The sequence below is a fragment of the Lepisosteus oculatus genome, chromosome 17 (genome assembly GCF_040954835.1).
Source record: "Lepisosteus oculatus isolate fLepOcu1 chromosome 17, fLepOcu1.hap2, whole genome shotgun sequence".
Classification (NCBI taxonomy): domain Eukaryota; kingdom Metazoa; phylum Chordata; class Actinopteri; order Semionotiformes; family Lepisosteidae; genus Lepisosteus; species Lepisosteus oculatus.
Genome location: NC_090712.1, coordinates 16,700,091 through 16,941,925, shown reverse-complemented (window position 1 = coordinate 16,941,925; position 241,835 = coordinate 16,700,091). Strand labels below are relative to the sequence as shown.

Below are 241,835 nucleotides of genomic sequence, written 5' to 3'. Positions count from 1 at the left end.
TTCAAACAATGGACCTTCGCTAAAATTTGTATCAGATGTAATTGATGTGGATGTGATGCAGTCCGTGAGCACTAGGAGATTAGTCTTTCAGCACAAAAGGAAACAGCTACTTGATCTTCAGCGCCAACTGTATACTGTAAGCGTTAGGGTGTCTTGTCTTGAGGAATGTAACGAAGCCATAGAAATAATGTTCCCGTGTAAATTATTCGGCAGAAATATGTGAAAGGCAAAAACATTTCTGGGACGGGGTTAAAGCGTTTCAGGTTCTTCCATGAGTCCAATGATACTGCATAACATCAGATGTTACATCGCATTACTGTTATCGGAATTGAAATGAAGCAGCATGGAAGAAAAACTTAAGAGACGGGCCGAGCAGCGCCCGGCAGCGCTGTAGCTGGATGTCGTTGCCACCCGGGAATTCTTCTGGAGAGCTTGCAGTGGCGCGGCCTTTCCCACTAGAGGGCGCAGTGGCCACAGTCTGTGCCCGGTTGTACACCTGCCCAGCTCCTCCCCTTGGAATTGCCTGCCATCCAATGGGATCGCAGTGTAACACATTCACTACACCGCTCCGGCATTCAACCTGCTGCCTCCTCCACAACTCCGTCCCGCTGTCTTAACCACGGGTAACCATGGCTGAAGGAGGGGAAGGCGAGGATGAAATCCAGTTCTTACGAACTGTAAGTACGAGCGATCTGTGATCCTTCACTGGGAGCATTGTGAGCGACTGCAAACTGCGGCATGGCATTTTTTTTTTACTTCAGCGTTTAAATGCAGAAGGGAGTCACCGCTGTTTGCCACTAGCAAGATACCTACAGTGTGCCTCCTTATTGGTCTGTAGGGCTGGTATTGAAACGGTTAAGGTCTTCGGTGGATATGTCATTACAGAGCCAAGCCGATAAGTGTAAGCCTGTTAAAACTATTACGCGCCGAGGAACAGGGGTTTTCAGGGTAGACCTGAATGCATTCATGAAATGTGCCGAGAAAGTTGAGATAGACGATTTCTGCTCGGCAAGAGCCGCAGTAAAGTGGGGGGTCCCCCCCCCCCCATTGTGTTGTCAGCGGGCTGTGGAGGAAAATAACTGCGGTTAAGGCTGGTAGCGCAGACTGCGCTGGTAACCCCAGTTGTCAGCAGGTACAGAGAGGAGCGCTGGCTGTTTCCACGCTGTGCCTCCTGATGAGTGTTTCCCCTCCGGAGCCAAGTCTTCACTGCAGATGCATTCCCGAAAGCAGGGCTGTTATCGTCCTGCGAGGGGTAGAAGCAGTCTCGGTATTTGCCATATATAGTCAAAGTGGTGCTGTAGGCTACTCATCCAATTGAACCTTAAGAGCAAATGCCATTACTAAGCAGTTAGGACACCAGCTCTGGATTACCACACCCATAACATCCAATTCTGAATGGACCCCCCGTCCCCTGTGGTGTTTAGATAGGTGCGCTTGAAACATTAAAATACTGTAATGAACAGTAAATACTCGCTATAAACCTTAGAACCAAACGATTACATGGGCTGCCACTAAGTTATATCAGTGAAACATGTTTTTTTTTAAAAAAAGCTATAGGTTGAAGAGATTTCCATTTGAAAATCACAGTAATTGCTATATCTCAATATTGCAGATCGATATCGGTCACCCACATTTCTAGAGGACTGGCGTCTACAGTTCTCAGCACCTCCTAGTTGTCATAAGTAGTTTTAAAATTTCCATTCCATAGGTGAGAGTGGTAGAAGCCGCAGTAGCCATTTTAAAGCTGGTTAAATCAGGGATGTCCCTCCCCCCTTCCTGCAGCGATATCCCTAATGCAGAATGTAAATGCTATATGGTTAAATCAATATCCCTTTCGGTTAGCTTGATTTTCTAGAATGGGAATTGATTTGGGTGTTCTTCCCAGCACATACGTATGCGTTTGTTTGTTGTTTTTTCTTGGCATGCGTTAAACTAGCATATCAATTGTCATGTTTGATATATAGCTATGCATTTAAGTGCGTTCTCGAAAACCGTGGGCGGTATTGTGGTTTTCTGAAACGGGGTAGTAACTATCTACAGTAGACTGGTGCTGAACCGGGGGTCGGGACATACTGTATCAACCGGTCTGCAACTGCAAGTCTGGTTTATTCGGAGGTCACTACAACCAAACTATGAATACAGCGCAGTGATTCATCCTGTAGATGAAGTTGGGTGTTGTGGTAATGAGTCAGATAGCGGCCAGATCCCAGATCGGCGAGCGGCGCAGCTCAGCCCGTGTGGCCGCGCCAGGCAGAGCGCGCTCGGGGTGACACGCACAGTTGGCAATCCCACGCAAGGATTATGCACTAAGCGCCCCGTGGAGCCGGGCGCTACACAGATGACCTTGAAAGGGGGTTTCTGGGTTACACAGCTCGCACCTCACGGAACGCGCGACACGCTGGGCATTCTGTTGAGACTGCGGAAATGACTCTAGGAATGTAGAGACTCATTATGTCCTAGGAAATACAGTGAATTTAGGAATAATAGAGCAAACCATTAATACTCATTACAAAGGATATTATGACACATGCTTAATGGGTCTTAAAACGTTAAAGATAATAATTGGTAGTGCAGTCATTATTCACACTGGAAGTATAATGTATTAAAAAGGCTGAAGTCCTAAATTGACGATTTATACAAGTAAAGATTTCCACTTTTTTTTTTGGAAAATTGCATTTCATTTTTTAATTCGTCTGCTCAAATTATGTGAAACCAAAAGATTGACGTCATAACCTTTTTAAAGTTATGGGGCAAAGCCCTGGCGCAAAAAAAATGATACTGATTGATACCGATTTTCATTCAGGAAAGCTCAGAACTCAGACACGTGGATATAAAAATGCCGGAGTTGATGAGGTAGATTTCAATCAGAAAAAAGTCGGCAGATCAAGGATGATAATACAGCTTCACGTTTCTTTCAAAAGACGATTGCCATTCCATCATGCACTGTTGAGAGTAGAGCTTTTCTCTCTCACACTGGGAAAGAACAGGTCAGTTAAATGGAGCTTTGTACAACACAATAAAAACGTTGAAGACTTTATGTTTTGGTTTTGCAGAGCATGAGGTTTGTGCTAGAATTGGGGAAAAAAGCACCTGGAGTGAACTGGGGAGTCTACAGGTTCTCCTTATTATGCAGATGTGCTGCAGCCAGATTTCCTGGTGGTCACCTCACTGTTACACACTGCTGGACAAGAACTGGCTAGATAGTTTGGTCCCTGTCAAAACAGCTCGGAGAACTCTCCAATGCATGCTTAATTTCAACTCCCTACATCGCAGTAATTTCCTTTAAAGTCGAGTGAGTGCTCTCTTCAGTCCATCAATTTTTAATGAGGACTTTTCCAGTTGTAAATGTTATCCAGAGCTCTCTTTATTTTCAATATATCAGAAGTTGCTGCACCTCAGATACTGCTGTATTATGGAAAGGAGTGAGGCAGTAATAGTCACATGATTACTGGGAACCCAGTTTATCTCACACATATTAAGGCAGAGAATCTTCATTATTACAGTGCGGCATGCAGCAAAGGTAGACTATTATACAAAGAGTATAAGTACTGTAGCTTTGTACCCTGAGTTGGAAGAAGTGGTTAGGAAATGGATGGATCGAAGGAGCTAAGTGTGGGATGGCATGGTGATGTAGTGGTTAGCATTGTGGCTTCTCATAGCTGGGGCTCTGGGTTCGATTCTGGACCTGGGATGCTGTCTGCGTGGAGTTTGTATGTTCTCCCTGTGTTTGCGTCGTTTTCCTCTGGGTGCTCCAGCTTACTCTCACGGTCCAAAGACATGCGGGTAGATGAAAGGGCTTCTGGGAAAACTGGCCCTGGAGAGTGTGAATGTGTGTGTGTTTGTGTCTGTGTGTGCCCTGTGATGGACTGGCGTCCTGTCCAGGGTGTACCCTGCCGTGTGCCTGTTGCTTGCTGGGATAGGCTCTGGCTCCCCCATGACACAGAATCGATGGAGCAGTTAGAGAATGATAGATGGTTTAAATTTTGACCCGCAGAAGTGTGTGGTAGAAGACACTTTTGGAATTGAAAGCGGGGAAGTTCAGGAGTATTCAGGAGGATGGGAGATGCTGTTGTGTTGCAGGACCTTTCTTTGCCAGGGCCCTTTATACCTCAGATTGTATGGTTCTGATGTCCAGACCCTTAGAAACGTTGACTGCGGTTTATCATGGTAAAAATACAGTAACAGACTGTAGTAAAAGCAGATTGAAATAACGGGAAATCATTATACAAACAATGGGAATCCGTAACAAAACAATATCAATATGTAAAAAGTTTAGTAAATGTAAGACAAATAGAAAAAAAAACATGCAGATTTACCATGGTAAATATGTGTTTAAATTGGCCTGACTATACAGTATATTGGTGAAAGACTGGGCAGGTCCAGAGCACAAGCTGTGCTATCTATTCCACATCTGTTCTTAATTACAGAATTGAATAGTATCTTATACAGTAACAGTATGGGTTGCAAGAACTTATATCACCTTAATTTAAGTCTTAATGAGTTGCTAATTGATTGTCACGTACTTTATAAGGACTGGAGGCCTCAAGGATTCAAGCAGGCTTTCCCTTGTGTACAGATCTGTAATTTGTTTTAGCCTGTTAGCCCCCATATATGGTCAAACATGTTTGTTAACAAATCACAATATTTGCAACTCAGCAGCTACTGCTAAAGAAATTCATATCCCTACTGCTTTGATTTTCGATTCCTTTTTTTTTTCCAGAACACATTATGAGAAAACATTTGGGGCAAAAAAAACGTGGATTTCTTTTTATTATTTTTCAGTTCAGCAGCACCTTATCTGATTGAAGTCCGTGCCTCCCAAACTAATCTTTCTTCCCAGCAGATTTGTAATGGTTTTGTGATTTGCATGGGCTTATAATTAAGTTGTAGGCCTGGGCCTACAGTTTCTGCTGGACCTTAGAGAGCTCTCTGCAGTGTGGTTTTGAGTGGTCTCTCCTGTAACATCACCAGCAAATGAAAATGGTTTGAACTATGTGGTTTATCCTCAGTCCCTAATTAGGTAATTGGCTGATTTATTGATTGATTATTGAAAGATTTCAATGGCACATTCTTGTGCATGTTGGAAGGAACATTTTTCTAATGTCTACATCTGTGAGCTGAATTATGTTTCTGTGTAGAAATTGGATGCAATGTAATATTCATTTAAAGAGCTTAGGTGCAGTATTCCTTTTTTACAATAATGAAACAAATAAATTAGTGATTTTTTAACACCTTATAGATAATAAAATGCCATAATGTAGAAGCAGTTCATGGTAGCAGAAAATATAATAATTTCAATTGTATTAAAAATAAGTTCTTATCAAGTACCTTGTCATATATGTTTGTGCATTATATTGCATATATAGCACAGGAATAATACATTAAAGCATGAAGCAGTGTTACTTACTGTAAATATTGTGTTGTAGATGGTCCTCCTTCATAACTAATAGTATAATTCAGAAGTTTTTTATTCCAGCAGTTTTTACAATAATTTAGATTTCTATCAGTATATGTAAAAAAAAAATGAAATTATATAGAAATTTAGAAAAAAGAAGACCGTGTCCTTTGACACATCCCATGAGGGATGAGCCTGATTCCTCATGGGAATGTGTCGGTCTCCCTGGGACACCGTGGACTGGGAGCCCTCTCTGGCCTGGGCGTAACAGGAAGTGTAAGAGCTAGGGTCTCCACTGGGCTAGCCTCATTGCCCCCAGAATGAATAGGATGTAGTGAAGTGTATTAAAGCAAGCCCAGCCACATTTAAGGCCTGGCCTATTCTCTCCTGTTTTGTGATTTAAATGAAGTTTGTGCTCTATCGTCCACATTTAGCACTTTATTATACAATCAAAGTTTGGAAATATACTGTAGATCCTTAATCAATCTTTTATGTGGATGTCTGGAAAAAAAGGGAAATTGAATATTAAAGTATATATTTGCTTTTTTAACAAGAGTAATTAGGTGAACTCTAAGCAGCCCTGTGACACAATCTGCCATCACGACTAGAATTTTATGGTTTTATTTGTTTTATATTTTCACTACCAAACTCAATGTAATGGATCTCGCAGATCTGAATGTTGGTAACACTGGCTCACCGGGGGCTCTGGAGGATCAGAAAAGGACAGAAATGGTTCAGTGAATGAGCCGAAAGCTGACTGCAGCTACAGCTGGGGGCATTGCAGAGGAGTCTCTTCCTACCTGAATGTGCTGCAGTCACCAGACTGAAGACCGGCTCACTTTTTTTAACATGCAAACGTTTTTCACGACAGGACACGTTTGCAACAAGCGGATTAAACGGCATGATCTGTGGTCGCAGTGTTCATTCACCTGTGGTTTGTATACAGCAGTGTTCTCTATGACGTGGCTCATGTACTGTATCCTCTGCTGAGGCTTTGACTACACCCCTGAGATGAAAGGGTTAAAGCTCATTCTGCTGAGTGCTAGCTAATCAGAGAATGGCCTTGGAAACCTTCAGACACAGAGCACTGCAGCACTCTAGCCTCCTCTCATACGAAGGGATCAGTTAGCAGCTCTACTGCACTCAGACACACACCTCTGAACAGGGGTGACAGCGGTGCCGGGGAATTAGCGTCGCTATTGTGAATACAAGACTTGAATTTAATTTGAGACTTTCATTCCAGGACCGCCTGTTGTCTCAGGGTCCTCCTGCTGCTGTGAAGTGGCAGAAGTACAAAATGTCACCCTGCTTCTGGTGTGAGATTTTCAGCTTAGCTGGAGAAACCTGGTGTGAATTTTACACCATTACAGAAAACCACATCTCGGCTACAAAAATCATATTCTCCTTCTCTCCCGTTTCTTTTGTATCATATCATTTTCGTTATAGAAATGAGTGCTAATTGCTTTTGATTAAAAAACAATGTTTGCAGTTTTATTTGTTCCTTACCTTATCGACATGAAGACTCCAAAGCTGGAATAGGCTACTATATTCTGACTAATACTGGATGGACATTACCTTCATGGATATGAGTATGGGTTTCCTAAATATATGCAGCCACTTTACTGAAGGAGGTACTGAACACTCAGGCAGCTCCGGCCCCCCTGTCTGTTCTCTGGCCCCTGAGTCAGTGCTTTCTATAAGCAGAAAGACGATTTGGTCCTCTTGTACTGGCACTATAATTACATCTAGTATACAGCACTCCTTTTTTCCTCTTTCTGTGAGCACTTTTACTATACCATATCGCAGTTGGGAGTCCAGTAGAAGCTCTGATCTCCAATACATAAGTATTGCAATGACATAGGCATGGTTGACGTTTATGGGTAATCTTCCTTTGTTAAATTAACAAGACCTGTAAGCCTTTAAGAAGCTCATCACCTGAATCCCAGTGTTGTTATTCTGCAGCAGCATGGCAGATCGATACAAGTATCTGACTGGAATTTGATGCTGGTTGTGTTTATCTAAAAAAAAAAAAACACTGGACACTGCATTATTACATTTGTAGGTTGGATAAAGACTGAAGGGCCTCTACCAAAGAGGAACTCTTGTTGAGAATATTAAAAATCAAATCAAATAAAGCTGTCAGTTTTATGTTGTGTCTGATGCAGACGATGCTAAAAGCAATGAAGGAATACTGGAACAGAAATCCAAAAGAGGGATGAGATCAGACAGATAGTGAAAGTTCTTGTCTGTTTTTGCCAGGTATGAAAGGAGACTGGGGGAGGCATGGTGGCGCAGAGGTTGGCATCGCTGTCTCTCAGCGCTGGTGCCCTGGGTTTAGTTTCAGACCTGGGGTGCTATATGTGCGGAGTTTGTATGTCTCCCCGTGTTCATATGGGGTTCCTCTGGCTGTTCTGGTTTTGTCCCCCAGTCCAAAGACATACTAGTAGCTTAATTGGCTTCTGGGAAAATTGGTCCTAGTGTGCATATGTGCATATAGCACTTTAGGTCTAGATATGAACCCAGGGCCCCAGTGCTCTGAGCCACCCTATTTCCTCAGTTACACTAAGGCATTGACAGTACCAGTGATCACGCAATGTCTAAGCAATTTCTAACATTGTAGATTTTAATTTGGTGCCACACTAATCTCTGCCTATTGTACGTTCTTGTGCATGTCTTTTAAATTGGGTTTGTGCAGTTGACATATACCTTGTAAGTGGTACAATGTCATTCATTCAGTCTTACGTCCAGAGCTCTGGCTTGTAACGGTGACAGTTGTTGGTCTGGATTTCCTGTGGATGTCAGCATCCGTTTTAACACTACAGGCGAAAATTGGCTAAAGGTTTGGTGTTTTTTTATTCCAATAATCAAGAGCATTAGGTTGCTGAGGAGGGTATAGCAAACCCCGCTTTGAAATGAGGTCTAGGTGTATAATCTTTTGAAGTAAAACATGCTTTGAAGCTGACCTTTTTTATTGATTGAAGAGTGGTGAAAATGCAAACAAAGAAAAGACAAGAAAGGATGACCTTTTCAATGTGAAATCCCATGCCAAAAGGCAAAACAGTAGGAATTTCTGTTTGTTAAACTGCTACACTTTGATAGAGGACCTTAATTCAGAGTCATGAGCTGTAAACAGAAATAGCCACCTCTATTCTGTCTGGTACTCTGAAAGAAACTGGCACCCCTTTCTCTCTTTCTTTCTCCACATTCAGATTTTTGATTTGTGTATTTTAAATTGTATAATTGATGGCTCATTTGGGAGAATTGCAGATGTGAATTCAATTATGAAAAGAAGCATTTCACTGCACTGCACATCTTTGGGTCTGTGGGGAATGTGAAATGCTTACTGAACTACTTTCAAAGAAAGATGTTAACCTGACATTTTAAATTCACTGTTAGAAAGAGCAAATCTGGGCAGCATTATGGAGCAGGGGTTAGTGGTCTGGACTTTCAGGTTCAAATCCCAGGTGAGATACTGCTGTTGGGCAAGGAGCTTCACCCAAAATCCAGTAAAATACTTAGTTGTATAAATGGGTGCAACTGAAAGTGGTTTGGATAAAAGCATCAGCTACATAAATTGGATAGTATCTTTGAGAGCTGTATTCTCCATGTGTATCCTTTCAGCCTGTATCAGACAGTGCACTACGTGAGAAGATGTAGACAATCTTTGCTATGGAATTGTACAGTGCTTGAGAGTCCCAGTTGTCTCTGTCCCTGTGAGAAGCCTTAAGACACAGGTTCCCAGTCTTGGTCCTGAAGGCTCACACAATTGCTGGTTTCATTCCATCTGAGCTTCATAACCTAACTGAAGTCTTAATTACACTAATTATCTCAATTGGAATATGTGCAAGTTTTTTTCCTCACCAGAAGTTTGTATTAATTAAATAAAATCTGTGTACACTGTATATCATAAGCACTGTTCATTTAGTAGCAGATACAGCAGCACTGCATTCAAAAGGTATTTAAATATATGTAAGCATTGTATCAGCCTGTGTTTTAATGATACCAGATTATATACTGCAGTTTCTCAATATTATAGTAACTATAATAGCCTTATTTTAATTTCTCCTTTTGCTGATCTGTAATTGTAATTCTTCAATAACACATAAAGCTATGTTAATAAGTAAAATAAACTTGTGTAGTTGCTGAATACATATCACACACTTGCTGCTGTTTCACAAGATTAGGATAAATACATGATTTTGATTCCTTCCTGAGAACTTGAGATCATGAAAACATGATTATTTGGACCACACTGCCATCACGTTTCCTTAGAGGGTTTCCTGCATTGGTCCAAACAGTAGATTCTTTAGCAGAATTCTTGACATGTGTATTTTGTACTTTTCATCAGCTTCTGACTGAAGATTCATAAGAAAATGTCTTTGTGTAACAAGGTAGACTAACATTAGTGCATTATGGAGTACTACCATATATACAGTATATACTACCATATATGTATTGATGTCAGATTGGTGGAAGAAGATTCTGTACCTATAAGAAATTTGTTCTGATTATATGAAATAGTTTGGGTAAAAACATATTTCTATTTTACACAATGTTGACAGGGGAGAAATGATGCCTTTTATTTCTTTTAGAAGTCTGTTGTGTTTCAGTTTGATGGGAGTTTTTTCTAATAAGAGCATCAATTTTGTAAGTGAATTGAGGTTATCTACTAATCACCAGAGGTCGGCAAGGAGTCATGGAGATAACTGTGCTTATAGTCATCAATATTACACAAAGTGAAATATGAGTTTTGAAATTAGGGAAGATGAAAGAATTAGAAACAGACTTTTCACATATTAAATTGTGTTACAGTATGTGGGTAGACCTTTTCATTAGCAAAAGTTTCAAAATGACATCACATTTGGTGTAAACATCCATCCATCCCTTTTTGACCCAATGTGGGGTCACGGGGAGGCCAGAGCCTGTCTCAGGACTGACACACACACACACACACACACACACACACACGCCAGGGCCAGTCTTCCCAGAAACCAATTAACCTACAGTACCAGTATGTCATGTCTGTGGACTGTGCGAGGAAACTGGAGTACACGGTGAAAACCCCTTTCAACATAGCGAGAGCATACAAACACCGATACAGATAGGAGCCCAGGAACAGAATTGAATCCAGGGATGCGAGGCAGCAATACTAAGACCTGCACCACTGTGCCGACCTAGGATGACACCAAGTATGAAGTTCGCCAGTTTTACCAGTGGTTAGTCATGCCATAACAGGGCTTGGGATCCTCCAGTAAGTTAAATACGGTATTGATGCGTAATTACTTACTGTAGGTATCCCAGATGTTGCAGATAACATCAAAAATTAAGGATAAGATGGAGCAAAGATTTGCAGTGGCTGGGAATCTGGGTGCCAGACCACTCCTGGATGGTTATTGTACAGTGGTGTAAAGGACAGAGGGTGATATTGGTTTAAACAGAAGCATAATTGTCAAATAATTTACCTGCCAGATTTAAACAGGACCAGTTAGCAGTAAAGGCCATGTTTCTTCAAAGGAATGGCCATACTGACTTCACATACTGTAAACCTCATTTCTCCACTTGTTAATTGTGTTGTGACCAAGGACAATATTTACCAAGTCTGAAGCTATTGCTGTAGGAGGAGTCGTTACCCAGAAGACACATTAGACTGGAGTCCTGACTCCTTGGTCAATAAGGATCCTGTGGCACAGTTTGTAAGACAAAGGCTAATCTCATATAAGATTATTCACCTCACTTTATCGTTATTGTTATCTCCATCATTAGAACGCCAGTTTCTGTCACATCTCTGATCTGTCACTCACTTTACCCACCTAGTTTGAGGTTGTTCGCTTACCTGATCTTCCTACAGGCACAGTTTGATATCTGGGAAATAAAAATCCTGACAAAAATCAAAGGATTTCAAACTTATATTAAAACATAACATAATGTATATTAAAACACACCAAATAAAACATATTTTAATGCTTTATGGATTGCTTTGGTGATTCCAGCAGTTAAATGCAGTACAACACAGTGGTTACAAAAGGCTTAGTATATTGTTGAAAGTTAATGGTTTATAGATAAGAGTATTTTGAAGTAGATACACGATATAAAAATGAAACATTGAATGCATTTTACTAGTGTTAAGTGTTACTTTGCTACAAAACGCACATAAAATATCTTATGTACGCCTTTTCTCATTTTTTTGTAAGCCTAGGCATATCATTATTTGTTGCTTAGCAGTATGCCTCAATGCTTTTATTAGAAACAGACACAAATGCGTCACTTGTTGTAATCCACTTCACTCCCAGGTAAATGGTTGTCTGTGCAGTAGTTTGTAGCTTTGATTCGTATGGGCTGCTACTGTTTTATGCCCAATAGCACTGATATTATCTTGTAAAAATGTGTGGTGCAGGCTTGGTGACTCAGGCACATTTTCAGAAGCTAGGATAATGCAACATAAGGGCTGATATGAACTGTAATTACAGTACCAGTTAATTCAAATATTGCTGTACTGTAGAATAGTTTTCTGACAAACACCTGGAAAATCAACCTTTTCCATTGCTGATCACACCAAGCTGAAGAACACCTCACCACCATTGACACAAAAGAGCTTGGAAAGTGCTCAGAATTGTAATTGATCCTAAAGGTGAAACCTACACTTGTTGAAGGTCTAGACAAGCTGCGCTTTGCAGCATGCAGTTCTGTGCTAAGAGTTTGAGACTCGGTAAGCAGCAGTTTGTGAGAGAGCTTGTTCTCCTGCAGCTGATCGCTGGGAAAGAGACTTGTCAGCATCACCCTCCTCCTATCTGCTTTGATTAGCAGCCTTTTAAAAGGTGGACTTGTTATTGTTGCATACACATCGGTATCAGGTGCCTGTGGCAGAGGTACTGCAAGTTAAGAGCATTCCTTAAACTGTAATCATTTCTGTAACAAAAACATGCATTTTCAATTTTGATTCCATTGTTTTGTAGCATAAATCTACATACTGCCAAGGGAAAATGGATAGGACTCTTTAAATAAAGGTGAACTAAAACTAGGCTCTGATTTTGATTTCTTAATAGCACAATACATTGACCTGTGGGTATATAGTATATTTATACTTATAATAGATATATGACCAACACATTATTTTCTTCATAATTGGTGTACAGTATTTGCTAAATGCCACGAGAATGTAGTTAGCATTATGATCAGCGTGGACACTTTCAGCACAAAACAGACAAGACCTCTCTGGAAAAGTCTGCCTGCTCTCTTTTGGATTTGAGTGGAATCAGTAGTGGGCTTCAGTCCTATCAGGATCCCAGGCCTCTCCAGACTCCACTGGGAGAGGCTGGTAAAGATTTGGTGCAAGCCAGGTTAGTCTGAGCTCGGAAAGGGGGATGCTTTTCTTCATGGCAGCTCCCTGGCTCTGCAGTGCTCTTATGTAATCTGCCTGATACACAGGGAATGTTCTGGTATGCAGGCAAACAGCAGCGTCTAGAGAGCAAACAGGTATTGCTAGCTCTTCATGGGCAATCTTATCTCTGGCACAGTCTGCTTTATTGAGCTAGCAGATTATTGCTGTGTGTGACTTTATCTTTCACTTAGATGAGTTAATTGTTTGGAAAATTGGATGCAGAAAGATAAGGATTTCAGTGGCAGCCCAGTGGTGTGACAGAGCCGCTTCCTCACGGAGTTCTGGGTTCAGGTTTGGCCTGGGGGCACCTTATGAGAGGAGTTTGCATATGCTCCCTTCCTCCAGAGGGGGGAATAGTTTGCTCTCCAGGGACTCTTGTTTCCTCTCACCTCCAAGAGATATGCCAAACCACCAACCAGGTAAATCGGCGTCTCTAAATTGTCCCTTTTTGTGGGCCCTGTGGTAGACTGAAACGCTGCTCAGGAAGTGTTGTCATGCTTCTTGTGTTCCATGCTTCTCTGCGTTGCTATGACCCCTCATCTTTGTGGAAACGTCTTTTGCTGAAATATTTAAAATAAAAGACAATAATCAGGTAGACCATGATCTAAAAATGGTAAAAGGCATCAAATCATGGTTCACAAAAGCATAAGACACAGATGTTGCTGCAAATTATTACTGACCTGTGATATAACAAGTCTCATCTCACATGAAAATTAAATGGCGAACATTTATCAGTGTAAGATACAAAAATAATTTCAAAAGTTTAAACAAAATGAAAGACTGAACCCTAAATCTTATTTGATGGAGCAGTGATGTTTGTGCCCTCCGAAACTCATACTTCGAATCACATTACAGTGCAACATCTTTTCTTAAGTAAAAGGTAGTGCTTTGGATACCAAAAAAGAAACTTTGTCAAGTAATTTATTTTAGTTTGACCCTCAACAGTCACCGCAACCTACATTTGAGAAGCAGGAGGGATAATGAATAATGGAGTCGAAGCCTTAGTCTCATGCTTCACTGACATGTGGACAGTTATTTTTAGTGGCTGTGAGACAACACCAGACATTTCAAAGCACTTTTTCTGTGGCACAATCTTAGCTTTCTGAAACACATCACAGCTTCTCCTTGTGTTCTGTGTTTTATCCTTCTTCTTTACCTTTTGCTGATGACCTTTTAAATGCTTCACCCAGATCTTTAACCTGCGTGCCATTTGTTGATTGCGATTGTCTCTGCACCAAGACAAATGTGAAGTATTCCTGACCTTCTCTTTCGAATGGAGGAGATAGCATTTTCTGGGTTTGTGCTGTCATGAAGGGCAGTGACTGAACCAGTCTTTTCTTAAACTGATTGTCTGCCCTTGTACAGTAAGTACCAGGGCCTTATTTGGTTCTCTCTGCTCTTCTTGAAGAGTTCCCCATCGCAGAATTCACAAATGGTGCTCTTCACCTCTGTTTGGTAAAGGTAATAAATGAACTTATTGTGCAGTGTGAAAAGAAATAAAAAGTTTTAAAAATCCAGGCTGAGATTGCTCATACGAGCTGACCTTTATCTTATTACAATAGGTCTTAATATGTCTGAGGTAATTTTCCAGGAAGTCTGTGGTACATTCTATTTTTTCAGCTTTGAGTTTGTTATTATGTGATTATTCTGAAGAACATCTTGCTTTACATTTATCTTTTTTGATGCAATACTCAAACTGGATTGAGTTTTGCTCATATTGGCCAATTAGTGGCTTCTGTGCCTGGGTGGCTGCACTTGAATATTCTTTTGACAGAAATATCAAGAGTATGATTCTTGATTGATCCGGGGAGCTGGCTATAGTATTATTTAACAGTAACAAAAGTTCCTGTAAATAGTGTATAGCTAGTCTGTTACAATGTAAGACACATGTCTTGAACAACACAAAAAGACTCACAAACAGAGTTCAGACATGGGCAGACACCTGGAAAATTACATTTTATTATAGATAAATGCAAGGTGTTATCTGCAGGCTGCAAAGATCTAGGAGTTAGGTTGGCTCATCATTTTCCCCATTAAGACATTGTAGTGAAGCAATACCAAAGTCTAACAGAATGCTTAGTTACATGAATAAGAGTACACTAATTGAAATTTACACATTAGTTAGACCTCACCTAAATCATTGTGTTCAGTTGTGGTCACCATACTTTAGGAAAGATGTATGAGTGTTCTAAAGACAATTCTAAAGAGAGCAAGCACTCTAATTCCTGGTCTGAAGTAAATGTCATGATATAGGGGACCTGATTCTTTTTGACTTGAAAGGGATAAAAATAATGTATGGATTGACTCTGGTATTTAAATTCCCGGGTATTTATGTATTTAAATGTATTTATTATTTCACTCTCTTGTGGTTTCCTTCATTTAACCATACATGGTGGTTTTAAAGTCTCACAATCACTGACCCTGAGAAGAATTTCTCTGTAACAGTTATTCCAGCTTCTTGGAAGTTTACAGAGTACACAGATCAGGGACTGGTGAAGGAGGCGGAATTTATTCATTAAGTGGCTTTACATTACTGTGATAGTTCAATGGGATCCCTGTTCTGATTGAGAACTCAGTCAAAATTTGGCAAACCACAAGCATAAATTCCCCAAAAATGACGGTTGTGCTCATTGAATGCCATATGTTTCCTATAGATGTGATCCTGTATGTATCAGCATAGTTCTAAGGCCGCATGGAAGAGGTCAGGTGATTGTGCTAGCTACTGAGTCACAGTGCCACAAAGTGAAAGACAGTGTGTGGGCATGTGCTGTCCTGCATTAACATATCACCAAGAATACCACATTGTTGCCATAATTATGACAGAAGCATTCAGCAATGGTCAACAGTAATGGTACATGTATCGTGTATCTCCAAGAAGCACCTATCAGTACAATATGCTGTGAACCTGTACCTTTTTGGAGATTGTAGTGGCACTACACAAATCGTTCCTTGGCCAAATGTGACCCTCTTTGGAGGGTGAAATGTGCTTTATTGTCCACGTCATGTTAAAGAAGAATGTGTTGTGTTGTTCAAATACTGTTTCATAGTGACTTGCAGAAGAGTTTTACGGACAGTGTTCCTGGGAATGTTGGTTTGGTGAAATGCAGGATGAATCTCCTCATCTGCAGGAGACACAGTCTTTGTATCTGGCACAACAGTGATATATTCATGGCTGACCTACACTGGGATGGTCAGAAACACTTGCAGTGCCTTCAGGTTTCTTGATCTGAAAGGATCTTGGGGTAGATTTAGTTGTTTCTGGAGATTCCTCGGTGACAAGACTGTACTCTTAACCTGTCTGTGTAATATGCTGTAATTACAAGAAGTGCAGTGCTCGGAAAGTGAAGACGGAATATGAGCAGTTAAGTAAATATCCAGTGTAATACACTCCAAGGCTGAAGAAAACAGGGAAGAGTCGAATCTGTAAAAACTCAAAATCAAAATGGCAAAGGAGGATAAAAAAATCAGAAAATCAAGTAGGAAGCAAAGTTTGAAAACCAAATAAGCACAATTAACAAGCCAGTGCTAATCCATATACAAAAGTCAAAAACCAAACTCGGTTGAAACTAAGGAGTTCATAGAAAAAAGGCCAAGGCCAGGTGAAAAGCACACTAAGATGAAGTGCTATAGTACTGCCAGGGAAGGTCTTAAATACCATGTGCTTATTGTGTACAGGTGGGATAGATTTGTGTCCATACCTCGTCGTTATGGCTGTGGCCTATTTGACAGGTGTGTCAGTGGTGATGCTTTCGGTGTGGTTGGCGATAGTTTATCCGTGCAGAGTCTGGAGTGAAACCCCCTCCCTACTTGATTTCGTCCCTGTAACCTTTGAATATTTATTCTTCCAAGATGGTTGCAAGAATATCGAACCACCTTGAATCTAGCATGTGGTGATCGAGCCCATAGAATATACACTTTTATAACATTGTGCTTTAAGTTTGTAAGAAACTCAGTGCCACGTCCACAGTGTCTTTCTTATTCACAAGGGGTGTTTGCAGATGCTGCATTTTGATTGGTTGATTTCGTATTTGTGATTTATAATGAGGGTTTTCCATTCTAGCATTAATTCACCAGTGTAACTGTTTGAGAAAATCCTGAGTTTGTAGCTACAGGCTCATTTGCAAGGTTACCTGCAGCTCCTGTAGCAGCTGTTATGTAAACAAAACAGATTTCTTGTGTCAAAAATGAAAACAGATTTGAAACTAAATAAAGCATTGATAAGAAGACAGAACACTGCATTTTATAGTGGGTGCATAGATTGGTAAACAAGAGTTGATAATTTGAACTCAAGGAGCATGAGAGCTTGTTTTTATCTGAAGGATAAAAAAGTCTTCCATTAACACCACAGGTATACAGTGCATGTCATGATGTTCATCTCATGAAAGCATCCTGTGGGAATTGAATTCAATGGGCACAGTTATATAACCTGTCATTTTTAAGGGAGTACCACCGATCAGAAAAATAAATATTTATATATAGTTTTGCTAAATACATCCAGATTGAGAATTAATTCATTACGGAAGTGTACCTCTTACTGTAGAAAGCCGGAATGTTTTTTTTTACCTGACAGGCGGAGATAAGCCTTGCAGGTCACTGCCTAACTGTCCTTGTTTCTTATCTGAATCCAGGCTGATATGGTATCTTGATATACGGTAGCTCTGTTTGTTTTAATGAGGGCTTGTGTGGCTGACATTAGCCTAAGGAGGGCTGAGTTGGTGGTCCCTGTCTCGTTGGTATGGCTGAAGCTGATAAATGATGCCAGGGCATTTCTGTGTGTAAACAATGCAGTTGGAATGCAGAGCTTTCCCAGGCTGGGCCGAGACAGGAAAGCCAGTCTGTGGCCGCCCATGCCAACTGCTTGCTAATGTAGCTGCCGACATTGGGAGCAGACTGCATTCATGTTTCTCTTTGGCACAAGAACAGCGGCTTCTATTGTTTTGTTTTGTTTTGTTTTGTTTTTTTGCTCTTCCCACCTGATTTCTTTCATTCGTAATATTCGTTTACACCTGTTAAACTATTTGTATAATTGTGTCGCAGATTTTGTTGCCTGCTTGGCGGTTTTCCTTCTGAGAATGAGTGAGTAACTGTATTGACTTAGGTCTTGTCTGGTTGTCTCATTGGACAAGGTGATCCCTTCAATGTATAAATCACAGCAGAGGCCTTTGGGGGCTGTCATACTCCTAATGTTCATTTCAGTAAACTACAAAGCTCTTGGCTTTGCGGCGCAATAGAACAGTTCGTGCAGTAGATTCTAATTCTAAGAAAATTCTAATTCAATTTACTGGAAATTGTTATGTATAGTAATTGTTGGCAGAGAAGTGTACTGTATCTGATACTGTGGATCCTGCCTTCTGCATCAAAGACAAGATATGCCCACTCAGCAGCCCTAGCACAGCTGTGAAAGACCAGCAACAATTAAGGAACTGGTGCCTGTGGAATCCTTCAAAAATGATAGTAATATCACCTGTTGCAAATGTTTGGTGCTCAACTCCCACGGGTACAAGATACACAACAGCCAATATATTTTAGTTTTGTACTTATGAAGCTTCAGTGAATAACCGAAGCTTGTTTTGGAGGGTACAAAGCTAATTGTAGTCTGTTTAGTTGACTTTTAAGTTTTCTATTGTGTGCTAGGGAGAGCACACCATGTATTCAGTCTGTACTGTGTACACTGTATGTGTATTCAGTCTGCACGTTACTAGGACTGGAGTGTCTGTTGAGGATGTGTAATAAGTCATGGTAAGCCGCATTGGATACAATGGCTTTTACCACAATGTGAAAGGTCAGCAAAAAGACGGGCAGTACGCTAACAGAGGGCTGTGTGATCATGATAAGTTGGGAAAATACACTTCCTGCTACAGGTACCGTGAGGTCTTGAGTACTTAGTAGAATGAACGTTCAGCAGTCAAAGATGCCCGCACTGTCTGTGAAACAGACCGAAACATGCCTCCACCCACAGCCTTTTAATATACCACGACAAAACCATAAGCGCCAAATGGCAGGTTAAGAAGAACACTTATATTGGTAATAAAAAATTATACACTTAATGTTTTCACCACTAAGATCAAAAATTATTTTCCCATTGAAAATTCTAACTGTGTTGGCTTCTGAGCACTATGGTAAAAAGCATAATTTTAATATTATAGTCATTAAACCTATATACAGTATGTACTTACTGAAACAAATACTTTATTTCATCACACCAAGGCTTATTATTTTATATTTTCGTTTCTGCGTGACAAGAAGTGTTCCCAGTTTTATTTAGGTTGTCAAAAACAGGTGAGGGAAGAACACTGCATACAGCTCTCGCAGCCAGAGACGGAGAGGTGACCAGGGCCTGCATCGTCGGGTTGTTACAGTGCTGTTTCATGTGTCATTAACGAGGCTCTTTGTTTGATACATTTTGGTTTGGTCAGTATCACTTTCCATAACCTGATTTAAACTTTAAACTCCCACACTACTATCATGTAAATCTATACGAGGAGAAAGATGAATACATAGCAAAAGGGGATTCATTTAACTGAGGGTTTTTTTTTTGCATTTTGTTGCAGTGCTGCATTATCACACACAAAGCTGTTTTTTTTTTGCCAAATGTTAAGACTGCCTCTTGGATAGTGATTTTCTTAGGGATATTAATAAATTGTCAGTGCTTCAATGTGATATCCACGAATTTACGGATGCACTGTACTCTGGTGCATATGATCATGGGTGTTTCTGGGTTAAAACGGAAATTTGCTGTGAACTGTGGGAGTAATGTGGGATGCTCATAAATACTGTTTATTGATTTCTCGAGATATATACCCTTTTTTTGCACTTACATTTACTGAGCTGGTATTTTTGTGTAGGCATGAAAATACAAAACCTGTTTTGTGTGAATATTTACCTTAAAAACCACCCAGGCACATAAAATAGGAAGTGTATGCACTAAATCTTTGCACTTGGCCATTCAGGATACATTATAGCTCCTTTCATTTAGTAGTTCCAGGTATTTTTTATTGCCTTGTCTAGAAATCCTTATAGCTGGTGACCAAGTTGGCAGCACACCAACGTCCCTTGATGACTGCAAATCCATCACTTCAAACCCGGTTTGCATTCTGAGTTTCCAAACTGCAATTTCTAAGGAGGACTTGTAGGCTAAAACAGCTCAGAGGCTTACAACATGCGAGGCTGGGCTATTTATTAGACAGAAGATTTTGGTCAATTCCAGCTTGGTCATTCATCTGAACAAAGCTGAGTTAACAGGTTTTGAAATGTACTCAGAAAATTGAGATGCTCAGGGTTTCCAGCTTCATGTGCTGTTGTGTGTTGACGTTCTTCATTGATATTCAAATGCATGACATCCTCCAAACAAGCTCTTTTCTAGATATAGTTCTTTTACTGCTGTGTGCAACTACTTTTGCTTGCAGAAATTAAAACCAGGCTATGAAGATGAATACATCTTCAAGAGGCTAGAAGTCTGTAGTTTCCTCCAAGGAGTTTCAGTACCGTTTTATGATTAATTTAGTTCCTGGACAAGCTTGTTCTGAAGCAGGTGAAGCCTTTGGCTGTACTTATATTCCTAGTTTCTAAGAAAGAAATATAATTATTCTTAAAATGTGAACATACTGTAGATCGGGAGGGAATAGACCCTCACTTCACCTCATAAATAGCCATTTGTAGATCGGGAAGTTTGTTTTTGGTGCAACCTGTCAGGATAATCCATTCTTTGCCTTCCTTGGCAGCTGTGATATTGCCTCCAGTGATGTGACGATTTCGGTCTCAGTTGTGAATTAAATTATCTGCTGAAGAACCTTGTTGCCTGTTGCAGAACTTGTGCCGGATGACTGAAGCTTTCCTCCCTGTGGTACAATAGAAAAAATATCTAAGCTTTTCTCTCAAGGCCGTGCATTTTACTCACTGCAAAGCTGTTTCAGCAGTGCATGCCCTTCAGACTAAACCCTTTCTTTACATGCAGTATCCTTCTGGATAGGCAATTAAAACAAAAAAATCATATTAGTGTGGCACTAAGAGAAGCATCGCTGTGCTGGATGCTGTTATTATTATAAGTCTCTTAGCAGAAGGCTTTGTTCAGGGGGTCTGTATAGAAAATATATAAAGTGGAATTACAGGGAACAATTGTAAAGGTACCAATAAATTAAACTGATAAAATGACAATGAGGTTAGTACATACTGGACAAGAAAAAGTCTAAGCAAAAAATGAAATGGTCATTTACATTGTATAGTGATAGTTTGGCTACAAAAAAATAACGTTGTAACATAAACAACCTATAGAGCTTAGTATCTTGTCTGCAGTAAGTAATTGCTGTTAGGAAGTTAGAGTATCAGTTTAAGAATGAAACACACTAGGGCAATAGGGTAGAAGAATCACTGAAGGACAGAGCACTGTAAGATCATGGGCGCTGTCTCAAGAAATGAAGTCCTGAACAGGTGATGAAAGGTGGTCGGGGTCTAAGCAGTCCTGAGTTCTGTGGGTAGTTCATCTCACAACTTAGGGGCAAGAATGGCAAATAAACAAGGGCTTGGGAGAGGGGTGCAGAATGTCTGGGGAGGGAGGTTAGGAAGGGGTGAGAGTCTGAAGACAGGTAGCAGGTAAACTGGTCTGGTTTTGAATCAAATGCCTGTAGCAATAGGAGGCCAGTGGAGAGATGGGAGAAGCATGAGAAAAGAAGAAAGGAAAAAGGAGGAAAAAGGACCAGGGCAACTTCAGAAATCTTGATGAGTGGAAGTAGGCAGATGGTGTTGGCAGGGATTTGGCAAAGAGAGTGTTCCAATGGTCTAGGCTAGATAATACCAGGACTAGAAGCTGTGCAGAACAGTGGGTGAGAAAAGGGCAGATCCTGTGAGTGTTGCTCAAAAAGAAGTGTCAGCAGCAGGCAAGAGAAAGAATGTTTTGGGATAGAAGAGGGAGGGTCTTGAGTTATACCAAAGATCTTGGCACAAGAGGAGGGGAATAGGCTGGCGGTATTTATCACTTTGAAATAACATAAGAGAGCATGGGAGAAGATGAAATGCACAGTGGAGCAGGAGTGGAGAGAGAACAGTTGGGGTCTGTGGACACAACCTTAGTGGATGGAAGGAGTAAGAACTAGGCCCTTGCTACATACATCGGATGATGGAGGGTCAGAGATCTCAATCTTTTGAAAGAGGACGTTTTCTGTAAATAAATAAATCACTTTATTGCTGCTGTGTTTAAACTGTAGATGACCTATAATTCATGTAGTAGTGCTGTTTACTCCAATTAAAAACAAGAAAAAAAGCTCAATATTGACAAAAGAACTCTACAATAAAATTCTATTTATTACAATATCTTTGACAGGACAGTATTGATAAGGAATTCCATCCTAATACTGCCACTGCTAATGCTGGATAATCTGTGATATGACTTTTGATGGCTAATTCTGGTCAGAATGAGAACACAGGTTGTTTCCTTTCAGAAGCCTTTACATGCCTTTGCAGTTTTCTTGTGCTTATCCCTGTTTTAACGAAGCCCTGGAAATCTTCATACTTCTCCGGTACTGACTCCCTCACAGAGTCACACGTAGTTGCTGGTGTCATCTTGCCCTGATGTTTAATCAGCATGATAGGGCCCATCAGAATTTATCAGGGATTCACCAATTTCTGGAAAAGAAAATTATTCCATGTTCTTAGGCAAATAAAAAATGTATATTGGTGTATAATTCTGCAGAGAATCTCGATTTGTATTTACAGGATGGTATTTACAGGAAAACAATATTTTTTAAATATAAATTAGTGATCTTTGTAATTGTTTATTAACTGCATTATTGAAGTTGTTTAATTGCATTATTGAAATGAGGTGGGTGGTGACGTTTCTGGAAGGGTCAGCTCGTTACTTTGTCTGTGAGATGCTTTACTCTTTGGATTATATAGATCAGGACTTGGCTATAACTCAGAATATGCTACACTAACCGAAGAGGGTATTACAAGAAGGACATGAAATTGCTGTTTCCAGTGTGCACTTTGTCTAGGTTTGTGCTGTTCTTTCGCATGCCTGTCAGAACCAAGACAGATTATGAATCCTTTCCTGTTCTTTTGCATGACGTCCACAAAAACTCCTTACTCCATCATGTGAGTGTGAAAGTTCTTTATTTGTTTTAGCCAGGTTTGAGTCATCAGTGAGTTATTGTGTTTTTATACAATGAATGCTGAGACGCACAAGTCAAAACGCCCAACGCAGAGACGGTTTGATGAGCTGCAGTAAGTGGCTGGTTGTGGCAGTGTGCCTTGTAACTGCGGGAGAGGATGGTCCTAATGAGCATAATGGTGGAAAACCCGAGAAACACTGGTTAAAAGATCAATCTAATGATCTGATTTGGATCTTTTCATCAGAGATATTGGCTCCATGTTAAAGTTTTCATAGATACAGATATAGGGCCTAAATTCGTAAGATGTCAGCGTGATTTCATAGTTGTTAATTTACCCTAAACTCCTGTGAATACCGTGCCATGTGCTGAATGGTTCAGAATTCGTGTCATTATGTCCTTTGGCAGTCATGCGCTGTACTGACCAGATACAGTTGCATAGGAAGTAGCTCTTTCTTGGGACCTGGAGATTTCACAGAGCAGTTGGCAGCTGCATAACCTTCACTTGTTTTTAGAGTCTTTGTGACATGCGGCACCTTCTTTTTATTATGTGCAATATTCAACAGATTCAGTTGTCTGTTGATGTTTATATGTTGATATCTTCAAATTATAATGACATACAATAGTCTGAAATTCATTTTTGTTGGAAGTCAGGATCCCTAACAGATGCTGAGCAGTGAGTAGGAGTAAAACGATAGAGGGATGAAATTAGAGAATTAGCTTAATACCTCTGCTGGTATTCTTAGTTATGACTGTAGATATCCACGTGGCATCAAAGAGTAAATCACATGTTCTTGGTCTGCACAGATCAAAAAGCCTGACTGTTTCATTGTGTGAGCTTTGAGAGTGTTGTGTCTCCAGAGTGGTATTGGTATATTGAATCTTATCACATGGTCCTACAGCACTACTGAATAAGGGAAACATTAAAGTGGTTGGTTATAATGGATTTTTGTCCTTAGCGGCTGGTAGATAGTTAATACAATACTGTGTATCACAACACAATGCTGAAATAACTGGACATCAAGACCATACCACTTTTCATGGGTTGTAGCACCTGGGACTGGCTTAACTGACCATGAGGGAGTTTACATTACTTAATGGAAGACTCACCTGAGGTGGCCATTTTGGCTCTGTGGGCAAACATGTAGTGGCTGAGCCAAAATGGCTCCTGACAGTCCAGTAATTAGGCACAGGTGATTTATATAAGCCCTATACAGCAAAGCAGGGCAGTTCTTTGGAAAAGACATGAGATTACAGGTGTTTTCTTGACGGCAAAGGTAAACATGCCACAGTGAAACTCTGTTGTCTTTGGTGCTGTCTGTGGGGATCAGCATGTAGTCTGTCCCATAGCAGATAGAAAGTGCTGTTCTAAAGTATAGGCAGGACTCCAAAGGGAGAGGTGAGTTCATTTTGTCATTTGCTTTGTTTGTTTTTTTTAATGATATAACCTTATAGAAGTAAAATAAGATAAAATGTGCTCCTGTTGTAGAAAAAAATATTAATTTTAACTACCTAGAGAACACCATCTGACACTGACATTTTAGCATTGCCGGAAAAACCTTTTGCTTTACTAAACAGAGATGATTGCATAAGGGAGAACTGACTGACAAGATATGTCTGTCTATGTTATTGTTATTTTATAAATGGTCGTTTTGTAACTTTTGTATTTCTTAAGTTTTAATTTCAAGTTAATTTCCTAACCACTGGTTTTAGTTTTCTCACCTTTTTTTAGATTTACAGGAGCTTCAAATTTTGAGAATTACATATTGCATTTGCTCTTTAATTTAAATCTCCCCAAACCAGTCCAGGAAGCTACAACTGGAAAGTGTGTAGTCATGTATTATAAATCCTTAAGGATCCACTAAACATGCAGGAAGTAGCCAGATAATTAAGCAGAAGTTTTTTAGAAGGTAGACAAAAGTGCCTTTTTAAGATAAAATCACAATGGATGACTAAAAACCTGTGGAAGAAAGTGCAGAAGATCTTTAACTTTCTATGTTAACATACAAATGGCTTCATTTTTTTTAATGCTGAGTACAGATTGGCATGTCTTGTTTTTACGTTTTTAAATACACTGTATGTTAGTAATTAAAGTTGAATGATTACACTTTGTGCAGCAATTCTCCATGATCTGAAAATCTGATAAATCATGGGAGGTGGGTTTTCTCAGCTGCGAGAGCTTTAGACAAAATTTAATTTTTCAGGTATACAGTACAAATATGCTAATATTATTTGTAAGTGATCAGCTTTGTTCTAAGTTTTAAGCGATAGTCTGTTTTTTTTTACTTGACAGACTGCAGTGGACTTCCATGATGTGCTTAAAATATGTTAATCATCTGTTTTTGTTTGGGTGCATACATTTTCCACTTCATTTTAATATGTCTTTAATTTCCATTTTCTGACTTTAATCCACAAAACACTCTGCCTCCTCCAAACAAGTTTACAAGTTTATTCCATTCAAAGGAAACCTAGATGAGAATTAAATGAAGAATTGCACTCAGGGTTAGAAAAATCTAATTATGCAAGTCGTTTTTTCCATTTGCTTTTGAAATGAGATACCAGCAGTTTTTTTTTTCTTTAAGTGCAGCATTATTTCTCTATCATCACTGGTTTCTTTGTATTGCATTATTATGTTGGCAAGCTGGATTTCATTTATCTTAATGTGAAATGATTAGTGCAATATTAATATGCTTCAGAGAATGTCTGAGTGTTGATGAAATCTTTTGGTGCGAGGATTAGTGAATAGCACTGTGGCTTGTGTGCTTTTGAAGGCAGCGAAGCTTTTGTTCAAACTTTGATCAAACATACTGCAGTTGTCTGCAGAAGAGGGCAGATTCCCTGTTGGCTGAGATCGGGCTGTCTTCTCGAGCTGTTGCAGAGGCTGCTTTTCCTGCTTTTCCAGAGTGAAGGAGAAAAAGAAACTCTGGAATGGAATCAATTCCAGGGATGTAACTTGGAAAACCCTTGATGTTTCTTTTCTTCCGGAAAAACTGGTCCTGGTGTGGGTGTGTGTTTGTATCCATGTCTGTGTCTGCCCTGCGATAGTCTGGAATCGCTTCCAGGTTGAATCCAGACTTGCCCCTGTTGCTCGGTTGGCTATCTTGCAACACTGCACTGAATAAAGTTGGTAGAACAGGTGGATGGATGTTAGATATTGGCCAGTAATTACTTAGAATGGTATAATCAAACGCCTGGTTTTCTAAAAGGTGTTGTCTGCATTTTTAAGGGCTGAGGGAACAATCCCAAACCTTAATGATTCATTGATTATAACGTGTATGACAATGGACAGAGAACAGCACAATCTGAACACAGCAGAGCAGTGGGAATCAGATCTGAGGAATTCAGTATGCTGTGGGTTCAACTTTAGTGATCATTCAGTGATCAGATAACTGCTGAAGAGAAACTGCATGAAGGGGAGATCCGATCCATTAAGCTTAAGAGTACATCCTTTATTCTCTGAAGATACTGTACTGTATAGTCCAATTCCTGATATGACCAGTTTCAGTTTGTAAAAGCTCTGGTAGTGAAACAGTTGCTTAGATACTCTCATTTTTGCTATTTTCCCATTTTAAATCTTGAAAAGGGTCCTTTTTATTTCTAAAGAGGTGTGTGTTTCTGGTTCTTTTTGCACATTTAGCCTAGCATTGAGTCGTGTCATTTTAAACCTGTAATCAGGCAATTACACAGTGCGAAAAAGCTAGGCTACTTTGAAAAATGTGAATGTGTTAGTTAATGGAGGATCTTTCAGGCAGACAGATGGCTGGTTCTTACCAGCGTTTCTCAACTGGCTTTCTTATTCAGATTTGGATTAATGGATTTTTAGCTTTCATTTTGGTTGAATGAGCTTCAAGAGAAGGATGTTAACTGAGTTTCTTGAGAAAGAAACAGAACCAAAAAAGCAAAGTGTCAAAATGCCAGCTTATTGTTTATTTTGGCACTGGTGTTCATTTGTTACCTGATATAAATCATGTGTTGTCTAAAATTGAAGGGCGGGTTGTTATGTATTTAGGGTCTGTATTATGATAACTCAGATACCCTGCTTCAGTTTGACTTTCAGCCCAGTTCAGGCGTCACCTGATGCTCCCAATTCAGTATGCCATGGTAAAGTAAAAGAGAAACATTATCCTTAATGTGTGGATTGGGCACTGGAACATATCGCATATGCGGATAACAATACTTATACGGTTGGTTCTTTATTTGTTGTAGATCTCAGCTAATGAAGTGCTGGAGGACTGCAGTCTGGCATCCTTTTAGGGAATTAACTTGAGAAACACTGTGTGCCTGAGTATTGCTGTTTTTTCAAACTACTGTTTCTAGTCAATACTGTACATCTATGGCTACCAGACATACTGCCCCTCAGAGTGATAAGGACTGTGTTAGCTCTACTTTCTAACACAGGTGGGTTCAAAACGTTAACCTCCCCTCACACTGCCATCAAGCTAAGCACGAGGGTGAGTGTTTTTGTACTGAAGAACAAAGAGAGAAAAAAGCTGCTACAGCTCAGAATTTCTACAGATCTTATTTTTTTCATTTCTTCATTAGAAATGCAACAATATATCCTGAATCTCCCAAAATAATAATAGTGAAGTACTGTAAGTATCAGTGTGGACAGGTAACTTGACAGGCTATAAGAAAGAAAGATCAGAATTCACAACAGTTATTAATAAAGCAGAATTTAAATTATATTATATATATTATATTCAATTAAATCAATTATATTAAAGCAGTCCTCAATTTCCCTTCGTTGATAAATAAAGTCTTATCTATTTGATGATGAAATCAGAATGCATACTCCAGATACTGTATTTTGTATCAGTGATACTCATGTCCCAGACATTACAGTTAAGAAGTTTCTCTGGATAAAAGCATATCTAGCCTGTCACACACTCGTAGTTGATATTGTATTTGAAATATTATTTGTGGTGTTTAACATGTTGAACTGTTTTAATTTATTTTAATTAAGGACAGATGATAAGAACAATTAAAATATGCAAATGGGAAGAGGCAATTTGGCACGTCTAACTCATTTGGGCATGTAGTTGCTAATAGATCTGAGGATCTCATCCAAACATTTCTTGAAAGGAGCTGGGATTTGAGCTTTGACAAAATGACTACAGTAGGTGGCTTCTTTCACAGTCCTATAAACCTATATGTAAAGAAGTACCTGCCTCCTATTCCCGGTTGAATGTGCTTTCTCTTGGTTTCCATTTGTTTCCATTGGTTTGAGCTGACGATTCTGAAGAAATTCACTATATCATATTATATCACAAGTTTTTAATACTTGAATGAAATTCCCTTGTTATCTTCTGTGTTCAGACTTTGCCACTGAGGGTAAGAGATTCCTTTCAGCAAAAAAGCACAGACCTGCTTGCTCTTCTGTGTAATGATTCCAGAGCAGTAATATCTTTTTATCACAATTAAAGCTTTCTAAATGAGATGTTAGTTGTACATTATACAATATTAATACATCATCTAGTGATATAATTTCTGAACTTCTCATTAAACTGTATATAGTGATATCATGTTTTTTTATTGATTTCCCACATTGTCTGAGAGATGAAAAAGATGTGTGAGCGTAAACATACCTTTTTCATACTTATCTCCTTAAGCTCTGTAAATCTAATAAGCTCATACATTTTAGAAGTTAGGCCTCTATCAGATATTTTGTAATTGCACAGTTTTAATTCCCTGTGATGTACTGCAGATAATATTAGTAAAATTATTATTTTGACATACAGGCTACTACAAGACTGAAGATGTACTGAAAACACAACTTATATCTGATGATTTTTTTTTACTGCATACACTACTTTTAAAAGGAAAACACATTGTACCCTTGCATGAGACTGGCCTGACATTGAGCTCTGAGTGAACACTTATGATAATGGAACCTACTTTTAAGCGCCCTTCACTGTGTCTGCACTGAAGCTGTCAGGTTGGTGTGGTTGTGACTTCAGGGAAAGCACAAAGCAGGCGAGACAGCAGACAGGGCAAATTCACAAGTGCATTAAAGGCAAAGAGAAGGAAAGTATGACATTAGAACTAGAGGGAGATTAGTACAGTGGAAGTGCACACACTCCTACGCACTGATTAATTTTCTCAGAGTTTCCTTCAATTAAATTTCAGAAAAAAATAACATCCACTCTTGAAGGAATTACTCTTTTCAGTTTGACACCCTTGCCAAAGACGAGTGATCAGCTATCATTCATAAAAACGCAGTGTCCAAAGAGGTTTCATAGGTGCCCAGGAAAAATTATACTTACAGTACAATTATAGTATGGGAACTGTTGAATAGAAGGTTTCAGGAATCTGAAGAATTTTCCTGTATCTGGCTTCACTGAAGATGCTGCTGAATTGTTGCCAGAATAGCTCTGTAAAAGTATTTTCCTCAAATGAAGTGCTATGCTGTTCAGTTCTCTGCTGTAGGTTGTGTGTTCTTCCACTGCAAAAAGATCTGTACACTGTGTAGCCTAGGTATTTTGTTGTTAGCATATTATAATATTTTATGAGATTGTAAGCTTCATAATTCAGTCAAAATTTATATTTCAATCTTAAATGGGAAGTAAAACAGAATGTATGAAGCACGTTGAAAGGGCATGGTGACAAAGTTTGCCATTTGAGCTTCAATTTAATTAATTTAAACTGATAGCTCTTGAAAATTCCTTATTTTTCCATAGTTCTTAGAGAATAGATAGTGGAGATATAACATTCAGTAAATGTACACTGGAGACTGACAATTAAAAGCATGGGTCAGCTGATTGATATAAACAACCTTGAAGTCTTTTGTGGAAAATAATTTGATTTGCTGTGTCAGGGCACCGTCATGCCTCTGGCCAATCACAGTGTCCTCTCTTCGCGGTGGTATGGGTTTGAGTTGCTGAACCATCCAACTCACCACACAGATCAATCACCTGGTGATGATCATCTCTTCATTCCCCTAGAGAGGCACCTGCCCAGTCAAAGCACTAACCTAAAGACTTGGCTAACTGAAAAAGTTTTTTTCAGTTCAAACAATGAAAAAACAAAACTGAAAGTCTGATGCCAGTAGAGTATTCTGCTAAGAAAGAAATACTTCAGTATCCTTAATAATCAGCAACTGATGAGTTGAGTCAGAGCTTGGATGAAATTGCCACTCCTTTTCACTCACACAAGCACATGGTACATTGACTGGGGGCTGACCAAGGTCCTGGAATGAGCTGCAATAACACCATGAGTTTGCCACTCAGAGGGATTTCTTTAATTGAAACAGTATTACTGCATTCATACGTTGCTATACAAGTGCATTTATTTGGTTGATAACTATGAATATAAAAAATTATTTAGCCAAATTAGTCAGCCTTCATTTAAAAAATTGCAGAGTAATAAAGAGTAGATTTACTTATTTTTGGTCTCTAATTTTTTCCGGTACAGTTCAAGATATTTTTTTTATCCTTATCTTAAAGATAATGGTATCATTCCTCAGAGTACCAGCAATGATAGATTGATAACCCAGGAGAAGGAATGAATCAGTTTGTCCGAATGTGTGTGCAAACGAGCCATTTTCTGTAAGCTCATTTTGCTACATGGATCCGTGTGGCTGTGGAGCAGATGACGAAAACCATTAATCCCCACGATTATGGAGCCACTGGTTTGTCATGAGAACAAAGATTGATCAGGGTCGCTGACTGATTAGCTGCAACATCTGCCAAAAAAAGACTGAATGAGACGTCCCGCACTGTAGTGCTTCAGTAACTTTGATGAAGTATCTCTTCCTCTCCATTTCTATTACTATTAACTTGTACCCTGTTTATTACCAAGTTTTCAACTGTGTGCAACTTTCTGGTTTTACCTACTGTATGTTGTCAGCTGTCCAGGTTTTGTTGCAGTGGTTCTGGGTTTGAGGCAGATGTCCTGGGAAGTAGTACAGATTTTCCTGCAGATAATGGTCCATAATTTTGTCTGCTGTGCAGTTTACCCTCCCTCAATAACATCGTGGTTGTGCAAGCCATTCTTCACTCTTCCTGAAGTGCCAACTGTTCTGCTACAGACGAGGTCTCACAAGCTCATACTGTATGTTTGTAATGCCCAAACTTACCAGACAAAGGCAGTTCTGGCATGTATTGGCTGTGCACAGCAGCAAATCGATCAGCTGCCCAGGCGATGCTGCAGTCAACAGGTAAGTTACCTTTGCTGAGCAGTATCGTACAGTATTTACTGTAGGTACATTTTTGGCAACATGGAATGGAGTAAAATTATTCAGTTAAAATTGGGCTCTCTAAATTTGAGCTTTAATGGGTTATGGGAGCTGAGGCTTGGTAAAGGGAACATGCTGGGTCTCCAACATTTACCAAGTCTGCATGGTTTATATGGCTCTAACTTCCTTATTTGCTTCCCCATTGTTTTTGAACAGTGCAGTTTTGTTCTTTTCATCGCGGTGTGATGGTCTGAAGCATTTGAAAGATGGCTGTGTGGAAAGCTGTCAGTATTATTTATGGTTTATTTGCAGGATTCATTGTCATTTGTACTGTTTGCTATGAGGTGTTAATTGTGGGAAAGACTTAGAACTGCCCTGTTTCTGTTTGTGACTCAATGATGGTTTAAATCAATCAGATTGGTCTTGTCTAACCGTGTCTTATCATGTCCTGGTTTCCTTTCATTTATTGTGTACCTTTTTATAAAGAAAACTGAACTTCCTCACAGCTCCCTAGCATATTTTTTGGCCCTTTCCTGAAAACAACAGCATTAGAACTCATCCCAGAACTGATCAAGCCCAGCCTTGCTCAGCTGGAGAATTCTAGCAACAACAGGTGGTAGGTGGTAATGCTACTTGTTTTTAGGGTACAAATACCTTTTTGTAGGTTATGTTTGCTTTTGGGTTTTACAGTGGTTAGAATTGCAGCCTTACGGCTCTGAGACCCTGCATTCAATTCTGGACCTGTGTGGAGTTAGTATATTCTCCCCGTGTTTGTGTAGGTTTCCTCCCACAGTCTGAAGACACACTGTACTGATTGGTTAACTGCCTCCTGTGCTAATTGAACCTGGTGTGAGTTTGTGCGTGGTTGTGTCTGTGTGTGCCCTGTGATGGACTGGTGTCCCATCCAGGGTGTATCCTGCCTCATGCATGTTACCTGCCAAAATAAACTCCAGTTCCCCTGCAAGCCTGGATTGGAAGAAGCAGTTAGAAGATGGCTAAGTGTTTGTACAGTATTACTGGTATACTGTTGTCCACCGTTCTGTTGTTTTGTTGCATTAAACAGCAGTTGCAATATTGCTGTATTACTGCTGTCACACTGTACAGCTCTGGGGAACAGTGATGTGACTGCTGAAAACAGTTTGAAAGAATGAGTCGAAGTGAGTTCAATAAAGATGTTATTGTTAAAAGACTAATCTCTGAATGTCAGGCAGTAATGTCAATGACAGAAGTCAAGATGAAAACATGAAACACTTGTGGTTTCACTTATGTGGGCTTCATGTTAAAAGAAGAAAGTCTACAATCGAGAGGAAGAAATTTGTGGCTTGTTTGATTGCTGCTTCATGTAGAAGTCAGAGTTTCAGCTTTGACAACGTGTCTGGGTAACTTATTCCAGCCTCCCACAATCCTTTGTGTAAAGAAGTGCCTCGTCTCCTCGTTTTTAAATTCACTCACTGACTACAGTCTTAAGAATCGCAGTAGAAAAGACTGGCGTTCCCCACATCAGAAATACAGAGGAAATGGGTACATTCAGATGTTTTTAAAACTGAATCTGTGGGCACTCGGTTGTGATTTTAAGCTGGGTTTCTTCCTGTCTTTTGCCGTTGCCACCTTTCGTTATATTCTCTCTCTGGTCCTGAAGATTTTAATTTATATGACTGCCAGCACAGGCTATAAACGGATTAGTTTTTTAAATTAAGGTGTTGTCGGGCTAAATGGTCCTCTCCGTTTTCCTTTTGATTTAAAGCTTCTTGCTTGAATCCCTAGAGGCAGTATTATCTTTGTGCAGCTGGGCTTTCAAGAGCAGGGTGGCATGATCCCATCTATTTCCCTAAAACAGGAGGGCTGTGTCTTGTGCAGACATTTCTCGGATTGTGAGACTGATTGTCCTCTTTCCGGGATGATTTGATGGCGTACAGGTTCACTTCTAGCAGTGACCCAGCGGTGAGTTTGCACTTCAGGGTTTTTTTTGTCCCCTCTTGTAGCTTTTGGTTGATGTTTGCAATTTTCGCTCTAAAAAGTTGTTTTCCTAAACTGGTAAGATGTATCAGGGGAAAGATCAGAATTTTGAGGGAGCAGCAGAGTATGAGTATGACTACTGGTGCAGCTTGATGTAGCAAAAACATTGTTTACTGGTATAACATGCTTGCTTAATGAAAAATACTCAGAACTACAAAAGCAATGAGCATGTGATATACTCTAGTTCCCATTGTACTTTTATTATTGCATCAAGAACTGCAGCACAAAAGTGTCCTGATGTTAAAAACTAGCTTGGTTCTCTGTAGTGTGGGAAGCTGTGAATTGGCAGGACTGTCATGTAATTTGTGAAATGTTACAAACTCTCATTTGGATTTAGCCTAATTTTCCCAGAGACTATGTTGGAGGCAACAGTAAAGATGTGAGTTAATGATTACCAAAAACAATGCATTTTCCTTGAAAAGAATCTACATGTAAGCTACTTTACCGGGTGGCTTCTTTTGAAAGAAAACCGAAAGTGTTTGACTTTCACCACACAAAGCATTTTGAATTGTGGCCAAAAAGCTGATTTTTTCACTTGTCTGTGCATGGAACATTCTTCTAGCAGTCCAGGGTGAGCTAGAGATGGGCGGCCATGTTTGTTTTTAGAGGATTGGTTTCTTCTTGGCTACCTTTGCATTAGTTTTTTCGTTCAGTCTTTCCTGATGGCTGAGGTATAAACCAAGTTAAACCTTGGCCTGTAGATGCTTAGCTGTGATTCTGGGGTCCTCTGTGACTTCCTGAAAGATCTTCTGGGTTGCTCTTGGGGAGATTGTGGCAGAACAACTGTTTTCTGGGTCAGTGTGGTGTTGACTGTATTAATTTGTTCCAACTGACAGTGGATAGAGTCTCAGTGCTTAGAAATGGTTTTGTAAACTATCTTCATACTGAGGAGCATTGACTACTCTTTTTCTGAGGTCCTTTAAAATGTCTTTTGATTGTGGCCTGACATGTTTCGACTCACCTGTATAGTGAGGACCAAAATTACCATAACATACGACAAGGCTGCACAAACTCAGTCCTTGTTTACCTGTTACTCAAACATTTATTAATAGTTCTAATTAATAGTTGTATGTAAATGAGAAGTTCACTTAATTCACATTAATTCATTCAAATAATATCATATATATTTGCCCATGTCTGTTCTGCTGAATCCTTGAGTTACCTTTAGGGCTTTTGCAATAGATTTTCTGTTACTGCAGCCTCTGCAGAATAGCCTGTAGAGAAGCTTTAATGTGCATTGTTAGAGCTAAACATCAGCTCTTTTGGCAGTGCTGTCGGTACAGCCTAGCCTGCTCTATTGCTGCTGGCCATTCTCTCTCTGGCCTGTTCCTTGTCACCTCTGTCTGGGTATTATTGAAGTCAACACTCAATCTTATCTCTCTTCTCACATTTCAACTGACGTAACTGGAAAACATAGAAGAATGAAGACTGTAGCTGTTATCTCCTGGGAAGTGCATAACTTCTGATATTTGCAACATTGCAGAAGTGCCAATATGAATGAATGTCAATTCTGCGTCAGTCAGCCCTTGCCAGTCCTAATCCCATTTTCCCTGTGAAAAGCTGTGTGCTGTTATGACTTAAAACTGGAAACTTAGCAGGCTAGCTCCCTAGTTACTCTCGATATGTTATACCTGAGAAATTTGCTCCATTATCAGTGCTTTATTATGAGCATTTTGTCAGTGTCAGCCACGGGCTGTTTAAAAGTTTAATAGAATAACTTGATTTTATTCAATTTTATTAAAAAAAGGTGTGGCATAGTCATGCAGAGGTTAGCATTGCTGCATTGCTACCTTGCAGCCCTGGGTACAGTCTGTATGGAGGTAACAGTGTATGTTCTCCCGGAGTTTGCACGGGTTACCTCACATAGTTCCAAGACATACTGACCTGCCCAGAGCATTTTCTTCCTTTCAGCTCAAATAAAGTATATACTGATCTGTTTGTACAATTCCCTTCTGTTGCAAAACAACCACACTTAACACCCCTGTCCTACAACTGGATTTCAATTACTTGACAGACAAGGACAGCATGGTGGCATTGCAGTTAGAGCTACTGCATCACGGCCTCTGGGTCCTGGGTTCGATTCTGGACTGGAGTGCTTACTGTATGAGTATGGGGTTTGCATGTTGTCCTGGTGTCCATGTGGATTTTTGCTGGGTACCTCAGTTTCCTCCCACCTTCCAAAGATTTGCTGGTTAGGGTAATATGCATCTCTAATCAGTTTCAAATCAGCTGGTTGAAAAGTATATTTTAAAACATTTTACTGAGAATGCAGCTGGCCAGCTTTGCTGACACAGGAACACAACTGTTTTCAAACATGAATTGTGTTGTCCTAGGAAATGTAACTGCTGTGATTGTTCTTTGACAGCTGACAAGAACATTTTGAAGCATGCAAAATGTTTCAACAGTTTTAATTGGTTGACAGCAGAAATTTTGTCTCAGATTAATCACTTGGCTTTTTCCTGAAAACAATCTGAAAGATTTTTTTTTATATATCCACCTGACATATTTGCTTATAGAGGAATGTTTTTTTCAAAGCTGAATTCTCTTTTCACAGTACCACAAAGTTACCTGCCAAGACTGTAGTTGATTGGCTAAGCAGTTTTTGATCAGGAACTATTTGAAGTTGAGGAAAAAGAAAAGACAAAAAGGTAAAATCTTAGAAAAATGTTAGGTTTCTAGCCTCAGGCTGCTTGGAAACCTAATTATTGCAATAACTTGCCTTGTCTCCTGTGCCACTTTGATTTGAGTCTCTCTGTTCTTTCACACTGTAAAGCACTGCTTCTCTTACACAAACCACTCTAACGAAGGGTTAAATGAAAGATTATAAGTTACTTCAGTAAGGCACAAGTGCACTGCAACACACGTTAATACTCCTGGTAAAAAATGCATTGAAAATAAAAAATAAGGACTGAGGGACTGCCTTACTTTATGAGTCTTAACACATACCTCGGGAGACATGAGGATTCTGACTGCATGGTCTGTCAGAGAGAAAGACATGAAGCAAAGGGCAGCAAACTCCTGATCTGATCTGAGAGTGCTTCTTCTGGGAATGATCATGTTCCTGTAGATGCTAGTGGTAGTGAGCGCTATCTGAAGACATATATATAGTATATCATTTGCTGCATCTATGATGATATACATTTGTTTGACACAGCAAAATGTTTCAAATAATGTTTTAAATGCAACGTGTTAAATAGGCTTTGAAAGACTGCTGTATATTAGTCTATTGCTATAGATTTGTAACCTATATTATAATTTATTTAAAACAATTAAACTGCACAACTGCATCATTCACCACTTTTTTTAAAGGAGCAGGGAGCCTTTCACTCCTGATGGCGGGCACAGTTGTAAACATGACAATGTCTGTTATGTTTATCTTTGTCCCAGTCGTGTCTTTGTTGATTGGTTTGATGTTTACCCAGAGAGAAGGACAGGTGTGTGCTGGACTCAGAAGGCCATGTGCATGTTGTTTGTTGTGCTGTTGCGGTCTTGTAAAACCAGCCCATTCCAGTGCCTTTAATGAATAGTTGACAATGTAAAATATCACTCGAATCATTAACTTTTTTCCCCATGTAATGCCAGCGGACATAGTAAGTGTGCATTTCTACTGCAAACTCTTTTTCTGTTGGACTTCAGGCTTGGTAATCAGCATGCGTCCTCTGTGTAGGAGCACGTCGTCCATCTGTTGGCGTAGGCTTTTCATTGAGCTGCATCTTTGCAAATGGAAAAGAATCTCTACTACCTTTGGCATTTCACTAATTAACGGAAGTCTTAAGTGTCCAAATTTAACTCATTCACTAGGCTGTGTTTTGAATCCAATATGGCACAGATTGCTGGCTCCGATTCAAACTGTGGATTCAGCTAAGGTTCCATGAAATGTGTGGGTGAAGCATTTCCCTCAATGTGAACTCTGTCTTAGATAAGATAAGATCACTTTATTAACCATATACAATTTCTTGCATGAGGAATTTCTTTTCACATACCCCAGCTTGCTCTCCATGAGACGCACAGGCACACAGATGGGTAGAGAGAAACTTGGGGTCAGAGTGCAGGGTCAGCCATTCATACAGCACCCCTGGAGCAGTGGGGGTTAAGGGCCTTGCTCAGGGGCCCAACGGAGTAGGATTCCTCTGCCGGCTGCGGGATTTGAACTGGCAATCTTCCAGCCACAGGTGTAGCTCCTTAGCCACAGAGCCACAGAGGTCTTGAAGCATTAGGTCTTGAAGTACCTAATAGGCTTAATGACCATGAATTTAAATAAAAAACTGAACCACATAGTATATACTGTATCATGTTAAAGAAACTTGAGGTTTTTTCAAAGTGATATGTTGAAAACAATGTGGTGGTCAGTGAGTGGAAAATTGAGGTTTTGTGCTTTATACTAGAACACAACTTATTTTTTAACACTGCAGTATAATCTAGCTTCCATTAAATTCTTATTAGAAAGTACCCTCCTAATTATGAGGACTAGTTTGAAAATTCATGGGCATTAAAAAATAAATGTCAGCCTTTGGCAAAAAATGAACAGCCTTAATCATTGTATTCAAACAGTTCCTATTAAGTGTATTCACTGAATGTATAGCTGTTCAAGACAAAATTATTTTTTTCAGTATATAAGTCACACAAAGCGGCACTGCTTTCCTTTGTTACGCCTGTGTCCAGTTCATACTTTAATGGATTCAAAATGAAGTTGAACAAATTCTTCAGTGTTTTCATGTGCAAAATCATCAGATTGGTTCAGTGATAGTAGCAGGTCCCGAATCATTGATTGCCATCAAAATGTCATCTGTCATCTTACTCTCTGTGGTCATCAAAAATCCCAGGGTTTTTCTTGAAAAGAGTAGGGAGTGTTACCAACTCTTATCCACTGATAGCTGATGTGTGGTGAGCATTCTGGTGCACCTGTAAAGCGCTTTGAGTGAAGTGTCTGGAAAAGCATTATATAAATGTAAATAATAATAATAATCATTACTTTTATTAGTATGTGTATCTGATTTGGAATTCTAAACTTCTGAAGGGAGAGGTTTGATCACAGCCGATGATATCATGGTTCTGTCATACACGTGATTTGGGAATTTCCAACAACATTGATGTTGTATTTCTAAGATTCGTCAGAATATCAGTTCTTTCCATTTTTGAAAAAAAAAAACACCACTAATTTGGACTCTGCGGAATCAAACTCTTGTGAACAGGTCGTAGTCGATGAAAGTGAGGTGCATTCCTACGATTTCTGAGAGGTTCTGTGTTCAGATAATCGGAGAATACCTTTAAAAAGTAAAAAAATTCAGATGCCTGTATAAATGAAACATTGTTGCGTACTTGCTCAAACACTTTCCAACGATTCATAAATACAGACCCAAGTGTCACTCCTGCCCACGAGTAGAACTTGCCCTGCTTTGCTCGAATGGTGTGTAAGAGTGGGAGTGATGTTGAATGCCTGGAGGAGAGGCTCACTTGCTTACTTAGAAATCATTCAGAATTCAAACCATGAGAACATACATGGATTGCATTAGATATACAATAAACATAAGCATAGGTAATATTGATTTTAAATAGTTATATAACCTTTTATTTTATGTTTCTTTTCTGTTATGATTCTGCAGGTACAAAGGTACACTTTTAAAAACAATTCCCAGACATGCTCCAACCTGTCTCCTGTGTCCCCACTACTACCCATCTACTACTAATGGTTTGATAATACACCATGAAGTCCAGTCTTCGAATTAACTACCCCTGCAGTTTGCATTATGATGGCCATATTCATGTCATGTAACAATGAAGCCAGATGTGAACCTTAAATAATTCATGGCCAGCTCAAGACAACGCTGATGGAGAACCTGCAGACAGGCTCTATCCCTCTTGCAGTGTACTGTATAGTGTATATGCAGCTGCCCTCTATTATTCCTTGCAGGACAGTGGATTCTAGCCAAGGTTCTGCTCCTGGGTGATGCATGGCGGCATTTTAAAGCACAGCACCTCTCGTCTATAGGAGGCCTGTCAAGTGCCTCCACATCATTCTTTTGAGCTCTTCTATGTAAAGAGACAGTTGAAGAGAATCTTTGCCTTTAGGTTGTTTTCTGGCCAAGCCTAAGGATACTGATGTGATGTCTAGTGCTTATAGACAAAATATTCTCATTTTGTCACAGCACTAAAGACCAGACTAAAACCATTGTTTGTCTGTTTTATTACTGGGTTTACGTACCCTTCTCTATTTACTCTAAATGAACCTAAAACCATTCTTTTTCACTGTACCACAAAGCATTGCAGGTATCAAAATCCTTTATAGGTGTTCATAAAACGTCATTCCACCAATCTGCTGTATTGTATTTTTTGTAAATTCTTAGCCTGTGTATAAGAGGACACATTTTGTAATTTCTAGAAAAACATCAATACAGATTGAATATAGTGTAAAATCTTACCATGCCCAAATGTGAAAAACTGTAGCAATGATGTAGCAATAATGATTCTCCAAATTTTACAATGAAAAAGGAGTAAATCATTCCATGAAGGAAACAGTGCAGTTAATATGTGGTGGCTTTTATTGTGACATGTAATAATTGCTATGTAATATCAACACATCATAATAATATTATGTCATTACCACAGCAGCATCAGGCTGCTGGTTCTAACATACTCGTGAGTGAGGATTTTGAGAGGGTGCTCTGTGCACTGACACAGCAGTTTTTTAAAATTTCATGCCTCAGTGTTTCCCAGTTGTTTCAGCACGGGCTGGTGATCGATTTTCCTTTAAGCCTTTTGCTTAGGCATGGAGATCCATTCAGGAAAAATGACCCCGACTCATCCATGGCAATAATGTCATACAAACAGCAATGTTAAAGAAATAAAAATGGCAGTAAATCCTCCAGACATGCACACACAGTCTTAATAATGGAGTTGCATGGAGTTAAATGTTTAGCATGGTGTTTTTTTTCTCTACAGCTAAAGTATCTGCACTCCTTCATGCTGTTAATTGGATCAGACATTATCAAACATTATATTCTTTATTATTTTTTTTTATTTTCAGCACTCCAATAAAAAATTAAAAAATTTAAATAAAGATTCTGCAATAAGATTTCAGTGCCACTTGTAAATCCCAGTGTGGCAGCCTGATTTGTTTGTTTACTAACTAATCTCGAAGTTATAGCTAAATTTGTAGTCATTATCTGTTATATATTAAATCCCAAACTTTGGAATATGTATTATACACAATAAACCGATACTAAAAGACAAATTTCCAAGGCAAAGTGACAGTAGAAAACATTGTAAAATTTTAAAGTTTAGGTTTACCCGCAGTGCATTAAAAGGGTTGATAAGTATCATATTTATTCCAGGACTTCAGTACTGTATGTTTATACATTTCTTGGGAACCTTGGTTGTGAAGAGCTGGCAATCAAGACTGATACAAAAAAGACTCCCTTATTATATATTGAGAGAGTTACTGCACACTTATGATGATTACCGAAGAAGGTTTAAACCAAGCAACAAAGTGGGAACTGTGATTGAATGTGTAGGTGTAAACATGAATACCCCATAATCTTGGTGTTACAGCATAATGAAACTTTTTAATAAGGTTCTGATTTTTAATGCGTATATAAGATACATTATTAAGTTGATTAATTTTGTCTGTGATAAACCACAGTAGGTTAAGTGACATTTGCTCTAGTTAAAGAATCTGCAAGAGACTATGCTTTTTAAAAAAGGCGATTGCATTGAAAAATGTTCTTTAATTGTTGATTGTAAATAGCAATACCTTTATCCATTACCTTGGATTACAGTCTTCAGTAAAGTCATAGCTCTTGGTTGAAATGCATTTATTTTCAATTAGTCTTTCTTTGGTCATTACATTGACATGATGAAATACTATAAGTGTTTTGCGGTGATGCAATATTTACAGTATGAGGCAGCAAACAATTGTTAACACCACTCTTTCTAGCGCCACATAAATGTTTCACTCCTGCCTTTTATTTATTCTCTTTGTTGTTGAGACAAATTATGTGCTGCACCCATTCAGCTCAGTAAAATGCTGACTTTTATATTACATGAAAATCAGACCCAAAGGAAGTCAATACCAGTGAATGTTGTAGGTACCTATTATTTTCTGTTTGCCTCAGCTCTCAGCTCTGTAGCTGCATTGCTTTATACATTTCCTTGATTTACTCTTGATTCATTCTTCATTTAAAGCTAAGCAGAGACATGAATATTGAAATGCATGTACTCACTCAGAAATGCATGTTTCAAATTAAATCGTGAACTTAGTAAAAGCACTGTAAGTTTCCACGTTGTCACAAACTCGCATTTGTGTTCCCACCAATTGCAACGTGTTGCGGCCCTTCCTGCTCACTAGTCACTGTAATGACTAAAGTAATGTGATGTACGAGCGAATACGTACAGGTTGTGCAGCAGACGTTTCACTGCAGAAATGTTCCAGTGTGTTCCAAAGTCCTCCAATGTGATCTGCATGCAGGGTTAACAAGTACACTTGTACACAAGTGTGTTAACGTGTTGGGTCTGTGCACTCAGTAGCAGATGAACACATTGACTCTTCTCATTCCAGCCAGTGCAGAGTGCTGGCAAATGGCAGTATTTTTAAACTTTCAGTTTACACTGTAGTTCCTCGGTCTCCATTTAAAACTGCTGGATAGTATGAATTAATCATTCCTGGCACAGGGACTGTAGCAAATATATCAGCAGATTTGTCGTCTGCAGTTTGGCTGCAGTAGTTCATCTTCTGAAGTAACGAAATTAACTTGTACTGTGATCTGTCAGAATCTTTGTTGTTTTTAATGGAAACTTGAACTTAAAACTCATTTCTTTTGGGAATTTCGAATAAGGCACTTTTGTGGTCCAGTGCTGTGTACTTTGTGCAAGAGCTCTAATGGTACTGCTTTCAGCAGCTGTGACAATGCACAGCAGTCAGGCTATAGTTTCAAGGGACGTTTGAGCAAGCTGTCCAGGTCAGGAGCCAGCTTTGGAATCTGTGAGTGAGAAGCCAATGGAATATTAGAATTAGCTTACAAGCTACAGAGCTTTTAGGGTTGCTGCATTCTATGTGGATTTCAGCCTTGGTAGTTAAGTGCAGTGTCTACTCACACGGCTAGCCCAAAATGAGGAATGTTAGTGAGCTACATGTCAGAGAAAGGTGCACTGACTACATGGCAGTGCGGCAATATCACGCCAGTGATTGATAGACACCTGCCTGTTGTTTCACTAATAGTCTTATTTATCTTCCCTTGAAAGCGCCAATGTCTTAATATATGGACTTGGTCCTTGGTCGTTTGGGCTTTGTTTTATTCATTCATAAAGAAGGAAGGAAACCAGCCATCCTGGATTGCTAGAGCATTCCCAGACAGGCCTTTTTTTATTCTGCTGCACTCACAAAACATTGTCAGCCCTTTTTGTCAGCTCTGTGCAGCTGCCCTGTTTTCACAAGAGTCTGTGCTTATCCTCAGACTCAAAATGAGACTAGTACACTCTTTGCGATTTCTGTTTACTGCATATATATACTGCAAGTCACTAATCAGTGGGAAATTAGAACCTACAGTGACTTGTTCAGGAAGATAAAAATGGTAAAATTCTATAATAGGGATTCAGAAATATGAATCATGCATCAGAAATATCGTTCGTAACAGAACAAATGCCTAGTTATCTCTTTGCAGCATAAAAGTGAGAGATAGTGTCTGGTCTAGGAAACGAAAAGAGAGACCAAGTTAAAAACTGCAGCTCCAGGGGTCTCAGTGCTCCTGTAAAAGTGAAAGCCTGTAAATTATTGTGACTTTATTTGAACTTAAAAGCAACTAATGAGGCATCGGCAGTCACTGCTCTAGTGTTGTGCAATGCTGACACATTATTTTATAAATAACAGCAGTTTAATACTTACCCCCTAAAATGTGGTCTGTTGGCATTTTTTTTACTTAGAAAGTACTTGTTTCTTTTTGACTCCACTCAAAGAGGGCTCCAGTTTTTCTTTTCCGGTCCACTATGGAATTATTCTTTGCAGATCTACTGTACATGGGCATACAGTACCTGCTCAGTCAATTTTTCTCATGTTTTTTATATTTGATTGCAACTGATGTTAAACAAGCTGCCTTTTCCAAGTATAGACCAATTTTTTTTTCTCCTGTTGTAAATGCTGACTCTAAAATGTTTCAATTGTTGTATTCAAGGTGCTTTCAAATAAAATTAAAATCAGCTACAGTACATTGTTCCATCTGTATTTCGTTACATAGTGGGACTTATATAAATATCAAGTATTAGAAAACAGTATTAAAATACCCACAAGAGATAAGATAAGATGACCTAGTTAGAGGATTCCACTGAAGTATCTGCGCCAGGTGTTGCCTGTGATAATGTGATAATATAGACAGAAGAATGCGATGCTTTCTCCTAATGGAAAATGCGTTTGACCATTTCTGCTTTAGGAATATAATACTTAATTTCAGGTGAAAAATGAACACTAACAAACCACCCAGTCACGTAGATGATGTTTTAGTACAGCCATGCATACGCAGACTGTTCTGTGCCTCCCACTCCGACTTTTTGCTTCACTGTTGCATAACCTTTCTCTCCCCCGAGACTGGAACAAAGAGAAATGACGATTAGAAATAGGTGAAGTTATACAATACATCAGAGAAGCTCTCCGCAGAGCGGTGCCCAGCTCAGCTCTCTACGATGCCCGCCTCTTGTTTAAAATGGCTGGGGCTGTTCTGCAGCATTGTGATGAATAATTAATCGCATTTTTTTTTTTAATTCGACCACCTGAAACCTAACGTGTGAAACAAGTTGTCTTCCTGGCTGACGACGCCCCCCCCAGTTGTGGTCCTTCATTATTTATCATCTTCTCGATATTAATCCCTCCGAGTCAGATTTGCCGTGATTGGAGGAGGAGTTGACTGAAAGAGGGGGGAAAAAACACACAGGAGAATCCCGTCTTTCTTCTCCCTCCGTCCCTCCCTCCCTCCGTTTTTTTCTTCCCGAGCCGTGTCTGCGGATGCTGTGATACAAGCCTGCAGCTTGCGAATTGTGCTGTATCAAACCGCTGCGGTGATAATAGACTGCGGATGATTCAGCAGGCATCGCGATGATCTCTAGGGACCCCGCTTTGAAAAGCCGGGCTTCATTCCACTGCGGCACTCGCAACTGGAACAGCCTCTAGCTCTGCGCTCGCTGTGCGCAATCCAGAGGCTTTTCCACGGGAACTAAGACGTGTTTCCCTTTCGCTCTTTCTTCTCCCCACGCTGTGAGGGGGGGGTGGGTGAGCGAGCTTTCAGGGAATTTACACGCTTTGAGTTTCTTTAGGTTGACGGTGGCGGTGTTTTGTTTTGTTTTAGACTCTGCTTCTTAAGACTGAGATTCACATTAACTCCCCACGCGTGGTTACTGTGTGTGGGGGGGGGGGGGACGGGACAAAAAAATTAGCTTTTTCATGGAATGACCTTATTTTTAAAAGTTTGAAAGTGTTTGTCCTCTTTTTGTCTGACTAGTCCCAGAAACTTACATAATGTCTGAAATATTTTCACTTGAGTACCTACACTCTGCACAGGGATTCTGTTTTTCTGGGCGCTTAATTCTCAGTAAAGAATAGGTGCTGTTTTAAAGTGTTTTTGGAAACCTTAAGATCAGTGCTTTTGCTATTAATATTCTGTAATAAGGTCATTTCTTTGTTTTTCTGTCACTACCCCATTTTTTTCTTTAGATTGACAATGTGTAGAGTTTTTTAGGATACATTTTGGTTTTCTAGGTTTTTTTAGAAAACATCTTTCTCGACACTACATATTTTAAACAATTACTGAGAGAAGCAAAAGATGTAGTCAAAAAAGTATTTTTATAATTGAAGTAGAGACTGATCATGAATCTATAACTGTGGTGGAGGGTTTATTGAATCTCATCAGTGCTTGTGCATTTTTATTATTTTTTTTTATTTTCCAAAAATGTGATCACAGGTACACTTGGGGTGTTACTCTTATCAAAATGTTATGCTTTAAATCAGTTCAGTTTAAACTGTGTTGTTTGGAGTGGATTAAATTTACCCTGGGAGCATTAGTCATAGATACTGTATGTGAAACCAATAACCTTTTTTAAAGGCAACCATTTGCCATTATAACTAATCAGAGAAAGTGTGATGCCAATCCAAACTAAATTTGGGGTGTTTTCCGGCATTTATTTGTTAAAGCAGGATATAATCAGAAAATCCATACATGCTGTGTTCAGCTGTCCACTGTATACACTTCAGATTTCTGTCTGCAGTTGTCTTTGGAGTTTCTAAAGCCTCATGAGTTCTTGTGCTTTACAACAGGCTATTATTTTGTTTTCTCATCATATCCCAATCTTTTATTAATGAAATGCAACAGTATAAAAAAGTAACAGTTTAAAAAACAGCAGAATCACAGTGTGTGGATTGGTACGCCCTAAGGAGGATTTTGTCATCTTCCCCTGCAGTGATCAGCAATTGTCTTTCTTTGACACTGACTCATGACAGACAGCAGGTCTGTGTTCTTTGGGCCTCAAATCTCTCACCTTGGTGGAGAATCTTAATGTTTTATGTACCTTTCCTATTTCGATGCAAACATGTTTGTGTTCCACTTGTTAACTCTGCTCCTACTTGCTTTCCATTGCATTATTGTCTTGATGCAATGGGTCAGACGCATGAAGTGTCCTGGTGGTACAGCACGTCTGGACAGAAGAGAATGCTTTTCAGGTTGAAATACTGAGCAAGTTGTATGGGGCTGAAAGTTTTTGGTGTTGTTTTTATAGAAAAGAAATTGGGGTTTTAAAATGTTAATCCCTTCCATAACTCCAGTTAACAGTGATCTAATTCTTTTTGAAAGAAGATTGTTGTATTTGTTGGGTTGTAAAGGTTTTGTCTTCCTCTTCAGGAAAAGTAATGCAAATTGTGAGCAAGAAAACTTAAGGAAATCTCTATGTTATGCACAATCCGTGAGTATGATTTGTTCAGTACAAGTGCTGTGGTTCGTTTTTGAATATGTTGTATTGCTCTTGCGATGCATAGACACATTTACCCAAAGGGCAAACAAGGTTGGAATAATATCATCCACCTGCTCTGTGTCTGTGCAGGGAAATGAACTCTGGTGTTGTTGTCTTCTTGTCCGCAGCTCTACGCTTCAGGCTACACTGTCTGTGTACTCGATCACAATGAGGACAGGTTCCTCATCTCTAGTAGATTAGTCTACTTTTCAATTATACTGTGTGCATGTACCAAGGTTACACAATCTTAACGTAAATAGGATTACAAAGCCTTCATTGCAGCTCAGCATTGTTAAATTCTCTGGCATCTCTTCTAATGCTTAGTGGATGAAAGGTAACCTACTGCATGCAAACATGCTGTGATCCAGTCCATGTTGCTCGCTGTTTACAGTTGAACTATGCCTCATTGCATTCTGCCTCTAAATGCCTTTTCATTCCACTGTTTTAGATAACGACACAGAGGTATCGTGAGCATTTGAAAGCGTATCTGCTGTTTACAGAGTTGACAAGCCCCTTTTTCCTTATATTGCTCATACGGGTTTAACTTCACTGTGTCAAAAATGTCACCAGCATTTATGAGGTTAACCTGTACTAATTAAAGAGAAACGACTGTAATCAGTTTATTTTTAGAACGCCAAGACCACAAGACCACTTTACCATGTAAATTAAGTTTCCAGTTTTTGCTTAGTCTCATTCCACAGATGCCAAAGAGACATTTGGATAAAAACGGATCAGTCATATTTTCCGTACATAAACACTAGCTCTAATTCCATAATGGTGTTCTTTGATCAATCCAATTTTAATTTATTGTTCTAAAGGCGGATGTGTATAAGAACAACATACATATGAGAAATTATGCCTCCAGTGGTCATAGCTATAGTAGCTCTTTCAGGGCGACGCTGACTTAAAGGTGTTCAGTCATTATTCCGCAAATGGCTCTTCCCCGGTGTGTGTGTGTGTGTGTGTGTGTGTGTGTGTGTGTGTGTGTGTGTGTGTGTGTGTGTGTGTGTGCCCTGCAGTGGACTGGTGTCCCGTCCATTGGAGTTATTGTTCTACACTGGTCTCAGGTGTTATGGGAAAGTCAGCAATCACAGTTTCTCTTCCCTGGTGGACTGTTCATTCTAACAAATTATGTTAATTTTATTCACCATTTTATCTTTACAATTTGGCAAATACTCCAAATAGATGATGAACCTTGGAATTATATTTCTGAAATTATGGAGAGCCTTGTACCAAACTGGAATTGCTCAGGTTTCCCTTTAATTACCATTGTGACTGTTTGATTGAGACACATGCAGTGTAAGCACAAGAATCTGTAATTCAGGCTCTAAACTAACTTCCGGATCTAAAGTATGTTTCAGTCTTTCGAGGTTTGTTTTCTTAAATGTTTGTGGTGGCTCTGTTGCTCAGGATCTGTGCCTGTGGCTGGAAGGTTGCCAGTTCAATTCCCATGGCCGGCAGAGGAACCCTACTCCGTTGGGCCCCTGAGCAAGGCCCTTAACCCCACCTGCTCCAGGGGCACTGTACAATGGCTGACCCTGCGCTCTGACCCCCAGCTTCTCTCCGTGTCTGTGTCTCATGGAGAGCAAGCTGGGGTATGCGAAAAGACGAATTCCTAATGCAAGAAATTGTATATGGCCAATAAAGTGATCTTAATCCTTGTATACTCTAAAACTGTAAAATAAACCTCGTATTGAAACCACCAATGGATCTCTCCTTATTATTGGCACCACTTGGTCTTTACTCCATTATATACAGTTTACAGTATTTTCTTAAACTTTGTTTCTGTTTAGCTGGAAGATCTGAAGTTGAAAACAAATTGTAGGTGTTGGAAACGTCCCCAGTGACTTCACATGCAAAAGTCAATAAGTAATTTGTCTCAATGACACCTTAATGAATGATTTATAATGTCTGATTGAGGATTTTGCAAGGTATTAGGTGACTCAGCCAGGTCCACTGTGTAGAACAGTCACATTGGCTGCCAACATCTGTGTTGGATTCGTTTTCACATTTATTTCTCTAATTATGATCTCTATTGATTCAGTACATCCCACGTCTGCACAGAAAAAACTACCAGGGGCCCTGTTTCAAGTATGCAAATTCCTTTAAGACATTGTCAGATTCAATCCAGTTGATTTCTTAAGAATTAGCAGTGAAACACAAGACACAATATAAATGATAAATCTGTGGCATCTCTTTACACAAAGGGTTGTGGGAGTCTGGAACATGCTACTCAACCATGTTGTTAAATTTGATATCCAGGTTTCTTTCAAAAAATAAGTTGGATAAAATATCTTGAACAGATATCCTTCTGAATGCCAAACATACTAAGAAGGCAAAATGTCCTTAGCAAACATTTTATTCTTTCTTTTAATCCAGAAAGCTACGAATTCTTTTTTAAGAATTAAAAAGATTTATTTTTCATTCCCATGTGTATGTTAAGTCACAATCACTTAAATAATGACTGATGCACTTCCTCCACATAATACTAGATTTGGAAAACTTATTCTGCACTGAGACACACAGCTATCAACCCTGCACTGAGTTAAGTTCCTGTGTCTGTTTTGCCCTGTCCTAGGTGACCTCATTACTATCTCACTGTCACTGCAGATACTGTCTTTTCTGTCAATATTGGCTAGAGACTAATGGGCATATTGACAGCTACTCCATCTGTCTGGATTGTGCCAGTACCCATGAAGGGGCTCATACTGTAGCTACAGTACAGTAGGGAAAAACAGAATACTGTTTGGGACTGTACTGTATTTAATTTGTTGATATTAGATTTTATTTGTTATCTTTGTGTATCTTTAATGACATTGCAAAAAAAGCAATCTTCTTTTTTATTAACAAATCAACATTTTTTATTTGAGACATTATTTGTTTAGGAATATTTTAATAAGCAAAAGAAGAAAAGAAAACCCTACACACAAATTTCGAGTCAACTTGAGCAAATCTTTTGAAAAACTGTTTTTTCAAAAACTATAAGAGGTTCTAATTGTCTGTACTTGCTAGCTTTCCATATTATTTTAATGAGCCTGATAAGGTGGCATCTACAGTATTAACCTTAACATTTTCTGATGAAATTCATACAGCATATGGCTTCCTCATATGCCTGTTTAAACTGCCATTTTCTTGATGCCCTCAGTCCTGATGGGCTGTCTCCATACCCTCTGGCAGGTCAGGGTAACCTACTGGAATTTATCTCTGGCTTCAGTCAAATAACCACATGTCTATAATACTGCTTTAGAGATGTGTTGTGCCCTCTTCACTGGCAATACATTTTAGAATTTTCTTTTTCTTATTGCTTCAGTAATTTTTGTGACTTTTACAGCAAATCTGCCGAGATTCACATTGTGTGCGCCTTTCAACTGGGAGCCATATCCCCGTCAGGCTGCATCTGGAGGAATGTGTCCTGTGATGTCTGTTGAGTTGTTAGTGGAGTCTGCTCCTGTGTGTGCAGTCTTACTGACTGCTGCAATAAGATGCCAGACCAGATGATAGCAATAGATACTATCCACTGTAATGGATTTCAGAGGCCACTATATCATCTCCTCACCAGAATGTTTAATTTGGTTCCTTTAAGTATTGTGTTTCCTATCTCTTATTCTGCTGTCAGAAATGTGTGAGGCAATATCTTGGCAGGAAGTCCAGGAAGCCTTTGAGCTGCATGATGGCTATTAGATTTCATTCTCTTGTTCTCAGCAAGCGTTGCTCCTCAGTGACGTAGACACAGTAAGTGTTCTGTCCAGATTGACACGATCACATTCACATTTATAGATATGCTGCTCCTTTTCTTTTTTTAATCACACCTGATTGGCAGGGAAGCCTTTGGCCGAGCTATATTTAGTCAGCTAACAGCGTGACTGGAAGGCAGAATGGTACAAAATTTGCATCCGTTATAATGATGAAACATGTTTAGATCTCTGTAATGCACAGTTCAGTGAGGAGGAGATTTCTTAAATCATGGTCTTTTATCAGTCTGCCTGGGAGCATTTATTAAACCTTTTACTTTACATTACGTATCTTCACTAAAACATATGGCTAAGTGAAGTTACATTATTGACTATGGTATTGTTCAAATTGTATGAAAAAGCATGGTGGTTGTCTCTGATTTCAAATATGTTTTGAATCTTGGAACCTCTCCTGAAATGTAGAATATACAAATTTAGCAACAGCTGATGTGCCTGTGGGGAATGTTATGCAATGTTCTTTGGCATAAAATGCAGATGAAAACACAAATTAAATTTTGTTCAGACACGCTCAGATTACCAGTTGATGATCAGCATCTCCTTTCTTTAAAGAATTTATACCTGTTTTTTTCCTGAGGCCAGAATTTGCTAGCCTGGCAGTCAGATGCAGAGAGAGAATTACAGTATATAATAATGTCCTCCCACTCGAGATGGCTCAGAATTTAATACACCCAGGGTTTTGAATGACCCAACAGGTTTTTTTTTTTTTTAAAGGTAACTCTTTTCTTTTAACAGAGTAATTCCAAGGTTTGGCCTTGAGGAAGGTTTTTAGAAAGTTGCAGTCTCTTCCTTGGGAATCTTCACATTACATCATGGAATCTTGGCCCATCTTCATGATACCTACAGGTTATGGACCTCGCACCATGCTGATCCATGGTGCAGTGAGGAAAATGGTAGAGGAAATGAAGTGCCAATAGATTTTGTACTTCTACCTTAGCAGTCTGATTTTATGCAGGAGGGTCCACACAGAGGGGAGTACCACTGACAGTGTGGAGGGGGGAAATGCTGCATTTTGTCATTTTTAATTCGTAATAAAAATCACACCCCATCACTTTCAGTAACCACCAATTCAGGGTCATGGAGCCTATTCTGGGAAGCACTGGGCACAAGCTACGATACACCCTGGTCGGGACAACAGACCATCTCAGGGCTCTCGCACACACTCGCTTCACGGCCAGTTCTTCCAGGAGCCTTTAACCTTCTCGCATGTCTTTAGGCTGTGGGAGGAAACCGGAGTCTTTTTGTGTGTTTTACGAATCTTTAACTCTCCAAAGTTTTCTTTTCAAAAGGATACAGTGGCCCGTTCTCACCGTTTCCTTTATTGATGAACCGAACACTGTATTCATGATGGAGAATCAGGATGAACAAATAATTTGAGATAAAGGAAGAAAGTTAAAGGAAGTACCTTTCCGGAGCTCATGTGGTCAAGCTGCTGCTCCACGTACAGTAGGTCATGTCAAATGTAGGAGGCAAATACTCCTGTGTGTGAAACCCACAAATAAGGATGGGATTATAATTCACTTTTAGAAAAACGGCACAGACACAGAATTACCTTGTTTTCCTGAAGTTTTAGTTTCATGGTGATTTGTTTTTTTTTTACAGCCAATGCGGAATGAGACTTCAAACCCTTCGGTTCTGTTCTGCAAATATTCAGTCAAGACTATTTTTCTATTTTCACAGAAAGTGTCTCGTATGTTTTTGTGCACCCTGATGTCATAAAACCCAAATTTAGTATTAATAGTAACATGTTCAAACAATGTGAAAGGAAATACATACAACTATATACAGTACTAGCGTTGAGGCTTACAGAGATCTGATGGATTTGAATTTGGAGGTATTTTATTTCCAAATTTAGAGTTACCGCTTTAGAAAAAAGGGGTGATAAACCCATAGATACATGACAGGATATTGAATATTCACACTTGACATCGGCAGTTTTAAGAAACAGTGTGAAAGCAGCAAATTTCAGGGGTCACAGGGATAATTTAATCTATGGAGTCTATGGAGCCAGAAGTAGTGTATTATGCTATGTATTAAGACATGAATCATAATATACCTATTGTAAGTATACTTATAGAGCAAAATCCTAGATATCTCTACCTTTAGCCAAATCTGGAAAAATACTGTAAAACCCTTTCAGTTCTCTTCCTTGAGCAATGTGAATAGAATCTGTATATTAAAACATAAGCTTCGTATCCTATGGACAAGGAAGTTGAGGCCATTGAACATGAACAGTGTCCTGTCGTTTGAAATAGGGAAATTAATTTCTTGTGACAAAAGTATTATAACAACTAACCCACCTTTAGCTGAAAAACATAGTGACAGATCTCAGTTCTGACTGCTCTGGTGCTCTGTGGATTCGTATTTTCAGGCGATCTCCCTTGCACCGTGCAGGCAGTGAGGAGACCACCCGTTGGGTCCTACATTTCCGTTCGTTTTCCAAGGTCTTTGAGTTTGTTTGGCCTGGATGGAGCGCTGTTTATGACCATGCTGTTTCTTCTAACAAGAACAGCACCAGCATTCATCAGGTTCCTGTCCTCCGTTATGTTAGCCACCTTGGTTCCAAGGAGGCAGCAGATTTCTGGATTCAGATCTGGCTGTGGAGTTCCTGAGAAGAGTGTTCTCAACAACCTGTTTTCGGTGTTTTGGCAACACTGTCACTTATGGAAGTTGTTACAGCTGTACTGGTTGCTCTTCACTTTCTCTGATGGTTGTGTCTTGCTACCTTGGACTTCCAAGTCTTGACTGTTTCTGGGTTTTATTTGACAGTTTCTGTTACCAGACTTTTTCTTACATCGTGCTTTGCTTTAACTAAAAGAAATATTTCACTCTCAGCGAGGTCTAGATCATGTACTCAATACTGTCTGTGTCAGCAAAGAAGGCTGGCATGTCCAGCATATTGTTGAACTGTCAGTTTTCTGGACAACTTTTCAACCACAGCTCAAAGCACTGTGGGGAAGTGGAAATAATATTTAAAAAATCAGATAACATTGCAGATAACAGACTTATTAGGTTCTTTGATCTGAATTATTTTGAGCCCCACTCTTTGATTTAGGCAGCATTTGCATACATAGTCTGAAATAGCTAATGGAAAGGAAGAGTACAGCAATGCTTATAGAGGCGGTCTGGAGTGTGATTGTGTATTTCATCCTCATCAGTAAGTCAGAGCACTTGAAGGGTCATCAGAATGACAGCGGAGAGCAGGTGAATATGGCCCTCTATATATCTGTACACTACGTATGGCCGTATATCTCAGAAAGAGGAGTTTGTTGATTTGATTAGCCAGGCTTGGCCCCCCTTTTCAACATTTATGTCACTGATATTGTACTGGGTGGTGACCAGTTTATGTCTAGATCAAAATCTGAATGCGGTGCTCCTCCAATTTCAGAGACATGTATTACATTTGTAAGTAGATATGAGAACCCAGCCTTAGCCTGTTGGAAAAGAAGAACGATAAAATGACGTGATTTATTGCCGGGCTGTCTTGTAGGAGAGATTCTTATCCTTGTGCAGTGATAGGCTTCTGTGCTGGCAGAGACAAAGCAGCTATGCAATTCATTACTGGACAGAATGATGGATAGATGTGATGGGTCTGAAGTTGTTTTAAGGCTATCAAAGTCATTTTTATGTGTTTTCAGTTATCGATGAGAGTATGAGGCAGGTCAGAGCGCAAGAGTTTTTGATCTTTTAGGACAGAAATTCCGTGCCATTCAGCATAAATAATTGTAATTGCATCTTGGAGAAAACAAAACTGGCTTTGGAAAAAAGTAGTTCTTATTAGTTGATTGACTCTGGTCTTAAGTATTTCTTCCCTTTTCTTGCTGAAGTTTCTCCGCAATAGCCATCAAGAACTTGTCAAATCATACACGTGTGACAGCCGTTGTGTGAGCATGATGGCCATTAGAATCATTCACCTCCATCTAATTTGAATCTACAAAAAACAATCACATATATCAAGCAAATACCTCACTAATCATTTCCTCTTTTGTTTTGTGATGTGCTGTGAAATATAATAAAGATAATATTAAAATAAATGAGCAGTTCTTAAGATGAACTCAAAATCCTTTCACATAAAATTCGTATTAGTTAAAATTGTGAGAAAACAGTACAATTGCACTGCAGTATTTGTAATTCGGTGCAAGATTAAATTTCTTAAGTGACCAGCAAAAGCTTCTGAGACTTAATATGGTTTACACCAACAGTGTGCTCGTTCTTTTCTTTGGTTTCTAGGAAATAGAGGCAGTTGTGACGCATGACTCTTATGTTCGAGTCGCTTAAATCTGTCGATTGTCAAGACTCTTTTCTCCATCTGCCTAACATCTCTCAATTAAGGCCCTTGCTATGTGTACCTGATGCTGAAATATTGGTACTCACCTGTACATTTAATTACTGTAATCAAGATGAGGCTATTGTATTTCCTTACTTATTAGGTACTAGGATAGCTGCTGATGTGATGGGCTGCAGTATGTCCATAATTCTCACCAAAACTACTCAACATCAGTTTATGGCGTCTTTCCTGTGCAAATTGCATAAGACTTCTCCTGATAAAACCACTGAATTGTCTATTTCCAGGCTACCTTAAGGACTTATTGCATGAATAATGTCCAACACTTAATCTGTCATGTACTGATTCAAGCTTTCTTAATCTACCTAAAACCAGGCTCCACAACAACAGTTGATAGACCCTTTTCTGGTGCAGCTCCATTTAGGGAACTCAATGTCCAAATCAATTAGAGACTGTCACTACCCTTGTTAAAAGACGTAGCTTTTTACTAGAGAAGGAACAGGTAAAGGTTTATTCCATGCTGAAAATAGAAGAAAAGAAACACGGGTTTGGCTGTGGAGACTTCTTCGGGTGTGAAGACATACCTGTAGAAGGCACCACAGCCGAAAGCTGTGTTTTTCTTCTCTTTTCAGCAGGGAATAAACCTTTACCTGTTCCTTTGCAGCCTACCTGATGCAGCTACCTACTTGAACTGCCTCAGCTTTTTACTAGAGCTTTTACGATGTAGTTTTACACTTGGACTCATCGGATCGATTGCCTGTTCTATATTTTCTCTTTTAATTTGTATATTATGCTTATTCTGTTATACAGCACTTTAAATTTTTGAAAAGTGCTTAATAAAAGTATACTACTAACATGTACTGATCCTGTTGTGGGAGAAAACTGGCAAATACTGAAGTTAAATATAATAAAAAACCTATCCAAATTAATATCCTGTGCACATGCCCAGTTTGCTCATATGTTTTGAGGTATTCACATTCGTCTGCATGTGAGGCATCTGCTGTTCTTGGTTTTCCTCATTAAACTTTTGCTTGCTCGTCTGGAAGACTTGACTAAATGTCTTCATGTCTAATATAGACTGGCATATCTTGTCAGCACGCTTCACTTAAAGCATGGGGAAAGTTGAAGGTATGCATGTGAAATGATGCAGTCCTTGGATTTCACTGAAAATGACTCACAGTGTATTAGCTGAAAGATTTAATATGTCTAAGCAAATTTAGAAGTCTTGATAAGGGGATTTCTAACTGAAAAAACAACTGAGCTGTGCTTTCTGAAGGATCAGTGGCTATAAACACAGATTACTTGTGGTTCGTAAAATCTAAAATACAAGTGGAACCGATTTCCAGTACTTGCATAAAAACAAATTAATAGGTAACTTGAAGTGATGTTATTATATTCTCACATACATATTTTAATCAAGTTATCAGGCAAGGGATTGAAGCTGAATGATAAAATAACTTAAGTTCTACCTGGAAAGATGCATTGCTCAGGTATGAATTGATTTATTATGTGGTAGGTTAACATATTGGCCAAGGGCTGCCCTTATCTGTTTTTTTCTGGAAACTCGACTGGAAGAAAAAGAAAAAAAAAAGAATGGTTTCAGTAATTAATAGAGAAAAAGAACTGTAACCTTCTGCCTTCAGAATTCTATTGGTTTTTTCTATATGAAATATTTTTAAAGATAAGTACACTGAGGTGCTTTACCTTGTCTGCATTGACATCATGCTTAATGCACTGGACTGTAACAGTAGTCAGGTTTCTGTCGAAGAATACTAAATGGTGAAATTTCATTGTACACCTTAGAGAATAAGCTTTCTGAATTAGTTACTAGGAACTTGGACAACAGAGTGTGGTTGAGGTGGCCTCTTGTTTATTTTTGTCTTAACCTTTTGGGTTTTTCCTTAAAAAACAAACGTAGTGCAAATTCCCATTGAGAAGCTAATCAATGAAGTAGCCTCCATTTGTAGAAGAGAATGCAACGTACTGTACAATTCAGAAACATCCACTTAAATACAGGAGTAGGATTCAACATCCTGCAGTAGAAAATAAATTCAACAAATTCAATGGAATATTTTAAAAGTAGACAACCATAGATAATTTAAACTAAATCATAAACCAAAGAATCCAAATTTTTGAGTATGAGACACGATACTGTTAAAATAAAAAAAAATGTGCTCGTATGACGTACTTGATATATCTCAAGGCAGTGTTGATACTGAGTCTTGATCTGCCTTTGGACAGACTGCTGTGGGCTGTTTTACCCCGTTTTTTCCTGTGCAGCTGCAGGCAACTGGCCAACTACAGCTGGATTCAGAATAGGAGCTGAAAAGGCTGGACAAGGCAAGACCCTGATGTAGTTTGTAGACATGAGGTCACTGTGTGTCTTGCATTGTGGAGCCAATATTTACAGATTGGCTTGCAGGACAGAAAAAGCTTCTGGATCATGGATCAGTTGATCGCTGAGCAGGAAGTTGCCCGATCTGCACTAAAGTCATTCCTGTGTTGAAGGAGATGCCTCCACATATCAGTCCACTTTCCACCTCCTCACCTTTTTGCTGAAACATGCAACAGTCAAAGTAATGCTCAGAATGATGTCTCCACATTAGTGAATAAAGCACTGCACCATTCTCTCCGCCACCAACTCAGACATTCTTTTGCCACAGAATTTCATCTCTCATCTGTCACCATGCGGACAGCGAGTTACGGTCATTTCTCCAGGAATCTGCCGTGCTGCAGCTACTGCGGTTGGATTAATCAGATGAACGGGACAGATGTGATGGCCATGGGCACTCGTGGTGACCTTTTACGTTTCAGGACTGCGTCCTGTCCTGCCTAGTAATTACACTATTTTCATTTTATATAAGTACAATGCTGACAACTTTTCTAACAGGCAATGTGTGGGCCTGGTTTCCCAACACTGAATTATTTAAGACGTTGGAGTGTCTTTGTGTCATCAACAGCATGTTCCGGCTTAAATGTTGTTGGTATACAAGAAGGAAGAATGTTATGCTACAGTCATTTTTACTCTTTGCTGCATAACAATTATTGGAGGAGCATCATTAATTGATTTCTGCTTCTCCTTTGGCTTTGCAAAGGATTTTTTTCCAAATAAAGAGCTTTGAAATGCAATTTTAGAGAGGGTTTCTTTTTCACTGTACATACACCACAGGTGGGGATTCTGATTCTTTTATTTACGAATCTAAGGGTTTATATACTAAATCACACAAGGATATTTACCATTGGATCATTGGTATGAAATAATCCAAATATACTTTTGTCTTTCTGTTATACTTTAGTCAGATTATCTTCAATTTAAGACTTTTATGAAGATCTAGTTGCCTGGATAATTGGGAATATGTACCGACCTAAATGGTTCCCAAATTTTTTAATGTAAATATGATACTTTGTCACTGTAGTTGTTCTGTTGACCAAGGTCATGGTTTCGTAGCTGAACCAACGCGCAAATAAATGAAACTTGATTCAAAGGTGCATTGACACTGCACATGTTGATGTGTTTCAAACAAATTGCACATTCACCTGGGCAGCATAAGAGCTTTAATTTTCTGCGCTACAAGGTTTGGAGTGTATCCAATTTGGGGATCTGATGATCAGATCTCTGCTGTTTGTGGATAATGCTGTCCTCTTTGCCTCATGCAACTGTGATTTCTGACATGCACTGGAGAACTTCACAGCTGAGTGTAATGCACCTCCAAATCTGAGGTTGCAGTTCTTTTCTGGAGAAGAGTGGCTTGCCCTCTCCGGGTGTAGAGTTAATCTACGTCCCCATCCTCACCTATGGTCACCAGCTTTGTACAGTGACCGAAAGAATGAGATCGTGGGCACAAACTGTGGAAACGAGGTTTCTCTGTGGGCTGCTGGGCTTACTCTCCATGACCGAGTGAGGAGCCTGGTAATCCGGGAGGCCTGGGGTTCTTCCAGGAGGAGATGGAGAAAAGGAAGGGAAGTCTAGTCTGGGCTGAGTCTGTCACAACTGTGACTCACACCAGGAGTAAGCAGTCATGAAATGGATGGATGTTCTTTTCCCCCAGCCAATTACATGAAATACCATTTTTCTTCAAAATTATTGTTGCCTCCAGTAGTCCTAAGCATTCAGTAAACTATCTTTAAGATGTGCCAGCATGACATGCAATCAGACACCATTAGCAGTAGGGTGCCTTAATAGGATGAATATGTTTTGCTGTTAGATTACAGCTTAAGTGTAGTGAACAGTCATGTAGGAAAGAGATTCCTCTACTGTACAGCACGCAGGAAAGATCACTGCAGTTCTTCGTGTTGCCCGTTACTGAAATTCCCTTTTAATTTCCAGGACAGTAACAGCTTCAACCCACAAAGCAACAAATGTAGCTGCATGAACTGAAGGGGGGTCAGTCAGCCAGTATTGTCTGTTCTATTAATTGCCACCTTGTAATTAAATTCCTTAATTCTTCTCTAGTAAAAAGCTGAAGCAGTGTGTGTTGCTGAGCCTTCATGTTTGAGTTATCTCTGCAGTGACCCTCTTAAAGGAGATTGTGATGAAAGCACTCTCAAATCCAGGACACTTTGAGTGAGGCACACAACAGTAAAAGCCCAGAGTCTCTGCCACTATTGTATATCAATGGCTGAATTTATGAGACAAGCTTTCTATTGAGCATGCCAGGCTTTCATGCATGGCATGAGAATTAATTGCAGATTATGGATATCTGTTGTGCCTTTCTGACTTTTTTTTTTAAGTCACAGTTTAGAATACTGTTTTCATTTTTAAAAAAAGGTGATTTTTTTATATCACTGCTGACTTGAATAATTTTCTTCTTCCAGGTAGAATTCTGGATGAAATGCTGTATCTTAGCAGTGACATTTAGATGAGAAAATATATTTTGGATAATCCTGCTATTGAAGTTCTGAACAAACAAAGAAAATAAAAAACTGACATGATTTGTTTATGCCTCAAAGTACACTCTACTCTTAGTCTTTTATTATCCAAAATGCTATGCATCATGTTGAAAATTCCCTTGATATTGTTCAGTGACAGTTTCATTTCTTCTGTACTATATTCATCAGAATGAGATAAACCCAAATTGCGTGCATTTCAGTCACATTTTTGATGTACCGCTCAATTGATTGGCTTTTGATGCTTCAAGTGAGCAGAAGACTAGCTATTGGCTTTTCATAAGCTGTCTGCTTATTATATAGGGGATGAGAGCTAAATTATGTGTTGGCTGTAAAACAAATAGGCTTCTGTCCGAAGACTGGCTCTAGATTACTGCTTGAGGGTGTGCTGAAAATATGATAAAGCAAACAAGACCTTTTCCACTGTAGTCATATCCCTACATTTTAGTTGACAAATAGGTTAAATGTTTTATGTAATAAGAGAGATTCCATACATTTGATATCACCATTTTGGAAATGTAAGATTCATAAGTTATCTCAGGAGAAAATTACTGAGACTCGTATAAAGGTTCTTCAATTGGAATCCATTTTTAATGATAAGCTTGTCGCATAGGAGGTACAGTACACAGTTTTTATATCTGAGCCACACTGGCTCATTGGCCCAGAGCTCATCCTCTGAGCAATGCTGGTCTGCATTCATTCAGCTGGATGACCTGGAGCAACGGGTGTGAAGTATCTCACTCAAGGTACAACAGCCGTCTTGAACGTGGAGTCTTGAAGAATCTAGATACAATGGGTAACGTCTGGCTATTGTCATTATTTCCAGTACTGGGGAGCTTCAAAGCAAGGAGATGTTTTGCTGAGATGTAGGGGTTCAAGATTCAGTGATAAAAGCAATAATGTTACCTTGGTTTACCCCAGTTCGTTAAGTTTCTGATTAATTAAGTGTCAATCAGCAGTCCATGATCAGAGCATAAAATGGGTAGACAGAAGAGCGAAAAAAGAGAAGAGACAGGAGGGATGACAAGGGACAGAGATGCAAGAGCTCCTTGTTCTGGTCATCCATACAGACCTGACTGGAGTGAAGTATTTGAACCTCATTAGGGGCTTGCTATTCTGTTGTTGTTAGGAACTCTGATTTCCGTGTGAAGAATCCATTGGTTAAACACAGCCCCCCCGCTTAGTGGGTGCATTGTTTTAGAATAGGGTGATCGGTTCCCATTCGTTTTGCAGCCATTTATTGAAAAAATCCATCATTCCATTCCAAGAAACATTAAGATTATCAATGATGTAAGGATGCATCTGTCATGTACAAAGGCCATTCTGGACACATCTGTATGCAGAGACTTGTGTGGGTCAGGAACAGATTCACCAGCCATGTTATTGACAGATGAAATATTGATTTAATTTGGCAATGGTGTCCCTGGATCATTAACCTATTAGCAACCATATGAGGAAGATGCACCAAGTGAAATTTTGTTTGTAACTTTTAAAAAATCTTTTTAAATGATGAGTGACGCTCAGAGACCATTACTAAAAATCATGGACACAGAGAAATAAAAAATAAAGTCAAGACAAGATCTTTTATTGTCCCTCTTTTTTAATATATGCATTTTCCCCCTTTTTACATTGTCTCCTTACACTCTGAAATTGAGATTCTTTAAATTTTGAATGATATATGAAGTAAAACATTGTACTGTACTGTAAATTATGCCCTACTTACATTATTTTGAATATTTGAATTTGAATGTTAGCCGTTAACTGCTTCATAGCAGAACAGGAGAAAACCTTCATCACAGCCTGTACAGAGCAGGCTGATGTGGGTCTTGTCATTAAGACCAATCGTGTTACTGAGCATTTTCTAATGAACAGTTTACTCAAATCCTGTTTACTCATATTAGTAGGTTAGGCAAAGAATCATGGTTTAAATTGAACGTTAAATGAATATTTGAGAAGAAATACAATCAGCTTTTGCCATGCCATGTTTGATTTCAATGAAAGCCTATTACTGTATATTTAATGAACAAGTAATGACATTTTCTGGAATGATTGAGATATAATTAGTGCACAGCCAGCTTGGTATTCATGATACTCTGGCAGTTATTATATAAGTGAAAGCATAATGAATATCTGCTTTCCATTTAGGACACTACTCCTCCCCCTGTCCAGAGCGCACACTAGCCCACTCCACTGTCTCCTGGCATCTGCACAAAACAATGCTCACCGCTGTGAACATACAGTCACACCTCAATCTGTAATGGATAAACTGACTGCTTCTGCTATGATTTCTTCCAAACTGAATGGCAATATGGATTATCAATATTTATGTCGGAATTGTTGTGCATTACAAACAATCCGGTAGAAGGAAGTGAAAACACTTTGTAGGGGCTGACAAAGCCCTAAATACAGCAAATTACCTCCCCACCTGTAACAGCCAAGGACTAAACTGACACCTACAGTATATCATTAATCACTTCCTTTCTCTATTTTGATTTAAAAAGTCATGAATTTAGTGTCATTTTTCAAATCCCCAATGGTTTTACCCCTGTGTAACGATTTTTGGCACTGCACCTGGAAATACATTATTAATCTTTTTATTCTTGACTCGAATAACGAGGAAAATGTGGCGATATATTTGAAAAATTAAATAGGTAAGGTTAAAAGGTATTAAACAGCAAAATGTGTCTAATCTAATTTTCTTAATTTTGTAGTTCTGTTTTTTAAATTACCAGTCTACTGTCTACTAAGATTGGTGCATACTGTACAGTGTGTTGATTTTAGCGCTTCACAGTTTCTGATGTACACTGGAAAACAGTGAATGATTCCACATACTTTTCAGCCTGATCCAATCCATACTGCTTCTCTTTTCTCTTTCAGCAGATGCTGATAAAGCTATGATCTTTCTGTGTTGTTGCAATAATGTTACTGGACTGACATTAGCATCTCTAAAAGATGGGATTCAACTGCATTGACGTAACACTTAATGACAGTATCCTACAATGGTAATTGTTTAAACATGATGTACTCCATTTCATCATGTCTCAATTATCTTTCTTAGTGCTGTTGGAAGTTCAATTGCTCAATCACTCCAATTTATTGTATACAGCATGTGCATGGCACTAAAATTGGAAATTGGCAAGAGCAGTGGGCAGCAGCTAAATCTGACAGCATTGTAACACTGATTTCAGCTTCTAGATTATGAGTAGGTTGTGACCTTTTAATGAAGATAGTCTGTTTTTCATTGAAGTATTAGTACTGTACAGTATGTAGCCAAATTAAATGTCCCTTACCTCTTCAACAGTTCTGTTATTTATATATGCTTAGCAGATAGGTTTGTGCGGAGTTACTGTACATAGAAAAAATACAATACAGAGATGTGCTAGTAATGAATACAATAATAATACAATTTATATAAAAGTCAAGGATACAGAATACATGTATCAAGAAATAATAATACACATTTCACATCAGTATATAATCAAATTCTGAATGCAATCAATTGCTTATAGTGTGCCAAAGAAAAAGAAGATATCTGTCTGACTTGGCTAGGGATGAGGATAATCGCACAGGGCAGACGTCTTGTGCATTCGAATAAGACGGAGGTCCGAGCCGTGATGGTTCTAGGTGCCTTTTGAAGAGGTGCTGGAATGTATTTTGCTCAGCCCTATTGTTTGGTAGTTTGCTTCACTGTTAAGATGTGGAGCTGTGAATGATTTTTAGAAGCATTTCTAATGAAGTATAATTCTCACCAGTATCTACATCAATAATTGCGAGCCCGTTAAGAGTCCTTGAATGTGGACAGGTTGAAATTAGATCTTTTTCCTGGATTTCCTGTTAGCTTTATTCTTTACTTCCGGTATTTCTGAAACCAAATTTTCTGCAGACAAATTGCAGAAATGCAGTACTCGCATGATAGTTTGTCTATGGTTGTTCATCATTATTAATTCATCAAAGATGAGTTTTTCTGGGGGTTATTTAATAGTTATTAGAAACTGATTTGTACTTGAAAAGGGACACAAGCTCTGGGAGCAGGACTGAAGAAGTCAGGAATGGATTGTATCAGAGTGGAACAAGCCAGCCTCCTCAGGAGCACTGTTTCCGTGGACACTTGAGACTGAAGATTTAATTAAATACTGAAACCTTAGCCTTGCTGGAAAGCAGTCCTTGAGGCTTTAACATGGGTTCTGAAAACATGAATAAAAGGGCACTTTGAAGAAAAACTAAAGAAGAGCAGAGAGGACTGGAATAGGTTGTACATTATATGTTTTAATTTTATGGTTTGACAGCATCTTCTGAAAAGTTAAGTGCTTCACGTACTGTATAATTCAAGAATCACCTCTACAGAAGAAATACGCAGACTAGGAAAGTCTGAAGTTTTAATCATGAGTTATCTCTTTGCTTTCTCTCTATTTTGAGGAAACTCCCTTGACATGATGTTGGCTATCATTAGTCCTGCTTAGTGAATAAATATGAAAACGTTTTTTTTGCAAGAAACTATAACAGTAGCACCTTTAAGTCATGTTTAATTAGAATTTCTGTTTAGAAGTGAACAATCAAATAAAATGGCCTGAAAATCAGTTGAATACCATCAATACAATACACGTTTATAAAATAATAGATTTCATCACAAAGCAAAGAAAATACAATAATTCACCATCTTGCATATCAATATAAATGTAATACCATGTAGGACCAGATTAATGCAGATACCCTGTGGTGAGATAAATACATGTACAGAGCACATTAAGAGGGATACATTTAAATACAAATAATGGGGGGCCACCCACTAAATATGACATATTTCTCTGATGAGCATAACAAGCCCCAAGACCACATAGACTTTATGTCTGTACTTCTTATGAGCTTTGAATGACATGCTGTAATCAGAAGAGAATTTAATTAGGCAGAAATTTTATGCTTCATACTCAGGGATCTGCAATATTTGCCTCAAACGAACAGCTCTGTTCTCCACATGCTGGATACTTCCTTTATCAATAGCTTTGCAGGTCTACAGACATACAGTATGTATGTAGCAGCTGCTGTGGCAGCCTTGATCATACAAATAGTGCTACTGTTTTAACACAAGCTTGCATTCAGAGTTTATTTCAGTCTTCTTTACAAGCCCTTTACAACAAATACAGCCAGTTCTAAAGGGCTGGTAATGGGACTTTTATGAAGTGGCGATTCTGGGAGTCAGTGTCTTTGTCTTATGAGTGGAGGGCAAAGACATTTTCTATTCTGTTACTAAAGGTGTATGATTAATATGGAGGCATGAGTCAGAATAAATTAATTAACTTTTTTCACCTTGTGTTCTGCTGTTAGCTGTATCCTATCCAGTTCTTTTCTACATGAAATCTGCTGTTAGATAATCATGTATTTTACTTATAAATAGTACAGTTCTGCTGAAAAAATGTGTTACAACCTGTTACAATTTGAAAACAAAACACTTTGATTTTGACTACCATCACTTTTAAGCTGTTTTAAACTGATTTTTGTTCTTGAATTATTTGGGACTTTTTGTCTTCGAAAGCAAGCTAAATATTTTAGATGAATTACATTTAAGTGCTACATAATACATATCAATAAATGTTTTTTTTCCTGGCAGTTTCAATGTTGTTTAGTTTAAGGTGACTTCATCATACTTTCTCATGACTGTGTTAATTTTTTAAAACTGTCTTTATTCATAAGCACCTATGGGTGTTAGTGTTTTCTCACTGAAATGGATTTTCAGTCATCAGTTATTAAACCAATGCATTATTATAAAAGTACATCTTTCCAGAAGAACTTTTTTGTGCAACTTAATGTACCAGGTGGAAGCACAAAGAGTAGATCCCAGCAAACCAGTCTCATTTTGTGACTGCAATGGAACCCAGCAGCACTGAGAAGCAGCAGTTATAGATGACGGTAGCATTCTAAAAAATAATTGTACTTTTAGTAAGAAGAGCAGTTACAGCTGATTATTTTAGTTGACTTAATGAGGTAACCCGCAGGTTACTGGTTTAACTGGACCAATTGCTTGGTTTGGAATGGCTTTTCTCAGCTCTTCAGGTGCCTGGGCACTCCTAATCCCAGCGGTCAACAGCCACCCATGGGGGTTGTTGTAATGCGATATTCATTTAAATCTGGACCTGGGAACTGCCTGGTAGTTCTTGCTTCACTGTAAATCGGAACTAACTCACATACAAGTTTATGCGATTTGTGATATACTGCCTGCAGGGTTATTTAAAGTTCGATGCTTAACTTCTGTTCACTGCAATTGGCCTGTTCAACTTTTTATTGGATTGGCTGACATACAGCACATGTCTCGGAGAAGAGTCAGAGACTTTTTGCTGCCTTTGAATTCTCATGTTAAGATATGACACATCCTCCTGTTTTAGTTTTCTTTGAAACTAATGACAATATTAGTATTGTTTTTGCTCTGTACAGTATACCCCCACTGGAGTGTAGTTAAAAGAGAGAAAAGAATATATGAAAATGTATTATTGCATTTTATTCTACTACTAAAACTGTCAACTAGTAAGAATAATTTTTATCTAGTATTTTTCATTTAACTTTGAATCCACCCGCATGTCTATGGACTGTGAAGGGAAACTGGGGCTCCCCACCCGAACATGGGGAGAACATACAAACACCACACAGACAGCACCCCAGGACAGCGAGGCAGCAATGCTAACCAGTGTGTCACCCTGCCACCCTAAAACAGACATTTCTTTGCCAATTCTTTATTGCCATTCATGGGATTTTATTTTCAACGTGTGCCTTTGTGTGAAAGTATTGTGTAGAAATTATTCAGCTCCCGCCATCAGCCACGGTATTAATTCACTGCCTTGTGTGTCTCCTCCAGGATGATGAGGTGGTTCTGCAGTGTTCCGCTATTGTCCACAAAGAACAACAGAAGCTCTGCTTGGCTGCAGAAGGATTTGGGAACCGACTTTGCTTCCTAGAATCGACTTCAAACTCCAAGGTAAAGTACAGTACAGTAAAGTACAGGGTTTCAGAGCAATACCTCCTTCGGTGTTGATGTTGTCTTTCCGATGCTGCAACATCTGCGTCTTGGTTTCGACACAATTTCGAGCCCAGTTTAGCCCAGTATGGCCGCATCTGTTCACCTATTTTGCTGGGTCCGAGCTATAGGAAGAGGAGCTGCTGTTGCGGTCTCTGTTGGCTCCAGGGCAGCAGGTGCAACAGCCGTGGCGGCGGCTCAGACATGGCTCGTGGGTCTTGTGGAGATGGTGCGGGCGTTTCGGATGGCTCTGCCTCGGACTCATGATCCTTTGATCCCGTTGCGGGAGCTGCTCGTCCTCATGATCGGCGTGGATGTAGACTGCGCCCAGGCTAGAGCTCGCTGGAGCTAACTTTTCAACCGCGGTTGTTGTAGCACTGGCTGCAGTGTTAGCTGTAAACTGGGGATCGGGGTCCGGCTCGGCAAACTTGGGATCTTTTTAAGCAGATCCTGCTCACACTGCTCTTTCAAGCGCCATGACTTTCGGTTTTGCGCCCCAATATCATATTTTCCTATCGCATATTTTGAGGCTGGCTGCCGTAAACTTGCACCAGAGATCACCTGATGAATCCGCCAAAATGAATTTGAACTACGAACCTGTTGCATCTAACCAATCATTGGTTCACAAATTATTTCACGTTTTTATGGACCAATGGGGGTCCACCGGTCCGTTTAAAAAAAAATACCCCGGCCAATCAGGGGCACCTAATCACTCCCACTGGTTCGTTTAAAAAATATTCTGGCCAATCAGGGCTCCCTGATCAATCCGCGACCCCTAGGTTACAGCGTATGCTAGTCTGTTCGCCCCTGCTGGCATTGGACATCTGAGGTATTTGTGAATAAAGTACAGTATGTTTTCCTATTAAATTATTGTTTCAAATGTTGAGGCACGGTATGAATTTGTTTAGATTTGTTAGACTAACACTTCATGATCAGGGTTAATGCGTGGTGTCCCTAAAACCTGAAAATATGTGTTAGTGCATTCCAGAGTCAGAAAAAATGTGAAGTTTGAGTTCAGTTAACAGAAAAGAGCTTGAGATATGACACTCTGTCCCTGGGGGATAGCAAGCAGTCTGGCTGGGAGCCTCCCTTGGTGTTCAGAGAGAATGTTATTCCCAGCAAACCCTTTTCTCTAGACACAGAATCTGAAAAACTCCACTGTCACTTAAAACGGCACATATAAACTATATCATGTAATAGTGTAGCACAGTGTTGACAATGCAGAGGATGTGCATGTCTAAAGAATAAGAGCTCAACAGCTGATACAGACTGCTTATCTGAACAGACTGTTGTGTTGAACAGAAGAACACAACTATACAAATCGCCTTTAAGGAAAATTATCATTAGAACTGATACAATTACAAACAAGTAGAATATCACAATGGAGCTATCTATATAGTATGTAAACTATATAATGTGTAGGGAGAGAAGAGGGAATTACATGTTTAAATGAGTCATTGAGAAGCTCTGGACTCATTTGTGCAATTTCTGACACTGTCTCACAACAAGGCAAGACCTAAGGGGATAATAGGAGTCTATGTGGTAGCTTTATCATTTAGCCCATTCCTGGAATACTTATTTGAACGTCACTATTTTATTTTGTCTGAAGCAAGGCAAGTTTTTAAACAAAGTTGTATCCTTGTGCCATTTTTTCTGTTTTGGTTTAAGAGACCTATTTCTTACTCATCGTCCTTTTCACATCCTTTTAAAATTTCTGTTAACGTCAGGCTACAGTATATTATCAAAAGTGCTTTGTTAAATTAACATTCCTTAATTAACTTGATTAAGTAATCAGGGACCAATACTAGGCCTAAATTCCTTTTCCTAAAATTATTAGAAGCTAACAACCCAGTTGGAATTGGAAGTAGCAAAAAACAATCGATTTTCCATCTTATTCAATATTCAGTTTGGAAAAGAAATGTACGTAGTGCTGTCCTATAAGGATATAAACCATATTGTTATGGGATCCTAATGACCTTTAATTTATGTTTCTTATTTCTGTCTCACATTTGTGGAACTTTGTATTGATTCCTTTTGAGTTTTTTTTTGTGTAGTTTTGGATTTGTCTTCTTTGTTTTTGGGATGATCAAAATTTGAATGAACCTCTTATTTATCGCCTACCTATTAGATCTGGAGGGATTTGCACACCTTTTTATGAACTGGGGACTGATCAGCCACCCACCATATTTCATTCTGCAAATCCCACACCAGAGTGCACATTGTATGGAGGAGTAGTGTGGCTCCATCTAATAGAACAGCAAGCTTGCTGCTCCACACTGCAAGCAATATTACAAAGCAGTCATTTTTACTGATCTGTATAGCTTTTAATCCCAAAGGATCACCAAACCCTCTATACAGTACATAGAAGAGGGCACTCTTCGTTCACCACTGAAATGCAGCACAACAGATAAGGCAGAGAGGTAAAAAATGTATTCACCAGCTAAACACTCAGGAGGCCAGAGTACAATCCCAGAGTGGACTTCACATGACATGGGGTTGAACATCCCTAATCTTTGGAAAAAGGACCATAAGATCCTTAGTAGGTAAACCTTCATGGTCAGGACTTTGGTTTATGTCTCATCCGAAGAACAGTACCTCACACAGCACAATGCCCCATTGTTTTTTTTAAATAATTCTGGTCCATTCTGAAGTGTGCCCATTGCTGGTACACCAACACCAGGTGTAACCTGGATTTCCTGAGCCAGGACTGACCAGGTCCAGCCTTGCTTTGCTTCTGCAAGTTTTGATGTGGACTTGCAATTTAAAGACAATTCAGGTTACCTACTGCAACTCAACCCATTGAGCGTGGAGAGTTGTAGTCATCTAACACCAAGCAGAGCTCTACACAGCTCAGACTGTTTTTCAGACAAGCTCACTTAACTGGGTAATTCAGGACCCCTTCTCAATTCAATATTCAAATACAGAAGTGGATAATTTATTCGATTGCTGTACTATTAAAAAATGTGCTAATGTTTTCATGGGGATATGACATGACACGTTTTTTCACAATGTGATAAAGATCTCTTATGTAATGATTTGTACTGTATGGAATGACGGGAAGTAATTGAGTAATTTTTCTTAATTTGTCTCCTGCAGAATGTTCCTCCAGACCTCTCAATCTGCACTTTTGTGCTGGAACAGTCCCTATCAGTGCGAGCCCTGCAAGAGATGTTGGCCAACACAGAGGAGAAAGCAGAAGGGGCAAGTAATCAAATGCCTATTATTGCACTCAATCAACTGCAGATAAACGGATTTGTCTTTTGCCAGATATGGTGCCATGAATAGAGTTGATTAATACCCCAATCCTCAGCCACCTGTGGACTCTGCTTTTAGTAATTTGTTTCACAATGTAGGGAGTGATGACAGAAGGGCAGTTCATCAAAAATAAAAATGTTTTAGATTTAAAAAAATAAATGTACACATATTGGTTTTAAAATAAATAAAGATATACAATCTAAATGTCACCTTTTTTTTTTCCAAGGACCATATGAGAAAATGTGAACACACATTTCTTCTTAAGATATTTCAAGCGCCTTCCTCTGTTTCTGAACACAAGCTCTTATTGAAATAGGAGGAAATGATAGCTCTCATTCATCACAGCTGGGGAGCTAGAATATTTCCCACGTCTGTTCTGCTGATGCTACATAACCTTATCACTCAGTGCTTCATATTGCTTAGTGCACCACATTAGCTGATGCGACCATTTACAGTGCTGGGAGCTGTGAGCTCATCACTGTGCAACGTGTTCATCGTGAGCCATAGGTTGATTTTCCTAAAACGAAACAACAGGGTCGACAGCCAAATTGTTCGATCACACAAAGTAAATTGGGAGGTTGTGAATATTTTCACCTTTATATCCCATACTAATTAAAAGATTTTGACAACAGCACTAAGGAAAGGAGAGCTTAATCGGTTCCCATAGTAACACTGAGTGGATGCAGTTAACCTGACACAATAAGAGGACAATGACAACAAGGGAAAGCAGGGAACTGCATCTTGCTGCTCACAGTTTATTATTTCAAAGCTGAAAACTGACCTAAATAATGAAGATTGGATTTTTATAATTTACTCTTTGTAATATGATTGATTAGTTATAAATTTGACAGATGAATAAAATAAGTCTACGAGAGGGTTGCTATACTTTCCTTCCATTATGTTTTTACCAGTTTTTTTTTCTTTTACAGTATTAAGATCTTACAGTGATTAAGCCAAATCATGTTTCAGGTAGTATGTGATTTGACCTTGCTGCTGTTTATCAGAAGAATTGCTCTAGTAATTACAAGACAGAACTGAAAAAATATTTTCCTTATTCTGAGCAGAGGTGTTTGTATATTAACATAATTAGCATCATCTCTAATTTCAGGTCAGGTCATTCTGCTTTTCCAGGGTCTTCAAAACCGAACTATTTCAATATTTGTGTTAAGAATGCAATAGTACGGTTTTTAAATGAGTCCTGTGTTTTAAATGAAAAATAAGTGTACTGTACCATGCAGGGCATGTCATGCAATGAGCTGTTTTGTGATAAATGTTGTACAGCATGAAAAATTACTTTTGCTATTAGTGGGAATTGAGAGCTTTTAACTACATGTGCAGTGTTTGTAGATTAAATGAACTGAACTGCATAATTGCATATTTATTAGTCAGTTTCTTTACCTCCTAGCATCTTTCGGTAAAATTCCAGAAGGCATGCCTGAACATACTCCCGGTCTACTGATTGAATCCTCTCTGCTTCTACAGATATGATCGTGAGATTATCCAGGCTTTAGAGCAGAAATGCTTCTTCTTTTACTGCAAGATGTCACTGCAGGTGTTAGGACTATCTTGTATAACTTTGTTGTGTGCATTTAGCCAATTATCCCTGCTGAGAGACAGAAAGATGTCTTTCAGAGTACTTGGTGGATGTGGCTCTCTCTCACCGTCTCTGTGTGGGGAATGGAAGTTTGTTTTTCTGCTCTACAATCTGTAGCTTGAGATTTCCTGTATAGTAAGATGCAAGTTGTGTGTCCTCTTCTTTTCAATATAATGAGGTGTTAGGCTGCTTACCTTTTGTGTTTTAGTGATAATTCTTTCTTTGTTGCTTTTAATACAAAGTTGTGTATTGACTAGCAGGTAGGGTGGTTGGTAAGTAATTTCCATAACTGAACCACTTTGGCTCATTGGGCCAGGTCTTATCCTAGTTTCCATGGGGTTAAGTGGATGAGACATCACAAGACCCCAACCCCACTCTTCCCCAGTACAGGACACTGGTCCATTACAGGACCCCTTGCAGTGCTGGCCTTTATTTAGTAAGCTGGGTGGACTAAAACAATTGGTGCAAATTACCTTGCCAAAGGTACAATGGCATGCCCACAATGGGACCTTGAACCTACAACCCACCTGTTATAAGGCAGTGCACCCACTGTGGTGCATGTCCTCTTTTGCTACAGGTACTAATAGGAAAAAGCAAATGTACTTTATGTACTAAAAACTATTGCAATCATTAAATCATTGGAAAATCACTTGGTGACCAAAAAATTATTACAACTTAATTAATCTGTAATATTATGTTTTAATAACAATTTAACCAATAGTCCCTAAACAATTGTTTTGGACCTTAATTATACAGCTTAGCTGTTGAATATTTGTTTGCATTTGTACAGTACATGCGAACACATTAAAATATTTAGTGAACATCAGTAGAAACTTAGCTCTCTATGTGTTTATGTTTTTTGTCAAATTAAGTGATGCTGGATTTTGATTAAATGTTTTTGAAGTCATTTTGGTTAAATAATGATTCATGACTGTTACTGTATATACACAAGTGACGGTTGTGGAAGCACTTAATCACCTGATCAATGAGAGAGGTTAAACAGTGTAATTTAACCTTTTAAATGTCAAGTGTTGAAAAAAGAAAAACACAGGAACCAATATTTACAGTTTTAAATTCAGAGAAAAGCGCTTTTGTCTCATTGGTATGTTTTAGGCTGGACAAAGTCGGCACACTGTTGCTCTGTACCTGGTGTATTCACAGCTGGCAAGAGATTACAATCAATTACAAACCATCCGTGTCGGGCCATGATCTGGGATGCTATGAGGGATGATGCCTCACCAAGATCAATGGGAAGGTCCTTGTGTCCAGTGACAGTGAGCAGGAGTGTCTAGTTGCTACAGAACACTAATTGTAGTGATTGATGGCAGCCAGCTCTACACTGATCAAGTGCTGGGACCCCACCTGTTGCCCTTCCTATAGAAACATTCTATCAAGACAAATATTCTTGTGCTGCTAGTATAGCTATGGGTTTCTTGTAAGACCCGACTGTTTTACAGTCAACACTATTTTTTATTAATGGACTTTGCTTTCAAAGACTTTGGATTTAACTGTCAAAATCTACAAAGGGGGATTCTTTGTCAGTAAAATCAGAAATACCTGACTATCCCCACAATAACAGACAAAGTATAAAGCAATTGGTATACTTACATAATTCCAATTACAATAGGAATGACTTAGGATGGGTGTACTGTAGTTTGTGTTTCATATGCTTTAGCCATTTTTTTAAAACCGTAATTTTAAAAAATATACTAAAATGTACAAATAATAAAACAAGGTAAAAATGAATACTATATAGTTTTAAAACACAGCAGTTTCTGTGGTGCCCTGTAGGTGTAGGTCTGTTGCTTATAATTAGTGTTGTTTGTGTTTCATATGGTTTTGAGAATTTAGTAGATTTATTAAATAAAGAGCTTTTATATTTATGATAAAAAAGCTCAATTTGCATTGACTGTGTTGATAGCAATTGTTAATATTAGTAAAAAGTTTCAAAAAGTGTATATATATTATACACTTTTTCCTCATGTAGTAGTGTATTTTTGGGCTGAAAAAATGTCATTTGTGATTGAACAGGCATTTGGCAATAATGGACACCTCTTCATCCCTACTAGTCTATTAAACTGAGAGTTTTAATGTACTGTAGATATGGCATGAAGGCTCTACTTGCCAGAACTGAGCATTCTCCAGCATTTGTGAGATGAGCTGAAATGATGTCAGGCATCTAAAACTCAGAGACCAGTGAACAGGCACATGTTTTTCTAGACTCAATGAGAGGAATGACACAGGATGCCACAAAACAGCATCTTTAATCTGGTGTAAAGCAGGTGTTGAAGGTGCACAGCTTGTATTTCTACCCTGTTTCACACCAGGCGCCCTGTTGATCAACCCTGTTTATGACAAGTGTTAATCAGTCTAATCAATTTGCTGATGTCACATCATTTTAATAAAATGTCAATATGCCTGGTGCAGAAACAATTGTGGTTTTCCTGATGATAACTTTATGAATAATCAGTGAGACGTTTGTTTTGATATATATTATATATAGCATATAACATGAAACTTTTATATAAAAAGACTTGTTATAGCTATGCATCGTCAGGCAGTAATATTCATTACAGGTGCCACAGGAGTAAGAGAGAAGGCTATGTAGATCATAACTACAACGTTTTTTAAAGTCGGGAGAACTAATCTACATTTTTGGGGGTAAAAATACTCAGTGCTTCCCTATTTTATATTCTTCTCTACTTTTTCTTTTAGTTTTAAATTGTATATACACACCTTCAGAACATGCTCATTCTTTATGTTTCAGTACTGACTATAATTCATGCACAAATATAATTAGATAATGCTTTATTGTCTGATTTTTTCAGAAATTTGTTTTGCAGCTATGTTTTACACACAGAGAAACGTATAGAAACGTACAAACCATACAAATAAACATTACAATAAAATAAATATAATTTTACATGCAGTAAAAGACATCACCTTATACATAGTCATTACACACCCCTCCTACAGGAATCCACAATCACCCTAAACCCATATAATTGCACATTATCCCTTCATATTGGCACATAATGTACTGATTATGCTTGCTCATAAGCATTATCTGTAACCTGTAAATTATGTCCAGTAACTACTTTATGTTTTCAATATTTCTTAAGCTACCAATTCTGTCTTCTCTACACTATTTGTTACAGATTAGCAATTTTTCCCAGAATAATGAAAAAGAAGGAGAGACTTTGCTCTCTTAGTTTGATGGTGTGAAGTTAAAACAATTTGCAATTCTCATTTATGGTAACACTGCTATTATTACAATATGTTTTGACACCCCCATATTTTATTTATGAACAGCTGGTATGTTGACAACATTAAAACAACAGAAAAGTGCTTTCTCACGTATTCTATTATCATTATTCTGTCCTCCTGTTTCTCCTGAAGACTACAGGTTTAAAAATGTGGTCCTGTTGGAGGACTCGTGAGGTGCTTGTCTGAGCTATAGCTGTAGACATTATGGGTTTCAGCCTCGGTCATGTCACATGCTAACTGCGCCAAAGTGGTGATTCACTGAGCACTGCTGAGTGTTGGCCAGGACTCTCACAGCTCCTGTCTCACTGTGACCCCTGCCTTCTTTGGGTGCCTGCAGGCTTTTGTGGTATGGTGATCAAAACCAAACATTATGTTCTTCATGAGGTCTTATTAGAGGACTGCAAAACAAGTATACTGTAAGTGCATTCATTATACATTGCACAGTTCTGTATTCTATAATCAAACCTTCTGTTTTCTTTCTCATTGCTTACTGAGGGTATAGAGGAATCCCGGGTCCCTTTCATGTGGAACTTCCTGCTGTACAGAATCATGTGTGCATAAATTTGAGCTTTTTATTGGTAAACTTGTTTAGCCAAGTGCTTCATAGATGTTTTGAAATTGACAGTTAAAGACATATTGTAGTTGTTGATGCATCCACTATTGCTGGTGGTTTATGTAAGAACAACCAACTATAGTTGTCTTATGTTTTTTTTAAATCATGAGCTGCATTATGACTGTAGAAATACAGGACATCTATAATATGCCATATTTATCCATGCAGTCCAAGCCTGTAATAATGGCTTCATCCAAGAAAATTTATCAACCTTGCAGCTCTGGTCTGAGCATGCAGTTTGAGAAGAAATGAAAAGATCTGCAATAAAAAGGTTGTCGTGAAACCAGTGGAAGTCGAGCACAATCCATGCTGCTACAATAAATGAATGTTAACGAGGGGAGGTGCAATGTTAGAATTTGAGAGCTGGCAAAAGAAGCTGCTACTGTATGTGCAGGAGGCCAGGTCAGCGCTCGTTGAGTCATGGAGGGGAAACTACACTCAGCAGACTCTTTCAGTTTGTGCTTTCACTGCTTAATACACAGAGGCAACTGTTTCCATTCCAGTATGTAATTTACAGCTAAGGCAGACGAGTGCAGTGGCCTGGGGGTCTCTCTGCGTGTATGTATGCATTACATGTATATACAGAAACCAAATGATTGGATGCCAGCGTGCTCTGATAGAGTGAGTGAGGGAGCAGAAATTATAAGAGCTCTGGCTCTGCAGTTCATTTGTAAGCAAAGCACATTCCCCAGTAGCTAAATGGAAGAAAATAAGAAGAAAAAAGATCAATAGCTGCTTTCCAGTCCTCCCATTTTCACACAAAATCATTTACAGCCACGGCTGTACCTCATTGTAAACAGTTGCTAATATCTATAGCCGTGCCATTGTAAATTATTTGGAGTAAAGATTTATCTTTCATAGCCTATCGAGGTGTTGGGGCTTTGTATGGTCCCCCCTCTAAATATCAGAGCATCTACAATGCTGGAGCTGCAGGATATCTCAATTGAAGAAAACAGTCATAGATTTCCTCTTGCGGCATCCAGTAGAATTGAAAATATCCGTAGTCCTGTGGTGAGTTACTGTATATAGGATAGGTGAAGTGTTCCCTATGCCTTTTAAGAAGAAGAAGTAGAAATAGAAGTACTGTAGGAAATAATCACAGAGACAAAACACATTGTAGCCCAAAATGATAACAAACATTGCGATATATGTAAAAAAAAACATAATGATATTCCCAGATGTTAATTGTGTTATGAATGTTTTTTTTGAAACATTGCCTGTAGGACTTCCAGACCCTAGGTGCATAACAACAGAATGCTCTTATGAACCTTATGAACACATATTAGCCCTGAGAATTGCTAACAAACCTGAGGTTACACATTACACCCAGGAACGTACTCATGAAAGAGCTCAGTTATATAGCTGGAGGCAAGACCTTTTAGGATCTTATAGGTTAAAGAGTTCTTATACAGATACTGTACCATTACGTTATGAAATGCCTTTGTTATTTATCAGGATCCTTAAAAAATTAATGTGTAATCTGTATTCTGGTTGGTGATCACAACATCTCAATGTAAACTAATTGAACATTTTTACCAGTCTGATTAAGATGTGTTCCTAATCATCAACATTTGTTCTTCTTCACACAACCATAAAGCTAAAAGCAGACTTCTTGTAATACCCCAAAAAAACACATATCAGGATTAACAGAAGAGTTTAAAACAAAATGGCTAGGATTTCAGTAAAAAATCATCACAGATTAAAAACATCCTATTATTTATGTATGAAGAAAAGGAAAATTGAGCGAACAGGGCAAAATGTATAGCTTTTGCACTATAGAGAACACCTTTATATTTAGAAAATGGATTCTGTAGTTTGATTATAATTGATATTTCAGGATTGTTGCCAGAATGGACTGACTAGATACACGTCTATTGTTACATAAAGCACCAGGATGAAGAGTAATACTCAAGAACAGGAAACGGCTGTAAGCCAGGTGTTCGTTATACATGAGTGATATTCTAAGACTTGCCAAATTATGAACAACCCTTGTACAGTATAAAGCCTTGCTAGGTACTTATTACCTGTAGTCAGTAGTACTCAACTAGTATATAATAGTCAGTGTTGATTTTTGGCGAGTGTTATTTTTTTACCTGTAGTAGTTCTTGTTTTTCGTAATATCGGAGACAGTAAAATAAAAGGAGTAAGGATAAAAAGAATAATACCACATTAGTCCTTAGTAGACAGAGTTTTGCAATGACCTCATCACTGGATCACTGGATTCAGACTGGCAAGGCTGTGATGAGACTATGCTGCCTATTTCAAATTTGATTTAAAATACAAGCGTGTAGCAGCTCTGAACAGCTACTGTGAGCCCCTGGCCGTCTACTTCTCCTACAGTGTGAAGCACATAATGTGTTCTCATGTTTCCAATTATGTAAGGAGATAAGTACAGTCATTTATTGAAGTATAATGAAATATATTAGCATTTAACAAGTAGCAAGACATCTTTCAGTATTTTGAAGTGTTTGAAGTTTGCTGTAGAATTGAACTGCTTTCCTCTAAGATGAGATCAAATGGCGAATGCTGTGGATGTTACTACTGTACACACTTCCTCACACAAACACACAGTAACACTTCCACTTTTTCTCCTTGCTGCTATAGGGAGAAATTATGCCTGCTTATTAGTATCATTCTCCTTCGGTCCACCAGGAATGAAAGTGAGCCTCTTTGTTCGAATATAGTAATATGATATGTTCTCTCATATCATATCTCATGTTTTATCATGCTGTTCGGAGCTTCTAGGTAAACACCCCCAAAATGTATTAAAAATAAACATTTTGGAATGTACTCATTCTCAAAATGGAATGTGGAGTATTGAGGAAAATTGAATACTACTTGTATGGTCATGTGTAAAATTTCAGAAAGAAGTGCCAAGCATTAAAGTAAAATATGTTATTTATTAAATATTGTCTTGGGTCTAAATCCAATAAATGTGATAAGCCTTTGCATTTATACTGTATACATACATGCATTTAAAAACAACAAAATTCTGCCTAGATGTGTATCTGACAGTACTGCTTAGTGAAAGATGCATGAACTAATTTCAGCATTAACTGAAATCCTTGTCATTTTGTGACAGAATTCCATGCCTCCCCATTTCCAAGGTACATTCCAAGCATATAGTCCTTTGAAGAACCGTGTAACAGTTTTCTGTGCTTGCAGACTTTTGATATATCAAAACTAATGCTGATTGGCGTGAAGTCTGTATATAGTAGCATACGTTTGCCATGGCCACCAGCTAGGAGGTGTTTTCTCTCGTAAAACCTCAATTAAAATATCTGAACTAAAATGAAAGCAAAGTGAGATTGTAAGCAAGTTCAGATGTGGCAGCATAGGGGAGAAGTGCTCTGAAAGCTTTGCAGCAGTTTCAGAGGTTTTCCTTTGGAGAGACTGAGGTGTTTGTATTTAGGACTATAGAAAATGGAGACTGGTGAAGGTAGCTGATGTAGAACATGTACAGTATAGTACCACTTGAGCATGAGGAAGAGTGCAGAGATTTGCGATTTGAGCTGGATCTCTGCGTTTATAGAGAGTGCCAAGTCAGATCACCCTAGAAGTAATTTGTGAAAATCTATTCCATGAAGCTGCCATACTATAGGCCCTCTGCAAATGTACTTGAATAGGATTCGAAGTTTTTTTCTTTCGATTTGTGTTTTACAGGAAACCCTCAGTTTAACAGACTTTTGGATTTAATTAATGATTTTGTCTGTAAAAGAAATGAAATATTAAAACAAGGTTAAATAAATACATCAAAGATTTAAAGTTCAGAAATATCAATTATGCCCTATAGAGGTAGGTCAGTTGCTTTTGATGGGGGTTGTTTGTGTTTCATATGCTTTAGCAAATTTTACACAGTATATTTACGACACGTGAAATTGAGACCTTGTGTATTAGTGATGAAAGGGCCAGAAACTATTTTCATTAAGTGTGTTGATTGCAATTGTTAAATAAATAAGTCAAAAGATCCAGGATGCATACATACTGTATATTGATATCATGTAATAGTGTTTTTGGGCTTATAAACCACCATAAAAGACATTGGATAATAATGGACACCCCTTCCCTCTACTAGTCCTTTACTGTACTGATTTTTGTAATTAACCCCTGTCATTCTCTTGATACCTTTCTCTGTCGTTATCGCTGCTGTAACTGTCGGTTAAGTCTTGGGTCACTCTTGAGTGATAGCAGGGTGGTTCTGTTACATATCCTACCAGTGCGCTGAATGCAGGGTGCTCTCAAATATCTGTGAACCAAAGCTTCTTTTTTCGTACACTGCTATGCGTATTGAAGTAACAACATACAGATCATATGGTATGAGTAAAACGGTTGAGAGAGGGTGAGTTGTTTTGCACAGGAGTTAATGACTTCTTGTTTCTCTTAACAGGATTGGCAGAGACTAGAATGCTGTGTAGCCCAGTGTCTTGCAGATTTTAAAGTGCCTTCCCTTTTGTCCAGCCGTGGGAGTTAAAATATCATGAAGCCTGAAAGACGCCTGTGCTAGACATTTTGCATTCATCTGCATTGTGTACTGTCTCATACTCTATGGAAACAAACAAAAAAGATCATTAACGTTTATGGTTTTATCAGGCAAAGCATGCTCACTTTTTTAAATGGTTCCCATTTAAAATTCCATTTGTTTTCTAAAATATTGTTCCTGTGGGGAAAGGCAACTTACTTTTACTCCTCTCTTTGGTTTTTATTTCCACAGCAAGTTGATGTGGAAAAATGGGTAGGTCTGCCTTTATTCACCCAGTTAAGCCATCCCAAATTCACAATCTCCATTCATTCCTGCTTGCATAATACTAGCATAATATAACGCTGGGCAATATTCTAACGACACGCCCCATGAGGAATCTAGCTCGATATAACATTGCCAATGTGTGGACAATGTTGTATGTGTTTACTTATTTCACAGTCTTGACATAATATCAGTACAAGTAAAACAAACTGCTTGAGAAAATTGTAGTATTTTAAATGTCTAGATTTTGGTGGTGGCAAATATTTTCTGTCTGTACATTAAAAGAAACTATTAAGTATTATGTATCCATTATCTAAGTCTCTAGATTTTGGAGAGAAATTCCCCATATAATCTTCCAGATATTCTGGAAGAAAGTCTTGATACAGATCAGTAGTATAAAAGTCCTGTTCTAGTGGTACAAATGTTCTCTTTTGAATGCTGTACAGAAGCAGAATCTGTATTTGATGAGAATCAAATGGCTTCATGATTCAATGTTTGATGACTTTAGCATATTGCCCACATTAACTGGAAGACAGAATTATGGGGACACTTGTGAATTGTACTGAAATATTTTTAATAAAGAAAAACTATATAGCCCATTCTCGTTGAGTTCATTATGCATTTCAAATGAAAACATGGCAGTATTTGTTGCGGTATTAATCAAAATATCATCAGAATTAAAAGAGAAGCTAGACTGATTGCTTGAATTCAAAGTCTAATTGTTCCTTAACCAGCACTGTTGAATGCTGGTTTCAGTTCTTCAAAGAACTGAACTCATCAAAGGAAGCAATGAAGACACTGCAGCTCTTGAAAGACCAATGGAGAGCAATGCTGTGGGTAAAATGTTTGACAATTTCATCTTTAAAGAGAAAGATCATATGTATACAGTATGAGAAGAAAAACACTGATTAATGTGTTATACTTACACTGAGACGTGGAAACTGTCCTTCAAAGCTATGGATTTGTTTTCACATACAAATGATAAATAATAAAGGAACATGTGTTAATGAATATTACACTGCATGTTCATTTTTCAGTATTGTGCAATATTCCCAGTAAGGTAATTAGTAAGTGAAGATTTTTTTTAACATGAAACCATCCTGTACACATCCTGAAACAAACAGCAACAGCCAACCAGCATATCATAAAACTGATATGCTGTTCTCCACAGTTGTCTTACTGTATTTTAACCCCAATGAGTTTGATAGGAGTAAAGAAGATTAAGACAATATAATATATAAGATGAGGCATGATTAGTATGATCAGACAATGCACTGTTAAATTTGACTGCAGAACATCTACAGTAGATTATGGCCAGCAAAACATATCCTCTAATGGATTTTCCTTTGAGACTGTTAAGAAATGTTGATATAACTTCATGGTTTGATATTCTTCCAATCATGTATTTCAGAGATTTCTGTGTGTCTCCATAATTTTGTCAACTCGTATATCTGAAAGAAATACAGCCCAATGCTCTAATGAGGAATATCATTGCAGAACTCACGCTGGAATTAGATTTGCATTAATATTTACAGCTCAGGTGGACACTCCAGTCCAGCAGGCTCTTGTTCTGATGATACTCAATTTTTCCTGACGTGTTAGTGTGGATTGAAGCCAGTGTTGGAAGGATTGAATATTAAAGAGCACGGAGTATGGATTTGATTATGTAAGGATTTTATTCATTATTTTAATCATATTACACTTAGAAAGTCTGTTTTTTACTCATTTTGTTTTCATGACTCCCCTTGGGTTTACTGGTTTTACAGTACATATTCTTATTTGTTTGGCTGCTATAGTACAGGTACACAAGGCTAGAAACAGTGTTCAATTGTGGAAGAATTAAGATAAGATAAGGTCACTTTATTGGTTAAGGGCCTTGCTCAGGGGCCCAACAAAGTAGGATTCCTCTACTGGCTCCGGGATTTGAACCAGCAACCTTCCAGCCACAGGTGCTGATCCTTAGCCACAGTGCCACCACTCCCGCCAATTGTAATTATTCCTGGAATTAAAACCCAATAAATTATAGAGATTTTGATCCCGTATCCTGTGCTAGACTGTAAAATATATTTCCAAATGCAGGTACAACTTTAAACTGCATACAGTACAGTCATGATACACAGTACTGAGGTTGTAAACCTCTAATTGAGGAAACATGGTACTGTCCATTTAGACTGCGAGTGCTCTCACATTAAAAGCAGAAGATTCAATGATTTGTTTCCTTAGAAAGAAGAAAATAAAGCTTTTCATGCACTTAACCTTGTGCAGAAAGTCCCCCAAAGCATGTGTATGGATAGGTTTAAGCTTATAATGTTGGCCTTCCCTTAAATGCTCAATTTTTTTATTTGTATTTCCCTGTCTTTATCTCCAGAGAGAGCCGTACTGATGCCTGACCTTTATTTCTCAGCATTTTAGAAAATTGTGAACTGTGTTTCAACAATCTGTAGACTGAAAATGAAGATAGTTAGGGAATACTTTTTTGAATATATGGATCTTTCTTAATTATAAAGACACATAGAAATGTATGTACAGTATAAATAGTCCAGCAAACTCACACACACACCTAACCCTTTTCTTATCTTGCAGTTGAAAACTAATAAATAATATGAATTTAGTCTAGGAAATACTTTGTTACAAGTTAGAATTCATTGATGCTCCTTGCTCTTTGGTATGAATTCCTGGGAATAAAGGTGAAATATGGTGCTCTCGGTTAAAAAACAAGTTAATGTTGGATCAGTTAATGCATGTCTACAGTATATGTACGGTACTGGAATGCATTTATTGCAGCATTGTGCTCTATAAGTGTGTCTTTTTGTTCTGTGTTTAGCTAAGATACCCCTGTAGATTTGACAGTGATAGTGCTGTGTTTTCTCTGTGGATACACTGTACATGTACTCTGATAAACAAGTCCACGTGTACATTTTCCTCTGGTTACCAGTTTCAGGGATGTGCCATGTGAATATGTTAGCCCTCTACTACTTTTTTATCAGGGGATTGTGATTCTACCATCAACAAAAATGGGTTTTTAAGAAAGACCAGTCAAAAAAAATCTTTATTGATCTTTAATTTTAATTTAATCTTTATCTCAACACCTTTATTTGATCAACCATCATCTAACAGTATCTTAAGAGCAGAAAAAACTGTAAAGCGTCACTTAGGCTGTTATTAAGCAAAGTGATGACTTTAGAGTTGAGTCACCCTAAAGTGTGGAAACAGGAGATAGGGGAACTAGACACTGAAGTGCTCAGTTGTCAAAGGCATTTGAAAAGGAGAGCAGTAGTTATGATACCTGATAATCAAGTGCTTCCTTCACATTTTTGTATGATATTTTGAACTGGTGTGATTACATGTGCGCAGTTGTTCACCTCATTGTAATTTTCATTTTAAAATACTGTACAATAGATTTTTCAGAGTGACAATGGAAGCAGTTTCCTTGTGTCAGCTGTGGTGAGATTCACCACTGTTCACTCTCCTGGTTCCTGTTCACGAATAATGACTGTAAAAATGATGGAAACGTTTTTCTGTATACAATGATGTATTATCCAGGCATGTCCGAAATAATACCCTCCATCACATACAGACCATTTTTAAAATCGTTTTGTTTCAGGTAAAAGTGAAGTTTTAATTACCTGTCAGTTTTTCCTAATATCCTTGTGCACTTTAGAAACCATTTTCTGTACTTGTTTCTGTTAAATCTGTATTCTTTTCTATTTTTCACGCCTTGACAGAAATTCATGATGAAGGTAGGTTTCTTGACACTCTTCTCTACCCCTCCTTCCCAGTTCCTTGCATCTCGCCTGGCCTTTCCCAAAGGCAACACCTCACATCTGTTGCTACCTTATGGAGTGTCTTTTGTTGATGAATTGTCTGTGTGCTTCTCATTTAGATAATCATGCCATTATTGATATCCCATGCTGCCTCATAGTCAGCCTTGTGATAAATTGTGTGGCACATTGTGTTGTTCACCAGCTGTGTTTCACTTGAGAATTGACATAGTCTCTTTGCTCCTTAACTGCAGCTCTTTGTCTCTCTGACCCACTAACGTATTGACCAATTTAGTCATGACTGCATCAGAAAAATGTGCACAACTGTTGACTGCAATTTGGTTTTTGTCAGCTTCACCCTTAAGAAATGCGCATTGAGTGAATGTTTGAAGATCAGGGTGTCACTTCTCCTGCTCCTTCTCTGTCCTGTCCCTAGTTTCCAGTCTGCTGTCCTTCCTGTCCCTCTCTTTCCCTTGGGCTATATATTTCCGGGTCTTGCATTCTGTCCTCGCTCAGCATTGACGTTCGGATGTCCTGAGACCCGCCTAGCACCAGGGTGCCCCACGTCCGCTCCCTGAGGGCATAGGTTTCTATACGGCACTCCTGAACTCTTTGCACTAATGAGCCCGGGCCTTTTTCCCGTCCCGCCGCTACGCATATGGGTCTTTTTCCGCTCTCCTGCTCCCCACGGTTAGTCCCTTTGGACGTCCGTGACACAGGGCATTTCCTGGGATCACAAATTCTATTCAGTACCGGAAATAGTTTTACTGCAGTAATTCAGCGATGCAAAAACTTTGAGAAAGTTGTTTTCTGCTGTAAAAGACCATGTAATTCTAGAGATGGAGAGAAGCAAAAAAATATTTGAGTGTGTCCTTCAATGTAATGACAGTTAATAATTATTCTAGGTAGAGAGTGGGATAAGCAAGCGCCTCTGATATTTGGGAAGCTGGAGAAACACTGTATTTCTCTGAAATGTAAAATCTGTGTGGAAGTAACTAAAAGAGCCCCATTGTGTAGTTTCCAGTACACTGCATATTTGATTGAAATAAAACACTGAAGCATACTTTAGCTTCATCTTGAAAAATAAGAACATAATAAAGATTACAAATGAGATAAAGCCCTTTAGCTTATTTTATGTGCTCGGTCACTAATAGCTAATTGATCCAAAGCCAGCTGTTTCTTCAAAGATCCGAGGGAATGAGCTTCAAAAACAGAGCCAGGTGCGGTATGAAGTTTCCGGCCGGCTCAAATAGGTGTTTTAATGGACAAAGATTTTACTTGCGCTTTGGAGTTTCAAATGATTAAAATAATTTGATGAAGTGCTTGCTTACTGCTCTTAACAGTATGTTTCTAATGGAGACCTAAAATTCCTGATTTTGCGCTGTCACATTCAATTACTTTTACTATTACTATGGACACACTGCAGTAGAGCAACACCTGCGAGCTCTAATTAGACAGGATACAGGGTCAATTTAAAACCCACTGATGTCCTCCCAATGGGTATTAGTATAGCAAAATGTTGTGATTTGGTGCAGTTTCCTCTTTATTACTAGTGACCTTCCTGTTTGCATGTAGCAGAAACATACTTAACATTTAGAATTGATTTTATTTGAGCAAATTGTTACTAGTGACCTAAAATATCTATCCATCAGTCTATCCCTTTTCTAATCTCTTCATCCAGTTTAGGTTTACATGAGAGCTGGAGCCTCTCTTACTAACCAGTGGGTGCAAAGCAGGACACTCCCTGAACGGGACGCCTGTCCACCACAGGGCACAAACACAGACACACACACACTCACACCAGAGCCAGTTTTTCCAGAAGCCAATTAACCTACCAGTCTGTGTTTGGACTGGGAGGAGACTGGAGCATCCAGAGGAAACCCATACAAAGATGGGGAGATCACACAAACTCCACACACGCCGCATCTCAGGAATCGAACCCCAGGACTCCAGTACTGCTAACTAACTGCTGCTGTCCTAAAATATCCTTTGTTAGCAATTAGTAATGATAATAATCTTTTATTTTATATAGCGCCTTTCATGGTATATATCATCTTAAGGCGCGGTACAATAAAACAACCAAACAAAAGAGACAAGTACACACAAATGAAACTTGGGAATCAAAGAGGATTCAGCACAAGGGTATTGCAATCAGTTTGAAGGTAGGATTTGGAAGTCCTGTCTGACTTGCAAGACCTAATATGAGCTAAGCACGCCCTGCCAGTGTTCAGAGCCATGCACTGGGAACTGGGAGCCAGATCTTCCAATGTTGACATACAGTAGGTGTAGCAGTTCACTAATGTACTCAGGACCAAAGCAGTTGGAGTCGATATCATTAAGACAATTATATCTACTGTACTTGTGTGGAGTGTTCCGCCAGATGGGTTGGAAGTGAGTTTTCCCAACCAAATGAGATTACTACAATATGGATCAATGGAATTGCTGTGCCAGTGGAATTACTGTGGATCACAGGAACCAATGATGCAAAATGGCCTTTACATGCAGCTGTTTTTATTAGAAAGAAATTAAACTTAGTCGTTAATTTTGTTTAGTAAGAAAATAAGATTATGTTCATGCACTAAAAAGGTTATGTAGTTTTATTTCCAGAAATATAATCTATCATTTAATTTTTAAACCACAAACCACCTACTTAAAAATTACTTTTTTTCATTACTGTTTTTCCATTACACTTACTGTATATTCTCTGTCCTGTGGAAACACATAATATTTTTATTCTGCACAACAAGCTAAATTATTTTTGAGATACATTACTCTAGCGGTATAGGCCCAGTTACACAATGGCTGCTATCTAAAGGATAGGAGCATTATCTGAAAGGTTCCAGAATTAAAGACCAAACAAATATTGGTCCATGGAGTAATAAAATAAGGTTCCTTGGTTTACAGCTGAGCTGATTTGCTGGATTGAAATTAATTACCATCCTTGATTCATTAAAAGTGCAGCTCTTATTTGCATAAACCTGCACACGACTGGTGTTTCAGATACTCCACAGATTTTATTTTACACAATCACTTGCTTTGGTTCAGGGGTGCGATTTGACTTTTCAGAGGTGCAGAGAATGAATGGATTTTATTTTACACTAAAAGTGCATCCTGAAAAACTGACATTGAATTACAGTGTCTGATTCTACACAAAATGAAGAGATGCGTACAGTATGCTCTGTTAAACCGATCTGTGTGAACGTACAAAAATCAGTATGTACTGTAAACACAAATGCTGGCAGGGCATCTGCGGTTTTCATTTTGAAACTGCTGTAGCGCCGGGGAACCTTTATAAATCAAAAGGAACATAAGCTGGAACGTTGCCACTTGATCTCAGGAGGAGTGGCACCGGTTCAGGCTTCTGTCTAAGCAAATTGCTTTTTTTTTTAACAGACCGCACAAGGGGGTGGACACAGAACCCTGCTGTATGGACACGCAGTGCTGCTCAGGCATTCCTACAGTGGAATGGTGAGTTGTCTGGACTGTGCATGAGGATAAACCGCTGTCTGTTTAATATGAACGTCACCAGCACGGACAGAAGGGTTTGTCTGGTTTCACTCTTCACATCTCATCACTTCACCCGCTGTTTTAAGCTCAGGTGATGCATTTCATCTTCTTATTTTGGGCTCACACCACATCACTGGCGGTGTCTGTTTGAAGACACAGGAAGAATGAGAACCGCTGTTGCCGTTTATCGTCGGACAAGCTGCGAGCTCCGCAGTGCCTTTTATGCGTGGTTAACAGTGTGTGGAGAAGTGGCGTCTCTCATGTCGCTGCAAGCTTGCAGGCACCCAGCAGGTCCCAGGGCTCACTGGCTCTGGTCTAGCCCTTCCAGCCCTAGCTGGATGCTCAGCCTGTCTTCTGAGCAAGTGTCTTCCTCAGAGTAGCCACTTGGGGGCCTCCAGAGCAAGTCTCAATGCAATAAGCCTTAGGGATTCTGCCTTAATAAAAAGCTCCGTTGATCTGAATCTAAAAAAAGACTAATCCTACTGGTCGTGCTGCAGAATGTGTTTTGTGCTGCACTCATAAATATTACTATTATTGTAATTTTGCATTTAACATACAGTATGGGGTATAATGACTCATGTGAAAAATAAATAGCCTGATGGAATCTGTGCTTCTGACAACTGAACAGACAAGGTGGGGCTGAGTGGTCATCTTGGTCTGTGTAACTTTTGTATATTCCAAAGACACCTAATTTAAGAAACTGTTTGGAGTTTTAAACAGACAGTCTGTAGACTTCTATGTTTTATTTTTCTTACTCTAGTTTCGATCAGAACTGAATTTCTTTTAAGAAGATTGTGGTACACAGTCACTGGATTTACACTTCAAATATTTTCTTCTTACTTTTCATTTCAGTATCTTTGTTGTTTATCCACATCACGTTCTTCAACGGATAAACTGGCTTTTGATGTTGGATTGCAGGAAAATACAACAGGTATGACAGAAATTCGACACATCTCATGTACTACAGTGTGATATCAACTCTGGGACCAGCTATTATGTGGTATGAAGTCGTCTTCAAAGCAGTATGCAAACAGTCTGTGTCTGGGCTAGATGAGCTGCCAGTCGTAACTAGAATACAGCATGTGTAGCCTTGCTCTGGAGATGTCCTTTAATAGGGTAGGACAATATAGAAATAAATGTTTTGGATGAATGGTACTATACTTCAGACGGTATTGATATGGATGCCTAAGAGATTAGAAAATTCAGTCAGCACAGATCAAAATTTCCATGTATGTCTCAATGTTCCTATAAAGTAGGGTTTTGTAGCTGTTTAATTGGACTGACTTGTTGCTGGGCTGATAGATATATACTGAACCGAAGAGAGTTCTGTTTCCATTGCCTTCTGTTCGATCTCCTGGTGCAGCCAGAAGATGAAGGGTAGCTAACTGCAGGCGTCCTGTAACAGCACTCCCCTGAATAACCTGACTGGTAGAGGTGACTAATAACCAGACTGCTTAATGGCATTGATTTGAGGATTTTGTGTGGTTATGGCCTTCTGTTTCCAGTGATTAAACTGTGAAGAGTTTCTTAAGCGAGCAGAAGAAGAAAATGTGAATCAAAATGAAACAAAACTCAAAACTTAAGAAGAACTTGAAATCCTTAGATTAATTACTTGGTAGAAACCAAACACGATAAGCCTAATGGCATATTTTCATATGTAACCTTTGTTATGTGCTGAAAAAAATAGAATTTGTGTCTCTTAATCATCCGTTTTTATGCTCATCTCTGTGTTTCTGCGAAGACCACAAAGCAAAGGGATGTGATCACTCTAGCATGTAAAGGTAGAAGATTTTCTAATGATACACTATATATCAAATGCAATCTTCTGTTAGGTGAAGCCTGCTGGTGGACAATACATCCTGCATCCAAGCAGCGGTCAGAAGGAGAGAAAGTCAGGGTAGGAGATGACCTCATTTTGGTCAGCGTGTCTTCAGAACGGTACCTGGTGAGTACAGTACGGAGAGTAAAATGAATGTCATGTTTTAAGTGTAAAACTGTGCAAGGCTGCATGCGAGGTTACTGTACCAGAAAGAGAGAAAACCAATTGGTTCATTTTTTATTTTACTATATCTTCCCTTTTTAGAATGTTTTCGCAAATACACATCAGGTCCTGTCAAGGATTTTTGTTATTGTTTTTAAAACTATAAACTATAGAGCAGGTTATTTTAGAGTTGACATTTGGAAACACTAAACACCCGGCATGTTGGAAAGGTTTTAATGCCTGTTCAAAACAAAAGAAGGCAGGTCACCAAGTTGACAGACGGGAGACTGACAATGAAATGAAAACCTGTCACTGTGCAAAAGAAGGCAACATTCTTTCATGCGGCCTGCCATGGGCTCGATTAATGAAGAGTCGCAGGCAGACAAATTTGTAACTCCCATTATCCAGTATATCAGACCCCTGTGAAGTGCCATTATTCACACAGGAAGGAAATGCATTAAATCAGAAAGTTCAGTGAACGGTTTTAATTCTCTACCCTTATTGCTGCCTTTTCCCCCCATCTGCTCTCTTCTTCACTGCCAGAGAAGCAAGTGTTTGATATTATTTCCTCCAGTTACTGTGAGACATCATTTTCCTTGCAGCATTTGTCATATGGGAATGGAAGCCTGCATGTTGATGCAGCCTTCCAGCAAACCCTGTGGAGCGTGGCGCCGATATGCTCTGGGAGCGAAGTTGCACAAGGTTGGTGTCTATCTCTAGCTCTTGCCAAGATTCATCATGGTCTTCTTCACCTGAAAACAGATGGGATGCTTAATGTACGCCTTTCAGAGTTCAGCTCATTATAGCATTAAACAGGTGTGAAAGGGATTTCATTTTCTCTTCCATTTGTTATGCTAATAAAGCAATTCATTGAAACTCTTCTGAAAAAAAAAACTGTTGTAAGACACAAAAAAGTGCCAGAATGTAACTGGATCTACTTTTTAATGTGTTCAGTTGAATTTATGTTTAACACATTGTTGATGTGGATTGATGTGATGTGGATTTGCATTTACGCCAAGATCTTTGATAAAGGAGAGTCAGGCTGTAGGTTGAAAGACAACTGACTGCAGGAAACAGCTCTTCAATGTGCAAGAGTAGTTTTTATTTGGAAGAGCAAGTGAGTTTGTGCAATGACAGTTTGCAGACATGTGAGTTACGCAGTATGTAAAGACGTCTTCAGCTGAGGCACACTTGAGTGCTTGGTCCTAAAATAATAAGTAACCCTGTAAAACAAGCTAAAGAAGACAGGAAATCGGTCTTCCAGTTTCCTTTTCGTTTTCTTTGACTGTCTTGGGGGCCTGTTTGCCTTCCTCTCCTTGCCCTAAGCTCTTCCCACTGTTCATCCGGGCTTCTCCCTATATCTCCCTTCAGTCCCCCTTTTGTTCTGTTTCCTCCTATTTGGGGGAAGTTTGATGTGTTAAGTGGAGAGGACCAGACCTGTGCACTATCAAGTCTTCATTTCCTGCAGCAGTGAAGTCTGCAGGTGGAAATTACTGTACTGGTGTTCTGTTTCATCGATGGGACCACTCTAGTGTAAAAGATGTAGAATCTTGTTTTTTCCTTGTGAGCCAGAAGGGTGATGAAATTAATTTTGTTCAACTATTACTGCTGAAATCTCTGCTTATCCAGGTTAAAGGACGCCTTTTTATTGGTTTATATTGTCAGGTCTTTCCCTGTTGTGGAACATTTCAAACCTGTATGCCCTTGCTTCTTCTGTGCAGGATACCTCATCGGTGGAGATGTGCTGAGGTTACTGCATGGCCATATGGACGAGTGTCTCACTGTGCCATCAGGAGAGCACGGAGAGGAACAGCGAAGGTCAGAGAACGAAGGGTTAAGAGAAATCTGTTCTGGGATGAGGCTACAGCTCAGTGAGCCTGAGGAGCAGAGATCAGGGGTTTCGTGAGTGACTTGTTGGTTCCTAGTAGTTTTTCTGCAGAGGGAGGATTTACTGTGGGTTGATTAAGTCTCAGCTGATTAGATACAAAACCACCTGCATGGGTTTGTATTTGTATTTGTAGTGAGAGAGATTGGTACAGCCCTGTGAGATTTCCTTTTGTCTATAAAATGTTCATTTTGTTTTAGTAAAGGTGCATATTACCAACATAATATAAATCCCTTTATGCATAAAATATGCATCATGCTTTACTTAAATATGTGACTGAAAAATGAATAAAAGTTTACCCTGTACCTTTAAACAACAAAATAAATGATACATTTGGGAATGTTATATTGCATTGCTCTCTGTGCCCTGCAAATTATTTAAAAAATATATACTTGTTAGTTGTACGCAACAGTATTTTGAAGAACATTCTAAATATTCCAGATATGGTTTAGTTCAAAGTTAAGATGCCAACTTAATGAATTCATCATCTTTACAGCTCATGTGAAATTATACATCCTTAGAATGCAGTAGTTCAGGTGGGCAGCTGCGTCAGCATGCGTAGGCTTCAAAGGAACAAGTCATAGGTTTATTCCATGCTGAAAAGAGAAGAAAGAAAACACAACACCTGAAGAAGGCTCCACGGCCGAAACGTTGTGTTCTCTTTCTTCTTTTTTTCAGCATGGAATAAACCTATTACTTGCATCCTTACAATGGCACAGCAACTGTATTTACAAATTTAGATATGAAGTGTATTCCAAGCAAAACTGCTTTAAAGCTCTCCTAGAAAGGATTAATTTTTTATGCTGTAAACGTCTGAAAAATTGTTTCCTGCTCTTTTGCTGGGCACATTTTGAGCATTTTTCTTCATCTTTGATCCTGAGAACATAATAATACAGCAGAATAACAAAACCTATGACAACAAAACATAACCACATTTTACACAGAGTAGACCAAATGAGTTTTGTATCTAGAGCTGTGTTCAGAGGAAACCAGGATTAATGCTGCCTGCTGAACAGATGAAAAACCAGAAGAGAGATAAAAATGAGTGCATGCACGTGCATGCATGAAGATGCAAACGCTAACAGAACCTTGTCTGATAATGAAAATATTTATATGCTTTATATTCCTGCTGTTCCTGCCCAGAAAACCTGTTTGCCGCGTGCCTTTGTCTGTTGCTGATGATGCATCACTGGCGTGAGAGAGTCAGGTGTAAGATTAAGCTCCAGTTCCCCCCTCCTCAGTCCCCCAGCTATCCTCACTGAACCATGCTCATGTTCTCCACACAGAGGAAAACCTCAGGAATGAAAACATAATTCAAAGGCAGCTCTGTGCTCTCACTAGGTGCATACTAAGAGGACTCTTAAAAGGAGTAAATCACTGGTCCTTCACATTTTTGTACCACATGACAGCCCAGTGTGTTTAAGAGGTGTTAGCCTAGGCTGACTGCATTGCAGTCTCAGTCTAGTCTGCTTTCACTGCCATGCAGTCTCTCCTCCCCATACTGCTTTGCGAAATGCTTCATGTGCACGCCTAGTTTTGTGTGTCAGCTTTAAGAAGATGACTGAATTGTTTCTGAATTTCGTTTTTTTCCATTTTAATCCATTAGTGTCTCTTCCTCTGACAGCTTTCACTGTCTGACTTCATTTGATATTTGTCACCTTGTCATGCAGCATGCATTCTTTCCTGAGGTCTTTCAAGAGTCTTGATATTCCCCAGGAGGCAGTGTGTATGAGGTGTAGACACAAATGTTACTGTTACCAAGTCAGTTCTTGGGGCTTCTCAGAGTTGGAGTTGAAGATACACATTAACAGCATTAAATACTTAGAGATACTTGCTGTATCTTAATATTGAGTATCTATATAGGACAGTGTTCAGATTGTCCTGTACGCAATATAAACCTTCATTCGGGAACTGCGCTTCTCCATGGGATTCTTGGTGGTGCCACTGACAGAAGGTTTGAGAAGCATTGCAACTCCTACATTTGAAGATTCACATTTTTGTACAGAATGCATCTTGGCAAAGCAGTGAAGTGGTGGTCAGGTAGCCATCTAGTCAAAGCTGGGGTGCTCTTTCAGCATGTTGTAATTGCACATTTAAAGTTGCAAAGGAAGATTTATTCCGTGGTAGGTTTATTCAATGATGAAAGGAAAGAAAAGACCCAATGTTTTTTTCTTTAGCCACCAAATACAACACAGAGGATCCAATTATACTGTAAGTCAGAGGTGCAGTATGTTCCAAATTAATGCAACTTATAGCAAAATGACATTATTCTTTACAGATATTAATTCCCCTTTCTATGTACTGTAATTAGCTTGAAATAAATTCCCAACATGCAGTTCAGACACAGGAACATACATTTCATGTATCAATAACTCATAAAAACCAACAAATAGAAATAGACAGCATCAACATCTTCTTTCCAATAGTGACTCTGTTCACTTAATTCCTATGTGAATAGCCTCCCACTTTAAGTCACATGGGCAAAGTTTACACCCTAACAGTCCTGAACCCTCCATATTTACATGATTCATCTTATATGCCGTTTTGCTATATTTAGTGACTTTCTGGTCCCAAACCTGCATGTACTGTATACTGGGGAGCAACTGCACAATAGCATCCTTATACAGTAGCTTTATGGATGTGTAGAGAGGAACAAATAATATTAATGATGACGAACACATGATAATGAGTTAATTTGACTGTTAAATACAGTGCATTAGCTGCTACAACACTTCTTATTTCACTAAGATAAGATCACTTTATTGGCCATATACCATTTCTTGTATTAGGAATTTGTCTTTTCAGAGACCCCAGCTTGCTCTCCATGAGACACACAGACAGGGAGAGAAGCTTGGGGTCAGAGCGCAGGGTCAGCCATGGTACAGCGCCCCTAGAGCAGTTGGGGTTAAGGGCCTTCCTCAGGGGCCCGGCGGAGTAGGATTCCTCTACCAGCCTCTGGATACGAACTGGCAACCTTCCAGCCACAGGCGCAGATCCTGAGCCATGGAGCAGTTCATATTGAGTTGAGATGTAGTTTTTGAAGATGCTAACTAATTTGAAATAAAGATTGACAAGTTTGTTTTTTTTTTCTCACCAAAGTCCTTAGTCAAAGTTGTTTTAGACTGTGTTTACCTTTGTCTCTGATGCTGTTTTTTTCGAGATAGAACTGTAGGAGAAAAATAAAAAATTGGAGTAAACAGCCTGTTCAGAGAATGCAAAGGATTTTTGAAGCATATGGATTATAAAACACAAACATTTAGCATATTCTTGCTAATGTATGCACAGCACAAATTTATGTGACTGCTACAATCAAATCTGTGCATTCTCTTTGAAGTAGTACTTCATAGTGTTTCAGTCATGCATCACATTGTGTTTCTTGTATCTGTGCTGTAAGCAATATGAGGGTGCTTGAAGTCTGTGAACTTGTCCTTTGATTACGCTGAGACCATTCTGTGAGCTCGGAATTAACCTATTGGTGTGCAGGCACTCTTGGTTTTGCATATTTTCTGATTGTTTTGATCTTCTCACTGATATCTGTAATGGACTAATCAAAGGCTTGCACTGCTTCATCCATTTTTCCTGCATGCAGCAGTTACAGAAAATAGCTGATTGCAAATTAGATGTACTCATCAACGTGTAACTGGATAAATACGGCTTGAATATTGAACTGCTTAATTGTGGTGGTTGCTCTGCAGACTGATGAGTTCTTTACTTCTGTATTGGGTGATTTGTGTGCAAGACACTTTTGTTTCTTTGAGTTGCATGTAGTCTGTGAGAAGGTTACGTTGCAAAACCAGGGCAGTCACGGAAGTCTGTTCTTCAAAAAACAAAAATCGTATTTTTTGTGTTGTAGGTTGCCGCAAACCCAGTTGTAAAGGAAATGGATAGCATTCCTCTGTAGGGATATAGTGTAGCAAAGCCAGCTACCTGAGACAATGATTGCCCTCTAAGCTAGGCTTTTATTTTTCAAGACTTTGCATTTGACTACTTTGCTATTGGATTCTGTGTTCTTTTCCTGATAGTGTCACTGGTGGAGCTCCTTTTTGCCTGCGCTGCCCCTAGATAAATGTTCCTCTACAGCTATGGAAAAGCTGCTGTCCGGCCGCGACAGGCCATAAAGTATACAACAGTGTGTACAGTACTTCCAAAGCTAAAGCAATTTACCAGTAATGGCTTTCAACTATTTTCTGTTTTTCTTTTCAAATTCCTGGTGTAACATATTTAAAAGCTGTGCAACTTTGAAAAGAAGAATTTGTTGTTTCAGATTTGTACAGGAGCTGCTTTGCTCAAATTTTCTTTTAATTTAGTTCCGGCTGCAGCTGCAAGCCTATTACTGCTAGAAAAAAAAAAAACTTCCAAAGAGTCTTTAACTTATTCAGAGCCCATTAAAAATTCAGAGAGAATGCTGTCTGCAGATTTTGGCTTCATTTAAGACCGTTCGTAGCCAGCAGACATTCCCTGTGGATCCAACTAGTTTATTGCTGTGGAAGGTCATGAACGTGCCACTGCTTACGTACCTACTTCTCTGTTCAAGAGGGAAAGTAGGCTTTACAAAAGCCTCGATTGCACATTTGAACTACATCATGTTTTTGGAGTCACAGTTACCAGTAATTCATATTTCATTGATATATTCCTTAGAGGTTTGTTGTATTACAAGACTTCTCAAGAGCTCCAAGTAAAATTCATTGATACTGCACAGGACTGAATCGGGCTCAACTTTCATCTTTAAACTTAGAAGGCATGGCTATTGAAAAAAGAAGTTCCTGGTTTGGTGGTAGAAGCTAGTGACTGCTTTTGTACCACATACCAAGATATGACACTTGATGTTTGAAGTATGGTTGTAAATGAGAGGAGCCTGTTGAGCCCACCAAGCCATTTCTTGAAGGAAGCCGAGGTATCAGCTTCAACACGATGGCTGCATACCTTCTTCCTTACTTCCACAAGCCTTTGTGTAAAGAAGTGCGTAATGTTCTCAGTTTTAAATGCACTGCTTAAGTGTGCTGGTCTCTAAGACTGAAATGTGGATTGTAGTTATTTGGTGGTTCAGGGTGTGATTCTATGTCTATCTTATTAGTAAATCATTTATCATACAATGGATCACCAGTTTTCATGAGGGATCATACTGTAAGTGCATAAACAGTTTATAGAATTGAAAAACCCATTAAGACACATTTATAGTATGCTTTCATACTGTATGTGGTGGCTAAATCATTTTTTTTAGAATACCTGTGAGAATTTATGATTTAATGAATTGATGATTTAATGCACGCTTCCCTCCAGTAAAGTTAGGTACTGTAGAATGCTGAGAGGCTGGAGAGAATTTAAAGCCATGCAATGTGTTAGCCTGCTTAGCGATCTTTTCTGGATCATTTCAAATGACTTATTGGCTGTGCAGTAAGTGCTTCCTCAGTCTGCAGTTCACACTTGCTAGCAGCCTGGGTTTTGGCCTCTGAAGTTCCGTAAAGAAATAAACAAATTGTTAACTGATCCCATATTGCATTGTTACAGATGTTCATATTTTTGCCTGTCAACTAAACGACAACGACAACAAAAATGTAAATGTGTCTCAGAATCTTTGAACTGCAAATCTCTATACAGTGTTTCAGAATCTGCTGCTGCAGTTGGAGTCTAAGCTTCCATCTGGATGGTTGAAACTGAATGCTTTGGATTCCCAATCTCACAGCCGGCTTCTCCTCGGTTTTGCAGGACAGTGCACTACGAGGGCGGAGCCGTGTCCATTCACGCCCGGTCTCTGTGGAGACTGGAGACCCTTAGAGTTGCGTAAGTGAGAGATAATGGAAGACTCATTTTTATTCTTCTTTCATGTTGCTCTCAAGACGTTGAGGGATGTGGAATGGCAGCGTAATGTTTTGGTCAGTGAAATTCAGAATTCTTTTCTGTACTGTATGTCCCGCAACACGTAGATAATCTTCACACATGTACACGTAACCCAGGATGCTGCATTTCAGGAAATACACATCACAGCATCACAGCCGTTTTGCAAAAGACAGGACGGGGCTAACTCTGTATGTACTCAAAAATTTGCCTTTGAGAACTTTTGTTATTAAGAAGTGATGTAAAAAATCTGAAAGAGCTATAAATTCAGGCCAGATGCGAATCTCTTAACATTTTACCTTCAAAACTGATCTTTCATTCATTCCTTCAGACAGGCATTCAGAGTGGTCTCACCATGTAGCTGAAAATATTTTGTTTTAAAATTACCCTATATATCCATTTATCTTATGGTTCCTCACTCTCACAGTTAATCAAATTCCTATATTTGATGTCATAGTTCTGCAATAGACACCATGATGCAACATCCATCTTCAGCTGGAGTTTGCACATTTTGTTAGCATGAAAAATGATTATAAGCAAGGAGCATCCTTGACAGAGATAAACAAGTCCTTTATCTGTGACCAACATGAAATTACTTATCAGGACCCTGTGCATTGAATGATATCATTCACATCAGTACCTGAATTGAAAATAAGGAAAGTATTCTACTTAAATGACTTTCTCCACCGAAGCCAAGACATTTTTGTACATGTACAATACATCAAATGCATCATCAATACATTATGTGCTCATTCAAGTACCTGAATGAGTTCCTTCCTTGCAGAGCTAGAGCACGGTTCAAGAGTCACAGATGATTTGCGTTTCTTAGTTTATATGTTAAAAAAATTAAATTGACATGTAGAGCAGTAGTTTGGTGTTTATCACAAAGATTACTCTGGACTAAAGGAGGTTAGATTAACAGATAAATCCTTTAAGATCAGTTTTGTGCTTAATATCCTCTGATGGCTCATAAGCCATCATACGATCAGAATTTCCTACAGTATATGAAGACATGTATTGGTAGCCTGGTGTATGGTAATTGACTGGAATTGTTAGACCTTGTTCACTGGCAAAGGTTTTCTGCACTTCACTCTCATTTAAATAGAAATAATTATGGATTGTGCAGCACAAAATATTTAATCTGTTTTTTTTTCCTTCTAATGTTTCCATTGTATTGTGGTAACCCTGGGGTATCATTTGCTGTAGTAGATTTTTATACAGCAACAATAAATAATATTGTCTCAATGCTGCTCCAATACGTGGGGTTTTAAATATCGAGGTAATGTCTAATTCAAGTACATTATACATTGTATCAATAGTAAAGGTGCACAAATACCATGGCCCAAGCAGCATCCCAAAGCTTTCACAGGGACCTCAATGAGAACATTGATTTTAACTAGCTTGACAAAAAACTGCCAACTGCCACAGAGATTATTATTCAACATGAAAACAAGAAATGGCTTTAAGAAACCTGTAAGAAATGAGGTATCAGCATGTGAAACTCACTGCCTCTGGGCATGCTTTATTCCAGATGGAGTGGAAGCCATATCCGATGGGGACAGCCATTCCGGCTAAGGCATGTCACCACAGGGAAATACCTCAGCTTAATGGATGACAAGGGCCTCCTTCTTATGGACAAAGAAAAAGCAGATGTGAAATCCACAGCCTTCTGCTTCCGGTCTTCCAAGGTTGGATTTTTAAAGCTTTTTAGTGTTCTGTCTTTTGTATTTTTGTGACCTCTCTGTTTAAAATGTGTTTGCCACCATGATACTTATCACTGCCAGGCTTGGTGTGCTTTTGTAGAATCATATTACCTGTCATAGCACTCACTGTTAATATTGCTATCGGGACGTTTATAAGTTCCGGAAATTGCGGCAGACACACTGATATGTGTTGTGTTTGTTAGAGGGGGATGATTATGAAATGGCTCTGTGCAGCTATGGAACTACAAAGGACTAAGAGATCAAAATGTAAACATTTGCTGCTCCGCCCCCCCAGGCTTTTGATCTGTGGTAGCTGCAAGTTCAGAGTCATTGTTTTCTTATCATTATACTTTTATCATTATCTGAGTGCAAGTTTTAAATGCAAGTGTTTGATGCAATATTTCTAATCCTCTCCTGGATACACCTGTACTTTGCTATATAATGTATTTGTATATGAATTTAATTGGAACCTTGGGTTTTCATTTTTCGCTTTCTGAACTGAGGTGACTGCAGGTGACATTAGACGGTAACACTATTTTGTATGACTGAGCAAGCAGACTCTTTTGCCCTTATGAGTTGTTTTCCAGCTCCTTTTTATTAGATTTAGGGCAGATTATGTTTGTTGGCACTTAAGAGATGTGCTTCTCTTTTATGGTAAGTAACTCTGATCAGTGACATGTCTAGATAATTGCAGTCTTCTGACAGGGTACTTTCCCTTCCTGCAGATTGCACTGCCAGTACTTCAGGAGTCGGTGTGACTTGCAGAGATCTCAGCTTTCAAAGCGTGACCAAGCAATAAATGTTGCAATCCCTGTAGGGCGGCTCTGATTAAAGTGGATTTTAGTGGCTTTTCTCTAGTCTGGACCATCACATTTTATTAAAGACACCGAGAGTGCCAACAAACTCGTGGAGCAGAATACTGCATGTGTGTAAACTGGCCTCCCCTGGCTGGTGAATAACATTTATTCACCATCTAATTAATCATTTTTCTATAATGGCCTGACCACGGCCACATGCATGTTATAAAGCAAATGTATTTTCACTAATGTTATCGTAACAGTATTTTCTTCATATAAGATCAGCGAGATTTATTGTTTTAAAGTATACTGACCAAAAACCAACATCGCAGTAGTAACTATTGCCATATATTCAGAATATTTAAAAATGCTGCTGAGACCATGAACTGTTGGTTCCAGTATCATGATCAAAGGATGCTTTTAAGGCATGGAGGATTGTCCATGTCAGGTTTCTGAACAGCTGACCGGGCTTGAAACCCTCGCTCGAACTAGGGAGGTCTAAAATCAAAATTTAAACATTTGCTGCTCAGCTGGGTTTTTTATTCTGCTATATTTCATGGAAAAAGTTAACCCAACTATATTTTATAATGATGTTCTTCTTAAACTGAGAGAGCATGACAGTCTTTTTTTAACATACTCTGCAGATAAATCCCCAAATGGTTGTAGTAAAGATATCGGTCTTGAGTTATGAAAGGAGAAGAGAATGTCTTTAGAGTGAAGACCAGCTCAAAATAGTCCCTCCTGCCATATTATGCAAATTATAATATATATATTTGACAGCAATATTTCCAGTGCCACAGTTCTTTAAGCAAATGTCAGAAAGGTTTGCTTTTCATAGTTAATGCCTCCATAAGTGTATTCCCTTCCTGTTCCTGAGAGGCAGGCTTTGGAAAATTCTCAAGCACTAGGGGTTATGAAATCGGAGGCAGGTTATACACAGAAAGCTTTGATTCCAGTCAACCATGTATACAGGAGCCTGTCAAAATGAAACAACCCTCTCTCTAAAAAATCTGACGCTTGATTGATGATTGACTGGGCATCAGGAATGTTTAGCCTGTCAGAGAAGGCTTTATTATCATGAGTGAGACTCACACTCACTAGATCTGAATTGGCCTAGTATTTTGTGTTTCAAGTGTTTTGGAGAAAAGGTATTATTTGAACAGAAAATCCTTAGTAAAAAAAAAAGAAAAAAAGATGAATTCCCTTCTGAATTGTGTGATGCCTGTCTGTGCACCTCTTAGTCATAAATGTCATCCATTGAAGCTCTGAGATGGGCAGATCTGTGTTTTTAACATTAATGCAGTTGCATCTTTTATTGTTGGTATTTCTACAATTGTTAAATCAAACCTGTGCAGATCTGGGGAGTTCTGATTTTGGAGAAAAAAAAATGTTTTTTATAGTTACAAATGCATGTGAATGTTGTTTTGGGATTCTGTTAATTGTAATAGTTGTAATATGTGTTCTGTAAATGCTTTCAGGAAAAACTGGACTTAGGATTTAAGAAAGAGGTGGATGGAATGGGAGTCCCAGATATCAAGTACGGGGATTCTGTGTGTTACATTCAGCATGTGGACACCTGTCTGTGGCTCACATACCAGGCTGTGGACGCCAAATGTGCACGGATGGGCTCTGTGCAGCGCAAGGTAATATTCGCTCATTGGTCATTCTGCAGCCATGGAAAGGGAAAGGCTTGCTGGGTTGTGAGCCTGAACTTGACGTTAGAAAATCAGAACTGTAAAAAACTGAAATTGTCCAAAGTTCTGTGATTCCCCGATAAAGTGACCCGTCTGCTACTGTATGATTAAACAGAATCGTTTTTGTCATTATTTTTTTTCTTTGGTTTATGCCTACTATTTCGACTAGTATTAGTGGAAAATAAGATTTGCCTTTTAGAAACAATTGTGTTATGACTTGTTTAGAGAATTATAATGTAGAATTAAGTATTTTAGGTGTTATTTTGTTAGTTGTGTATATAGTTCATTGATTGAACTTGTTTATAAATAGGGTGCATGAAGAAAAAGTGACACAGTGGTTGTTGATTTGTATCTATAGCATGGTGAAATAATTTGTAATAATTAATAACACTTACAGTATATAGCACTCAAAGCACTTTAAAGTAATGGGGACTCCCCTCCACCACCATGTGTATCACCTAGAGTGTGCCAGTACACACTCCACACATCAGCTCTCATTGGGGAGGAGAACAGAATTTTGAACCCATTTTAATGCGATTATCCGGAGGCTGTGATTGGTCAAGGCCAGTGGGAAATGTGGCCAAGACACAGGACTAGCACCCCTGTGATCTGAGAAATCTGTTTGGGCCAGTCTGCTTCTGCGCAGCTCATACAGTAGTCCTCATTCTTTCAGGCAATAATGCACCATGAAGGGCACATGGATGATGGACTCACACTGTCGAGGTCCCAGCACGAGGAGTCCCGCACGGCGAGGGTCATCCGCAGTACTGTCTTCCTATTCAACAGGTTCATCAGGTACGCACATCAGGTCCTTGCTTGCTCCCTCCCACTCCCTTTTCATCAGAACCGTGGAATCACAGTTTCCGCCTATAGTCAACGAATTGGAACGACCCATTCAGAATATGATGGACGCCAATGGAATGATAATATTTTCAGTTGTTGTAACACTGCTGTATATACAGTATATTTCACATTAATAAACCTTATAGCTCCACTTGCAGTAATATCAGTTCTATCTGTCTTGGTTATATTTTCATTTTATTCATATTTTCTATAAAGCAGGCATATAATTTGAGTTTTGTCACACTCCTAAGAGAAGCTCTTCCATTAAATTGTGCTTAGTAAATTGTGAAACACTTTTATGGGAAAACAGCTGCCGATTTATCTGAACGAGGAGTGATTATCACAAGAATAATACCTGCAAATCCAAATCAAGTCCTTTGAATAAAACGGACAAGCAGAGGTTGCTGAACTCTGCTTCTCGGCAGTTATAATCAGTCCCTTGGAAATGACTTAAGAAAAATTCACCAAAGTACCCGAACCTAAAGTGAGTGTAGAAGGAGAAAAGTTAATCTCAGACATTAAATGTAAAGTTTTAAAACTCTGAACACAGGCAGCATTGTGGCACAGTGGTTAGGGCTCTGGGTTCAATTCTGGTTACCCCTGGTGTGAATGTGTCTATGTCTGTGTGAGCCCTGCGATGGACTGGAGTCCTGTCCAGAGTGTATCCCGCCTTGTGCCCCTTGCTTGCTGCGATAGGCTTTGGCTCCTTCGCAAGCCTGTAGTAGATAAAGCAAATAAAAAATGGGTTTGGAAAATACAAAATACAGTACACAGCATATGCATTGCTTAAGCAATCAATCTTTAATGGCTCTGAAGAGGGAAGATGTCAGTTTTGTCATGTATTTTAGGGGACTTGATGCTCTGAGCAAGAAAGGGAAATCCTCCAGTGCAGATCTACCAATCGAGTCCGTCAGCCTCAGCCTTCAGGACCTGATTGGCTACTTTCAACCTCCTGATGAACATCTGGAGCACGAGGACAAACAGAACAGACTCCGAGCGCTGAAGAACAGACAGAACCTGTTCCAGGAAGAGGTATTCACCAGGAGTTCTCTGACACTTTGCCTTTGGCATTGGGAATGAGTGAACTAGTGTAATTGCCCGGCATTGCCAGGGTTAGGACACTACAGCAGCACATGTCAATTCCACCAGGCCCTAACATATAAGAACTCGAGGATTTGTGTCTACAATGAAAGCACTGGGGACATTGTAGTGGCACTCTAGCTTGAAGAAAACATGACCAATTAAGAGGTATTTTAGAAACAGATCATTTTAATGGGAGTACAGTATATGTTAACTTGCGAAGTGACTTCATTTTAGGTACGTGCGAGTCTACTGGGTTAGGAGAACAGTTCGTACTGCTAGACACCAGATTTCTTGGAAAGCTCTGCTGTCCAACTTTGTGCTGTATTTGTTCTTCCTAGGGCATGATCAACCTGGTTCTTGAATGTATTGACCGTTTACACGTGTACAGCAGTGCAGCCCATTTTGCTGATGTAGCTGGAAAAGAAGCCGGAGATGCCTGGAAGTCGATATTAAACTCATTATATGAGTTACTAGGTAAGATATCATGAAGCATGCAGGACAGCATTAGAAGAATATGCAATATACTGTTCCAAATGTATGTAAAAGGAGCTAAAATTTTAAGCATTCTGCAACATACAGGAAACATGTCTGTCAATGTGATACAGCAAGGTAGAATAATGGCAGGTTTAGCAATACTTCAGTGTTTAGAACCCAACTTGAAGGGGGATAGCTGCAGAATTGTAGCTCAAATCTTTAATAAGGATCCTGGTAGTTTAACATGCTCTGATCTCCTGTGGATATTGCTTCGTTAAGCAAACTGTGAGGAGCAACAACATCTTAATTATTTTCATTGGGATCAAGCTGTGCATAATAATTTTTAAGTCATAATCTGGCTTCTGTTGTAATCTCAATTTTAATCTTCTTTTAATTCTTAAAGGTTGTCAGATAGCTGTATGTATGTCACATGAGCCTGGTTTGTTCCAATTTTAATGCGTTACTTTCTCCAAAGAAAAGAAAAATGGCAAGAACATGGTTTTGCAGTCCCAGAACATGATTGTAAGAACAAGACATCTTAACTTGTTAGGAATGCAATTGAAACAAGTTTCTTGTTTTTATTTTCGCTTTCCTTCCCAAGCGGCACTAATAAGAGGAAATCGCAAAAACTGTGCTCAGTTTTCTGGCTCCCTGGACTGGTTAATCAGCAGGTTGGAGAGGTTAGAAGCATCTTCTGGTATGTTTATTTTTCTGTTATTATGTACGATGTTTTAATGCATACAGTGTTTGGTTCAGCTACTGTACATGCTAATCAGTGTGCTTTAGTTGTGCTGTTCACCAAAATCTCACAGATTATACCAGGATGATGCCACAGTTGAGCAATGAGTCAAACTCGAAATTTTAGACAGAGGTCATATTTGCCCTGTTCATTTCCTAATTTGGGTAATATGCTCAAAATATTGCCTGAAAGCAAATGCTGAGAGTCTTTGTTGATGCTGAGTGAATATTTGCACATACTGTATATTAAATATACTTGTTAGGTTTTGTGCCACATTCACCTTAATTAATCTCCCCAAACACCTGCCATTGTTGCTTTGGTGGATTGTAAGGTGTTTAGGATGGTTGAACAAAAAATAACTGGATATTCACACCTCTCTAGAAGGCTTTACCATGTATGGTATAGAAGGTGTTGTAAGCCATTTCACTTACAAATCCAATGTATGAATCTCATAGAGAAACACAAGTACTGTAAACGCAAGGCAATTTGCAAACCGTCACTGCCAACTTGCACAGTGCTTCTCGATGAAACTACTCTATGTACATTTCAGTGTTCCTAATTGTTAGCTATATCTAAACTCACGAAAACAAAACAAAAAATCAAGTATTAAACATCTTAACGTTTTCTAATACCATGGTTATGAAGCTGTGGTGGTCTTCACTGGCAATATAAACGGTAAGCGCTGTAGCCTCTCATTCTGTGGGCCCAGACCGACTGGTCTGTTTGCATGTTCTCCCCGTTGCCACGGTGGTTTTTCTCCGAGACCTCTGGTTTCCTCCTCCAGTCCAAAGACCTGCTCCAAGCACTGATTCACCGTGGTCTTATACTGAAACTCCATGGATTGTAAGACAGTAAATTAAGCATTATTGACAGATACAGTTCCATGTGGGTTTCTAACAAGCAAATATCGTTAAATAGTCCCTATAGCAGTTTTCCTGAATATTGAAGGGTACTTACACTGCATACTACTGCCAGGCTTAATCACCTGTACAACTGGGCAGTAGCCAGTCTGTTGCTTGATGCATAAAAAGGCTTGATATTTTGACATTTATTGGAAGCCTGAAGGGCAGAACAGTAACAGTTAGCATTGCTGCATTAGCAGTCCTGGGCTCCCGAGTTCAATTCCAGACCTTGTGTGCTGTCTGTGCGGAGGGTGTATGTTCTCCCTATCTTCCTGTGTGTTTCTTTCCGGGATCTCTGGTTTCCTCCACGACCATTGGCTTTTGGGAAAACTATCCCTGGTGTGGGTGTGTGCCCTGTGATGGACTGGTGTCTCATTCAGGGTTCATCCTGCCTTGTTCGAGGTGCTTGCTGGGATAGGATTCATTTCCCTGTTACCCTAAATTGGAAGAAGTGGTTAGAAAGTGGATGGAAGTCTGAATACAGTTTTCCCCAAAGAATACGTTCATGTGCGTTTTGTTTTTTTGTTTAAAGCATCACTTCAACTGAAGCCAGCAATTTGGGTGTCAGATGTGATTATGTAAATGGATGAAGCTTGCATTAGAAAAAGGAAATCAGGAACAATACTGCTAAGATTTTAGAAGTTTGAAAGAAGATGTTTTGGGCTGATTTGTGCATTCCACAGAGGGTGGTTGATTGTGGTTTAGAGATTATTTCAATCCTATGAATTAGGAAAAGGTGATTAGCACATTGTAACACTGCAATGACGTTTAAATGTATAGAGAAGATGGCCTCTTTGAACGGGTTTCTGTGAGGCCACCAAATTTCTTGTAATATTTTAGAGACTGTTTCAGTTTACGTCTAAATAGAACTGAGTATGAAGTGCTTCTTCATGCTTAAAATCATACTTCAAACTGATCTTTGTTTTTGCTCTGACACTCTGAGTGTCAGATAGAAGCAAATAGACTTTACTGTTCACTGCGTGGTAAGGAGGAAGCATATCTTGAATTTAAATTGGCTTTGCATAATGAGTCACTGGAAAAAAATCCAAGGTTTTTTTTGGTGAGATGATTCAGAACATAACTGCAGCCCACATAGTGAGATACAGCAGCTCCAGCCAGCCTGTAGTGTCCTTCAGGTTTTTGAATAGACATGAAATCCCTGTGCAAAGAAGCAAAAAGTCTAGCTGTAATCCTAAACATGAATTGTTAAAAAGAAAAATATATATACTGTATGTACTTTATCAGTTCACAGTATTAAGCATTTGAATAGTTAGTGTAAGTTACCATGGTGTCTGATTTATAAGGGTATTTTATTCGCTTTTCAGTTTATAAATTAATTAGAAGGAAAACTTTTAAGGTCTAAAAAATTAAACAATGCAAGGAAATGGGCTTGTTGGTCTACTAATGACACGGATATGAGTCTTTTCTTGAAAGGTCTTATGGAGTTGGCTTCTCCATCATTAAGATGGAGATGTTTACTCCAAACAACCACCACAGTTGGTGCAAATAGGACATTTTTCTTCTTATTCTGAAAATCCCTTTGTCTTAATTTGTGTTCTCTGGGTCTTGTTTTACTGATGATCTTGTGGTAGTGTATTAGATTAGCTTTACCTTTCAGGAGTTGTATAAAGTCATCTGTGTTCAGCCTAAAACTGAAGGCTTTTTATTTTATTTTCACCTGTCTGTGTATTACATTGTAAATAAGGAAATAATCTCAATGCTCTTTAAAATTTAACTAACCTGACAATTTTCTTCTGTAATGAGGTGACTAAAATTGCACAGAATATTTTTAATACTAAGTGCACTTTAGAATGTTGAACATATCTTCATTTAAGTTTGTCTGTGTTTTCAGTGTATCCTAGCTTATTTCTGGACTTTGTTATATCATATTCATACCCTGTCTAAGGAAAGACATGACAGTGAGGCAACATAAAAAAATGATTCTTCAAGATCAGCACTACCCATCTTAGAGCTGTGCCTGTTGTTGTTACATTGAAGTAATATACAGTAGTGTGTTCAGAGTTGAATACTAATTAGGTTCCATGTGTATTATGTTGTGTGATTTGGAAGGCAAGTGGTAAGCTCATTTCAAATTGCTATTACTAAGGGATGTGTACACATACAGTACCTAACCTGTTTTTCTAGGTTTTCATTTGTAATTACTTTTCAGAATTGTTTCCCACTTGTAGGTTGTGTGCTACAAATAAATGTAAAATAAAGTCTGATTAATGTGCTGCTTTGGAAAGGACCCTATAAACCCATAGGCTCCCATAGAGGAAACGGAATGCCATTTTACTTTCTGTGAGCTGTTGTTGTAGAGATCCACTTAGTTTCTATAGGCACCGTACTTTGCGCTCTTGTCTGCATTAAAGTTCAGTCACATTTCCATGGGTTCAAATATTAAGATCCATTAGCCTTATTTGTTATAGAAGCACAATTCAAGGGCAAAAGCAAGTGAGGACTCCCGCACATTGTCCCAGTGTACAAATGTACAATACAAGGAATATGCAATGCGTATTATTTCAATAATGCATTGTGAAAACAGTGATTTAATTGCATTAATAACTCATTAGCACCTGAATATGAAGCATTTCTAGTATTCCACATAGAATAATTAGGGCCGGTAGTCCTTAAGACTTACAGTAAGAGTTGTAAACCTGTCATAAAACAGATGGTTATGTTTGGTAACATAAGCAAGCACAGCGATGTTTTGCAGGATTTTTAGAAATGTTTTTTTTTTAATTAAAAACACTGGCAGAGGTAATTTGTTCTTGTACCTCACCCCTAGATGAATAATTCATTTGAAATAATGCGTTAGAAACGGATGGAGAAGTTGTGCCAGTGAGGTTTCTGACGTATTGAAATGGGATGTACGAAAGCTGGCTGCACGTGTGACACTTCATATTGCACCAGCTTGTTAAGAACTTTGGAAATCACATCTTAAATGGTCCAAAAAACAGTCCCATAATCTTGACAGCTGTACTGTTATTGCAACATGAAGGAGACTGAGCGTCTCCTTAATATTTTCTCATGTATGTCTTTCTGCGTTGTAAAGGCAGGGAATGGTAGGAAAGAGCATTTTGTGTCTTTGCCGTTTCCTTACAATGAAGTGAAGACCACATGAAGAACAAGTACTGGATGCCCTTCAGTACCTCGTGACTTAGAAACCACTGCCATGCCTGAAGTGCTGGACCTGTTGTCCACCCTGTGCGCTCTTGTCTCTGGCTCCATTCAGAGGCAGCAGTTGCTGGTGTCGCCCAGTCAGCATTTTCTCATGTGTCAGCAGTTGTGTTTCACGCACTAGTTAGTTGAACATACTGTACAGATTTTCCACAAAACAGGTTAGACCTACAAGCATTGTAAATAACTTCCTGTGGCATTTCAGGTTCCCCCCAATGTATTGAGACCAATAGACCGCACACAGGGTTGACCAAAACTCTGCCTCATTCTGTGTATTTGTATAGAAACAAAAAAAGCCTATTCTCAACAGATGCAGAATGACTGTCCGATATGTGTTGAAAGAAGAAACTCACTTACTTTTTTTTTGAAGTTGTAATACTGTATGAATGTGCAGGTGATACAACATTAAAACTTAATAATCACAAAGTTCCCAGCTGAGAAAGAAGTGTGGAACAGTGGTTAGTCTTCAGGACATACTGAAGCTGGAAGGTTAGACAAAAGCACTCTGCTGTACCATTGAGCGTGGTACTGTACAGTATGTCATGCAAATTGTTTCAGTATAATGCCCAGCTGTATAAACAGGTGTAATTTTAAGGTGCTTTGGATAAAAGCATCAGTAAAATACATTATTAATATGGGAAGAATAGATTGCATTATAGTAAGAATAATAATATCCACATCCTCATTAAAAGACCATCTTTTCCTCCTAAATCAGTTTCAGAGATGGCCGTTTCAGAGACTTTGCCACCTCCACACTTCACACGTTTGGTGATGTTTTTCAAAACACCAGTAGTTCTTTCTTTTTCCCCACTCTGTCCTTTCTATCATTTTGGTAGTAAACTCTACTGGCTCCTTTTTGTGCTTCCAAGCAGATTCTGAAACCTGGTGGAGATAATGTTGGCCTGTCTGGAACCATCTTGCTCTTCTTTATTACTTATGTTGAGATCTTAGCGGCTGAATTAATTCTAAAGAATAATTGCTTTTGTACAGGAAAGTGTTTTAGAATAATCTGCAGTCTGGGAACTGGAACTGTGTTCGTGCTCAAGAGAATTAAGAACGGAATCCCAGATGTACAATTCATACACAACAGCCCTTTATTATTACTGGAGTTTTGGATGTTTTACTGCTTATCATTCTTATCTTAATACGATTCTGTTAAATACATTTGTTTCTTTGTGAAAGATGTCCATGATATGATATGATCAAATGATCAAAATCTGCTTAATTGTTTTTTTTAATTAAAGACAGTTATAGTAATATAGGATGAATTAGAATGGCTTCACCACGCACTGCAAAATAGTGTATTACTGAAAGAGACACTTTATTCATCTTTGGTGACTTGATAAATGTTGTTCAGTTTGTTTCTCTATTACTGTTTCATTTTCTTTCCAAGATAACTGCATTTTTCTTTATTCTTAGGGATTTTGGAGGTTTTACACTGTGTTCTTGTGGAAAGTCCAGAAGCACTAAATATTATCAAGGAGGGACATATCAAATCAATAATTTCTCTCCTGGATAAGCATGGGCGGAATCACAAGGTATGAAAATAGACATATTTTGGCAATCAGGACATTAGATATCAAAACTTGTGATGTCAAGATCATGCCATCGACAGGAATGTATATTTTGTGTTAAAACAGTTGGTACTGCATTCGGTAACTATACTGTTTTTATGTGAAAAATAAGTTGTTATTCAAAACATGGTCCTTGGTTTCTTTTCAACGGCAGAAGTGTACTATGGAATTGCACAGAGCTCACAAATACTTTTTTCTATTTATGTTTCCCCATTATTCTGTGCACATTACGCCAGCAAGACTTACAGTATTACCAGCTTTTGAGAGCCTCTTAAGGCACAAATTGCCACAGAAGTCAGTAATTGGTATGATGTTTGCCCTACAGGTTTTGGATGTTTTGTGCTCCCTGTGTGTCTGTCATGGGGTAGCTGTGCGTTCAAACCAGCATCTCATTTGTGACAACTTACTGCCTGGACGAGATCTGCTGTTGCAGACACGCCTCGTCAACCATGTTAGCAGGTAAGACAATTCCCTTGTCCTTCTCCCAGCCAGGCAGTTCTGCCTTGTTGACTTTCCTTTGTTCTGAATGTTTGTTTTTTTCATTGAACCCATCTCTCTCTCTCTCTCTGCAGTGTCCCACCACAATAAATCAGCTGTTATTATAATGATACACAAGATAGTAATGGTAAAAGCTCTGTGCCATAGAATTGAATTTTAATCCAGTTTTGGTCAAGGAAGTAAAAGTGAAAAGTTGAAAATCCTGTAAGAGACCCCATTAAAGTGGGAAAAATAACCTTGTTTTTTCATCTGAAACTCAGCTCTAAGATTGTTTGATATAAAAAGTAGTGGAAAATAAGTATTTTCTAAATGTTAAGTATATAGAACATCACATTAGTGTGTAGTGCTTTGTCCAAGACTGCTGTAGATTTTTCATTTTCTCTTGGAGTCCTTCAGGTGCCATTTTCTGTAGGACGTTGTTGATGATGTGTTGTCAGGTGTGTTTATAGGGCCAATGTCAGGGCTCTCAGGCACCCATGGAGGAATTTGAATGTCCTTTTTTTTCATTCCAGTGAGCTTTTGTTGTGGATGTATGCTTTGTGGTACCATCTTCTAGTATATTTTCTTCTATGGTCCCAAGATCTTGTCCTGGGTTAAAAAAAGGGTGGTTAGCTTCTGTTGAACGTTAAGTGCCAGTGAATGATCTGGACTATATAGCTCTGACCATGTGATGACCATGACCAGAGACATCTGATCACTATGGTGGAATCGGAGTCACTTTTCTAGTTTCAATTTGCTGATTCTGTGATTAAGCAGCTTAAGTCTCTACAAACTGCTCATCAAGTACGTACAAGCTACTGAGATGCCTTTTTCCATCTGAATTTCAATAATTCCCCTGGTGAATCTTGAAATACGGGTGTCTGGTCTCTGATTGGCATTCATCGCACTTCTTGTCGGCATATTTCTTCATACCTTAATAATTGCCGTTTTGAGTTTATGAGGGATAGGTGCTTAGCAAATACAACCGTTTTTTTTTTTACTGTTTGCTTTGCCTTTTTTTGTCACCAATTCATTTCCTTGGATCTTCCAAAGCATGCGACCCAACATTTTCCTGGGAATCAGTGAAGGCTCTGCCCAGTACAAGAAGTGGTACTACGAGCTGATAGTGGACCAGGTGGAGCCCTTTGTGACAGCAGAGGCAACCCACTTGCGGGTTGGCTGGGCGTCGACCGATGGGTACTGCCCCTACCCTGGGGGTGGCGAAGGGTGGGGTGGCAATGGAGTTGGAGATGACCTTTACTCTTATGGCTTTGATGGTCTCCATCTGTGGTCAGGTTAGTATGTCGGACGTTCTGTGGCTCATCTACTGCGATATGAGATTACATTTCCATTCTCTCTTCCTTACTTTGGCTTCACCTTAACCTTACCCTTTTCGAAGTCACTGGGGTGGGGCAGTTAATGTTATGAATTCCTGGCTTCTTTTCAAACGCGCCACAGATCTTAGCCAATACTGGTGTGAAAATTCCAGATTGTGGTTGATTTTGTTAATTTGATTTCATGAATAAGCAACAAGTGCTATAATTAGTTGTCTGTTATTTTAGTGATACTGTATGATTCTACTACAGAGGAGCAAAACTAATATCAGTTCTTAAATAGTTTATTGATAAATGTAACACATTTACTGTAACGGATAGGAGCTTTTTAATGAAGCACTAATTCAGAGTTAATTTTCTAATACTGTTCATTACTTCCATGTTTCAGGCATTTGTAACTTCTTTATAGCCTAATTTTTACAGGCAATCCTAATCTTGTTTTAGAAATGATGTCCTTTCCAATAATTAAGTCAGGTGCATTTCTGGAATGCAGTTTCAGCATTTTGTGTTTTTATCTTAGCAGTTTATTTCATCCTTTTTTTTAATTAAAACTAAAGGGGATTAAAATGGTAGCAAAGCAGGGGCAGTATACTGTATGCCTGGAAGCTGGTATGGTACATTAAATGTTAATGAGAATGTAGTTGGTCTAATAGGATAAGTGGTGCCTCCTAATCAGTTTTCAGTTTATGTGTTGGCTTTTGTTACCTTTAAGTCCTGTTGTCTCTGTTTCTTCTGTTGTGTGGCGTCCCATTGGAAGGTAATCATGTGTGAAAGTTAAAAGTAAAGCGAAGGCAGAGCTCACAATGGGAAGAATGGGTATAATAACTGCATGTAACAGGGTTCTCCCTGCGGTCAACACCATTGTAGAGTGTGGCACCCGAGGGGAGCAGTGAACTCGCACTGCTGAAGAACTGTGCTGCAGTCTTTGCCATGTTCTTATAAGAAACATGTCGTAAAATTTGTACCCAATTACTGTAGTTTATTTATCTTTCAAGAAACGGAAACTGCATAACATCTTACAAGCCACTGGGGCCGTGTGAAGGATTAGGGTTTATGTGATTTAAATCCATGAAGAATTCTGGCTGAGTGTCAGGGCTACATATAGATGTAATGTATACTGTAAATCCCAATGTGAAGTGTGTATTTAGAGTTAGATGTTATGTGTGGGATGGCTATTAAAACTGGCCCACTTTGAGTTAGGTTAGCAATCCTAACCACCCTACAGTGCCTCCCTTCAGGGCAGGTAATATATTGTACAGGACCACGGAGTAATGCTGCATCATAGCACTCTTTCTTGAATCTGCAAAAGGGAAAACAACCTGTGTGAATCATGCTAAACATGTCTTTTCACTCACAGAATAACTTAAAATAGAGATTTTTGCTACAGAGCATGTAAAGAGCTCACGTTTGGACTGCTACACATTTCAAATCTGTTCTACTCTAACCACATCCCAAACTAATGCTGTGAAATGGATCATGCTGCTTACAGGCATCCAGCATCCAGTAGTTCAATATAATGCATGTCAAAGAAGCCAAATAGGATTTTCAGCTCTCCAGTAGTTAGGAAGATCTACATGAAATTCTGCACAGCAGATGTCAAGTAGAAATCACATTTTGAGTGGTGTGTGTTTTTTTCACTCTACAGGCTGTATTGCCCGGACAGTGAGTTCACCCAATCAGCACCTTCTAAGAGCCGATGATGTCATCAGCTGCTGCCTGGACCTCAGTGCTCCGAGTATCTCGTTCCGAATAAATGGCCAGCCTGTCCAGGGCATGTTTGAGAACTTCAATTCCGATGGCCTTTTCTTTCCTGTTGCTAGTTTTTCTGCTGGCGTGAAGTTAGTAATATTCCTTCCTGTTCTCATGCCGATTCAACCGTGCATATTCATAATCGTGTTCTGGAGAGGGTTAACGATGACTTGTTGTCAGTAATTGGGTCTTAGTGATTTGAAATGGCCTAAAAGCAATGCTATAGGTAATTTTGTCAAATTTAACATGGGACTGTGATACACAGTCTACATTATGTCATAATGCAATTTATAGAAGTTCCCTGAAACATTGGGTTAATAATTTTACTATTGATTTTTATATTATACTGCTTTCTCACCAACTGCTGACTTAGAACAGGTTTTGACTAATAGACATGCATTCGGAAGCCTTGATAAGATTTAAAGCTGTGAGCAGAGTAATTGTATTATGGAATAACTATGTATTATAAAAGCAACATTGCTAGTTTATTAGTACTGCTGTTGATTCTACAGTATGTTGAAATAATTAATAAAATTCAGAAGACTCACCTGCCTGCATTAATATATCCATGCCCAACTAAATTATGAATTAAGTTCAACAATGTCATACAGTAAAAGTAAAAGTTAATTCCATTCTGAAAAGAGAAACATGTCATCCTTAGAGCCATCTTCAGTCATCAAGACTGAAATGTGTTTCTCCTTCCTATTTTTCAGCATGGAATTAACCTTTACTTGTTGCTTTGCTGTCAAGACATGCTGATGTACTGTAGCTCCGCACTCCAACAATTATGATTTGTAATTAATAAACTGTTAATTTCAGGGAAAGTCACAACAGTGACAGCGCAGTGTGGTAATGATAAATGAACTCATTATGCAAATGTAGTTAGACTGAGTAACTAACTAGTGTGCTCCAGTAGGATCAGTGAGTGAAAGTGCAGCACTGCTGGATCACAAAAACTTAAAAAAGCAAATGTTCAGATTATTTTTAGGAAATGCAGACTGGACAGCAAGTGTGTTAGGCTAGGTGAAGACATTAGTTTGGTGGACTCGTTTAAAATGATCTCGAGCGGAGTTATGCACCTTTTAATGTCTCTGCACCCCTCAGAGTACGTTTCCTGTTGGGGGGCCGCCACGGAGAGTTCAAGTTCCTGCCCCCTCCTGGTTACGCCCCATGTTTTGAAGCTGTCCTTCCCAGAGAGAAGATGAGAGTGGAGCCCAGCAGAGAATACAAGCAAGACCACGGAGGCACCCGAGACCTGCTGGGGCCCACTGTAACCCTAACACAAGCTGCCTTCACACCGACACCTGTGGACACAAGCCAGGTACTGGTAGGAATCCCTGGTGGGAGGATACACGGATCCTGTGCAGACGCAGGCACGGGTGATAGATGAGGCAGGCGAACAAACCAAAACGAGAGGCAAGGTCGTAGTCAAAAGGCGAAAGGCAAGTCGTAATCCAGGAAGTTCTCCGGTAGCAGACAGTCCGAGGCGAGAGGCGAGGTGCAAAGTCGAAAAGGCAGAAGGGGAATCCAAAAACCAGATTAAACGAGGTACGGGGAAAAATGCCAGGTAGAGCTCTCAAGGAGTAGACTCAATACCGAGCAGTGGGAAACAGGTGAAGAGGGTATAAATAGCAGTGCGCACTGCACCGTGAGTGTGCGCAGGTGGTTTAACTCGTGCGGCGGCGTTTGTTAATAATCACCCGCTGCTGGGGCTGATTAGCTCGCTTACGATTTGATCTTGACTGCCTGGTGGTCGTGACAGGTACAGCAGATTACCTCAAAGCACAGCCCGGTTTGCAATGCAGTCCGACCTCTAGCCAGTGAGTAATTCTTGTTTCATTGTTGTTGTTGTTAGATTGTCTTGCCTCCTCACTTGGAGCGAATTCGTGAAAAACTGGCAGAGAACATTCATGAGCTCTGGGTTATGAACAAGATTGAGCTGGGCTGGACCTATGGAACAGTAAGTAAGCATAAAGTCCACATAGGCGGTCTTGACAAAGGGATTATACATTTCTCATCCCTATCGGCAAAGACTGCAAAAAAAATGTATACTGTTAATATCAGGTCCAGGAATTGGAATTTAAAGAAAGCACGTTCAGGTATTTCAAACAGATATGGTCTTTGACATGCTAATTCAGAATGTTTTTGTCTCCCACTTTATTTATTGTTTTTGAATCTGCAAAACACAATTAAGGTAATGGATACAATTAGTTTTTCTGTGATGGCCCAGTTCAATAATATTTTACATCTTTTTACATCAAGAATTTGTTGCATATGCTTTAAAAAGCTGTGGAGCAGCTGTTGATACCCTGTATTTTAATACTTATCAAGGATACTGAGGTGTACAAATAGTTATAATATATCACTATTAGGCACAAATATCCTGGCAGGCATGTGAGTCTCCAGGAAATAGTTATAGTTTAAAGTTTAATTTGACTTTATTACTATATTTTAAATGAGAGCTAGGAGAGCAGCAAATTGGATCTAATTATTCTGTAGTTTTTCATTTCAGTTAGCCCAGAAATTCTCTAATAAATTTCTAAATGTTATAGTTTATTAATTCAGTTCAAATAGAATACCACAAAAATGCCTGTCTTTGTACCTTTGATCTTTGTATAATACATTACATTAGACTATTGCAATGTGGTCTTATTTTCGGTGTGCAGTTTGTATGTTCTCCCTGGGTTCGTATGGGTTTGCTCCAGATTCCTCCCACAGTCCCAATACATACTGGTAGATTAAATGGCTCTGGGAAAATTGATCCTGGTACTGTATATCCATGTCTGCTCTGCGATGGACTGGCATCCTGTCCAGGGTAGATCCCGCTGGGCACCCATTGCCTGCTGGGATGTACTGGATGAAGCGGATTAGGAAATGGACTGATGGATGATAATTAAATTAGTTACAGTGTTCTTAACCAGACTTTAAAGGTGTCATTTTACAAATATATTCCATTACTGAAATGATATAAAACTGGATATCCTTTCTCCATGGCAGAGGTATATCTCCATTGCTTTGTTTATTTTCTTAAGTAAACGCTATCGTTTGCAGGTGCGAGATGACAACAAAAGGCAGCATCCGTGCCTGGTTGAGTTCTCCAAACTTCCTGAACAAGAACGGAATTACAATTTACAGATGTCCCTGGAGACACTTAAGTGAGTTTCAATCTCCAGTACCTTGAGACAAACTTCAGGGGATTTGATCATATTTGCTTCAGAACATGACATAGGATGTTCCTCTTATTTAGGAAATCCATGCTAAATAAGTTAAAGAACAACGGATTACACTCTCTGCATGAATAAAGAAGGTAAATGTGGCTATAGCTAGACAGTTGTTTGACTAAATGTTCAGCTTGGTCATACCTGTCAGTGCCATTCAGTGTCTTGGGAAGGGAGACAAGGAGAGGATTTGCTGAGCACAGCTTTGATTGTTCTTAGATTTTAAGGATACAGTATGCGATTGTACAGTAAGCCCTGTATGCTTAGTGAATGCACAAATTACACATCAGAAAGTTTACTGCATTTTCTTTTGTGCAAAATGATTCAGTGCATTAAAGGCATTTTTTCACCACATATGCATTAAGGGATTATGGAACAATTCTAGTTAATTTCTTAAGACGTGTTGCTTATCTGATACCTTTTGCTTGTGTGACTCTTCTGTAAAAATGAAGAAGTGATCTTAATACTCTCAGTCTGACTTTGGCTAGCAACTGATGACTTCCCCAGTCATTCAATTTCTAGTGCCACTGAAAATCATCTGACATTTGTAATGTTAAACGGAGGCCTCTTTCAACTGTATTATTATTAAACAGATGTCTGTCACTTAAATGTATGCCCAGCTGCAGTAAAGCCATCATGAAGGCATTTGTTTCACATCCTTTGCTCTAGGGAAGAATTCAGAAAACTCTGAGCACAACGTTTTACACCTACGCTGTAGCCAGATGGCAAATAGCGTGTTTATAGTTTAAAATAGCTTTGCATGTCCTGTCAATCAAAGCAAATCATTTTCTGTCTAAAACATTTGTCAAAGAATGTTTTTTACAAGAAAAGTGACAAATGAAAAGGGGCAGTTTGGCCCTTATTTCTCTACCATTTGCTGCATTCTGATCAATATTGTGTTATTGTGAATTCTTGCTTATTAAATTATTTCTTGAAGTGTCCGAGAGACACTCAGGATTACTGTAAATCAAAGCCTTCTTACTTCCACTGAATGCAAACCTGCCATCAGGTACAGTACTTGTACACTGTGACTCGTGTCCAGGTACAAGGTTTAAGGACATCAGACCCCAATCTGTTATGTGTTATTGAGACCATTCATATCCTTCTAATGTGAAGACATCCACTTACAAAATATTTATAACTAAACAACTATTACATACTAGTACATGAATGACAAAATGACAAAATGACACTTTATATGGTCACATTTTTACCAAGTATTATGGATGTATGATTTAAATAGCTAAGATTGGTTCGTACACTTTAAGGAAGCCTACAGGTACAATTATTTTAGACCTATCAGGTTTAGCAATTATCAGATCCCTTTTTCTCCTGCCTCATTTGACCATATTAGTGTCTAAATATTTTTAATGGAAAAAAAAAGGTAAAACTCATAACTGCCTTAAATACATATTTCCAATGACTCATTTCTTTAAATATTGAAATGACTGCCAGTGACTGCCCAATTTCAGGAACATTTTTCATACCTTTGGGACAGCTTTATTATACTACTTAATGCTCTTATTTCAAGAACAGGCTCAGGAGAGTGTAGCACCTCAGTCACACAGAGTTCTATCTAAATGCAAAAAAACATGAGCGACTTCAATTTCTGAGTTAAATACTGCCAATGCTTTTCTTTTAATTAAATATGTCATATTTTAATGAACTGAGCTAACGATTACAGCATGAATGTACAAAGGAATTAAGTTTCTCTTATTATAATTTCAAGGGTTTTCTCAAATTACTAAAGGCAAAAATCTTTTAAAACGAGTTACTGCATATCTTTATGGATGAGGAAAAGGTTTACAACTAATGCAATTTATATAATTATTTTAATGTTTAATGACAATTATTTAATGTATATGAGATGTGGGATAGTCTTGGTCTTGTGTTTAGAGCGTTTTACTGAAAAAGCAAAGCCAAGACCTTTAACTATTTACTGTACATGTTAAAAGGACAGCATAGGATTCTAATGGAAACCGTCCAGTCGAATTCTAATTCAGGTTCTGCTGATTTTGCTGTTTTTGCATTAACTGTATGAGAGAGGATTCATATGGAAATAGACTGCTCAGCTCTACATATTCCTCTCAGTATCATGAGCAAAAAATAGTTCACAATTGTGTATTTTATATTTCAAGGACACTCCTTGCTTTAGGCTGCCATGTGGGAATTGCAGATGACCATGCCGAGGAGAAGGTGAAAAATCTTAAGCTTTCCACAAAGTAAGTAATAATTATAATTTTCCTACAAATTGTGTTGGCGCGTGATGCATCGTCTGATGTAAGTGGTCTGGCATTGAAATTTTCTGGGCTCATATTGGTACTGTGAAATGGGATTACTGAGCCCATTGATGCTTTTCCTTGGGTGTGTGACTAATCTGTAGATATCATTAGATCTACTCTTGGAACAACTGTGGATGATTCTTTAGACAACACCATTATTTGCGGTCTCTGAATTTTGTTACTAATCCTGTGGTTATTTTTTCCTGAACCTATAGTATTCCTGTCCTATTTAATTTATGCAACTGTCCTATTGAATTTTCTTAGCCCTGTTCTGTCACTTGCTATTCTGCTATGGAGTGTAAGATTGTTCTGTAATTGTAGTATGCATTTTTGTTGCCTTTGGTACAGCTATGAATTGACAAGTGGTTACAAGCCTGCTCCAATGGATCTGAGCCACATTAAGCTGACCTCAACCCAGGAGGCCATGGTGGACAAGCTGGCAGAGAATGCGCACAATGTCTGGGCCCGAGACCGAATCAGACAAGGCTGGACCTACGGGATCCAGCAAGTAGGTTTTTTTTTAGCACTTGGGATTTGGCTAGATGTCACCATGACTGATATTGAAGTGGGGGGCCAGGGTGGTGCAGATGTGACCGCTTGAAAGCCTTTAAATATTCGTTCAGTCTTTAATAGTTTAATACCCTAATGATGTAGTTGAAGTGGTGTTTGGTGAAACAGGCACTTTTTACAGACTCCTTGGCTTTTGGCTTGGGGTTTTTGTGATGGTTTAAGGAAAATGATGGCAGCAGGAAAGAAAATGCTTTCCAGACTGGCATCATGCTGGTAGCGTGGGCAATTAACATCTTCATTGAGTTACCATATCAGAAACCAAAAGGATAAGAAGGCGTAGCTGTTACTTGCAGAATCCATGGACGACATACAGTACTGCAAAACCTGCAGAAACCCACTAAATTACTGTAGTGGCAGAATGTTGTTTGTTTAGATAAGATTAACCGAGCGTCAGTTGCACTAAGTTTAATCTTTAGATTCTCTTGAGATCTGAAGCAATTAAGCAGAAAAGACTTTTAATTAATGTAACTGATTTAGGTCATGACTTTTCTGCTTAAGATTATCTCTGATTAATTTCCCCAAGTTTAACATGCTCCAGACAGTGGACAGTTTTGTAAGCTCCACTGTGTACAAGTGCCTGATATGAAAAGATCTTGATGTTTATTTATTTTATTTTTTTTAATATAGTGTAGGTATTAAGGTTACTCGGTGTAATAAATGTATTTCTCAAAGAAAATGTCAAATTTCATACCACAAATATGCATTAATTTAGAATTCTGGTATTGGTTGTCTAGAATGATTTTGAAGACTTTAATGAACATTTCCCTTCCATAATAAACTGACAGCGGCACACGTGTTCTTGAATGTGGTTGACTATGCTTCTTTTTTAGGATGTCAAAAACAGAAGAAACCCCCGTCTTGTCCCTTATGCCCTCCTGGATGAAAGGACCAAGAAGTCCAACAAGGACAGCCTGAGAGAGGCAGTCCGAACTCTTCTGGGTTATGGCTACAGTTTGGAAGCACCTGACCAAGATCACGGTATGTGGATAGAGTTCAGCCTGGGTCATGTTGTTACATTACAAGACTCAAGCACGTACAGTAGTAACTGTGAATGAAATGTTGTTGAGGTTCCCTTGTATACCTCTAGCTTTAAGTCAAGAGATTGTCACAGGTCATTTTTTTAAATCAGGTTTTCCAGCACTTTCCAAGACATTGTTTGTAGTAGTATTGCCCACACTGTTTATTTTCTAACTCTCATAGAGATAATTGTTGTCCAGAAGAGGTGTGAAGTCATCTGTTGAATGCAATTACAAATCAAGTTACAGTAAGAAATATTTGAGAGTGTTGATTATGGTTACAAATTGGCAGTGGATTTAAATTCCTTTCCATAATACCTTGCAGTCTTTATAAGCATTTAGCTTGCTTAAAATGCACATAGAAGGTTTATATTTCATATTTCAGAAAATGAATTTGACAGTGTCAGTGATTAGCCTCTATGAAATCAATGTGTGCACTGAAATTAAGGGAAACGCAGAGCATCCTGCTTGGCAGATAGTGTTATTGACAAATATTAATTCATTTTAAGTGCATCTGACAGATTGAAAAGTGTTCAGATGTTGACAAGTGGCAATTCCCCGGATACATACCTTGTTAATGGATACAGCAAGCCTCTGCTGTATACAGTATACCTGCTGTACCGAATGAGACAGAACTAGGATTCAACATCAGTCTTTCCACAGGGTCCTCATGCCTGCTGCTTTACAGTAGTTATGCAGGTCAGAGATGCTGAGTAATGGTATTACCATTGTAGGGGTGTCTGATGACTGTAGTTTGTTAGGTAAGCTACATCACATTGCCCAGCCGGAGCTGTAGGTGTTGCAGGAACCTCTTACTGTAGATCATACCTCTGAATCTAAAAATCCTGTTGTTGAACTAATTGGCAAGGTCTGAGTGAATCAGTCAGGTACTTCCTTTCAGGTGATGCTGTCCTGGGGATACTATAGATACTAGACTGTGAATGCCTTTACTAACTGCAGCAGTATTCCTGTCAGTAACATTCTCTCCTTACTAAGGAAATAAGTACAAAAGGAGGGTTCAAATTCTCATTTTCTATAAAACCATTTTTTATAATAGTTTTATAATAGTTTCTTTAAAATACCATTTCCTAACCATGTTATGGATTATTAGGAGTGGAAATAAAGGTATTTCTCGGGTCTTAAAGCATAATAACTAATTCATATTCATATAATATTCTCAATATTGGAAGTAAGACTCAAGTATACAAAAGTTCATTGCCATTTCTGTAAATAGTAACAGGTCACTTAGACGCTGTCAACCATAGTCAGAGAAATTCCCTGAAGAATTATGAGTGCTGAGACACTCATAAACAGCAAGTGTTTTTGCATTCTAAACCTGGAATCTAAGGAAATATAAAACAAAACACAATTACCTTTTTTTCTGCAGCATCAAAATCCAATAAATACTTTATTTTAAAACATCTTTTAAGTCCCTTGTGAGATTCATTTGTTACCTGTGTTTGATGTGGAAACACATACCATACTGATATTCACTTGTGTCGGTTTAATCATCTTAAAATGACATTTATAAGAAATCCCGTTGTTAACCCTGATGTTGGGTTTCCCTCTGGGAAAAAAAACTTGCAGTATTTTGGATTGAACATTATTTGTATTACCAAATTTACAGCTTTGTTATGGTGATGGAAATTTATAGTGCACAAAAGCACTCGAGTATGAATCAGTATTTCTTTAGAGCTGTTTAAATTACAGGATTGTTGAATTGGAGCGGTTTATATGAAATCAGCCTGATTGACAATCACATGGCAGCAGACCTGAACTAAGAGCAGGGATGAAGGTGCCTGTGGAGTGAGCTCTCAGGCCTGAAGATTGTCCGATATTATAAAACATATCTTCCTGCCAATTGTATACAGTATCCTTGTTTTCCCCGATTACCATGGTCATCTAGTGTTGAACAAATTAAGATCAGTTAAGTCAGTGCTCAACTGTCAGAATGTTTAGCAATCAATCTTTATTGCAAATAATGTTGTGAAATTGTTAATGCCTTCGAGAGAAACAGGAAATCGATCTTTTTAAATTGTGCTCTTCTGCTGGGAGGCTATGTCAATGGAAAACTGAACTCTTACATACTCTGTAGTCTGCTTCATGGCACCACTGCTGTGCCCGGGCAAGCCAGAGCTTGTAGCTGTCAGTCTCCCTGGGAACTGCGTGCATCTGCACGAGGGGTCAGAAACGTCCCGGAGAGGTTCAGACTTGATGGGCCGATTGTCCCAAACACCTTGCTCCAATTGACACGTGCTAATTCCATCAGCGCTGGATCCTTCGACCCTGCCCTGCCCCGTCATGTGCTCCGTCATGGAGATACCTCCCGACGTGGGTGGTGCTCTCAGCCTGACTAACCTGCGTCTCGGAAAGACTAATCAGCCTGAATCCTGCCCGAGAGGTTCCGGTCCGTCCGCACCTGCTCTGCCCGTCTGTAAGCTGCTGCTTTCGCCAAGCACCCGACCAGTGGCTCCTTTCCGAACTTCCAGCCTTTAATCCTGCCCGGATCAGCCTTGACAGCCCCCCCCCCTTATTTCACGGATCCGCCCCCCCTGCTATTGCGTTCCATCCTGACACGACAGTCTCCTTCAGCCTCGGCTCTCCGTCCTAGTTCACCGATCCCTATCCTTTCTTGTCAGCATCCGAGCTTTCACTGGACTTGGCTATTGGACTGTCAGTGAGAAGCGACTTTCCTCTCCTGCTCAAGGCTTCACAAGTACAGTACAAGACACTGTGGCGGCAGACAGTGCGCTCAAAAGGGCCTCATGTTTTCAGTACACTGGGAATCCTGGGGGCTAGACAAGTCTGTGTTCCTGTTTGTGTCATACACATCATCTTCTGAGTTTACATCAACCCCCATGGTAAAATTTCACCTTACAAAGGAACGTATTAATGACTTCAAATGAGTAATGACATTTGTTTCCGTTTCTTTTAAGCCACAAGGTCCGACATCAGCAATATGTCTGCAGAGAGGTTCCGCATTTTCCGAGCGGAGAAGACGTACAGCGTGAACTCGGGGAAGTGGTACTTTGAGTTTGAAGCGGTCACTGCCGGGGAGATGAGGGTTGGGTGGGCAAGGCCTGGCTGCCTGCCTGACCAGGAGCTGGGCTCTGATGAGCAGGCCTTTGTTTTTGATGGCTTCAAGGTAGGCACAGAAGTCTTTATGTGAAGATTTAACACGCCAAGTGATTCAGCCTGCTACAGCCCCATGCGGTGGCTTGTAATATAACCAGGACAGCAAATTCAAAATTTCAGTTTTTTTGTTATCCAGTCAAGCAATTTGTACTTTTGTGATCATGAGATGAATGTACTGTCATTTTATTATACTTTTAGGTAATTCCATGATTGCGTTTGATGATATTAAAAACAGACTTTACGTTAAATCAAGTAATTTAAATATTTGGTTGCATATAGTACCTCTGATGGTGTACCCACACACAGTCTGCATCAAATGTTAGTGCAGGTCAACAGGGTCATTTCTCCAGAACGTCACGAACTAAACATTTTACAATGTGATACACTGGAAATTAATCTTTGATTGACACTAAAAATAAAACTGGAATAAACCAAATGTGTTGATCTGGGATGAAATAATGCAAACAAGTTAGAAGTGCTATTGACATTTAAGGAATGTATTACCACTACAATTTGGGGGAAAATTCAGAATTTGCATAGCAGGAAAGGGTGGCACAGCGGGATGGTAGTTGCCTTTTTCTGACTTAAAGAGTTTGGGTTCCAGCTATGCGGTACCTTGTGTGTGGAGTTTGCATGTCCTATCAATGGCAGCATGCTCGAAGTTTTTCTTTAGCTTTCTCTCCAGCTTTCTTGCCCAGTTCACAGACACGCTGTGTTGTCCCTGCTATGTGATGCACTGGTATTGTATCCCATTGGTATATTACTATGTACCCATGGACTCACTGCCACCCTATATTAACTAAGAATTGATAGAAAATGGATGAAGCAGTAAAATACTGTAATATCATATTTACATGATAGCATCCGAAGTAAAGTAAGATAGTTTGTTCAGGGGTCTTCTGTGACTCCTGCCAGTGTTACTGTGCTGTCATTTTGGGTGTACTGGTGTACTGGAATGAGCACATCAGTAATTAAAGACAACCAGAACAACATTTTTACACCCATCACCACCACTATGCAGAATGTCTGTTCATACTGACATACTGAAGTAAACCTTTAGGTGAATCCGAATCTCATCACCCCTCTGTTTTCAGTCAGTATCAGTATTATCCTCGAGAGGCCATGGTAAGCAGTAGTCTTTCCCAGAGTCCCAGGGGACAAGGCGAGACGAGGCCCCAGACACACGCACACGCACGACTTCAGTTAAGAGGGCAGCGTAGAGGCACAGCGGGAGGAGACAAGAGCAGCGAGAGAAAACCCCACTCAGAACAGGCCCCAGACTGAAATCGAACACAGAACCCCGAGCCGCAAGGCAGCAAATTGATCGATTGCCTTGATTTCCCTCATCACGTTTTTAAAATCACAATTCTATTTATTGTTCTCTGCTCATTTATAGTCCATGTTGTAATACAATTGAATGACTTTAAAATGATTAGAGATTTAAATCTCTTGAAGCTATGAAGATTACTAGTGATAGGAGGCTGCTTGGCCCTTCTTTCATACAATAAGTTATGCTTTATAGATAACAGAACTCATGACTGTGTATCACATAACCTGTAATACCAGTGCAAATATATTTGTTTTAAAAATCAGAACAGCCCCTGGTGTCAAATCACATTAGGGACACTTGGGATCTTCTGGCATACAAATGCAAACGTTAAACATATTCAGAAATCCTGCACATTCTAGCTTTCTGCTTGAGAAACGACTTTTCCATCTGACAACCGATGCCAGAAGTAGTTATTAAATTAATATGAGATAATATTGTTCGTATAATGAATTTCTTAAATAATATTAATATACAAAACCACACTGTAGACCAGCTAAACATTTACACCCACAGTGCCAGACTAGACTCTCTGTGTCTTTGTCTGTTACTTATATAACCACTTCACATTTTGTGTTTGTCATTTCCACATGTTCCTTTGTCTGTAATGTAATCCTTAAGGATACATTTAAATGATAGCCCAGAGGGAGTTAATCTTTCCTTTGAATGATTCATTTTTCTCTTGCTGTCAGATTCAGGAGGCAAGATTATTTTCGGTGTACATATTTGCTTTATTTTCTACCTCCATGTCGGAATTGCAGAGATGGATTGGAAAATAACTGTAAAAAAGTGAAAACTAATGATTTGCTTTTGAAGCCGGGACAAATTATGGAGCGTGTAATTACAGTGTGGTTGTCTTTGGCATTGCAAAAGGGTACTTAAAGCAGCGGCTAAACATTGTTTGTAGCCGACAAGCCCTGCAGAGGTTTAGAGGGAGAGCTGTGCTAATTGCAAGGTGCAGGAGCAAGAAGGTTGTCATTAAAGAGAGGAGTCTGGGGTGACTGCGCTCTTTGTTTCAGGCACAGCGGTGGCACCAGGGTAACGAGCACTTTGGGCGGTCCTGGCAGTCGGGCGATGTGGTGGGCTGCATGGTGGATATGAACGAGCACACCATGATGTTCACGCTCAACGGGGAAGTCCTTCTCGATGACTCGGGATCAGAACTGGCATTCAAGGACTTTGAAGTTGGGGAAGGTTAGTGCCTGACCTTTCCAGCCCTCTGCCTTCTCCCCAGCTCAAGTTTTTTTTTTAAACCTACAGTATGTTGGGCGGCCTTCTTCATATTGAATTACACATACAAAAGGTAATTAGATATGATTAAAGCAGCCTGAAACATCAATAGCAAGGTCATCTGGAAACCTTTGGGGTTAGGAAAAGCAAGGTGTACATTTACCACTTGTGCTGAACTAATTCTCTTGTTCCTAACCTAAGGAGCTGTGCCTACATATCGACAATATAATTATAAGACAGTAAGAAACCGTTTTGTGAGCTGCCGAAGGAGATAGAAATGAATGAACCATCATCTTTATCTGGATGATGATCTTAAATATATCTCTGCACTCCTGAGGGCCACAATGCTGATCCAGCAGAGGAGGAATTGCTACCTCTAGTAATCGATTTGAAATGTGCATACTAGTAGATGGATGTCAAATGTTCTGGTGGTTTATGAGATGTTTCTTTGTGCAGGCCTGGACAACAAACTGTACTGCATACTTACAGTACATAGCAAGAATAAGCATTGACAGTGCTACCTGCTTCACTTTCTCCTGCACTAGTTTCTTGCTTTTCAAAGAGCTATCAACTTGTCTGCTAATGCATTATAGTTTAGATATCATACCAACATTTAAATATCATAGCAGAAGTCTGTTTTGGGGAATACTGCATACTATTTGACCTGCTTCTCTCTTATTTTCATTTATTCCTCTCTTAAAAAGGTTTTTGTTTTGCGTTTTATACTCCTGTAATTTAGGACTTGCTGTTCTTGTGCTTACTAAGTTCTCAACGGCTGGGCAATGATTTTCATGTCATATCACTTCCATGTTTAACCCCAATCTGACATGAATACAGCTTTTAATTCACTGAAGTTATTCCAGAGGAAGGCTTTCTCTTCGTTTATATTGGTATATCTTGATTTCACTGCAGTGTGGCATTTTCATTTTTACGTGAGCGCCATCTACTGGCTGTAATGACATACTCCTACTCTTATTTTATTATTACCCTGATGCGTCATAATACAAATGTTGATTGTTCCAGGAATTTCTTTTTATGTTGTGTGTGCTAAAAGGTACTTGAAAAGTGACTGTGGGAGACAGAAGTCTTTCTCTGTTTTATTTCATTCAACTCTATTTTTGTTGTTGGTTTTATGCACCAGGGTTTATACCCGTTTGCAGTCTTGGCGTTTGTCAGGTTGGCAGGATGAATTTCGGGAAGGATGTCAGCACCCTAAAGTACTTCACAATCTGTGGCCTGCAGGAAGGGTTTGAGCCCTTTGCTGTCAACATGAACAGGGACATCACCATGTGGCTGAGCAAACGGCTGCCACAGTTCATCCCTGTGCCCTCCAACCACGAGCACATAGAGGTGAGGACAACCTGCCAGAGCCCCCTGCCTTTCACACTTCAGCAAAACGCACTGGATTTGAAGTTTTTAGGAATGAAAAACTGAAATGATATTCTTAGTGTTAAATAATGGACTTTATTTTTTTATTTTTCCCCCCACATACTAAATTAGTAGCAACCCACGTAAATCTCAGATTTATAAAGTACCTATCCTGGTTTTGTTTATCAGAGATAGATTTGTATGAACTGCACTATTTTGCCTAAATGTATGCAGATCACAATTAAAATACATTACATTAAAATAGTAACAGTAAATTGTGATTAGTGTGCCCGTTGTATAGAGAATGGACTAGACTAATCACTGCACTTGTGCTGGGAGTTTTTTTTTCCCCAGCGTTTCTGAATCCAGCTTAATCAGTGACGCTGTGTTCTAATGCAAACCGACCTGCTGTCCTTGTCTCAAGGTCACGAGGATAGACGGGACAATTGACAGCTCGCCGTGTTTGAAAGTCACACAGAAGTCGTTCGGATCTCAGAACAGCAACACGGACATTGTGTTCTACCGCCTGAGCATGCCCATCGAGTGTGCCGAGACCTTCGCCAAGCCTCCAGGGGGCACTCTGCCCTCCGGCGGCGGCTTCTTTTCTCCACAGAAGGACCTCGATGACTTTGACACAGATTCAGACTTCGAAGTTCTCATGAAAACGGCTCATGGCCACTTGGGCTCCAATGGACCGGAGAGGGAGAAGGACAAGGATGAGTTCAACAATCATAAAGACTACACCCAGGAAAAGCCTTCCAGATTAAAGCAGAGGTTTGAGCTGTGCTTTCTGACACTATGCTTCCTGGCACAAACATACAGTACTACATTCAAATCCAAGCTCTATAGTTGGCCTTGGAAATGTTTTTGGATCACAATCTCATAATGTTCTGCGGAACCGCCAGGGGGACCGTACTTAGTCAATATTTACTGAAGACTGTACATTTCATAGTATTTCACCAACAAAACCAAAAAACTTTTACAGAAAACCTTTTATCAATCGAAAGCTTCCAGGAGCTTCACAAAAAGTTTTCAGAACCGAAATACACAGAGGCAGTCGATCACAATAACACTTTTTATCTGATGACGCACTTCCGCAAACTTCCAAAGTGCGTCGACAAGTAAACAATAACCCAGCAAAACATGACCGCAAAGGCAAAAACCAGCAAAAAAAAAGTGTATTTCCCATGTTTTTACATCTGTAAGACCAGAAATATATCCATAAAAGGCCAACCTTACTCATCTCCATACCTTGAGGAAACTAGGCTATTGGAACTGAATTTTGAAACTGACCGCCTCAAAAAACTGGTCTGATTGGTGGAAAATGCTGTCATTCATTGTATTATCAGCCACTCAGAGCCCTTAGGGGATGGGACTTCCTCTGGGAGCCTCTGGCTGCTTTCTAGCTGTAATCCAGCTGTCAGTCATTAACACAGCAGGTGGTAATCAATCAGATTCTTATCAGTGGTAATTTTTTCACAGCTCAAGGCCACTCTAAAGTTTTTTTCAATGCCTAACAGCAGACAAGGCTCTCTAGCACTGCCTTAAGGCTTTTTATAACAATTGCAATAGGTTTTACACATTTTTATCGGCTTTCAATAACTTTTAGAAATAGTGGGGGGATGCGAGAAATTTCATTCCAGGTCCAGTCTTCACAAAAAATGATGTAGAATTTTTTCAAATTCATCAATTTTTCCCAAATTTTTCTACAAGCTAGTAGACACCTAGGACAAGGCCAACAAGCACTTTGAGCCAACTGACAGGCCTAAAAATGGAAAAAAATTATCTTTGAAGACAAGAAATCGGTTTTGCGCCTGCTGTTTTTTTTTAAATAACCTCAATGCCAAGGGGGTTAGCTTCAATTTAAGACCTGAACCAGGCTCCTGCTATGTTCTGCTGCTGAGATATAACTATGTTTAAGAGGAGAAAATTCCAGGTGGAAATTGGCTCTAGAGGCCTGTTTCATATGGTGTCACTGAATGGAGTTTGACCTGTTTTCTGTAGGTTTATGCTGAAGAGAACGAAGCCGGACTATAACACAAGCCACTCGTCGGCTCGTCTGTCCGAGGAAGTGCTGGCCGATGAGAGGGATGACTACGAGTATCTGATGCAGACTTCCACGGTACTAGGCTGTTTTAGTACTTCCACATCTGGTTCTAAACATTAACATGCTTTTAAAACAAATGATGACCTAGTCTGTACCTTATAAACACCCCCTGGAGTGGGGTGTCACTTGCAGGTGTTTCACTTTCCTGAGGAGAAGGGGTTCCCCTCATAGACTCTTCATGTCCCCCAACCTTTTTTTTTTGCTACACAATTATCTTTGTTTTAACTTCCAACATGTTTCATTGTTTTTATATTCTGCAGGTTAAATGTTTGTCTTTAAGCTGGGAGGAGTTTAAGCCCTAAACCTCATGTAAGCACTGCTGCTTCTCTGTGCGACATCTAGTGTATTTTGTGCTTCAGCTGTCTCTGTTCCTTCTGGCCCCTGTGCTTCCCTGTCTCCTGTCTCACTATTGGTGTCTCTGTGAAGACGAACGGTGAGGAACGAGGGACTGAGTACCATCTGAAGGAAAACATGTTCCTGTCTTCCAGATTGAACTGCAGTGTTTGAAGCTTTATTTTTTTGTTTCAGCCATCTGTTTTTTATCCTTTGTTTGTTTTATTTTATTTTTTTTTGTCTCTCTCAGTACTATTACTCAGTGAGGATCTTCCCTGGCCAGGAGCCCACTGGTGTGTGGGTGGGCTGGGTCACCTCTGATTTCCACCAGTATGACACTGCGTTTGACCTGGAGAAGGTGCGCACAGTGACGGTCACGCTCGGGGACGAGAAGGGAAAGGTCCATGAAAGGTTGGGAACCTCATGAGCAGCTTTCCTAGTGGTGTCTGGTGATACAGCTCATGGTTTATTATAATATATAATACAGACGTGGTCTGCAATTGTTATACACGCATCAGGAGCTGTTTTCCACTTCTAAAGAAAGTATATTGCGTTACTTTATGGCTCTTGTCTATAAAATAAAGGTATATAGTGTACTACAGTCCTGTGCAGTATTGAAGATAGCATGTTCTTCATCACTGTGGCAGGGGTTAACTTCAGCCTGTTGTCTCTTTATGTTTTACTGACCAGTGTGCTGTTTTATCCCCTGTGTAATTCCAGTATTAAGCGCAGCAACTGCTACATTGTGTGGGCGGGAGAGAGCACTAGTCCGGGCCAAGGCCGTAACAACAATGGGCTGGAGATTGGTTGCCTGGTAGACACAGCCAGCGGTTTGCTGACCTTCACAGCAAATGGCAAAGAGCTGAGCACTTACTATCAGGTAAATAAAGCTGCTCTGTTGTCGCCACTGTGTGTTGCAAAAAAACCAACAAACTGATTGTTTCCCGGGAGTAAGACTGGCACATGGAGTGGTGTTTACACTGACCAGGAACAAGGAGACGTTAGTTTTGAGAGAGAAAGTAAAGAAGTCAAAGAGAGAGCACTTTCTGAAAGGATGCTAAGAGCAGATTCAAGTGCTTTCACTCGCATACAGACACCAGCTGTTGCTGGATAGCCGTTTTTCAGAGTAAATCTGTACAAAGGAAAAGTTGAGAAGCAAGAGTTGATCATTAATGTTCAAAAACAGCCATCTTTTCCTACCTTCTGTACCATGAATTACAGTAGGATATGTAATGGAGTTTCAAAATCACTATAAAATGTGACGTCTTTTAAAAGCTAAATGTCCTGCAAAAACAATCAACACAGCTCAAATTGAAAGTCCCAGCTCATCAATGCAGCCCTTTTCAAATTTTGTCAGCTATTTGTTTCTGTTCATGCACTGTTTTTAATGAAATAATTAAAATGATTTTGGTTAGCTTTTACATCTACCTGGAATCTGAAATTGTCTTTCTGTGACTATTTTACACTGTGCTGTTCCTGTCGGTTGGGTTTGACTAACTCCTTGTTTCCTCTTTGTAATTAGGTAGAGCCCAGCACTAAGCTATTCCCTGCAGTATTTGCCCAAGCAACTAGCCCTAACGTATTTCAGTTTGAACTGGGACGAATAAAGGTAAGAGCAACACTATATGAAAAGATTTTCCATTAGTGGAAATGCCACAGCCTTACAAGAAAATGTCATGTTGTGATCTCCAGAGCCCTAATATAAGGTCAACTGGGACTGACTGAACAGTATTTCTAGGAACTGTCTTCAGGAGACAAAGGTTTCCCACTTAGTTGATACAGTTTAGCATTAATTAGCTGGTTGTTGTATTGTTTGAAGTCCTCATGCGTTTACTGTGGGTGTTTGACCTCTCTGTTTAATATGGGTGATTCTCGCTTTATTTTTTAATGCCTACCTGCTTCCTTCCTGCCTTTTCTTCTGTTTATTCTCTGTGATTGTCATTGTCCCCCTCATCTGCTGTATCTAGAGGGGCTGTTGTGTAGCAAGCTCTTTGAGTCATATAAAGGGGGGTGGGCTTGTGTATTCAGTCAGGCCCTGTTTCTTTCCTGGCCAGAACGTGATGCCCCTGTCGGCGGGCCTGTTCAAGAGCGAGCGGAAGAACCCCACGCCCCAGTGTCCTCCCCGGCTGCATGTCCAGTTCCTCACGCCCGTGCTGTGGAGCAGGGTCCCCAACCACTTCCTGAAGGTGGAGGCGTCGCGGGTCAATGACAGGCACGGCTGGCTGGTCCAGTGCACGGAGCCCCTGCAGTTCATGTCTCTGCACATTCCGGAGGAGAACAGGTCCGAGCCCGACACAGTCCGACAGGGCGGCATCCTGTGTACTGCATAAAACACCGCAGAGCAATTCAGATTCACTATTTGCCTTTGAGCACACGTGCGCAAATTGTCAGCAAAAATAATTTCGTTCACTTCTCTTCTGGACAGCAAAACAATCAATACAATCTCAGTCAGTTGATTGGGTTTGTAACTCACACACACAAAGCTACACTCACTGGCCACATTTTTGGTGCCTCCCAGTGCATCGTATAAACTTCTACATGTTCTGCACCACCATGAATAAAGGCATTCTGCAGCTTTACCGATAAAACGATGTAACTAAAAGTCGGGGAACCTGAATTGCACCAAAGCAAAGCAGAAGCACATCTAAGTGCGCCTTCGCTTTTGATGACCTGTTAATGAAGCTCTTCCTCCTGTGCTACCAGGTCAGTTGATATCCTGGAGCTGACGGAGCAGGAAGACTTGCTGAAGTTCCACTACCACACCCTGCGCCTGTACTCTGCGGTTTGCGCGCTGGGCAACAACAGGGTGGCCCACACGCTCTGCAGCCACGTGGATGAGTCTCAGCTCCTCTATGCGGCCGAGAACAAGTACATGCCGGGCTTGCTCAGGACGGGCTACTATGACTTGCTCATCGACAATCACCTCAGCTCTTACGCCACTGCCCGCCTCATGATGAACAGCGAGTATATCGTCCCCATGACGGAGGAAACCAAAAGCATCACCCTGTTCCCCGACGAGAAAAAAAAACACGGTCTCCCCGGGATCGGACTCAGCACCTCTCTGAGGCCCCGGATGCACTTCTCCTCCCCGAGTTTCGTGAGGGTCAGCGGGGATCATTTCCAGCACAGCCCCGAGTTCCCCCTGGAGATCCTGAAGACGAAAACCATCGAAATGCTGACAGAGGCTGTCCAGGAGGGCAGCCTGCACGTCCGCGACCCTGTAGGGGGCAGCACCGAGTTCCTCTTCGTGCCCCTCATCAAACTTTTTTACACTTTGCTCATCATGGGCGTCTTTCACAACGGGGACCTGAAGACTATCTTGCAGCTGATCGAGCCCAGTGTCTTCTCGGAGGAGCCGGGCCAGCCGAAGCCCGAGACCCCCGAGTGTGATGGGATCAAGGGGGAGCTGAGGATAGAGGGACCAGGGGACGAGGAAGAGGGAAAAGCAGAAAATGTCCCCAAAGAAGGATTGCTGCAAATGAAGCTCCCCGAGCCAGTCAAGCTCCAGGCACGATATTTCCTTTTGCACGATAAATGATATGCTAACAGTTAACAGGAACTCGTATAATCAAAACGCTTACATGCACGGTTTGTATTTTTATAGATCTGTAAAGTCCTTAAACCAACTATTTGTGTTCACTCTCTGTGTGATGTTCACTTGTCGTGAAAGTGGAGAAATATTATTCAAATTAATTCTTAGATCTCGGTCCTTTCCACGTCCTTGATTTTTTTAATTAGAACTGACAGAGATTAATTAATTAACTTATGTTTGAGTAAAGCTGGAATCTGTGGCGGAGTCCCAGTTGCTTATCTCTTGACAGCCTCAAGGATGGAACATATCACTTTATTGGGTTATTCAGTCTGCTTATCAGAGGGCCTGTTATATTGAAAGTCCAAGACCTACAACTTTGACCTACAACTAATTTCACACTCCTGCAGTTGTTATAGGCCACTTACCCAGACTCCTTCTCCTGATGTCTTTCCCCCCGGCTGTGCAGATGTGCCATCTGCTGCAGTACCTCTGTGACTGCCAGGTGCGCCACAGGATAGAGGCTATCGTGGCGTTCTCAGACGACTTCGTCGCAAACCTCCAGGAGAACCAGCGGTTCCGCTACAACGAGGTGATGCAGGCTCTCAACATGTCTGCTGCCTTGACCGCCAGGAAAACGAAGGAATTCCGATCGCCACCCCAGGAGCAGGTCAGAAAGGTTTACCTTCTCTGTCTCCGCCCGCCCTGTTCTTAAGAGAGTTGTATGGTAATGAAGTTGCGCCGAAGTTCTTCGTGTTTCATTTGTCATTGTGTTTTTGAATCCTCCCAACAGATTAACATGCTGTTGAATTTCAAAGATGACAAGCAGGACTGCCCCTGTCCTGAAGATATTCGAGAGCAGCTGCTTGACTTCCATGAAGACCTGATGACCCACTGTGGTAGGCTGACCCTCGGGCCTTGTCACGCTGAAGGAGAATAAACCCCAGAGCTTGTGTTTCAGGGCCCTAGACGAAGAAAACTGTGATGCAAATGTGATACAGTATAAGCACAGCGATGTGATGGTGATCAAAGCAGATTGTACTTGAGCTGTTTTAGGGTGTAACTGGTAGAACTGGAATTAATCCACTCAATGCTAAGCTAGAAACAAAAAAACCTCCTGCATCATGGCCAAAGAACTCTTGAGTGGGAACTGTGTCTCACATTCAATGTTTTCCATTGAATTTATTGATGAATGCAAATGCAGTACTTCCCTGTTATGAGGTCATGACGCCCATTTCATCAGTGATTCTAGACCAGTTTTAGTTTAAGACTTGACTTTATTTGTATTTATATGGCAATTTAAGATACCCTGGTTTACTCCAATTTATATTTTTCCTGCACATAAAACACTGAGATGTTTTAGTCGAAAGGGTTGATGATAACTTATTTTTTCGTTAGTTATGCAAATCAAGAGGACTTTATTATTTTATTTTAGAAAGAGTATTTTCTTTAAGGCTAATTATAAGACTCACTCAACGCTTTGAGATGGGTACATAATTAAAAAAAAAGTTTCATCAGCATATTTCCACAGCTTCCTTTGATCTAAAGCTTCAAAAACAGGTAATTAGTTGACAATTATCTCTCGAAATGGAGAGGCTCCCCATACTGTAGTCACCTTGAAAAATAAATTAGCAGATGTCAATGTCATCTTAAACACAACCATTAGGTTTAAAAGGTGATTGTTTTTTTTATGGAATTTTGTGAACAAAAAAATCTGAACAGCGACATGGGGCAAACTCTATAAACTGTAATGGAAATTTTAAGAGAATAATTTACAACACTGATTTTTATTTTTGCTTTGACATCAACCTAAACTGTGTTTAAGTACATTTAAGATGAAACTGGAATGTATAATACTGGTAAAGTACAATTCATTTTTTTTCTGAAGTACAAATGCAAATGATCTCTTTATGTTACAAAGGAATGTGAAGAAACTCCCTGTTCACAGCATTTTCTGTAATAATGTGCAGTTGAGACAGTGGAGTGATTTAAAACCTAAACTAGTGGAATGGCCTGTGAGCATTGCAAATGTTTTCTGGACCAGTAGAGCCAACACAAAATAAACGAACTCACCAAATTCGAATTATGGGTCCCAGCATCAACATTTTAGTGGCAGACGCTGTAATATGAACTTATCTATCCTGTTTGTTTGACACAAAGACATTTTGGATGACTACAGTACATCTACATAGTTTCTGTTGTGTGTGTGCATTTTGTAGGAATTGAACTTGAGGATGACAGGGGCGGTGAGGGTGACAGTGACTTCACTATTCGGGGCAGACTTCTGTACCTGGTAGAGAAAGTTGCCTACCTGAAGAAGAGAATGTCAGACCTGCCAAAGAAAGAAAAAGCTAAGAAGCCAAGTAAGTGAGGCAGTCGTGGGTTGTCTTGGTATTCTTGAGATTCTCTAGCTAAATAATTGTTAATTTCAGAACAAAAGTTAAACCTGAAGGAGTTTACAAGATGTTTGGATAAGAACAATGCTCATTGCAACACCTCTGGTGGCAGTAGCAGGTATCTTTTAAATGGGTGGGACTTAAGCAACTGGTGCACCCATAAGGGTGCTGTGTATTCAGACAAGGTGCAAATTAACTCACAAACAAATATAGAAACACATACCTCTTATAACTATTAACTCCGTGCAAAGTATATCCTTACTATCAATACACGTAGGCAGCTAGGCTGCTTATCTGCATTAAAAATGCAAAACTCTCCCAAAACAACTCACAATAAACTGTCCATGGACCTTTCGTTTGGTTGCTTCCTTGCTCCCGTCTTCCTCAGGTTCAGTGAATATCAGAGGTCCTGTTCTCTTCCTTACACAGCAGAAGCTTACTGCTCCTGGTAGCCAGTATTTACTGGTGTAAATACTGACCAACTGGTACTGACCAGTTGTCATCTTCTAGTTGGTCAGCTGATTTACTGTAGGATGGCAGATCTTTCCCCACAGTTTTCTGGGGTGTGTGGTCCAGACAACCACCATCTTGACTGAAGCTATAATTTTTTTACAGCAAATATTTCAGTTTGCTCCTTATATTATTGTCGATTTCATCTTTATATCCTAACTAGCTCTTCAGCTTGTATGATTAATAAAGCTCCTGGAGTTAAAATGATTTGGAAATGGAAGCCGGTCTGTGAACAGCCCCTGTGTGCTTGTGTGTTCTCTGCAATGGGCAGGCCTGTCCTGCCCGGGGTGCAGTCCTGCCTTGCCCTGTGTTTACAGGAGAGGCGGTGGGAGGCTGTGGTTCTCACCTGGAGCACTTACGGTAACTTTCTGATAGTGGAGGGATGGAAGCAAGGTCTTGTTTCAATCCTGGATCCTCACCTCTTCTGTCCCTGGTTGTTCTGTGCTAGGCACCCTGCAGCAGCTGATTTCGGAGACTATGGTACGATGGGCCCAGGAGTCCGTGATAGAGGATCCTGAACTTGTCAGAGCCATGTTTGTGCTACTGCACAGGCAGTACGATGGCATAGGAGGACAAGTGCGTGCTCTGCCCAAGACCTATACCATCAACTCCATCTCTGTGGAGGACACCATTAACCTGCTGGCCTCCCTGGGGCAGATCCGCTCGTTGCTCAGCGTAAGGATGGGCAAGGAAGAAGAGAAGCTGATGATCCGCGGCCTCGGGTAAATAACCAGTGTTTATTCTCTGGACCTGAGCTCGGCTTTGACAAATGTAATTTTCCTCAAGGGTCCTGTTACTCTAACCAAAGGCTATGCATTTGGTCCTTTCGCAAACTGTGCCTTGGAGCAATACAGTCTGCAGTGTGGTACATAAATATAATCTATAAATGCTATTCCCATGAAGACTAATCATGTGCTCTTTCACACATAGGGATATTATGAATAATAAAGTTTTCTACCAGCATCCGAACCTGATGAGAGCTCTGGGAATGCATGAAACAGTGATGGAAGTCATGGTCAATGTCCTGGGAGGTGGTGAATCAAAGGTAACAGGGATCATCTTGAGTCTTGAACAGTAAATGCAGATTGCCTTTCCAAATCAAGAAAAAATTATCTGCAAGATCACGTTTTTTTATATTTAAATCAGTTTCTCCATGGGTTGTGCCTTTCTTTAAGGAGATCACATTCCCTAAGATGGTGGCCAACTGCTGTCGGTTTCTTTGTTACTTCTGCCGCATCAGCAGACAAAACCAAAAGGCAATGTTTGATCATCTCAGTTACCTGCTGGAGAACAGCAGTGTTGGACTTGGTAAGACCTCTTGGCTTTTTTGTTCATTACTGAGATACTGTCATGAGTCTTTCTGAGTTGGCTATGGGAAACTGTTCATATCTTGGTGTCAATTATTTCAGAATTATTTTATGATCAATTTTGTCATTTTGTTAGAGGAGGACATCTTCAGAAATTATTTTCAGATACTGATTTCTCAAGCTTTAGTTTGCATCACTGTGACTCCTAACACCATAAGCAGTGCAACATCATTTAACTGAAAATGAGGTTTTTCAGATTTCATTTAAAAAGAAAACTTTTGTAAACACGCAAACCTGGCCTTTTTAGCACCTTGTAGTGATAGGTATCGAAGCTGTCATTTGTATTTGCATTCCTCTCCTTGAGGAAGTACTCGCCCTGTCTCAGTTCCTGTGCCTGATTCTGTGTGTTGTACTGACCCCCTCTTTAAAGCATCGCCTTCCATGCGGGGATCCACTCCTCTGGATGTGGCAGCAGCCTCTGTGATGGATAACAATGAACTTGCCTTAGCCTTAAGGGAACCAGACCTAGAGAAAGTAAGTCATTCCTCCGTCCCATGAGTCCTCTGCGGTTTCTTTTGTGTTCACACCCTTTGTTTACGTTTCACTCCATAGTCATTATAAACCACATGTGTCTCGTTGACACACTATGTGGAGGACCAGCAAGTGGCGCTCTTTCTGGAGCTGGAACAGAATTTCGGATCTAGTTCCTTCTGTGTAGTAATTGGGGGCTTTGCTGTAGGGGATGTCGCCCTTTGGATGAGCCATTAAACTGTGATGAAAAGTTCCCGTACAGTATATCTCACTTAAAGTGTAGAGCTATTAACCCCAAAGTACTGGATACGTTTCACTCTGGTCTTGTACAGTCTGGCCCAATTCAATTGTTGAACCAGTTTCTCACTCTTCTACCTGATTTGCTACAGTATATGGTGCAGGCAGTTGATGCATGATGGCTGCTGTTTGTAACCCAGATGGGTTCTGCACTTCAGTGGTGTGAGGTCCCACAGCCCCTCTTCAAAATTAAATCACTTTGGGATCCCTTGGGCTGTTGGTTTTACTGTTTTTTGCAGAAGGTAGGGTATATTCCTGGAATAAAGGACTGCAAACACAAGGAAGAATGCTAGGTTCTTCCACGTAAACCTCTATCAAATAAGAAAAGGATTCAAGTTAAGTGGGCTGGATCTCCTTTATGGTAATGAGATAAAGGAAAACTAATTTCCCTGGTAAACCCCTGAAGTCTGTTTTTATAATGGCTCATTTAACAAAAGTAGAAATAAATTATTTTCCTTATGTCATTTTTGGGCATCCTGTGCACAGATCTGTTTCATATGTTACAAAAAGAACATAAGAATATCAAAAAGGTGGAAACCCTGTTTGCTTGATTTAAGTTACCTGTGTCATGATCTGCTAGCACTCAGCAGGGGGAACAAAATTGCCCAACAAGCAGTATGGTGACACATTTGAGGATGTTAACCTTTCCTAGGCAGTAATTATGATGATTAATAACTAGCTGATAATGTAGGACCCCCTGCTGAACAATTAAGATTAATAACGTTCACCGTGGTGCAGGCTTTCTAGATACACATGTGCATGGGGTGAGTTATGTGATTCAAATATTTGCATTTTCTCTTACACCGGCTCCCCTATAAATAAGGAATCTATCTTCTGTATTAAAACCTTACAATAAAAAGACATTACACAGAATAAGATTCAAACCATTTATCATTTAAACCTGCCCATTTGGGGAATCATTCAGACAGCAATTAACATCAGCACATAAGCACATCCCAGAACACTGCTATCTTTCAAACATGCCTTGTAAAAAGATGTTGTAAAATGTAACACTCTTCTATACTTTGAAAGAGTCCTATTTTTCTGTATTTTAGTTCTGGTGTTAAGGTTTATGAAGAAAAGGTAAATGTTATGTAGATGATCATATTAATCAATAGAGATTTTTCCATAAACCCCAGAACTATGCGGTTGTTTCCCTGTATTTCTGGATATTTTCTTTCAATGACATTTTTTCCCCGATGCCTTTGTAGGTCGTGCAGTACTTGGCAGGATGTGGTTTACAAAGCTGCACGATGCTGGTTTGTAAAGGATACCCAGATATTGGCTGGAACCCTGTGGAAGGAGAACGTTATTTAGACTTCCTTCGCTTTGCTGTGTTTTGCAATGGTAAGCGATTTATTTCCAGTTCTTTTTACCTTTCCTTTTTGATCATGGTCTCTGGCGTTTCCTTCGGTTTGCCTGCCTTACGGCTGAGTATCCTGTGCCCTGTGCCCTGTGCCCTGTGCCAAGTTGCACTTGGTATTCTGCTCTGGCCGCCTCTCTTGATTCGTAAAGGTAAGGTCCTGCTGTGTCCTCCCCCCTCTCTCGACTCCTGCAGGGGAGAGTGTTGAAGAGAATGCCAACGTGGTGGTGAGGCTTCTGATCCGCCGCCCGGAGTGCTTCGGCCCTGCCTTGAGAGGAGAAGGCGGCAATGGTCTCTTGGCTGCCATGGAGGAAGCCATAAAGATCTCGGAAGATCCCACGAGGGACGGCCCCTCCCCCACCACAGAATCCAGCAGAACTCTGTAGGTGAACTCCCTGTAGGACCCCTCTGTGGGTGTCCCTGTTCACTGCATCTTCATTTATTTATTACTTGTTAATTGATTGACTTATGTGAGACGTATGTGAGAGGCAATCAGCACATGACGGCTCCCACTTGTCACCCAGGTGCGGGCTGCACTTCAGTGTGAATGAAGTCGGTCTCCTCCTATATGTGAGGGGTTTTGGGATTCTTGGAGATGAAAAACCTGTTGAAATTTCACTACAGGGGTCTGTAAGACAGTATGTGAAGTTGTGAGTTGATGGCAAAATGTAACTTTGCTAGTCAATTAGTTATAGCTCATATGAATTCCTCTATGTTGTCCTTTTTTGCGAGGTATATTTATTCCCTTCGTTTTTACTGTCAGCAAATTTAAATTTGAAGCACATTGTATGTTAGAAATCAAATAACATGGATCTTCAAGATTCTCTTTGGAGTAAGGAGGAAGCAATTAATATTCTGCATTATAATTTCAACAGCGATATTCTTGAAGAGGAAGAAGACGACACCATCCACATGGGGAATGCCATAATGACTTTTTATGCTGCCCTTATTGATCTTTTAGGACGCTGTGCTCCTGAAATGCATGTAAGTAATGAGCCGCTGTTACTCTTGGTTTGACAATGGATGCAATAGCCTGGCAAATTACTGATGATAAGCCACTAGCAAGCTGGCTATTCCAGGATGTGTTAATAATTATGTGTCATATTATAATATAACCATATTATATCAGATTATGTTAAACTTACTTTGTACGTTTTTGTTTTTTTCAGTTTGAACAGGGATGGTGGAGTGTTTCTCATGGTGTGAGATGTATTCCGACTGTATTTTGCCTTTTTTGTTGCTCAGTTAATCCATGCTGGCAAGGGTGAAGCACTGAGGATCCGCGCTATTCTCCGATCCCTAATTCCTATAGAGGATTTAGAAGGCGTCATCAGTATTCCCTTCCCCATGCCAACACTGGCGAAAGGTCAGTCCTGGGTAAAATGATCCATTGCAGCCTGAATCTTCAGATTCCCCCCAAAATTAGGATACAATTTCACATCCGGTCTTCTAATTTTTTATGTTAATTTAAAAACCCGTTGTTTCTAATTCTTGCCATGTCATTTTAGATGATCAGCTAGAATAATAGTTTCAAAGCTATATTTCAGAGCTATTTCAAAGCTCTGTTCTGAACTAATAGTTCTCTTAAATTTAAAGAAATTCATAAAAATAAAAAAGACATATCTGACAGCTGTGCTGTGCTTCAGACAGGGAAAAGTATCTGATATAACAAAAAACAAGAATTTTCAGTTCTGCTTTTTGTCTGCAGATGGAACTGTGGTGGAGCCTGACATGTCAGCTGGCTTTTGCCCGGATCATAAGGCGGCGATGGTTCTGTTCCTGGACAGAGTGTATGGAATTGAGGACCAGAATTTCCTGCTGCATCTGTTGGAAGTCGGTTTTCTCCCTGACCTCCGAGCTGCTGCTTCTCTAGACACGGTGAGGCAGCTTTTAACCTTAGTGCAAGTGTGAAGCAGATTCCCCAGCAGTGAGGTGTGTACTCTAAAACAGTCAGATCGCAAGTAATTCACATTCTGACCTGATCCTCAGAAAAGGTCGACAGCGTCCTTTTTTCTTAAGGAAGTATTTTAAGGTCGATGATTCATTATTGATTTTGTGCTAGAATCAGTCCTAACTTGAACCCTGATCTGCTGGTTTGGCAACCTTAATCTGAGAAGCAAGAACAAATTTTGAAATTATGGCAGATGGTCGTTGGCGTTGATCTTCCAGCCTTCATTCACATGCTTTGCATGAAGCAAAATCCCTCCGCGATGATCTTTCACACCTCTTGTTTGATGAACTTCAAGTTACTCTCATCAGAATGCAGATATCAACTCCCCAGCTCCAAAACCAACAAATTTAAGATCTCATTCATACCTGTAGCCATATCGTTACTTAACACTTGACCTTCTGTGCAAATATGTATGTATATTGTTGTTCCTGTCATTTTTGTTTCTTCCGTCCGTCTGTACACCAACACTGCTGCTGTAAAACAACTTGCCCCTCTCTGTCTCTCTCTTGTCTCTGGTATCCCAGGCTTCCCTGAGTGCCACTGACATGGCTCTGGCCCTGAACCGCTACCTGTGCACTGCGGTGTTGCCCTTGTTAACGAAGTGCGCTCCTCTGTTTGCGGGTACGGAGCCTTTTGCCTCGCTTATCGACTCCCTGTTGCACACTGTGTATCGCCTGTCCAAGGGCTGCTGTCTCACCAAGGCCCAGAGGGACTCCATTGAGGAGTGTCTGCTGGCTGTATGTGGGTAAGCACAGGAACAATACCTTTTTCACACTCCCAACAAAAGAGCTTGTCAAATATTCATAGACTGCTCAGTAATGAAAAGCAAGGGCCTGTTCTCAGTCTCCTGATCTCAGCTAATGAAGGGGCAAATGAAAAAGAACAAAGACAAATTTTACTGTATACCACAGACCCATAATCACCCCAACTTTCTTTTCTCTTAATAACTGAAATGAAGAGCATTAAGAGGGTTTAGGGTGGCCTTGGTTTGCAGTCAGTTATTTGTGTATTGAGATCTACTGTACAAAACTAGTTGTGTATCCATTAAGGACACTTTTCATCAGTTTTCTTTCTCATGTGAGCATGTCTCTGTTGTGGCTGTAGTGCCTATTTTAAAAAAGCACGCTGCCGGAAGGTCAATACAGCACATTACTTTAAGAATGAGATAAGATACAATGTAACTGTCACAAACACGGACTGAAATCCGTGTCAGATCTTGTAGTAGACCCTATGCGATGCGGTAAGAGCTGGAGAAAACAGGAGGCGTGGTAAAAGGGAACACACAGGGGTTTAATAGTGCACAAAATAATAGTGACAGTCCGTGAGACAGTGTTCGGGGAAGACAAAACGGCATCCAAATCCAAACGGGTCCAAGGGCAGGTCAAAGCACGGTCCGAAAGTCCATAAACTGGAAATCCATCCTGGAATGCGACAAAGTTAAAATCCCCGGGAGGGGGAGACACACGGACAAACGAAACATGGAGGTCCAAGGGTGACGGGGCGAGATCCTCCAGACCCCGGGCTCAGGGAGCGGGAGGTGTCAGGGATGAGGCCTGTGCCCTCAGGAGACGGACGTAGGGTTTCCTGGTGCCAGGCGTGCCTCGCGACATCTTACCCTAGTGATGAGCCCCGAGGACTGGAGGAGCTGGTCTTAAGTAATAACGCTAAAAGGGTACACCTGGAGAGCTAAATCACACGAACAATAATGGGAGCAGTGGAGCGCCCTCTAGGGAGGGATGTCGGGCGTGACAGTAACAGGTCTTCAGTTATAGTGGTTTAACAGTGTGCGAGATTCTAAATGAAATGTCTTTGCATGTGTACTGTATGTACAAATGTGTTTTTACAGCCAGCTGAGACCATCTATGATGCAGCACCTTCTAAGGAGGCTCGTCTTTGATGTTCCTCTTCTTAATGAGCACACCAAAATGCCCCTCAAGGTTTGTATTTTCCACACTCTTGCTCTGTCCTCTCTGCATGGTGCTGAGGTCATTTGTGTGAGAGGGCTGTGAATAAGGTGGAGTGCTTATTCCTTAATCTTTGAGAGTACTGTATATACTGCATGTTCACCTGCTCTGTGCTTTCCCACATAAACCCTGTTCTTCTGTGGTATAACTTGATTGTGTGCCAAAGAGTCATACAGCACCCTGTACTCTGTTGTGCCTAAGCCTTTGTGGCAGTGTTGTAGTAGAAAGCAGAGTGATGCACACTGTACATGCTCTTGCAGCTGCTGACAAACCACTATGAGAGATGCTGGAAATACTACTGCTTGCCAGGAGGGTGGGGCAGCTTTGGAGCTGCTTCCGAAGAGGAGCTGCACTTATCTAGGAAGCTGTTCTGGGGGATATTTGATGCCTTGTCTCAGAAGGTAATTTTAATCCATCATTTTCCAAGAGTCCCGGCTGAATTTGTTTATCACGAGGTTATCACTGAACTACGAGAAAGAAGATAGAGAGATGATTTGAGTTTATTCAGAGGAATCTCACGGTTTGGGAAACTACTCTTCAAAATAGTTAATCTTTTTAACTTTTGTATTAGTATTCGATATGAATATAAACACTGTCAGTATAAAATGCATTAAAGAAACATTAAAGAAAGAAGGGCTACACTACAATATTTTGAGGACCTCTAGTGGTTAAATAGTATCATTGTATTCACTAATTGAAAGTGCTTTGTAGATGTTTTGGATCTTGAATACTTTTAAAGTGGCACTGAATAAATACCCCTTTTCTTCTAACCATACAGTTGTCTCCTTTGCAGGTTAAGGTTTTTGCTTTAACCTTAATAATTTGTTCTGTTGTGTGTCCCTTTTGCTGTTGTCTTAATTACTTGGGAATAACACTCTCAACTCTCCAGTTTATGAAATTACTTATGAAAATGAACTCAATATCCAGTGCTTTACCAATTATAAAAACACCTGCTGTATGAGTTAGCACAGAGGCCTGCACCCCAGACCTTGAAGAGCTGTAGTCATGATTTATCTGCACCAATTATTTGTTTGCCTAGGACACAGTTTACTGTAGAGGTTTGCTGAGTTTTTACAGTACTTAGGGATCATTCAGGATTTCCTGTCAAGCCGACAGTACAGTCTTTGGCTCCTCTGGACCTGGACTGCAGACCCTGATGTACAGTAGCTCTTCTGAACGTTTCCCATGATTGAATTGGACCTGCTTTCTGTGCCATGCAGAAGTATGACCAGGAGCTGTTTAAGCTGGCGCTGCCATGTCTGAGTGCCGTGGCAGGGGCCTTGCCTCCAGACTACATGGAGTCAAACTATGTTGCCATGATGGAGAAACAGTCCTCCATGGACGCAGAGGGAAACTTTAACCCACAGCCTGCTGACACCTCAAGGTAAATACAGGGTCGCTGGGAAGCCCGAGCGTATCCTGGCGATCAAAATGCACAAGGCAGGGTACACCCTGGACAGCATGCCTGTGTATTGCAGGACACTCACAGGCACGCAGACGTGCACACACACTCCAGGGCATATTCACCCAGATGCTAATTAACCTCCCAGTATGTCCTTGGACTGTGGGAGGAGACCCATGTGAACATGGGGAAAACATACAAACGCCATGCAGACAGTACTCCAGGTCTGGAATTGAACCCAGAGCTCCAGCTGTGAGGCAGTCATACTGACCACTGTGCCACACTGGGACACAACTTTCCCCGTTACCTTCTCAGAGGTTTTTCTTCACTATTCAAAATTCTTCTGTTATCACTTGTAGAAAGGAGTGCTACCACAGTAAAATGTTCTTGTCTGTTTTCTTTCTTATTTCTTATACTGTATGAAGCCTGTGTTTTCATGGTTTGAAAGTTGTCTAAAAAATGCTACTGGGCTTTTAATCTTTAATTTCAATAATATCTTTTAGTGTAAACATCCCAGAAAAACTGGACTACTTCATAAACAAGTATGCAGAACATTCTCATGAGAAGTGGTCAATGGACAAGGTAAAGCAGAATTTATTAATGTATAATCCAGCAACTTAAAGTAAAACAGCAATGAAACTGTGTAGATTTGCCATGGTATATTTTCAAAAGAGCTATGATTATCTACAGTCCTATTAACGTTTAGTAATATAAGTGTTTTTTTTCCTGTTTAGTCCTTGAAAAATGCATTTCACATTTGTGTGAATTATTTATTTTCAGTTTGCCAATGGCTGGGCACACGGTGACCCTCTGTGTGAAACCTCCAGGATTCACCCTCTGTTGAAACCATACAAGCTGCTCTCTGAAAAGGTAAAGGGATGGAAGACAGTGAAGTAATGTCTTAGGACCGATCGTAAAATCTCTTTATTGTACATACAATACAATAATATGATTGGATACTTCATAATAAGTCTTATGAGGTTATATCTTGCTATTGTACATAATTTCTTCATTTTTTTGATACTGCATATCAAAGTTTTTGTGAATCAAAACAAAGTAAGTAGACAGATCAGTACAGATAACAGATCAGTACAACACCACAGCAGCCCAACATCCCGCATATTGGAGAGTTGAACGTACGGTTGCCACACTTTCCTTAGAAATTAAAGATACACTCTGACCCCGTACCCTGAAGCAGGGGAAAGAAAGCCTACAAAAGGACTACAAAATTAAAGCGAAGAAGCACGTTCATTTTTGTTCTTGTTGTTATGGAGACATGAGCTTGAAGGGAATTGGGAAAATGTGTGCATCTGTTTAAATCTTCTTCCATGTGTCCCAAATGTTAGTAAAATTGTTTACCTAGAAAGGAGCAGATCTCAGCATCAAGACCTACTGTATGAAGTGTAGCACAGTGTACAGTAGCACAACTGATTACTACGCCAGCTTAAGTAGTACCAGTGAGATGGTTTTCTTCTTTGGAGAATGTAAAGGTAGTAATGCTGGCTTTACTGAACCTTTCACATCTAAAATCTTAACTTTGTTCATGAAACCCAATATCAGATAACCCTATAGTCTAAGACTATCTCCGTGGATATTTTCATGAAAGCAAGTTGAAATCTCAAATTTCCACTGGGTGTCACTGGGTGTCGGTAGCTGTGAGGAGGAGTTGGCCAGATGCAGACTACCCTTTAATAAAACCGGTCAGATGGGGCGTTCACAGAGCCCTTCTCCTGGCACAGCAGAACTTTATAGTATCAGGAGCATGAACAATACATTTTAATGAAAAGTTAACACATGTGCACAGCGCATTTCACTTTGAAAACGTGTTAAAAATCGCTTTGAAGGGATGACGTCATCGAAGAAATGAGTGTAAAGATGTGCATGAACAGCAGTGCAAGAATGATGCCAGACTTTTCGTAAGGGAAGCTTTCAGCAAGCCTTTTTTCTTTGGGCGCCCCCTTGCATTATTCAGGACAAGGAGGTGTATCGGTGGCCTATTAAGGAGTCGCTGAAGACCATGCTGGCCTGGGGGTGGAGCATAGAGAGGACGAGAGAAACCGATGCGATGAGCTTGCACAACCGGGCGAGACGGATCTCCCAGTCCAGCCAGGTCTGTGTTGAATACATTGCACTTCATATACTGTACATGTACAGTGTTGTGTTTTAATTACTTTATGAAGACCTCTTTTCTACATATTTATCTATATTTCTTGTGCGTCATTTTATAACATCCTGATTACCAGTTATTAATCAGCACGCTTACTCTGGACCATCCAGTGACAGTTAGTATCTCAGCCCGGCTCCAGATGGCAGTGTCTGGGCTGGGCCCAACACACAGTTCACCTATTTGCTGGTGGAGTCACTCAGGAGCCTTGAACCTGTTGGACTGCTTTCCTAGAGTATATGTAATCCTTGTACTGATTTTCTTGTGTTATGCGGTACTTTGTATTATGTGTGTACTGTACATTACTTTCTTGTTTTTTACCTTCCTTAGTCAAACCTTAAAAGACAGGTAAGAGAGAAACAAAATGCCTTTAGAGTTAGTGTTACTGCCAGTAGCTCTAGAGCTGTATTTGTAAAATTCTCTCCAGCAAAAGAAACCATAAACATTACATTTTTTTGTTAGCGTTATTAACATTTCATTTTAAATTAAAACACTGCACTTGCTGGCAGACCTCTGCTTATGTAGATGACGTCAAGCAGTGAAGTCATAATCTGAATACCAGATACTGTACGTCCACACCTTGAATCAGTTTGGTCAATGTCCAAGAGTTCAGATGTTTCGCTTAGAGACTGGTTTCATGGCTTTGAAGATCTCCTGCTCAGGATCTGCGAGTGTTTGAGTTTGGTTTTGAAGACTACTGATCAGGAATGTCCCCCTGAGTTTTAATTCTTGATTTTTTTTTCAATAGAAAATCATATTAGTGTATTGAATCTGATTCCAGGAAGAGTAGTGTTTCAAACACTGAAGTTAAACTTGTTCCTGGGAGTACAACAGGAGCACTGAGCAGATTGACATGCATAGATTCCCGTCATGTAGAGAAGAGACTCAGAACGAGCTACTGTAGCTCCACCACTTAAACGATAAGGGCGTGTTCCTGCAATCCTCACTTCGGTAGTTAATGTGAACAGGCAAACACATGCACTTGTGATCCCAGTTGCCAGTGTTTTTAAAGATGAATATAAACTATATGAGTATACTTTAAATAGAAGATAAACAGATGCTCTGTGCACATTGAAAAGCTTTGCGACACGAGAAATGTAGGAACCTGCCAGTAAACCTAATCCTAGGATCTGAGTAATCTTTGCTTTTGAAAGCAGCGACAGTGCAGTTGTACAACTAAGCAGATTTTACATGAATTCAAAAACTGAAAGTTAAAATCAAAGGCTCAAGTAACATCAATGGCACATGCTACACATTAGACACAACTGAGCGATTTGTGATTTCTGAAAATGTTCCACCCCAGTTATTGTAGGTACTGTTACTTATTTAGTGGTATGCAGTCTATATTTCAACAGTGCTAAAATATTTGTGGTGTAAATGTACAGCATGTTTTCTTTTTGATGGAGAGTATATTAGTTACTGTATAACTCGCACTGTGTTACACTTGCTGACAAGGATAATTCATGGTGAGTGTGAAAATCCTGGTAGAAAAACAAACTGAGGTGTTTGTTCACAATTTATTTAGACACATTTAAATCATTGGGTTACTTTAATACTGGAAGCAGACTTTGCTGACCTTGAACTATATTATAAATACATCATGTGCTGCACCCAAGCATTTATGCAGTTGTTTATTTGCACAGTTGGCAAAAAGTTTGTGTTTCTCGTTCAGATCTCCATCGACACCACACATGGTTACAGTCCCCGGCCTATTGACATGAGCAACGTGACGTTGTCCAGAGACCTGCATGTAAGTCATGTTGCAGGTGAAGTAATTGCCTTTAACGTCCCAAGGCAAAGTTGCTAGTGATAGTCAGCTTTTTCATTTTTTTAAACTGATATTTAACAACATACATCTACTTATATTTGATTTTAACTAAAAATGTCACTGTTATTGGGGAAAAATATATTTTTTGTATGATTGTGTATTTTTCTATTTATTTTAGCCAATTAATTTGTAGGTGTAAAAGCAGTAAGAACTGGTCTGATGTTCAATTAATCTTAGTTAAAATGGCAGTACAGAAACTAAATATATGTGTATACATGCTTTTTTCAGTCAATGGCAGAGCTGCTTGCAGAGAACTATCACAATATTTGGGCCAAGAAGAAAAAACTAGAGCTGGAAGCCAAAGGTAGAACTGGTTTTAATTGGATCTCAAGTAAAAAGAAAGTATACATACTGTACAGTACATTATATTAAACATTAATAACAGACAGCCATGCTGTGTAAAACCTTCATACTGCATGAACACACATTTGTGAACAGAATGGGTTAAATATTTGAATGCATTTTTGTAAGACTTTCATAGAGGAGGACATGGTTTATGATTTCTGCCACTGCTGCATAAAATACAGATACCATTTTAAGGTGAGCATCGAGAATTTAAAATGTAGTTGCCATCTTTTCATTTTGTAGAGATTGAAATACAGTTGGTTAGTCTATGAATACTATAGTATATAATACTATACTAATCCTTATTGTGGGTTCCATTTTGTTTTCCTGATCAAACGTTTCCCTAAAGATACCGTCCTCTCACTTAAACTTGTTGCAGCTTCTGTTTAAAACTGTCAATTAAACATTTATTTCAACACCTTCTTTTCTATCTTTTGTATTTAATGTGCACATCTCATAGGCAGGAATTTATTGTTTACTGACGAAGGTAAACCTGCTTTTGTAGTTCACAGTATTTGTTTGCATAACTCTGAGGCCCACACGCTTGTAGCTGGGGTAGGCATCAGCACTCGCTCAAACTGCTTTAACCTTTTTGGTGGCACTTAGGTTAGTGGTTTGGTTTAAACGTAGTTTGTGTTTATAAAAGCTCCATTAATTAATTGCTCATAATTCTTGGATTGAATTCAAAGTCAAATTAAAATGATACTTTTTTCTGAAACTAGATCTAAGATGATGATTTTAAATTGCAATTTGTTGAAACTGGCATTAATATTTTTGCACTCATAATGGTTATTTTGAGGCTATATATTCTGAATATTCTGTTTTATAAACACAAACCATTAAACTGGCTTTCTTCTCTAAATGTTTTAATTTCCCCTTTATTCTGTTGGGCTTTTTAAAAATGTATCTGTTATAACTTAGTTTTGTATTTCAAAGTAACATTAGAGTGGTTGTTTTCTAGCAGACTGCAGAGTCCATGTTAAAAGTAATCCTAAAATAAAAACTAGTACTTAGAAGCAAACATGAGCTGTGCAATTAGATAATACATACCTTAAGGGTGTGGTGTAAAGAAATTAATGGTAAATCAAATGGGAACTTTTGACAATGTAGCATTTTTTATCTAGGTAATTTCTTACCAGCAGGTGTCACTATAGTGCTGCGAATCGTTTTTAAGGCAGCTGCAATGTGTGAGATGTTAAGATCCAAACTAATAGCTAAACACTTTGCTAAGTCACTGTATAGACTTTTTATTAAACTATTCAAAGTGTTATTATTCTCCCTGTTCTACTGATGCTTTTTATTGTGTATTAGGAGGAGGGAGCCATCCTTTGCTGGTACCCTATGATACTTTAACAGCCAAAGAAAAATCCAAAGATAGAGAAAAAGCACAAGACATCCTCAAGTTCTTTCAGATAAACGGATACACAGTCTCAAGGTGAGTCTTCACGACCAAGGCAGGAAACAAGCCAATACATCTATATAACACAGGGATATTAAAGCAAGTGTTTTGTGTCTTAAACACAATTATTTAGAGTCCATTTAAAGATTAATATGACTTGTAAGTACAGTATGCCATGAACTGTGTTCAGGAGAGCAGCTTGTGCCATTGATGTCCTCACCACCTCCCCTTACAGAAACAGTAATTTATGCCGTGAATCTGTTAAGAATTGTGAAAGTGTACAGTACTGTACTGTGGAAGCCAATGTTTCCTGTATCAGATTTTTTCTGATGTTCTCTTCATAGGGGCGTGAAGGAACTCGAGTTAGATACCCCTTCCATTGAGAAAAGGTTTGCGTACAGCTTCCTGCAGCAGCTCATCAGATATGTAGATGACGCTCATGAGCACATGCTTGAGTTTGGTAAGGAGCTGGTCTCGTCATAGAGAGAAATCCATCCATTCAGCCATTTTCGAACTGCTTCTTCTAATTCATGGTCGCGGGCCAGCCAGAGCCTGGGACACACAGACAGAAACATGTCCACACTCACACCAGGGTCAGTTTTCCCAGAAACCAGTAAACCTACCAGTACAGTGCATGTACTGTATGTCTTTGGACTGCGGGAGAAAACATGGGCACCTGGAGGAAACCCACATGAGCACGGGGAGAACATGCCAGCTCTGGGCAGATACTGTAGCACCCCAGGTCTGGAACTGAACCCAGGGCCCCAGCACTGCAAGGGGCAATGCTGACCACTGTGCCAACCCATACACAGACGTCTTGTACAGAACTTTATGCTAAACTAGTCATTATATGATAGTAACTGCTTTGCTGCATTGTTTGGATATTCTAGGCTTTAGTATCAGAATGCCTTTGTTATTTTTAATCTTCACTGCTGTATTTCGAGTCAACTTCATATCTGCTTTAATGTACAGATTTTCCTTTCTCTAGATATGGGCACACGGGCTAAAGCAGAAAAGGTTCCATATGAGCAAGAAATGAAGTTTTTTGGGAAGGTCTGACTCTCCTATTCTTATTTTGCTGTGTTTATTTCAGCTTGTGTGGTTTATACTTTTGAAATCGGTACTTTCAGCTGAAAGATTAATATCAGAAAGAATAAAGCCTAGCACATAAGGGTTCACTGTACCACTGTTTGCTGTACCAAATCTGTTTGTTGTGTTTTAATGAAGTTAAAGGGTTATCTGAGCTGGCTTCGATGGTATGTTTTTTATCGATTAAATACCTTTAGTAAATCATACACATCTACCAATAGTAAATTTGAGTAAATCCCTGTTGTGTCTTAACTGAATTACAAAAATGAAGGTGAAAGGCTTATTTTCAAATAATGCCATTCTGAATAACAGTGGCTAAACCAATTATTTCCACTTAATAATTTTTATCGATGCAAAAATAAAAAGTATACAGTTGATTCTTATTTCTTTTGTCCACACTTTTGGGTCTCCCAAATAGGAGTTTTAATCAAAATGCAATTAAAATTGCTACCTTGCAACAACATCCATTTAAAGAAATGTGAAGCCTTGTCAGAAATTATAGACGTGGGCGTTTGATGTGCACAGTACCTGTGTGTTGAGTTTAAGTGCGTTTACCTCGCCGGTACAGTACGTTTTTCTGGCTTGCACTACAGGTAGTCCTTCCTTTGGTTGACCAGTACTTCAAGAACCACCGGCTGTACTTCTTGTCCACAGCCAACCGGCCCCTCAGCAGCGGAGGACATGCCTCCAACAAGGAGAAAGAGATGGTCACCAGGTAACTGCGCGAGCTACACTCCCAGCTCAGGACAGATGCGCGGGGAGGGAAAACCGCCACTGTAGATGGAGGGAAAGGAAATAACCATTTGTGAAACTCACGCAGCACACAATCACAAGATTGGTCATTTTTTGAGGAAAAGTATCCACACGGGCATTGATACCGTGACATACTGTATATAAATTATATACTGTATAGTATGCATGTTGTAAAGTGGAGATTTTGGTTTATAAGAATGTCAAGTAGGAGTACGCTTTTTCCCTCTTACTTTATGTGACCATGAGGAAGACATATGACGTTTAATTATTTGTGATGTTTTTAAACATTTTTTAAACTTTTTCAAAATGTCTTGAGGTCTTTTCCTTTGAAAATATCTGTAGTGCAATACATGTTTGACTGGCCTTCCTGTTTGAATTAATGAATCTCTTCATGACGAATTTCCACACAATATTTAAACATTCTGTTCTAACAGCTGAGCATATTCATTGTCATGTTCTTATATATATTTAGAACTTTAATATCATATAAGTTCAAGCGTCTTCTATGTGTACTTCTAATTCTATAGTTACAGTAGTATTGCTAAGCAGGGAATTATATGATACTACTTACCCAGCTAGGTCCTCAGCCTAACCATACAGTGCCCTACAAGTTTCACCTCTTTCTAACCCAGTTTCTGCAGAACTGTTATGTATTTCTTTTAATGTTAGCACCTTCTTGTGTTATATCATATCACTTGTTTTGCTCACATTTCAGCTGTTTTAGTTTTTTCCCCCTTTCTCTGTTTCTCTTTTTTCTTCTCTTGTCTTCAGCCTGTTCTGCAAACTTGGAGTTCTTGTCAGGCATAGGATATCCCTGTTTGGTAAGGACAGTGTGGATATGAAGTGTGGCCCCCTTGGTTTAGACTCATTACTGTTTGTTCCCGGAGTTGTTCTTTCCCTTCCTGTTGTCATGTCTTTCCAAGGCCTTGTTTGCATGGTTTGCCAGCATGTACCCATGTAGAAACTTCAGTCTGTGGGGCTGCAAGGCCTTGATTTAGCGAGCTTAGGAGTTAAAGTGTTGCTATAGAAAGTCATGTTACTGGTGGTAGATGAAGCATGTCACATTGCAAAGTTTTCTAAGCCTTTTGACATTTATATTGTGGACATGGGTGACATAAAAAAGAAAGATCCAACCAGAAAGACCTCAGTGAGATGTCAGTGCATCTCAAGAGGAAACTGTAATCTGAAGATTTCTTAATGAGTAGTGGTTTCTCTCTTTAAGTTGTGAAAACAGAGCAGTTCTTTGAAGGATTAAATGCTTTTCTGCTATCAGTCTGTCATTTCTTTGCATTGTGTTCCTTCTGTTAAGGTTTGGGCAGCATAATTGAAACACTACTCAGTTCTTAGTGTTTGAGAATATAACCTACACTTACCATAGTATGGTAGTGACAATAAAAGTGTAAAGTATATAATGAGAAGTCATTGGGCTTTGCTGAATCAGGACTTAAGTTTTCATTTCAGTTAATAATTGAAAAGCACATTTTAGTGTATTGTTTTTTTTTCATTTTCATTAAAAATACCTAAATAAAGCTGGCTGATATACTCAGCCAGGATGCACCTGTGTAAAAGTCAGAGACTTTCCACACAAATGTTTTAGAAAACTTTGCAAACTGCATTGCTCTTTCACATTATTAGAGTGTAGTTAAAATTTACAGGAGTTACAAGATTCTGGATAGACACCAAGGCTTTCATTTTATGGTTATTTTTTATGCTAAGAATTTTTCTGAAGATGTGGCAGATTTTTTATGCTACTGTGGAGTAAAATGTTTACCAGGACAGTAGTTTGTCGGATACAAAGCTGGATCTTGCAGCACTGCATGCAGCTCGTCTTTGATTACTTGAGTACACATACAGTACAGAAGCCACCATTGGAGTGTGAATGTTATTGACATTAACTTAAGGTTTAGATCAGTTATTTTCCTGTTTTGATCAACAGGTTAACTCTTTTATATGATTTTAGGAAATGATGCAACATCGATTGTGAACTGTCTTCACATATTGGGCCAAACTCTGGATGCCAGGTACTCTGCCTTACTGTTTTTCTTACAGTATTAGTCTGTGACAGCTCTGTGTTAAAGCTGTAGGAGAACAATAAACCTTGTTGCCAAGGCATTTCTTGTTCTGTAAATTATAAAAATGCCACCGGGAGTAAAATATTATGCAGATGCATACACTGTAATATTGTATACAGTATAATTTCAAAATTTAGCTGCTCTATTAAGAAGATGACAATGGGGCTGTATCACAAGCTGAGAAATAGAAACAGTTTTCTGGGGTGTGATTCTTGCCTCTGGGCGCAGCTGCTTGCCGACGGGGAAGAACTGTGGCGTTCATGTTGATTTCAGGACCGTGATGAAGACCGGCCTGGACTCGGTGAAGGCGGCCTTGCGGGCCTTCTTTGACAACGCGGCGGAGGACCTGGAGAGGACGATGGAGAACCTGAAGCTGGGTCAGTTCACTCACACCAGAGCCCAGCCCAGGAGCGTCACCCAGATCATCAACTACACCACCGTGGCCCTGCTGCCCGTCCTCTCCTCGCTCTTCGAGCACGTCGGGCAGAACCTGTTTGGCGAAGACCTCATATGTAGGTGTATCAACAACTCCCTTTTTCTGTTTTCGTCTTATTTTCTTCAAAAACATAATAATGTCATTGAGCAAGTGAAGGACTGCTTCAAACTGTATCATAATAGTTGAAATATTTAAACATACAGTATGAAACCTGTGTTGGTGTTGTTAATGCAAAGTGCATCTGTTCTGTTCTTTGCAGTGGATGATGTCCAGGTTTCATGCTACAGGATACTCAACAGTCTGTATGCTCTTGGGACAAGCAAAAGCATTTATGTGGAGAGGTATGTTTTGTAGGCATGCTAATGTACTGTAGTTCGCCTCACAAGCTACAACTGGAAGCTGTTTCGTGTTTCACCTTTAGTTCAAAATAAGCCAAAATTCATCTTGGAACAAAAAAATCCAAGATGAATTGACATGAGTCAGTGATTTTGAATTAACTTAGCATGATTTACTGTAAATCATCCATGCTTCTCAGTGCTTAATAAAATAAAGCTGAATGAGTGTTTTCTCTTTAGGCAGAGGCCGGCACTTGGAGAATGTCTTGCTGCCTTTTCTGGAGCTTTTCCTGTAGCATTTCTGGAGCCGCACTTCAACAAATATAACACCTACTCCATCTACAATACCAAAGGGTCAAGAGAAAGGGCAGGTAAGGGCCATTCAGCAGTGAGTCAGTCTTCATGTCATGAGAGAGAAAAGAGTTTCATAAAGCAGAAATTACAGTACTCATGCCCAGTTTGGCCCGAGAGATGTAACTCTGATGATACTCTGAGCTTTGTTTCTGATAACTGATGCCAGCAATTTACAAGACAGCTGTAAGGATAATAACCATAGCCAGATGCCGATGAAACGCTACGTTGAAAAATGACACGCTCCCAGGGATGATTAGTTAGCGTTCAAAATGCACAGTGGCATGTGAAATCATGGTTTTCTTTTTTCATCAAAATGCCCATTTTTTTCTTCCTTCGTATCTCAGCAATGTAGATAAAGCGCGCCAGACGTTTTTCTGAGCATTCTTTAAATTTTAAAGGAAACCTTGTGTTTTTTTTTCTTATTAAAGCTCTAGATTTGCCAGCCCGTGTTGAAGAGGTTTGTCCTAACATCCCGTCTCTGGAGAAATCTCTGGAGGAGATCATGGAGCTAGCGGAGTCAGGGATGCGGTACACCCAGATGCCCCATGTGATGGAGGTGCTTCTGCCCATGTTGTGTAGCTACATGTCTCACTGGTGGGACCACGGGCCTGAAAACAACCCTGAGAAGGCAGACATGTGCTGCACCTCCCTGACCTCGGAGCACATGAACACCCTGCTGGGCAACATTCTGAGGATCATTTACAACAACCTGGGTATTGATGAGGGGGCCTGGATGAAGAGACTGGCAGGTGTTGGATTTTGTTTTTCTTTCATTGCTTTGTCCTGTTTTCCTGTTTCTGTATTCCAAATGATGATTGCAATTCCATAACATTTAAGATAATGCTGTTTAAAGAATATGACCCTTTGCATATCGATATGAGCACACTCCAGATAAACTGCAAATTATGACAATAAATGTGTACTGTTCACGGTTACAGTTTCCTTTAGTGTTTTGATGTACAGTACTTTGTGGTCTGTTAAAGTTCATGCAATAGACAATTTCTGAGAATAACAGGGGTGGTCAGATACTGTAACTTCCAATCCATTTAATTACAGGATTTGTCTGCAGCCCACATTTCAATTACCTGATAATTGTAGATATAGAAGAGAAATGGACAATCCAATATTCCACTAGTCCTAGAACAGGCTACAGCATAGCTGCAGTAGAAGAGGATATACTGCAGCACAGACAAGCCATTGAGTCTGTGCTTCAGTTCTGAATTCCCTGTGTGCCTCTCAGTATTTTCTCAGCCCATCATCAGTAAAGCCAAGGCCCAGCTGCTGAAGACACACTTCTTGCCCCTGATGGAGAAGCTGAAGAAGAAGGCGGCCACAGTGCTGCTGGATGAGGAGCACATGAAGACAGAGGGCAGGGGTGACATGTCAGAAGCAGAGCTTCTCATCCTGGATGAATTCACCATCCTCGTCCGGGACCTGTACGCCTTTTACCCTCTCCTCATCAGATTTGTGGACTATAATAGGTGAGGACTTCATGTTCAGGCTACAGTGACGTGGAGCCTGTTTGTTAAAAAAAAGGAATTGAAAATGTCCTTGTCTAGAAGTGTGTGTGGGGGTTTTATATCTTGTAATTTATTCCCATTAAGTTAAAGTCTCTTGTCTTCATTTTTGTAGGGCAAAATGGCTGAAAGAACCTAGTGCAGAGGCCGAAGAATTATTTCGCATGGTGGCAGAAGTGTTCATATTCTGGGCAAAGTCTCATGTAAGCTAGTTCCTGAACAGCTGATCCTCTTTGTAACTGAGAACAAACTCTTCAAGTGCTGTGTCCATGGTTGTATTTGTTTATGATGACTACATTTTAATTTCATTTAAAATTGAGTAACAATGATTTTGTTTTTCAATCCAGAATTTCAAAAGGGAAGAGCAGAACTTTGTGGTTCAGAATGAAATCAACAACATGTCTTTTTTGATCACTGACACCAAATCCAAAATGTCCAAGGTGAGGAGTTCTGCATCTTCTAAGGAAAGTCATTTGTCGAACAGACTGTTTGTGTCATTTATTTTTCAAAGGTTTTCTTAAAGGTTTTCAAGACCTAAACACTCACATGGTATATACAGTACGATAGATACAGTATTCGTTTGAAATATTTAGAGAAGGTTTGGTTTTTCTCTCCATTGTGGTCACGCATTACATGTGTGGACATTACTTACAAGGATGCCTAAAATGTAAAAAACATATTACTTTTTGTATAAAATTAACCATAATAGAGAAGATATGGCCACATTTCCACCCTATACTAATACATGAAAAAAAGAAAGAAATTGTGCAATGCGTTTCTTGGCATACAAATATTTCTGTGCTGTTAAACAGGGGGCAGTTTCAGACCAGGAGAGAAAGAAGCTGAAGCGGAAAGGAGACCGCTACTCCCTGCAGACCTCTCTCATCGTTGCTGCGCTGAAGAGATTACTCCCAGTTGGATTAAATATCTGTGCTCCCGGTGACCAAGAGCTCATTGCACTGGCCAAGAACAGGTTCAGTCTAGTATGTATCTGCCTGCGGCGCCTTCGCGTTTATGGATGTTATAGATCAGGGCTTCCCAGTCCCCTGCTTACCTGTGTGCTATGCACAGAATAATAATCATATCTCAGAAATTGTCATTGTTATTTTTGTCAAGCTAACATGCTGTATTTTAAGAGATGGAAAAAACAAATTAAACAAAGGTTTAATTAAGCGAATGATTACTGCAATGAGGTAATTGATAATTGGAATAAAACAGAAGACATAGGGTCCCGTACCATGTGTTTCTACTTTTTAACAGCCGTTTTGTTAAATAGCATCAAAAAGTAAGCAGCATGCACACGGTAATGAATAATGTATGTAGCCATAGCTCAAAAGTATCATTCATGCTCCAGAAATTGAGCAAAACCGAGCTTGTTTTTAGAAAAAGCAGCTTTAGTCTCATCATGGAGCCCACTCTATGTGAGCAAACAGCAGGTTGTTGTGACTTCTTAAAACAGCTGTTTTCTGACTATATTTCATCCTCATAAACAGAAAGATACAGAAGATGAAGTCAGGGACATTATTCGGAATAATCTTCATCTTCAGGGAAAGGTAGGTTAAGGTAGTGGAGTACAAATGTCTAACCTGTACCTCCTTTCATTGTCTTTCAGTTTATTAATAGCTAACGCATTCTGGATGTGTTTCAATAACCTCAAAAGCATGCAAACACAAGATCATTTTGCCATTTTGTATCTTAAAGTGTACAAAATGGGAGAAATTTTGAAAAATGTTTTTTTCCTCCATGTTGACATTTGGGTATCTTGTCATCTTTTTTAAACAGTGCCCTCTTTCAGAACTAGCATTCCGAAATAGTAATGTTTTTTTTTTTCCATGAGTATGAGTGAATAAAAAATGAATAAAAACTTCAGATATCTATTCACACTCATAGAAGATGAAGCCTTAAATTTCAACATGTGAAAAAAACTTGTCAGTCTGGCCATCCATTTTTTTCTGTCACTCTTGTCTGTGTGTTTCTCTTCATTTCACCTGGCCTGTTTCTCTTTTTCTCTCTCCTGTGCATGTCTGCATGTTGCCTGTATCAGTATCGAGTATTTCATTTCAAGAAACTGGTGAAGAAGCTTATCATAGTGATGAAATGGATGAAGAGCAGACAGCCCAAGCTTGCCAGCTCTGAGCTGCCTGGCTACAAAAGGCTGCCTTTGCGAAAGCGTTCGGCTACCCTCGACACCACACACAGGGTTCAAAAAACACCTCTGTCTGCCATTAAAAAGTCCTCTTCGGTGGACTATGTGTCAATGGTGAAGCACTCTAAGACTCAGACAAGGCCAGCAGAGACTGCAGTTTCCAAGATAAAGAAAGGCCTGAAAGATGGGCAGCTAGCAATGCAGAGCATATTTGGGTGTAGCAAAATGTTGGTGGGTACTCACTCATCATGTGTATTTTATATTTTATAGCTATGTGATTAGAAAAATCTTCCAATGTTCTCAAATTGTTAGCTTTACTGTATAGAGTATAAGGTAATGTACAATACATTGCTGTTTATGAAGTCTGATTAAGTTGATATTGTTTTAATGCCACACCAAGAGCTGTGAGTAATCATTGCTATTCTTATTTTCCTCCCAAATTAAAATGATTAGATTATTATACTGTATATTCTTTGGAGTGACATTGTTGGGACTCCTGTCCCGATAATGGGAGTGTAGTGTAAAGAAGGAGCAGACCACAAAGTTTTTAGTGTGCTGTACTAGGAGAGAGAAAGCTCACATGTAGCATGAAAGTGTGTGCTTGAACACACCTGACTAATGTGATAAGATAACCAACAGCAGGAAGCACAATTTAGTTTGAAAGAAATTAAATGAAGATGGGATCCTTTTTACAAAAAATATAGTTTTAATTGCACCTTTTAAATGCTGTAATAGAAAAAGATTTGATTTGTGAATCATGTAATTTACAATTAATTACAGTATATTGACAATACTCATTGCACAATTGTGTATGCACTTTTCTCACATGGGTTTGTCTGCTTGGCTCTGAGTGACTTGTTTTCTGTGTGCTAGCTGGAGGATCCTGCCATCAGGTGGCAGATGGCTTTATATAAAGACCTGCCTAATAGAACTGAAGACACATCTGATCCAGAAAAAACAGTGGAACGCGTCCTTGACATTGCACACGTGCTGTTTCACCTGGAGCAGGTAGGCGCCCAAAAGGTTTGAAGTGTTGAGGAAGCGTGTGCTTCTGTAGAATTCGCCTTCTCGGAAAATACCGCAGAGCTAACATCTCTTTGTGAGACCCCAGCATTAACAGAAACGTAAAGAGAGGTTATCTTTGCCTCACCTTTTATGGGAAACATGTTTTAGAACGTCCTAAGAGAATAACGTATTCCACAGGTTGAACATCCACAGAGAAGTAAGAAGGCTGTGTGGCACAAGCTACTTTCTAAGCAAAGGAAAAGGGCAGTGGTGGCTTGTTTTAGAATGGCACCTTTATATAATCTTCCAAGGTAAGTGCCAAAGCCTGCCGAATGCCATAGTTTTCTACAGTAAGAACCGGAAAAAGAGGAAGATAGATGTAGCTGATATTCTTCTGTTTTTTTACCTCTTAGGCATAGGGCTGTCAACCTCTTTCTGCAAGGTTATGAAAAGTCTTGGATTGAAACAGAGGAGCATTATTTTGAAGATAAGTTAATTGAAGATTTGGCTGTAAGTACTATCATTGCTTTTACGGCAGGCGTTCAGAAGTAGTCAATTATACAGCTGAAGACTTCAGCACATAGATTTGATGTGAAAGGACTGTAACATCCATAACGTAGAAATATTTTCCTGTGATAAAATTCAAATGACTGTGCAGTTAAAGGTTTCAGAACAGCATTATATTGTGTTATTCAGGCTGAGTGTATTGTGCATGCTAACCCTGCAAGCCACCATTTGGTAAATAGCTAAAACAATTGAAAGTGACAATCTTAGATTTTATAAAAGGCTTGTTAAATGTAGCTGCCATAGGCATAGGGGAGGTTATTAGATGCAGAAGAGAATGTTGTATATTCAGTGTGGGGGTGATGTTGTATTTAAATTTCAGAAACCAGGAAGAGAAGATCCCCCCGAGGAAGATGAAGGCACAAAACGAATTGATCCTCTGCATCAGCTCATCTTACTTTTCAGTAGGACTGCGCTGACAGAGAAGTGGTGGGTTTGGAGTCAGGGCAGAGTGTGTAAGAGGATCACAGCAGGGGCAGTTAGAAGGAAATTGATTATATTTATTCAGAGCATTACTTCATATGCCCTTTCTCAGGAGTCCAAACTGGATACACTGCTACAGCTTAAAATATTCACAATTTTTAAAACAAAATCCCCTTTTTTCATTTTATCACAGATGTTACTAATTAGGGAAGATCCGTATGAAAGTTAGAATGACCTGAATATGGCACACTGTGTAATGTGCTAAAACTGTAGAGCGTTTTTTTTCCTGTAGCCTGTAGTTTTTGCTCAAGGTTAATTCAGGCTGTTCATAAGGAGTCATACAGGTACTGCTGTGTTAACAGAATTAACAGTATTACAGGGTTAATTCTTAAAACTCTGCATTAGGTTAAAGTCTCAAAGGGCAGTATTTAGTTTTAATACAGTATAAGCACTTGCATGTATTCTTATATTATACAATGTTTTTTCTTTTACAAACAGTAAGCTGGAGGAAGACTTCCTGTATATGGCTTATGCTGACATTATGGCAAAGGTACCCCCATTTCAAATAAAATGTAGTCTTAAACTTTGGAAAAGATGCATATGCAGTACAGTAATACCTTACTGATTGATTTAAACAGTCAGATGTTTCAACTATGAGAGTAACATTTTCACAGCCTGTAAAAACAACGACCAAACATATGTAAACTCCTGGGTTCGTTTTAGGCATTGTGAAGGAAATAGAAGGAAGGAAAACAGAACTTTCACTGGCTGATTATCAAACTTTATTGATTATAATTATTCAGAGCATTACTTCATATGCCCTTTCTCAGGAGTCCAAACTGGATACACTGCTACTTTAAAAAAACTAGCAGAAAAATGAAGAATAACAGACCCAGCGTGAGCCTTGCCTTCTCTCCTCCACCGACCACACCACACTTCAGAGATTACACACAGCTTCTCTCACACTAAACAAATTACAGTACCACAGTAAGAGCAAACCTAAATAACAACAGAGAATAAAAAAAAAAACGAAATATGTCTTACACTCACAACTTGTGCCTTTTTTTACTTACTCATTTTGTCCATGGCTGATATCGCCAGAGTTGCCATGATGAGGAAGATGAGGATGGAGAAGAGGTGAAGAGCTTTGAAGTAAGTGATATCTTTCCCTTTCTCTTTTTTGGGGGATTTGGGGATTTTCCGATTTATTTGCCCATGGCTGAACTGCAGCTTGACATGGCACAGTGCTGGCATGCCCTGGACCTTGTGTGCTGTGAGTCAACTCTGATAATGAAATGTGTTCATTGAAACCCCTTCTCCCTTCCTTTCATCTTTCACGGCCCCTCCTTCATTGCCATCTTGAGAAAACACACATTGGTATCATGCATAATTGTAGAAGTATGTGCGTCATACCGTTTGTCCCTGTAACACTGATGAATAAACTCCACTCAAAGGGTAAACGTCGTGGACCCTGTTCAATCTGGAATTTTAATGGCTGTCCTGCTCAGCATGTGAGCCAAGAGGTGTGTCACTGCTGATTTCTGCATGGCTAAAAGGAATATCCCCTTTCTCACAGATGATTAATTACCAGATTATCACCTGGCTCTGGAAGGCTAATGGAGTTAACCTAGAGTTCACGCTCACGTTTAGAGAGGAGGTTTGAGGAGAGACGAAAATGTTTGTCCTTTACCTTCCTTGTGTAGTGTTTTATGGAAACATTAATTACCGCCTTTCAAAATAAATTTGCCACAGATCTCTTCTCCAGCTGTTGTTGTATCACAGAAGTTTCTCTCAAAGCAGTGTTCCAGTGCACAATTAAATCAGTATTTTTAGAGAACATGTTGGTAATCCTACATTCTACTGTATAAAGTATTTAATTCATTATTACACCATATATGATAAGAATATATACATTTTAATACATCTGATACATTACATACAGTTACATATCAAATGGTATTAACTGTCTATTTCATTATTGTGATCAGATTACATTTTGGTTGCATCTGTTTATTAAACACCGATAAATGTCCAGTGTTCACATTGTGAGCAAATAAAGCAGTAAGCAATATTTTCAAAACTGCTCAGTTTTAAACTACACAGCCATCAGTATAAAAATAAAAGGCCCTTTGGTTTTTATAGTAATAGTGCACAACTCCAGTCCTACTGGGCCACAGTGTCTTCAGATTTTCATTCTTCCTTAGGTCTTAAAGATCTAATTGAACTATATATTAGGTGTGTTGGACAAGTTTAACAGTTTGCAAAGGTCTTTAGCTGTTGATTTAAAGTGAATCATTATGACTTCTGGTCCTCTGGTCCATTGGTGTTGTGCACCTATGTTGTATAGTAAGAGTAACTGGTATATGATCTGATGTGATGTTGAAGAATTATTGTAGGCTAGGAATATAGAAAAAGAATCATGGATTTGCAATACAGTATATACAATTTACAAAGAAACCCCTTTGTAAGTTGATGTTGTTGAAATATTGAGTAGAATAATAACAATAACAATTTGTGGGTCACTCTAAACAGTTATCACTTATTCTGATCTGTTAAGTGCAGAAAATGTAATCTGACAATAGCTGCATGCTCTGCTGGTAGTCCTGTTGTATCAGCCTTACCATTATTGAGAATTGAGGCTGCACTATGTAAACAGAGTTCAGATGTTCAAGTTTAGGAGTCCCTCCAATTGTAGTATGAAAGTCTTATCTTCAATAAGATACAGTATATCTGTGTTTATTTTGTTTAAATACAAATTTCATTTTGTTCATGTTAAATTTGTGTTCTAAAACTAGCAAGTGAAAGCTTTACATGAGATGACCAGCAAACAGATAAAGGATGTTTATTTTTTTAAAGATATGCGATCAAGTTGTAAAGTCATTTAGTGCAGCTTTAATTTGTTGAATAACAATTAATCGCACTGCCTTGTTTCATGTTCTTTCTGTTATTCTCTTTACGGCATAGTTACAGTGAGGAAGAGGTTGAGACGTGAAGGCAGATCACAGAGCCGTAGCATGGCTGAGGAAAGCAAGGCTGTTCATAAAGCTTCCATCTTTTTTTATTTCGGCCTACCGTATTTTATCTCTGGTTAGTTAAGAGTAGCAGCTTTCTATTGTAGTATGAAATGATTAAATTTTGTTTCCGCAGCACGATATTATCAAAGATTTAAGCAACAAATTTACCAGCAACGTGGAAAACTCTCTGGTAACAACACTTAGTGTCTGTGTTGGTTGCATCTTCTTTTTTTTTCCCCTTTTAGTTAGAAGAATTGTTCATTTGTTTGGACCCATCGTTCTTATTTTTTTATCACATTCTGTAAAAAGGCCTTCATGTTTTGAAACCTCTTCCATCCTCTCATGTCTCCTGCATACATACAGATGGAAAGTTTAAGGCAGCAAAGTTAGCAATACCGTAGGCTGTTGCTGCTCACCCTCGGTTGTGCCTTTTTGCTGCTGCTGTTGCTGGCGTTCCTGCTCCTGGGCAAAACCATTCATGATTCAGCAGTTGTGTTGTGGACATGATATTAATTTACTGTTTCATGTCCCATTAAACAGAGCTTCTACCCACCATGCCATTTGACGGGCTACCTGTTTTCATGGGGCTCTATGCAACTTGATATACAGTACAGTACAGTAAAACACTCACGACCTTCTGTTCTTTTTCTCTTGAAAACTGGTGAAACAGAACCCTTCAAAGCTGCATGATCTCTGCAGAGCTCGGTTCTGTAAGCACAGTGTTGTGTTATTATACAGTATTAAGCTACAGTATACAAATGCCGGAAGTAAGGTATTTTTTTCAGAAATTCAGCTTGCCTAGAAATGGATGCTCTGTATTTGAGTGCATACGCTAGGTAGTTAACCAAATATATCCTCAAGGGAATCTGCTGTACTAGTGCTGTATTGCTATTTGAAACACATAACATTGTGGTTTCTATCTAAAGTCCTGTGCTGTGTGACTTAAACCAGCCAGTTTCCTTATGCTGTGTTTTGGTTTATGATGAAAATGTCTCTAAAGTAACTCCTTGATTTGGAATAATATCCTTATTAGGAACTGTAAAACCATCAGATTATAAAGGAAGTCTCCTTTGTAGTCGAATCAATATCCCTCCTAACTCTAACATAATGAGACCAGAAATGCAGCAGTTGCAAAGCTTTCATGTGTTTGTTTTATGCGACAAAAGGCATATCCTCAGGTTCTGAACTGTCAGACCCTCATTCTGAAATAAGTCATTCAGTGATGTGTATAATATGCAATATGTTGAATTTCATGAACTGGGAAAATGCTAGTTAACTTTTTATAAAAAACAGAAGATTTCAAACCAGATTTTGCAGTGTATTTCAGATGCATCTAGTTGTCGATACTGACTGAGGTCCGGTAAAAGCAGTAGAAACCGTAATGCTTATTAGTGCTTTCCATTAGCAACTGCAGTTCAGACTCTTGTCTGATATCACATTTAGCCTGGACATCACTTCATATTACATGAATTCTGCAACAGAGCCCTGTGGGAGCAATTGTAATCCAAGCACCACTTTGATAAACAAAAACGAAACAGATAACTTTGATTATTTTTTCCACTTGGATTTAGGAAAAAGAAATGGAAAAGCAGAAGCTGCTGTATCAGCAGGCCAGGCTACATGACCGGGGTGCTGCAGAGATGGTTTCTCCAGATGATCAGCGCCAGCAAAGGTGACCCATCTGTCTGTACTGCCGCTTGGTGGCTCCAACGCTGTCTGTAATGGCAGATGTAGGCTCTGGTCCCTCACCAACTGCTCCATATGCCATCAGCTGTCCAGGAGGCAATCTTCGAGAGCACTAACAGACTAATCCCACGCACTGTGTTGGTTTGGGGAATCCTCGTCACAATCAGCTGGTACACAGGCTTGACTGTGTGATAACAGAGCTCAGCTGGACCTCGGGCGAACTACTTTATCAGTTGAAACCACTTGGTTTAAGTGTCACTTTGCTGTATTCCCATGGACCGGTGTAGTAAAGGGCAGAGAAAGTTTGTTAAATCTGTAGGAAATAACAGTAAAACCGTGCCCTTTAATTAATGTCCTGTGTAATGGCCTGTTATTTATCAATAATAATAATAATAATAATAATAATAATAATAATAATAATAATAATTACTTACACTTATATAACGCTTTTCTGGACACTCCACTCAAAGCGCTTTACAGGTAATGAGGATCCCCTCCACCATCACCAATGTGCAGCCCCACCTTGATGATGCGACGGCACCCATAGTGCGCCAGAACGCTCCCCACACACCAGCTATCAGTGGGGGGGAGAGCAGAGTAAAGTAGCCAGTTCATAGATGGGGATTATTAGGAGGCCGTGATTGGTAAGGGCCATTGGGAAATTTGGCCAGGACGTCGGGGTTACACCCCTACTGTTTTCAAAAACGCCCTGGGATTTTTAATGACCACAGAGAGTCAGGACCTCGGTTTTACGTCTCATCTGAAGGACGGCACCTGTTTACAGTATAGTGTCCCTGTCACTGTACTGGGGCATTAGGACCCACACAGACCACAGGGTGAGCGCCCCCTGCTGTCCCCACTAACACTTCTTCCAGCAGCAACCTTAGTTTTTCCCAGGAGGTCTATATGCTTGATATGCTTGATATATCAAACTACTGTGTTTTATCATTCCAGGTGAAATGGGACCTATGGTAGCATCAACATTGAAGCTGGGCATTGCCATTTTGAATGGAAGGAAATTCCACAGTGCAGCAGGTATTAGATAATTTTTTCATAGTGTTCAAAGGAAAAACATGACGTTTAATAAATCAGGTCGTTAGTCCCAAAAATAAGTGATTCACATGATATCCATTCGTTTTCTAACCTCTTTATCCCAATACAAGGTCAAGGGAGCTGGAGCCTATGCTGGCAAAGAAGTGTGCACAAAGCAGGGTACAGCCTTCACAGGATGGGCAGTCCGTCGCAGGGCACACACACGCACACACACGCACACACACACACGCACACACACTCACACACACACACACACACACTCACACACACACACACACACACACACACACACACACTCACACACACTCACACACACACACACTCACACACACACTCACACACACTCACACACACACACTCACACACACTCACACTCACACTCACACTCACACACACACACACACACACATCACACACACACTCACACACACACTCACACACACTCACACACACTCACACACACACACTCACACACACTCACACACACACACTCACACACACTCACACTCACACAACACTCACACACACACTCACACACACACTCACACACACTCTCACTCACTCACACACACACTCACACACACTCTCACTCACTCACACACACACTCACACACTCACACACACTCACACACTCACACTCTCACACTCACACACACACTCACACACACACTCACACACTCTCACTCACTCACACACACGCACACACACACTCACACACACACTCACACACACTCACACTCACACACACTCACACACACTCACACTCACACTCACACTCACACACACACACACTCACACACACTCACACACACTCTCACACACTCACACACACACACACACACTCACACTCACACACACTCACACACACACTCACACTCACACTCACACTCACACACCAGGGCCAGTTTTCCGAGAAGCCCATAAGCCTACCAGTGTGTCTTTGGACTGTGAGGAAACCGGAGCACATGGAGGATACACATGTGAACCCTGGGTGAACATACACGCTGCACGCGTTTGCACCCCAGGGTCCAAGCACTGCGAGGCAGCGTTGATTTCCACTGCGCCACCTTGCTGTCCAAATCCCTTTCTAATGTTTGCCCGAATCCTCCAGTGATCTCGGTCTCCTGGAGAACTGCGGGCTGTTTCCAGCATTTTATCTTCTTTTAACTCATTCATGTCTGATTATGTTAATTGTCAAACTTGCTGATTACACAATTACTATCAATACAGTATTTTGTGTTTTTTTTTATTACTGTTTCTTGACTCTTAACAGGCTTAATGTGTAATATGTTTCATTTCCCTTTTAAACAGAGATACAGTATAAGGAGACTAACCAAGTGGCCTCTCCCTGAGCTGTCTGTCTCAGTTTAAGATAGAGAGCAGTATAAAGCCAGTTTAGACAGAAATTATGTGTTATGGAGATTGTTTTCAGACCAGAAAAAAATCTCTGGGCACTAGACAGGTGAAAGCAATAGCAGGGTTCAGTCTCCCAGTAAATAAGAAGAGCCATCCAAATTGAGTTCACTCTCCAAAGGTCCAGTTCATTCCAGGAAACAGGAAATAGGGCAGGTGATTTGAAATATAGACCAAATTAGGATGTGAAGGTGTTTTCAGTACACCGGAGTTCGTCCCTCCTCTCAGAACACCTCAACCCCAGTCCTGAAATCCCTGTCAGAGTTAAGTTCTGCTCAGAAGTATGCTGTATAAAGTGCTAGGACTCAGCTATTGATTGGTTGGCGTGTGTTTTCTGGCATTACTTCAAGAGAAGCAGCCTTTTTCCAAACATAAATGTAGGAACAGGAATGTAGAGTCATATGAAAATGCTCAGTGAAAGTGTGACTCATTTTACTTAATTTTTTACCTATGCTAAATAATGGTAATATGTACAGTATTAAAACAAGTTAAAACAAGTTAACGTGCAGCTGTTTTTCAAAATTATGCCATGCTGTGGATTGCATGCACCCATCTATACAGTACGTCCTTGAACAATGTTACAGGAAAGACAAAAATATAAAAACATAATGAAGCACGTAACCAATGCAGTGACATAGCTGTAGTTTAATATACTCTAGATATTTGATATTAATATTTTTTCAAGTATTTATTAAAGATGCAATGTAGAAGGCAGTTTTAAAGGAAAGGAATATTTTATACTGTAGTTCCACCATAAAGACAATGCAGGTATCTGACATCATCTGTCTACATCAATTAGCGTAATGGGGTTATCGCTGTGGAGGGGAGGTAAACTATATTAATAACCTATCAATTCCAAGTGCTTAAAACCCCTACAATCCAACATAATTTTTAGGGTCTAGTGCATATTTGTACCCATTAATGACAAGTTATTAATGACATGACTGTTTATGTTTTCAGTTGAAAACAATACTATCTGTGTTTTTAAAATGTTTTTTTCCCACTTTTACAATAGAAAATGCTTGATTACCTGAAAGATAAAAAGGACGTGGGCTTCTTTCAGAGTCTTGCTGGCCTTATGCAGTCGTGCAGGTATTTGTCTTTTTAATCTGTTTTGAAGTGTCAGAAAGCATAACATTTGGAAATGCTATTTATTTTAAAATTCATTTAATTTACTTATATTCTTTCAGTGTTCTTGACCTCAATGCTTTTGAAAGGCAGAACAAAGCCGAAGGACTGGGGATGGTAACAGAAGAGGGCTCAGGTACACTTTTCTCAGAATGAGGCTCAGAAGGGAATTAGTGTGACTGATCAGTGAAACTTACTGTCTCATTAAAAGAACAGTCTCATACTGTACGTAGATAAATTGTATGTCCAGGGTTTTCAGTAAGAAATAGGCATAGAAAAACAGAAGATAGGCTCATTGAAATGTTTAATTATTTTTACATGAATTTAGCATGATGTGGGAATAGAATTTTTAATGAATATAAATGTTTTTTAAAAAAATGATCTTTCAATACACTGAAGTAAGAACTTTGTTTTAACTGCGTTATATTCTTCAAAATCCCTAGTTCCAAAAAACATTACCAAAAACTTAATTAATGCATAGGAAATGATATTATTCTTACACTAGAATGTTTTATTTAAAATGGAAATTGGGTTTATGCCAATCATACTGCTGAGCTCTGTGTTTGAAATGCTGTGTTCTTTGATTTTTTTGCAATTATTATTTAGAGGAATGTTCAGTCACTTAGATTTTTAATTGCAAAGTCAAGTGATCATTTTTTTATTTATTTGTCCAGCTGTTTTGTCATTGCATTGGTATGGTACATTGATTAAGCAATACTGCACATGAACGTGAAAATACAATTATCCCTAACCAATGTCTTTGTTGTCTGCATTCATGTTCATTTTTTTTTAATTTCCATCCGTACAACATCTGTCAAAGATGGCTTTGTCTCTTTTTTACCCTTTATGTATGTATATAAATGTGGGAAAAAATGTTACCTTGTAAACCAAGTCATTACTGTTTTGTGTTCTTTGTTAATAATGTTAAAATCTACAAATTTGTACTTGAAATTTTGAATTTGTTGTGTTTTGTAAACATTTGTAGAAAATCTGTTTTTAAGTTACAGTTAATGTGAATATTAGACTACTGTAAATTTAGAAAAATCAAAACAGTGACTAAGGATGAAAGAAAAAAATCATTAGGATACTGTGACAAAAAAGTTTTCACCTACAGAGTTCAAAAGGGAGACAAATGGAATATGCTTTCGTCTTGTGCACCAGGAGTTTTCAGCCTTTTCTGGATTTTGGATAGGAGACCCCTTTCTTAGAATTACCTCTTACAACAGAACACAAATTTAAATATAAAATATGTCTGATGACTGTCATTATTATAAATATAGTGCAATTATAAAATATTCAAAACAGAGCTGCAGGTTAATAGATGCTGTCAGTGCTGTCAGAGCAGAACATCTGTGTGACTTAGGGTTTTAAGTACTGCTGCTCTAAACTGGAAGTGAAGGGTGTTTTTTTTATTGCTGGAGAAGCTGTCGACATTTGAAGAAAATATCTGGTGTACACTATTTCATGAGCCTACAATGTGATGTGTACAGTACGTAAGCCTTCTGAAAACAGTGTTTCCATGCTTTATATGCATATAATTTGGGACCTAATCACCTGACCAAATGGTTTGTCTTAGTTTTTATTATTTTCTTCTGGATGTCACTCCAAACTTATGGAAATTCCCATGCCCTCTAGACTCCCAGATAATATTTCATTTCAGAGGCTTCTAAAAAGAATGGATATAGTGTACAGTAAATCCTTTACTATATGACTGCAGTTGCTGATTCAGTCCTCAATTCATCAATAGTACTGAAGCAGTGTACTGATTTTCAAAAACTGGCACTTCAGAAAGTGCGTCTTAATCAATGAATTCAACATTTTTTAATATTATGTATTTTTTCACTGAAGTAGAATTAATCATTAAAAAGCCCATCTAGATGGCGATTAGCCTGGCATGAAGAGGGATACACATTTTCAATTAGCAGAATATCAGTTCAGATTCTTCACCTTCTTTGTAAGCATTTCCTTTTTTGTCATAATACCCTTTAACTACGTCTTTACTGATCTGTCTGATGTTTTTTGCCTTGTAACACTTGGCACATTATCTTTTGCCTTATTTCCCCCAGCTGGTTTTCTTTGCAATACTGAATACTGAACCTACCTGTAATCTGTCTGAATTTGAAATCTTACTTTTTCTTTCCTTTTTCTTTTCCTTTGGGTTAATGTTCTGTCTTCCCTTCCTCAGTCATCACTCATGAGCGTGGTAATTATGAAATCTGCCATTTCCCTTTGTTAGCTTCTGTGTCAGCGCTGTCCAGGTCCTGAGTCCAATCCCCTCTTTTCCTAGTTCAATGCGATTTCTGTTTTGTTTGTACAAAGCAATGCTGTAGTTCCTTAGCCAATCACAATGTTTTTGCCTCCCTCTCAGGATTTGCACAGTATCTGGCACACTAGATGTAAGAGCAGTGAGCTGTTTTAAGTGACCCAGTATTGCAGTGGTTGGATGTGGAAAGAAATTGTGGTGTTCTCCTTTTTGTAGTATTTGTTGTGCATTCAATTGTGGCTTTACGGCTGCACTGATCCGTGCAAGTGAAAGGTTTTGACACCAATGTCTCCCAAGTTCAAGCTGTTTACTCTGTGTTCTGTGATGTATTCAATGTTGTACCTTTTGTTTGTAAATAAGTGTCTTGACATTTTATTTTTATGACCAAATGATCGCTGTTGTGTTAAAATGATATTGTATTTTCCATCCATACTTTCCTTATTTTAGTTTCATATTCTGATTCTTTCGGTTGGGTAGCTAGGCAGTCCAAAGCACACAAAAAAACGGTGCTGGTTTCCGAAATGATAGACCAGACAGAGCCAGAGCAGCAGATCTGTCACTGCTTGCATTGCATTCTGTAGGTGTGCGCAAGACCTGCTGCAGAAACAAACGCCTTGATAGTCGGAGCACTGCAACCTCTGGTTTGGGGATGGCATGTTACACATGAGCCCACTTTGCTGATAGTATTCTGTCGGTGCAGTGAAACTGTATGATAAACATATTACAAAAGGAGTTTCCATCACTGTAACCCAAAAGACAGTTTTGACCTCTGAATTTTCCTCAGCAGACTATATTCTGTGTCAGACTGCGAGAGGGGGCTGTCCCCTCATCATTGGTAGCTTTTGTGTTCATGAAATTCCAATTAGCCTGTATTCCTAAAATTCTAAAGCGGAATATTAAAACAGTATTTTTGTCAGAGGTTCAAATTACATTTGACATTCAGTTATGTGACAAAAGCTGACAGAATCTTAAAAAGCACTGTGCTGCAAATTTCATTTTATGTAATCTGTACAGAATTCAACAGTGCAGAATGTGCCATATCTATGTGCTTTACTGTATTTTGTATTTAACTGGTTGTCTTCTGAACTGGTCTATCATTTTTCTTAAAATAAGCTTGAAAGTGCATATTAAATCATCTACTGTATACCTTTAGTTACAGAATATTGAGTTTTTTAAGGCAATTATAAAAAGTTGTGGTACGGTATATGTCGTGCAGAGTACACCAAAGTTGACATTTTCTTATGCTTTTCATATACTGTACATAATTGTTTTTAGCTAATTAGGGTTACCTTTTAAGCTCAAATTCGCATCACGTTCCTATACAGATACTGTATGAACACAGTGAGGATTATACAACAAAAATACATTCTTGCAGTTGTGGACCTACTAGTTCAGTGTAACTTACCTTTTATAGGACAAAGTGTAGTGCCAATTAGAATGCTATATCTATGAAAAGAAATTTGAGAGAAAAGAAAAACTTGAATGTTTGTTTGGAAGAAGCCTTACAGTCCTAATTATGCTTAAATGCAAACGGAATATGAGGCTTAAAAATAAATTTCAAGCACTTTCAAGCCTGTTTAAATATCTTAAGGCAGAAGACCTTGTTCTCTTTACCATGCGAGATACAATCGAACTGTATCCATTTAACAGAAAACAAGCATTATACATCACAGAAGCATTGCCATATTATACATCTCAAGCCATAAAGACAACATCTTTCCTCATTAACCATGACCTCCATTTCACATGGTTAAAAGCAGCATTTTATCGAAGTGGGTAGATAAATGTATGCACCTGTTCTACATAAAAACAGAGCAGACAAAGGCATTTGTCCTTTTTTTACAGTATTCCCAGCAGAAAAATAACTTTCGTGTTTCAGGGATTTCTTGGGATTTCTGAGAAACATTTTGTTGGCACATGCTTAATGAAAAGAAAACACACATTTAAAAGAGTTTTGGCTTTCTGACTCGTAGGGGCCCAATTTATGTTATATAAGTACTGTATGAACTGTATAAGTATGCTATATAGTTATTTCAGATTATGTTATACTGTGTATAATGTCACTTATATGACATTTTTGCTGTATTTACAGTACTTTATTGTAGTAGATAAGCCACATCTGTACAATGACACTGAGAAGCAGCCTTCTGAGGAAGAGGATTGAATTTTTTGTGAATGTGCCGCAGGAAAGAAGCTTCATGTGCAGCAGTGCGAGTGCTGTGTTGTGAAAGGTCATTCACTCAGTCTGCTGAAGACAGTGCATATGAATAAAATGCTGCTGATCGTTCTCACTGCTGCTCATCCCCCCATCATGTGTAGCATTTTATCCCATGTGAACTGTCTCAGAAGTGTATGTCAGTACACTTCAGACAGAGCGGTAGTCATGATTTGCAGAAATACAGATTCAGCTCAGTTGTGCCTCATTGGCGTCTTTTAACGGATTCTGTCCGTCTCCCCACGCTGTGTAGGAGAAAAGGTGATGCAGGATGATGAATTCACCTGTGACCTCTTTCGCTTCCTGCAGCTCCTCTGTGAAGGACACAACTCAGGTTTGTAATGCACAAAGCGGCTAGAATAAAATGAAGACTCATAGATTTAAGAATTATTTATTTTGATGCTTTTGAAGATCCGTTTTTTTTTTTACACGTTGTATTAACTGGCTGTTTGGTCCTGGATAACACTTGGCTCTTATGCGATATTAGTTTGAATTAAGGAAGCATAAAAAATAGTTTTCATTGTAATATTTAATGCAAAGTGTTCTATGTCCACAGATTTTCAAAATTACCTCAGGACGCAAACTGGAAACAACACAACTGTCAACATTATCATTTCTACCGTTGACTATCTTCTGAGAGTTCAGGTGAGAATCAACATCTTTACTGCTTTGTTATGTTGATTGTGTATTTCTAGATAATAGCAAACTATAAATAATGACACTCAAAATTTCCATAATATTGAATTATGTTTGTGTGACACACCATGAAGTGGATAGTACCAGGGTGGGAGACCTCCTGGGAAGCTACTGTATGGTTGCCACTGGAAGTGGTGTTAGTGGGACCAGCGAGGGGCGCCCACCCTGCAGTCGGTGTGGGTCTTAATACCCCAGTATAGTGGCGGGGACACTATCCTGTAGTGGGCAGCCATCTTTCGGGTGAGACGTTAAACCGAGGTCCTGACTCTCAGTGGTCATTAAAGATTCACAGGTATTTCTCGATAAGGGTAGGGAGTTATCCCTGTGTCCGGGCCAAATTTCCCCCCTCAGCCTTAAGTGTGGCCTCCAAACAGTCCCCATGGATGATGGGCTTGCACTGGCCCTGCGATGGACTGGCGTCCTGTCCAGGGTGTACCCTGCCATGCACTCGTTCCAGCTTCCCGCCACACTGTATGGTACAGTGTATAAAGCGGTTTGGCAAATGACATGACATAAGTTACACGAAAAACTACCCATTGTTCGTCATTTTAAAGTTTTCTAATACAGGTCACTCATAATAAAAGCAAATGCATTAGTACTATTTTGACCTTTGCAACAACTGAAGTAGTTGTAAACTGTTAAAACTATTGCGGTTTTTGGCTGTCATTGCACTTTGTGAGAAGTTTTGGAACTCATATTTTTTTGCATATTTAATATCTCTCAATATATATATAGAATGCATCTAAGAGGAACATGAATAGTAAATACAGTATATTAAAATGTTAATATTAAAGGATTATATCGGCCTTTATCAGAGGTAAACTGTAAGAAAACATATTTTTTACTTATGAGTACCTCAAACAGTAGGTCATATAATGTCAGACAAAAAGTTCCAGATTAAAAAAAAAACATTTGTTTAATTGCTATTGCTATAAATTGCTGTTTTCTGGAGTACTGTACTTGTTTTTGCACATTTATTTCTGCAGGAGTCAATCAGTGATTTCTACTGGTATTACTCGGGAAAAGACGTCATTGATGAACAAGGACAGCGCAATTTCTCCAAGGCGATCAATGTAGCAAAACAGGTGTTCAACACACTTACAGAGTATATTCAGGTATACTGCTGGCTATAAGCCAAGCATTTTACAATGTTGGTTAGATAAGTTTAGACAAGATGGATAAGAAAAATGATTTGAAGGAGACTGAACTACATGGGTAGTCCTAATGATTTAGCCCCTACAATACAGTATATATGTTTTTGAAATGTCCTGTTAATGGCAGTTAATGTTAACTATTTTTTTTTGGCACAATTGGTGCTCTGTTTAGGGATTTTAGATGTGATGAAAGATGCATGTGGGGTTAAAAGTTCCCAAACCACACTTTACAATTAATGCAAGAATTTGTTAATTGCGTGAACTGTTCATTCGATTAGGTTTCCCCGATATTGATTGGATTCTATAGTGAGAAGTATTTTTGGTTTTTGTTTTTTTACAGAGAGCATGTACTTCGCTCAATGTACACTGTACTGTACATCACAGGCACTGACTCTTTCTCCTGTTCAGATCATTAGGGGAAGGGGCGGGGCTCAGCACTGTTGCAGGCAACGACGGCCATTTTCTTTAAAAACACATGACTGACAATCAATTTCCTCAGTGGGTGCTCAGCCTCCCATAAACCTACTCCCATAAGGGAGTAAATTCCTAACCGTAGCGGGCTGGAGATTGCCTCTTCCTTCACAAAAGTCCCTCCTTGCAAACTACTAGCACTGCTTCATGAATGGAACTATAAGAAAATTAAAAGTTACAAAAAGGGAAAAAAAGAACTTTACTGGGTTTCAAGTTATTCTTCGCTCTTTTTGCTCCACATTAGGGCCCCTGTACTGGAAACCAGCAGAGCCTAGCTCACAGTCGCCTTTGGGATGCTGTAGTAGGATTTCTCCACGTGTTTGCACACATGCAAATGAAGCTATCGCAGGTTTGTATCATACAGATATTTATGCAGTTTTTGATATACTGTATGTAAAACTTTGCTTACTTAACTTTTTCATCAGAGAACAGGAAAAGCTCAAATTGAGATTGATCGATTTAACCTATCACTGGTTTTCTTTATGTTCCTATCGAGGTAGGGGATCTACTGTATCACACTATCAAGCATAACTTGAAAGGCCCTAGAAACTTTGCCTCCACAGTGTACCCTGGTGATCAATGCAGACATTGATTACTCTGTTAAATAGTGTTCTGTAGTACTGTATTATGGTGAAATTGATTTTAGCAGACTTCCAGTTTTCACAGTTTTAATTGCTCAACTGCAGAAAACTGACATTCCTCTGGGTAAGAATGTGGCACATAAACAACAAATACAAAATGGGAAATATCAAGCTTGGAGCAGTAACTCATGACACATACATATCACTTACTGTAACTGTTTAGTTTAACTGAAAATGATATAAATGATATGCCAATATAGACAATTTGGGAATCAATATTATAAAAAGGCAAGTAGAATGTTAGAAAATATTGTTCAATGTGTAGAATGTAAAGTAGATAGATACTGTAGATCGTGTTTTAAAATTGTATAATGCAACAGCCAGAACTCATTTAGAATATTATAAATTCTGCCACTATGCTACAGAAAATATTGGTGGTCTAGAATCGGTTTAAAGAAGAGCATCCAATTGTATCCCTTGGCTCAAAGGAATGTGATAGGCTTAAAAAACTGATTTTCTTTGGTCTTGAACAGAGGAAATGACTAGGAGTCTTGGTTCAAGTATTCTAAATCTTTGAATAATCTGGCATTGACAAAGTTAGCTGTTTTGAGTTGTGAGCTCTCTTTAATCATTTCAAATATCTCAATCAAGTCTTCTCTCAGATGTTTTTTTAATGTGCCTTAAGTCTTCTTAACTCCTTTCCTTAAGCACTAGGATGAGTCTTGTCCTCTTCTCTGGATTTTCCAATGCTTCTTGACCCCTTTTGAAAGTGGACACCAGAAATTCCTGTAGTTCTTTAATTGTGATCTACAGTAACATATATGACCCTGTACTGTACACTCTTTACTGTATAACCAAGCATTCCTTTTGCCTTTTGCCTTTTTATTTTTGTGCATTTTCTAGATGCTGCAAGTGATAAACAAAATGTCTGTTTCTCTGTCTTTTGCAGAGAAACGTCTCATCTGTTATACATTTGTTTTTCCAAGTACTGTATAAACTGTTAACAAACAAGACTTCATCTTGCATGAAGAGTGCTGCTTCTGTCTTTGCAAAATCTAACTCAGATTCTCCTGTCTGTTGCAATCGCTGCAGTGGTTAAAAAGATAATTTGTAATTTTAAGCATATAGCTTCACTGTATTTGAAGGACATTTTAGGAAAAATCAGTTAATTAATTATAGGCTGTATGTTTTTTTGTTGTTTATACAAAGTATTCTTGTGCGAAATCTTGAGATGCAAGGAATAGAATGATGTTTTTTGAATTAAATTTGATTGAACCCCAGTTCCCACTAAAATAACATCAAAATCTGTGCCTCTTGTTGGGTTAAATATGTCCCAAATTTTCCTTATTATAAGCAAATCTTAGCATTAGCATTAGCATTAGCATTTACAAACAAATTTCCTTTGACATTTATTTGCCTACTACTGAAACTAATTGCATCATAGCTGTAGGCATATTTCTCCCAAGCTTTCTCTCTTTAGCAAAATGACTAACTTGCTTCTGACACCTTGATTATTCCCTGACAGAATAAAATGAGTACCTGTGACATACAGTATTTAAATAACATAGAGTAATCCAGCCATGCCTAGGAGCAATTGTAGTGATAAATATATGTATACTGTATATTCAAGTTCAAAATAAAGTTCAAGTTCAAGTACCAGCACACATTTTATGGATATATAATTCAATGGCTATTATAACAGTATTATTACACCTGTTTTTCTTCCTCATGGCCCTTGGTGTTTTACACGTTGTGAATGTTCCAATTTCTGACGTGTGAATTCCTGGATCAGTATATTTAATATATTTAATAATATTAACATATTAAAATATTGTAATACTGTATGCTAACATATTACCAAATAGGACCCCATGTACAGTGTGTATGTGTACAGATCATATATTTATACACATTACACAAACATTCATGAATGCTCAGTTCACTGTAGCAGATGTGGCAGTGTTCTTGCCAAAAGAATGGCCGACCGAAGTGAAAATGTAATATGTTTGTCATTTGTAGGATTCCAGTCAAATTGAATTGCTGAAAGAGTTAATGGATCTCCAAAAGGACATGGTTGTAATGCTGCTGTCCATGTTAGAAGGTAGGTTTGGCCAAAGTAAAACTTCAACACTGGTACAGCTTTACAACCCTTTATGTTTCAACATGAATCACTATATCCAGCTTATACAGTATGTAAGCTTAGTAACGTTCACTATTACTGTTATCACCATGTACAAAAGATAGCAAAAAAACACTCCTCTTTTAAAGTCAGTGACTTTGTTTAATCTGACTTTGACAGCAGCACATTGTTTTCTCAAGGACTAGAATGTGGGAGCTTCTCCATTAAAACGATAGATTTCGATTAAGTAGCTGTGTACATCAATTAAAAAATCAGAGTTTCCTTGAATCACTTCATTTAGTTACAGTAGGAAAGGTGCCTTATGCATTGTGGTTATGTTATTTGTCTGAAACATTTATGAAAGTGCTCATGTTTTACATTGTTAAATTTGTAAACGTAAGCATACCAATACACATTCTTGGGATTAAAAGACCAGTTACTATTATATTCTTTTGCACAGCAAAATGTGTGTGTCAAATGTAGCAAGACTAATGGATATACTGTATATAGATTTCCTAGTATGTTATTTTCTAATTATTTTTTTTAAAAGTGCATATTTAATGTGTTTGCAAAAACCCACTTAATTTTCTCACTTTGTTTGTCCTGGATGAACAGTCATTTTAAATCTGTCATTGACAGAATTTTTTTTTGTTTCCTTAGGGAATGTGGTTAATGGAACTATTGGTAAACAGATGGTTGACATGTTAGTAGAGTCCTCAAACAATGTGGAGATGATTTTGAAGTTCTTTGACATGTTCCTCAAACTCAAAGATCTGACGTCCTCAGACACCTTCAAGGAGTACGACCCTGATGGGAAAGGGGTTATCTCAAAGAGGGATTTCCAGAAAGCAATGGAAAGCCACAAACACTATACTCAGTCAGAAACAGAGTTCCTGCTTTCTTGTGCAGAGACAGATGAAAATGAGCTCTTGGACTATGAAGAGTTTGTGGAGAGGTTCCATGAACCTGCCAAGGATATTGGCTTCAATGTGGCTGTCTTGCTCACCAACCTGTCCGAACACATGCCCCATGATACCCGCCTCCAGACCTTTCTGGAACTCGCAGAAAGCGTGCTTAATTATTTCCAGCCTTATCTGGGTCGCATTGAGATCATGGGGAGTGCCAAACGCATTGAGCGGGTCTACTTTGAGATCAGCGAGTCCAGCCGGACACAGTGGGAGAAGCCACAAGTCAAGGAGTCCAAACGGCAGTTCATCTTTGATGTTGTAAACGAGGGAGGGGAAAAAGAAAAAATGGAGCTCTTTGTAAATTTCTGTGAGGACACCATTTTTGAAATGCAGCTGGCTGCCCAGATCTCTGAATCAGATACTAATGAGAGGTCAGCCAGTAAGGAAGAGAATGAGAAAGAGAAGCCAGAGGACGACAATCCAGAAATGGGCTTCTTTTCTGTCACCACAGTACGATCTGCTCTTCTGGCCTTGCGGTACAATGTGATGATGTTAATGAAGGTGCTTTCCATGAAAAGCCTTAAGAAACAGATGAAAAAGATGAAGAAAATGACTGTGAAAGACATGGTTATGACACTTATCTCTTTCTACTGGAGTGTTTTGATGGGCCTTTTCCATTTCACATTCAGTGTTTCAAGAGGCTTTTTCCGAATAATGTACAGTACTTTTCTAGGGGGGAGTCTGGTGGAAGGAGCCAAACAAATTAAAGTGGCCGATCTCTTGGCCAACATGCCTGACCCAACCCAAGATGAGGTCCGTGGGGAAGGAGAGGAAGGCGAGAGGAAACTCACAGACAAATCGTTGCCTTCAGAAGACCTTGCAGACTTGGTGGTTGCCTCTGATGATACTGATCTCCTCTCAGACATTTTTGGGTTAGACTTGAGGAGGGAAGGAGGACAATATAAATTAATCCCTCATAATCCAAATGCTAGTTTGACTGATTTAATCACTTCTCCTGCTTCTCCTGTGCCTGCGCCTTCACCAGAGTTGAGAAGAAGACATAAGGTAATCAATCTAGTGCACAGCTGTTAACAAAGTGGAATGCTGCTTGTTTATGAAGGAAAAGTAATTGATTTTGGCTTGCAGAACATCTTTCAAAGATAAGAGATAGAAGATAATATTCTGTTACTATAAGATTCTAGAAAAACAGAAAAGGCTAAACATTTTGAGATGTGTATGTTTAAGTAAAAAGCATTTAAATATCTTTTATACATGTTGAGACAAATGAGACTTCTATGACCAAGTCATTACACAGATCTTAGTGAAGGTATATCTCTTCCCAAAACTGCTATCTTTCTCTGAGCATGACAGCTTTTCTTTCCGTACCACTGTTTCACAACAAGAAGTAGCATGAAGTAACCTAACTGGAGTAGCAGAACTTCATATACTGTACATATTCTTATACTGTACGTTCAGGTTTTAACATTGATCATACGGTTGGATGGCCTCTCTAAGCAGCTCATAGTTGTGTTTCTTTATTGTTTTAGGGTGAGGGGGTCTCAGTGGAAGACAGAGAAGATAAGGAAGAGAACAAATCTGAACCAGAAAAGGCAGAGTATGTTAAGTGCCTGACCTGTCTTCTTAGAGTCCTTATTCCTCACAAAAAATGGCTTTCGTGTTGCATGGTGGTTCCAATATGTAAACCTTCCTACAATTGTATGAAAAGTAATGAAAACGTATGCAATAAAAAACAAAAGAAAAATAAAAAAGACTCATTTTGCAGTAAAAGAGCAAGAATTTCTTCCAATGACATTGAACAGCCGTCTGATGCTCCTCAATTCAATTTTCTAAGGAAGATAAAAAATATACCAGTTGCAATATTTTATTCTATAATATAATATCAACATATGTTATATATTATAATATTGTTTTATTTATTTTTGTCATTTGGCATTGTTTTTGGTGCATGAAATATAAAAGACAATTTTGCCCTGAAGGCCAGTAACAAGTATCTCATTCTTTCAGAGGAGAAGATGGTGAAAAGAATGATAAGCCAAAGGAAGACAAGCCTAAACAGAAGATCAGGCAGCGTCACGCCTTGAAATCAGATGAGCCAGAAATCCAAGAGTCTGCATTTTGGAAGAAGATCTTAGCCTATCAGAGAAAGCTGCTTGTAAGAAACACTTCATGTTTGCCACGGTTTCGAAGCTTTTTGACATTCTATGACAGGCTGTGGGAAATGTTTAGGAAGTTAGATGTCTTAAAATCAATCAAGATGGTTAGAATGACTTTCATACAGTTAGTGAAAATTGCATAATAACTTTTACATTTGTCTTTTTAGAAAGTGCACACATTTGAGAATATTTCCTGAAACTGATCATGGCTTGTTAAAATGCTTCTTTGTAGTGTAAACATATATTTCTACAGTTAAATGTTTTAATAGTAATATTAAATAATATTATCATATTTTACTGTATATCAATATTAAAAATACTGTACCCTTTCTAAAATGATGGTAAGATAAAACTGTTGTAGATATGGGTACATTTCTTTAGAATCATTTCAAGCCAACTCATAACGGATGCACAAAATTACTAATTTCAAAAATGCATTTACAGTATTAAAACAACTGGGAAAGGCTCCGAATACAACATCACTTAAAAGATAAATTCTTCTTACCTTCCCTTCTGTTGAGTATGTTTGACAATGAGAAACAATATTCATTCTTTCCATTTTTAAGTATATTCAATAATATATTTGATGGAATATTTCCAAGGCAGTCATTGTTCAATATCAATGTATATACACACTTATAATGCTGTTTTTTCTTTTGCATTGCTTGTCTTCAGAATTACTTCGCAAGGAATTTTTACAACATGAGAATGCTGGCTTTGTTTGTTGCATTTGCAATAAACTTTATCCTCCTTTTTTATAAGGTGAGACATCCTCAGTTTATCAGTTTATCATTGAGCCAATTTATTTTGGAAAGTACTGAATTACTTAGTATTAAAACACTTGATGTAGTATTTTAAATTCAAACCTATTCATGTTAATTCAAATTCTGGATCAATAGTTGTTGAAGAGATGTTATTTCACTTTTATACGACAGAGCTAATTACAGTATACCTATTTCTTCATCGATCCAGTATAAGTCAAAGCTTGTTTCTCTGTAATGATATCTCCCACCACTTCGTGACATAGTTTGTGAACAATTAATTTCAAACTCAGTAGACAAAACTGCGTCATGTGCTATTATTTCTTTATGATTGACTCATAACCTAAATTCTGTAAATGGAATCAATCACATAATTTAAATGGAGTTTTTAATGAAAGTTCGGGAGGAATGAAGGCAGCCGCGCTCATTCGACACAGCTGCTGCAATTCTCACTAATCCCGACGTAAGCAACCGGTCTCCATAAATATCAAACGTCCCCCTCTCCTCTTCCTCGTTCGTTTTCTGCATCCCTCCTCCACCCCCTCTCCACCTTTGCAGCTGCCCCATTGGTCGCATGGGGGTCCTATCCTCCCCATCCAACGGCCGGGAGGTTGGCCCTCAGCCAAGCGGGTTACGCCAAATCTCCACATCACAATAAATGATTCTAATTTCTCCCAAGCTTTCAGCTGCTGTCATTCCTCGTGAAATTAAATGTTATGGTGCTTCATTGTGTGAAAATAGTCAAATTGTCTTGAAAAGTGCTGAAGAGTTTATTTATTTATTCCTTTATTTGTATGGTAGTTGCTATAAGAAAGACTTTAAAGAGAAATAAAGCATTCAGACCTACTTGTTTGTTGGCTAATTAGATCTGAGAATCTCATCGTTATTTCTGAAGTATTGCATGGCATCCACCTTGGTTCTAGAGAGTTGGCTCCAGTCTCCTGAAATGCTGTGGCCCATGGGCAACCTCGCTGACACATAACTTCAAAGTATATTTCCGTTTCAGTTTGTTTTTCCTGAATGTCAAAAACATTTTCTTAGTTTAAAAGGAGCTGGGGCGTGTTGGCCGCAAAGGGATGAGAAAAGGTTAATTTCGCACTGAGAAGCAGAAGAAAGGAAGGTTGTTTTCATTCATTTCTTTTTTCAACAGCAGGAAATGAACCTTGCCTTGTTCCTAGTTTTAGAGGACATCGACTCAATTTCCGTCAGTGTAACTGATGCTCTCGTCCCGGATTGGCAGGTGTCCACGTCCTCGGCGGTGATTGAGGAGAAGGAGGTGGTGTACAGTGGAGCAGGGGAAGGCAGCGCCAGGTGGACCTCTGTGAGCAGTGTGCCCCACAGGACCGTCACTGTGCACTATGTATTGGAGGAGAGCAGTGGCTACATGGAGCCTACTCTCAGAATACTGGCTATTCTGCACACCGTCATATCCTTCTTCTGCATTATAGGATACTACTGCTTAAAAGTAAGACAAAAGAACTGCATGTGTGCTAATCCTCTAAGCAAATGGCATTTTACATACAGAGTTCAGTATATTCTACAAGTATATGTATCCTGAAAATGGCCATGTGGATCCAGCGTGTGATGTACAGTGTAGGGTATGTAGTTAATTTCCTGTGGAGGGTGTTTTAGCAAGTGTGTGAAATTCTCACCAGCAGAGTGAGACGAGCTTAACCTAAGCTTGGCCACTTAAAAGCTTTAGATAAATTGTATTTTGTAAACGACTGACAAGCTCAATATAGACTGGGTTTGTTCCTATCTTAGTTCAGCTACGGTATCTGAATGATCTAAAGGCTAGGATGCATAAGAATACCTGTGCCTTCTGCTATTTATTGATTTTACTGAATGTGTAAGTTATATTAATTGTGTTTATGTATCAGGTTCCACTGGTTATTTTTAAAAGAGAGAAGGAGGTGGCCAGGAAATTGGAATTTGATGGGCTATACATAACAGAGCAGCCATCTGAGGATGACATTAAAGGCCAGTGGGACAGGCTGGTAATTAACACACAGTGAGTACATGATACACCCTTAATTATCACAGATAGCGGTTAGTTATGGTCACATGGGGTATGACTTGATTGCTATCCTGCAAGATGTCAAGGAGGTTACCCATGGGAAGCTGTAACTACAATATTAGCTCAGCTCTGTGTAGGCAAGAGGCTCCAATGAGGATTTACTGTATGAAGTCTCTTGTATTGTCACTCATTTTGAAGTTAATACATAATACATAATATATTGTTTATATGTGATAATACTGCACCCCCTTCAGTGTCACTTTATAAATTTTGTTCTATACTATAAATATATAGTATACAGTATGTATTTTAGATACAGTATAATATATTTTATCACAGAAGTATGACATACTGTATGTTTTGAAAAATATGAAAGATATCCTCTTTATTTTTGCTTTTCAGGTCTTTCCCTAACAACTACTGGGACAAGTTTGTTAAAAGAAAGGTGTGTTCTTAAAAATAATTTATCGGTAACTCCAAAGTACATTGCCATATGCTAACTGTGCATTTTTGCACTGAATTTTGATTGGAAGATTGAGTACAATTTGCATTTGGACGAAAGACTTGACTGCTTTAGGAAAGTGCTTTTAGATTTACAGTATATACAATAAATACAAATATACTCTATACAGTATATACAGTAACTACAGTATTGGTTTCCTCAGCCTGGATTAGCACTAATCTTAGACTACCTGATGATTTTTAGGTCTTGAGTATACACAGTACAGTAGCTAATATTGGTCTATGAAATCAACTGTAAGGGAGGGATTTGTTTTATCATTGAAAAATAAGGCAGTCTGAACACATTATTAAGATTATAGTTAGAAGAGTTGTGTGCACAATGAAAACATTGCAATTAAAAAAATCAGACGCAGTCAACAGAACTGTACATTACAAATTATTGAGATAAAGGATATGAGGTAAATATATCTGAGTGGTGAAATCTTTTAATATGATATCCTCCTGGCTGCCCGGCGCACAGTAAATATGGGATTGTCCCACACGCTTTAGATGCGTTGTTTCAATTGGGAGAAGTGCACATCGCCATAGTCTTCATCAGGAGAAGGTTGAATTCTAAAATAACTAAATAAGGATTCCTCTTCTCATATTATAGTATCAGCTCCATATCCATGTACTTGTTTTCTCATTTGCCTTGGAGGTCATGGACAAATACGGAGAATTTTACGGACGGGACAGAATCAGCGAGCTCTTGGGAATGGACAAAGCTGCTCTGGACTTCAGTGATACACAGGAGAAGAAGAAGCCAAAGAAAGACAGTTCATTGTCAGCTGTGTGAGTTGGGTTTTATTACTGGATTGAATTAAAGCCTCCGCAGAGTGACTGATAGTCCTGTTTATCTCCAGTTCTGTTTTTACAGTTATTATGTATTGTTTTGTAAAGCATACCAAAGTCTTGTAGCAAAATATTTTGGGCACAAAGCATAGTAAGAGTCTGTGCTCGTTTTGACTCTCTTCCTGTGACACGTATTTAGCTGGCAATGTGTAAAAGAGTGTGTAGTTAAATGATAATGTTTTCTATAGTGTTTCCAATCAATAGATGGCACTAATGTTAAATGGCAAACTGAAGTGATCAGTTCTGACTGAAGGATAATGTTTATTGAGCCAACAATGAGACTCTACATTACCTAAAAGAGATTCAAGTATTTCGAATTGAAATTCATCTCTTACTTTTACTTAAGTAAAAGGTTAGAATGATAAACAAATAGGGAATAAAGCAAGACTGACTTGATATAGCCATGGGATTCACCAACTGAAATGTTTTCAGAAGTAACTATAGTTTACTGCAGTTGTAGGTACAGTGAATTAATCACCCGAATCTTAGTACTTGTCAACTACTTGACTGTAGGAGTGCCCCTTATTTTTATAGCGGTGGAAGTCTTCCTTTTTTATTGTGATGGGAGCAATCAGTGTTTCTTGCAGTTTAATCACAAACACTTTTTTATGGTTTTTGTTTCGTTATAGGTTAAACTCTATTGATGTGAAGTATCAGATCTGGAAACTGGGAGTCGTTTTTACAGACAACGTACGTAAGCAAAGAGATTTCTGTATTGTGTAGCACAGCTGGGGAAATAACAGTAACAAGTTACTTACTGTATATAAGCGATTACCTTTCATGATGAACAGCAACTTGGAGGGAAGAATTTTGAATGGTAATGATTTTCAGTGATATATGTTGTATGTGTACCATAAAATAATGTACTGTATTTTCTCTTTAATCATTTCCCCTACATTTTCTATTTTAAACGTAAATCTCTTACATACTGTAAATAATCACTGTACTTCTCAGAAGTAACTTAGCCAGTCTCTGTTGTCAAATATTTGCATGATTATAATTTTTATAGGGGTACAGTAATCATTTTCACCTATTTTTCAGCAATCAATAGGCCAGAGAAAAATGTTAGTATCAGCCAATCAAAGACATGGCTCAAAAACGGTTTCCTTTATTTTGCAGTCGTTCCTGTATCTTGCCTGGTATATGACGATGTCAGTCCTTGGCCACTACAATAATTTCTTCTTTGCGGCACATCTTCTTGATATAGCCATGGGATTCAAGACATTGCGAACCATTCTGTCTTCTGTCACACACAACGGCAAGCAGGTATCTTTGCACAAATTGATAGTGATAAAGGCACTTGTGGGTGGGGGGTGTTTTTAATTCTTCATAGAACTGCTCACGAGAGATGTACAGTAGGAGTGTGGTGGTTTCCCGGAGTGCTTACCCATTTTCTGCTGTGCTTGATTGCTGTCCTTTGTTTGTACTGTGCTAGAATGAACTTTATTAGGGACATAAAAATACATACATAGAGGAATATCCAATGAAGACATATCTTTTTTTTCCTGACAGAAATTTTTTTGAAATTAATTTCCTTATGTATTATTTTCAGCTGGTATTAACTGTAGGACTGCTGGCTGTGGTTGTGTATCTGTATACTGTGGTGGCCTTCAATTTTTTCCGCAAATTCTACAACAAGAGTGAAGACGGAGACATTCCTGATATGAAATGTGATGATATGCTCACAGTAAGTATGTTTATTGTGTAGGCTAGGATTGTGTATGCTACTGTATGTCATGCTGGGAACAATGATTTATGAGATTGTAATAATAAAGTGTACAGTATACTTGTGATATGCATTATCTTTGTGTCCTGTGAAATGCATGGGTTCTCTTTCTGATTACCACCCTGTAAAGTAACACACAATGTTCATGTGGCATCGCAGTGCGGAACAGCACAGCTATAATCATATGGTTGCCTTATTACTTTTTAATTATTTCTGCCATGCATTAATAGACTCAACTATTAAATATGTCAATGTTTTAATTGAAAATTCTCAAAGATCTTTTCTTTTTAATACATTTTTGGATGCTACATACAAAAGTATATCCTCTATGGATTTTAGTTGTTGCCTGAGCTTCCTCAGACTCTAAGAATTTTAAGTAGCCCTGTTTGCTTGAGATTGACAAGTGAATACATTAGTGTACCGGTTCTTAAATTGTAATTATCTAAGTCTCTGGGGCTGCAGTACAGATGTTTGGAACCTTTTTTAGCAAAACACTGCATTCAAATTGAAATTAATTTATCAGTCTTGCACAATGGAACATTAATAGCTGATGATTCCTTGAGGTCCCAAGGGATCTAAATTAGCTGCACAATTGCTTCCCAGATTCTTAATTGCTCTCAATTTTAATTGACATTGCATAGAGGTTCTGTAAAAATACAGTACTAATACACCATTGTTAAAAATAAGGCACACTGCAGACATTCAAAACAATCTGGAGCCACTGTAAAGGGATTAGATTCTGTGGTCAATGAACTGTGTTCACTCTAGGCTTAATGTCAAGATGTTTTTAATTGAAGGCAATGCAGTGCAAAGAGCAGATTGAGACATATTGCACTGAGAAAGGTATTTCTGTGACAGTTGACACTGCATACATGTAAATATGCCACTCAAGGCAGAATCTGAGATTAGTACCTTTCCTGATACAAAGTTTGAAGTGACAGAAGATATCAACTTTATGCTCTGCCTCCCTTCTCTTAATCCTGCTGGATTCAGTGAACCATACTAGTCTATCTCCAGTTCTCTGTTCTAATTAAGGACAGGTCAGGGACTAAAGGGTCATCTGTTTCCTTCTAGAGAAGGTGACAATGGCTTAGCTTCCTGCAGTTCTTGGCAAAATTAAGAGCTAAGATTGATGTCTCAAGTGCCTTTTGTTACATAATGTGAATTTTATTTTTAAGCACTACAGTGAACAGTTCTTATTTTTTTGCATGGAGAATATGTATTACACAGCATGTTTGAAATTCCGTTTTTTAAAGTGAAGGCAAGCAATGAAATAAATATTGAAAACACCTATTGTGTATCCACACAAATTGTCTACAGTATATACTGTATATATATATATCTTTAAGTACTGTATTTAGTCTTATAATTTCAATCTATTAACAGTCAACAGTAAATAATAGTATATAAACTGTAAGATGTTGATATAGAGATGTTAGAAAGGATGTACTGTATATGTCTATTACATGTAGGAACCATGTTAATTTGAATTGTAACGCAGGTTTTTTGGATGTTTGTGATTTAGGAATGCTGAATGATTCATATACAGTACAGTACTGAAAACGTGCATGGTGCACAGGTTAAACGTGGGTTTAGGCTGGTGAGATATGTGATTCTTTTTTAAATAAAATCTAAGTACTGTAGGTAAAGGTTCTAGGTACATTTTTTTTGTTTCTCAGTGCTACATGTTCCACATGTATGTGGGTGTGCGGGCTGGAGGAGGGATTGGGGATGAGATTGAAGATCCTGCAGGAGATGAGTACGAGATCTACAGGATTATTTTTGACATCACCTTCTTCTTCTTTGTCATTGTTATCCTGCTGGCCATCATTCAGGGTAAGACTGATTCTCTTCCTTTTACCAAGAGTGCAAGTTGACTGTTGAGCAAGGTCACCCAGGTGAAGCTCTTCATTTTCTTTTGAGTGATATAACTTGAAAGTTCACAGTCCTACATGTGCAGGGTAGTCTTTGTTTATTATAATGTAGGTTTATAACTAGAATATATTTGAAATATCTGTTTTCTTTAGGTATACAAGTACTCATGAATGTACTAACCTTTCCTATTAGTATGTTACTGATATTATCAGGAAAACATTGGATACATGTACATAAATATTTTTCAGGTTTAATAATTGATGCCTTTGGTGAATTACGAGACCAGCAAGAGCAGGTGAAAGAAGATATGGAGGTGAGGATTATATTCTTTCTCATGCCTGCATTTTGGTATTGTGCTCTGAGCAGCATATTTCCGATGGGTTTCATATTTTTGCTGTTACAGCGAGAAGCTGTGAAACCCAAACAGTATAATTGACTTGTGGTGTTGTGTGTGGTGTCTCATCAGTTACTATCTGGCTGTTTGTGTAATTTGAGAATGTGAAGAATTATCATTTTCTCATTGGGCAGTCACCCAGAAAGACTGATAATTACAAGTTATCTTTGTAATTGTGACTCATTGGTCTACTTTTGGATGTACACTAACTTGTTTAAGTGAGCTGATCTTATAAATGCAACATTTCAGGGAGAGTTCCTTCATGGTAGAGTATAATGCACATGTAAGGAAAGCTCATGTTTCTTTTTAATATTTTAGATTTTGATGTAATGTCTTTTGGTCACATCCGGATGTATTATTTCCATGAAATGTAACATACTGATCGTTGCTCCATCTTTGTTTTCCCCCTCAACTTTCAATTCATAATGGGTCAGACATTCACACTATAAGCAGACTCTGTGGTTGAATTCCTATGCCCAGCATCCGGCACATGCTCTGGTTCATGCTTATTTCAAACTTCACCCTGCTATTTAACACCAAACACATAAAAAGGATCAATTAAGGTTCAGTAAGCTTAATTAATGAAGGAGCTCAGCTGGAATAGAAACAAACAAACAAAAGACTCAGGAATACACCATGACCAGGGATCGGAACCCTCGATTTAACGAGGGTAATTTGAAGCCATAGTGAAATGCATGGGTGGCAAAACAAACTCAGAGTTGGCCTTGACAGTAACTAGGATTAATGGCTTTGTGGATTAATCTGAATGTAATTCTGTGGTCACAGGTTAGAGGACTTTTTAGTTTTTCCCAAGCAGTGAATAACAAAATAAATAAAAATTAGTAGTGATTACATTAAAAAGCAAAATCTATGCTTGTGAATGGCAAATGACATGAAGTAGAAATGACTCACAAGGCTGTCGGTTTTGAGGTGGGTCACCTCTTTCCTTAAAACAAGAGTAAATAGAGATCAGAAAAACTCCCAGTAGAAAATGGCATCTGTTGTGACTGGTGATCAGCATTAGAAGTGGTCTCTACACAGAATGAATGCATTTCATGAAAAGGGCATTGCAGATCTTAAAATACGAAGGCCTTATAGCATTTTGGCTCATGCCCTTTTCATACAAAATGGCAGGATCACTTTGCACATAATCTGTTCTTGAGCTCAGAAAGCGATCTGGGCAAGATGCACTTTAACAGAACACGCATTTGTTAGGCAGGTTCAAGAGAGAAGAGAAAATGCTTAATCTCATGCATGTACTGCAAATAAGTGAAATAAAAGATAAAATGGAGACACATTTCTCATGTAACCAAACAGTCAGTGATTAATACACTATCATCTGCCATGCTGCAGCTCCTTGGCTGTTTTGGCCAGGTTTGTAATGAGAGTTTCATGACCCTCATCCTTTTTACCAGGTTTGTATTCCTGAAGACAGCGCTTCCTGGGCGTTTTAGATTGTACCCCCTCCTCCCTTTCCCATTCTTTTTGTCTTAATGTGGTAGGCAGTGGAAGGGGGATGCAGGAGTCTATATATACTGTAATATATATATATATAAAAGTGTATCCACAGTGTGATGGACATGTTTTATTAATCGTAGTTCTTTCAGTGGTTGGCTCTGTATACAGTACGTATTTACAGCGCACACAGTAATGAATAATTTAATTATTGCCCTTAAACTCTTCAATATGATTTATATCCATAAAAAAGTATTCCGATATACTGTAAATTATTAATGTTACTTGTGTCAGTACTATTTAACCATCTGTAACTTAGTAACTATGGTAAGGTCTCTACAAAACAACTTGAGTGATTGCTCAGAAGCCAAATGATGTTCAAAGACTTTCAGATTTTTCTCCTTGTGATACAGTTTAAGGATTGATACAACAATTTAGACTGAAACTTTCCTTTCTGTTGTCAACACAGTAAATTTATATAAGAATCAAACCGTGCAAACATGGCCTAAAAAATGTTAAATCTCTTTTTTTCAGTAGCAGTTGAGTTGGTGAGATACTTCCAGTACTATAGGTGTGATATACTCACCTTACCTATGGGTACTACTAGTTCAACAAATTGATACATTTTCAGGATTAGTGGACTGAAGACGGAAGCACTTTACTGTGGCGTTTGATAATGAAGATTAATTTAATATCACTGTACATTGTATTTTTTAAAGCCTATTCCTATTTGGCTTGACAGAGTAAATTTTCCTTTTCCATTTTCTCATTTGCGTTATAAGTTTCAAAAGTCTTCCCCTTCCTTGAGAGACATTTTCAAGCATTCCATCTCAAAAACCTACGTGGATTCTAATACTTTAATCTGCATGGGATTTACCAAAAGACACAAGTATCAGGAAAATAATCTGGGATAAAAAAAACACTTAAATTTGACTAATTTTAGTAAAATGTTAGAACCCAATGGTTAATGTTAATCCCTTGTGCCTAAATAACACCTGTTAAAGCTCATACCACACACTTTGTCAATTGCTAGCAAACCTACACAGATCTTTCAAATGTACAGCACTACAGTATCTAGCTATCTTGATGTTTGTGGATACGTCAGATCTTGTCTATTTAGTGGGCAGGAGAACAGAGTAATTTGAGGACTGGTGCATTGCTCACTTACATAGCCCTGAGCTCATGGGCGACCAAGGCATCCTAGCCAGAACAATGTGGTGCTTTACAAGTTGTGCACTGCCTCCTAGAAAATGGTGGACATTGTAGGCTAATGATATATCCTAGCCTCAAGCTTGACAGCCAGAGCTCAACTGAACTCCAAGTGAGGGCCTCACCTGAAACCCTAACTTCAATAAACCATAGCTTGCAGGGAATACTGCATTAATAAGTAAACTAATTCTTGTCACCTGCGGCTGACCGGTGAAGTGTGCACTTTCTTAACTGCTATAGGCAGATGTATTTTGTAGCTCACCATGAGATAAACTTAATGCGAAGAAGCATTGCCTTTTAAAATGCGGATTTGCCATTTATCAGCTATTCACACCTTTGCAGACTACTGTATATCTTTTAAACATTATCTGAGTTGGGTCCTTAAAATTGCCATGTTCTCGAGGCAGTGCTATCAATTTTAGTAGGTAGTGCGCTTCTAGGAAAAGACAAGGAGGAGGAGGAAAAGGAAGATGGTTTAAGTTAAAGTATGGTGTTCCAGTCGGAGATCTTTAGAAGTTTGCATCTTTAAAATGGCAAAAGATTGTAATTTTAATTTGAAAAGTCACAGGACTGCATACATTTTGTATTCTTAAAATATTAATTGCTTTCAAGTGTTATTGCGAAATTCAACCACTGTGGTAAAAATACACTAGCTACTGCATAGTAAAAGTCACCAGTTGCTTTTCTTTCATTTTGCTTAGTTGTGGTTTGCAGTGGTAGACGATTACTAATAGCATCAGAAACTTCTTTTTCTTTTGCAGACCAAATGCTTCATCTGTGGAATTGGCAACGACTACTTTGACACAGTCCCCCATGGCTTCGAAACTCACACGCTGCAGGAGCACAATTTGGCCAACTATCTGTGAGTATACAACGTGCTTGTGTGTCAGTCACATTTGGCAGCCAAGTTCCCCTGCTGGTACTGTGAAAAGGCAGAAGAAAGAGTAATGAGCTGCATGTGCTTGGATTGCATTCTGTCACTCGTCAGGCAGCACCGTAGAGTACAAGACTTTCACTGCTGATGAAGCTTGTATTGAAGAAATGTAAATCTATGGCAAAGTTACTAGTAAACTGATTATTTCCAGCAAGGAAATGAACATAACAGTGAGACACTCAAAGCAGACATCCAGCGGGCCATTTTAGTATGAATATTTAAGCCTTTGGGAAATTACACAGCAAAGGCTTCTAGGGACCAATATTTAGACTATTTTCTTCACGCTGTTTATTCTTTTTCGTTTGGATTATTAGCAGGAATTGTTAAACAGAGGGCGTCTTCCCCAAAGACTGAAGTCTGAGGGTTCATCTAGTAAATATTCATCATGCAAGCTAAAGCGTGTTGTGTCAACCACTTGACTGTTGGTTGCTCTCTGAATATCCTTCTTATAATTCATACCAAATGAAATTTATAATTTAAAGTGCCTTTTCTTCCTATTTATACACTTCATAAATATTCAGTGCCTATCGGTTAATTTAGAGGTCAACTTATGAGAGGAAGCTCCTTATATTTTACATATAAAAAAGAGTTACTACATACTGTATACACTTAATTATAATATTGTATATATACAAATATATATAAATATTTTAATATATATATAAAAATGCATATTATGTTTCTTGTATAGAATGTTGTATATTAATTTTTACACACACTTTGAAAATATTCGGTATATGCCAGCTTAATAAATACTTAACACTGCAGTAAGGTTGGTTGACTGCCACCAGTTATTAATTTAATACCCCTTTCATTTTTAAATGCTACATTATTTTAATAAATGTAGTTTTTCCACAGTTTCTGTGTGCATAGTACTTACACGTTTTCTTTTTTCCAGATTTTTTGTGATGTATCTCATTAACAAAGACGAAACTGAGCACACAGGACAGGTAATGTGAATATGAAATGTAAACATCATACCTCAGGAAACATTTGGTTTAAATAGATAAGACATGCACAGTAAGCCAGATGGTTTTACGTTCTGCAATCCCTGTAAAAAAAGAATAAAAAAATAAGATGTTCTGTCAGAACTAGATAAATCAATGTTATTGTTTGCAACAAACAAATGAACAGAATATAACAACCTTAAAAGTTGGTTACCAAAGATATTGTGCTATTCCTGACAGGAATCCTATGTGTGGAAGATGTACCAGGAGCGTTGCTGGGAATTCTTTCCGGCTGGAGACTGCTTTCGCAAACAATATGAAGACCAACTCAACTGAATACAGACTTTACTCTTTCTTACAGCAAAAAGAAGAAGGCGAATCACCTTCGAATTACTTCCTTTGGAATGCTTTTCAAAATTTGTACATATATGATACACTGTATATCATTCACTGTGTGCTTTTGGAGCACAAAAGCTGTGTTTTGATGACTTAATGCTTCATCTATACATTTGCTTTAAAAACTCACATTGAAAAGCAAAAAAAAATAAAAAAGAAAATCTCACATTGATTTGACCGACTCTGGAGACTTCTGGGAAATGTCTTTATTTGGAGAGCACATGTATAAAAAAAAAAGGCAATTATCTTGCTCATCCTAAGTCTCTTTATTTCTTCATCCGGAATGAGATTGTATATTTTGTCGTGTACAGTGGAGATACAAGAATGGACTAAGGGCAGTGATGGGGAAATAGTGCCTTACTTAGTGCAGGTTGAGCTATGCAAGTGGAAAAAGTCGAGTGCATGACTATGTCACAAAACTAATCATTGTCAGATGTATAGTCGTGTTGAATTGCTGACTGTGTGACTGGATGTGTGTGAGAGAGTATGTGTGTCTCAGGACAAATGTAGGGTATTCATATCAAGCTCAGTCATCACTCACCAGTACTTCAGCTCCTGTATTTCTTATTTTGGTAATGCTCTTATGCAATACAGCAACAGAGTTAATCTTTGTACAAAAGAGTGAAAAAAATCTTTGAAAAAGATTTAATCGCATGTTTATTATGCAAGTTTAACAAAAACTTAAAAGACGCAAGTTGATCAATGTTATACAAAATGTTTTATAGGTTTAAGATATTGATATCTCTATAGTGTTGAAGTGTTGTGGGCTTTACTGTAAATTATGAAACAATGTCATCAGCCAAGAATGCATAATGATATAAAAGTTGATTGTAGTCTCTTCACTTTTTGCCACCTGTGATTTCAATAGTGTAGTTAGGGATTATTCGTTGACTCATTTTGATTGAAGCTGAAGCAATACCCATTCAGGGAGTTCATCAAACATAATTGTAAAAGAACAATGTGTAGAATACTCCATTTCGGATTGTTTCCAATTGTAATGCCAATCTTTGCAAATAAAACCTTCAGAATAAAAATGATTTGGTGCAGTCAGTACCATGAAACGCTACACTTTAAAGAATAAACACGGACTCTGTATGAGTATACAAGAATGTTGTGGTTAACTTTAGTGATGTTTAGAATTTCAAAATGAACTAGTGAAGGCTTACCTCTTGCTCTTAATTGTTCCTTCATCATTACAGTAAATTACCTCTAAGTATGAACTAGAAGTAGGGAATTAGCGTGTAGGTTTCTTCTTAGAAAAGATTGATTTAGAAAGAACCATACAATAGCATTATCAAAATATACACTTTAATGGCAGATAATTATACTTTAGCTATATCTTATTATTAGAATGATTAACCAAAGACAATTCATTGTAATTTAGGCTCAAATACAGATTTTGGTACTGAACTTTGCTTCTTTTAAGATCTAATAAACAGCAGACACAATGGGTTGAGTTGCCTTCTGTTGAAGGTTACCAGTGTAACCTTCTTAGGTCCTGTTTGCTGGTATTCAATTCATATTAACAGCATAACACATTTACACAATTATAGCATGTCAGTTTTATAAATGAAGAAAACTCTGATTTGTTCAAATACAAGTACTGTATAGGCACTCCCTGGATTACGTGACACTTGCATTTCCCAAATACCGTATTACTTTCCTTAAATCACATGTAAATTAAATTATTATGATTAGTGTATTTTTATGGCTATGTATGCATAAAAGGGAACTTCCTTTGGCCATGTTAATAGCTTCCTTACCTTATTGAACCCATGGTTTTATTTCTACAGAATCTAATTAAAACATATTTTTGTGTTTTAAATTAAAAAATATAAGTTTCATTACAGTGAAATTTGATTTATGAAAGGGTTTCTGGAACCAAACCCTTGCATAACTTAAATGCTCTCGTTTCCATTAATAATAACCTTTAGTTTAAATAACATCTCTGAAAGCAATCATCTCAAAGGGCTTAATTATCCTGAGACAATTAAACACTGGGTCTTCTCAACATTGCCTGACTCACTGGTATTTTATTTCTGTGAACAACATTTACTAGTGGTTAAAATGGCTTTTTATAAAGAAGAAATTGTATAACAAAGGATTGGAAGTATTTAATTTCACCTGAATTTTAAGCAGACTTTAAGCATCTGTGGATTTGCATGATTTTAAAACAAACTGCTATTTATTGAACCATGGAGATGTGGATACTGTATTAGCACATTTGAAAAATGCAAACTAGATGGATTAAAGTTAATTAATAAAGCCAAAGTAAATGTTTGTCAGATTTAAACACCCTCTTAAATTGCAAAGCATAATTATAAACCTACACATTACACAGATGTAGTCAACATGATTTTTGGGTCATTTTTTCAATCTTTTTTCAACCTTTGTTTTATCATCAGTCCCATATCTGAATCTTGAGCCAGGAATGCTGTTCAAGTTGAGTTGATTCTGAGCATGAAATTAATTGCTTGTAAAGCTTGATCAACAGTGGCTACAGAAGAATAGAACAATTTGGAGACCCAGGCAAGACACATCGATTTATGTACTGCAGTGGAGATAATGAAACCATTAACATACCTAAAATTGGCTTTGATAATCTGGAAGACTCACATTCTGCTTCATCGTTTTCAACCATAAATACTATCAGAGTTCTGTTTTACAGGAGCCAATCCTACCAGGAGACCATGTGTTTGAAGAGTGAAATAATATTTACAATTTAAAATTTGGGGAAAATCAGTCTTTTAGAAGGTGTATCCACAAAAGGTGCAGTAAAAATGGACTGGTTATTACAAGAATGTTCAGATGTGATTTTTAATTATTTTAGTTCTTATTAACATATAACCTCTGTTCATTCCATCTGTTTATAGCAATGTACAAACATCAGAACTGTAATTTTCATATTCATTCTATTAATAAGATGAAGATTGAATAGGATGTGCTGTCTCTTACAATAAATCCTTAATTATCCTGAATAAAGCGCAATTCAGCTATCATTTCAAGAAAAAACAACTTTATGGGAGTAGTCATTTGTTTTTCTTGATACCGACAGTTTTCCCTGCCCTGCTTTGTAGCTTTAACTGGAATAAAAAAATAAAACCAACCCTTAATAGCGTCAAAGAGACTCGTGTTGCGAGTTAGGATTTGGTATGTACGTGAAAGCTTTCACTTATCATGTTCCAGTTATACAATGGATATGGGCATGATATTTAGAGAAATGTAAATGAAACTTATACTCACCGGCCCACATGGCTAGCCTTGATTAAAGGTGCCCACGAGAAGATTAATGACTTTGTTGGATATGACCTTATGGTACAAACCCCTAAAAGGGATAACACAGTAATAATAAATAGTAATTATTCTTACCACTCTCTGACTCTAGCCACCTCTCTGTCTTCCTTGATGTATTAGCAATTAGAGTGCTTTTGATTAAGCTCATTAAAAAGCTAATTGACAGAGTGAAGAAAAAAGCAAAGTGAGGTAATCTGATATTAAGGCCAGCTGCAGAAGGATGTGAATCCGAGTCAAGGCTAGATAGTCTTAAAGGAGGCAGTCATTCCATTTGCACTGCACTATAGAAGCTAGAGGAGGAAAGTGCAGCAGGGCCTCCTTAAAAATATTAAGGTCTGCGAGTAAATCCACCAACTGAGTAATCTAAGGTAGTCAGGCTCATACACAAATACACTTTCAGTACACTTAACGTCACCATTTGGATAGAAACAGCCTTTTCATGTGATGAATGCCACTGTCTACGACACGATATCCAACCAGTTGTTCCCGTCTGGTTTTGTATTACATAAACTGGTTTCATGCGTGCATTCCGGTTTAGTTCCCGAGAACTAAGAAATATTAGTCATCTGTCACCACCATTATGGCACTGATTCAACCCTGCATTCTATTTTTAAGTATGATCTTTTGCGCATTGTTTTTATTCTTTTTTTAAAGGACGACTTGTTTATTTAGAAATCGTTACAAAAACAGTATGTAGCTAAACAATGTAAAAAATTGAAAAAAAATCTTCTAAAACTTTAGAATGTAAGTGTCTCTAATGAAATAGCAGTCTGACCCTTTTAATCCTCTAGAAAAACTGTTCAGGCTGCCAGCTCTTACCTGCTGGACAGCCTTGGGACAGCAGAGTCGAAGGTGTCAAAAATCGGTGTTCCAGCATATTACAAGATGATGATATGACCTACTTCCTTCTACCCATTTTCAAACAACTTCCTCTAATTTAGGGTCACGGGGGGAGCCAGAGCCCATCCCTGCAAGCAATGGGCGCAATAGAGGGTAGACCGTAGCTACTGTAGGGCTGCCAGCCCAGTACATGGCCCACAAAGACACGGGTAAAGACGCACACAATACCAATCACACCAGGGAACATTTTCCCAGAGGCCCATGAACCTACAGTACAGTACCAGAATGTTTTTGGACCGTGGTAGTAAACCAGAGCACCTGGAGGAAAACCACAGGAACACGGGGAGAACATGCAAACACCAGCTCCGAAACTGAACACAGGTCCCCAGCGCCGCACCACTGTGACTGTGCCGTCACGTAACCTACTTGTATTTCTTAATTCCGAGTTCAGAAAATTCTGTTCCTCTTTGTAACTAGATAGCCATTTTATCCAATACATACTGTACTTTCTTTGCAACAAACGTTTATATCCACCTGTCTGGCGGGCTACTTTTCTACACTATTTCATGACTAGATTTAGCAAGTTGGAAGCTGTAACTGTTTGCAGTCTAGTCTTGTTAGTGACCTATTTATTTAACTCTTAACAAATGAAAATTAGTTCTACACTGATAAAAAGTAAAATTTACTTTGCAGGTGTGGAGCTTTACTCAGATGAGCAGGAATAAGAGAGAGAGACGTGGGGTGGGAGATTCCAAGTGAAAAAAGAAACAGTGAGAACAGACACCTGCCAGATCTTTTCTGCAGACCCACTGCCACTCCTACCAGCCATTCACATTTACTCACAATTTCCATAGCCGCCCACAGCAGCTACAGGCACTCGGTGCTGTTTGAGCTACAAATACTGTACTTGTCCAACAGCACACTTATACCTATAGTGTATGCCATCTTTAGACAAAATTGATACATTCGTCGGGAGGCACAGTTGTTGTCTTATAGTGCTGGGGCCTTGGGTTCCATGTTCTCCCTGTGTTTTCATGGGTTTCCTCCAGGTGATCCCGTTTCCTTTCAAGTCCAAAGATATACTGGTAGGTTAATTGGGTTCCGGGAAAATGGACACTGATGTGATTGTGTGTTTACGCTGTATTTGCCCTGTGATGGACTGGCGTCCCATCCAGGATGTATCCTGCCTTGCACCTTATGCTTGCTTGGATAGGCTCTGACCCGGGACTGGATATAGCACTTAGAAAGTGGTAGGACCGATGACACATTCACCAGCATGCAACTAATCCACTTCTACAGTACAGTACATCCTTTCAATTCACATAATGCTGGCTCTCATGCTTCCCTTTGTGAGAAGTTTTGTGTCACTGTTCTCCTTCACCTTAAATTCTGGTGATTCTTCCCCTCTGTTCCTCCCCTCTCCCTTTTATTTCTTCCCTCTCTCCTTCTTCACATGCTTAAGGGGGCCCTCACAGCCTCAATGTTGAACGTTTTACTCTTTCTTTTTACTTTTCAGTAACCTTGAGTTCTACTCTCAAGCTCAGTTCTCTAGCGGGCCAGTCCAGTTTGTGGCCACTGTGATGACACACCATGTTTCAAACCAGCAGCGGGAGGTGGCATCCCACCAGGGAGCGGGGCAAATCCGACATGGAGAGTGGGTTGGATCGGATCCTACATGTCCAGGATCCTTACATCCATTCCACATTTAGTCCAAAACAGAGAAGACTAAGAAGCACCTGATGTCAGCAATTCAAAATCCTCAAAGGCACTGATACAGTGGTCTTCTTCAGAACGGACATCAAAACACAAACCAGAGGGCGCAAGTTGAAATCACAAGGTAGTGCAACAAGGAACAGGAGTCATGCCATTACCCTAAGGGTTGTGGGAAAAGCTTCCCAGTTATGTGACTGAAACCATTTTGTTTTCAAGAAAGAGCTGAAAGAAATCCTTGAATGAATTAACTACTGGCTACCAAATTAACTACATGGGCTGAATGGCCTCTTTGTAGCCTCTCTTATGTTCTATTGAATAACTCACAACTATCAGCCCACTGAAGCTCAGCATGAGCCTGGCCAGTACCTGGATGGGAGACCCTCCTGGGAAAAACTCAGGCTGCTGCTGGAAGAGGTGTTAGTGGGGCCGACAGGGGGTGCCACTAAAGCCCCAGTGTAGTGACGGGGACACTATACTGTAAAAAAAAGGAGCCGTCCTTTGGATGAGATGTAAAACCAAGGTCCTGACTCTCTGTGGTCATTAAAAATCTCAGGGTGTTTCTCAAAAAGAGTAGGGGTGTTACCCCAGCCTCCTGGCTACATTTCCCCCTGGCATTTACCAGTCATGGTCTCCTAAAAAATTCCCATCTATGAACTGGCTTCATCACTCTGCTCTCCTCCCCACTGAGAGCTGGTGTGTGGTGTGTACACTGATGCACTCTGGCTGCCGCCGCATCATCCAGGTGTGGGATTCACACTGCTGGAGGTGGAGGGGATCCCCATTACTTGTAAAGTGCTTTGAGTGGAGCGTCCAGAAAAGTGCTATGTAAGTGTAAGCAATTATTATTATTGTGAATTTAAATCTATGTGAAATCTGAGCTATAACAAATATTTTACATGTGATTTAAGGGTATACAGCTTCTATTTTAAAATAAAACTTGATTTATTATGTCTTAAAAGACATCTGCACCAAAGAAAAACATCTGTGTCATTTGAAATTTTTATCCAATCATGTTTATTTTCTTTGTTCTACTGTAACTACAGCAAGCAAAAACGCCTGCACTAAAACATTGGCAGCTTTTCCCCACATCTGTTCATTAGTATTTAGATGTTTCGTTTTTGTTATTGAGATCCGTTTTCACAATGCAGAGGCATTTTTTAACTTATGTACGATATTAGTTGTAGTGTATAGACTTGCATGTTAAATAATCTCTGCCTTGCAGCAGCTTTTAAGCTAAACTATCCTGTCAAACACTGGCCTCTTCTATACAGCATGTGTAGTCACTGTGCTCACAAGTTCAAACTCTCAGGCAAGATCTCGGAGAGTCAGAAAGGTAAATTTGCAAAGTACTGAAAATGTTGCTTCTGTAGAAAATAATGCCAGCCCAGTAAGGTCTACTGATGGTATAATGATGCTGATGAACTGTGACAAGATCTTACCATTTGTCTTTTCAAGAATGCCAAATTAAGGTGCTGTTAAACAAAATGGCAATAAAGCCCGTGATTCTGTAAGGCTTATTTACTGTATATTAAATATAACAGACATCATTTAAAAAAAAAAAAGATTAATCCAGGAGTAAAGTTAAAAGATAATTGTGGAGAAATGCATCTGGCTTATCTTCAATACAGTTAATTATTTAGTATATATCCTTATTTTGTTAGTTAGACACTTATTTCCAGGGATTTATTTGGACGTTTTAACAGTGCTGGTACTTGGCACCCGTCAGTGCTGATAAGTTCGAAACCTGCTCCTTTGCTGCAGAGCACTAGAGAACTGTAACACGCAGAGCTAGTCCTGCGGAGAACGTTTTGGGCGGTCACGCTCTTCCTAGATCACGCTATATCTGGCAGCAATCAGCAGTTTAAGTGTGATTTCTGGACAAGAGCGTGACGGGGACATTTTGTTGATGCTCCATATTCCACCATTAAGTTAACACTACAAGTCTCACTTGTACTACCACTACTACAATATCTTTCCCTTTGGGTCATGGGAGAGCCTTTCATTTTCAGAGCTCTCGGTCTTCAAACATCAATTATCGTTCATCACGGTTTGCACAAGGAATCTTGTGTTGTATGGATGGTGGGGCTAAATGTAGAACAAAACAATCCTTGATAACGGTCACTGCTCATCAGTTTCGGATTTACTGAGTGAATCCAACACCATCAAATCTCTCTCATAGCATCTATGCCTCTATTATGCATCTTGATAATGCATTCTTTGCATGAACAACGCTCATCAACAAAAAAATCAAGAACAGACTGGGCAGTTTTGTGAAAATCTCAGTAGGGCATTGGTGCTGATCTTCCTGCCCTCTCCCCCATTTATCATTCACGTGTTTTGAGTAAAGCAAAATCCATTTGTGATAATCCTTCATACCCCTTGTTTAATGAATTCCAATTACTTCCATCATAACACAGATACTGACTCTCTCACTCCAAAACCAATAGATTTAAGTTCTCATTTATACCTGCAGACATATCCCTACTTAACACTTGATTTACTATGCAAATATAAAGGCATATTGTTGTTTTTTTCTGTCCGTCTGTATACCAATACTGCTGCTGTAAAACATACAGTGTAGTATCTGGCAGACGATTCTTAAGAAAGGGCTGGAGTTATAGCTGACCTACCACTAGAGGCCACTGTATGGCCTCTATTTTTGTTGTTAATAGCTACAGTGGGTGCTACAGTAATTAACTAAATATGCATTCTGTTAATTGAACTTGGAATGACTACTTTGTCGATTCCATTGAAAAATCTGAAGATATCAAGATCCTCATCTTGTACACAGATTTAAAAAAAAGATTATATTTTACTTCTGTTGTCCTGCCTCATTACCTCAAGCTATGGAATCAGTCTTGTTGCTCTATTCTGAATTTTCTCCAATTATAATCCAGGACTACATACAGTATTCAAGAAATATTTTAATTAAAGCATTAAGCAATTTTAATAAAAGCTCTATACTGTATGCTTTGTAATGAGGCATTCTATGTACCATTGTATTGCTACTTTGCCTTTCTAGTATCTGACAGTACTGAATGTACAACTCCTAGGTTCCTTTTCCATCACGTGCCAATGGTACCTGCCATGAGACAAAGATGTCCTTTATTTATTCACCTAATTGTTGTTTTGAAACCTGGCAATACCACCCTCTAGGCTCTGACATTTGTTTTACTTTGGCCTAGCTCTCTGAAGCTGTGGGGCAGACAACCTTCTTTGTCTGACCTAGATTTCCCGCTTTCCCTTGCCTTGAAGTGTTCTTCCATCCCTCTCCACTCCATTCTAGGGAGTTTTGCCTCTAATTATGGATTCCTTGTGTTTTCTAGGGACTAGTGCTATGTTCAGTTCAAAGGATACCTGGTGGCAAAATGCCAGTGGTGCAGTAAGCACATGAAAGCTCCTCTTGTTCCACTCCTGGCACAGAGTGTTGACTCTGGGCTGAAAGGAAGCAGAGGTCTCTGGTGAATGAGCTCACTCGTGCTGTGCCGAGGTGTGGTGGAGGTACCATAGTACTGAAGTGCTATGCCAAGGTCATGCATAGCCACTCATAACAGCAGGCTGTTCCATTTTCCGCCTCCAGGAGGGCCCAAGCTGCAGATCCCTCCTGCAGTCTCCCTGCGGTCTGTGCAGTGTGTTCACTGTCCAGGCTGCCTCCCTGAGCTGCCATTTTGAACTAAATTCTAAATGCCTTCCATGCCGCCAAATCATCATAACCAGGCATCAGTAGCTCAAGTACTGTAGGTAGCTCTGTCAGCATGCATACAGTAGGCTGTAAAGGAACAGGTAACGGGTTTATTCCATGCTGAAAAGAAAAGAAAGGAAACGCAATGCTTCCTCAGGTGTGAGTCTTTTTCCCCTTTGGGAAAAGCTTTGACTCCCTTTTGTTCCTCTGTCTCTGTAGACTGGTGGCGATATAACCCACCACTGTAATGTGATGTTATTTACAGATTCGAGCAGTGAACCACACCTTAATGCCCATAACTATTTACATGGGAAGCTAAACCCTAACGATTTGAGAAATTCAACTGAACTATTTCAACTGAGTCCACTTCTCCACTGCTTAAGTAATAACACACTGAAGCAAATGGAAAATGGTCTAGTTCCACCATCTTCTGACTTCTTCTCACTTCCACAAACCCTCCAGTCTCAGGGTGTCTCCCAGCCAAATTTCTGGTGAGGAAATGGCCCCTACAGTATATAACACATGGATCAGGAGTTATGTTTTTGTGGAATGGTCCTGTTTGAGAAGGTCAAATCATTTTTTATATATAACCCCTACTAAGAATATGAAAAATGAACATTAAGAGAAAAATATTAACCTTTTGCACCAAGAAAAAAAATGACTGTTTTGAGTCACAGTAGTCTGTCAGATTAAAACATTATGTTAAACTCCTTCTCCATTGACCTTCCATCGTAAAACTGCTTTTTTTTTTTGCTTTAACTGGAAATGTTTTCATGGGATAAAGAATTAGATACAGGCTTGTAAATTATTAGCTAAATTTGGGTGTTAGTTTCCTCAGGCCAGGCATCTTTTAATAAGGCTAAAAGTGGTAGGCAGATAATTAAAGCCATATTTCCCTACACACTTTAAAGAGCCCTCTTTCTGTAGTGACTCAGCTCTGTTTTTTGCAGAGTTAACTGAATTTGCAACACACAGGAGTAAGTTTATTCTTCTCTTCTCAGTTACAAAAGACAACTGAATCTGGCAGCAGGGGGAGCTGTGACATTTACTTAAATAGCTATTGCAGAAAGTCTTACCAACAAGCTGCAGGTGAGAAAGCAAGCATCTGAAAGTGTTTGCCTTGCCAAAGCTTTCCGCACAAAAAGATGTTTCTTTTAAATGTGGTCATTAACGTAATGTCATTAATAACATTATTCTGGTAATATATTAATCTATACTGGGTTTGTTTGTGTGTAGAAGAAAAAGCCAAAAGTATAAACAATTTCATTTATTTTGAAATGTTCTCTAATCATTTGCAATCATATAAACAGCACAAAATATCTAAGTATGACATTTGAACATAATGAAATATAAAGACTGAATGTGTATGCTAATGTGGTATGTAAACAATACATTTTTTGCTTTCAGTAGTCATTACATTCCCTAAAGTCTTGCTGTGATTTCGGATAGCAAATCAATTACTGTATCACAGACTCCATTTGTCAGACTCGTTCAAAGCTCACTCATTCAGTCATTTCGCTACAGGTGTTTCCACAGTGGCATCCATCTTCTAGGGATCCATAATACCCTGCCTCCTGTGTTTTATTATCTTGAATTGCAATCAGATGTCAAATTTGTGTTCAATGGAATTTTTGATGGACCAGGAGATTTTTGAATCTCAATTTGTAAAAATTACTCATCTGCCTTCTATTGTATAGTATTTGGATTGTACGGAATAGAGAATCTTTAATGGATGACTTACTGCATGCCCTTGGTTACTTGCCCTGGAATAGCATGTCATTTACAAAGCATATCTGATAGTCTGTCATCACACTATTTGAAGAGCATTTTCTTTGTCACCAAAAGGACAAAAAGAGAAAAAAAATGCTATCAGGATCTCTGTCATCTAGAGACCATATTCAAGTTGCAAATGATGTAAGGAGCTCATAATTGTAAAAATGATCAGCATTATTAGAACAAATAATAAGAAAGATGATAAGAAAAAATATTATGACTGTAGTCTTGGATTCTAAGGAGATCATTCTGAACTGCATTAACATTTAACAGACTGATAGCCAAGCAAGGGTTAAAGGGTTAAAATGGTTGGGCTTCTTCACAGACTGGTAGGAGAATACTTTCCTTTGGTCAATAACCATTCTGAATATGAGGCAGCCCACTGTGAAAGGAGCATCTCTCTACCCTTGAAATATCTCTTACAGGTTTCATCTCTAAACAAAATGAATTGGCTACTGGCATCAAACAGAATGTGGAATGCAAAAGAGGTCAGTGCTCATGGCTGATTGCAATCTCAATCTAATAAATAAGTCACGTCGCCTTTCCTAATGCAAAAGGTGAAAAAGCTCTGTTGTGGTCTGAGGTTCAGCTTATGGTGTGGAGAACTAATGTAATTGCACTGTAGCTTATTTGTTGTGTCCAATAATAAAGTCTAGTAATTTTGTTTATTGCATGGAAACCAGAAAATGGGAGCATACAGTTCCCCCCCACTGGATGAAGCCACTTATTTTTGTCATCAAAAGAAAAAGGCATTTAAGAAATATAATTTTTAAATCGAAACCATTCAAATTACAACTTTTTTTCAAACCTTTAAATACTAGTGACAGGATCTAGTTACATTTCTACACTGAAATCATTTGATTAACACTTTGGTATTTCGTTATGAAAAAGCTTATGCAGCAGCAAAAATCAAATTGCATTACTATTGGAGAAAAAAAAAAGACCAGTTTCTGTGACCTTTTTTGTGCCTTTTAGTATCATTTTCCTCCTGCTTCCATTTGATCATTGCCTAACTATACCTCAATCCAGCAATGATGTCCAGATTTTCCACTTTCAGAGAGGTGGAAAAGGGACAGCATGTTATTCTCCAATAACAAGTAATGTCCAAATTAGACAAGACAGGTCTTCTACATTAAGAGAAACTGAATAGGTTGTAGAAATTGTGTAAATAAAGGTAGAGTATACAGTATGTACCTTTAAATAACAAATAGGTTGATGGATTGTTCTAGGACTTGGAGATGTGTTGGTATGTACTGGTGAGATTTCATTTCAGTTAGCTGCTGAAACTGCAGCTGCCAAGTAGAATTGACTTTTGGAATTGCACTTGGGATAGAATAAATGGATGGCATGTCTAATATCAGGAGTAAATTCTCAGGGAATAATCATGTTTGTTGAGATGAAATTGGGACCGGAATAAAGTTCTTTTTCTAGATGTGAGCATAAAGTGAAGGTACTGTACATGTTTACAATGGTTGCTATTTAAAAGGTGAATCTGAGCTCCTAAATTGCACTATATGCATGCTTCCTGTGTTTTTACAACATCCATTTATACTTATTTGACAAAAAGTGTCAGTTTATTTTGGTATGAAAACCCTTCATAAATCTACTTGCAAAAGAACGTCCGGTTTCTCTGTGGACAGTCCCAGGTTTCAAAGGAATAATCAGGACAGCTTCAGATTTATTTTTGCATGTGTACATGTACATTCTAGCTTTTCTTTATATTTATTGTTCCTTTTGGGGCTAAAATAGCTCCATTTTTAAATGTAAAATATTTCTAGACGGTCTATTTACATAATGATCACCAGAAAAGCTTCATAGGGCTTGAATAAAAGCCACATGAAATATTCCTGTTGCTTTAATTAGGTTGAAAACCCAACACTCTGTTAAACTGTTTCTTGCCTATCTGTTCATTTGTTCCTGTGGCCTCAAGCTTTTGTTTTCAAGTGAAATTATCTATCATTTTGCACTGACAGTTGTCACGCTTGGAAATGTGTATAAACTATTTTCCAGATTTGACAAGAAATTAATTACATATTTTATATGGTGCCAAAACTCGGAAACCAACTACCTTCTGCTTTTGAGATGCCTCAGCATCTGTTAAAATAAATATTAGGAATTTTATGGAGAGTTATGAAATCCCGTATGCAATTCAGGAAAGTTTGTCTTTAATAAAACGGAGATTTTAAACCTGAACAAATTGATTTCATAGTTCATGTCAAGATACCAGGCATTTAGAGATTAGAGTTATTTCGTTTTGGAATTCCTTGTTATATTTTTTATATGCACATGTACATCTACACTGATCTGGCCGAGCTAAGCGGTCTGGGGAAGAAGAGTGAACCCAAGCACAGGTGGATGAGCAAGGGTGAAGAAGCAGTCAAGCAAGTTGTTGCGGAAAACATCAGTAAAGTATAGTCCAAGGACAGAGTCACAAGCCAGCAAAAGTTCAGACTCAGGAAGACATGTGGCAAAGTGCACATGGGAGACCGAAGGATGAAGTTGAGGTAACAAGCACAGGTTTAAGCATAGGAGACGAAACTGCCTGTGTGCGTTTCATGAACGTACTCTATAGAACAAGTGTAAGCAAAGCTGGGAATTTTTTTTAAAAAAGGGACTGGATAACAGACCGACAAGAACAGTGAAGAAGTAATAAGAGCGAACCAGGAGGTACCGTCTTAAATATCCTGCTGGTGAAGGCAAGCCATAAATTAATTGTGCACAGGTGGAATTGATCTCCTGACAGATCAAGTCATCACAGAAACTGGTTGATTAGTGGACTGAATAGGAACTGACTTTTTGAGTTTGCTGCCTGGCGGTCCTACGGGAGCTGACAAATACGATAATATTTATGATTTATTTATCTTTCAAAATCCCCCAGTAAGGAAGGATTAATCTTGATTAAATAAGGGTATGTACAGTATTAATATTTCAGGATCAGATAGGCAATTTATGCAGGTGGATTTTAGCTTAAGAGAGTTCTGTATCATATCTTAATATCAGACAGACACACGTGAAGTGAAAAAGACTTCACCAGCACTATCTGATTTAGTCTGCACATACTGTACATGAGTATTATGAGAAAAGTAGGGAAACCCAAGTCCATGGTTGCACATTATCTGAGCAACAGGAAGTCTTCCATATGATCTATCAAGATGCTGTGATTTAAAGTGAAAATTGCACTTAAAAAGGAGAGAAATATTAAGATTCCAATAATCAATAGTCACCAGCAATGTAATAACTACCTTAACAGTGGCTGTTGAAGTATTTTGTTTCCGTCTAAAACCTTACTGAAAATTTTCAGACAGCTCTCAGGGATGCAAGATATACAGTATTTGAGATGCCACTGCCTGTTCTGGAAGTTTTGTGAAAAACCTGAAATTAGAAATATGAGTAGGTATTAAATTCCTGAGGCACAAGGAAATGTTTTTTAACGCATGGGTGATAGCTGCTGGCATTAAGCCTTCAGGAACAAGTCCAGATCACAGGGTCTCATTGGTTAAATCAATAACAAAGGGACAAAAAGCAGACAGGCAAACTTTGAGTAGAGGCATAGGAACAGGGACCAAGACACTACATAGGAGTTATTTTGCTGTATTCATAGATCATTCATTTGTATAGAAATTCAAGATGAATTTCTGTAGGAATTAGATTATCAATAACCTGTTTTAGAGTGTCAGTGTAAAGAGCAACAGAAGCCTCAAACAGACTGAGCTATTCTAAGATAAGTGCTGTGATCCTCCCTCAAGTTGTACAATTCCTCACTTTCAGCCTCTGAAAATTTGCAGCCTGTTTACTATGAGGGGCTAGACGATCAGTAGGACATCTTTGTGGTTAGAAAAGCCCCAGTTCACAGAGTAAAATACCTACATACACTGGATGTACAGTAGCAGAATTACTAGCTCTAGAAACTCAAATGGAAACCTACTAGGTTTCAGGGCATAGCAAACCAGGTCTCCCAGGAGAGGCTGAGAGTTTTGTGTTAAAAAGTAAACGTTCAAAGAATGTAACAAGTCCTGCACAAGTAGGCCAGCATATAAACTTCTTTACATTCGTGATTGAATGCTAAACCTAATAGCCTTATCAAAGTTATGGCATTTTTCCAATATAGCCATATCTATTGAGAGTAAATGCATTCAAGAGAAAATGAAAAGTGGGATTATGATTATTGAACCAATAATAGATTTCAGTTTACAGTATCTGTAAAAAGTTCAAGGCTGGCAGTCATTCAAAATTACACATTAAGCCCAGAGAAAATGCAATATTCACAACAGTCAACAGGAAATCCTATGACGGGACAAAATATACAGTACCAGCAAGGAGGATCAGAATTCTATTAGGCAAAATGACCAGTTCTTTCCAGCCAACAAGGGGTCATAAAAGCAGACAAAGTGAACCAAGCCAGCCTTTGGCATTAATATCAATGGCGTGGAGCCAGGACTATCCTCTCTGGATAAGAGACCTGTGGCTGAACTGCGGTGAAATCTGGGAATCAGGCAGGAGCAGCAGTAAGAAAAGGTTCCAGCCATCAAAATAAGCCACTCAGCACAGCATCAAGAATGAACTCAGCTTCCAAACAACTAAGCAACAAAAGATAGTATTGGAAAAAAAAAAAACTTACAATGTAGAGCAACTAAACAAATTAATAAACCAAAAGCACAGCGGAGAAGCAACAGCTATAGTGTCTCATGGAAATGAGAAGTAAAAAAAAGTCAGCACAGTTAGTAATAAAAGACAATTGCGTAATGCGTTCTAAAATTCAGTTTAGAATATGTAAATTAATTATTTTAATACCCCCTGGCACTCCTACTGCTTCAAGAAAATCACATTTTTGAAAGATCTAAGTGATTTTTAAAAATGTCAAATACTTCATTACGTATCCCTACAGTATGTACTATGCAATATGCACTGTATGAAATACACAGCAAGTTTCATGTACAGTATATGACAGTACTTGTATTTACAATAATTCACTCTTTTCAAAAAGGACAGTTTATCCCTTGAGGATGGTTGAAATAACTAATAGAAACTCCCCAATGTAGTGGAAATTAAGACCTTATTCTTATCTTGACTTTCAAAGGATGTGTCAATATAATAAGGGTACTTCAAAATCTGCTTGCCTGAAAGCAGCAAAGCAAAAATGAATATTAAAATATGTTCAGTTCTTTCCTCTTGGCTTCTCTGTTCATCTCTAATGTTTAATAAAAACAGAATCTAAGCTGCAAGTTGATGTCACTTCAGCAATTACAGAAAAAAAAAGTCATGCATTTCTCAGAACACCTATTCCCCAACTGTCATATTTCTTGATCTGAAACCGTTTCCCCTCTCAATATACATAATGCACAGTTTGATAATGTCCTATTATCAACTTAATTGAAATCAAATATTTGCCCGAGACAATACTGGATAATTTAAGACTGAGTAGTGGTAAATATACCATTTGTACACCAAAAATATTTTAAATGAAAAAGGAATTGTGTAGTATATGAAAGCATCATGTCAACTTTACATTTATTCTATGTGCAGGCTCTCACTAAACCACATTTTTTTTACCCAATATTGACAGACACTATGGTACATGAGGTGTAATCTCAGCCTTTTAAATAATTTTAAAATAACCTCACCATAATAGATCATTATCAACAATTATCAGAGGGATCAGTCTGTGTGACTGATTTCCACATTTGTCCAATGTAACTCATTAGAAAACCTGTTCTTTAATTTCCAAAATATGTGCCAGTCATGCAAGAGCTGATTTGCAGTAAATTTCTTTAAGTTACATACTTTGGCATACTGTTTGTGCAGCTTTATGTTGCCATACAGAAAACGGTATATGGAGGATTAGTGGAGTTTATAACAGAGGTACCTTAGATCCTAATCTCCCCCGACTCACCTTGTCTACAAATATAAATCTCAAACCTGGGACATGTGTCCCTCTCAATCCCCCGTGTTCCCTTGCAGCAGCTCCCTTGCTCACTCCTCCCAGTAGTGAGGGGGGTTCCGGCAGCCTTGTACTGTAGGAGTGTCAACAGGAAGTCACAACACAGCTCACCGAAGGTTGGAAAAGAGTTTTAATCGGTTGTAATCGGCTAGTTTCAGAGCACAAACAAGAACACAAAACCACGTTTTGGCGTCGCACTCTGCATTCAAACATTCTTGAAGGGGGGGGTTTTAAAATCTGAATACTTCCCCGGTCAATATCTTGTTTAGGAGAAAGGAACTGTTGTACTGTATATGTACTTAGAACCCACATAAAGACAGCTGTGGATAGAATAGAATCTTTATTGCCACACGACCGAGGCCAGTGGAAATTGTTGTTGGTACAGCTTTGCTACAGACATTTAACATGTGATGATAACACACAGTATAAATACAGGACCAGAATGCACAATATACAATACAGATTAAAATACAGGACGAGAGACAGTACACAATACAGAACATAAAAATCCACTCTATAATCGAATATGCAAAAATCACGCGGGGTGATATGGATCCGCAATAATCTTGTTAGCACGTATGATAGTACATACATTGGGTGTACAATGATTCAACCTAGGAGAGAGCAGTGCCAGTGATCTTAGAGGCCTTTGTAACAATGCGTTGAAGTCTTTTCCTTGTTAGGATGTCTGTCTTCTGTACCACACAGAAATAGAAGACGTCGGAATGCTCTCTATAACGGTTGTGTAGAATAGGACAAGGAGGTGTCGACTGACTCCAAACTTCCCTAGATGTCTAAGGAAGCACAGTCTCTGATGTGCCTTCATGATGAGATGGTCTGTGTTGATGTGCCATTTAAGAGAGCTATTTGGTGCCCAGGAATTTACTGTAAATGAGTTGGTTATGGCTATTTGTTGACCATTGACGGAGATGGGGGATTTGAGATCCTGCGAGCGCCTGAAGTCCACAATGACCTCAAACATTTTGGATGTGTTAAGTTGTACTTAGCACACCAAGTGACAGCTCTATCTACTTCCAGCCAATCTTGTGCTTCATTGTTTTAAGAAATGAGCCCAATGGTGGTGTCATCTGCATATTTCCACCAGGTCCTCTGGATTCCTCCCACAGTACAAAGACATCCTGTCAGGTTATTGGGAAAACTGGCCCTGGTGTGACTGCCTGCATCTGTGTGTGTCCTATAATGTCCTGATGTCCTACCCAGGCTGTATCCTGCCTTGCACAGTTGCTTGCCAAGATAAGGCTCCAGCTCCCCAGTGCCCCTGAATTGGATGATTTGGTTAGAAAAAAGGATGGATGGCCCTACACAGTACAAAACAAAACCTTCCACAGCCACAGATCCACCTCTACAGCCTCATCCTCATGACTGCGCTGCCAAAGTCTCTCTGCATATTTTGTCCCTCCATCACATTCACTAGGATTGAATTGAACTACTTAAAAGAATGGTGGTGAGGAGTTGGGTTTAGGATAACCAACACAGACTCAAAAGTTTCTTATTAAAATCTCTTTCTTCAGTGGGTGGATCTGAAAGTATGCAGAAAAAAAATTCTCTGAGCAAAGAAAAACGACACTAGAGAGCACAGAACTAAGGCAAATGTGTGAGAATGTCAGAAGTATTTTCTGTTCTACTGTTTTTTTACCTTCCCATTTGTCAGTCAGTGTCTTTCCTGCAATGATGCTACTGAAGGCTGAGCTGTAGCGCAAGACATGTCAATAAGGGAACCGACTAAGGGAGTGTGAGGTCTACAAGGCATCAATACAAACTTTAAAATGTTTAAAACGCCTTAGGATCTAATAAGCAGAATTCAAGTAATGCCAAGTGGATATATAGCTGAAGGTTAAAAATAGATGGTTAAACAAAGAAAAAGTTATATATCCAAACAGCATGAATCCACGCCAGCAGCATTTTATAAATCCTTAGGACTTAGCGACAAGAGGTTACAGTAAGTGAGATTCCTTTAGATATAATAGCCTACAGTTCAATGAAGAATCACCAAGTTGTCACTTCTGTTCTATTGGGATTCACTGAGGACAGGAGACCAAATGCACTAAAGTTCACTATACTATATAGTACAAGAACAAATCCTTGGGCTACATATAAAAAGGAGCAGTTTGAGAATCGGATAACAAAGCCAAACAGCTGTACTTTGATTTATTATCCCTATTGCATCTAAAAATACCTATTCATACTGTATATTACAGTATATGAGCAGTTGTTACACAATTCATTATGTTTTGTAGTAATACTATAGGGGTTGCCTATGCTTTTTTAGAATATAACAATTATTTAATAGGGTAGGCAGGATTCTTCAGTCTGCTCGCTACATCACATATATGTGTTCGTGTAACTGAGAGATGCTGTCGTTATGCATATCGAGACTGATGAGCACAGTGCCTTATTGTACTTTCAACTACAAGAACAGTGCTGACAGCTGATGGAATGTATAATGAGGCCACTTCAAGGAAGGCCCTTCATGTGTATATCCAAAAGGCTGAGTACTCAATATGTTTATTTACATCGATCACTACTCAGAGAACAGCTTGACCTAGAAAAAGTTTTGTTGCAGTACTATCACTTGTACTGTATATTGTACTCTGGGCAAGAATCAGAGTCGAGAACCATAAACTGAAATAAACTTTGCAAGGCTGTTGTGACATGCTGGCAAACCGAAAGTTTGGGAATAAAACCGGTTTTATCAGTTATGGAAGTGCCTTCTTATAAAGGAAATTTATATCTTCAATTACAAAACATATGACTCTTCAGTAACAGAAATATGGTGCTGGAGTAGCATTTGAGAGTATTATTTGCCTCCAAATTGTCTATCCTGATTTGCCTTGCTTTTTGAGGTGGAACACCCTGCCTTAAGAGGACAAAGATAACACCACACATTTCTTATCTCTCTACAACCTTTCCTTGAGACGTCTATCCTTCTCTCCAGGATTTATTGGCATTGTTGCTAGGGAAGGAAGAAACTTGCTTCTGCTTAGATTTTTAGGTTTTCCTTAAATGTATGTGACTCAACGTGTCACCAAGTAGATCTGAAGTTAACATCTTACTCTGGGTTGATTTCATACAACATTACTAAGATTCTCTGAGACTAAATGGAATAAGGTTGGAGCCAAGCTACAGAGCATCAGGTTTGTTACCACTAAAAGTCCACGTACTGTATCTAGCACAGTAAACTATTACAATACTCCAAAACAATCACGAGTCTGAACCACTTTCAAGGATGCAGTTTCCTTCTGCAGTGCAATAAGGTATTATCACAGTCAATATATTCACCAGGTAGTTGTCACTTCACTATAAAAATATACAGTAATATTAAACAGTTACAGTTGTTGTGAACTGCATCTTATCCAAGTGGGTAGTCCCATATTACTGCTGGGATAGGATCCGCAACACCTCCAATGAATAGGCAACTTTTGGATAAGGATTAGTACACTGGTGATTAAAAACAGTTCCGATAAGGATACAAAGGTAAACATCTTACAGTATTGTACAGTACATCTGTTGTTCATGACAGCCTCTTAAACTCTCAAACACTGGAACAATTATTTCCTCACCCATTGCTAGCTGCATTTTGTTTATTTCAATTTGATATGACTCTTAAGATTATTTAAAAGAAGACTTGTCTAAATTTCATAAAGAGCTGGCTTTGATTCTTACCTCTGTCCATTGACAAAAGAAAAGGTTAATTTCATTGTATTGACTTCATGGAAGCCAATAAAAGCTTTCCCAATACATTAGCTAGTTCAGAATCTACTGTACCAGAGCACTTCATGCTGTAACGTATTTTATTAGAATAACTTCATCACCAGTTTCCAAGTAAGTACCTTAGAAATCTAAGATATTAACTTTTATGTTTTTAAAGATTGTCATAAAGCAGAACATCAACAATATAACCATTGATTTCTGTTAATTTTAAGAGCTGAAACCAAAAACATTTAAAATGTATCATGTTTTAAACATAATACTGTTAAAATACATACATCATGTCATATATGAGCGTTTTTATGAGCATGTTAAACATTTCTAATGGAAGTGTAATGGTACATGTTATTGGAAACCAGAATGCTTATCTGAAGGTTATTCTGAAGAGCGCAAGATAAACTAAATGCTTTACTTCGTGCTTCATGATATTTATCTGCCAGCTGCAGGTGTGAGAATTAATCAGGATTTTCAAAATTCTTCTCCTTTGGCTTGAAAGATTGAACGCTGACGCTTATCCCTCATGGGGCTGGGAGCTGGGGGCTCATCCATAGAACAAATCCAATTCCATCCTCTGAAATGCCCCAGAGGTTGATATTTTTTCACATTGGTGAATGCTACTCTTCCTTGTGTTTTGTTTAGAAGTGTCTTCTTGTTTTTAATCCCTTTCTTCACAAAAACAGGCCAGTCAATGGCAGCTGTGGGAATTTATGTTAAATTGCCTGTGTCTTTCTGAGAGCAACTGAGTAAGCACAAAGTAGATTAGTGCTGCTTGCAACTTTTATCAATTCACCAGAAAATACTATTAAATAAATGCTCTCTGCTATGTCTTCAACCTTTCATACATGCTCATATTGTACATGATCTTTAATATTCTGTTTTTCTAAAAAACAGCACAAATTGAAGTAGAAAATTTCTTACATGTATTTAAATATATTATGGAGACCAGGCTAAATTCTACTCATACACTAGAACTAAGCACTCATACATACTTTCTTAACTGTTTCAAAGAAGGATTTATAACAGATTTTTTTAATTGGATCAAATGTAAATTCTGCCTAAGAAAAAACTAATTATATATTTTTTAATCCAGAAACAGAAAATGTAACCAAGATTATGAACCATAGTTTAAAACACATTTCTATGAATGAGAATCTTTATATTTATTGAAATTAGTTTGCCTTCAACAGTAGGCAGACTACACTACTAGAATTTTGTTATCATGTTTTGATAGCAGTGTCCCGTTAGGGTCAGATTGCAAGAGGAGGCTGCATTTACATACTGTACTGGCATCTAGTTTGAGTCACAGTAACACAGAAATTAGACAAAGGAGACTGAGTGAAGCATTGTGGGATACCCAAATGCTCATGAAGTGCTTACCCTAAAGCAGGGATGTCCGTAGATCACAGTGATTAGAAGACTGATGTGTTTGCAGGTTTTCACTGCAACTTAAGAAGTTACTGTATATCAGCATCATCGTCTTAATTGGAGAAATCTAATAGCAATACAGAGCTCTACAGATGCTTTCAAGGCACCCGGAAGGCCTGTAGACTACTTTCAGACATGCTTATGATCCGATTTGTTCACTTCAAAGTCATCTGTGGTCATGAGTGTTCTCACTTCTGTATCTTCTGTATTTAATCTGCTCACACTGCCGTGTATGTGGGTTATTAGCATTGTTGTGGCAAGGCTATGATGAATGGCAAGGAGACAATTACTGCAATGCTGAACTGAGATTTACTTACAAACAGGATGACAAGAATTAATGAGAGCTTCAACAGTGGCGTGTTGCTTTGGCTTCTGTTCAGCATAAGTGTTTTTGTCACCAAGTACACTGTAAGCCTGTGAGCAATCAACTGGGCATAAACTAAGTAAAGTTTTTTTTTAGTATAGTATTGCTTTTTCTTCTTAATATCTACTCTAAAACAGCAGATATTATCCTGTTCATTGGGCAGTAGACAGGGAGATCAGAAGCATGTTAACGGTATTATAAACTTTCCCATAACATTATCTCTTAGATACTGTATGTTAGTTTTTAATTTTCTGATCACTTGCTGTGGAGGTCTGGTATTAGATTTAGCCCCAATAGCTATGGTATTATATTGTTATTGAATGATATTAAAGATCCAGTCTTGATCGGAATCTTGATAACCAATATTCTAGATATGTGCAGTTTCCTAGATGAGTAAAGATCTCAGGCCTGAATGTGCGACATTTCAAATTACAAGAGATAATAGAAGATACAAGTGCTAATCCCCCATTTCCACAGCTTGCCAAGTGTAGTCAGAGGCGATTTCTCCTACCACTATCTGGCTAAGCCACGCTACTGCATTAGCCAGCCTGGATTGCTATTGACTAGCCCATCATGGCAAGAAAGGAGCTACTGTATACCATACTGTGGGAAAAGAGAACATGTGGGATAGTGAACCAACACAGGAATAAAGGTACAGTATATCCAGCTTTCAAGCATAAAAGCAAATACACAGACTGAACAAATTAATTTGTTTAGTTTTAATATAATTAATTCTATTAAATATATATTTTTATAAATCTATTAATAAAAAGCAAATAGAAACAAATACATCTGAGAAGAAAGAGCCTGTTTATCTATTTAAGGATGACCAATGTTGTATGTAACTCCTTAAGTTGGGATGTTAAAGATTTTGTCTCTGATTAAACTAAAGCCACCATTTTTATTCTGTTGATTAACAAATTGTGTGGAAAAAAAACTATAACACTGATCAGCTGTTTGTTCAGCGAGAAGTTTGAGCTGCATATTGTAATCAAAAACCAGTAATTATGCTTAAGACACCTTAAAAGTATTTCCTTTGAAGAACAATCCAATCACGTTTCAAAATTGCACAGATATAATGTAGTCATATGCCAAACACAAAAAATTAAAAAAGGTAACTCTGCATTTATTACTAGGGCTACAGAAGTTTATATTCTTTTTTCTGAAAAATGTAATATTTTCTCATATGTCTTCTGCCTAATTTTGTTCCTCAACGAGAACACCCAGCTTTGCTTAGTCTTGACAAAAGGTGAAGAACTCAGTTTCTACTGGCTTGCAATGACTGCCAGCCAGCCATGACCCAGCTATGCCTTCAGTGTAAATGAGGCAGAAAAGTCTGTGATCTATTGACCAGACCACTTTTTATCTCATTCCCCCCCCCCAAATATTGCACCTCAAAAGGAAAGGGGCTTACGTACTGTACATGAAGTCTACTTCTGTACAACACTCTAAACAAGCTTGTTTTCTGGTACCTCTCTGTGCAACATTTGTTTTTTTCACATATGGCACTGTATGTTATAATGTCATTTTTATGGTCTTAAACATTAATTAAATACAGACATGGAGAGAAGCAAAATCAATCTAAATATATACAAATAATAATAATAGCAGTAATAAAAATAATCAACATAAATGGCAATCTCATTAATCTTTCATGCCTTTTGGGCTAACTAGCCACAGAGGCTGAAACAATCAATCACCTTGATGTAAGTGTGTATTGATTTATTTTTAGATTCAGTATTACATCACCAAATATCCAGTCATGCCTAAACATCCCAAAGGCAAGCGCTAATCCCATGTGTATATGGACGAGGTATTTTCATGTTAAAATAGATGTTAATTTGTAAATGATATTAACTTGTGTTTGTTGAAACATGATGCTTACTTATGTAAAGGTCTTCATTCTAGGCACTTCTGAAAATATTCCTTGCAGTTAAGAATTTTTAAATAAAGATAGCCTGAAAAAGAATACCGTACATCAGTTGCAGTATGTGCACTTGTCTCAGTTCTTAGAGTTCTTGATAGGGCAAAAAAAAGTTCACTTCAACTCCATTCACTGATAGACAGTCTCACAAACAGTACATGCAACAAACTGCCCTGGTTTGAGAAAACAGAACAGACAGATATTTTGTGCTACAGTACATCACCTTTCAGCAGTGCTTAGTTTGTAAACAGAAATGTCCCAGGTCTAATTCATGGACATTTTCACTTGCTGTTTTACGTTTATTAGAGTGTTTGCTTAGAGAATCAATTCATTTAGAGATGAACGTCTTGAAAACAATAGGTAGTTTTCTGACTATCTCAGTTACAAAATTATTCCCAGTATGTTCTTTATGCTAGATAGAAATGATTTCATAGTGAATCCATGGGCCTAAAATAGGGTCTCTGTTAAAACGCCTTTTTTACTCAAACAACCCAATTTGTAGAATCATCATTCCTGAAAAAGTGCAATGTCCTCTTGACAGCAATGGAGTAAAATAACAAATAGCTATCTGGAGTGTTATTTTGAGTAGAAAATTGTGTTGTCTTTAGATCTTTGTTCCAAAAAAAAGTTCTAATTTTGACTTGATGAAAGTTGATTGGATCATAAACACTTTAGATTAATGACATTAGCAACTTGATTCGATGATTCTGATCTGCTGTATAGGTTGATGAATATACAGTAGACAACGCTATACTGCTGTGAGAAAGACCACGTGGCTCATGAGATCTAAAGTGTCACTGCGGAATTTCACTGGGAGGGGAAGAGAAACTTCCTGGTCCCCATGTGAGCCTTCATGAAGTTCAATTTCATTTTCACTTGTTGATACAGTTCCATATGCTTTCTACAATATTGCTTACAACTGTTATTGTAAATCAATTTTAATTTTCTTTAATTTTATCAAGATATTCTTGTCCCTGTTTGAAAACAAGTTTGCTATATTAACAGAACTATTACCATGTAAAGCCAAATAGGAGCACGTTCTTCTCATCCGAAGGACAGCGCCTTTGTACAGTATAGTGTCCTCGTCACTATACCTGGGCATTAGGTCCCCACACAGACCACAGGATGAGTGCCCCCTGCTGGCCCCACTAACACCTCCTCCAGCAGCAACCTTAGTTTTTCCCAGGAGCTCTTTCATCCACTGACCAGGCTCAGTTGCTTAATGTCATTGGTTTGCCAGTTGCACTGTGATATGGCTGCTGGCTTGTAATCCCATATAATTTAATCTAACCTGTTTAGCCAATGTTCAGTTACAGAGTATCTCTTGCATCTATGATTTTACAAGATGGAAACCTCTTTTAAATCTGTTTCTTCACAGCCTGTTTTTGGTGTTCACTAAGAGGTTTCAGTATTTTCAACAGATGTCAGCTTGCAAATAGGTTAACCATTGTTCAAGAGTTTCTGTTGCCAGACTGTGACACTGTTGTTCATTGAGGAATATAATGGAGTCATCAGAACTTCAGAGTGGAGGAACTTTGAACTCTTAGATCTTTAAATATACTTTAAGAAAGTGGTGTTGATTTTGCTTTGCACAAAAGCCAGGAAAGAAACAATGTCTGGAATAATCACATTTTGTCAAACTCCTTTGCTTTGCTATGGTATCATGAAATCATTTTTGTTTCATGTTAGAAGTATTTTTTTGTTTCAGAAAAAACAAAACAGCGGAAGGCATTAAGAGTAGAGTCCATATCTCCAAAATATGTAAATTGTAAAACCATTTGCATTTTTTAAGTGATCTTCATGGATGCAGTATAAGTACTCATCTTTGCACTGACTTAATGAAGCTCCTGTTTTTAGGACCCATCTGTATTCTGAGGTGCATGATGTTACAGTATGTTACCAGTTATCACTACCTGGACACTCACTTAAAATTGGATGAGCAATAATGCAGGCAGCAACAAGAGACCTATTACTGAAACAGTTTAGGGACATCTAGGGAGTATCCATGTTCTTGGTACTGGCTTCACTGTGCTTAGTACTCAAAGTTAAAAAGAAAAAAACAAATCAGTTTGATGAGAGGGGGGGAGTAAATAGAAACAAGCTTGTTAAGTGTATCTTATATTATGTTAACAGCAATTATCTCTTAAAATGATAAAAAGAGAAACACACATTTCTGCCTTAATATTGAATTGAAAATTCTCGTAAGAAATTATTGAATCGGCTCTACATCATCAAAACAAATATTGAAATATATTATTTTATTTAAACTTACTTTCATGGGTGGTGAGAATATTTAACTAACATTAATCAAAAGGTGTCCCAGACTCATCAAGTCGCTGCAGCATGCAGTGCTGTTACAATATTATGTAAAACATCTGCCTTTCTGCAAGATAATGAATTCAGGAATCCAGGCTCAAATAACAGGCCTGTCAACAGTGTCAGGTGAGTAATAACTGTTTTCACAATTTGTCTGAACTGTCAATAGTTAATCACCATGCTCATCCCTCTGATCTGTCTTGCCACAGTCAAAACTGGCAGTCACAGTCTGAAGTGGAGGAACAAAAAGGGATACATTCTGTAATGCATTTAAAAATGCATATACTATTAGTGTTTTGAGGAAGTTATGCTTGTATTTAACTATAGAGGTATTTTGGAGAAATTATATTAACAAATGTACTGTATATAGGTTGATTTTTTTTTACAAATTGTTAGTAACCTTTAAAAACATTCATTCTTAATGAACAGCTGTTCATCTGAAACTGTGGGAAGCTCTTTTAATCATCAAATGATGCTTTTAAGAGTCCTGTGATCACTATGTACAAAATTACTTTCCACTTCAAGTCGTTTACAGAATTTAATGCACAACTCTTTGCAATACTTTCCACCATTCCTGAATGCCAGTTTTCCATTGGAAATGTTTATAGAATATAGGAAGGATGGATACAGTACTAGGTGATTACAGTATGTCCCATCCTTTTCACCTACTTAAAAAAAAACAACATGTGAAGATTGTCTTTTAGGTTCACAAAGCCGCTGTCCTGATTTTTATTTTGGTGGAGGAGGTATCTGTGTGCATGTACTGTATGCAAAAGGATTCAGCAAATTAATCTGAAAATGGATTTATAGATCTGAATATTGCACCATACTTTAGTTGCCCACTGTCATTAAGGACAAGTTATTTATCCCTCGTGTAGACTCTTCTCAATAACTGCCATATCTCACTATACAGTATATTAGTGAACAATAGGGTGACCCCAGCCTTGTGAACCCCATTCTGTTGGCCACTCCCTGCTGTGATCTCACTGGAGTTTAAATATGTCCTTGCACAACCTGGTCTCACTGCTCTCTGTCCCCACGCTTCAGCTTTTGGGTGTAATTTCTCTCATATCTGTTGCTTTTACTTAGCCTATTAAAATCCTTCTAAATAGGCAAGGACGCAGCTCGTTAAAAACACCTGCATTTAGAAAACCGTATGCAGAATGTGATAAAATTTAAATTTGAAATGGAAACTATTAACTATTAATAACAAATTAAGTTGTCTGATTTGTTACTCTTTTTCAGTGTGATTAATATGCATCATTTACTAGTTTGACAATTTTATTGAAGATCCGATTCCTTTTCTCATTAAGTCAGCCAAAACCAGAAAAGGTAAAATAAGGATTTCCAGTAAAACTTTGAGGTGTATTCATTTCTAATAAGTATGAAGCCTTAGCTGGTGATAAGACAACAAAAAGTAAAACCTAAAGAGACAAAACTTTAATTCTGATAAATGACTTTTCTTCCAACCTACATTACATACAGGTACCTAAAATCAAAGGGACTAGAATACGTATAAGTGGTTTCCATTGATACAATATATAGCTAACAAAATATTGCCAACTTAAATATTTGCTAGTTTTGAAACGGCTAAATTGAAAAAGATTAGATTGGTGATTAAGAACAAGTTTTCAGCTTGCACACAGTATGTTTACTCGTGTCTATCAATGTCTAGGTACAGTACTCTCGTATAAAATCACTGGTCCTTTTTAAATGCTGAAATCCATTCTTATACTGCATGTTTAGCCATGTTATCAGCCGTTCCCCCAATTTAAAAAAAAAAAAAACATTTTGCTTTGAAATTTAAACAGCAATTTCAAGAGTCATCCATCCAAACAAATTGTCACGTCTGCATACAAAGTATATTAAAAAGACAATGGGCACAGCTTGTGCAGATTATCTGGGTTGTCCCTCACCTGTGTCTCTGTTTCCAGAGATAACAATTTAAATTATTCTGTTCACGAAGGATCCGATTTCTCATTTTTATTATTTTATTTGTTAACTCCCCCCGATTTTTCATTTATATAGGCAGTTGGCACGGACTCTTGACTCCAGACCGGAGCTACATCCCTCCTCTTCCACTCTTCCAGCAGTGTCACGGCAGCAACATGATTTTCCTTGGAGGTCTCGCTTAGCATCTGTGATCTGATGCGTACAGGCTATGAGGCTTTGTAAGAGCGTTTCAAATTTGTATTATTTTCTATAAAATAACATTAAATTAGTATTACAGACAAGAGAAGCTTAAGCCTCTAATTCACTTTTCATTATTACTCATCACGTAGTCTATTTGTGACTAGTGCAATATACGCTACATAATAGTGCTTAAGGGAATGCCCTATCCTAAAAGACGGAAGGAAGTGAAACTTACGGTAAATCTTGAATACAGAAGACTTATGAGACAGCCTGGTACAAGTATTACTCAAAGGCATTGACAATGTCAACCCAGCAGGCTTCCTCAGAATGAACAGCGAGACATAAATCAGAGAACACCTGCTCTCCCAGCAATGCTGGTCTATGCGCCTGAAACACCACTGACTAGCCTTTATACAACCTGTTAACCTCATCTATTACTGTAACTGCTAGATCAGGATGAAGATCTATCCCGCCCGTGCGCGGATAACCAGTATTTACAGTATCTTGTTTACCAGCAAATATTTAAGGCAAGGGACGACACATTATACTTCATACTGTACATACTCAGACAATGGTTTCATGAGACCCAAACTAATCAAAACACTGAATTTAAAGAGAACGGTAACAATGCACATACAGTACTACACTTTACATCTGGCACCCTGCAGTAGAAAAACGGATAGCATACTAAATAACTAAATTGGAACAATATTGAGGCCCAGTAAATCCTATAGAAGAATACATCGAACATGAATAATCAGACAAAAAAAAGAGATATTTAACCTCAAAAGTAGAGACATTTATCTGGCCCAAAGTAATAGTCTTTACAAATAGACTGCATTTCTGTAGTATTTTGCATATTTTGTAATAATTGATAAGTGCTTTATGTGTTTCAACCACACCACTGTGAAACAATTAGAAGAATGTTATATTTAGCACTTGTTGTTAGCTTAGTGCATAGTGTCTAGATAAACTGCATTACGTGTCATTCCTAGTGAATCAAATTTAAGCCAGCCTTGTGATTATAGCTTTTAGGGGAAGCTATCAATTCCCTTGTTGGATTGGAAGATATTACTTCTCAAAACATAACATAAATAACTATCTCAAGTAATCACAGGCTTCAATGCCATTCATTGATTCAATATTTTAATCAAACTTACATTGGACCCTACGGATTGTGTGACATTTAGCTTCATTAGAAATTTGAGTACTTAGCTACAGATAACTTCAGATCCCCTGGCAGTCACTGTCTTATGAAAAATATATTTACAATTTCTTTGTATGCAGCATTGTATTTACATATGAAAAAGTTTAAAATACACTCATTCTCTATGAAAGAGCTGAGACCTGCAATTTCTTTTTTAAATCTAGAAATGTGAAAATCCATTCACCGTCTGTAAGGGTCTGCCTGAAAAGTTTTCATTTGCTGTACTATACTTTAAACAAAATATAGGAACCTTTTTTATTAATATGCAAGTGTCTACATTACTGCAGGATTAGAAATTGCTGTAATTTTCAATACCCTCTACCATTATTCATACCCCTGATTAAATAGGAGCAAAACAGGAGTTAGAAATCAAATAATGCTACCATGTTCTTATATTTCTTCCTATAAACATATTACTGCATGTTTAAGAAATAAGAATAGTTTATTATAAGAAGACAAAATGTTATAAAGTATCTGAGCAATGGTGTCTGTACTATCATTTGGAGGTGACATATGGACAATGTAAAACAAAACTGACACACTGCACATCATGAAATCCAACAATTTAAACACGGGCTTAGAGTGAATTCATTTTTATATACCACTTTGTATACCTACTTTATGAACCATCTCTTAATTCACTTCGAATAACAAGAACTAAGCATATTGAAAGGTTTATGGAGTGATTTAGTCACAAATCTGGCTTAACCTGCTTGACTGAGGAGGCTGGGACCCCCCTGCAGGGTGAGAGGTGACCGAGGGGCAGTTGCACAGGTGAAGACGGGGGGAATGAGCGAGGGAGAGAAGGCGGTAGCATTTATACAGTACGTGCTGTGCAGTATTTGCACTGTTTAGCTGATGAACATGACACCACGAATGATTACAGATTACTGACAGCCGAGGCTGATTGAACTCGGCCGTCATCATCTCAAATATTTTCCGTTATAAACTTCAAAGTGCGTTTAACGATTTCTCAACAACAACAACGAGAGGGAATATCCCGAGAGTGAAGACTCACCGGCGTGCAGCGGTGCGGCAATGGGAGGGGCCGCGGCGAGCTCCGCTCAGAGTCCACGCCCCTCTGAGGAGGCACCGGTGTGAACCTGGCGAAAACCACAAAAAGATCAAAAGGGGGGAGTGAACAGAAAAGTGCACCGCTTTGCACGGCGGCGACCAGGCTGGACTGTCCCTATTTAGCAGGGTCTCAAGCCTGATGGAGGGAAAAAAAAAAGAACCACTTAGCACAGCAGTATCCCGACTGGACTTTCCCCTGTCTAACGGGTTCCAGTCTGGAAGAAATTGAGCGCATGACCAAAATAATAATAATAATAATAATAATAATAATAATAATAATAAAAGACTCAACCTGTTCAGGTGGAGATACAAGGCGGGATGGGCGAAAAGAAAATGAAGAAAATCCCCTCCGGGCCTGTGGCCGGAGGGTCCGCACCTCACTCCGGGGAGGAGCTCAGTGTGTTTTCACGGGCCCCACAGCTGCCGCTCCTCCTTAATTAGTTCAGGTGGGCGGCTGCGTCGGCATGCTTATGCTGCAAAGGAGCAAGTAATAGGTTTATTCCCTGCTGAAAAAAAAAGAAGAAATTAAACACAACACCTGAAGAAGGCTCCACGGCCGAAACGTTGTGTTTTCTTTCTTTCTTTCTTTTTTTCAGCAGGGAATAAACCTATTACTATCTCCTTAATTAGACAGTGTTCCACACTTGAACACGCCCCCGCGTTTTGCCACCCAAGGTACAAAAAATGAAATATACTTCACGCACCACCTTTTGTTATTTGTATTTGAGATTGCAAGTATCCCTTTGCTGTGTTTTTCCTAGTTCCTATGAAACATATTTCGTTGCTGAATGGTTTTAAAAATCAAATATTTCTCAAATTGTTTTTCCTTTAAACATCGTTGCTCTTTTAATTATTCGAACTTTTGCGTCAAGTGGTAAATTCCCCTAAAATACAACTGAGATTTAAAGAGAGGATTTTCTTATGCTGAAGAAGATTTTAAATGCTTTTACTCAGGAAACCGAGTGCTATATGTTGAAGTTAATGTCTGTGAGGAATGGGATTGAATTTCTGAAAATTTACATTTAGATTGGAGAATGAGATGCCAAGTTTACTGCTGTCAGAGGTGGCTCAACATTTTATAAAGAGCTGTGTATTTTTGAAAATTAGGTGGATAGGTTTTTGTGAAGTCAGGTTTACACCACCTTGAGAATTTTTTATTTTACCACTATGACCCTCTCTAGTTTAATAGACCCTGATATCTAGCAAATGTTTAATTTTAGCCCTGGGATCTATGTATGAAGTTCACTATTTCCATATGATTACAACATCCATTGTCTGCTTTTGTGATATTTGCTTGGGAGGAATAGTGTGCTGTGTTGAAGAGAAATTCTCACAGCAGTCTGTGTTATTAATAATTAAAATGCAAATCAATATGTTCAAAGGGAACAAAAGTCTTTTCTCAGGATGACCCATTTTTCTGCAAAAAGACGCTTTTTAAAATAGTTTTATAACTTTTTTTTTAATGAATTGAAAGCCATTGTGAATAACCAATCATTTTAGAAAGGTTTTGCTTCTTTTTGATTGCAGTGGATATTATTTAAAAAAAAACACGAAATAACTGGCATCACATGCTATGAACTTCTCTGACTGACCAAGCACAGATCCTGATAAAATATGAGCTCACACAGGACATCCCTGTTTCTTGCTGTTTCTTCTACTTTCTCCTCTCCTGCGTCTTTTATATCATTTCTATTTCATTTACTACCTGGAAGTACCTGACAGAAAAAAAAATGGATTGATCAAAGATTGTTTTGCTTTCATCACCAAAATAAAAATTTCCAGAGGCACAAAATCTTAACCATCAGCTATTTAATCCTTTAGACAAAAGTGTTTTATTAAAGTGTATACATACACTTAAGGATTTCAAAGAGAATGGGTTTTGTTTTGTTTATTTTCAATTTGTTTATACTGTACTGTGGACTTTGAATTATGTAGACCTTCACCCTTGTAAATGAGAGTTATCTCCTTTGGTGCCATATACAGTATAACAATGCCGACTGCGAAGACATATTAAGTATTATTTTCAATGTAACTAAAATGATGTCCTCTTAAGGAGCTTCAATCACTGCCATTGAAACAGGAAAGTGTTCAAATGGAATAAAAACAAAGATACATTGAAGACAAAAAGAAAAGTGTACTTCTTGTACTTCTATGTACAGAGGGTAATAGACATTTAAAACAAGGATAAAGCTTGGATAACAAAAACATCCCCAGAAAAAGTACAACTATGTAGAAAGTTCTCATGTATATTATTCTATTTTCAATTTGTACAGCTCAGCATTTGCTGATTTGGAAATGAGTGCAGGTGTCAGCCTCAAACTCTGTTCCCCAGATGTCTTGGCAAGAACACAGGTTACATCACTGACACTGTTGCTAATAATATATAAGAAGAAGGGGATTCTGCTGAGCTCCAGATGTATAATCATGAATATTTATTATTCTTGCAAATGTTACTCTAACACAACATGTGTGGTAGAGTCATGTACAGCTCTTTGAGTGCTCCCAAACACGCTCAAGTCAATGGGTAAACCCATCATCCAGGCATGGTTGGACTGTTTGTACAGTATCTTGTTTCCTGCCATGAGCTTCTTCGGCACCTTGTGATTGGTTAAACTTGTTAAATGTAGGTCTAGATCTTGGCGATATAGGCTTTCTTATTATTTGTTGGTAGAAAATACCCGGTTTAGATTAATCAGCTACAGTATCTTCCCCATTGAGAACATATTAATTACTCGTCACTAAACATTTGGTGGGAAGAACAGATCCCTTTGTTACAGCGAAAATACAATTGTTTCTGCATCTGTTGATGAGCTTTAACAATGTTTATCTGTACCTGCTTGGTATTTCTGGTGCTTGATAATGTCACTATGTGCGGGGTAATTGTTTGCCTTTCATGTAGGGGGACCTGAGCTACTTATTTCCCTTATTAGGAAGGAGGGGTTCACCTGATATTATGTGGAGTGCCAACAACATCTACAGTACTTACTGTATGATCAACCTTTTTACACAGGTCAAATGCCTTGGGGCTTAAGGCAAGCTTGGCGCAACTGCTTCCTCTGGTACTGGAGCTGTGGGCCCTGCTGCTTGGACATCAAGAGAACACAGCATTGCACAGCCAAACAACACAAGCAAATAACATATTAAGAAATAATTTTAATAAGTGTCAGGTAAAACGGGCTTGGATGACATAATGGAAAATGAGATAGACTTTGCTACAAACATTAAAAATAAATGATTATTTAACACACAAAATGTCTGAAAAAGATTTGTTACCCACTACTTCTACACTACAGAGTCATAACAGAATGACATTTACATGTGTTTTTTAACTGAAATGAAGTTATTTTAAGATTTTATCTTTTAGTTTTTTAAGCATTTCCCAAAGTTGGTATTTTTGCATTTTGTCTAGGATGATGTTGTTGCTTGATGGGGAAGAGTTCTGTGTTTTTATTAACACAGACTTTGTTTGCTTAATTTTTTAAATGTGCTTGCTTCAAGAAAGATGCACCCAGTTTGCATATCTATTACTCCGAAGCCTCTGCCATGTACTGTAAGACATCAGATGGCGTGAAATAAAGTCACATGTTTTTTTGTCAACTCAGCAAAATAGAATCAAAGATAAGCAATGTTCTGGGGGGCAGCAAACATCATGCAAATAGTGTAATCCCAGGATATTATTTCTCAGAATATCTTACAATATCTTTGCATTCTTATACAGTACAGTACCTTTGCATTTGAAAGACAAACATCCACAAAGCCTGCACATTTTTCATATTTAGATAGGGATTACTAGGTGTATCATTTTAATATGTTATTATAATTTTAAAAAGGAACAATTTCCCTCCACACCGTGACTTTTAGTACCGTACCTTCACATTATAAATAAAACACTTAGAAAATAGTGAATAATGTTGTCACAGTAAAAGAATAAGCCAGTACCAGCAATAGAAAGTTCCTATGCAATACCTTTATGCTAATATGCCTGTGAACCTTCTACAGCGATTCACTGCTCAATTACTTGAAAAAAGTGCTATCCTCTTAAAGCCACTTCTAATAGATGTATTCTCTTATCATGTTAGTAGCGACAAGTGACATTCAGCATAACAGACTGCATTCATTTGTGAAAAGACTCTAATGCTCTGTCTACTTCAGATGAGTTCAAGATCTGTCACTTGGTAATTAAAGTGACAAAATCAGTCATTTAAGGATAAAAACTCAATGCTATCTTTATCCCATATTGCTTCTAGTCTGTAAAGAACACCAATTAATGTACATGGTATGTCTGCTATTTTGCAATGCTCATACAGTATAGTAGTTGCTGAAAGCCACAAATTTAATTTGCAACATACTGACCAAAAAAGGTAAACAATATTGAAAATGACAATATTGAATATTAAATATCTGTGCAATTTTAACATAAATGCCTCATTTTCATTTCTACACTTTTCACTTTATATACTAACATTTTGATTGCTTTTGGTATTTTATATTTACTGTGTCTAGAAAATGCCAAATAATTGTCATCATAAACATACAGTATATAATTATTAACATACATAGTTTGTGTTTGCTATCTGCATGTTACATTCTGTTCTTGCCTTCATTAAATGTTATCTACAGTAGGTGTTTCCCCAGCCTCAAAAGTCTTTTTACCTTTTTTTCTGCATCTTTTAAAGTGTCTGCAAATACTATATTAGCATCCTATGTGAACATGACTACTTTATTAAATTTACCAGAATCTAAATCGTTAAAAGAAGGTGCTTACAGCAAGTACATTAACAAAGGTGAATACTGATTGATTTTTCTTTGCTGTTTTTGCTGAGATTTAACTTCTCTCACCCTAAGAATGTTGCTTACAAATATTCACTTTTAAAAACGTGTATGTATTATTTATAATTCAGCAAAAAAGGAAATGTCACTATAACAGGGTGAATACTTTTGCAAGACACTAAATTTCTCTAGAACGTAATAAAAGGTAGAGTTTATAGCCTTACAGGAAACTACTGCACAAGAGCTTTGGTAAGATTAATTCCAGTAAAGGTGTTGGTAAAATCAATAAGGCTTAGCATTATTATCAGAGATAGTAATCTCCCACACATTGTGTTGTTCTGTCTGATATCCTAAGGGATTTTGATTGATAATTGTATTTATTCCCCGATCTTTACAAACATCCCAGATGTACTGTAGTGTATATCACACACTTTGTAAAACTAGAACCTTTAAAGGGATCCTTGCAAAAAAACTGAAAGCATTTTTAACATCAGGTTGCATTTATACTCTTGCATTTCTACAAATGTGAGCAATCCAGCGATAAAGTCCACTGTTACCCGGGCTAAATTTATATCAGAAGAAATGTTTGGGTGGACTCACTCTTCTATACATTCTCCCTAAAATAAGAGAAAAACATATTGCTTGAGAAATATATTTTTATAGTTGATAATCTGGACCGAAACGGAGTTTCTTTATTGTTTGTTATTACAGTATGTCTAGTGTGAATGTGATCCTTCTGCAATTCCATGTCTTTACTCATGTAATGAGATTGTGTAAGAAAAGTCCAAACATGCATTTTCTAACCTCTTCAGATGCAGGGTAGCGGTGGAGTCAGAGCCTGTCCCAGCATGCAATAGGCACAAGGCTACACCCTTGATGGGACACCAGCCAATCGGAGGGCACACACAGACACAAACACAGACATGCACACATCCGCTCCAGGACCCTACTAGGACATCTTCGCACTGTTGGAGGAAACCAGAACACCCGAAGGAAACTCCCATGGACATGGGGAAAACAGCACCTACAGTATGAAAAGCTCCTATGTTTTTGTCTTTCAGGTACTGTACAGTATATGGAAACCCAGACAGACAACAAAAGTGTAATACATGTGTGACCAACAAAGGAAAAAAAGTATTAGCCTTAGCAGGTCCTTTGCGCTGCATAAATTAATAATAAATTAATAGATAATGATATTGTTGCTGATTCAATTCATAGATATTTAATTGAATATGCAATAACTTCATTAAACTGTATTTATTGGAAGTAATTTTGGGGAAGACCAGTCTTTTGAGAGGAAGGTTTTATCAACCAACCTGCCACTCACAGCTGTTTATGAAGTCCTCTATTATCTTTAAATAGTCTCACTGGGTAGGGGTCAGTTAATTAAACAGATAAATGATGAAAGGTTTAGAAGTCACATTCTCACATGGTGTCAATTAGTATTGTAGTAGTATACACAGAGCCCATGCATTGTTAGTAGTGGTTGGGTTGTTTAGTAAATGGAGTATTTATTAGCCTTCTGAAGTTAAGTAAACTTAAGTAATACTGTATGTTCACGCCAGCAAATTTATTAGCTATCTTAAATCAAAATGGTGAGAAATATATTAGACTATTCTGTTGGAGAAATGTGTCCTGTGTCGTCTAAAAAGTATCTCCAATCCCAGACTGTTAGTAGGCTTTGGTGAAAACCTGGAGGAAATTTAATTGCTTTTTGCCAAGTCAAACTCAGCAAGTCTCAACAACATCCTGTGTCACAGTGTCCAAGTCTTTTGGTGAGGAATAACAGCTGGGATGAACCAGTCGTATAGAGGGTTGTCATACAGCACCTAACGGGATGATTTTAGTCCTTGTCCTTGACTCTTGGATACTGTTTAAAGTACTTTAAAGACAGTTTGCTGCTGGTTGGTATCTGGTAGAATATCTGGCTTAGTAAGCATGTCTGTTGCTGCATTCAAGACCAACAAAGTATTCAAAGGCTAATGAGACTCCTGAAGAGTAAGAAGGAGAGAAAACAGCTATGCTCTTTTCAGGAATCCTTGTATGGATGAAGCAACACAAACTATGAGGTAAATCCTAAATAAGGGCTTCTGTTATTACAGCCTCGATTCAGTGGATTCAGTAGATGTACAGTATCAGATCTACTGAATACCTTCTCTCTTGATTGCATACCAATAAAAACCAGCTGGCTTATGTTTCTTCATAATGATGAAAATCCAACAGTGGAATGTGACACTGCAGCTGATGCTGCAATTTTATATTGCTGTATGAATGAAGAATGGCAAAAATGTTAATTGTGTAATCAAAACTGAGAACCCAGCCGCCAAGCTTGTTTATTTCGTGTGCACCGATATGAGGCTGTTATCATACAATTTGACCCCTCTGCCTCTTCATGGTGATTTACTAATCGCGTGAACAGGTTAATGAGTTTTATCAGCCGGAGCAACTCCTCAGTTTTGAGCCTGCTCCTTGTTTCCTTCCCTCGTGCCCCCGTCAGATAGAAAAACCTAACAGTGCTTTCTTGTGTAACATCTACAACTTTCAAAGATGTTGCTGTATAGCAGAGAAATATGATCTTTTTTTTATAAAGAAGCATGGAAATGATGTATTTTTATCTTATCTTAAACATTAAAGAATAATGTACTGCATTAACATTTAGCACTACTGTGATTCTATTGTGCAGAGATCTGGAAAAATCATCAAAGCTAGAATGTACTGTAAATACCTTACTGTATATACATACTACTGTAATTTGCTGCTGTATGGATCCTGTTTTTTATCCTTTTTTCAAATGGAAATGACTCAATTTAAATTCATTGATTGTACATACAGTATGGTGTTTTACCTCAATTCAATATTGGGGCTCTTAATAGACATTTGTGTTCTTTGTTCCTCTGTAACATTGGTAGATTTTCTTAAAATCACCATTTGCACAGATTTTCTCTTTCATGTCTGTGGAGGAAATCTCTGATTGCATTTTTCAATTACCTCTACTCGTTTACACAGATGTTGTCGTGGAAATTATTTCTGTACTGTATCAGTGTTTGGGTTAATAGCTTTGATATGAAAGGGGCTTCTGCACTCCTGCTCCCCTGGGCTCTGCTGCACTGTGTTTTGCCCAGGTGCAGCTCTTGGCAGGCACTGAGAAAACTGGCTTTCCACAAGAGGAATTAACTTCAGACAATTCAGGAGTCCTACTATCTCATGTTATCACAGTTCTTGTAGGTGGTGTATAACGAGGAGCATCAATTTCAGTGGTTAATGTCATTTTCAAATATGTGTCTTATCAATATAAAGGGAAAACAGCTCGATCCTAGTCACACTTTTCAGCCAATATAGCCAGCACCTTTAAATGTATTAGCTTCTCTTAGAGTTTCATTTACATTGGTACGTGTAAGGTACCAATGTTGGTGTATTACAAAAATCAAGTACAAGGGACATTCAACTTTATTTTTTTCATGTGTGGTGGCCATGATATAACTTTGAATGATATTTTGTAGTCAAGCATTTTAAGCCAAACTGAAAATGAAAAAAATACCTTTTTACTTCTGTATGCAAATCAGAAAAACAAATGTTTTTTTTGTTAAATAAATGGACCAATAATTTTTGAGAAGCAATACCAGAAAAATTTTAGTAACATTGGAAGAATGCTATTCTCCAAACATAGATGCTATTCTATATGTCTATACTGTATTACCAAGTAGAAACAAGTCAGAAACATTGTAATGTATATTGCATTCAGTAGTAGACTACTGTGGGGTTAACAATTGTTAATGTAACCCTGGCAGGTTTCTGTTTCTTATTTTGAAACATGAACAACTGCAAAGTGAAATGTAGCTATTGTTTATTATTAATGATTACAAACAGCACTTCAATCATGTTAGCCTAGGGATAAAATATTTCATGCAGCATTTTGTGAGTGCTTGTATTATTGGCAAAAACGCCAAAAGATGCACCTCTAGGCACAAAATAATTCATGCATAACATCAATGCAAGTGGGATTCTGTAGAAGTTTAAAACCAATTGTGCATCAACGAGTCTCATTTTTCTGTTTACCATTTGGTAACCACAATCGGTCAGTTATTTTCTCACTGTCATATGTGCTTTAAATTTGGAGTAAATTGCTATTTTAAATCTGGCACTGTTGCTTAGCTCTCCTGTAATCATACACTTCAATCATGGAATAATAAATCTTTGCAGCCTAGTGTGCTAAATTACAAGTTTGCATATATGAACTGCCCAGTCAGATTGGAGAAGATAAATGGATTAGATTCTCAGATCAACCAGAAACTAGAAACTAAACAAATAGAATGACCCTCCTCTCATTTAAAACCTTCCTTAGGCTCTATAATCTTTTACAGGAAATCCTGGCTGCAGATTCCCCCCCAAATGAATTTGTTTGATATTTACAAGGTTGGGCATTGGTGCATTGGTCCTTGAGTACTGCGTTCGGGTCCTGGGGTGCTATCTGTGTGCAGTTCTACCCATGTTCACATGGGCTTCCTCCAGGTGGGACAGGTTCCTCTCATGGTCCAAAGACATACTGTACGGGAAGGGTTATTGGCTTCTGGGGAAATTGGTCTAGGTGTGTGCCCTGCATTGGACTTGTGTGCCATCCAGGGTGCATCCCACTTTCCGTCCAATGCATGCTGGGATAAACTCCTTCTCCCTAGCCACCCTTTATTGAATACAATGGCTAGAAAATGGGTGAATGGATTTAGAAAGTTTTCATTTCCAAGTGCAAATTGTAAAACCCTTTTTCCTTCCCTGAGGGAATCTTTATGTGTTCATCATTACGTTCTGTGCTTCTGGCCAAAATTTACTCTATCCGAGCACTGCTTTCAACATGCCATGAAAGATCAAGGGCAGCTGATTAGGAATTAAGAGAATCCACAAAGTGACTTTCCAGTTCTCCACTTTTCTGGAAAAAGTTGTAAAAGGATAATGAATTAATTTAGTCCAAAATCGTTTGCTGAGCTCAACTGGTTTATTCAAAAATGATTTTGACTTTTTCTCAGAGAATCTTACTTTTAGTTTGAGTCAAGGTTCCTGAAAAAGAAATAATTGTCTTTTTTATACACTGAAGCTCCATTCCAAACAGATACTCATTCACACGTGTACTGTAGCAAATGTATAGCAAAGAAAACACTGTATACAAAATTCCTTCTGTCGGAGTAAAACATTAAAAATGTGTGAGTAACAAAATAAATTTGGAATCTTAATTTGCATACTCATTTTTTTACCAATTTAATGCTGCCACTATATTTGGAAATTAGAATGGGAAATTGTTATTGTTCAGGTAGCCAGAGTGGGACAGCTGTTGTCACATTTGCATAGAGAATGTAAAGTATCACTTTTGCGTAATTTTCTAACAGGAAACCCATTCTCGTTCAACGTTGTGTGAAATTAACAGAAAAGTGAGAAATTCATGTCATCTGATAAGGAAAAATAACGTATTTAAGCAATTATTAAAAGTATTTATGCAGAAACATTATTTTACCCTGATGCAGCCCTGATGTATTTTAATTTAACTTGCTAGTGAAAAACATTACCTGAGCTGAGGATGCTTCTTGATGTCAGTGAACTGAAACTGCATACAGTATCATTGGCATTTCAAACAACCAAGAAAATGTACATAAACTAGTTTCTTATCTTCTTGACACATCATGCATTTTTGGAGTCCCATTTCCCACCTCTTCAGATAGTATACTGATCCATGTTTGTCCAGAACAGAATAATTTTAATATTGTAATAATTCATTCATCCATTACCTTTTTTTCCCATTGTATTATTTTTCTTTGATTGCTCTTCCCTGGCAGTGGAATGATAGTCCTGATATTTGTGACTTATTGATTTTTGAGGCATCTGACACCTGCAACCAGCAGCGGTGGTTGTAGATACAGTATTTGTGATACAGCCTTGTTTCTCCCCCATTTGAAAATGCAATGATATAACTAGCGGCCAAAAACTTGGAATGAAATGTTGCAACCTCTATTTCCTCTCCAAATGTAGCCTTTCTGAAAATCTGGCTGCAAGTATTCCTTTCATTATACCCTCAGTGTGGCAGTAGTAAGCATTTGTTTCAAAGTCTGCAGAATTTAAATCTCTGAATTGCTGTTTTAAACTGGTTTAAAATTTTGCCCGTCTATAATGTGGACACACAGTCCATCTGCAAGCTCCCCAGTCTGCTTAAGGGCACGCCACATCAGGTTCACAGTTGTTATGAGAGGCTTGATTTGACATGCTTTTGAGGAACAAAAGGTTTTATGACAGTTGCTGGCAAAAGAGAAACATTCCATTCAAACCCCTTCAAACTGAACGTCAAAGAAGACTGGCAGCGCCCTTTGCAAAATTTCTACAGCTATGAGATGTTTCGGCCACTGACCTAAAAGTTACATTATTTATATTGCTCTGACAATGTGACCTTAGTATTAAAGGTCTTTGCAACTGAATAATGTCATTCTCAATGAATTAACTGTATATGTACCTGGTGTATTTGTACAAACCTGAGGTACAGAGAGGCTAGGAGAAAAACAGATACTGTTCACTGTCTTTCACCTCTATCACTAGATTCACTAATACCTTAAAAAAATCTCTCCTCCAGCCTCTCTGTAAATTTCCAAAAGCAAATACAGTTCTGTACAAAAACTACTACAGTATATAAAGTATACATGTGCATCATGTCTTTTTGCAGTAATTTAGTTAATGAAACTAATTTAAAATGTTTTCAGTAAACAAAATCAATGTGCATAATAAGAAAATAAGAGTGGAGTGTTGCACTTACAACAGCAGAGCATTATGCAACAGAGGTACAGTAATGTGAACTGACTGATAACAATAGGGGGTGTTCTCAGAATACTGGGAAAGGACATTTACAGTATGTCCATATTCCGGTGATAAAAAGGGTTGTTAACGTATTTTGAAGAATGAAAAGGTAATCAATTAAAATGAAAATGTTAAATATTCAATTGTTTTAATTGTTTTTAAATGCCAATCTTTGCATCTCTTGTGATGTGGCTTAGCACTGACACACTGACATTTTGTAACATGGAAAAAGTTGTCAGAAATCTGAAGTTCCATGAAACCAGGTTTATCTTCATTAACATTGTTGGCTCGTACACCTCCGTAATTGTTTCTTTTATGTATTCCTGAATTTCCATAATTTCTCAGTCTAATAAATATTAATGCTACACCTTTAGAAGGAATGTTTATTAGTTATTAGTCACTGGTTTGACTGGTTAAACTTACCACACATGTACAATTCAAGTCTGTAGTCTGTGTCATAAACTACTGTACACAGAAAAATTGTAATTCAGCATTTTTAAAAACCATCTGGTTTCCTTGCTCTACAACTCATTATTACTATTTCACTTCATTAAAAACTTTGTCCGTCTTTTCAATAAAGTGCAAACATTGCAGGATGAATCTTTTCAAATGAGTTTGGAGGGAAAAGCAAATGAAATTAGAATTATAATGAGAGCTCATTCGGAAAGAAAACTAGAAAATAATGGGGTAAGAGAGTGAGACTGTGAAGGCCTGTTTTATGTTAATCAGTGCATTATCTGTCTGCATCATAAAACCTATTGCCTGTTGTGTAGCTATGCTTAAGCCTTCATTTTATGTGTGATGACTAGTATCTAACGCACCTAATTCTTCATTTTGACTGTTGACGGCCTACAAATTTGTGTAGCTGAAGTATTGCATATTTATTGCCACAATCGTCGTATAAGGGTGGCAAATCATTGAATAAGCCACACCAGTGTGGCTGTAAGTAAAATATAATTTACTGTACAGTTTTTGAATGTCTTTCCCTACAGATACAAGTTTACCATGCCAGTATTCAGTAGTTGATGAATATTGAGTGACCAGGGGTAGTATCAATGTGCTTTTACAACATTACATTTAGTGTCTTGATAGTATACAGTAAGTTTCATAAGAATGTTATACCACCGCATTAAAATGCTTTTTTTTTACCACCTACAACACAGTCACAACCACAGTATAGCATTCGTACAACATGGCTGCAATTCTCATTTCTTAGCCGGGAATTTATCTCACTATTGAAAATCCTGATAAAGTAATAATGTATCAAACATTCCAAGGTAACATCTCCCAATTTAGCACTGCAATATGAAGAAAATCTCAATCCTTCCGGGTTTTGTAATGTTCCTGCTGCTGTATGTTTGTCTCTATACAACCTCACCCCTTTCAGTTTCTATCAATGTACAATCTAAAACCATTTCTAAGAAGATTATCTTCACTGATGCATGTCCACTGAACACCTCTTGCTGTAGCATCCATTGCCAATAATGTTTGGAACAGAAGCAGATTAAAATCTATTGGTTCTAAGCAAGTTTGGTGTGTATTATATGTGGTTTCATTCTCATGCCTCTCTAAGCTGTCACCTAGATTTTCTGACAGATCTTTGCAGTGCTGTTTTTCAAACATTCTCATCTAGCAGTAGCTTGAGGCTTTTGCTCATTTCCTTCCTTCATTTTTTCACCAGGTGGACAAATTAAGTTAACAAACTGGAATAGTGGATAGGAGACCTGTGTATTGTGTACAGCTGAGAAGTTATTAAAGTTAAAGCAGAGTATGTATACACTGTCTATTGCACACCTTCTGTAGCATCCTCCAATGGTGAGTTAAACCATGCCATGACGCTCAAACAGGGAGCTGCATCAGCATGCGTAGGCTGCAAAGTCACAATGTTTCAGCTGTGGAGCCATCTCCATGGGTGTGTTTTTTTTCTTTTTCTTTCAGCATGGAATAAACCTTTACCTGTTCCTGGGCTATGCTGTGTTCATAAAGTACGTATGGAACTGTGGAGTGTCTTCACCAAATCTGCCACGTTCACCCCTTTCCCCTTTTTGAAAATGGAGGCCCAATATTACAAAATCTTCCCCTTTTTGAAAATGGAGGCCCAATATTACAAAATCAAAAGTCTAAACATTTTAACAGCAATTAAATTCACACCACCAGAGCAACCTTTCCAGCTTCGGTGATGCACGGAAACAACAAATAATAGCACAGCATGGGTGTAAAACATTATGTTACAGGCCTAAAACCTCATATATCTACTGTCAATTAAAATCTGCATTCTGTACAGTATGTGTTGGGTAAACACATATTCATAACGGAGGTTATTTCTTTTGGATTGAGAAATCTGGATGTTCCCCAAGAGGCTAAGGCATGAATCCGGTTTTATTAAGTTATTGTAGGAACGAATGATTATAACAAATGTCTGGTGTGACCGGGTGTAGTGGGAACTGCTGCGTGCTCCGGTAAAAATTAACCAAAAATAACACAAAAAATTAACAAAAAGCAGAAAGAAAGTGTACTGCTGTGCCTCGTGACCTCCAGGCTGGTGGAAATCATGAAAATGTCCAGTTCCTGCCTTCTTGCATACTGTATGCTGCAGTCTGTCCCAGGATTCACTGAGTTACCTCTATTGTCAATGTGGGGTAGATCGCCCCTCTAATCAACAGTGTAAAGACCTGAGCTAATACAACACACCTACTGTATAATCAGTATGATCAGTCTGCTGCAATCAGCATTGCACTTTTGTTACTGTTATATTGAAGTTTTTCTCCTTCAAGGTGTATCATTTCACCTTCTGCCTATAAGTGTGATGTGTTGAATCCTTATGCTTTGAATTCTGTATTCGTTTGTCTGGGGCACACTTGGTCACTGTTGGCCAGGCAGCTAACCCCCAGATGTCATTGTCATCTTATTAATCTGTGCTCTGCAGCTTTCTCATTGAAATTAGTTTGCCTATTACTACTGAGTCCATAAATATTAAATGTGCCTCTTTGTTGGGGTTTGTTTGCTGTTTATCTATGCTTTAACCATGTGCCTGGATATAATGAGCTATTGTACAAGAGGCAATCCTCTGCTACTCTTATTATACCACTGGAAGGATAGACTTTGCTTTATGGAGGGATTTAGTGCCATTAAAGAACATATTAAGGGATTAAGTTGGACTAGGCTAGGGTAGTTGGGTTCGACTGGCAGTTTTCTTTGTACTGTTATTCAAAGCTCTGTTAGGTTTACATAAATCAATGTGACCTCTGAGCTTGACGAGGTCTTCAGGCTTGGTTATGGCTATATAACCAAAGTGAAATGTAAAATCTGTAAGAAGCCGGTTCTTGTATGCAAATAATTACACTATTGTTAAATGAACTAATTTCACAGTACATCTTAAGCTTTACAACTTGCAACCCTTTATAGTTTTATTACATTGTTTTTTATAGGTGTTTGACTAGCAAAATAAAGTAGAGTATCTTTGACAAAGAGAAAATAAATGTTATAGAAATCAGGAGTCAGGGACATAATTAGCTACTTGTTTGTCTGGGCATCGCTTTAATGCTGTGAATATGTGTTTATTAGAGTGATAGCAGCACCGTCTAATAATGACAGACTTTGCATAATGATGGTGCAATTTTGTCTGGTAAATGTCAGGTATCCTAAACATAATGAGTTGCATCTAA

General features: G+C 38.7%; 1 protein-coding gene and 1 long non-coding RNA gene across 3 annotated transcripts; one reads left to right on the top strand and one right to left on the bottom strand.

Moving 5' to 3' along the window:
* The first annotated feature begins 556 nt into the window (after positions 1-556).
* ryr2a (ryanodine receptor 2a (cardiac)) lies at positions 557-196,197 on the top strand. The gene is given in 109 exon segments (XM_015362834.2): positions 557-677; positions 65,809-65,928; positions 69,064-69,168; positions 79,408-79,428; positions 83,163-83,177; positions 86,592-86,666; positions 87,558-87,636; positions 88,538-88,650; positions 89,289-89,388; positions 90,408-90,504; positions 96,278-96,352; positions 97,938-98,094; positions 100,385-100,549; positions 101,274-101,395; positions 102,292-102,475; positions 102,865-103,000; positions 103,602-103,697; positions 109,241-109,359; positions 109,721-109,854; positions 110,926-111,167; positions 112,852-113,044; positions 114,060-114,276; positions 114,811-114,915; positions 116,007-116,110; positions 118,312-118,395; positions 118,804-118,963; positions 119,856-120,003; positions 122,978-123,186; positions 125,523-125,697; positions 126,875-127,083; positions 127,526-127,875; positions 129,106-129,223; positions 129,792-129,952; positions 130,262-130,421; positions 131,064-131,150; positions 131,596-131,822; positions 132,245-133,049; positions 133,540-133,740; positions 133,864-133,969; positions 135,290-135,433; positions 136,425-136,698; positions 136,907-137,021; positions 137,152-137,284; positions 137,714-137,817; positions 139,323-139,458; positions 139,670-139,856; positions 140,350-140,458; positions 140,720-140,840; positions 141,183-141,352; positions 141,950-142,170; positions 143,272-143,362; positions 143,650-143,790; positions 144,610-144,773; positions 145,295-145,373; positions 145,572-145,661; positions 146,764-146,901; positions 148,628-148,705; positions 149,012-149,087; positions 149,589-149,615; positions 150,440-150,563; positions 150,872-150,987; positions 151,516-151,580; positions 152,210-152,331; positions 153,141-153,190; positions 154,330-154,390; positions 154,715-154,953; positions 155,137-155,218; positions 155,453-155,583; positions 155,995-156,315; positions 156,807-157,047; positions 157,199-157,286; positions 157,431-157,523; positions 157,896-158,066; positions 158,577-158,636; positions 159,128-159,460; positions 160,103-160,237; positions 160,433-160,545; positions 160,648-160,744; positions 161,121-161,227; positions 161,720-161,771; positions 162,323-162,373; positions 165,807-165,881; positions 165,883-165,907; positions 166,876-166,934; positions 166,936-166,956; positions 169,403-169,479; positions 169,578-169,651; positions 171,701-171,718; positions 174,247-174,327; positions 174,550-174,638; positions 175,676-175,804; positions 176,559-176,663; positions 178,915-178,996; positions 179,675-180,987; positions 181,470-181,537; positions 181,948-182,095; positions 182,772-182,858; positions 184,098-184,322; positions 184,738-184,868; positions 185,277-185,319; positions 186,034-186,167; positions 186,857-186,917; positions 187,347-187,493; positions 187,780-187,914; positions 189,633-189,789; positions 190,077-190,141; positions 193,648-193,748; positions 194,719-194,770; positions 195,008-196,197. Coding segments are annotated over 109 exon segments (15,270 nt in total). The 5' UTR covers positions 557-629; the 3' UTR covers positions 195,104-196,197.
* LOC138223878 (uncharacterized) lies at positions 193,722-226,959 on the bottom strand. Of its 2 annotated transcripts, XR_011182265.1 has the most exons (5): positions 226,868-226,959; positions 226,520-226,604; positions 198,407-198,488; positions 194,802-194,871; positions 193,722-193,808 (listed from the first exon to the last, which is right to left on the bottom strand). It is a non-coding gene; the product is annotated as an uncharacterized lncRNA (long non-coding RNA). The 2 variants fall into 2 exon arrangements; XR_011182264.1 differs by lacking the exon at positions 198,407-198,488.
* Positions 226,960-241,835: the final 14,876 nt, after the last annotated feature.